This window comes from Ursus americanus, chromosome 19 (assembly GCF_024610735.1).
Source record: "Ursus americanus isolate L20-20 chromosome 19, mUrsAme1.1.p, whole genome shotgun sequence".
NCBI classification, from domain to species: Eukaryota; Metazoa; Chordata; class Mammalia; order Carnivora; family Ursidae; genus Ursus; species Ursus americanus.
This window is the reverse complement of record NC_142145.1, coordinates 56,423,121-56,711,478: the sequence shown is the minus strand read 5'-3', so window position 1 is coordinate 56,711,478 and position 288,358 is coordinate 56,423,121. Positions and strand designations below refer to the sequence as shown.

General features: G+C 41.7%; 3 protein-coding genes across 5 annotated transcripts; all 3 read right to left on the bottom strand.

Moving 5' to 3' along the window:
• Positions 1-40,705: 40,705 nt before the first annotated feature.
• VAPA (VAMP associated protein A) lies at positions 40,706-80,252 on the bottom strand. 2 transcript variants are annotated; one of them, XM_045793882.2, is made up of 7 exons: positions 79,913-80,252; positions 60,481-60,633; positions 56,320-56,423; positions 55,756-55,836; positions 49,540-49,674; positions 44,863-45,036; positions 40,706-41,466 (listed from the first exon to the last, which is right to left on the bottom strand). In XM_045793882.2, the coding sequence occupies exons 1-7, from the start codon at positions 79,989-79,991 to the stop codon at positions 41,308-41,310; spliced, it is 885 nt and encodes a 294-aa protein (XP_045649838.1). In that variant the 5' UTR covers positions 79,992-80,252; the 3' UTR covers positions 40,706-41,307. The 2 variants fall into 2 exon arrangements, with proteins under 2 accessions (XP_045649838.1, XP_045649839.1); XM_045793883.2 differs by lacking the exon at positions 49,540-49,674 and having other exon boundaries at positions 79,913-80,248.
• A 19,931-nt stretch (positions 80,253-100,183) lies between these two features.
• TXNDC2 (thioredoxin domain containing 2) lies at positions 100,184-102,098 on the bottom strand. Of its 2 annotated transcripts, none has more exons than XM_087870004.1 (4): positions 102,008-102,098; positions 101,489-101,709; positions 101,226-101,398; positions 100,184-101,090 (listed from the first exon to the last, which is right to left on the bottom strand). In XM_087870004.1, exons 1-4 carry the CDS (start codon positions 102,096-102,098, stop codon positions 100,184-100,186), a joined length of 1,392 nt encoding a protein of 463 aa, XP_087726130.1. The 2 variants fall into 2 exon arrangements, with proteins under 2 accessions (XP_087726130.1, XP_087726129.1); XM_087870003.1 differs by having other exon boundaries at positions 100,184-101,128; positions 101,264-101,398.
• Positions 102,099-123,342: 21,244 nt separating this feature from the next.
• On the bottom strand, positions 123,343-246,656 carry RAB31 (RAB31, member RAS oncogene family). The gene is made up of 7 exons (XM_045793880.2): positions 246,485-246,656; positions 191,525-191,604; positions 183,087-183,168; positions 164,178-164,249; positions 163,004-163,110; positions 136,323-136,432; positions 123,343-123,586 (listed from the first exon to the last, which is right to left on the bottom strand). The coding sequence occupies exons 1-7, from the start codon at positions 246,521-246,523 to the stop codon at positions 123,489-123,491; spliced, it is 588 nt and encodes a 195-aa protein (XP_045649836.1). The 5' UTR covers positions 246,524-246,656; the 3' UTR covers positions 123,343-123,488.
• Between the last annotated feature and the right edge of the window lie 41,702 nt (positions 246,657-288,358).

Genomic DNA, 288,358 nt, shown 5'->3' with positions numbered 1-288,358 from the left:
AGCATGGAGGTGGGTTGTGCAGCCTGGGAGCTCAGCATGAACAGGTACACTGGGTATTTAGATCTGAGCTGTCAGAGGACACTGGCAACACTTCAGACCATGGGAAGAGAGACAATCAATCCACGGAGCATGTCGGACGGGAACAGAAGAGAAACCAGGACATAACCCCAAAAAAGCTCAACAGAAAGGGGAGAGCCGAAGAAGAGAGCTGCCAAGGAGACTGATGGGAGGAAAAACCAGAAGAGGGTCCACATGTCATAAAAGCTGAGGAAATGTGTCAGGAAAGACGGAGACGACCAGCAGTGTCATCGGTTCTATAGCCACAAGACGGTCATCGGTGGTCTTGTTGAGAGCTGTGCCAGTGGCAACACAATCTGGGAATGAATGAGAGGTCGGGAGAGCAGACGAACTCTCAGGAAGTTTGGTCATAAAGGGAAGGAGCCAGCAGTTGCAGAGGGAGACGTAAGAGTGTAGGTCAGGAGGTAGTCTTGTCGAACTTATAAAGAAGACCGGAGCGTGTGTGAATGCTGGTGGGAAGGAGCCCATAGGAGGAGCTGGGAGACACAGGTGGGGACGAATACTCAATTGCAGAGAGAAGTCCCTGTGGAGACGAGAGGGGAGAGGAGCCACCCCACCTTCTCCACAGCAGCAGCCTGGGGAGAACATGTGAGGAAGAAGGAGGTTTTAGATTTGGTAGCAGAAAGTTCTCTCCTGCAGTTTCTGTTTTCTCTGACAGTGAGAAGGGAGGAAGGAGAGTCAGAGATTCAGGAAGAGTGTAGAGATGTTCACATAGCTGAAAGGGGGGGATTCCTACAGCGCCCGGGCCAGGGTGGAAGAAGGTGGGCCTCATGGCTTCTGGTGTGCAGTGCTCTGAGGGCCAGACGTTGTTTACGCTCCCTTAGAGACTTGGTATACTTCGTTCATCCCATCATTTACTCCCTAGTAAATAGTAGTGGCACATACGTATGAAGGTCCTACCGAGAAGCAGGCCCGTTCAGAGCCACCAGGCAAGCAGTAATGACCGCATAAGACAGTGCAGGACCCTGGCACTGCCTCCCACCAAACCGCCCATTTCACTTCAGTCGTCTGCTCTGCTTTCCCCTGAGCATCTTCGGGATTGTCTTTCAGTGAGAAACTCAGAAGCTTTTTTTATTTTTTTGGATTTTTAAAATATTTTAAATATTTTATTATGAAAAATTTCAAACATACAAAAACAACCCCTGAAATAGTAGAATAAACACCCTTATACCCACCACCTGTATTCAATGTATAGCCATATGCTTAATAAAATACTCATTGTGTTAAACCTTTTAAAAATAAAGGCATCGTGAAACTATGCGTTTAAACATTTTAGCATGCATCTCTTACAAATACAGACATTCTTCTGCATAATCACAATACTGCTGTCACACCCAACAAATGATCAGTAATTCCTTGATATTATCTAACATTAAGAATGTATTTGAGTTTCCTTCATTGTCTCCAAAATGACTTTTATAGCTGACTTACTCAAAGTGGAATCAAATTTAAGGACCATGCATTGCATTTGCATGTCATTATTTATGCAGTTCCCATTCCTTGTCTGCTTCCTCACCTCTTTAAATTTTTTTCATGGCATTGATTTGTTGAGACCAGAACAGTTTTAATGTCCTACATTCTGGATTTATCTGATTATTTTCTTTGTGATATTTGTTCCTTTTTTCCTCATAGTTCTCTAACCTGGAAGGTTTAAAGACCTGATTAGATTCTAGCTGAACATTTTGGCCCAAATTCTTAAATATTCCTCACATTGCATCATTGCACAAGGTACACAAATGTCTGGCTGTCCCACTGTTGATGATAACTTTGATCACAGGTTTAAGGTTGTGACTTCCAGATCTCTCTGCTGTGAAGTTGCATTTTCTTCTTCTGTGACTAGCAAATATATTTTTTTACTTTTATTAAGATGATTATTTTTTAAATCTTCTTTGAGCTAGTTTTTCATATCATTTGACCGTTTGTTCAGTGTAGATTTGGTATTTTCCTTTTAATTTTTCACTGTGTGTTTAAAAATGTTATTCAGTTGTAACAAAGTGAGTTGTTACAATAGATAAATTTCAAGTTTCAAAATATAGCTGAAATCCAATATAATTTAACCAAAAAAAGGATACAGATTGCAAATATATAATAGGGGACATTTCTTTGACAAGATTTTGTGATGAGATGTGCTTCCTTTTTTTTTTCCAGAACCTTTTTTTAAATATGCTTATTTGGGCTTTGATTATATATTCCTCCAAATAGATCAGCTTGGTGGATATTCCAGAATTCTAAGAAGCTGAAGGACAATGAGCTGATTGACTTTTTATTTCCTAAGCTTTCAAGATCTTTGTGGAACTCGAGGTCTGTGAATTTAGCAGGTCTGAAATGAGGCTGACCTTATGGTGACCTCCTGGCTCACCTTCCCCGGAGCTGAGTGAACACTTTAGAATAAATGACCTTCAGTTCGCATGGGTCAAGTCACCTTGCAGGGCAGCCCCCTCCGCGCAGTACCCTGGAATGGATTCTGAAGGAAAAGACATGACCTTGAAGTGAAATGAAGCAGCTGATGAAATGAGTCCTGAAATGTAAGTAACCCAGCAAGCTCAGGCAGGCTGGGACTGCAGTGTCAGCTCAGGGAGGACAAACATGGCCGATTTGTCGGGAACCTGGCTCAGAACATCACCACAGAGAGATGTGTAACCACCACCGGTCTCATGCTTGTATCGTTAAGCCAAGCTATAAACCACCCTGAGCCTCCATTTCCTCATTTGTAAAATCAGAATTAAAAAAACAGAATACCTACCACATGGGGTTGTTGTACAGATTAAATGAGTTAATATTTCTATGAAGTGTTTAGAATAGTGCGTGGCACTTTGTAAATGCTAAGTAAGTAGTATTCTTTCTTTTGCATCACAAAAAGAAAGTTGGCCAAAGAGACGGGATTGTGACATCGGAGGAACCACCCTCCCTTCCCCACTCAGAGGGTAACTTAGGGGGAATGGAGGAAGTGACCAACCACCTCGTTCACTTGCGTCAGGAACTCCGCGTCAGGGCCCCTGTGACCAAGGGAGGGCCTGCGTCGCTGCCTTTCCAAAACCAAACACTGTCCTCCACCCCGTGCAGACAGCTCAGGGGGCCTCCAGCACTTCAGTGTGAGTTTTTCTGACAGAAAAGCTGAGGTAATAGGAGTGCCCTCGACACTTGGGAAGAGATTACAGAAATCAAGGGGAAGTTGTAGAAAGGTGACTTTCCAAACCAAAGTGGGGGAAAGCAGTCTAAAGACAACACAGGAAATGTGAAATCAAGGCTACTCCCCAAGTCAAAGGTTGGCAAGCCCCCCGGGAAGCGTCCCGGGTCAGCTCTGCCTCACTCTCCCCAGAGGAAAGGCCAATGCTCGCCCTCACCCCACAACTCCTCTGGCTTCAAAAGGCCTGTAAAGTAATTCAGGGTGTTACAAAATCACACGCGTTTAAAAGCCACGTTTAAGAAATACGGAGAAACCTCACAATGAGTGCACAGACGTGGAAAGGCCCCGGACTGACTGCCAGGGACAATTTCCCCGTTTCGCCCTCCGTGCCTCCAACCTTGACTGCAATTTGTTTCCAGACTGCCTGGGGATGGTGGTGGGTCGGGTTGCGTTTCCTTGACCGGCCTACCAAGGGTCACTGGCTACAATATTTTGATTGATATTTTGAAGCTTCAAAGGGAAAGAGACGCTCTGCGGTGCCGACATCCTCTGATCACAGAGCTCAGAAATCTGTTTTGCGTTGTCGCCGCGTCGGACCCTGACTGTTGCGCTGAGATGCAATAGCAAGAGACCCACAAACGAAGCCATTTTATGTCACGACACATATCTGGGGTGAGCGCAAAAGCAGGCAAATAAGGCTCTCATCAGATTAAATCAGCAGCCAGAACCTGGGGCAGGCAGGAAGACAGCGTTGTTGACAAATCAAGCGCTCCTTGGGCTGTGCCCGCAGGGCTGGGGAGGCTGGGTCCCTGCTCTTACTGCCTCTACTCCGCGCCTGCAGCCTCCAGACTCGCTTCCTGCTGATTAGGAGGACAAGACAGTTCCTAAGAAGGAAGTTCTTCAGAGTTGTGAAGAGCTGTCGTCTTGACTAGTCTCAACAACTTAGATGCAGAAAAATCCACATTTCTGGGAATGTGTTGTGGGGATGCTGTTACTTACCGGGGTGAGGGGGCTCCGAGGCCTCGCACTTCAAAGCAGCCCTGTCCCTAGGGAATGGAGCCCAGGGTCGTCCCCCGGGGTGCTCTGAGGCCCCTCCGTGGCCAAGCCCGGGCATGAGGAGGGGAAAGCAGACTGGCCACGGGAGGAGGACATGCCACCCCTGGCAAAAGGTGGTGAGGGAAGGAGCCGGCAGGTTTCCATGCCCAGAGGAGGGAGGTCGGTTCCTCACACCCTCGGGACGGGCGAAGCTGTCCCTCCAGCAAAAGAGCGCTGGGCTGGAACCACGTCCATGCGGACAAAAGGCCAGTGTTTGCACTCCAGGGTTTTGTCTGCTCGGAGACAGAGCCCAAGTGGCCCCTGACAATGTGTCTGTCTGCACTCCTGCAGCTCTAAATGCCCTGCACACTCACAGATAAACAGCCGGCACCGGGGCTGGAAAGATCGTGAATGGGGGGTGAAGGCCGGGGGTTTTCCTCCGTGTTTAATAAGCTGTATGGTATATAAAAAGTGGCAGAAATGACACAACAAAAGCAAGCTTGATGTCATTAACTAAGTCAACAAAATGACAGTGTCAGTGTCTGGACAATTCTAGACAGAACATTCCCATGCTGGCATTCTTCTTATACAAAATACGCTTGGCAAACACAGCGAGCCAGCTCCGTGTGGTGGAGGGCACTCGTGTCGGGCTCCTAGGTGTGCTGGCTTGTCCCCGAAGCCACTCCAGTGGGCTCTCAGCGGACACCTGGGGCAGGGCTCCAACCTGGCGGTGACACTATGCGCTCCTGGCTGTCCGCATGGCCCAGGTCTCACTGGCTCGCCTCGGCCCAGGGCTCGGGGGGCTCTGAATTCCTTAAGAGCAAACAATGAGATAAATGGGGCCAGGACTCTACAGTTAGAGCTCGAGGTGATGAAGAAGGTCCACTGAAATCCTGCTGGGCCCCCAAGTGGCAGGGTGTCCTGGCGCAGGCACAGGACTTGAGGGGAGAAGACCTGGCCGGACCTTGGGTGGCCCTTAACCAAGCGGGGGTGACAGCGACAGGAGGCAGCTTTGCTCCCGTGGCCTTGGCCCCAGTGGAGATGACATGAGGGGAATGCACAGACACCAAAAACTGGAGCACAGCACACGGAAGGAGTGCCTTTTTCTCACCCACCTGCACACAAGTCCTCGCCCATTGGTTCTGCCCAAGTACAGGTTCCGTAAGAAAAAAAACCCAGAGACAAGCCGTGAGTTTCGGGGTCACTGTATTTTATAATTTCTATAAATAATCATAGATATAAATATAGTTACTATTTATATGTGATATATCAATATACACATAATTTTATAAATGAAATCAATCAATAAAAATGCATTATAAATTTTAAAATGTTTTATAAAATATAAAACTTACAATGCATATAGTTATATAGAAATAATCATATTATATATAACAAATTATATATTACAATAAATGTATTTTATACATTTATAGATATATAGTCACGTGTTATAATATATAACATATTATATAAAGCCATGGATATATTATATAATTTAATTATTTATTATATGATTTGATTATGATTATAATTTAATCATGTGTATTTATATAATTATGTATTCTACAATTTACATTTGATTACACATTAATTTGCTTACATAATTTGATTATATTATAATATGAATATATGGAGTATATTATGAATATAAATGGATATATTTAACATATTTCATACATTCACACACTGCACAAATGCTTGTGTCAGGCAATGTGCTAAGCACTTACACCCCAATGATGTATAGATCAGAAAACCAAGGCAGGAGGTTCAGAAACTTGCCCCAAATCATCCTGACTTTTTGCTGAGCCACTTGTAGTGAGAATGGCAGAGACAGGCCTTGGTGGCAGCCCTCACTTGTCCCAGCTCATGAGCTGCCCATGACAGGTCTGACTGTGAGTGGGGAGTGATTCTCCACTAGCCCCATCCTGAGGTCCCGTAACACTCCCACAGCCTCTTCCCTGGTCCTCCCACTCCACAGTGGGTGGGATCATTGTCCTCTGTTGACAGGATAGACAGGAATTTCTCTTGCACACTCACCACAGTAGGCCCTCTGAAGGACCCCGAATCCCCATTGTGAACAACTTACACCAAACTGTATCCTACCTCCTTGCCCTTTCCCACTCTAACCACCCCACCGCCAATATCCTTGCTTCTTCCTTCCACCTACCCACTGCTCCCTTCAGGCTTAATCTTCCCTCTTCCGTGAAGCCTTACAAAGTGGCAACAGCCCCCACAGACCTCCCTCCCTTCCAGAACCCCTGCTGTCCTCAGCCCAGCCCTGCACACTTTGGTTCCCCACCAACCATGCCCTCCCTGAATATTCACTTCACTGCTCTCAGACAGTCCATTCCTTGAAGGTAATGACTGCGTCAAAAAATTTCTGTTGTCTCAGGCTCTCAACCTGGTTTAGACAAAGTTCAGCAGATTATGATGACTTGATTTAATTGATTGACAGGCTTTAATTAAGCCACAGGACCACCGGAAAAAATGAAAAATTGTGGCGTTTTGATGATGACACCAGAAAGGTTGGTTATTTGGGACCTCAGAAATTTCATAAACTTTCAACATGGGCTTCTTTTGTAGGGAAAAACCTAATTAGTTTTCTCATAAAAGCATCTGGGTGTACATTCTGGGGGCTTCTCAGGGGAGCAGTCACAGGCCTAAGAAGAGGTGGGCTCATATACCAGCATCATCAGCAGCGACAGTTCTGGACTGAGCCCCAGGACAGGAGGCAGGCACCCTGCCCTCAAGTCCCACCGCCCGCTTTCCTCCCGCAGTCCCAGCAGCGCGGCAAGAGCATTCTTCCTTATCTGTGCTCAGTCGTTTATAACATTTGAGCTCCTGAGACTATGCAGCCAGTCATGGCCTAGAAAGCCATGCCATAGACAGCAGCTTGAACTCTCAATTTCCTTGCTCTCTCAATAACCAATTAAAAAGAGCCCTTTGTGTGCATTTGAAATACTAGAGCAACAAAAGCAAAAATAAACACAGCAAGGGAAACAATCAAGAAAATGAAAGGGCAAGCTACAGAATGGAAGAAAATGTTTGCAAGTTGTATATGTGATAAGGGGCTAATGCGTAAAATCTATAATCTAAAATATATAAGGAGGGGCACCTGGGTGGCTCAGTAAGTTGAGAGTTTGAGTCTTGGTTTCAGCTCAGGCCGTGGTCTCACAGTCGTGGGACCGAGCCCTGCATGGGGTTCTGAGTTCAGTGCAGAGTCTGCTTAGATTCTGTCTCCCTCTCCCTCCCCCTCAAGCCCCCTCCCACTCATGGGGAGGATAGATAAATCTTAAATAGATAAATAGATAAAATCTTAAAATAGATAAATAGATAAAATCTTAAAAAATAAAATAAAATCTATAAGGAACTCCTACAACTCAAGAGAAAAAGAAATCAATTAAAAATAGATGGTTTCCCGGGGCGCCTGGGTGGCACAGTGGTTAAGCGTCTGTCTTTGGCTCAGGGCGTGATCCCGGTGTTATGGGATCGAGCCCCACATCAGGCTCCTCAGCTATGAGCCTGCTTCTTCCTCTCCCACTCCCCCTGCTTGTGTTCCCTCTCTCGCTGGCTGTCTCTATCTCTGTCAAATAAATAAATAAAATCTTTAAAAAAAAAATAGATGGTTTCCCAAAGCAGACATGCAGATGGCCAACAGGCACATGAAAAGATGCTCACCATCACTCATCATCAGGGAAATGCAAATCAACACCACGATGACACACCACCTTGCACCAGGAAGAATGGCTGGTGTCTCCAGTCTGGCTCTGCCTTTACTAGCCGTGTGAAATCGGGCAAGTCTTCAACTCCTCCTAATCTGAAATCATCTGACCACTAGGAAATCAGAGTGCCTAACTCACAGGTTGCTGCAAGGATTAAATGTGAAAATCCATGCAAAGGCTTTAGGTAAATTCCAGATAAAGACCCAGATGTGAACAAAATCTTTAGAAAAAAACAGAATTGATACTTTTACAACCTCAGAAGCTTTCTTAAACAAAACTCACAAGGAAAAAAAATGATAAATTTGACATCATCAAACTTTAAAATGCTGGTCAAAAGACAAAGTCCAATCTGAGGGGGAAAAACGGCAACATTTATGAAGAGATGAAGTATTTGTATGTACTGAAAACATAGAGAGACCCAGTCAACAAGGAAAACATCAACTCAGTAGAAAAATTCAATATGTGTATGAAAAAGTTCTCAAATTCATAATAATCAGAATTATCCGGTAAAAACAATGAGCTACTGTTTTGGATGGATGAAAACCTTAAGTCTGCCCTGCATCACAGTTCTGGGGGCCCACGATGGCCATCATCAAGCTCATCAGAGAAAAGTCCATGGGGCCAACAGATGTGCTCACCTGACACTACGCCCCCCACCTTGGGGTGCCCAGACCCCTACCCTACCCAAAAAAGTCTGCCTCAAGGACCTGCACAGGGTTCTTCCCTGAGAGCAGACCACACATTCCTATGCCTAGTGTACCCCAGAGGCATGCAAGGCCTCTGGCAGTGCAGGACGGAGCTGGGGGTTGGAGAAGAGGATAAGAAGAGGCCAAGGACACCATCAATCCTCCACACTCACATCATAACACAGAACTCCAAGGAGTCTGAGAATTCTAAGTTCAAATCTCGTTCTCCAAGTCAATCTAAAGCCATATCCACCAAAGGAAGAATAGATGTTCAAGTTTTATGTAGATGCTTAATATCTTAACTCCTAACTTTTAAATAGATAGATCTTTAGTATATGGGAATGTGTACCCTTGCCCTGAGCAGGCCTGATCTGACAATAGCAAGCACTGGCAAGACTGTAGAGAAAAGGGAACTTAGTTATACTGCTGTCAGGCATAGATGTTCTTGGAAAATAATCCAGCAATACCTAGTTCCTACCTTAATAACACCAGAAAACAGCTTATATTTCCTAGAAAATCTCTTGCAAAGATGATGCATTGGAAGTCACTTAGAATTACTGAGTGTGTTAACCAAGTGTCAGGCTCTCGGTTAAGTGCTTTATAAACTGCACATTTAATTTTCTAGAAACCCAGTGAAGTAATTATTAATGGAGGCTCATCTTACAGATGAGAAAACTGAGGTTTACAGAGGCTGGGTATGTTGTTTATGTTCACACAGAAAGTGCTAGATTTGAACCTAAGCCCACTGACCCCAAGACTTCGCCCTCAACCACTGTGCTATCTGCCAGGATGGAAGAATCACTATGGAAAGATACAGAAATGAGCATAAGCATAAACATCTAAGAATGGGAGAAAATCAAGACTGACTCACGCAGAAAATAGCCATCGAAGAGTAAAATTGTGCAGATTGTGGTTGCATGCTATGGAGAGCATTTGAAGGCAGAGAGAGAAACTGGGATTTAATATCATAGAAGAAATAGTGAAAATTTTTCATGAAGAGAATGACACATGGAAGCAGAATTTTTAAAATACTAATTTTTCAACAAATGCTTACTGAACTGAATTCTATGCCGAGGGCTGAATTCAACATGCTTTATCCATGAAAAATAATTTGGACAACTTTAAACATCTAACGTTTTAACATTTTGAATTTTAAAAATTTGAACTTGCCATGAAAAAGAAGTGAGAGAAGTGTAAGAGTTTCTGTCTTCTAGTTTGGGAGAACTGGCTGCAACTACATCACCACCCACCATCATCACCTACACTACCTCCCCCGAGCCTCACTCACAGTCCTCTCTGCCAGGTGCCCCTTCCACTGGCAAGACTACCCGAGAGGTGAAAGGTCAACAGTTTTCCCTCTGGAAGACTTACCAGGGCTGGGTCTTGAACTGCCCACTTTTTACAAAGATTTAGCAATTCTATGCCCTGGGGAATTCAAATGCCAACCTCTCTTGCACTACCTACCTTCCCAGGCACCCTAGCCTAGAGCATAGTCTTAACAGCTGCTCCATTACAATTCCTTACCTTGTTTCACTACTAAAGTCACCCAATCCAGAAGGGCAGACAGCGCTATGACTGACTGATGAGTACTACTTGCACTATGAGGGCTTGGTAGGAAAGCACAGTGATTCTTGCCATTTGTGTAAAGCCATAAATATGGCATCTTTATGGTTTCATTTCTTTTGTTGTTTTGGTGAGGTCTTTTTGTTTATAATTTTAAACCTTTTATTTTTTCTGATTAGTGAACAACACATCATCAATACATTAATAACACCTAAAACTACAAAGAAAAAAGAAAAATTCACTTAGAAGTCCACTATCCTGAGATAAACATCATTAACAATTTGGCAATCATTCCTTCATGCAAGCCTTTATGCATACATATATACACACCAATAACCACACACATGTAACTTTACCTAATTGGATTCTATCCTACCTAATGGTATAGGAAGGAAACCCTTTTTATGTATCTCTGGATTTTGTTCATTTGTTGTGTTTTTTTGTTTTGTTTTGTTTTGTTAGTCTTGTTTTTGTTTCTTTTTCCCTCCTCCCTCCTTCCCATCCCCAACACCATAATTTTTATTTTGTTGATTTATAATGCATTCTAATATATGGTCTATGAAAAACTGACGTGATATTAAATCTTTCCATCATGGATATCTTTCCATTTGTTCAGATTCTGTTATTCTTCATAGAGATACTGTATCTTTCTTGTTAAATTTAGTCCTAATCATTTTACTGTGTAATTTTTACTGTTATTGTGAGTATCTCCCATTTCATTGTGATGTAAGGATTTTGCTATTGGGGATATATATATATATATATATATATATATATATATATATATATATATCATATGATATATATAGGATATATATAATAAGGTAATTGACTTTTCTATATTATCTTATTCATTCATCTTACCAAATTGTCCTATAAATCCCAATCATTTTTACTAGGGTTCCTTAGATTTTCTGGGTTTATGATTATGTTATCAGCAAAAAAATTCTTATTTTCCAATATGTACACCAATTATTTTAATTTCACATCATATTATAGTAACTATATCCTCTAAAGTAGTATTATTAAATGGCAAAGGTGGACAATCCTGCTTGTTCCTATTTGTAGTTGAAATGGTTTAGGATTTTATCATTTAGAATTATATTTATGAGATATAAGTAGGCAAAAGTATTAGTCAAGAGTAGAGATCAGCAAACTATGATCCATGGGCCAAATTTGCTACCCATTTTTATAAAGTTTTACTGAAACACAGCCATGCTTTTTCATTTGTGTATTACCTATGGTTGCTTTTTGTCCAGCAGAAGTGACAGAAACCACATGACCTGTATTATGTAAAATATTTACTATCTGGTCCTTTGCATTTAAAGTTTTCCAACAACCTCATTCAAGACAGATTACGCTGCGGTAACAAACAACTCCAAAGTTCCAGTAGATTAACACATTTATTTCTCATTCCTATAAAGCCAGTTGTGGGTCTGGACAACCTCCAGGCATTCTGTTCTCCATGAATTGGCAAAAAGTAGGCTCATTCAATCCTATTGTTCTACCATTATAATGCAAAGCCTCTTGGATCACCACGGTGGAGGAAGAGAGCACAGTGTTCTCACACCCACCCTCCCATGATATAGCATCGTGCATAAACCAAAAGTAATCACATGACTCCATTGAGTGAGCTGCAAGGGGACTGGGAATTAGAACCTTCTATATGCCTGGAAGGAGACAGAAACCAGATATTGGTATGCATTATTAATATCTACCAAATAGACTTTATTACATCTTATTAATTTCTTCCCATTTCTATTAAAAAATTTTTTATTTGGTTGTTAAAATTTTAACATCTATTGATATGTTCTGTAAGTTTTCTCCATAGGAAACATAATGTAATAAATTCTGCTCATAAACTTTCTGTGAGGGAATCATTCATGTGTTACTGCAATGAAGTCTATTTAGTCAAAGTTCATTATTTTTTGAGAAAGCTGAATTTTATATGTTAATATTTTTGCAGCTATATTCACAAGTGAGATTAAGTGGTTAATCTTTTATTTTCCCCTTTTGTACTATATTTATCATAGTTTATGTTAGGGCAGATCTCAATCCTGTACTCATTAGAATCATTCAGGGAACAGTTGTAAAATATTGATGTCCAAACCCAACTCCAGACCAACTGAGTCATAACCTTTGAATGTGGAGTCCAAACAGTAGTTTTTAAAACTGCTGATTCTAACTATGCAGAATGTACTAAGGCTATATTGATTTGTATCCTCTTTGTAAGATGATAAAATCATTCTAGGGTTCAAATAATTTAACCTTTTTTCCATATACACTGTCTAACATTAAACTTAAAACAACCAAGCATTCTAGAAAACAAGAAAACCCAAAAAAAGGGGAAAAAAAAGGGAAATTTTCCCTTTGGATTCCAGATAATTGAGGCATAAGGCACAGAATTTAAAATAGTTACCCTAATTTGTGCCAGGAGATAAAAGAAAAAAATTTTGAATTTTGTCAAAGAACTAGAAATTGTTTTAAAAAGGAAATACTAGAACTGAAAAACTCAGCCATCAAAATTAATAACTCAGTATATAGGTTCAACCACCGATTGACATAGCTGAAGAGAGAAATGGTAAAGTAGAAGGCAGATCAGAGGAAAATATCCAAGAATAAAGCATAGAAAGACAAAACAAGTAGAAAACTAAAGAGAGGGTAAAATATATAGGATGTACAAAAACAAGTTTAACATATAAACAACTGGAAACTCATTAAGGGAGATGGAAGAATTTGGGTAGAAGCATATTTGAAGAGATAATTTCCAAATCTTCCAAAATAGATTAAAAAATATGAAGTCAAAAAGTCAAGAAGTCTTTCAAACCCCAAACAGAATAAACAAAACAACAGCAACAACCAAAAACACCCACCCTTTGCTGCATCATCATAAAACTGCTAAAAAACAAAGACAATGAAAAGACCTTAAAGAAGTCTGAGGTATGGATAAATAGATCAGTTACTTTAAAGAGGCAATAAATAAACTGATGGCTGATTTCTTCTCACAAAAACAGTAGAAACTAAAGACAATGAAATGATATTTTTTAAGAACTGAAAGAAAATCACTACACGCTTAGTAGTGTATACTGAGCAGAAACATCCTTCAAGAACATAGGTGAAATAATGACATTTTCAGATAATTTTTTTAAGAGAAGTCTGTAGCAAAGGCAGTTAAGAAGCATCAGACTGATGAGGAACACTTTTCAACAACAACAACAACAACAACAACGTCATGGGATGAGCAACAGGTTCTGCTGGTAGGCAATTGGGTTTTCCAGTTTCTGTCACCTGCTCTCTGCCTGGAAACGGAATGGATACCCTTAGCCAGTTGTGAGGAGTGGGAGGATAACAGGAGAGGAAACCTGTAGAGGAAGAGTCTGGGCTTCCTGAAAATATGGGCACATGGCGGCAGAAGTGTTTTAGTAAGAAAATTAAAAGAAGTACATTTATATTAGTGGAATGTCATATATAAATGAGAAATACAGAAAATTTTGCCACAAGTCAGTTAAATAAATGAGGGTTATTCTTCTCATGTACATGAAATCTAGCAGTAGGCCAGCTGGCATTTAGTTCAGCAGCTCAAATACGTCAGGGCTAACAGTACTGTGATCCTCTCAGTCTTTGCTTCTGGTCTCAAGATGGCTCCTAGAGGGAAAAACAACCAAATTCGTGTTTTATTCTGGAAAAAGGGGGAAAATAACACAAGGGAAAAGTAGTGGAAGGCAAAAGAAGAAAGTTAAACATCTCAGAAATTCCCAGCAGTCTTCCACTTACTTCTGATTGTTCAGAACAGTATCACATGGCTCTCCACCCAACTACAAAGGAGCCCAAGAAATGTCATTTTTTTTAGCAGGGTTCTGTCAGTGAAACAGAAAGACAGAATGGATATTGGGTAGGCAAGTGGTAATGTTGCCACTTCAGCAAGACTAATTATACAGACTGAAATATATGCTGAAAAAAATAAAATAAAGTAAAATGTGGATGTTCATTTTAAAAAAAAAGACTAATTACACATGAAATCCATTATCTTAACTTTGTAAAAAAATTAATTGTAATGCCTTTTTGGATTTCCAAAATACCTTTATTCTGACCTGTAAACATCTTCTCAAAAGTTACGTTTTATTCTCTAAAAGTCTGTACAGTGTTTTTTGGTTTTTGTTTTTGTTTTTTGGGTTTTGTTTTGTTTTGTTGGGTTTTGGGGGGGGTTTTTTGGTTTGTTTGTTTGATCTGCACAGATGCTTCCAGGCTGAATTTGTGACACATGTTTGGACACCGCAAAGATTGTTTTATTCTTTATGGTCAATAAAAAATGTTCTCTTAGAAGTCAAAGAACATCATTAGAAATGGTATGTTAAGGAGTAAACATAAAACTATTCCCCAAAAGTTAAAATCAGATTTTTTGAATTGAACATAACCTGAGGCTTCATTCCTTTCCATTGAGGTAGGTCAAGGAAATGCATTTATTCATTCTTAGGATAAACTATCTAATGATGCTAATGAACTCTATCTAGCCCCTCTCCCCCACACAACCTAATGAGAAGCAGACATTCCCAGTGGCCTCAGCCCCTGCCCTTGCTCTCCCTTCTAATGCAGACAGCCTTCAGCAGAATCAACCACTTCTAGAGAATGCTGGTAATTCCCTTCTTCCTAGTAAACTATGCCAAGCGAAGGGAAAGAGGCCACTTTAATTGCAGGAGGGAGACACTATCCTTCTCCTCCAGATGCTGGCCATAGGACCAGCTTTCCTTACCCAGAGACTTTCTAGCCTCTGTCCCACTTACCAGGCATTATAGGGTGTGAGAAGCCTTCTCTTTAAGAACAGATACCCAGTCTCCAATCCCAGTTCAGCCTCTGAATAGGCTAAGCACCTGACAATTAACTTTTGATTACTAAAGAACCCACTTCAAATGAACACATCGCCAGCTACACAACTAGATAAAGAGCCAGGCTATCCCACTCATGAAGTCCCCTTTCAGGAAGTCCTGGGAAACCTAGAAAACTGACCATTTGAGTGACCCCACTTCTCCCTTCCATGCTTAAATTCCTGCTCTTCCTACATTTTAAATTTGCCAAGAAGAAGTAAACCCAAGTAATCTTAGGCATCTCTTCCTTGACCCCAGTAAAGCCGGAACTTCAGCTCTACACTCCCTCCTTCTCTCTCTAAACCACGACCTCATTGTGCAGCCCCAGGTGTACCATGTACCTTCCAGGACTTGTGATAATAAACCTTGTTTTATCACAGTCCCCTGATGGCTGTTGCTTCAGTGCATCTTGCAATCATAATAACAATCATAGAACCAGTCCGGCCATCACATTGGCTCTGGTTGGGGAAATGTCTGTAGAATCTCTGCCACAAGAAGTACTGGCCCACATGAGTGCCGTAGGTATTCCTAGCCAACAGCATTACTATGGATAGGTTCAGACCAACACAAAACATTGTGCCATAGATATATTTATAGCAATTCTCAAAGCCTGCATTTAAATAGCCTCCTTTAAAGCATGTTCCTCTGTAGGTTCCAGATTTACTGCCCAGGAGCAAGAAAAGGCAAGTTCTTGGTTTGTTAGCACGACAAAAGGCCTGGAAAACAGGTCTACCTACTGGGAAGTGTATTCCAATTTTCTTTAGTTTATAAAGGACTAAAGTTGGAGTACTCAAGTCTACCCCCTACTTATCATTATGACTAGACTAGGAGTTGGTGGAAGAGAGGATGCAAGTTCAGACTACACCTCAGAGCATAAAGGGCTGGGAAGTGAGGGGACAGAAGGCCAGTGGACTCTGAGACCTTCTGAAAGGCTATTTGAGGGACTCAGGACAACTTGGGATAGCCCAGGAGTCAGACAGCAGGGCCTTCCCAGATCATGGGTGCTGTGGTTCTGGCTGGAGCAGCATCTGTAGATGGTGGGCAGATCCTCTAGAGGAAAAAGTGTGCAGAGCTGGGAAGAAGTCTAGTATGCAGGTTCTCCATGAAGGCACAGACTGGACCTGCCTACAGGTAACCAACGTACAGCAGCAGCCCCAGCAAAGCCCCACCTATCAAGGCCATGAAGTTCCCCAGGAAACAGGAACCCCTTACCCCACTGCCACCAAATCACCACACACTCTCTCCCTCTCTCTCTCTCTCTCTCTCTCTCTCTCTCTCTATCAGACTAGAGCAGGTGACCAAAGAAGAAATAAAAAGCAAACAATTAATAAAAACAAAAACACAGCATTATAAAGACTTCCACAAGATGGTGGTTTAGAAAGATCTTTAATTCATCTCCTCCCATGGACACATCAAATCTGTAGTTACATATGGATTATTTCTCTCTGAAAACTAGATGAACTTCTTCCTCACAATACAGGATTAAAAAAAAAAACCACATCAAGATGGGTCTTGGCACACCCTCAACAATGGGGAAATATCAAGAATAAGTCAGGCAATTTAGACAATCACAAAGGCTTAAGAGATAACCAAGAGCTAGGGCTAGGTTGAACAAGAAGTTTCATCACCTACACAGGACCACTCCTTCAAGACTGAAACAGGTAGCTGTCTTGCCTAATAAATACAAACTCAGAGAGTCAAGCAAAATGAGGAAACAAAGAAATGTGTTCCAAATGAAAAGAAAAAAAATAAGATAAAACCTTAGTGAAAGACTTAAGTGATATGAAAATAAGTAACCTACCTGAAAAAGAATTCAAAGTAACGATAAAGATCCTTACCAAACCCAGAAGAATGGATGATGACCACATAAGAACTTCAGCAAAGTAAGAACTTCAACAAAGAGATAGAAAATATAAGAAAGTATAAACAGAAGTCCAAGAGCAAAAAAAAAAAAAAAAAAAAAAAAAAAGTCCCAGAGCTGAAATTAACTTAACTGAAAAACATATTAGAGGGGTTCAGTAACAGACTAGATGAAGCAGAAAAGCAGATCAGCAAGCTGAAAAACAAAGCAATGTAAGTCACCAAGACAGAGCAGAAAAAAGAAGAAAATTATTTAGTGAAGACAACTTCAAGGACTAAGGGACAACATCACATGGAATAACAGTCACATTATAGGAGTCACAGAAGAAGAGAGAGGGAAAGGGGCAGAAAACTTATTTGAAGGAATAATGGCTGAAAACTTCCCTAACCTAGGGTAGATACAAGACATCCAGGTTCAGGAATCCCAGAGAGTTCAAAAAAGAGATGAGCCCAAAGAGATCCATCCCAAAACACATTATAATTAAAATGTCAAGAATTAAAGATAAAGAGAGAATCTTAAAAGCAGCAAGAGAAAAACAGTTTGTTATATAAAAAGGAAACCCCACAAGGCTATCAGCAGATTTCTCAGCAGAAACTCTGCAGGACAGAAAAAAGTAGCATGACATATTCAAAGTGCTGAAAGTAAAAAACTTCTAACCAAGAATACTGTACTGGCAAGGTTATCACACAGAATTGAAGGAGACATAAAGATTTTTCCAGACAAACAAAAGCTAAAGGAGTTCATCACTATTGTAAATATTTGCTTTATATATTTTGGTACACCTATGTTGGGTGCATATATACTTATAAATGTTAAAGAGACTTCTTTTTTTTTTAAAGGTCTTATTTATTTATTTGTCAGAGAGAGAGAGAGAGCATAAGCAGTGGGAGTGGCAGGCAGAGAGAGAAACAGGCTCCCCACTGAGCAAGGAGCCCAATGCAGGCCTCAATCCCAGTACCCTGGGATCATGACCTGAGCCAAAAGCAGATACTTAACTGCCTGAGCCACCCAGGCATCCCTAAAGAGACTTCTTTAAGCTGAAAAGAAATGACACTAATTAATAACAGGAAAGCATACAAAAGTAAAAAATCTCACTGGAAAAGGTAAATATATAATAAAGGTAGTGGATTAATCATTTATAAAGCTACTATGGAGGTTAAAAGACAAAAGGAGTAAAAACTACTAAAACTACAATAATTAGTTAAGGGATCCATAAAATAAAAAGATGTAAAATGCAATATCAAAAACAAAAAACATGGTGTGGGGGGATGAAAACGTAGGGTTTTGGAATGTGTCCAAATTTTAGTTACTATCAATTTAAAATAGAGCATCACATGCATAGGATATATGTGAACCTCATAGTAACAAGAAAGCAAAAACTTACATTAATAAACAAAATAAAATGAGAAAGCAAACTAAACTAACACTAAAAAAGTCATCATCAAACCACAAGGGAAGAAAGCAAGAGAAGAAAGGGACAGAGAGGAACTACAAAAACAGCCAGAAAACAGTTAACAAGATGGCAATACATACATACCTATCAATAATTAGTTGAAAAACAAACTGAGGGCTTCAGAGGGGAGGGGGGTGGGGGAATGGGATAGGCTGGTGATGGGTAGTAAGGAGGGCACGTATTGCATGGTGCACTGGGTGTTATACGCAACTAATGAATCATCGAACTTTACATCAAAAACCAGGGATGTACTGTATGGTGAACAACATAATATAATAAAAATATTATTATGAAAAATAAATAAATAACAGATTATCATAAAAATAGTAATAATAATTAGTTTAAATATAAATGTAAACTCTCCAATCAAAAGACATAAAGTGGCTGAATAGATTTAAAAAAAAAAAAGACATCTATATAATGCCCACAGAACATTCACTTCAGAAGTCAGGATACACAGACTGAAAGTGAAAGGATGGAATAAGATATCCCATGCAAATGGAAACCCAAAGAAAACTAGTAGCTATACTGATATCAGACAAAATAGACTTAAAAAAAAAAGCTGTAATAAAATCCAGCAAGAAGATAGGGCATTGATAAATATATACACAACCCAAAATAGGTGCACCAAAATACATAAAGCAAATATTAAAGACCTAAAGGGAGAAACTGATAGCACCACCCAACTTACATCAATGAATAGGTCATTCAGATTGATTGATTTTCCTTATTGATTAATAACAAAAGCCTGGAAATACCGGCTCACAGTGTGCCCATCCCCATCCCCCCTCGCAGGGGACAGGGAGACTCTACCCAAACAGGCTTGCCTGAGTATCAGTGCGGCAGGCCCCTCCGCCAGAAGGCAGGCTGAAAAATCAAGAAGCCCACATCCCTAAGGTCCCTATAAAACAAGAGCACACTGCCTGGGTCCTGGTCAATAATTTGGGCTCTGGGAAACCCTGCAACCTCTCCTCATCAGAATGACAAGAAGGAGAAATCCCCCCCAGCAAAGAAAATATAATGAGTCTGTGACCTCTGCCACAGAACTGATGGATATGGGTATAACCAAATTATCAGAAATGGAGTTCAGAGTAACAATGGTCATGATGATGTGTAAATTTGAAAAGAAAATTAACGAAAATATTAACAAGAATATAGAATCTCTAAGGGCGGAAATGAGAGCGAATTTGGCAGAAATTAAAAATGCTATGAATCAAATGCAGTCAAAACTATATGCTCTGATGGCCAGGGTAAATGAAGTAGAAGAACGAATTAGTGAATTGGAGGATGGGTTAGTAGAAGAGAAAGCTAAAACAGAAACTTGGCTCAAAAAAATCCAATCTCAAGCATGTAGGTTACGGGAGATTACTGACTCAATGAAACGCTCCAATGTCACAATCATCGGCATCCCCGAGGGGATGGAAAAAGAGAGAGGTTTAGAAGAGATATTTGAACAAATTGTAGCTGAAAACTTCCCCAATCTAGCAAAGGAAACAAGCATTCATGTCCAAGAGGCAGAGAGGAACCCTCCCAAGGTCAACCACGACAAACCTACACCACGTCATGTCATAGTGCAATTCGCAAATATTAGATCCAAGGATACAGTATTGAAAGCGTCCAGGGCAAAGAAAGTTCTCACGTACAAAGGCAAAAATATTAGGATTACATCAGACCTGTCTACAAAGACCTGGAATGAGAGAAAGGGTTGGGGGGGCATTTTTAAAGCTCTTTCAGAGAAAAACATGCGGCCCAGGATCCTTTATCCAGCAAGGCTGTCATTCAGAACGGATGGAGAAATAAAGACCTTCCAGAATCGCCAGTCATTAACCAATTTTGTAACCACGAAACCAGTTAAGGGGGGTTCTATAAAAGTAAAAAGGCCCCAAGAGTGATACAGAACAGAAAGTCACAATCTATAGAAACAAGGACTTTACAGGCAACATGACATCATTAAAATCATTTTTCTCAATAATCACTCTCAATGTGAATGGCCTAAATGCTCCCATAAATGACACAGGGTGGCAGATTGGATAAAAAGACATGACCCATCCATTTGCTGTCTACAAGAGACTCATTTTGAACCTAAAGATACATCCAGACTGAAAGTGAAGGGATGGAAAACCATTTTTCATGCCAATGGACCTCAAAGAAAGCTGGGGTAGCAATTCTCATATCAGACAGATTGGATTTTAAACTAAACACTGTAGTTAGAAATACAGAAAGAACCTATATTATTCTTAAAGGATGTATCCAACAAGTGGATGTGACAATTATAAATATCTACGCCCCCAACAGGGGAGCAGCAAGATACACAAGCCAACTCTTAAACAGAATAAAGAGACATATAGATAAAAATACGTTAATAGTAGCGGACCTCAACATTCCACTATCAGCAATAGACAGATCACCTAAGCAGAAAATCAACAAAGAAACAAGAGCTTTGAATGCCATACTAAACCAGATGGACCTCAAATATATATATATATATATAGAACACTACACCCCAGAACAACAGAATACTCATTCTATTCGAATGCACATGGAACGTTCTCCAGAATAGATCATATGCTGGGTCACAAAACAGGTCCCAACCGATACCAAAAGACTGAAATTATTCCCTGTATATTCTCAGACCACAATGCTTTGAAGTTGGAACTCAATCACAAGGAAAAATTTGGAAGAAACTCAAACACTTGGAAACTAAGAACCATCCTGCTCAAGAATGATTCGATAAACAAAGAAATCAAAAATCAATTTAAACAATTTATGGACACCAACGAGAATGAAAACACAACGATCCAAAACCTATGGGACACTGCAAAGGCAGTCCTAAGGGGAAAATACATAGCCATCCAAGCCTCACTCAAAAGAATAGAAAAATCTAAAATGCAGTTTGTATATTCTCACCTCAAGAAGCTGGAACATCAACAGAGGGACAGGCCTAACCCACGCACGAGGAAGCAGTTGATCAAGATTAGAGCAGAGATCAATGAATTAGAAACCAGGAGCACAGTAGAGCAGAGCAAAAGAACTAGAAGCTGGTTCTTTGAAAGAATAAATAAAATAGATAAGCCACTGGCGAGACTTCTTCAAAAGAATAGAGAAATGACCCAAATTAACAAAATTATGAATGAAAAGAGAGAGGTCGCAACCAACGCCAATGAAATAGGAAGGATCATTTGAAACTTCTATCAACAGCTTTATGCCAATAAATTAAATAATCTGGAAGAAATGGATGCGTTCCTGGAAACCTATAAACTACCAAGACTGAAACAGGAAGAAATTGATTTTTTTAAACAGACCAATTAATTATGAAGAGATTGAAGCAGTTATCAAAAAGCTCCCGAAAAACAAGAGTTCGGGGCCTGATGGATTCCCCGGGAATTCTACCAAACATTCAAAGAAGAAATAACACCCATTCTCCTGAAGCTGTTTCAAAAAATAGAAACAGAAGAAAAACTACCAAATTCATTCTGAGGCCAGTATTAACCTTGATCCCAAAAACCAGGCAAAGACCCCATCAAAAAGGAGAATTACAGACCGATATCCCTGATTAATATGGATGCCAAAATTCTCAACAAGATCCTAGCTAATAGGATCCAACAGTACATTAAAAGGATTATCCATCATGACCAAGTGGATTTATCCCTGGGATGCAAGGGTGGTTCAACATTCGCAAATCTATCAGTGTGATAGATTATATCAACAAGAAAAAAGTCAAGAATCATACGATTCTCTCAATAGATGCAGAAAAAGCATTTGACAAAATACAGCATCCTTTCCTGATTAAAACACTTCAGAGTGTAGGGATAGAGGGTACATTCCTCAGTCTCATAAAAACCATCTATGGGAATATCACTCTCAGTGGGGAAAAGCTGGAAGCCTTTCCCTTAAGATCAGGAACATGACAAGGATGCCCACTCTCACCACTATTATTCAACATAGTACTAGAAGTCCTTGCAACAGCAATCAGACAACAAAAAGGGATAAAAGGTATCCAAATCGGCAGAGAAGAAGTCAAACTGTCTCTCTTCACAGATGACATGATACTCTATATGGAAAACCCAAAAGAATTCACCCCCAAACTACTAGAACTTAGAGAGCAATTCAGTAATGTGGCGGGATACAAAATCAATGCTCAGAAATCGGTTGCATTTCTATACACAAATAATGAGACTGAAGAAAGAGAAATTGGGGAATCCATCCCATTTATAATAGCACCAAAAATCATACGTTATCTTGGAATTAACTTAACCAGAGACGTAAAGGACCTATATTCTAGAAACTACAAATCACTCTTGAAAGACATTGAAGAAGACACAAAAAGATGGAAAAATACTCCATGCTCATGGATTGGAAGAATTAACATAGTTAAAATGTCTATGCTAGCCAGAGCAATCTACACTTTCAATGCCATCCGGATCAAAATACCAACAACATTTTTCAAAGAACTGGAACAAACAGCCCTTAAATTTGTGTGGAACCAGAAAAGGCCCCGAATCTCCAAGGAATTGTTGAAAAGGAAAAACAAAGCTGGGGGCATCATGTTGCCAGATTTCAAGCTATACTACAAAGCTGTGATCACAAAGACAGCATGGTACTGGCACAAAAACAGACACATAGACCAATGGAAGAGAATAGAGAACCCAGAAATGGACCCTCGGCTCTTTGGGCAACTAATCTTTGACAAAGCAGGAAAAAACATCCAGTGGAAAAAAGACAGTCTCTTCAATAAATGGTGCTGGGAAAATTGGACAGCTACATGCAAAAGAATGAAACTTGACCACTCTCTCACACCATACACAAAGATAAACTCCAAATGGACGAAAGACCTCGATGTGAGACAGGAATCCATCAAAATCCTAGAGGAGAACATAGGCAGCAACCTCTATGACATCGGCCACAGCAACTTTTTTCATGACACATCTCCAAAGGCAAGAGAAACAAAAGAAAAAATGAACTTGTGGGACTAAATCAAACTAAAAATCTTCTGCACAGCCAAGGAAACAGTCAAAAAAATTAAGAGGCAGCCCACGGAATGGGAGAAGATATTTGTGAATGACACTAGAGATAAAAGACTGGTATCCAAGATCTACAAAGAACTTCTCAAACTCAATACACAAGAAACAAATAAACAAATCATAAAATGGGCAGAAGATATGAACAGACACTTTTCCAATGAAGACATACAAATGGCTAACAGACACATGAAAAAATGTTCAAAATCATTAGCCATCAGAGAAATTCAAATCAAAACCACACTGAGATACCACCTTACACCAGTTAGAATGGCAAAAATACAAGGCAGGAAACAACAATTGTTGGAGAGGATGTGGAGAAAGGGGATCCCTCTTACATTGTTGGTGGGAATGCAAGTTGGTACAGCCACTCTGGAAAACAGTGTGGAGGTCCCTTAAAAAGTTAAAAATTGAGCTACCCTATGATCCAGCAATTGCACTACTGGGTATTTACCCCAGCGATACAGACGTAGTGAAGAGAAGGGCCTTATGCACCCCAATGTTCATAGCAGCATTGTCCACAATAGCTAAATCATGGAAGGAGCCGAGATGTCCTTCAACAGATGACTGGATTAAGAAGATGTGGTCCATATATACAATGGAATATTACTCAGCCATCAAAAAGAACGATTTCTCAACATTTGCTGCAACATGGACGGGACTGGAGGAGATAATGCTAAGCGAAATAAGTCAAGCAGAGAAGGACAATTTTCATATGGTTTCACTTGTTTATGGAACATAAGAAGTAGGAAGCTCGGTAGGAGAAGAAAGGGAAGAAGAAAGGGGGGCTAAACAGAAGGGGGATTGAACCATGAGAGACTATGGACTCTGGGAAACAAACTGAGGGCTTCAGAGGGGAGGAGGTTGGGAGAATGGGATAGGCTGGTGATGGGTATTAAGGAGGGCACGTATTGCACGGTGCACTGGGTGTATATGCAAGTAATGAATCATGGAACTTTACATCCAAAAAAATAAATAAAAATAGAAATAGAAATATCATTTGATCCAGCAATTCCAGTACTGGAAATCTATACAAAGAAAACAAAAAGACTAATTAGAAAAGACATATGCACCCCCATGTGCAGTGCACCATTATATACAATAGCCAAGATATGGAAACAACCTAAGTGTCCATAGGTGGATGAATGGATAAAGAAGATGTGGTACATATACTTGCAATGGAATATTACTCAGCCATAAAAAAGATTGAAATCTTGCCATTTGTTACAACATGGAGGGACCTTGGGAGTATTATTCTAAGTGCAATAAGACAGAGAAAGACAAATACTGCATGATTTCACTTATATGTGGAATCTAAAAAACAAAACAAACAAAACAAAACTCAGACTCATGAATACAGAGAATAGATTGGTGTTTGCCAATGAGAAGGGAGGGCTGGGTGAGGGAAATGGATAAAGGGGATCAAGAGATACAAACTTTCAGTTATAAAATAAGACACAGGGATGTAATACAGAGCATGGGGAATGTAGCCGATAATATTGTACTAACTTGTATGGTGACAGATGGTGACTACACTTACCATGGTGAGCGCTGAGTAACGTATGGAGTTTGAATCACTACGTTGTACACCTGAAACTAATATAATATTGTGTGTCAACTATAACTCAATTTAAAAAAAACAGCATTGCCTGAAAGTATTCTTTTAGTTATTGGATTAAGACTAAATCTCAAATAGAACAGAACTAAAAGTGAACCCCCCATCTTCTACCCAGCAGGTGGGGGATGGTGAGGATTATCAGTTTATCCATAAAACAAAGATATTACATTTCTCAGTCCCTGAGCCATGATATTACTGGAATCACTCTACACCCCATGTGTAAGCTGTATTACACAACTATATAGTACTGTATACTATACAGTCTCCTGTGGTTGCTGTAATGAGTCACCACAAATTTAGTGGCTTAAGGCAACTCACATTTATTGTATGACCAGTCTGGAGGTCAGAAATCCAAAATGGGTTTCACCGGATTAAAATCAACTTGTCAGCAGGGCGGTATCCATTCTGGAGGCTCTAGAGAGGAACTTGTTTCTTTGCCTTTTCTAGATTCTAGACACCTCTTCATTCCTTGGACTGTAGCCTCCTCCTCCGCCTTCAGGTCAGCAGCCTTGGGCAGAGGCCCTCACATGCTACCATCTCCCTAGTTCACTCTCTCCCAGAGGTGAGCACCTGTGATTACCATGCGCCCACCAATAATCCAGATGATCTATTTTAAAGTCAGCTGCTTAGCAACCTTATTCCAGTTGCTACCTTAACCCCTTTGCCTTGTACCATAATATATCCCCAGTTTCCAGGGAATAGGATGCAGACACCTTTAGGGGCCATTGTTCTGCCTAGCACATCTGGTAAGCCTGTTTTCTCCTCAGTGAAAGGGGAAGGATACTGGTTGGTGAGAAGGATTGCATGAGCTGAGGTAAGTAAACCGACGGCCACAGAGCGGATGCTCATTCGGTGCGTGGTGATTCCACCCTTGATTCACGTACTTTATTGCTCACCTGTTCGCTTAAGCCTTCCTCTACCCCCACAGGCTAGCACCTAGACTGGTGGCCTTTTTACCAGGCGCAGTTCAGGCACTCAAGGATGAGGATTCTCATCAAAGCTGTCTTCTTCGTCCTTGGCTCTTAGCTAGGGTAGTATGTTGGAGCACAGGTGCCAGGTATATTCAGTAAGATCTATTCCAAACAGGTGTGCACAAAACCAGATGCATATACAATGTCTGCTTGGGAACAGAGAAAAGCTAAAGCTAATTTGGGTTTTAAAGGTAATAAACTTAATGAGATTACTCTCATTAGAGTTCCAAAATAGTAAATTCAAAGACAATTATATATTAACTTTCTTACAGTAAAAAATTTAGGAGTTTTTGCTTTTTAAGTTACTGTTATTTTTAAGCCCTTATTCAAGCTTTGCTCTCCCCTTGGCCAGAGTTTCCATTTGACAATTGGCAGATTAGACCGCATTTACATGTTAACCTGGGGAGGGAGGGAAGATACATATAGAAGCCAGAATGTAATAACTTCAATCGTTAAATCAAAAAGTTATTCAATATCTGAATGAAGGATCAGATAAAAACAAAAAGGTAACACCTTATGCAATTATAAGGCATTATAAAAAATTAATACCTGCAACCAAATAAGTCACACAAATGAAAGTTCATAATGAAATTAAAAATATTATTCTATAGTATCTTTTAATCAAAGATTAAAGGGTTCACCCACATTATTACTATCATTATCCCATTATTTTTAATGGAAAAACAAACTTTATATCAACTATCTGATATGTTCCAAGAAGGGGCAAGAAATTTAATATTTATCCTTAGAATCAATACAAACACTCCCTTCAGTTGGTAATTAAAATCTGAATAAAAAACATAACAGTTTGATTTTGTTTAAGATGTGGATTTTTAAAAAGAATTCAGGTGTCAGTACAGATGGGATAAACCAACTTGGGTTTTCCCTGGTGCGGAAAGCCTCAAGACACAAGACCACATTGCCACCTGGTGGCAAGATCAAATTTTGCAACAATTCGTTTTGAAAGTTCCCTAGCCTTGGATTTACTATTTAAAAAGTGAAAAGTATGGGGCGCCTGGGTGGCACAGCGGTTAAGCGTCTGCCTTCGGCTCAGTGCGTGATCCTGGCGTTATGGGATAGAGCCCCACATCAGGCTCCTCTGCTATGAGCCTGCTTCTTCCTCTCCCACTCCCCCTGCTTGTGTTCCCTCTCTCGCTGGCTGTCTCTATCTCTGTCGAATAAATAAATAAAATCTTAAAAAAAAAAAAAAAGTGAAAAGTATCTTTTAGGTGGTTATTGTTTAACCTCAAGAAAAATGAAAGGGTTTGAGGGACAGGGTGTTGAAGGTGCCGAATTAAAACAAAATGTACTCTGAATGCCAAATCTTAGAAAAGCCATTAGCCCAACTCCTGTGGAATATAGCCCCACTGCCAATGACAATCTAGAGCCCCATATGAGTTCACCTCAGGTGCCCAAGATGCAGAGAGACACATCAGAACTTCCAAGCACCCTCCTTTGTTTTCCTTGAAATTCAGCAGTGCCACTTAGCTAAAATAAAATCAGTAAGGCTTTGGAGATGCAGTTACTTAGTTTTAGAAAGCATAAAAGAAGCTCCAAGCATAGGTGCTACTTGAATCTAATAAGTGCTTGTGATTCCCTTTTCAAACACATCACAATAGTTAAAATATTGGGGTTGAAATATTAAGGAGAATTCTATAAGAAAAAATGAGATAGCACAACAGCCGACATTTCATGAGGAATGCCAAGCTACTCCTTCTGTGTGATGGTAAAGGAAAGATGTGCATTCCCCAAGTATCCTGGAAGTTCTACCATGAGGGTCATTCTTGGGGGTTAGCCGGTGATTTCTCTTCCTCAAGAAGCTTCATGATCAATCCTAAAAGAACTCGACGAGATGATTCCTATTTGAAACCAGTACCATTTATAGATAACTCTGTTGTATAAATTTGACCCAATTATCAAATTAAAGACACACATACCTTTGTAACAGGATTAAGAAGTCAAGCATTGAGCACCACGTGGCTTTCCCTGCGGCTTCCCTCCTCAATAGGTACAAGGACACTAAGAGGTGATTTCCCCAGGCCCCGGTCCCCCTCGACTTCACCTGTTGCCACCTCCTGGGATAGCAAGACACATAGGGAACCCTCCAGGTCTTCCGCAAAAGCCGATCCCTGCTTGCCGGTCTCGGCACCTCAGCTCAGCTCGGCTCCACTGCCCTTTCCAAGCAGTGAGATTTACCAGTGACTCTTCACAGGACAAAGGAAGAAGCTTGAGGGTTTCTCTCAGGAAAATTGCCAGTTTTTCACAATCTACTCTTCAAATTCACACCCTGGCTGAGTTGAGAGGTTTTCACCTGAGCCACATGCCCCTTGGACAGGGAGGGGGCCCTGCTCTCCTCATGTTCCTCCCATTGCTTGCAAGTGGGGCCAGAACACATACACATTCCCTTAGGCTGAAAGACCAACCCAGACGCCTGCCCTGCCAGAATATCTCCCTGGTGAGAAGAAACCAAGTTAAAACAATCATTAAGAGGTCAGCACAGGCTCACTTCCTAAAGACAAGGTTATTTGGTTTAATAGCCACATGCTCATCTTGAATGCAGTACTGGAAGGGCCCTAAATTAAAATGAAGGGGATGCCCGAGTCACCTCAAAGCCTCTGTATTTTCAAGAGCCTTCCCTGGTGCTAGATGGTTCCCTATGAACCCAGAGAGAGTTAGTGTTTGCTCGGTAAGGATGGTGAGCAATACAGTTAAGAATATTGTCTAAGCATGATTTTAATCATGGACAGTGGAACTGAATCTGAATGAGGAAGCCAGAAAAAAAAAGAAACAAAAAAACCTAAAAACTATTCTTAGTGAGGGATTATGGCCATAGAGGTTATTTCTGCAACTAAGATGAAAGGAGAGAAAGCCATGGTTGCAAAATGGTGTATCTGCGGTCAAGATCCCTGAGGTATGTCTGTCCTAGTGGGGACAACCTCCAGGAAAGACTGGACAGTGGGCGGCAGAGGGGTGAGGAGGACAGAGCCGGGAAGGGGAGGTCAGAAACCAGAATCCTGCCCTGTGAAGTCACTGGAAGCAACAAGAGCAGCATGGAGTGGCTTCCAGGACCGGGAAGCCACCATGTTATAAGAATGGGAAGCCACAAGGCCATAAGCAGAGAACAGCACAGCAAGGAGGCAAGTGGGCATGGATGGAGTGCATTAGAAATGGCAGCCGTTTTTGCAAGAGGAATTCAGAGTAAGTGTGAAGATGAGGAAGGACACCAGCCCCTCCTCCTGGCTCTGAAGTTTCTTCTGCATTTGATATCGATGCTTCCGTAAGAGCATGGTGGCCAACAGCCATCCCTAGAGGTGCTGAGACCCACCAGCAGCACTGGTCTAAATCCAAACCTAAGTCTGAGATGACAATAGCATTGGTAGTGACTTGAACCTTAAGCTGAATATGAGAAAGACTGAACTAATCTGAAAGGGACCAATTGCACCACAAGAAATAGATCCATTTAAGGGCTGCAGTTTTTATTCCATTGGCTGTGTCACACTTCTTTCTGAACCAGTGGGATGCACCAGTTGGCTTAGATCAAGATCTTCTACTTCCCCTCTGCTGAAGGTGGGCTCCAACCCAAAGAACTTGGACTGACAGTGGGGAAATGATGGTCCCTGTGGTCAGCAGAATAGTGCCCCCAAAGATGCCAGCATCCTAATCCCTGGAACATGTGGACACGTTACACCAAAGGACTTTGCAGGGTCTTGAGACGAAGAGATTATCCTGGGTTATCCAAGTGGGCACTGTCATCACAGGATCCATAAGAGGGAGGTAGGAGGGTTGTAGCAAGAGGAGGAGGTGTGATGTGGAAGCAGAAGTCAGCATGATGTGGTTGCTGGCTGGGGGGCCACCAGCCTACGCACGCAGGTGGCCTCTAGATGCTGGAAAAGGCAAGACACAGATTCTCCCCTGGAGATCTAGATAAATAATGATGCCTAGCACCTATGGTGTTATGAACCAGCCACTTAATTTAGCACCCTACATGTATTAGCTCATTAAATTCAAAGAACAAACTTGTGAGGTGGGTATCAATGCACTTTTTTTTAAATCCCCGTTTTACAGCGAGGAGACTGAGACACAATCATATTGACAGCTGCCCAGTGTGACAGGACAAAGCCAGCATTCAAACCCAGGCAGTTTGATTCCAGAGCCCTGAGTGCAGAGGGTGTGCGTCCTCTTTCTGTGCCTTCCAGGTATACCTTTTTCACAGTGAGGGGCAGAACCTCATGGGCTTCTGGGCACGATGCCCTGAGAAGGACATAAAACCATTTCCATAGTGATCCAGCTAAGAATTCGTAACCTGAACCTAATTGGGGAAAAAAGGTCAAAGATGAGAAATATTCTATTTTAAAAGGTGGAGGCAAGGGATGACTGTATTCTTCAGAAATGTAAGTGTAATAAAAGACCAAGGCTAAGAACTGTTTCAGATTAGATTCTAGAGACATGACACCTAAATGCAACATGGGACCCCAGCCTGGATTTAGTCCCAGAGGGGGAATGCTATAAATGACACTGGCTGGATGTGGACAATGGATTTGGGAGAAAAGTATTCCATCAGTGTTCAATGCACTCAAGTTGACAACTGTCCCAGGACTATGCAAGAGAAGAGCCTTACTCAGGGAATCCACACAGAAAGGGTCAGGGGTAATATATGCATGCCATATGCCACCTGCAACTTAGTCTTGGTCTCAAGAGAAAGTAAAACATGGGTGTAGAGGCACATTTGTGAACACATATGTATGTGTATACATGTATGCTCTACATCAGGAATGCACAATGTATGCACCTATGTATGTATGCATATAAAGTGTGTATGTACTCGTGTGGAGAGAGACCAAATATGGAAGGAAATGGGGCAAAATGCCTACAATTGATTAATCTGCCTGAAGGGTGTATTGGCTATTTTTTGTACTATGCAACAATTTCAAAAATTGTTTCCAGATAAGAAGTGAATTCAATTAATTGCTAATTAGTTTACAAAAGCATACATGTTGATATTGATACTATTAATATACACTTACACATAACATTATATATATTTATTACTCACCTAGACATTTAAAAAGCTATTAATTAGTTGTCTCTGGGGACTGGGATCCTGATTTTTTTTCTACTATATATTTTTCTAGAATTTCCAAGCTTCCTTAATCAATTAATGTTACTTTCATATTCAGAAAAAAGAAATCCAAAAAACAAATGCACATCACACACAACGCCCACAGGGTGCTTCACCTGCAAGAATAGCTTCCTTCTTTACATTTTGTAGTGGTTTTACATTTTCTAACTCAAGATCATCCATTACCATCAAGCAGCTATTAAAACTTGCAAATTCTTGCTGTATCTTTTTGATATATGATTAAAGGACATCGTAAAAATGCATCTTCAATGTTTATTATGTACCAGAAACTATGCTGGGTTCTTTAAAATGTCTTACAGTCCCCCACACAACCCTACAAGGTCACAAAACGAATGTGAAAATCAGACGGCATCACTAGCAATGAAGTTGCACTTTGGAGAGGTTCCATCATTTTGTTCAAGGGCACACATCCTGTCAAGGGGAGATCCAAATCCAAGTTTGTCCACTCTCAGAAACCCACGCTGCTTCTCCTGCTGCCTCTCTACAGGTGCTCGAGAAAAGGCTGTTGCATATATATGGCCAGATAATGCCTTCAACTGCAGAACTGGTTAATAATTTCAAAAAAAAAAAAAATTCCGAGCCAGATACCCACTGTCTGGATATCTCGCTTTAAATTTTATTCCAAATAATCACACGACTGCCCTTTTTTTCCACCTCATGTGTACAGAAACAGTAACTGCTAACATTTGCTGAGCTTTGTGCCACACTGCTCCAGGAGCCACACCTCTTCAATCCCCTTCGCACCCAGTGACGTAGGCAGGGTGAGTATCCTTAGAGACAGCTCAGGCACAGAGAAATAAAATGCCCAAGGTCGTAACTAGGAAAGTAACCAAGCCAAAATTATAACCTATGCAGCATCACTCCAGACCCCATGCTCCTAACCACTTTGATAGGCTTCCTTCCCAAGCTACTCATGCTTAATATTGCAAACTATAATGCTATAAATACCATTTACAAAGCAATCGATCTAGATGAACTGGTTGAAAGGCCAGCTATAAAGAGTCTGAATTCCAAAATACCTTAATTTCTGAAAACTCACTGCAGCCACACCCTACCCTCCAACCACTAGTGCAGTGTGTAATAAGCTGTAGGTTTATTATTTGCCAAGATTATCAAAAGCAGAAACAATTCTTTATTTTATACTTCCAATAGAGTGACCAAGACCAAAGTAAACTGTCTTTTAATTGAATGAATGCCATGAAGTCACTTTCACAGTATCATTCCCCTTTTTCAAAGGCAGTATGGCACGGTGAGGGGCCCAAGCTTGGGACATAGACTCGGCTCTACCACAAAATGGACAAGTTCATTTCTCCAAACTGTTCTCTGTTTAAAAAGCTTAAAAGGTTATTCCGAAGAGGAGGTAGGGTAAATAAAATACCTGACATATATTAGGTACTCCATAAAAATAGTTTTGACTGTTCCACAAACTTTATGCTTATGTTTCAACTGACCATATTTTGGGCATTCTGGGCCCAATCACCTATTGACTAGATATAAGTATTCTTTTGTCCCCTGACAATAGGATCCCCCCACCCCACAGATCTCACTGTACATCCCAACTCCCCACCAGTGTGCAGGACAGGGGAAGTCCTCAGTATTATGTGGTATCTAAACCACGCGTCCCATATTCAGATGAATACAGATTGTGCAGGTCACTAGTAAGTGAAACGGTATGAAACAAGTAGAGATGGGAACTGGAGCTAAAACTGCTACTTGGCTCCAGCAAATTACTGCACATGGTAATGCGAGTCCAATGCTCCAAATCTTTGATTTTTGAAAAGTAGGAATTGCAGATTTTTATGGGACTTTTTTCTATTTGAAGAATGTGCACGAGAAACCACCTCCGTACCAACACTCATACGCACATATGCAGTCTGCGAGCACACACACAAACGGATAAAGAGCAAAGACGCACAGTCACAGGATCCCGCATGGGTACTTGAGCACCTCCTATCCTCCCTCAGACCTGTTTTCCTCATTACTAAAATTATGTGTGCAAATGTACATACACACAGTCACACACAGCCGGTGGCCGTGAGGGCTCCATTTGTCCAACTGTCCGCTGGCCAGCCTTCATACCTCAGTCCTAGAACCACCACCATGAAAGAAATGGCTTCAGGAGCTATGGCAAGGCCTTGGGTAGGTATTTGTGTCATAATTTCAATTGTAGCCTCAGCAGCAACAGAGAACACTGCTACAACAGATCCAAACTGATAGAGCAGAGGAGAAAACGTGTTAGTCCCTGGAACACACATACACAAAGGATCTACTACTTCAAAGTGTGGGCACTTCCAAGTAAGAAATTTTAAGTGAGGGCTAAGCTAGAGAAGTAATATTCCAAGTAAAAAACACTTAAATCACATTTTAAAACATGCAAAATACGCTATACAACTGATTATTACATACATGTGTAGTAAAATCTTATGCACGGACAAGCATGATACACACAGACCTCAGGCTAGTGGTGTGACAAAGGAAAATGTGCTCAGAGAAGGGTATAAAGGAGACTTCAGTTGTTATTTTTCATGACTTGCTCCTTAAAAGAAACCAAAAAACCTAAATAGAAAAATAAACCTGGGGAAAACTTAGTAATAAAAACAATAAAATCAAAACAAATGGGGAAAGATAATACCATTCTGCAGCCACAACCGCCCCTCCCACCCCCACACTACAATGGGATGGGGAACACATTATGGGAACATAAAATCTCATTATCTACTGGCACCTGCGATATATCTTTCTGGAGTTAGGAGATCAAATATTGGATGGAAAGGATTACTTACATGTTTGAGTAAGTGTTGGAAACATTTATACCATTTACTACCTCAACTAAATGCACAGATGTCACAAGACTTGTTCTCAGTAATAGGAGCCGTTCCCCTCTTATCACATCGCTATGCAAACATTATGATGAACACACGCATTTTTAGCACTTTTCATTAGTGTATATTTCGATATACTTATCTTCCTGAAATTCCCATTCCACCCACGACTTCTTTTACAAAGGAACCACTTTACCCAACTAATGTTAAAATTGTTATTAAGACATTTCCTCACCACAATGTAAAATCTTCCTAAGAAATCATTCCTTAAAACATGTATAATGAAATTCACCAATTGACAAATTCCATGGGAGTCTCAAAGTGCAAGAGCATTTCCCTTGGGGAGATAATTCACTTATTTGATACATTAAATATGATCAATAAACTTTTAAAAGGATATCTATTTTTAAGTTTCATTTTTTTATTTTTATTTTTTAAAGATTTTATTTATTTATTTGACAGAGAGAGAGAGACAGCCAGCGAGAGAGGGAACACAAGCAGGGGGAGTGGGAGAGGAAGAAGCAGGCTCCCAGCATAGGAGCCCGATGCGGGGCTCGATCCCAGAACGCCGGGATCACGCCCTGAGCCGAAGGCAGACGCTTAACGAGTGAGCCACCCAGGCACCCCTAAAAGAAAACCTAAATTTTATTTCAATAATATTGTAAAACTTGATAGTAAACAAAAAGCATCCAAATACTTTGCAAAAAAATGTTCCTGTGATTCTCAGAAGTTTAAGTTGAATTTCTCAAGCGAAATACTTCCCTAACTTTAATTCGAAGTAGCATGATACACACCCTCATATATCTACACATTACACATTTAAGGATATACTTTCAATTAAAATAGCACAAAAAAGCAAGTTTGCCCCTCCAAAAAAAACTGTCTTAACACCTTTATATAACTCCTAACAAACCTCTACTTCCTAAAACACACAACTACTAAAATAAGGAATTCTTTTTTTTTTTAAAGATTTTATTTATTTATTCGACAGAGATAGAGACAGCCGGCGAGAGAGGGAACACAAGCAGGGGGAGTGGGAGAGGAAGAAGCAGGCTCATAGCGGAGGATCCTGATGTGGGGCTCGATCCCAGAACACCAGGATCACACCCTGAGCCGAAGGCAGACGCTTAACCACTGTGCCACCCAGGCGCCCCTAAAATAAGGAATTCTTATTGCTCAGGTAATGTAAAATAGGTTTCAGTCACTTGCAACTGCAACTCTCTATACTTTTTTTTAGAACTTAGGGGTCAATAACTTCTCACCCTCAAAAAAATTTGGATTTTCCTCAAAAGTCTTAAATATCTGTATTCCTTGACACACTTTATTCCTTGTAGAACATCAAGAATTTATACCACAATTTATCAAAATTCAGATACTGAAATACTGGTTAATTTTTTTTTTTTAATAAAGGACCATAAAGAAGAGTGAAGTCATACTGTTCTCCAGCCTTGGTTACATAAACCATTCCTATAAATTCTATAGCCTCCTTCTTTAATACATTAATAAATCGTTTAGTAATGTTCCTACTGATTTTGTTCACGAGCTAAGATTGTTAACGGGCAGATGTTTTCTCTGCATTTCTTTAGGAGATAAAGGCAACAAAATCTTTGAATATTTAAGATCAAATGTTCTCACATAGAAATAAAAGTATAGCCTTTAGAAAGGGATCAAAGGCATCAAATAATTACCATACGAATTTTCTGTGGAGACAATATTGGACTTGGACCAGGGTGCAAGTCATTGCCTTTCCTTCTAAATTCCAATAGTTAAAAGTATGGGCTCTGGGACCAGACCTTTGGGATCAAACTCCTGCCCTGTTAAAGCTGTGTAAACCTCTCTGTAAACCTGTCGGCCCCAGCACACAATGCAGATAAGAACATTACCTGCTTCATAGGACCTGAGTGAGGATTTGATGGGTTGACATAAAGTACCTGGCACATATTCATAAGCACCTTGAAAACCATCTCATACTCAGAAATATAGGATGGGCAGAATCAATTTCTTAGTGGGTAATCACTTGGGGTATCAGCAAAGTGGTAATTAAAAATTTCTCAAATCATCTTTGCAGTCAGCTCACATGTATTTACAAAACATTTGCTGGCATTTTACAATCCTAACTTCTACAAACAGCTCTCGCATTAAGCAATCCCTAAAGGTGACTCCTGCAACATTTAAGAGAAGTGGGCTGAGACGGGCAGAGGAAGAGAGAGAATCAAGCAGGCTCCAAGCCCAGCACAGAGCCCCACATGGGGCTCAATCTCACAACCCTGAGATCATGACCTGAGCCCAAGAGTTGGACGCTTAAGCAACTGAGCCACCCAGACGTCCCTGCAACTTAATATACAAAGAATCCTGATAATACAACTGCCTTATATAAGACTTAAATCTTACTTAGACATAATTTGTACCTGGCCTTAGCATTTAAAAGCCTATGAAACAATTGTCTGGCTGCAGATTAAAATGACTGGAGCTTTAAAACAAATGACCATGGCAGGTCTCCGCTCTGGACCAATTAAGCCAGTATTTCTGGAGGTACTGTTCAAGCATCAGTATCTTTATTCTTTTAAGCTCCTCAAGTGAGTTGATGTACTACTGCAGTTGAATACCAATGCTAAAAACAGAAGAGTTATCTTAATAGTTCCCTGCACTTTCTTTCAAAATGGGGATTATATAACTCTTACACTGTTGGTGGGAATGTAAACTGCCACAGCCACTCTGGAGGTTCCTCAAACTTAAAAACAGAAGTTACCCTACAACCCAGCAACTGCACTACTAGGTATTCACCCAAAGAATACAAATATACATATTCAAAGGGGTACATGCACCCAGATGTCTATAGCATTATCAACAATAGCCCAAACTATGGAAAGAGCCCAAACATCCATCCACTGATGAGTGGATAAAGATGTGGGAGGCAGGGTAATGAAATATTACTTAGCCATCAAAGAGAATGAAATCTTGCATTTACAACGATGTGAACGGAGCTACAGTGTATTATGCTAAGCAAAGAAACTCAAGAGAAAGAAAAATATTATGATTTCACTCACATGGAATTTAAGAAACAAAACAGATGAACATATGGGAAGGGGGGGAAAGAAAAAAAAGGAGAGGGAAGCAAACCATAAGAGACTCTCAATGATAGCGAACAAAGAGTTGATGGAGGTGGGAAGAGGATAGCCTAAATGGGTGACGAGAATTAAGGGCACTTGCTATGATGAGCACTGGGTGTTGCGTATACATAAGTGATGAATTTCTAAATTCTACTGAATATTATGCTATGCTAACTAGAATCCAAATAAAAATTTGAAAAGAAAAAGAAAAGATGGGCGTTATATAAAGGAGAAACTGGAAAAAAAGAAACAAAAGAAACAAGGTAATTAGGAAGGTGTGCCTAACTAGAAGGGGAACTACCCGACAATCAAGTTTTCTGTTATACACAAAACGTTCATAACCTTATGGTCAAGAAAGTGATTGTAAACATAAAGCAATCTGACAACCACTTATACTTGGGTGTTCAATTTTCCACAGAGAAATGATTAAGTGAAAAATACAGGCTACAAAGTTGTATATACAATAATGCTTAGAAAGTATTAATATTATAGGGAAAAGGTCAAAATATTCACACAAACTGATACTGCTGGATGGCAAGATTTGCCATTACTTTTTATCTTATAATTTTTTCCCAAATTCCCTAAAATGAACATAGTATTTCTACAATCAGAAATGTAAGAAGATAAAATTTCCTTTCCTTTAAGGATGAATGCTCAAACTTCTTCACTCCAATGCCCATCAGATGGCTGAGCATTCCCAAGAGTACACTGTTCCTGCACAGAACTCTCCAGAAGCATGGCTTCTGATAACAGTGGGCTATCAAATGTGGAACTGAAAAACCCAACTGTTCCTACTTCCCATGAAAAAGTACTTTACATCTAGGTCACTAAGGGAGAGACTATCTGCCATCAGAACTCAAGTCTTAGTGACTGACCAATTACTACTCTAAACATAAACACACAAACCATCAGATCTGTTGAAATCAAATTCCTTTTTTTGTTTCTTGGAAAGGAAAATGACACTTCACCACATTTTTAAATAGTTTATTTATTCACGCAATAGTCTGATTTCCTTTGAAAGCTAGAAAATAAAGATCATTTATTTACCTTCTTATTTTGTTGTTTTTCCATACGGTAAACATTGATCTTTCCCTAACTTCATAAAGGTGAATTTTTTAAAAAATCTATGCACACACCAAAATCACTGAATAGGAATGTGCAAAGCTCTTTAGGAAAACTCACTCACATGTTTTTAAAGTGGCAGAAGATCACAATTTGGGGACATATCCTATTAAGAACTTTTTTTTTAACCTTATTGATAAAACTTGTTTTCAAAGTGGCATGTTTTGAATGATTAAAATCCAAAAATAATCCCCATAGCAGATAATCTCAATTTTAGGAGAACTTCTGAGCTAAGATACTTGAAGGAGAAAGTAAAAATACTGTTTTTCTTTGACCAGAACTTTTGAATTTGATACATACTTTTTTCCAAGTGTCATTTTTTTTAAAGGTAACAAACCACACATTCAAAATACAATTCTTAAATTTGTTTCTCGTAAATACAAGAATGGGCAAAGTTAAGGTACATTACTTATAGAATGAAATAAGGTAGTGCATTTAGCGTCACATATGAACTTAAGGCCTTAGTTACTTGATTGTGATTTCAATATTAGCAACAGTATATTTCCCTCATGCTTACATACACAAGTAAGCAGGCAGACAAAGCAATTTCTAAACATGTAAGAAATGAAGACAAACAATTTAATCTATATATTATCAGTCAATTAATACAGTTGGACTCTTTCAAAGTAACCGTTGGTAGTAAAATAATCTCACCACATTTGATACAGCAATTAAAAGAATAGAAATTAGGTCTCCTATACAATCAGAGCATCTCCCGACGTGTAAAAGCAGTTAAAAAGCCCACGTATACTTTCTTTTGCAGATACTGCCCAAACTACAATCTACCCCAAAACCAACCTTTGCATAATGCATTTTGTAAAATGCCTATCTAAAAATACATTGTATTTCATAATATTTATTACCAATACGGGAGGGGGAGGGAGATTTCTAACCTAACACTAAAACCAAACACATAAGACTATTCAACAGTAGCCTGTAATACAATCTTAGGATACGAACTTTCACATACATTTATTAGATAGCATCTTATGTTCATAATTTCAGTCATGTCAAATTAGGACAAATTTTTTTTTTTCACAAAGTTACCAGAAAAGACACTAAGCTGAGTCAGGAGAGCAGATTTTCTAGTTCCAGCTCTGCCCCTACCTACCTGTGAAACACAGGACAAGTTCCCTTAATTCTCAGAAAGGCCTCAGATTCCTCAACTATAAAACAAAGGGGCTGAAATAAATGAGTTCTAAAGCGCATTCCCATAAAACGGGATTTTGCTAAATTTTTGAGAACTCAAAATTTTCAAAACATTATAGCTATGAGATATCAAGCTTGATACTTATCACCAATAATGCTGATTTATAGAGAGAGCTTTAAGCCAAGGAATTACTGATCCTGCATTTATGGGACAAAATGCAAGATGTTTTTTCCGCATGCTTTTCCAGTTATCAGAAAGGGGGGGAAATTTTACAATGACTGTAAAGCGTTGGAACAGTGGAAACATTACCTGTAGTAGCATGCTAGTAATGGACAGGCATTACTTGTTTGCTTTTAGTAACTTTTGCACACAAGCAAGAGGTTTTATAAAAGATACCATAGAGCACAATGACACAACATACTACATGTAGCCTGACAAATTCAAAACATACTCAAAATGAAAAGGCAACCAAAATACTTTAGGAACATTTCACTCTTTTAAAAAATGTATACAGAGACCTGGGCCTAACACACTTCACTGCACCGCATCAAGTCCCAAAGTCTAGTTTCCCTTTCAGAAAGAAGTGCATCTTTTACAAAACTAACACCTATTTTCAGGAATCAAGAGTCTCTTGTATTGGACTGCACTCAGTAGGAAAACTAAATATATTGTCTCTGGTTCCAAACTTTTCTACACTAGTAGAAGTGAAATAAATGAAGACATAAGACTAAGTGCAAGAAAGAATCAGACCCTAAAATGCGTATTTATACTGAAAATGTGTTTCACATTAATAGGTAGATTTGCAAAGGATAAAGTCACTTTCCACAAAGAAAATTCCCAAGACTTGCTTAGTAATTCCAAATTTCCGTAATAGAAATTTACTTTGAATGTCAGATTGAACATAAAAAACACCTACTTTTAAACTATTTTTATGAAATGTTCTAAAATAAAAGGAGTTCTTAAGCTGGCTGAAAAGCACTTGACTAGAACCAAGGAGAATTAGTCTTCCTTGAGAAGACACTAGAAGAACCTGTTAAGAATGGGGTAAATCAAATGCAACAGAGCCACAAGGCATACATATAAACAGACTAAAATCATAGTCTTTTTATTTTCGTGGGATTTCCTTATTTTGTATTATCTTAAGGACAAACTGACTGTGATCTTCCAAAATACCAAAAGTAGCTTAAAATTTTATCAATCCCTTTCCTTAATAGAATGAGGACTTTTAACTACAAATATTGTAATATCTGAAAGGGTTTCAATGCAAGATAGAATTATGCATCAAAAATTTCAAATTACCATACAGTGGACTCCCTGGTATCCCCACCTAATGACACGACACACAAACAAGCTATCGAGCAAGAATCTGTTAACAGTTTTATTTTTTTTTTATGTTAAATACCATGGGACAGGATTGTAAGGATGAAAAACTCAGTCAACAACTGCCTCACAAAGGATAAGAAAAATTCTGCCATGATATTAGCAAAGGTAAAGGAGAAAATTTACACTGTAAGAGGCACCATTTCCCCACAGAATACCTCTTGGCATTTCCTGAATGAGTTGGGATTAGCAATCTAAATAAATCATATTTCAAGAGGTAACAGCAACAGATAAAATTTAAAGAGATTATTAAAATAACATTTACAAGACTCTGAACAATTCTTGAATTCTTATTAAAACCACAAAGAAAGAACAATTCTTTATTTATGAATTTCATAAAGGACTGAATGTGCAACTGACATCTGCTAGTGATGATCTGGTAATATACAATTTGTCCAGGAGCCGAACAGTTTGTTTTATTGTGTTTTCTAACCGTAAGAGATCATTAAAGGCAAAGCCTATATGACGCTGTACACACAAAAAAAAATGGTCACCGTGGGCCATACTACCAATGAAATGGTAGGTAAACAAATCTTTTTCTGGTCAAGAGAAAAAAAAAAAGAAATAGCACTCTGCATGCTTCACTCTACAAGATGAACTTCCCTAGAAAGAACCCGATGAAAATGGCTGCAATTACGACAAGAAGGGAAGGAAGAGGACTGGCGACATTATCTCTGAAGGATGCAGCTGAGGTTGATCCAGGTTTATCCGAATGTGCTACCTTTCTGAGCCTTAAGCCTTCATCCTGAAAAAAATATATGCACAAAGAGGTTTTTAAAAACAAATATGCATACAGGAAAACTGCCAAGCTACAGATCTACGGCCAGTAAGCAGGTCAGTGTGCATGTGGCTGCAATGGGACTAGGGATCAACTGCTAACCAGCATTAAGAAGACTTTCTAGAGTGACGGAAACATTCTAATACTGGAGTCTAGTGATGGCTGCACAATTCTATTAGTTTACTAAAAATGACTGAATTGTACATTCACAACGGGTGCCTTAATGGAATACAAATTATACCTCAATAATTTCGATTTTAAAAACTAGAGCTAAAAAATATACTCCTAAAAATGTGAAAAATCAGATACGGCTATATTTATATAGAAGGGAAAAAACACCACTAAAATATATTAATACAAGTAAGGAAGAGTTCTGTGCATGCACTTATTTCCGTGGTGGCCCATGGTATTTTTACACTGGTTACCACCAGGACCAAAGCTGTGGTCTGACAGGTTTAGGGACACACTGAAACCAGGGCACCCACACAGCAGAGGCACAGGGAGTATCTGGCCAAAGGAAAAGACAGGAATTTTACAGGATTTGGAGTAAGGGAGAATTTCAGGATAAAATGTAAATATAGCAAGTGTTTTGATAAGCTCAAAGCAGGAGGTCCATGTGTACAAGGGTCAGCACTGGGTCTTGACTTTAAAGGAGACACCAAATCCTGCTTCTGTGGATACAACAAACTACAACAGCCATGGGATGTTGTATGGAGAACCTACCCTACCCCCCATTTGAGGCTATGCCCCTGACTGGAAAGGGAGGCTGCTTTTCTGTGTCAAAGTGACTCAGATCCTCTAGACAAGAGTGGGCTGCTTGGTTCTTACTGGTGTGATTTCACACAGCAAAGCTTTTGACAGTATGATTTTAGGGGACAAAGTTTCTCAGTAAGAAAGCAGTAGTCACTCAAAATAGGAGGTTGCTATGACACTTTACCAGCCACAGTGTGATCTTGGGAAAAATACTGATACCTGTTACCTAGGCAACTGGCTTTATCTGTGTCCATCATCCAACCAGATGAATGACAGGGCAGAATTTTACTTCCTTAGTGCAAGCTCATTTTTTATTTTCTCACACTGATTCCTCTAGTATGCTTTACTAATGCCAAATGAAAGAAAGAGTCCACCTCAGGTCATACTCCTTTATTTGCAATTACTGGATTTTCTGAGGGTTGCTGGGGTTTTTTATAGTCTTATGTTCATTAGTCCTGTATGAAGAAAAAATTATTCTCAATCCCATCAAGAACTTTAAACAATCTTCCTAGTGATTCTGATTTACTAGTTCTGGGGAGGACCTATATTTTTAAAAAGCTCACTAGGAGATTCAGATGCACAGCCTGGATTAAGAACCACAGGACTAGGGGTGCCTGGGTGGCACAGCGGTTAAGCGTCTGCTTTCGGCTCAGGGCGTGATTCTGGCGTTACAGGATCAAGCCCCACATCAGGCTCCTCTGCTAGGAGCCTGCTTCTTCCTCTCCCACTCCCCCCTGCTTGTGTTCCCTCTCTTGCTGGCTGTCTCTCTCTCTGTCAAATAAATAAATAAAATCTTTAAAAAAAAAAAAAAAAAAGAACCACAGGACTAGAGGAATAAAAAGGAACAGTGATCAGACATGTTCAAGAAAGTTAATCTGCCAACAAATTAAGATGGGTCTTACATATGAAATGTCAATAAAGGGCCTGAAATTGATTCTATAAGCCAATGGTCCTCAAGGTTCTTTTGTTTTAAACAGCAGAACATTTTTTCAAATAACATCTCCTACAAAACATCAGCCAATAAATAAAAAGGAAAGACCAGCACCCAAATCTCACCTTTCTCCCTGTTCACACTCTTCCTATTTTTCAGCCCTGCCCTACTTCTATCATTCCTACCATTTCCACTTCTCCCCTCCTGCCAAGAGACAAACAATGGCTTTTTGAACAAATGTAATGAGCATGCTAAGGAGCCCATCTTTCATCAAAGAACAGAACTGTGCCGTGGAAGTCATGGCAGATAAAGTAAAGGTAAAAAAAACAGCATCCTTAAAAATCTATGGTGTGTGGATATAGGTGTGAAATGAAGATAATCTTTCCACTATCCCAAGAGGTGGTGGGGGCTTCTGAGAGGTACTGTGAAATAGTAGATAGACAATTATTTCAGCACAGATCAATTCAAGATACAGAGCCTTTGATTCAGAGTGTATGTAGTTCCGATATACATTTAACAGATGGAAGAATCAAATGTAAATTAAGTCCCTTAATTCAGCTTTTACTTACATACATTTTTGTATTCTCTGATGGCAATTTAAAGATAATTTAAAATAATTACTTGTCAAATGCAAATCATCGATACACCCACTAGTCCTCATTCACCAATTCATCCATTTATTCATCCAAATATATGAACGACTACTATATGCATGTGCTATGAATGCAAAGATGAATGAGCACAGGTCCCTGCCCCCAAAGAACTACCACCGACTAGAGGGAGAAAGACCTCCAATGAACAGGATAGAGGTTTCATGGAAATAAAGGAGATAGCATTCCAAAACCATATTTCTTTTCTTCTGGCAGGAGAGAGTCCTAGAAAAGTTTATATTGAAAAGATGACAAGAACCAAGGACCAAGAGACAATCATGCATGTATAATGTGCTTGTAAGGATAGGGAGGGGATTTCAGGGCTATCCAGTCAGAAAAGAATTCAAGCTAAAGCAAAAAAAAAAAAAAAAAAAAAAAAAAAAGATCATTAATAGAGAGGCCTCCTCGGGATACTCTAGTCCAACACTGTCCTAAATAAATATAAGCTTCAAATGTGAGCCACCTATGTACTTTTAAAGTTTCTAATAGCACACTGAAAAGGTAAAAAGAAAATGGTAAAATTAATTTTAATAATAAAATTCAATCCAATATAACCAAAATATTATTTCAATATGTAATAATAAAAAAAACAGGTTTTTTTGTACTAAGTCTAAGAAATCAATCAGTGTTTTATACTCACAACACATCTCACTTCAAACTAACAACATTTCACTCAACAGCCACATATGTCCCCCTACTATATATGGGACAGCACCATTTCAGGCAATTCATATGACTAGGGCACAGAATGTAAAGGCTGTTACAAACAAGAGAGGAAGCTAGCCAATGCCATAGGTCAGATCACAGATAACTAGGGCATCTACTAGGAAAGGAACTTGCAGTCAATGAGAAGCCTTGGTAAAACTACAGAGGCAAGAGTGGGGAGCAAAGGCTAAGACATAATCAAATTAGGGAAAATGAGAAGAAATGACCAAGGATAAATTTAAAAACTGGTGGGTAACATGTCCTAATAATATTCACATATCTTATGCCTTCATTTAAATCAACTTATTTTTAAAAACAACTTACTCTCAGGTGTCGATTTTCTTCTGATAGTTTCATCATTTCTCCCTGAAGTCTTTTACATTCTTCCATGAGTTTCCTTGTTTCAGTATCGTTGAGTGAAACACTATGTGGTTTTGGCATGGGTCCATCTTGTTTAGAGGCATTCAGTGGAACAGTTTTGCTAGGTTCCAGATCATTCTGTATTATAAAGACAGTGGCACTTTTTTAACTCACCAAATCTCCTAACAGATTTTAAACAAATTCAAGTTGAAACTCCATACCTTTCTTTTCCAAAAAATCATTTAAATGGAAATTTTTGAGGTTATGACTTCATTAATAAGAATTTTTTGAAAATACCAAAGGTTACAGTCAACTGTGAATAGTTTTAGTGGGACTAAATCAATAAAGGTCAGCAGTAAGAGAAGTCAAAATAAGCAGCCCACTCCCTCCTCTACTCCCCAAATCCTTCACACTTACCTCTACCACAGCACTTATTATATACCATAATAACGTATTTTTGACGTTCTTTCCTACAATACTTCAAAGACTGGGAGAGCAAGAGTCATTTCTTTTTACATTTACCCCTAAACCCAGCACTTTGGCCAAGAGTAGTTATTCAATGAAAGTATGCTGCATGACTGACGCCAACCAAAATCCAAATATGAAGGTCATTTTCAGTGCTCTGATTCTGCAATTCAAATAAGATTCTGTGGGTAGGGGGGATATTAAAGTAATAATTCCAATGAAATTATGAGACTACCTGAGACAAACACTTAAAAGAAAACCTAACTTCTATTAATGGAAAAAAATAACTAGGATATAAACTTAGAAGGGGAGATAATGAACACAAACATATCATGGTTTTAAAAAGAGAGAGAGAGAAAGTATGGGAGTTAATTCCATGTTCTTAAACTCAAACATAAATAATTCTTTCAAATCATTACCAACACTGTTTGCTTTAATACATGAAATTCCATATGGAATCACAGCAGTACCTAGATACTTTTAAAACTATGAGCCCTAAAGCTGTAATTCTTACCAACACTCACCCAATATAGATAAATATCTAGAGCAGTGCCTAAATACATGTCTCACGGCCTGTGGTCCAAAGTGCCTCAACATCCTTTACCTTAATGTCATTTACACGATCACCTACACTGTAACAGTATTAGTACAAGTCGTCTCTTTAACTAAAATTTTACTTGCTAGAAATTTAATGTTAGTTTTTTTTAAAACTGCTTTATTCAGATATAAACTTCTAACAAAAACATTTCCAAAATCAACTTTATGTCATCCCACATACTCAATAAGATTTAATTACAGGTTACACATCTACCACACCATCCCAGGTCCCAAATTTATATTAAGTGTAAGTAACTGTTAGTTCAAGGGGCAAAACTGATATCTCTTATGAAGGGAATGTGATTTGATCACTATGCCTATACCCATGTAAAAATTAATAGTTATAATGAGGTTCTAATGTACACCACTATATATTTTACTATCAACATTCAGATTTTTCCATTTTTCTTCAGAAGCTTCTCAGCTGTGAAGGGTTTTTAAGAAGCCTACTTCCAATTTCTCTGAGTTGTCCTCCTGCTAGCTTTCTTGTTCTTCACCCTATCTTCCCCTGTCCTGACGAATTCCAGCTCTGTTAGTAAAAATCTGTTTCAAATATATTTTGTTCTCCACCAATATTCTTTCTTAATCTTTTTCTTAATAATTAGAATTCATTTCAAAATGATTTTTCAAGTGTGCTCCAATTTCAAACTAGAACAAGTCCAAATTTGGAAAAAGAGGGCAGAGCTCATTGCCTTCCTCTATAAAGATGAAAGCAACAGTCAACAATATGGCAACTAAGGAATCCTCAGGTTCTGATTAAGAATTGGGAAAAAACATATACTCATAACCAGAAAGTTGACTAAAAAATCAAGAGGAGGGGGCGCCTGGGTGGCGCAGTTGTTGGGCGTCTGCCTTCGGCTCAGGGAGTGATCCCAGCGTTCTGGGATCGAGCCCCACATCAGGCTCCTCCACTGGGAGCCTGCTTCTTCCTCTCCCACTCCCCCTGCTTGTGTTCCCTCTCTCGCTGGCTGTCTCTCTCTGTCAAATAAATAAATAAAATCTTTAAAAAAAAAAAAAAAGAGGAGATACATGAGGCCAACAAATGAAGAGAAAAAAATTAAAATGAGGAATCATCAAACTCTTCACAACTGGCTTTTTATTTTTAAATAAATTCTTGAAATTCCAGAAAATTTAGAATTATCAGAGGGAGAGGAAACTACCAATCTCATCAACCCAACTATTATGTATTATCTTCCAATATTCTCTCATATGCACGTTATAAAATCAGCATACACCGTAACATTTTTATCTTTATCCATTTATATGTACATCTTTTAATTATCATTTTAAACGATACATCATTAAATATTCTATTCTGTGCCTAAGTAAAATTACTTAAACATCTCACTCTTTTTAAACATTCGATGGGTAGCTTCCCACTCTATGGGATTTTAAATACCATGTCAACGAATATCTTCTTATGGTTAACAGAATTAGATTTTTCTTTTTCACTGAAATTTTTCTTAATGTTATATTCTTTATAACAAAAAGGAAAAGAAATGTCATAAGCAATTTGTGGAGCATAAACATAAAGGACAGAATGCAAAAGATAGTGAAGTTTAAAAACACATTTCAACAGTGAGTCAACTAAGACATGAGACAAGTTACTTGGAGTACACTTCTGTCAAGTACTATTTAGGCCCCCTACAAACCAGTCAACATACACAGCAGATGCAATGAAATCTAATTTATTTGTGTATATTTAAAGTATAAGCATACATAACCTAACTTAACTGGGGGTTAAAAGGGGGGAGTTAGGCAGGGAGCTGAGTCATTCATGTATTAAGCATCTGAAGAGCCTGATGGGAACACTAAGGCTACTGTGACTGTAAATATATACTTCCATTCAGGAGCTCGATTACTGAGGTTTGGCTCCAGAAAAACAGCTCATTCCTCGAGAGTTGCTTCAGATTGGTCCAGAAAGAGGAGACTGGTTGTTCTGAGAACCATGAAACAAGCAAACTAGAGGGATTCAACAGGCTGTGACTCTTAGGAAACTGATAATAGTAACATTATATTAACATTATATTTAATACTGCAACTAGAATAAACAGGAAGGTCAAGGCCGTGATATCAATTAAGACAAGAAAATATGCCACATCTTGTACATTTTCCACTATTTTATATTATTTAGCCTATCTGCAATAATCCCTTTCCATCCATGAATTGAACTTACTTCTGTATTCCTTTTTAACAACCTTTATAAATTTCAATTCCAATATTCTAAATTATTCCTATGGGGGGTAATTAGAAAAACAGAGCAAAGGATTGGAAACAGAAGGGGCAAGGCAAAATATAAGGCAAAACAGGTTTTTGCAATAAAGCCTTGAGAAGGACAAGCCTTGAGCTAAAGAACCATGAATATGAGGCTACACTCCTATGACTATTATGAGTAAAGGATGTAAATGAATTTGAAAGGGGGGGCACCTGGCTGGCTCAGTCAGTGGAGCGTACTACTCTTGATCTTAGGGTTGTCAGTTCAAGCTCCACATTGGGTGATTACTTAAAAATAAAACCTTCAAAAAAAATTTTTTAATGTCTATAAAGGGAATTATGACTAAAACTAAGGGCTATGGCATAAAATTGTTAAAGGCATTATTAAGGCCTTAACGTGGGAAGAGACAGTATTTGAAAAACAAGGTTACTGGAGACTTATTTTTACTCTAAAAAATCAATTTACTGTTTCTGTAGAATCACGATTCCCAGAAACAAGAAACTAAAATCACAAAATCAAAAAAGTATCAGACATTTAGATAAAGGATCAAAATTTAAGCTTCAGTATACACATATTCTCTGCAAAGCCAAATCAAAGTATAAGCAACCTGTTCAAACTGTGTGGTTCCTGAAGTTTCTAGTAAGCAAAAAATGGTAAAGGGAATCATACAGCAACCATTACACCACCCAGAAGTCACCATTATCTTGCTGACATCCTGTCATCTTACTTGAGTAAATGTTAAGTACACAGGTACGTACGTACGTACACACACACGTACACACACACACACACACACTCAAGTTCAACTATGACCTAAGATCTTTAGGCTTTAACCACATATTCTCCTACCCTGGGGCACTGTAAATAACTAATAGTGACAGTTAAAGAAGGGTTACCATTATTTGTGTTTGATAACAGAACATAAAATAATAACTTCATTTCTTTTTTAATATATATGAACAAATACTTGCCTGGAGATCAATGTTTGCCAGCTCCTACCTTTACTGCTATACCTGCTAGTCTATTCAAATAAGCTCCTAACTCCTTTTTTAGAGAATGCTCCCAAAATCTCAATGACAGAAAAAATTATACCGACTTCATAACAATGTTCACACTTAGATTTGTTCTGCTCACTACTGAGATTTTATTAAGTGCTCAATTTGCTTTTTTAGAACAGAGAATAGTTTCTGTGCATGATTTTTAAGTGATTTATGGTTCTACTGTATTTTAAAACAAAGCTGAAAATTTCGATTCTATCTATTTCATATAATACACTCGTAATACCATGTACGTGCTAGGTAACTACATTAACGTAACCAGTAACACTAGTAAACTCCTATGGCTGTTAGCTCCCTAAAACAAACCTTCTGCTTCTCCTGTTTGAACACATTGAGTCCCCTGGGGTCATTCTTCGTATTATAACTGCCAGTTGTTGGAACTGTGTTGTTGATGCTGCTCATTGAAGTGACAGCCGGAGCAGTCCCTGGTGCAGTTATACCCTGAGGTGGCATGGGAAACATATTCTCAGATTCACATCAAACTGATTTCTCCTGCATGGTACTGGGAATGACTAACACAGAAATCATTAGGCTCTAAGACATTCACATTTTATTCTATAAAAATGTATTATATATAAGATATAACACTAATAATAACTATGGTCAAGCAAAAAGTACAAAAGTTTCTGTAGCTTTTTATATTATTTCCCAAACAAAATCAGTTATGATCAATTTTGCATTATGCTAATTAAATGTACAAATCTTATTAAATTTATGCTCGCCCCATGTTGTCCTAAAATAAACACCTTCTAATTCTGCAGCTCTTAATTTCTGTTGCTAATCAATGCCTGTCAATATCTGAAAAATAAGCACTTCATATTTTCTTATCTTTGGTAATCCTCAACCTGAACAATTTTAAGTTAAATGAATTTTTTCCTCAAGGTTCAAAAAATACAATATTTTATAAAACTCTGCTGTACTCGACAACACCCACCCCCAAACACACAACATGCACATACACACCTCTCTCCCAGGACCAAAAAACAAACTTAAAGATGCATATAACATTCTACTATATCAGTATCTCCACAGTTCTCTTCCTATCTTCTCAAATTCCTTTAATACAGGTGAAAATAATAGGATAGCAAAATGTTGATACACACTTTGAAATAATACTTAGTGATATTCAGGTCAATGTATACAACTATGAGAACTCCATCTCACTTAATAATGCACTGTCCCCAATCTGTTCCTTGGCTCAACACAAAACAATGTATATTTAATCATAAAAAGTCTTTGTATACATAGGACCACTGAAATTCCTTGTTCTTGACAACCCATCAGTCTTAAGATAAATTGATATTTTTTTCCTAGAAAATATGTCATTAACACAAGCTAGGATGGAGGGCATAAATGAAATGCAATACATTTAAGAAATCTGGAAAATTTCAAGTAGAATTGGAGGCCTCAAAATAAACCAAAAAATTTTTTAATTGAACACAAAGAATTAAATAGGTGATAAAACACCATAAAATAACAAGTTAATTAAAACCACATTCAACCCTGAAAAAAAAAAAACACTACCACTAAATAGACATTAGATCTCATAAGACAGAGTTGAAAATAACTGAAAAGAGCTAGTAATTCCAAGAACCCAACTTTGCAAAAATAAAGCAGTCAACACTTTAGTGTTATCCCCCTCCAGCTATCAACAACCCAGGGAACATGCTGAATGGCACTTGTTACTAGCACTGGATACGACTCAACTGAAGACTCTATGGGCCATTAATTTACGAAATATATCCAAAGACCTACTATTCCCTAGGACTAGGGTGACCACAAATTTTAGTATGCTTAAGAACAGTATTAGTTAATGCTTGCTGTACTAGAATAATTATTAATGGTACCTCCATTTTAAAAAGGGGGGGGAGGGTTCCTGGAATCCTAGGTCACTCCATCTATGATAAGAATCAAAGAATTACTTCCCAAAAAGATGCCCACTCTAACGATGGTTCAAAATAAGTTAGAATTGTTTTGCCAAAAAAAAAAAAAAAAGTTTTTTTTTTAATTATAAAAATTTTAAAAACAAGAACTCAACCACTATACTTCTAGACCTGGTATCTTTTTTACCCTAAAAGACAACCACATAACTTCAATCATTTGTTTATATATTCAGTATCAAGGTCCTAAAAACTTAAAAGAGATCAACAAAATAGTAACAATCTTTTTCCACTATTCTTAAGAACATGTAAATGCCTAAACACTGACCGCATACCTAAGAAGATCCAGATCCTCCAACAGGTAAGATACACTTACCTAATGTAATTAAATTAAATACCTATCTACTTCTTTTTTGAGGCAAGATGGGTGAGGAGGACCTGGGAGCAGGAATGAGAGTGGGATGGGGTGGTTAACATGAGCCTAATTTCTCTCTACACAAATATTATAACTAATAAAATGAAGTTGGAATGACAAAATAACATTATGCAACCCTAAATAAATTAATGAATCTAAACTATAGTTTCTCAATTTTGGCCGTACGGATGTTTTGGGCCAGATAATTCTTTGTTGTGAGGATTGTCTTACACACTGCCAGTGCTGAGCAGTAGCCCTGGCCTTCACCAATTAGATGCCTTTAGGACCCCTCCCTCCTAGTTGTCACAACCAAAAATGTCCCCAGACATTGACGAATGTACCCTCAAGGGCAAAATTACCCCTTGTTGAGAGTCACTCACTCACACATCGCACACGAATGATCACTAACTTCACAAAAAAAAAAAAAAAAACCCAACATTATAAATTGAGAGAATATATCACCACCTACAAAGCGGTCTTACCTCTCCCCCCATCCCCATGAAAATAAATCAAAACCTAATCAAACCTCTAGATCCAATTTTAGAATATGCCAAAACAAGACAGGTTAAATGACACCACAACAATGTAATCAGCAAAACCTACTCTATAGGGAAAAGCCTATAGGACAAAGCCAGCTTCTTTAATAAAATTTGCAAGAGAAAAACAGAGGCAATCTACGGATTAAGAGATTCAGAAAACATATCATCCAATAAGCAGTACATGGACTTTATTCTGATCTCAATTCAAACAAATTGCATAAAAATTTTGAATGACATTTGGAGACAAATTTCAATCTGTCTGAATAGTTTGATATTAATGATATTACAAGCTTTTAAAGGCTTGTTGGCAAGGAAGTGGAGAAAGGGGAACCCTCCTACACTGTTGGTGGGAATGCAAGCTGGTATAGCCATTCTGGAAAACAGTATGGAGGTTCCTCAAAAAGTTGAAAACAGAGCTACCCTACAACCCAGCAACTGCACTACTAGGTATTTATCTAAAGGATACCAACCTAGTGATTCAAAGGGGCACCTGCACCCCAATGTTTGTAGCAGCAATGTCCACAACAGCCAAACTATCAAAAGAGCCCAGATGTGTATCGAATGAATGGACAAAGATGATGTGTTATATATATACAATGGAATATTACTCAAAAGTAATTAAATCTTGCCATTTGCAATGACATGAATGGAACTAGAGGGTAATATGCTAAGCGAAATCAGTCAATCAGAGAAAGATAATTATCATATAATCTCACCCATCTTGTGGAATTTAAGAAACAAAACAGAGGAGCATAGAGGGAGGAAGGGAAAAATAAAATAAGATGAAATCAGAGAGGGAGGAGACAAAAGAAAAGAGACTCTTAACCACAGGAAACAAACTACAGGGGAGAAGGGTGAAGACATGGGGTAACTGGGTAATGGGCATGAAAAAGGGCACATGATGGAATGAGCACTGGGTGTTATATACAACTGATGAATCTCTGAAACTAATACACTGTATGTTAACTGAATATAAATAAAATTAAATTAAAAAATAAAAAGGGTAATGATAGTATTGTCATTAAATTCTTTTCTCCTTTTTTCAAAGTTCTTATCTTTGAGTAATACATACCAAAACAATTCCAAATAAAATTATATTACATCTGGATCTGCCTTAAAACAATATGTGAGACCAAAAGGGGGGGTAGATGAAATAAGATTAACCATAAACTGGTCATCGTTAAAGCCAGTCATGGGTTCACAGGGGTTCACAGTACTTACTCTGTTTAAAGTTCTTCCAAAGAAAATGTTTTAAAAAATGATCTTTATTCCTTCCCATTTAATAAGGCAGTAACTATACCACAATCCCAAGTAGTTCAATTAGCAGAAATATATTCTGTAGCTAGTTCATCTAGGCTCAGAATCAGTCTCTGGAGTACTCTGAAATTATACTGAACGGACTTTGGATTATTAATGATACCTGCTCTGAAAAGGTTCGAGGGCCAAACTATTTCTGTTCATGCTCCATGGTATGGAACTCCAGCAACTACATTCAGTATTTATTCAGGCCCTTTAGCAGACCCAAAACCGCTTTCTTGGATTACTATGTGCCATACCTACGTGAAGGTATACCTGCTACTCTCCTCTATGGTAAAAATGGCTAGGTGCAACTATGGTAGCCATATCATTTTCATCAACTTCTGGTTTGGTTTTTTACTCTGAATCAACAATATCAAATACTTGGGTAAGCCCTTTGCAGACTATAATCTCAAATTGTCTGCTATACAGAGTATAACAGAAGTCCAGATGAAAGACAGTCACAGCTCCATGTTTACTAAAGAACTATAAAAGATGACATAACACTAAGTGAGAAAATATCCAGATGTGTTTCCACTCAATTTTACTTCAGGGAATATATCCGAAGAAAATGAAAACACTACATCAAAGAGATACCTGCATCCCCATGTTTGCTGCAGCACTGTTTACAATAATCAAGACGTGGAAACAGCCTAAGTGGCCACTGACCAACAAATGAATACAGAAGTTGTGGTGTGTCTATATATATATATATAGACACACACACAAAGAAGATGGAGTATTACTCAGCCACCAAAAAGAAGGAAATCCTGCCTTGTGTGACAGTATGGATGGACACCAAGGGCACACTATGCTAAGTGAAGTAAGTCAAAGAAAGACAAATACTGCATGATCTCACGTATATGTGTAATCTAAAAAACAAAAAATTAAAAACAAACCTATGGAAAAAGAGATCAGATTTGTGGTTACCAGACGCAAAGGGAAGAACATGCGAGAACTGGTTAAAGGTGGTCAAAAGGTATAATACTTCCAATTATGATGCAAATTAAGTCCTGGGGATATAATGTACAACATGATGACTATACCTAACACAGATGTATGGTGTATTTGAAAGTTAAGACAGTAAATTTTAAGAGTTCTCGGCACAAGGAGAAAAACATTTTTTTCCTTTTTTTGTAGCTAAATGGCATAATGGATGTTAACTAAACTTACGGTAATCATTTTACAATATATGTATGTTAAACCATTACGTTATACACCTTGAACTTAATACAGTGCTGTATGTCAACTATATCTCAATAAAACTGGAAAAAAATAAAAATATAGTCGACCGAGACAACATACAATTACACTTTTTTCTCAGTTCCAACAATAAGAGTTATGCAAGCTGTTAGCTTTCTGGCAGCATAGGCAAAAGAGAAAGTAAACTCCAAATGGGAACCATCAACATGCCAGTGAACCCTCACTTTCCAGTAAGAATATATGTGTTCACATTTTTTTATTTTTGGCAAATATCTCAACATCCCTTTAAAAGGGCAATAAAGACACAATAAATAATTACCACTCAGGGACTCTTTCATTTCAGCTTATCCTAAGAAAGTAACACAATAATTGAGTCCAAGTACTTATCTAATCTGCAAATTTCCTTTTCAATAGGGCAAATGACTTCCAGATTAAGACAAAAGTCATGTCAGACTGTAACCTAACTGTACTCACCATTTCTATTTACCTGTATTTTACATATGAAGTCACCAAAAGAAAAAACCTACTTAGCCTTTCCAAGTCCCTCCAACAAACCATAGAAAAAGATTAAAATCTGCATTTCAGAAGAATACAGGGAAAGTGACAACTCATTCTATACATTCACAGACAACTTTCTAAGCTATACACATATATTCCTCTGTCCTCCAAATTGTATTTTACTCACACTAATCAAAAAGCAACATAAAAATTATTTACTAAGAAATAAAATCAGATGGATTCTGACCAAAATCAACAGTGAACAAAATACCTGGGAATAGTCAAACTTAGAATAAACTGCATGTCCATGTAAATTAAATCTTTTATCCCCAGGCTGCTAGTATACAGTTGTCAAAACGTGGTTTATGTCTATTACTTAATTATATTTATGCAGATGTGTGTCTCATTCTAAAGAACTTGATTTAAAAGTGGCAATAGGAGAAGTAATGATTCTTCTCCATCATGAAGATTGTAGTTCTAGAAGTATTTTCCTTCTTGAGTGGATAAAATGTTCTAAAATGAAAAAAGCATATCAAGGTTTTTTTTTCTAAACCTAAATAAGCACTAAGTATTAAAATGTGGAACAGCATCATCACACAACCCAAAATGGCCAAAAACAGAAGCAAAATTAATTAATCTCAAAGTATATGAGAACTTAATAGCTTCCATCTTCTCACATTTTCCTACTTACCAATTTATCATTTTCATTGGGCATTTCAAATACACATCTCAATTTAGAATCCATTAATTCATCAGGTTTTGCCTCTTTCCACTAAAAACAAACAAAACCAACATGAGACAGAGAAAGTATGATTGTGACAAATAGGTTTCACACCTCACGGGACAAGTAACAGGTTTTACCTCAGGGGATACTATAGCTATTTGGAGCGGGAGCGGAGTCTGTGGCTCAGCCAGGACTCAGTGCAGCACTCCGTACTGATCACACTGCCACTGTTATCTGGCAATACCACAGAACTTTGTATATAATCCTCAAGAAACCTACTATCACCATCTGTTAAAATCACATTGACATCTCTAGAGATTGAAGGACTTTCTTCCTAATAGTAGCATTTCTAAACTGTTTCTAAGAAATACTATTTCAAAATTCTTTCATTCTTGAAGTCAGGATTACCCATAATTAACAGATTTACATATTTTTTAAATTAAAAATTATCTTTCTCAAATAAAAACTATACAAAACCCACGGTTTAAACAACATCTCGCAAAATAAATTCTATTCCACTTCTATACTTACCACAGCTTCCATATCTGAAGTGTTTGGTGGAGCAAAAATTGTCTGTACCATAAACTTGTGTTTACTCTTCTCATTGGGGTCATAGTCAAAAGGCTGTAACATTACTAAATAAGAAGAAAGGACACATTACTTTGTGTCTTCTGCACCTGCTTGCTTATTATTCCTATTTTATTCACTAATATGCAAATTCAAAGAAAACCAGGAAGGGTTCAAGAAACCTAATACTAGGGGCGTCTGGGTGGCTCAGTCGTTAAGCGTCTGCCTTTGGCTCTGCCTTTGGCTCAGGACGTGATCCCAGCGTTCTAGGATTGAGCCCCCCATCAGGCTCCTCCACTGGGAGCCTGCTTCTTCCTCTACCACTCCCCCCTGCTTGTGTTCCCTCTCTTGCTCTCTGTGAAATAAGTAAAATCTTAAAAAAAAAAAAGAAAAGAAAAAAGAAAGAAAGAAACCTAATACTGGATTATTTACATTTAGGATCCAGAATCAACTTTATGGTTTCCAACTATTTTAACAACCCACAAAATATACAGCTACTTAAAAAATGAGTATTAATCTATGATTATCCCCTCTAAATTTAAGTTTGGCCAAATTTTCAAAATGTTACCAACATTAACTATTACAACACCTATAAACTCAGATTAAAATCTAGTAAACTGTCTATTACAACCAGTTATAAATATATAAGACTTCATTTGGTATTTAGTGATATCTTATTAGACAGCTGGGATACATAAAGGAGAATTTTAAAGTTAACTTCAAAACTCACTACCATATTTTAGTGTTCTAATAAAACTAATTTTTCAAAAAATATTCAAATAAACACCTATTCAAGAAGTTTATCAATTTGTTTAAATCTGATTCTAAGAAAACAAGGTATACAAGGAAAAGGTATACTCTCATCATTTGCAGAAATTTTCTAGCATCCTAATAATTATATTCAAATTTTTCAAAGCACTCAAGATTTTCAGTGGCCTTTAAGAGGATTTTTAGGGGTTCCTTATAATTAGAGGTGATGAGAAACTTTTATTCAATTTATATTACAAAGACTGTAAGAACAAATCTACAGTTACACAAAATATGTATATGCTATTGTATAAATTATTCCCCTGCTAACATGTAAATTATTTCTAAGATATATCTTTTATATATGTACAACACTTTCAAAAAGACAGGTGCAATTAAGCAAATGTGAGAAATACCAATTACATAAGAAAATCATATTTCTAAGGTGTATCTGAGATGTCCATTAACTCCCATCACGGCTAAAAAAGTTTTTAAAGGGGCAAATACATAGCAGAAAAAATTGCAAAGGATAAATGACTCAGAATCCACATAAAGCTCAGTAAATGTCCATTAATGCCCTTCACTGAGCAATCACTGTAGGCTCATCAGTAGAGACTGAATAAAAAGAAAACTTAAAACATGGTTGTGACTTTATGACAGTTACATTCTAAGTTATTACAGACCATAAAATAAAAATAAAAAATCTTAAAAAAATATATAAATATGTCAAACTGAAAGAACTCACAAAACTAAGTGCTAAAGAGAGAAAGGAAAAAAGAAATGAGTATGCAGGACAGAGTAGTCCATCAAGGAAAAGCTGCTAGAGAAGGAAGCACACTTTGAGTGGCTCCTTATAAGGAAAGGCAATACACTAAAAACTAAAGAGCTAAATTCTAATTGGAGAAGAATCTGAGGGTGTGCTACGTAAACAGGTGTGTCTGTAGTTTTTAATATGTCAGATGTTCAACAAAAGGAGTTTACGGGAGACAAAGTGTTTTGAAAAGTACAGACTGACGCCGGAACAACAAAGGGACTGGGGGTGCCAACCCCCCATGCAGCTGAAAATCCATACATAACTTTTGGTTCCCTAAAAACTTAAGTACTAATAGCCTACTGCTGAGCAGAAGCCTTACCAATAACATAAACCATGGATTAACACAGATGTTCTATGCTGTATGTATTATGTACTATATTCTTACAATAAAGTAAGCTAGAGAAAAGAAAATGTTATTAAGAAAATCGTAAGATGGGCACCTGAGTGGCTCACCACCCAGGCTGGCTGTCCAACTCTTGATTTTGGCTCAGGTGTGATCTCAGGGTCATGAGATCAAGCCCCGCGTCGGACTGCAGGGAGTCTGCTTCTCTCCCTCTGCCCCTCTCCCTGCTCACAAGCACGCTCTCTCAAATAAAAAAATCTTAAAAAAAAAAAAAATCATAAGAGAAAGGTGCCTGGGTGGCTCAGTTGGTTGAGCATCTTGGTTTCGGCTCAGGTCACGATCTCAGGGTCTTGAGATCAAGTCTGGCATCAGGCTCTGCATTCAGTGGGGAGTCTGCTTGAGATTCTCTCCCTCCCCTGCTCAGGCACTCTCTTTCAAATAAATAAATCTTAAAAAAAATAAGAAAGAGAGAGATAAAGAGAGAGAGGCACCCGGGTGGCTCAATCAGTTAAGCGTCTGCCTTCGGCTCAGGTCATGATCCCAGGGTCCTAAGATCGAGCCTCACTTCGAGTTCCCTGCTCAGTGGGGAGTCTGCTTTTCCCGCTCTCTCTGCCCCTCTCCCAGCCCTGCTTGGTCTCTCTCTCTCTCTCAAATAAATAAACTCTTTAAAAAATAAAAAAAATGAAAATAAATCTAAAACATCATAAGAGAAAATACACTGACAGTACTATACTGTCTTTATCAAAAAAAACCCACATGTAAGTGAACCTGTGCAACTCAAACTTTTCTTAAGAAATAATAATACAATAAAACTTCAGCAATTTAGAAGCCTCCAAGAAACAGTCATTCTGAATAGTTTTACAGATTCCTAAAGATAAAACTAGATACACCAAAAATGTTTTTAACCACATGGATAGAAATAATTCTATTTTCTTCCAATTTAGCTAAAAGGCTTAAAGATTTAGAGAGCAACTTCCAGAATGTGTGTATCATTGCTTTATCTTCTTTCCTATCTATCTTTCCCATGAACTTGGACAAACACAAACACATTCCTCCCGGGCCACCATATCACAAGACTCACTAAAAACATCTCTTCTAGGGCCTACTAGCTCTGCGTTTTTGGCTAGACGATTCAGTGTTGCAGAGAACTCTACAGTAAGTCCCTCGCTATCTTTGCAGTCAAGCTCTATTCTAAGTACTCTACGTGGGCTTGCTGTAGGCTCTCACTCTTTGTGTACTTTGGTGTTTTTAATCTGCTGTGGATTTAAAAACCAGGAAAACGACACAGAATTAGTATCTTAGGAATACTTATCGGGATCACCCGGACATTTTTTTTTTTTTAAACATATACATGGCTGGGCCATGCCCCTAGAGATTCTGAGCTGAGAGAGGTCCATGTGTGTTTCCGCTCCACCAATTATCATGACATACAGTGAGTGGGAGGTGAGAACTACTGCTAGAAAGTAAGAGTAAATGGTCTCTGTGTGAAGCCTAAGAGGTTCTCCTATAATTAAGATACGTTCTCATACTTGCTTCCTATTTCTCAACTATGTCAGATAATATTGTTAAGGAGTACTGTTCTGGGAAGACAGGAGAAAGGAAGTTTACAGAGCATTAACTATGGCAACGGCACAGACTCCACAGCAGGAGTAAGAAATCCATGTGTGGAGGGAACCAAGCATATTCCTTGGACGACAAGTAAACACAAAAGAGAGCCAAAAAATTAAACTTTGGCATTTATAATGAAAGGTAGAAACATTCATCTAATTCGATACAATCAGCAAAAAAGAGGCACTGTACATTTTTAAGCAAGGCTTAGAATAATACTTGTATAGCTGCATGCAACATGTGACAATAGCTAGAGATCTGAAAAGAATGATCAATCATAAAAACGATGTAATAGTTCAAAGATAAAATAATAAGGGCAAAGAATGTGATACTGAGCAACAGAAATAAAGGATATGTAAAAATTTTAAAATGACAATTACTGCTTATAAATTGACCACAGACACCCTCATCCACAAGATAAGGGTGAGAAATGTTCTGCAACAGTTGGCATATAGTAAGAGATAATAGAAGGACATGACTAAAGGCAAGCCAGAATGACTTAAAAACTATCTCCCTCCCTCCAGATGAAACCCGGTTAATTAAAACCAAATTCAACATAACCATAAAAACGTCAGAATTCAATACTGCTCAAATTCAGAACATGATTTGCTACCTGAAACAGTCACAGTCAATCCCGGGTCAATAATTCCACTGTTTGGCCTCACACAGTACCGACGAGGTGCTGTAGTCTTCACTTTGAAACAGACTTTTCTATCAGATGGATTTCGCAACTTAAGATTTGTAGTGACTACATCTGTGAAGGGGCCTGTAAGGTTTAAAAAACAAAAACAGAAAAAAACATTCATTGGATTCACATATATAAAGCAGAAGTCAAACCGAATGTAATCAATTTTAAAGTATATGTTGAAGTCTGTGCACCTAACTATATCAAAAAACTAACAGTACTTTTTTCTAGGTGGTGGACTTACAAATAACTTTTTCATTCCTTACTATATTTTACAAAATGTCTATATGAACATGTATTATTTCTATCAAATAAAAAGTATTTCCAAAGTTTTCATTTATGAAATAAGCCCACAATTATATTCTTATAGTGTGCTCTTAAACCACATTATTGAAAAGATGGTTTTTCCAGTGGTCTGCAAACCAGTGCAGGTCTTCAAATCCATTCTACCAGGCAAACTGCAAAAATCCCTGCATCTGAAGATACTACATCCAATGACAATAGTGCTCCTGCTTCACTTCTCAATTAGGTTTGATTCATTTACTCATTCGTTCATTTCCTCAAATATCTGTTAAGTGTTTATTATGAGCACTAGGTCAAATGCTCTAGATACAAAGTTTCTAAAGCTTTGGTGATATACCCAAACATGAGATTCCAAGACAAAGAACACAGAAAGGTAATCCACTCCTACCTGAGTTAAGTTAGTCCTAAACTAGTATAACCTCATTTTTTTAAAAAGAGGGTAAAAGAAAGATTATAGACATTTTTTATCTTGGCTGAAGAAAAGCCTGTAAGACATTATGTAAATTAAATTAGACAAAAAAATGAATACCTTTTACATTGGGCACAAAAGATAAACTTAAAAGTATGTCCCAAGAAGAAGCAGTAACTGCACATTCCTAACTAACCCAAAACCAATTTTAAATGGCTTTCAAAGCAATCAGTTTTAAGTTATATTTTTTAAAAAGCAGAAACAGTGAAATCAGAGAAAACTATTATAGAGACTATCTTTATTTAAATAAACAAAAATAAGCATATCTATAAGCAACCTTATAGTATGGAGCCCAGAATGAGAAAATTCTTCAACTCCAGCAGATAGTTTCCCATTTAGTTGAATATTGGAAAACCATCTAAGACAAAGATTTGAAGGGGAACAACAAATAGTCAAATGAAAAGAGGCATTAGGAAGAGTGCAGGAGATGAAAACAGATCTACCTAATGCAACAAGAGGAAAACAGACTTCAAGTTAAGGCCATAAAAGGTACTTATTTCAAGTCCTAAGGAGTGAAATGATCTTACCTTACACTTAAAATTTAAGTTGTAGAACATTTTCTAACAAAGATTTGGAACTCTTAAGAGGGAGAAGACAGAAATAAGAAAACATTAGTAGAAAACATAAAGGGAGAGAAACAGCTACGAAAAAAAATTAATGGAAAATAGCTATTTACATCAACAGGTATGCATGTGTTTTGTTTAAAGTATATATACAAAGTATGATCTTTTGAACAGCTTGCTTTAATTATATGGTAACATTAATCCCTCAATTTGCATATTATTTTACCCCCTTTACTTCTTCAATCCCAAATGCTTACATTTTTCAACAAGCAGCTAATTAACAACTCCACCATACACTAGCGTAAGAGAGGTAAAGAGTAATATTGCAATCTGTCCATTTTGCACTTGAACCCACAATTATCATTGACTACAGACACATTTTAAACTACTGATGACACTAGGAGTCTTAAAAGATATAACATTTCATTTCTTAACTTTCTCAAAATTCATAAATTACTACAGATATTTATTTGAGAATGTATAAATTTTTACAGGACTATTTCAAATAGAACTCTAACATTAGCAATCATGGATTAAAAAAACAATTTCTTAGTAACATGACAAAAGAAACCTTTCACAAAACTTTAATTTTGAACAATCCTATTTTTTATAACATACTTATGTAAGATTTCTTTTAATTCAATTTTTTAAATCACCTCAATTTTAGAGGAAAATACCAATTTTCCAAAATAAGGTAAAATAACGGACTTTTAAAAGTGATTCAGAAAATGACTATATGTCAATTTTCATCAACATATGAATTCTGAAAGAGTACTTAAAATGTATAATACTTAGAAATCTTTAATAATAGATTGTGGTTGTAAAACAAAAATGCAAACTATCTAAAGACGAAGATAATATGTCTAAAGAAAAATCCCACCAATTTGAAACAAGTTGTTAAATGAATGTATCAACCTTATCAGTACTATGTGAAAATACCCACCTAACAAATGAATAATCCCACGTAACACTGATTTTGAATTTTTCTGTTCCATTGTGTCCCTCTACCTGAACATCTCAGTAAGAGCTGCTCTCCCAGGGGACAGAGTCTGAGCCCGTTTTCCAGGTTAAAATGGAAACTCAGCAAGTACTGATGAACATTAGCATAAGAATAACCAGATTTAATTGTTCTAAGAAGTCATGGACAAAAACATCTGATCCACTTTTGTGGGTCACAGAACCCTTTGAGAATCTGATGAAAGCTATATACTACAGCCCAAAATGACACAGTCAAATATTCACAAAAAATTTACATGGAATTTGGGGAGGAGGGGGTAAGGGTGAGATAGACAGATTAGGGTAGGTGGGGGGAGGGGGAAATGCAGGCTTTGTGAAGAGACAATTCATAAACAAGAGTCTTTCAGGACCTGCACAACAGAAGAAGCCTGGGCAAACACTGTTTCCACAACCATGGGCAGCATTTTACAGCAAAATGTACACAGTTCTTTGCTTTTATCTGATCAAGTTTTATACAGAAGGGAGAAGAGAATGTGCCTTTAAGAGCGCTTTATCAATAATTTGGGTGGGAGGGGCGCCTAAGTCTCTGCTTTGGCTCAGGTCATGATCCCAGAGTCCTGGGATCAAGCCCCGCATGGGGCTCCCTGCTCCGCGGGAAGCCTGCTTCTCCCTCTCACACTCCCCTTGCTTGTGTTCCCTCTCTCACTGTCTCTGTCAAATAAATAAATAAAATCTTCAAAAAAAAAAAAAAAGGAATTTGGGTGGGAAAGGGAAGAACGGGTTGTCAAGGGGTGATCTGAAATTTTCTGCACTATTAAGCTGGTGCTTAATAAGAATAAGTAATAATAAAGAAATTTCCAACCAAGGGGAAAAAAAGCTACCATATCATAGATCCCTGAACCCTCCACGTTAAAAAGACCTGGTGAAATCTACCTTTACAGACCCTCAAAAATAGAGGAAAAGTTATATAATTTATTGAAAGCACCACAACCAAATCCTAAATCCAAGGGTGATACCCCTCACAGGTATTTCTGTCTGACAGGATTGAGTGAGTGATGCTATGGGCGGGGCGGGGAGGGGGGGGATGAACAGGATATTAGACACAATGCAATGCCTGGGCAGTCCCATACAAAAAAGTATCACGCCTTCATCGTATGGAATTTTCAAATACCACTCCCAGAAATTTCATACTGGTAAAAATCTCTTTTCCAGAAATATTATCTATTGTGTAGAAAAGAAAAAATCTGTTCTCTTTCCTCCAAAACTTGAAAAGGTTAAGTTTACCATTACAGAAAATTATCCTACCAAAGCAATGCTACTCATGATACTTGAATCACAACATACTTATATCAGCAGACATTTGTAGGTGACACACACCATTCTACCCATACGCATAAATTTTCTTATTTTGCTCTTATTTCAAAATGTTAAAGAAAACCAGTCAGCCCTATTCAGATAAATGTTGTGTTCACCTAAATCCAAACTTATTTGTTATTAGGAAGGTTACAAGTATCTGGCTACTTCATCCCCTCTTGTTAAAGTTACGCCCAAACATTTACACTGAAATGCTTATTTCATTATAAATTTCCTTTTTACTTCTCCTTTATGTTATAATTAGGACATTATATTAAAATTTTAAATTTGTATGCTGGTAGGCAATGTTATATATGAATTTCATTTTGAATGGTAAAATGGGCATTAAACAATATAAAATATAAAAATGGGATCTCCTGTCCAATAGGGTTAAAAACCACTGCATTATATCAGATGTCCTGCTTGACTAACTGAAAACTTATCTTTTGCAAAGCTCAGGGTGTTAAACCATTAAGAAAAACAAGTGAATGATAACCATACAGTACAAGGATCAACTTTGCAAGGAATGATATAGTAACTGGGAGGGTACAAAGAAGGTTTTTACAACAACAGCCAAGTTCTAGTTCTTGTCCTAGGCAGTGATTACATGGATATTAAGCTTTCTGGTAATTCTATAAACTGTACATATTTTTCATTTATGCCAAACAATAATTTTTTTAGAAAAGCTGATCCTTGATGTAACCTAAAAAAAAAGACCTGAAAAAAAAGTGAAAAGCAGTTTTGATGAGAAAGTAAACATCTGAAGCAATTTATATAAAAAACAAGTACTTTTTGAGGACTTCCAAAACTTAATCCCTCTACTTGAGGAAAATCCTGTCAATTGTCTAATGTAAATGCTTAGTTTAACATTTAGAAACAATCACTGAAACAGTTCATTTTAAGATTACGTAATAGCATACTAGTCACCAGTCACAGCTGCCATTTCATACATACTTTCTAGGTTAGAAATTTCACTGTTTATATGTAATAGTATTCCATATAAAACAAGAAAATTCCACAGGGTACAGGTTACATTTACTTGTACTTATCAACTGAACAAAAAAACTATAATCAGAATAACCCTACCTTTTATAATTACATGGTTTGTCTCCTCCTTTAGCCTCATTTTTAAGCAGCCGTAACATTTCCTGTCACTAAGTTTTGTGTCCTAATTCCAGCTACAATTGCTATTGCCAGTAAGCCAAAATCCTATGCCCTGCCCCAAATTCTAAAAATCAGAAATGTAACAGACACAAATATGGCATCTGTGTAAAAAAAAAAAAAAGCCTGGACATAAATTTGAAGAAAACTGCAACCTAAAAACTTCAAAAATGTAGTAAAAGTTTAGGGCAGCTCACCAAGAAGGATATCCCAAGTGGGACTGGTCTGCCTCCTTTACCTAAAAATATTCTTCCTGCACGAAGCGTGCTTTATAGTAAGGCTGTATACCTAAAATGCCAGCATGCAGAACAATGACTTCCTTTTAAAAGTGGGACCCTCGGGGTGCCTGGGTGGCACAGCAGTTAGGTGTCTGCCTTCGGCTCAGGGAATGATCCCGGCGTTCTGGGATCGAGCCCCACATCAGGCTCCTCCGCTATGAGCCTGCTTCTTCCTCTCCCACTCCCCCTGCTGTGTTCCCTCTCTCGCTGGCTATCTCTGTCTCTGTCGAATAAATAAATAAAATCTTAAAAAAAAAAAAAAAAAGTGGGACCCTTATTCTCCAAATCTCCAATCTTAAGAAGAACCCCATTATGCTTAAAACAGCTAAACATGAACTACTCTGACTAAACAAGCTTTTTAAATGTTGTCACCCATCTATATTTTGATATGAATTGCCACTGAAGTTTTCTTGGAATGCCTAGGTGAATTTATTTGCAAAGAAAACCAAGTTGGGGGAGAGAATAGAACACAGTAGTTGGCTTGGCTTTTCCCCCAAAATTTTATTGCAAATTTTCATACAAAGAAACTGAAATCATTGTATACAATCATATATCCATCACCGAGATTCAACAATTAACATTTTGTTGTATTTACTCGGAGACTATCAATCTATTTATCCATCTCTCTGTCCACCCATCCATCTTACTTTTGACGCAAAGTAAATTAAAGACATCAGACACCCACTCCTAAACACCCCACTAGAGAATCAAACACCCACTCTAGAGAATCAAATTTTCATTCAGGATAAGCAGTAATATATAGCATACAGCATTTCAGAAACAGAAAAGTCCTCTGAGATGCAGTTTAAGAATAACAGGCAATGTACATGAACATTAATTCATGAACTCTGTGACACCCATTTAGGCTAGCTACTTCCAGGCCTGTTTGGAGATAATTCTCTATGGGTCTCTAGCTAATTTCTGCATGTTTTCAAAGTGGAGGCACTGGGACTTTCATCCAGACTATCTTGTTAAGGATGTATTTAAAGAATGAACAGCGTGGAAAACAATGCCTCCCTCCCGAGGAGAGAACAGGCTTTTTATTGTCCTGTATAATAAAGGTAAGGTCTTCCTCTAGGATAAAAAGGTCAGGTAAGTTTCCATGCAACCCATTAGCAAAGACTCAGATTCCCTACACTTAAGGGCTTCTCAGCTATGATGCAAACCCACTATGTGAGTAGCATCTGCCCAAACTGAACCCCTGTGTGCTGCCCTTTGAGGGGGCAAAGGAAATCAACACAAATATGAAGCTCATGTTACATGCACTGTCATGAATAATAAAGTCCTTTGTCTCTAAACCCAGAAATCTATCTTCTACCAATATTCGTAAAATTGTAGTACACTCAATTTTCAGACCCTTCAGTTCTTAACAAGGTCTTTCTGAGTTCTTGGCTATGACAAACACACTCAGTTAGTGACCTCCAAATAACTAATAGACAGTGCAATGAACCAAAGCATGAATCTTGGAGAAGAAACATGGCTGACCACAGAATTCACACAGCACATAATCTATACCTTTTCTCACAGCACTTCTCACTTTATTATTTATGTAGATGTCTTATCTCATCCAACTAAACTATAAGCTCCCTAAGAAGAAGCAGTCAATTCATTCCTGAGTGAACTGGAGTAATTAACACAGACTGTAAGTCATAATAGCTGCTTAATACTTATTTGTTGGCTAAATACGCACTGGAAGTATGGTTGAATAGTCACGTGGATTCCTTTTAATTAACATGTAACAAAATAAAAATATGAGAAATATGCATGCTTTGTTTCAAATGCTATAATTCTAGATCTTAAGTCATTTAGGTGAACGATTACATTTTTACTCCTTCATCCTACCTTTATTGAAACAGAATAGGTAAAAATCCTAAAGAGGAAGGCCTGATGCTCAGCTCAAATACCTTAAGTAATGCAACCAGAGCAAAGCAGGTGATGACTACACACCAATGTTTCCACAGGTTTTAGCAAATTAACAGCTCTATCACTGATCACACAGTTCTCCAGTTACACAAAAATTTTGCATGTTGAGTACAGTATACAGAATATCTACTAAGATTCTCCACAATAATAGTAGCACGGCAGTAGTAATAACAATAAAAATAGTGCTAACAAGACAAGTTTTCGTAACAGCTAGGCTTTTAGGGCACTCACTGTGTGTCAAGAACTTTGCATGAATTATAGCCCTCATAACAAGCCTACGAGGTAGACACTGTATTATCCTCCTTTTACAGGTAACTCAACTCAGACTCGGAGAAGTTAAAACACTTGTCCAAGGCCATAAACTACAAAGCAATGGAAGGAGGACGTCAAACCAGGTGTGACACCAGAGCCTGAACTCTCATAAATTCTATAGGTATTTTATGCAAACTACCTAGCTACAGTTGTTTCCAATTCATAAGCATTCCAGGTAGATTTCTACAGCAATAAGCCATGAAACTGCAGTCAAATCATTAATATATGAAAAAGATTTTTAAATGGACATTGTATTTCCCTTGGTCCCATACACAAGTCAACTGAGTATTTCCTGAAATAAGTATCATAAACACTAAGAAAATATCTTATATTTTACATCCAAGCCCTAAAACATTTTCATTAGAATTTTAATAATGAAGTCACCTTAATTTATTTGTGTTTTTTATTTTTTCCAAATACACTGAAATCTCAGACTTGAATATAAGGTCCATGAAGACTTTGTCTTTGGTTCTGTTCTCTACTGTATTCCCAGCAGCTATAAAAATCTCTGGCAAAGCAGGTAGTGAAAAATATTACATTGTACAAATATATTTGTACAAATAAACACAGTACTACTTTCTGGAAAATAAAAATGAGTCAATTATATTCAAGGTTTTAAAAATACTAAACATTATCTTGTTATAAAATTTCACTAACATTAATTATAAAAATATGGATCCTGACAATAATGTATCATGAATACATGATCAGAATGCCGATGAAAAATCACCAAAATCCACTTAATACAGTAACATGTAGTCATTAAAAAAAAAAAAGAACAAAAAGAACAAAAAGACAATTTTTCCCATTTAGAATGGGGCTTAAAGTCGTAGTTAAAAGAAATTACCGATAGGAACCCTGTCTTATTTCTTCTGTACCACTTCCAAATAATGTAGTAGTGTTTTGATTATATAGTTAAATACTCATTCATTACCTTCACATGTAACAGCACCTAGGTCAAAAGTCAAAACTTCTATTCTCTTAATTCCTCTGGAAGCCTTTTGGAGGGAGGGGCTAGTTACTGTTATTGATGGTGCACTATGACTTTTGTAAAAATGTAAAGCAGCATGCTGAATTAGAGGCTTCAAATCTAAAACCATTAGCTAGGGGCGCCTGGGTGGCGCAGCGGTTAAGCGTCTGTCTTTGGCTCAGGGCGTGGGATGGAGCCCCACATCAGGCTCCTCCGCTAGGAGCCTGCTTCTTCCTCTCCCACTCCCCCTGCTTGTGTTCCCTCTCTCGCTGGCTGTCTCTATCTCTGTCGAATAAATAAATAAAATCTTTAAAAAAAAAAAAAATAAAACCATTAGCTAGGCGAGTGACCTTGAGCAAATCACTTGACTTCTCCAGGGCAGTCTAACCCCACGCATTTTAGCATCAGTAGACAGAATGACCTCCAAGGCTCCTCTGGGCTCTAAAATCACGTGACATATGATCAACTTCACTTGCTTATGGCTTAATCAAAGAATATCTTCTACTCTATGGCAAGACGGCAGATAATTCAATCCTAAATTTTCACAGCTTTATTAGCATTTTGTATAAAGTTATCATAAACATTTTAAAAGTGATTTTTCAGACCTTCTGATGCATAGACTGCTCATTCTGACCTTAACAGTCCCAGTGACAGTCTTGAAAACATGAGGGACAGAATAAACAATAAATTGTCTTTTCACAGAAATGGAACATTCCGATTTGTCACTTTATATAAATTACACCTTTCCATTGTGTAATCTTCTACTGAAGAAAAATAAGATGTACACACACCTAAAAAATTATTTGAAAGAGAACATTTCCATTCAAGGCTAATCAACATGAAGGATGCTTGATACTTAACATCTTCGTTAAAATAGAAGTGGCTCCATATTTTAAGACTTTAGATAACTTTTTAAAATCTAGATAAGTAGGATGGTAGGAAATAAAAGGAAAATGGATATTTGGGGAGAAACAGAAATAAAAGTTTTTAGCACCATTTACAGATCTAAAACTTGTTAGATTAGAAGCAAAATATTCACAACATGAGAAAATGATCACAATAATATTAACAAAAATACAGGATGTAGGTATGTAGAATTATACACAGAAAACATAAAAAGAAATACACCAAATGTTAGCAGTCATTATTTCTAGATGTAACATTGAGTAATTTTTATTTGCTTTACACTTTTCCAACCTTTTCAATTCTCTATATTAAGCATTCCATGCTTAGTGTCGAGAATTTTATTATCAGAAGGACTTTTAAAGGTGTATACATATTAGCCTAATTTGTTCATAAAGCCTTTTATTTGCAAAGTGCTGGGGGGAAAACTGAAAAGATTCAGAAAAACACATCTTCTGAAGATTTTATTGTTAGTGAAGTTTTTGGCAGTGCGACAGTACTCAGAAAACAAGACCCAAGTGATTCATCTTCCCCAATGTTATAAAAGCAAATTTGGTTTTATAGAGAAAACAACTAAGGGGAAACAAAGATACCCTATACCTTTAAAGGTATGGCAGTCACTCTAATTCATGTCAGATTATCGAAGTACTAAAGCAAGTACATATAAATGGATATATACGTATGGATGAATATATACGGAAGTACACAGCTACAAAATAAATACTGTCAAAATATAGGCCCATAAGAAACCTATCAAATTATACTGCAAGCTAAGTATTTTAAAGTCCTCTCATGTTAACAATTCTTTAATTAACAGCTCTATTTTTAAAACTGGTAACTGAATTCTTAAAAAGCTAAAATACAGATTAACTAAACTCATTCATTTAAACCTGAATTTTGAAAATAGTACAAAATGTTCATGATTACTCTAGTTGTAGAGAACATTCCAAATGACAGTGAAAAGCAGCTAAGCAAACTATGGCATGTTAATGACAAGTCATCAAAAATATCTATGTGGATGTTTTTTCCATAAAAATATAAGACATTAATCTTCACTTTCCTAAAGTGAATCCTAAAGTGACAATTGTAAGTTGAACATACTTTCACAAATTATGAAGTCCAATCTTGTTTAAGCAATGAATTTGTTATGAAGAACAGAATCATACTTAAGAGTTTATTATAAAGATACAAGGAGTCTCAATGACACAGGAAATGAAGTATAGCTGGTCTTAAAATAAGAGGCTGCAGGGCGCCTGGGTGGTTAGGTTGAGCGTCCAACTCTTGGTTTCAGCTCAGGTCATGATCTCACGGATCCGAGGGATCGAGCCTGGCACCGGGTGCCCCACTCAGCAGGGAGTCTGGCTTGAGAGTCTCTCCCTCTGACCCCTCCCCCCACTCACGCACATGCTCTCTCACTGGCTCTCTCTAAAATAAATAAAATCATTAAAAAAAAAAAAAAGAAGAGGCTTCATTCAAGAGAAACGGACTCCTGGGATTACAAGGTCTCTGGCCAGCTTTTCTCCCCCTCTTCTCTCTCAACTAGTTGCTTCTGCTTACACATGGCACACATCAGCCTACTTTAAAGACCTAAAGCCTATCATCTACCTATAAGCGTGCTTAAAGGGGCGGCATCAAAATTTTGGCTGGTCAGTCATGAGCATATATATTGGCTGGTGTTGGGTTAGGTACTCACCAGTGAACTAATCAACACCAGGGGAAGAGGGATCCTAAAAATTTATCTGCAGGAGCCATTCTCAGAGATATAAATACCCCCAAACAAATCTACCACACTTCTCACAAGAGAACATCAACTGATGCCAGTAGGTGAGAGCCCCAAGAAACAACACTTTAATATACAATGATTTGTAATTTATTACAGGATAGCTATAAATTAGATTTACTTTCAAATGTACATAGTTTTCTGTTTGTCTTTATATAATTTGATTTGTGAACTGTTACCTGGAGCTGCAAACAGACTTGTCTTCTATTTACCTTCCTAAAACTTGCCTTATTATTAAAAAAAAAGAAAAAAAGACCTCAGACTGTAAAAGACTTTGATTATTAAAAATCAAAGGAATACAGGAAGAACAAATGGAGACTTTGGGATCTAATCTTCCAAAGGTATCAAGACTAACAAAAAAATAATTTTAAGTTTTCCTCTCTTATAAAAAGCAATGCATGTCCAATGTGAAGTCCTGGAAAATGCAGAAAGGTAAAAGTATAAAAACAAAAGACACCTGAATCCTAAAGCAGAGCTAACTGACTGTTAACATTTTCTTTCCAATCTTTCTTCCTGCACATATTACCAGAAACGGGCTCGTATCTATGCAACTTTTCAATGAAGGCTGTTACCACTAATCAGCATCACTAAAACTGGGATAACCAGACACTATCTATACCTGATATGACAAGATTCCATCCATGAAGTATTTTTACCAATATAATGAAACCTAAATCTAATCAAGCCTTCAAATCTAAAACCCAATTTACAGGAAACACATTTCAGACATATCTAGAATATGAGACATTCTAATGAACAACCACCTGATCTTCTCAACAAGTAAACAGTATAATAATAAGAAAAAAAAAAAAAAGAGGTGGGAGGAGCAGTGTTTAAAATTAAGACTTGAATACATGACAAATGCAATACACAGACGACTAAACAGCTAAAAACAGAGGTACAATTAGGGAAATTTCAATAGATTAAATATTAGATGATATTAAATACTTATTTTTGGTTTTAAGATAATGACTATAAGTAATGAAAATGTCCCTTTGTTTATTAGGAAAGCAAGCTCAAGTATTTAGGTCTGAAATGTTTGATATCCCAGAATCTATTTTAAAACAGAGCAGCAAACATACAAAAAATAAACATAATAAAATCATTAAATTTAAGTATATGAAGTTATTAAATTTAAGTATAAAGGTTCATTACGTTTTTATGAATATTTGAAAGTTTTCATCGTAAGTTTTAAATTTTATCTAGTAACGTGAGTCACAGTTCAGTTAAAATAAACATGCTTTTGCAAATAATAGCTCCCCTCTTATAATCTTCTTTTAAACAACTTTTTAAGATTGAAGAAAAAAGATCCACATTATATTAACATTAATCACCTTCTCCTCTGAAAGGCAGCTAAGACTTCGCTGAAGAGCCCATCAAGGTTAAGATCCAAAAGCACAAGAAAAAGAGAGGTCAGGAAGTGCCTCTGAGAAAATAAAAGGGTGCTTGTTAACACTCTCCTCACAGAATATCTCTGCATGGTGAAAAAAGGTCTTAAAGGAAATTAAAAGGTAACTAATATAGTAAACCAACAAAAAATTACCAACACTAACAATCACAAAATACCAAACTCCAAGAACAAATCAAGTTTACCCAATTCCTTATATGTATTTGTCCACTTATAGAAACATCCACTTATAGAAACTGTTTTCTTTTTGTTCTCAGTAGTCACACATATTCAAAACCTTTAGGGCCAGAACAACATCCAGGAAATCACCTAGTCCTGCCTCACACTTCACAAACGAAAAAAGGTGAAGCACAAAGATAAAAAAAATTTATCTATGGTTAGTCAGCTTTTAACAAAATGCCCTACTATACCTTTACTGGAACTAAAAAAAAAAAATTGAAAATACAACTACCTGCAAAGGCAGACGAAAAACCCCAGCAAGATGAAAACCATGGAATTATAGGAGAAATCATCGGAGTCCTATCAACACAACCAACGTTTACTGGGCAATCATCCCTGCCAGATCTTGTTACCATGGACGTAAAAATAACCAAGTACACCCTCAAGTAGTTAACCCTACAGTTTGGGAGAGAAAAAATATATAAGCATAAATACTATGCAATGTGATTAAGTGCTGATATTACAGATAAGCACAAGCTTCAATAGTGACCTGAAGAAGGAAGGTGGTGACCAACTTGAAATGCAAAAGTCAAAGACGTCACAAAAGGATCTTGAACTGGAGACTGCTTGACAGATAGGAGAACAATATTCTGGAGAGAGCCTGTGCAAAGTCTTGGAACAGCCTGAAGTATTTGGGAAAATGGTTTCATGTAACCAAAGCTATGAAGAGAAATGGAGAGGTAGGCATTGGATTTTGGACTTTTTCCACCTACATAATGGGAAAATGTGCCAGGTTCTTTAACCAAAGGAACAACAGTATCAGGTTTGCATTTTACAAAGGGTAGTTCTAGCAGCAGTATGGAAGACAGGCCGAAGAGAGAGGAACACTAGTGAAAAGCAGGCCTGTCTACAGACTAGTAGAAAAAAGACAAGAGATAGTAGAAAAAAGACAAGAGATAATCACCTGAAATAAAGTAATTATCCAAAGCCCAGACCTCTCCCTCAATAACATATCCATATAACCAAAACCTACTAGTTACCTTTTCATTAATTATTTTAAAAGGACCTAAACACATCTAACATACCTAATGAGATCAGGACCCTCCTCCTACCACTCTCCCACACACCCCAAATAAAACACATGTGGTCCTCATTCAAATACCCAGTGTTTCTTTTTTTAGCTCAGCGCACAGCACCACCATTCCTCCAGTTATGTAAGCCAAAAATCTTAGAGACATCCAAGATACCTCAACTCTGCATAAGCATATCTAATAGACCACCAAGTTTCACTGGCTTGACCCTCTAACTTTTCACCATCTCCAATACCTCAGACCAAGTTGTCACTTCTTGCCTGGACTGAAGCAACTGCCTAATTCATCTCTATCTCCCCTTAATATTACTTCAAGTTGTTGCCACAATTATGTTGGTTTGTTTTAAATACAAACATGATTATCACTCCGTCCCCTCTACCTCCACCATTCCCCCCACTTAAAATCCCTCAGTGGGTTAGGACAAAAACAAAACTACTTACTACCTACAAACCATTTCCACACTCATGAGATGTTACTTTAACATGTTAAGTAACATTAAATATTTCATGTTCCCTTCTGCCACAGATCTCTGTAAATACATGCAGCTCTTACTGCATTTTCCTTTCTTCTTCACCCAGGAAACTTCTCATTTTTAGAAAATCTTAGTCCAACTGTGTCTTCCCTGACCAGATCAAAGTCTCCTAGTTTACATTTTCATAGCACTACACACCTCTTCATAGCTACATTTCCTTCTTCTGATTACCTGAACTGCCTCATGAAAAACAAAGATCTCATTTTATTCAAAACTGTGCTTATTCAACACTGATAACATATAGCAGAAACTCAGATCTTTATTGTATAATTAAATGAATTAAAATGAATAAATTTAAAAGTAGAGTTGTTTTAAAAGAGATTCAAGAGTTATCTCTGGGATGCAGAAATACAGATTTTAATTAGAAGATATACAGAGATTTCTGGTATAAGTAATCATGATGCCACCAGAAAACTAAAAATACTGGAAGACAAGTAGGCTTGGGTTGTAAAAAAAAAAAAAAAAAAACCCATTTGAGGGGCACCTGGGTGGCACAGTGGTAAAGCGTCTGCCTTCGGCTCAGGGCATGGTCCCAGGGTCCTGGGATCGAGCCCCACATCAGGCTCCTCCGCTAGGAGCCTGCTTCTTCCTCTCCCACTCCCCCTGCTTGTGTTCCCTCTCTCGCTGGCTGTCTCTCTCTCTCTGTTAAATAAATAAATAAAATCTTTAAAAAAAAAATTCAAATCCAGATAGTCAATAAGCAATTCTAAAACTGACGACTGTAAAGTCTCAATTAAAATACAAATTTGGGTGTGAACCAACACGTGCAAAGAAAGAGCAAGGAAGAGAAAAAGAAGCCATCAAAACAAAAAGACTGAACAAGGAAATTTCAGAGATAAAGCCAAATCGGATTCTCAGAAACATTAGAAATTAAGAAAAAGCAGCCCAGAAATGAGACAATAAAGACAGCAAAGAAAAGTAGAAGACAATTACACAGAAGTCAAAAGAACGGAGTTTTTAAAAAGAGAAATTGTTAATAACATCAAGTGCCAAAAAGATAAGAACTGGAAATGATCAATGTGATCAGCAATCAATAAGCAGTAAGGACAGAAGTAGTACTACAGTGGACAGAAGGTGAGAAACTGGACAGTGAACAAAGACAATTTTTCCAGAAAGTCTGACTGCAAAGAATATGAGGAACAGAGAGGAACATGTACCAGAAGGAGTTGGGAGTCAAAGAAGTATTTTGTTTGCTTAATTGTTTTTAAAATGAAAGACTTGTGTGTATTTATATGTTTAAAGGAAGAAACTAGTGGCTGAAAACATAAGAGGGAAAATACCTGAGGGAACACGGTCTGAGTATGAGTCATGAGGGATTTTACCTTAATCAACAAAAACAGAACAAGCAAGCCTGCATATAAGAAGGGTTTTTCTTTCTCAGAGGCCAAAGTATGGATGTGTGCAGATGAACAGGTGTTACAAGAGGAGACAGCACATCATGGAGGGGCTTAAAAGCCATATTTAAAAAAAAAAAAAAAAATTGGACTTTTATCCAGCAGAAAATCAAGAGCTCTTGAAAGCTTTTAAGGAATGAAATAATGAGATGTCATCTGTGGCCCAGGGAAGGTGGGGAAATTACCCCAGGGAGTCAATGAAGCCATTGTGAAATAGGAGCTGATCTGAAAAACCTAAAAATGTGCCAAATATCTGCCAAGAGTAGAATTCTACATCCTCGCTTGTACTTCTTAGTAATGTGCTGCTATTCAAAGATGCTCTGGCGGACACATTACAGGTTCCTTGGTTCCTCAGAGAGCTTAATTTTCTTATTGGCTTGATAACTGTTATGGGGCCATCTTCAACACAATGGTTTCAGTCTACTGTCCCTTCTCTGATTATTAGGAGAAAAAAAGAAAGAATACATTCACAATTTATTTTAGCATCTTCGAAATTTCTTACTTCCAACTATTCTCCAAAACTACTAATAGGTAGGAAAAAATAAACTGTATAATACAATTGGAAAATATTTTATAATAGTAAATTATAATAGGACAAAAAATCATCTCAGATGTAGTATCAAATTTCAAATCTGAATTCTAGGTCAAATTACTGCCATGGTTTAAACAGAATTTGAAAATATCTACCTCATTTTCTTTACCAAAGCAACAAAAGAGCTGCCTTAATTCATTACACCATTATAAAAGAACCTTCATATGTTGACAATTGCATAAAACAAAAATGTTTAATAAAATAGGATATTTATAAAAATGTATTAAACTGGCATCTGTTTCTCCATAATTGTGCAAAGTGCTGATAATTCCTATCAAGGATTGTTATGTGTATGACAAAAAGATTCGCTACGTATTCTCAGAATGATTAAATGAGTCGCTCTTGGAGAAACTATCTTAGTCAAATGTAGAGTTCAAAAGAATTCAAATAAGCCTTCTAAAAGATAAGAAACTTTTGCAAACTATCCTTTAACAGACTTAAACTAAAAATTACAGGTGATTTAGGGCAAGTCATAATGAAATGACTTTATATCATCATCAAACTAAGCATAAGGAGACTGGATTCTAAGAGTCTTCTCACTCAGTGTTGAACTGTGCATTGGAATACAGAGAGGTTTCCAAAGCAAATTATTTACCTTTGACTAGAAAAATAACATTAAGAAGGAATCAAATGACACCAAAAGTCACCTCTCCTAATTCATCCCACCCTAGAACAGAAGCACACAACACGTTCTTTTACATCAGTGGTTTAGCAAACAACCACTCCCTTGCCTAACCCTGTTCCCCCAATCCCCAAATAAAAATAAGCCTCATCCAAGAAACCTGAGGGGATTCTTTCTTCATACCAGTTCTGCCTCCGTTATAGCACCTACATGCCTTTTATGTGTCCCTTACTAGTCTCGGAGTTCTTCAAGGACAAAGATAAAACCTAACATGTTTCACTGTTTTACTGAATGTTTCACCATTAAACTACAAACTGTAAGTCTTTTCCCCCACCTTGTTTAGCACTGAATCTCCAAATATAAACTGCTGAATTACTCAGTTGAATAATCTTAATATAGGGATGGCACAAAGCTTTCAGTAAGTGTTCACTAAATAAGTGGCCCAACTGAGTATGTCTCTATAAATTTTTCAATGAAATACTTTTTTTTTGAAGTCATTTTAGAAAGTGGTTATTGATGTCCAAACTTTTAAAAATGGTCCTTGTGAATTACTTTCATCCATAACACAAGAAAAACCTGTTCTATAATCATGAATTATAACTCTTCAATACCAAAAACAAGTGAAACATATGAATGTTACTGTGTAGGGTTCTGAGTTGTTTTTTTTAGCTTGCTTCTCCACTCTTAGTAGTCTCTTACTATGGCAACATTACAACTTTTCTAGGGAGACAGCTTCAAATTCTGTGGACATTTCCTGGCCTAAAGCTGGTTTGTAAGGCTTCTAAGTCCCTAGCGGCAATACACACATGGTTATCCAGTAGAGGAAATTTCCTCTGTAAACTCAGCCTGTCAAGAAGTAAAAGCAGAAGTTCTTTTAACTTATCAAAAGAACACACCCCATTATAGGGGTTACATTAAATTCCTTCAACGCCATAGACAATGGCTATCTAAGTAAGGCGATTTCATGATTCCCCAAAGGTGTTTTTTTTTCTTCCAGCTAAAACTATGTGAAGGGCCACACACATAAACTTGTTACCATAAAATACACTTAGCGCCCCTCAAAATATTTGAGTTGTCTCAAAACCAAATCCTTACTGAACAAGCAGCTCACGTTTCCATTCAAAGAAATTAGCAAAGGTACTAAAAAGTTTGCAAAATAAAAGAGCTATACAATATTACTCTCATAATACTAGAAAACAGTATTTTAAAATTCCTAAAACTATTTTAAACGTTGCCTATGGAAAGCAATTGTTTTTCCTTTGGACTCGATCTTGTACAATAAAGGATTTAATTTGTTTTAAGCACTGGAATAGCCATTTCACATTTCACAAAAACTGCTCTCATCGTAACTGCTGAAACTGAAATACAAGATAATGAATCTTCCAAAAGACGATTCACTTTACACTTTAAACGAAGACAGAAAGGAATCTGCTTTCCATTTTGGATCTCCACACGCTGCCGGTATCCCTATAAAGAATCCAGTTTAACTCTTCCCTAAAGTACCCTACATACTGAAAACCAAATGGGCCAAAGAGCCCTTTAGTATTCCTGAGGGATCACCAAATCGGACTAATAATTTATCACAGGCATTGCTACAAAGTATATCAAGGGCGCTCCAGAGCTGAGTGACACCTCATCAGCCTTCTCATAAACCGCAAACGTAAAGGCAAAAATCCCCAACACTGAAGATTCCGCAGCAAAAGAGCTAAGCTAAAGAGCTAAACAAGAGCAAACACCAGGTCCGCCCTACGCGGAAGGTGAACTGAAATGTCATACCTGAGGACCAGGAAGACGTCTACTATTAACCTACTACTATCAATTCCCGGGCTGACGCATAGCTTTCCTGCCCGCACGCGCTTGGGTCTCTGCCAACACAACCGGGTAAGTCATAACCAGAGGACTTCATGGGCTTCTCCGCCTCCCTAGCGCTCCTCGTACCTGACAGCCGAATTCTAAACAAGGTAAAAAGGTAGGCACCAACACCCTCTGCGAGGGCCGAGGGCCGGCTCCACCCAGCCCCTGCTCAGGGCCAAGAGGTGGTTCTCTCTCGGAACCGAGTCCAGGGCCGCCGTACAGCCGCCTTGCCTTGCCTCGCCTCCCACCGCCGCTGACAGCCGGCGCCCGCGACCGACGCACTCGCGCCACCCCCAGAACCCCTCCTTCCCGCCGCAGACCCAAGCGCACGCTCTAAGGTCACCGCCCACCCACACCCTCCCAGACAACGCCCGACGGCCGTCGGGGGCCAAGGACGAGTGCCAGGCGCGGGCAGCAGCGCGGGCAGCACCCGGGAGGCGCCCCCGCGGGACCGCAAGATGGCGGCTGTGGCGGCGGCGCCAGGGCCGGGCCCCTCCGCCTCGCCCCGGCCGGCGCGCGCATCCAGCCGCGAGCGGGCGAGGGAGGGAGCGGTCCGGGCGCGGGGCAGGCAGGCCGAGGGCCGGAGCCGGGCGCCGCCGGAGAATGGAAAGTGCCGGGGCGTGGGGGAGGGGACGCTCACTCGCGGCCCGCCGCCGACCTTCCCTCGACCCCCCCACCCACCCTAAATCACGTCGTCCGCCCGCCCCACCCCGGGCAGCTGCCCTCTCCCTCCTACCTTTGAATTTGAGGTCTGTGGGCGGGTCGAGGACCAGGATCTGCTCGTGCTTCGCCATGGCCCCGGAGGCGGACGCCATCGGAGAGACAGCGCAGAGCGGGGGCGCGCCCGCGGCGACGGTTTGCTGGCTGGGGGCGGGGGACGACGGTGGCGCCGGCTCGGCCGAGCTCTATGATGGGGCCAGCTCACAGCTCCCGAACCCCCGACGCCTGCCGCTCTGTGGCCGGGCCACTGGGCCGCCCGCTGGGTCAGCAGCTCTGGGTCTCACAACTGACTCAACCCCACACCAGCCGCCGCGGCCACGCGCACTGCGATCCTCGGCACCCCACGTGACGGCCTTTGCGTGCCTACGTGCGCGCCCCGGCGGCCAGGAGCCCCTAGCGCTCGTCCCGCCCTCGAGTCCTGCCCTGCGCGGCGCCGGCTGGTGCGCCTGCGCGCTCCGGGTCTCGCGGCCGCTCGGAGCTCGAGCTGTCAAGGGAACGGGTGTGGACAGAGGGCGGAGCGAAGTTCCGTGGCACCGATGCAGTGCGTACCACAGGGCAGAAGGGCGAAATCCTCGGACACGTTTAGCTCCGACTGCGAAACTGGAGAGCCTGCTGTAGCAGCGCATCACCGTCTTCCAAGTGGGAATGCCTAATAGAAGGAAAGAGTGTTCAGGCTCACTCACTACAATTCCCAGCATGCCACTGGGGCCTGCTCCTTTTGCGGCACTGCGCGATGCTTGCTGGGAATTGTAGTAGTGACTGTTTGTGGGCGGGAAGGATAATGAGGTCCGTTGGAGGCGAATGGGGTGGGGCGCGCTGACACTCATTTTTGCCTCTCAGAGAGCGTCTCGCCTGCGCTGAAAAGAAGGAAAAAAAAAAAAAAACTTTTGAAAACTGACCTGAGGTCTCCCGCCTAGAAATATAAAATGTGCCCTGAGGAAAACAGGCCGGGATTTGTCAATTTGTTCTCTAAATCTACCCATCACTCTATTGGTAGGGCAACATTCTCTGTCGGATTCCAGTCCAACGTCTACTGCTTCCTGAATTCAATCCAGTGATGCAAAAGCAGATGAGGAAACACCCCTCGTTTAGGAAGCAAACCCGCCGTTGGGGAAATCTGACAAGGCACACTTATCAAGCTAGAAATAGAAATGAGAATTTACAGCGTTCAGTTGAGGGCGTCTGTTCTTCGGTTTTATTAATGATAGACCCAAACCGAAACAGTTGTCACGTCCCCGTCTTGGAAATGAATTCCATCTGCATCATTTATGGGTAGCGTGTAGTAAACCGAACCAAATGAGGAAAATCCTGTGAGCAAAGGCGCTGACAAATCTTTAACCGATTGCCAGGGTAATCGGGGACAGGAACATCAAGTGAAACGAATGTGCCCTAAATAAACCTGTGCGGTACTACTTGAATGTAAGTCCCAGGAAGCAGCACAACAGAAAGGACATATTGAGAATGCTGCCATAAAGGAGCAGCGCAGTTTGTCTTGAAAATAAATGAGCAAATGAACAATAATCTGAGCGTAGGCACAAAGCCCAAGTTCTCAAGCTAACCTAGCATCCGCAGAAGATTGCACTACGCGAGAAGAATGTATGTATCTTAAGCGGTGAAAAACCTCGGAGGATGGGAGTGCTTAAATAGTTGGAAAAGTATATTCTAAATTTACCTTTGATTTATTTTTATTCACAAAATGTATTTTGAAATTTCAATCATCATCAAAGGAGAATGCAAAAACTGTGTTTGTCAAGAGATGGCGTAAGGTTAAAAAAAAAAAAAAGTTGAGGTTGACACTCACTCCGCGGGATGGTGTCTCACACATCTTTAGCTGTGAACTGACAGCCCTAAAGCTGTCACAAACTGCTTTTTTTTTTTTTTTTTTTTTTTTTTTTTTTGCTTGTCTAAGAACTGTTATCCATGGGCAAATTAGCCTTGGCTGAACTGGCTCCTCCACAGCTAGATGGACATTTCTTTTACCGGAAAGCATTTGGGAATCCCCAGTGTGCGAACAGCAATTAGCAAGTGTAGCATGCTGAGAAAGTTCCCCGTCACTCCCATAAGGGACAATGGCTACCCATCACCATGAAGTCAATGGGAAGTCTGAACTGGATGTATTCCAGTTTTCCAGTCTATATAATGAAGAAACCTTGGCCCGTTTTAAATCATTAACTCTGAAATCAACTGATTTTGTCTTCTCATTATTGCTTCAAATATCATATAGTCTTCGAACTGTATGAGAATTTAAATATCTGGTCATCTAAGAATACATGAAACATCTTTGGAATAATTCCTCTATTTTAGAGCATCGTCTTAATAATGACTCAGAGTTCTCCTGAATTATCAATCCCTCATTAAATAGTGCACTATGTAAGAGGTTTATGCTTTGGTATTTATTAATACCTTTCTTCTAGCAGTTTAAAGATCTTTACAAACATCATCACACTCTTCTCAGAGTTACCAAATAACAGCAAGTTTTACTTTTGTTGTTAAATATGGGAATGAAAACACAGGTGAGAGCATCTCATGGCAGTAACAGAGCTAAACTTTGTAGGGGGGAAGTTGCCCAATTTTCCATCCTGTGCATTTTTGCTTTTCCCAAAGCCACAATGAAATGATAACTGGAAGTGATTAAGACAGTTCAAAACGTAAATGACTTGTGTATTGTTTAACATTTAAGTTAGGAATGGAGAAACATAGAGCCTAATGTTCATTGTTTGCGCTTATGTTGATTAATGCAGCACATAAAGTTCTCTTAAGTGTTAGCAAATATATAGAGTACATATATACATATATATGCATACTTAATGTGTGTATGTATACACATATATATACACTCAAGCATATTTCTCTAGCTACTAAGAAGTTTTTATGAGTCTAAGAAGTATGAAGTCCTTGAATATTACTTCCAACCCACTTGAATCACTAATAGTATTCACCTTTGGACAGATTATCTCATAGGTTTGGCAAGGATAAGGGAAAAAAAGTTACCAGTACAAATGGTAACAAAGTATAACCATCTTCTCCATAGTTAAACATGTTAAACTTTACTTTGTAAAAGTACTCCATCATTATGAATTTGTATAGGATCAATTCTCTGTGTAATACAACTCAGTAAACGTTCAAATGGGCATACTTGCAATAAACATTGAGGCAGTAAAGCGTATTGAGTAAGAGTACAGTGAGTTAATGCACACGAAGAGCTTGGTAGTGCCTGGATCCAGCACCATTACCTTACACATTGTGGTGTGCCTGGTACTGTGGTAGCCTAGCTGCAGGTGGTGTAGTGGTGAGCCAACAGACATGGTCTCTGCTCCTGTAGGGCTACATTCAAGCAGGAGAGACAAACATGAACTATCTCCTTTGCAGCTAGGATTCTGTTCTTGAAATAAGTTTGAGTAGTGAGATACACTTAGACAAGACTTAAAAGTTAAATGTGAGACCGAGGCCAGCTTTCTGCCCCTTCCGGCTGTTTTTCTGTTGAGGCAACCCCCACCCCCTGCCAGACTTGAAGTTTTCTGCACCAGCATTCCAGCATCCATTTGCTAGCTTCCTGGATATCAAGAGACAATCAGTTGTTGGGGGTCAGCAGAAACAGTGGCCCCTTCTTGGGGCCAGCTTCTTGATCCCTGGGTCAGAGGAAAGAGGGGTAGCCTCAGAGGTGGCAGCTGCCCAGCCGGGGCCGTTCAGTCCTCCCTGGAGTCATTCCTGGGGAGCCTAGTCTATGGCCTGCTCCCCCCCCCCAAATGGCATAAGCACCTAATTCCCTTCGTTGTGTTCTTTCAGCTTATAATGTTTGAGTACTGCAGAGTGAGGCATCAGGGAAGGCAAGAGTGGATCAGGAAGGAAGTCGATAGGGTGAAAATCTGCTGAGCCGTTCTAGAAGGTAAGGACCGCGAACCATTCTCCTGACCGAGTAACAAGGATGCTGGGGGTCAAGCAGGAATGAAGCAGAGTCACTGTACACCAGGAGATCTGTCTAAAACAGACAGGTACCACAGAGACGGATAACTAGCTCAAAGAAGTACAAGGCCAGGAAGTATCACAGGGATGCAGCGTCAGGTAAATGGGGATTTGGTAGTGGTGCTTACTGTGTGTAGCACATTTGTAAGACTTCAGTGAGAAATATAGATTCCAAAAGAAGGCAGGTGGGAGCTTCACCAGATAAAATCAAGGCTAGAAGAAGAGTTAGAAAAAAAAAAAAAAAAGACTTATCCTGGGGATTTTTCTTTTTATAACCATTTAAAGCAGTTAAAACTGTAAAATTAATCATCTTTGTTTATGAAGAATCATTTGAAGAATATGTGTTTTCTCAATTAATCTTTTATACTGCAAAAGCAATCTGTGCCATTGGAACAAATGACATAATCCAAAAAAAGCATATGGACAAAAAGTTTCTTCCCACACCTCCTAATTTCTACTCCACTTAGGGTAACCAGTTTAACTGCTTAAGTTGTGTATCACTCCCTAAACTTATCCATAGTTATAAAAACATAGCTAATTGGCTTTTCGTTGTTTTTTTTCTTGAACACGAATTCTAACATATTACCAGACCATTGCTTTATTCACTTTACTGTATATTCACAATATCTGGCCAGGTCAAGTGCCACAGATCTAACTCAGTCTTTTACTAGCTAAATCCATAGTATAGATGACCCTACTATAGAACCATTTGTTGCCTTATTGATGAAAATGTAAATTGATCTGGGCTTTTATCACAACCCATAGCACTACAATAAACACCCTTATATCCATATCTTTATCATAGAATTCTTTTATTTCCACAGGGAGATTTCCAGTAGTGGGGCCAATGGATCAAAGATATTTCTTTTTTTTTTTTTTTAAGATTTTATTTATTTATTTGACGGAGATAGAGACAGCCAGCGAGAGAGGGAACACAAGCAGGGGGAGTGGGAGAGGAAGAAGCAGGCTCATAGCGGAGGAGCCTGATGTTCGGCTCGATCCCAGAACGCCGGGATCACGCCCTGAGCTGAAGGCAGATGCTTAACAACTGCGCCACCCAGGCGCCCCCAAAGATATTTCTTATTTCAATATATATTGCATACTTTTTATCCAAAGGGTTGTAATGATTCACACCTCCATCAGGAACATACTAAGGATGTCTGTCTCCCTCATTGTCATCAGGCACTAAGTCCCACTCCAGGTCAGCACCTGAAGAAGGGGCATATTTAAGTATCCTTGGACTGTTTGGATCAAGTTTGGCCTCCAAAATTGTACATTTTCATTGAATCCATTCTTGCTTATTGAACCATTTTCTTCTCTTGCTGATTTCATTTTCCTTCTTCAGATTGCAAAGACTAGAGCACCGGTAAGCAACCAGATTCTCAGCAGTTCTTCCTATGTTTTCTCCCACAAACACAGTTATCCTTAAAGGCAACCATACAAGTGGAAATTAAAAGGTGCCCAGGAACATTAAATCCACATTTGACACCTTGCCTGACTTCTCATAGTCTCTGAACACACAGGCTTCTTTGTACCGCCCTAACAAAACCTAGAGTAGATGTGGGGTGAAGCACATAGGTTTGGACATCAGACAAACTGGAATTCAGACTCCATCACTTTTTGCCCGCTGTGTCATTAAACACTATGGCCTTGTCTATAAAATGGCACCAATACATCCTATATTTAATATTGTCTATTCATACTAAATGGTATAATCTGTATAAAGTGCTTAGCAAAGTGTTTGGCATTTATTGATTGTTATATGATTAGTCACAAAATTTGGATATTTCCTTTGAAATATAAACCATAGATATGAAAATTATTGGACATTTAAACCCACAACCAAATGTTATCTTTTTAATGAGAAACTTTAAACTTAAACTGGAAATAATTTTTTGTTTTCCTTTATTCCAGGTGTTGGTTGATGGCTTGTTTGGGGCCGAGTTCTGTGGTACAGGCTAGGGCAGACACGAAGAAAACTAACACTTAACTTCAGTCCTGAAGAAGCTGACAGTCTAAATGGACTGAAGCATAATCCAAGTGATGTGCTTTAAGAGAAGGAACTGAAAGGAATGATGGAATAATTGTAACAGGAGAGATTAAGCCCTGGAGGGTCAGGAAATGCTTTGCCAATACCTGGCCATTTCAGGATCGTGGCATTTTTCATGTCCAGGTACACACACACACACACACACACACACACGCACTCACCTTTCTAAGATTTTCTACTAAAACATTTATTTTTTCATTTTTTAAATATTTATTTATTTATTTGAGAGAGAGAGCGCGCGCATGAGCAGGGGGTGGGGAGCAGAGAGAGAGGAAGAAGCCGCCTCCCCGCTGAGCAGGGAGCCCAATGTGAGGCTCGATTCCAGAACCCTGGGATCATGATCTGAGCCAAAGGCAGAAGCTTAACCCACTGGGCCACCCAGGCACCCCAACATTTATTTTTTCTGAAGGTTTTTTTTGTTTTGTTTTGGGGTAGATACATGCAGCAGAATATTATTCAGCCTTCAAAAGGAAATTTTGGCATGCTACAATACAAATGAATCTTGAAGGCATTATGTTAAGTGAAATAAGCCAAACACAAAGGAACAAATACAGTGTGATTCCACTTCTGTGAAGTCCCGTTTCGGTAAGTGGTGAAAATCATAGAGACAAAAAGTAGAATGGTTGTGGCCGGGGGAGGGGAAATGAGGTGTTCGTGTTTGATGGGTACAGAGTTTCCATTTGGGAAGATGAAAAAGTTCTGTGAATAGATGGTGGTGACCGCTGCAAGACAGTGTGAATGTGCTTAATGCCCCTGAACTAGACACTTAAAAATGGTCCAAACAGCAAACTGTATGTGCGGTATGTTTTACCACAATAAAATAAAAGAATAAAAACATTTTTGTTTAGCACAAATGGTTGTCCATTTCATTCCATCACTGTGTTCTTGCTGTCTCCTTGCATTTCAGTAGCTTTTCTGACTTTACGTGTCCTGACAGTTTAAGCACTAGCTCAGGGATCAGAGTTCTGGCTTACTCGAATCTGGGTTCAATTTCTGTATCAATCATTTACATAGGGCTAATAAAGCCATTTACTTCACAGGATTGTTGTGAAAACTAAATGAGATAATACTTGTAAATACCGGAACACAATATCTGACATATGTAAGTGCTCAATAAATTTTACCATTATGGGGTGCCTGGGTGGCTCAGTCGGTGAAGCATCTGCCTTTGGCTCGGGTCACGATCCTGGAGTCCTGGGATCAAGCCCCACATCAGGCTCCCGGCTCAGTGGGAGTCTGCTTTTCCCTCTCCCTCTGCTCCTCCCCCACTCCTCAACTCATGTTATCTCTCTCTCTCTCTCACTCACTCTCTCAAATAAATAAATAAAATCTTTAATAAAAAATAATAAATTTACCATTACTGTTATTTATTTATTTAATAATTGCTCATTCCTAGGCAGGCATGAGTGTCCATCTTTGGTTCCTTTTTTAGAAGTTGTAGAGCTTGGAATAACTAGGATCATAGATTTGTGTGAAGAAAATAATAAACCAACCAATTGAATTATCCCACTGGAAACTCAGTGGAACGATCTGACATATACTTCCCAAAACATTGTCTTTAGGCCTCCCATTGAGCTTGCTGCTGGCACTGTCACATAAGTCTGGAATATATTAAGTAAGTTCTTAACCATCACGATACAAAATAGAAATATTAATCTATTTGGGGATCATTTTTTTTTATTGCAGAGGTTAAGGAAAACCAGTGGTTTAAGCCTAGGGGCCAAAGGGAGAATGGGGACCCAGTTATTAAATAGATATGCAACCTGAGACCTCACCAGTTGCCAGTCAGGAATCCGAAAAGTTCAGTATCAAGGCAGATATGATGCATTCACTCAGCACAACCATTGCTCGTGTAAGGTGGAGAAGGGGTGGCAGGCATGGAGTAAACAGTTCATTCAAGTCGGTCCACAGCTGTGCCTGGACTTGACAGATTCATTCATTTAGACAGTTTGTGCCAAGAAATATGGCAGGCGAGTAGATAGCAACGATGTCATAGGGGAAGTGTTCCCCACTACAAATATTCTAGGCACTGCACCGAGTGCCGTGTGCTTTGTAGTTTACTCAAGAGCCATCGTCAGTTTGGAACATGTTTGAAAGAAGGTGAAGCCAAGTATGTAGATTTAATTTTATTTAGATGCAATTACATGGTCATGGAAACTTGTTGAAGAAGTTCATTGAGCTGCTTCTTCAGGTTGAGTACTCTGTTTAGAATTAAAGGCTTTGAGAAATTTATCATCGCCTCAGTGGTCTGCACGATTTTACTTTCTTCCAGATGTGGTCATAATGTTCGAACCCTCAGAAAACACACACAATACCTCATTTTTTCTCATTCTATTTCTCTCTTTTCGGCTCCCTTTACGTGACTGATCCATCAGTGCTGGTACATGCTGGCAAAGAATAAGTCACGTAAATATCAGAGCCAGTTTCTCTTTACGGGGTTTCTTCAATATCCCCACAATTACACTCTGTGGAGTGCAGGGACGAGAGTCAGCGTTAGAACTGACCCACCAGCTGCCCCTTGCCCAGTTTCTTTACCAAGGGAAGGTGATTTGACACAAAACAGACAAACTCAGCACAAGGCAGCTAGGATATAATTTATCTTATTTTTAATCTGGTTGGAAATCAATAGAATCACAGATTTTGAAGAATTGTAAAGCCAAAGAATGGAAATGAAGTCGAAATTCAGATGTGAGCCATGGACTTTAACGTGTATGAATTGTTCTTGGTGTTTCTATAGTGGCATAGAAAGTACAATCCAGATAATGTGTGGTTTATTACACACCAATCTTACCAGAATGATTCCATTTCAGAAGAAATACATTAAGCTGAAATTAGGCTGTGCTCACCAAGACTTAGTAACCATGCCATTTTGGAAAGGAGTATATAAAGTCCAGAACTGTTTGGCAATGTGGTGAACAATGCTTGGTCCTTGATTGTACATTCGCTTTTATGAAACCATTAAGATGGAAGCTGAGTATCACTATAAATTATGTAAACCTTGGGTCAGAATAATTCCATCTCTAAAGAATCATATTCTTATAATCTCTACTACAAATGGTCAGTGATTAACATGGGGTCTGTAACTTAATGTAAGCCCCCCAAAAGCAGGGGCCTCAGGTTATTCACAGCTGTATCTCCAGCTTCTGGAACAGGGCCTGGGATGCAGAAGATACCCAATCTACATTTACTGTTTTCCAATTTTCACTTAGAAATAATTTTAGACTTACAGAAAAGTTACAAAAAGAGGTGAGAGAGTTCCACTTATGCCTTGTCCTCCCCCAGCTTCCCCTAAAGTTAGTATCTTACATAACCCTAGAACAATCCCAAAACAGGAAAATGATATTGATTCAATATTGTTAACTGGCCCATAGACCTTCTTAGAATTTCTCTGGTTTCCGCCACTAATGTCCTCTGACTTGTCCAGGATACAATTCAGGTCCCCAGCTTGAATTTAGTTGTGATTGCTCCCTCGTCTGGGACAGTTTCTTAGTCTTTTTGTCTTTCGTGACCTTGGTATTTTTGAAGGGTATTGGCCAGTTATATTACAATGCCCCACATTTGGGGTTTGTCTGATGTTTCCTGCTGATTGGATCGAGGTTCTGCATTTTTAGCAAGAATACCACAATAGTGATGTCTGGTTCTTCTGAATGCATTCTATCAGATGTACACAATGCCAATTTATTTCTGGTTTTGATTGCTTTGCTCACGTAATTAAGGTGGTGTCTGCCAGGTCCCTCCCTATAAAGTTACTATTTTATAATAAGACGCTTCGAGACACTGCAGATGCCCTGTTTCTAATCAAACTTTCACTCAACTCATTTTAGTATCCATCAATGATTCTTGCCTGGAACAAGTGATTATCGGTTTCCATTATTCCTTCTACATTTATTCATTGGAATCTACTGTAAGGAACAGGTGTCCCTTCTCCATCGTTCCTTTATTTCTTCATCTATTTATGTAAGTATGGGCTCATGGAAATTTATTTTATTATAACCCACTATCACCATTATTTATGTTGTTGCTCACTTGCTCCCACATTTGGCCATTAGGAGCGTCTTCAGATTGGCTCCTGTGTCTTTCAACATGCCATCATCATTTTTTGAGCACTTCTTTACTTTTTAGTACTCCAAGATGTTTCAGGATCATCTTATATTTCCCTTGCTAATTTCCTGAGGATGCTGATCTCCTTTATTGGATGATGGTAGTTAGAAACCAAGATTGGTCCCTAGGTGTGCTCATTTTACTGGAGTGTCATTGCCTCCAGGCCCTTTCATGGACAAAGCTATGAAATCCATAGACATGTATATTTAGTTTCTATCTATCAATCTATCCATCTATCTATCTTTAAAACAATGAGTTCATACTGATACCTTCCATCCCAGTCTAACATCACACAGTTCATTCTAGCCTTCTTCCCCCTTATTTGTAACTTCTTTCTCATAGGATAGCAGGAGACCTTTCTCTCATTACCCACAATAAATTTACTTACTTGCTCAATCCTACAATGCATATAGAGTAATCTCAGAATTGCTAACCTACCTCTGTGAAAAACAGATTTACTGACTAGAGTAGGATATTTGTGTACAGTTCATTTTGTCTTTAACTTTACAGTGTACAGCCAAAATACGGATTTTCAAGGTTACTTATGTAAGTGCTTTCCTTTCCCACTCCCTTCACTATGGTTATATTATTCACTATGTTTATATTATTCACTTGGATAGAATTAAATTCATTTTTTACTGTTTGTATTCCATTTTGCTCCTCCTCTTTGCTTTACTTATTTATTTTGGGAGTATGTGAAGCATTGATATGGTTCTTAGAGTCAAAAACATTCTTTTTCCCTCCTTGGCATAATAAACAGATACATGCGTACTTTCTTAGATCACCCCCATTTTTACTTGAAGGGTTAAATATTATATTCTTTTTTGTACTTTGCTTTTTTTCACTTAATATATCCTGGAAATTACTCCATATCAGTTCATAGAGCACTTCCTCACTCTTTTTTACAGCTGAATAGTACTCTGAACAATACTGAATAGATATTTTGCAATAAGCAACTAAGGCTTCGGTGAATAACCATTCATAGATTGATAGATGATAGATAGATAGATAGATAGATAGATAGATAGATAGATAGATAGATAATAGATATCCATATCCAGATAGATAGATAGGGTATAGATATATCTATATATCCATATCTATCTATCTATACCAGAAACCGAAGAGACATACCAGGTGCTGTGTTTCGTTCCTTGTGGTAGGGGATGCAAAAGCAAGAATTCTTCTTTAATTTGGAGAAGGTATCTCGGCACACATCTGCTCACTGGACCCCTGAACATTTCCTGAATGGCAGGTCCCTGAATTTCCACCATCCTGCCAGGCTTCTGCAGTCCTGCTCGGTCATGTGAGGTCATCAAGTAATGGATCACTGTTATACAGGATGTCCAGGCAGTTCCTATTTCTTTGTACTATGTGATAACAAAGGATGGAAAATTTCAAAATACCCCGGAGCAAAACAGCAAATGAACGTTGTTGTCTGTTCCATGTAAATACAAGCTGTTTCTTTTCAAATGGAAAAGAACATATTTGCCAAATCACTGGCCACACAATATGTACCTGAAGCCTTATTAATCTGCTTTAGCAACAATACTGCTCTGTCCAGCAACTGCGAAGGAACTACAGCTTGGTTTAGATTGTGGTATACTACCATCATTTTCTGCAGGTGCCAGACTGGCTATTCAAATGAAGATGTGATAGGAGGGACCACTACTCTGTATCCTTTCACGCTTTAACAGAAGCATGAGTCTGTGATGCAGTATTGCACTGATTTCCTAGTCTGACCTGGGGAGTGGTCAGAGGGCAGTTTTACAGGCTCATTCCTAGTCTTTTCCACTATGATAGCTCTTACCCCACAAGTCGAGGACCCAAAACTGCCAATTTTTTCCCCACACATTAATAAACTTTGTTTTGTCTTTTATCAAGGGATAGCAAACTCCATTATGGGATTAAATATCCCATATTTCAGATAGACTTTTTGGACACCCATCCTATTACCTAAGTTACAGTGAGATTGGTAAGCATAATCTGGTTACAGTTCCTAAAAATTTTATAAGCAATATGATTTAGACTTCTGTAGCCCAGTGATCTACTTGGAAAAGACAGTAAGTGTATTGCTAGGGCAGCGCTCAAATGCTAGGATCTTGTCCATACTCACTATGGCTCTTGAAGTCAAGGGGACCCAGCTCTGCACTGCACCTCTGCAGCATTCACCAGTTGTCATCCCAGGTGACCATGACCGCCTCCTCCACTTCCCATACCTTCTGCATGTCCTTTCACCTGAGCCCACCTTGTCTCCATGCCCAGTAACCAGATTCTGACTCTTACACCCACTGATCACCCCTATGGTTGAGGCAACTTCTGTAGTACCCTCCTGGTTTCTTGGGTCTCACTCCCCCTGCTTCATTTTCAGCTGTGTAGTCACCTCTGCTGCCTCAGATAAGAGAGACCTCTGCTCTCAGCCCTCGACCTTCAGGAACTCCCTATTCCCTTGCTGGTCAGCTCAAGTCCTATTCCTCCTGGAGAGAGAACATTTGGACATATTTCACTCGGATTGTGGAAAGCATTGATATTGTTCATCCAAGAGGATAAACTAGGGTTATCAAGTGTGCATATTTGAGCAAATCAATAAAGGATAGAAGAATCCTAAGAATTAAAAATCAATTTATTAATTTGAATTAAAAACAGAGGAGTTTTCAGTTTTACAAGCCCTTCTAAGCAGTCTTCCCACAGGACAACCCATGGGCTCTGAATATTCCCTGCATTCGGAAGTTTATCTATTGGCTGTGAATAGAGCTCATTGCTGACATATGCACCTATCTTCCTGCCTTCAACATGAATACCAGTTATAAACATGTGTAGTGTCTGAACATCACATAATAAATCTTGGGTTTTGTGTTTTGTGTTTTTGTTTTTGTTTTTGTTTCTGTTTGGGGGGCTTTGGGGGGGTGTTTAGAGCACATACAGAAAAAAATCAGTACATAGATCGGGCCTGGAGGAGGATGAGTGATGGCAGCTGGTATCCAACTAGTACAGCTAGCCAACTTTATTTTAGCATTTTTCTATCAATATACATATATGAAATTTGTAATCCAAAACAAAGTAGGATTATAATTTGGATTTATAAGTACTTTTTTAAAAACCTCAGATGCCAAAACAGAGCTTATTTGAAAGTAAGCATCTTTTTCATATGAACAATTTCGAGCTCATAGAAACAGATCAAATTTATTAGGGAAATGAACATAGGGAGATTTAAAAATCCATTAATGTTGAACTGTTACACTACACAATTCCAGTTCCAGTTATTTCACTGCTTCTGATGGCATGACAACACATTATAGTCTTGCCATTGTTAACTGGCCTGATTTAAGGGAAATCTTCTCTAAAGCCTTCCCTGGAAGGCAGCTAGCCTCATCTGCCATTTCTAAACTAAGCATCATTAGCTAACTGGTGACTTCCTTCTGCAACTTCCTCATGTCAGTGAAAGATATTGATCTATGAGTCATTAGACTTGCATTTAGCTTTGCCTTTCAGATACCAAGGCTGGGCGGCCTTGCTGGGGCATGGGAGAGAGAAGCAGTCCCTCTTTCCACCTTCCTCAAATCCCACTAGTGAGGTAGCACTCAGAGGCCAGAGACCCTTAAGGGGCATTTAGGGAAGACAGCAACGAAGGCTGGCAGAACCATTCTGTGCGGGAACAGCCATGCCGTTCTCCGTTCTTCCCCAAGCCAGATCTCCCTCTTACTTGAAATCACAATCTTAACCTAAGAGAAGATGACTCTCAACTTCTGTTTTTAAAAGTAATACACTCTAATCAATATATAATAGAATATTCACATTTTCTTTCAGTGCTCACGATTCACCTTTCTTCATTGCAATCACTGCCTGTCTTTACCAACCTTAACTTCTTCATGTTTATCATTTTCTAATATCGGCTTTTTCATTTTCAAATAAATCATCTTTTTTTCCACTCTGGAATTTGAAAATCCTGATATTCCTAAACCTTGAAGCTACAGCCTTGGGCTTTCTCCGGCTCCCTGCTATCTGGATCTCAATATTTGTCATTGCTGCACTGGGCAACTATTCTCACTGTGGGTGTTAAAGGATCTCCTGATTAAAGTGCCACTATTTAAAAAAATTTTTTTCAAGATTTTATTTATTTATTTATTTGAGAGAGAGAAAGAGAGAATGAGAGAGAGACAGAGACAGAGAGAGACCACAAGCAAGGGGAGGGGCAGAGGGAGAAGCAGACTCCCCTCTGATCAGAGAGCTCAATGTAGGGCTCCATCCCAGGACCCCAGGATCATGACCTGAGCCAAAGGCAGACACTTAACCAACTGAGCCACCTAGGGACCACCCCCAACTTTTTTTTTTTTCTGTTAGAGAGGGAGTCGGGGGAGGGGGGTAGCTGAGTTGAGAGGTGGAGAACATCAGTGTTCTGACGATGTTGCTTGAACGTCCACATACCCCTAAAGCACTTTGTCCCCTTAGAATTTCCAGTTTCAAGATCCAACACATTCTCCATTTTTGCTGGACCAGGTTTGAGTTGGGTCTCTGTCACTTGCCACCAACACACAGATATACCACCTACCCCACAGCTTCCTTGACCACTTAGACGCTTCATCTCCAAGCAGAAGAACTTAGAGAGATTTAGTCTTTAAGCCTGTTTGTAACACAAAGTCAGAAAGGCCCAGAATGCTCAACAAGAACACAAAACCTCAGGTGAGGTTGTACATTCGAAGACTTGGCCAGAGCATCCTTGACCTTGGGCCATATGCTTACTTCCTCTTATTTCAGTTCTCCCAGATTCTGTTTTAGCAGCTGGGGTCTCCAAAGCATTTCATTAATTGCTTTTTCTTTTCACTGTCTATGTAAGCAGCAAAAACAAAAACCAAGAATAGAACGAAAGAAAAAAATATCCATGCATAAAGAGCCAACAAAAAACTTTATTCAATTTTTACAGAAAATGGGAATCATTCTGTTTTTAGTATTTTGACCTTTTTACTCCTTTTTTTTTTTTTTTTTTTTTTTTGGTCAGTGAATCTAGAAGAGCAAACCACTCTTGTCATTCCCTGCCTGCTCTTCCATTGACGAGGAGAAGGAAAACCATCCATGTATAAGTGAAGTTCAGAAATCTGGCTGGTCTATTAGGAGTCATTTAACAGAGTGCCCTCACATCTCTGCTCTAGAATTCAGTGGGCTGAATTCCAGCCTTTGTTAAATTAATTAAACAAGGAAGCCTTTAGCCTGAGGTGTCTCTAATGCCCCAGTGGAACTATGTAAACAAATGAAAATCTAAGCTTGGAAATGCCTCAAGGTTAAGAAATCAAAACTTAAGGACAGCTAATCACAAATAGCCAATGAGGCTTGAAGCTACAGCCAATCAAATAACATCCTTTCTCTGCCCGCACACCTTCTCCACACCAAGTCTTCCCTGGCTCTTGGCAGCAGAGTGCACCTAACCATTTCGGGTTTGGCACTGCCCAACTGGAATCAATTTTTGCTCAAATAAACTCCTAAAAATTTTAATATGCCTCAGTTTATCTTATAACACCCTGTAGACATGACTCAGACATGAACCTATTTGCTTATGCCTGTCAGGCCTGTGGAACCAATCTGAGAGAGAGAGAGTACGAAGGAAGGATGCTCCATCTAGTAATGTGAAGTCCTAACTACCCTGGAAAAGAAGCAGCCTTGTAAATTATAGGGACAGGAAGAGGTTCTTATGGGAGGAAGGGCCTTAAGGGCTTAGGCAATTCAACCACTGAGGTGGGATTATGTTGTGGAAATGTGTTTGTTCCAACGGTAATGTTCTGGATTATCAGAAAAATAGGGGCATGCCAATGAGGATTCCTGCCAATGGGGAACTCTCAAAGGAGACGGGACCCACTCAAGGCCTAGCCTCCTGTATGGGACCTGGACAGCAAAGACCACCCCCCCCCACCTCACCCCTACCCCCTGACTGGGCAGCCCTCTCTCTCTAGCAGAGGTTTTCCAGCTGAGTAACTGAGACTCAGGAAGGAAATGCTGTGGGAAGGAGACAAATCTGGGGATAAGACAACCCTCGTGGGCTAGCGCTGTGGGTTTCTGGGGAGATGAATGGGCATTAGATGCTCTGCAAGAGAGTAGTTGTCCAGAGGAAGCATGTTTAGGGACTACAGTGCACACAGGATGGGGGGAGGGGCTGCAAACTTGGAGTATGGGGAGAGATTCCTGGACCCCGCCCACAACTACTGAAACTGATTATTCAAGTATGGAGAACTAGAAACCTAATGTTAAACATTTTTTAAACATTTAAACAAATTTAAACATTTTTTAAAGAATAACCCACTCACATTTGATCAAATATTAATATATTACTACTTATACTACTTATATACTGAAGTCTGATCTTTGGTTACTATTATGTTTCGTTACTCTCTTTTCTTTCTTCATCAGTACTTCTATTGATATCCCTAAACTTACTGTACAATTACTGTACTAATTTCACATTTACTATCTGACAGGGCAAATTTCTCTTAATTACTTCTTAAAACTTTTTCCTACCTATTCTTGAATTTTTAAGTATTTTTTCAGGGTCTCCCAATGATCTCAATGAGATATTAGTTAGGATCACACTAAGTCTACTCACGTGGAAAGACTCAACATTTTTCAATCTCTCTTTCCAATGTGGAAAATGGACTATGTCTCCACTTTATTCAGATCTACTTGTATATGTCTCAAAGTGTTTAGAGTTAGTCTTAAAAATCCTTACTGTTCTTGTTAAGACTATTGCCAGGCACTTTATTTTTTTGGTCACTGTTGTAAATAAGACCTTTTTCCATAATGATTCCCAATCACTTATCATTGAATCAAAAGATTACTTGAAATACTGCCATTTTGTTGAGCTTTTGTTTTGTTTTGTTTTGTTTTTAGAGAGAAAGGGAGCATGCATGCAGGGGAAGGGGGGCAAAGAGAGAGGGAGAGAAAGAATCTTAAGCAGGCTCCATGCCATGACCCTGAGATCATGACCTGAGACGAAATCAAGAGTCAGACACTTAACTGACTGAGCCACCCAGGCACCCTTGCTGAGTTTTCTTATCAAATCAAACAGGTTTTCCATTTATTCTTGTTAGGGGTCTACTTAGATTATCATCATGCATAGCCAATATGATTATCTGGAATCTTCTTTCTCATTAGAAATGCTTCTTATTTCTCCTTCATGCTCTATAGTAGAGGTGATGACGATTGCTTGGTTCATTTTTTTTTTTAAGTGCATGATTCTTAATCAGCAAAACAGAATGTCCATGCTCAAGCTTTGTGCCAGAGAATACAACTTTGACCTGGTTACTGTTTAACTATTATCCAAACAGTCCAGAGAAACGGTGCTTAGGGTGGGTAGTCTGAAGGACATGAATCGATTCTCTGGTAGTTTAGATTTTATCCCTGGATCAAATTAGATTGTCAGAGAGCCTCACACTTGCTCTGCACCCGTGTTGGCCCTGCAGAGTTGTCTTTGCAGAGTTGTGCTTTGCCTTCCTCCCTTGAATTACATCAAGAAAGGTTTAAAACCACCTGAAAAATCTATCACGACTATTTTCAAGGGTTTTCTTTAGGTCATTGTCCATGTCATCACTTAGTAACTGAAACATAAAGAAAGACCTATGATTTTTTAAAAAATAACACCCGCAATACTACAGAATACTACAGTCCCAGAAATAGTTGTTGGTATAACTCACTAATGTTAGATTTTGGAGTCCCTGGTCCTCCAAATTACATAGTCTAAAGTGTTGTGGGGGGCGCCTGGGTGGCACAGCGGTTAAGCGTCTGCCTTCGGCTCAGGGCGTGATCCCGGCATTATGGGATCGAGCCCCACATCAGGCTCCTCCGCTATGAGCCTGCTTCTTCCTCTCCCACTCCCCCTGCTTGTGTTCCCTCTCTTGCTGGCTGTCTCTATCTCTGTCAAATAAATAAATAAAATCTTTAAAAATAAAAAAATAATAATAATAAAAATAAAGTGTTGTGGGGCTAAGTTGTCCTAATGGGGCTCTGGTAGTGGAGGGGTTGGATTAATTCCTAAATGTCTAAGTAGATAAAGTTATCTTAAAACCAGCCTGTTCAATATGGAAAACAAGAACACCTCTGAGTGAAAGAAGTCAGAGGAAGGTCTCTCTACCAGAGGGAAAGAACAGATATATGGATCATTAGTAGAAGTCCATTTATATGAAAATCAAAAGCTGCATACTTGTATAACCTGAATCCCAAATCCTCTCGTTGAAAAGTGGATTATGATCATAGCTTTGGCTTTTATGTAAGATTATTACCAGAAATAGCTATATGAGAATTGTTTCTGAATTTATTATAAAAAATACTGTCAAGAACCTCATCGAAAGGTTCCCAGATGAAATTTTTCATTCAAGAATTTAGTTGTGGGAAATCATTGGCTCAGTTTTCAAATTCCAGTGTTTGCTCCTTTTGGGTAATGACATCAGGGCATTATCGAGTTTCCCCTTTCTCACCCCCACCCCATCCACACTGCTAAGAAGCTCAGAACAAAATGTGCCACTCAAGCAGAATGATTAAGTGAGCCTCAGTTGACACCTTACGCATTTTCGTGAATTTGTTAGCTTTATCATTAATACTTTTTGTAGATCATTCCAAATGTTTTTGGAAAAAAGTCCAGGTATGCATGGCATTTTGTTTCTATTCTTAGGTGGTTATTTCTTATGGCTCAGATGAGGTCTGCGATTGAGATAGTGCACACAGTGGAAGTCGCTGGTGCAGCCCCTCCTGCAGTTAACTTAGATAGGGATTACAACTCAGCCGCATAAAAGAAGCCAGCCATGTTCCTCACCACCAATGGGAGGCAGCGCCACTCAGCCTCCAAGATTAAATTGGTTTCTTGAAGGAATGCAAGCCCAGATTGCCCGATTTTACAATTTTTCAAGAAAAGCTAGAATTCAAAGTTTTAAAGGGAATCCTGGTTTTTGAAATGTTGACAACTAGTTCAAATTCTTTAAAAGACTCTGGACCAGCAGAAGACAGGATGGTGGCTGACAAGGAATAGGGGGAGAATGAGGACTTGTTGCTCACTGGGTAGAAGTTTCGGTTCTCCAGAATGGATAAGTTCTAGAGATTTGCTGTATGACAGAGTGCCTGTCATTAACAACACAGTATTGTGCCTTTAGAATGTTGTTAAGAGGTTAGATCTCCTGTTAAGCACTCTGACCACCGCCACAACCACCACAATAAGAATAAAGAGGACACACAAGGAAACTCTGGAGGTGAGGGATATGTTTATTACTTTGACTGTGGTAACGATGTCATGAGTGTATGCATATGTTCAAATTCATCATATTGTGTATATTAAATACATGCTGTTTTATATGTGTGTATCACTTTTTTTTTTTTAAACACAAAAACTCTGGACCAAGCCACCATCTGTGACCCAGACCTGGGCCTTTGGGCTCTGAGACAACTGGGAGCAAGTTTCAGAAACCCAGTTACCAGGAGACCAAGTAGGAACTCTGTCACCAGGGAACTGATGTCATAATGGCATTGAAGATCACCCTGACTTTGACCTGAATAGTAAAGCTCTTGGCCTGAGAAACCAGAAGCAGGGAGCCCTGTCTCGGATTTTGTGGGCATGATTAGAAAGAGGCCTGCACTTGAGATCTGGGAACACAGCCTTGGTCTCAACTCTGCCACCAAGGAATCCCACACAGCCTTAGTGAGCCCATGGGATTTCCTGAGGCCTCCATAGCACTCCCCACACTTAGAGGAGGTTAGGTAGGGTATGTGAATCTTTCAAATGCTTTGTTTCCCAAAGCATCTTATCAGAAACCCCAAATGAGAAAAACAAGTCTCCACTCATCTTTAAATCATGTACTTCTACAGAAGGATTGTCTAAATTTCCAATGTTGCCACTAACACCAAATGAACTGAATTTTCAAGGGTGAGTTCCAAAAAAAAAATCATGATCAAAAAAATAGGAGACAGTGGACTCCTAATCTCCACCAAAGGAAATTCTAATATCACACTTTCCTACCAACAAAAACATGGTCACAACATGCTTTCATGCTTTACTACTTTTTGAAAAGGTGGAGCTAATACTTCATCATTTATGAGCAGGTGTCATTCAGACATACACTTTCATTATGGCTCATCTCTTTTAGTAAATAAAAAAATCACAAGCTATAACCAGCTGACTGTTAACAGTGCTTTCAGAATCCACAATTACTTTAATTCTGCAATGCTTGCTTCGAGTTTTTCTTTCATGGCGCCACAAAATTCTCCCACCTTTTCTTCTTTTTTATAAAACTGAAAGGTTGGGATACAAATGATCTCCAGGTCTCTCACCAGCTCCTCACACTCATCAGCATCCACTTCCAGGAACACCACATCCTCATACTTCAAGGACAGGGACCGGAAAAGGGGCTTGATGGTCCTGCAAGGCCCACACCAGGTGGCCGAGAAGTCCACGGCTACCAGCCTCTCCCCGGCCTCCTTGAGTGCCAACTCAAAGTCCTCCTTGGTCAGGATCACTTTCACCAAGTCCACCTCCAGGAGTTCCATGGTCTCTGATGGCTTCAGAACATTGCCTTCTACGGGCTGGATGGCTTCTTCTGAAGACTTGGGAATGTCACCCTCCTTGGACTCGATGGTTTCTGTTGAGGACTTGATGTCCCTCTCTCTGGGCAGGATGTTTTCTTCTGAGGACTTGGAAGTGTGGCTGTGCTTGGACAGGGTGGTTTTTGCTAAGACCTTGGGGCTGCTGACCTGCTTAGACTGGAAAGTTTTTGCTGGCAACTTGGGGGTGTTGGCCCCTTTGGGCAGAATGGATTTTGCTAAGGACTTGGGGCCATTACCCTGCTTAGGCAGGATGGGTTTTGCTGGGGAATTGCTGTCACCCTGCTTGGGTGGGATGTTTTGTTCTGAAGAAGTAGATGTGACATCTTCCTTTGGCAGGGTGGTTTTTCCTGAGGAATTGAGGATGTCATCTTGCTTGGGTGGGATAATTTTTTCTAAAGACTGGGGAGTGTCAGCCTGCTTGGGTGGGATGATTTTTGCTGAAAAATTGAGGGTGTCAGTCTGCTTGGGTGGGATGGTTTTTGCTGAAAAATTGGGGGTGTCAGCCTGCTTGAGTGGGATGGTTTTTGATAAAAAGTTGGGGGTGTCAGCCTGCTTGGGTGGGATGGTTTTTGCTGGGAAATTGAGGCTATCAGCCTGTTTGTATGGGGTGGTTTTAATTGGGGAATTGGGGGTATCACCCTCCTTGGGTGGGATGATTTTTGCTACAAAACTGGAGGTGTCAGCCTGTTTGGGTGATATGGGTTTTGCTAAGGAACTGAAGATGTCAGTCTGCTTCAGTGGGATATTTTTTTCTGGGGAGTTGGGGGTGTCAGTCTGCTTGGGCAGGATCGTTTTTGCTGAAGAATTGGGGGTATCACTCTGCTTAGGTGGGATGATTTTTGCTGACAAACTGGGGGTTTCAGCTGGCTTGGGCATGATGGGTTTTGTGGAGAAACTGGGGATGTCAGCCTGTTTGGGCTGCACTGTTTTTGCTGAGGCATTGGAGATGCTACCGCCCCATTCAGGTGGGAATATGTCCTTGGGCTGTGGACCTTTGGACTCCTTTGCAGACATGTGTTGTATGTTGTTGACCTCACGAGCCAAGGCCTTCTCCTGGATATGTGCTGGGTCCAAGAATTCTGGGACCAACGGAGTCACGTGGGTGGACAGACCCTGTAATGATGGACTTTCTGAACAGAAAAATAAATAAATAAAAATGCAAAAGAAGAAACAAAAAAAAATTCTTATCGCATACTCCAGGGAAGACTAATGTCATTCTTAGAGCCCATAAATGTAGTTTTATAAATGATGTATCAACTTGAATAATCACATTCAACAGAAGGCCAGGCAGCATGGGATTACATGTATCTTTATATAGAATTTTTTTTTTTAACTACAACTTTTCTTTGCTTCAATCCTGCTGCCTTCTCCCTAAGCATGTAGGTCCCTAAGGTGGCCCTCTTCCCTCCCACTTACCATTAGGATCACCTTGACTGGCTTCTTCTTGTTTCTCTGGACTCATTTTCGGTTCTTCCGGGGCTCCTGCTCTATCACTTTCTGCTTCCAGTTCCTTGTCCATATCCACTCATGCTTCATGCGTGCCTCATAGTGAAGACGAGGTTGTACCCTCCAACTTTTTCCGACCTCTCCAACCTACATCATACAACGAGTAACAACTTACATGTGGGTGGTACTTACAGCTGGTTTTCCCTCTTGGGACTCACAACAGTAGTATTTGAGAGTTTCATGACAGCCTTGGATATGGTGGCCGAGCTGTGTGTTAGCCTGTGCCCAGTGCCTGCTGTGTGTTCACAGGCATTATTTCCTATAACACAACAAACCACTGAGGTAAGTACCATTATGATCCCCACTTTACAAATAAGAAAGCTGAGCCTTGGACAAGTTATGTAACTTGCTCGAGGTCCCAAAGCTAGTAGGTGGGTAGGTTCCAAGCCTGCCTTTTGACTACCACACTGAACTGTTCTGTTTGCGAAAGGACAGTAACTCAAAAACAACTTTCCCACAACCTCCCTCTAGGACTCTTCAGCTCCAGCTTCCGACTCTCTGACTCACCACCATAACCATCTGTGTCTTCTCCTAACCATGTTACCCTCCTCTACAAAGTCCTGCCTGACTGTCAGGTGTCCTGTTTGAGCTATTTGGAAGGGAGTAGATTATGACATGGAAAAATTACCTAACTGAGAAGAAGTGAAAACATCACACCTTCTATCCAAATAAATAGGGATCCAAGAGAACAGGTACATGTGTCCTGGCCTCCCCTCCCCAAGAACGAAATCTCAGCATGGGTACAGGTTAGATGTATTCAGAGGAAAGCTGACAGCAGAGGAGTATTTGCCTGGGCTCCATGGCCAGGAAGAGCCCACATGTGTGTGGACTCCACATCAACATGGCAGCGTAGGCCCCTGGGAGAGACTGGATTTTGGGGCCAGGGGCATGCTCCTGGCCCCATAGCCTGCTGTGCGCATGCCAGGGATCTGAAAATCGTGCACAACCTGGAGTGGGGCTGTGAGTGTCCTGGGAAGGCCAGCAGACCTACTGGGGCCTCAAGGGAGAGGAAAGAAGCCACTGTGAAGGGGGATTTGTGACCAGAGGCAAGGACTGGAGTCACAGGCTCGACCAGTGGGTAAAAACATGGTGCCTCACCGCCTAGATGGGACCAATGGTCCTCAGCAGTCCTCAGTCTAGGGACCAGGCCAGACTAACCACTTCACATGGGAAACCAGAGGCAGAGGGCTAGGCCATAACCAGGCCACAAGACCCTGTGCACCCAGATATTATGGAGAAAGGGGAGGAACCAGGAAGACCGAGCTGCTACCAGAATTAAAACATGTTCATCAGGCTGAAATTTCACAAACAGGCAGACTGAATCCTGCCCCTCACCATTCCTCCTCAAATCTCCTAGACATAAGGCCCATGGAGAAAGTAGATCCACTGTAGAAAAATTTAAAGCCACATTCTATTTGTACACCTTCATAAAAGTGAGGAGATCTGTGACCCTGCTGCATTTATACTTGGGGGATCTGAGCTGTGTTTTAGATTTGGCAGAATGGTTCCAATTATTTCTACTCTTCATTCTGCAGTTCAGATGGATTCCAAGCAACTTGAAATATCGATGCCTCTGAATAATTTTCATTCGACTTATTATAAAATGTATTTTTTCCTGAAAAATGGCCATCTACAATGCACGGAGAGAGGCCTGGAACAGATCTTTTCCTCACAGTGTTCAGAAAAAAACATATGCTGTGGACACCTTGACTTTGGATTTTTAACCTCCAGAAAAGTGAGACAATACATTTCTGTTGTATAAGCCACCCAGTCAGTGGTATAACAGCCCTAGCAGACTAATATGGCAGCCATATAAATGGGCATGGCTGTGTTCTAATAAAACTTAATTTACAAAAACAGGCAGCTGGCCAATGAACACAGTTAGTCCATCCCTGACCTACATAATCATTTTTAATGACTGATTAATGTTCCTTTGAATGGACGAATTACAATTTATTTGAACAAGTTCCTATCGATGGACATAAAGGCTGTTTTTATTATTTGCTATTATAAGCAATATAAAAATAAACATTTACAGATAAATGTCTTTACACATTCTTAATTATTTTCTTAGAATTCTAGAAATGGATTCCCTATATCAATCGGTAGGCATTTTAAAGACTTCTGTTCCAATCTTAACCATCAGCAAGGTGTGAAAGTACAATTTGATGGACAAATAAAGTTATGTTATTAATATCTTAATCTGCATTTCCTTATTAAGTTGAACTTTGGGGGGGCATATTTATCATCAATTTATATTTCTTCCTTTGCAAACTGACGTGTCAGAGCCTCCAGCCTCAGCCTTGACCGTTAAGGGGGAGGCATCTCCATATACGTTAGTTCCCTTAACATTTTGCCAGTTATTATCATAGTCTTTCTCAGTTTGTCTTTCGATTTTGTTCATGATATTTTTGGAGCAACATACAGATGCTTCCATTTTTGTGTAGTTCAATCCATCAATTTTGCCTTTTATGATTTTCACTTCTTGTGGTATATTTATTTATAAACTTCTGACTTTCTAAGACTGCCTCCTCCATAGCCCCAAATGATAATAACAATAAAACCCGTAAAAATAATAGTGCTAAAACTTTCTAGGATTTAATTCAATGAGAATCCCAATAATCTAAAGTGAAGTCGGTCTGTAAGTCATTCCTTTGGCTAACTTACTGAAAAGTTAGCCATCTCAGTCAGATAGTAAAAAGAATCATGTATAGACACTTAGAGCTTTCATTTTTCTTTCTTTTCTTTCTTCTTTCTTTCTTTCTTTCTTTCTTTCTTTCTTTCTTTCTTTCTTTCTTTCTTTTTTTTTTAGTGGGTGTGAGGTGCGGAGGGAAAAGAAGAGAATCTCAAGCAGGCTCCACGTCCATCGGAGCCCGATGCAGGGCTCAATCTCATGACCCTGAGATCATGACCTGAACTGAAATCAAGAGTCAGACAGTTAACCGACCGAGCCACCCAGGTGCTCCAGAGCTTTGATTTTTTTTATACTCCATGTATCTAAGTGACCACCGATTTACTATGGAATAATAAAAACATTTTTCCTATAAAGGTTCAGACTTTTGGTTATTTATCATATCATAATGGATAGGTGACAGGAAGTGGGGAAATTTAGTATGAATCGAGACTAAATAGGACATTTTGTGTAATTTTGTAAGAACTCTGCTAGAAATGGGGCGCCTGGGTGGCTCAGTCTTTAGGCGTCTGCCTTCGGCTTGGGGCGTGGTCCCGGCGTTCTGGGATCCAGCCCCGCAGTCAGGCTTCTCCGCTGGGAGCCTGCTTCTTCCTCTCACACTCCCCCTGCCTGTGTTCCCTCTCTTGCTAGCTGTCTCTCTCTGTTGAATAAATAAATAAAATCTTTAACAGCAACAACAAAAAGAACTCTGCTAGAAATCATATTTTCAGTGTAAGATCTGGAAGTAAAATAATCTCTCTACTATAATCACAAGTTCTCTATACTAATCACAGTAAAAACTGAAACAGAAGAGGTTTCCCTGCATCTTTTTTTTTTTTTTTGCCAAAGATTTTATTTATTTGAGAGAGAGAGACAGACAGAGATAGTGAGAGAAAGCATGAACGGGAAGGAGAGGGAGAAGCAGGTTCCCTGCTGAGGAGGGAGCCCAATGTGGTGTGGATCCCAGGACCCTGGGATCATGACCTGAGCCGAAGGCAGACACTCAACCAACTGAGCCACCCAGGTGCCCCAGTTCTCTATGTCTTTACCTCTTATATACCTTCTAATTTTTATTCCAGGAGAGAAGAGGGTCTTGTAGCATGAGAATGCATTTTTATAAAAATTTTTTAACTTTATGACAGATTTATACCTACAGAAAATTTGCAAAGGTCATGCAGAGTTTTCATATATCCCACATCAAGTTTCCCATATTAACATCTTACATTACCTTTGTCACAACTAAGAACAAATACTGATATGTTATTATTAACCGAAGGCCATACTTGATTCACATTTCATTGGCTTTCCCCTCGTGTCCTTTTCTCTGTTCCAGGATCCCACATTGCATCTAGTTGTCATGTCTCCTTACGCTCCTCTGGGCTGTGATAGCTTCTCAGACTTTCTTTCTTTTTTTTTTCTTTCTTTCTTTTTTTTTTTTTTTTCATGACTTTGGATGGTTTGGGGCAGTACTGGTTAGGTATTTTGGACAATGTCCCTCAGTTGGGGGTTTGTCTGGTGTTTTTCTCAGACCAGGGTTATGTGTTTCGGGGAGGAAGACCATAGAGGTAAAGTACCATTTTAATCACTTTATTATTAATTAAGCATATCAAGGGATACTATTTCAAAGTGTTATCAGCATGACTTACCACTGATGATGTTGACCTTGATCGCCTGGCTGAGGTAGTGATTGTTAGGTTCCTCTGCTATAAAATTACTCTCTCTCCACTGTCCTTAGGGTACTCGTTGGAAGGAAGTCACTGTGTAAAGCCCACACTGAAGAGGTGGGGATTACGCCCCATCTCCTTGAGGGAGGGGTATCTACATAAATTATTGAGAATTTTTGTTTGAGAGCTTTGTCTCTCCCATCCTCCATTTATTTATTCAATCATTTATTTACATTTGTGTGGGCTTGTGGACATTTATTTTATTTTATTTTTATTTATTTATTTATTTATTTGAGAGGCAGCTGGCAGCGGGAGGGACAGAGGTGGAGGGAGAGAGAGAGAATTTTAAGCAGGCTCCACCCCCAGAGCAGAGCCCACCACAGGGCTCAACCTCACGACCCTGAGGTCTTGACCTGAGCCGAAATCGAGAGTCAGACACTTAACCCACTGAGCCACCCAGTGCCCCTGGACATTTATTTTATACCTTGGATTATAATCCAGTACTATGAAATTTATTTGTTGCTCAAATGGTTCCAGCTTTGGTTGCTGAGAACTCTTTCAGACAGTTCCTGTGTCCTTTCGTTGTATACACGCCTGTGGTTTTGTCTGCTGAGCACTTCCTTACTTTGGGGTACTACAAGATGTTCCAGCCTCATTCTGTAGATTCAGTGCCTTGTCCCTAGAATCACCCATTTCTGTAATGACCCCACTTCCTTTTATTGGAAAACGGTATTTAGAAAACGAAATCTGAGCCAGGTGTGCTCACTGATACTGGTGCCAATAGACTCAGTGAGCATAACTAGGAACCGCATACAGGGGAAGGTAACCTGGGCAGACACAGACTGCGTAGTTATTTCTATGTCAGTATCTATGTTAAGCTAAATATGAGTTCATATTATGTCCTTGACTTTAATTCAGTACCACATGGGTCATCGCAGCCTTTCCCCCAAGCTTGTCTATAAACTCCTATCCCGAAAGTGACTGGGGACCCACTGTCCGCCATTCATTTACTTGTTTGTGCAATTCCAGTATATGTGTAGGATGGTTTCAGAGTAGCTAACCTGTCCCTCCCGGCTTAATAACTTCAGCACCTAGAGCACAGTGTTTATGGGCACTTCTTTTTGTCTTTAGGCTTATCATTTCTAGTCATTTCCCAAGTGACTTGGTCAGCCTCTCTGTTCCCCCACCCATTCGGTGCAGTTCCAACATGCGTTGGTCATAGGCATATTCTTTTGTCACAGTCTGGGATCCCCTGCTCTCCACGTCGATTTTTTTTTTCAAATTCGCATACGTTAAGGTTTACTCTGTGCTGCGAAGTCCTATAGGTTTGACAAATGGGTGGTATTATTATTCATCGTTACAGCACCATACAGAATAGTTTCACGGCTCTAAAAAACGTGCGGTGTTTCACCCTCCCGAAAACTCTCACCCTCCCGAAAATTCCTGGCAGCCACTGATTTGTCTCGATAGTCTTGTCTTTTCCAGAATGTCATATAAATGGGATCCTATTACATATAGCCTTCTCAGATTGACTCCTTTCACTTAGCAATATATGTTTAAGGTCCCCCATGCTGATTTTGTGTGTCAACAGTTCCTTTTGACCATTGAATCAATAATAACGCATTTTAACTAAACTATGAGAAGCAGATCTAAGACAAGAATTTGAGTGCAGGCAGTTTATTTGGGAGGGGATCTCAGGAGACAAGGGTGGGGCCGTGGGGAGGGAATCAGGCCAGCTGTCACCGTGAGCATTAAGGGTCACTCCCCCTGGGGACTGGGGGAAAGTATAGAGCATGCCTCAAGTGATCCTTCCTTCCTTCCTTTTGAGCACTCTTTCCAGAGGCATTAAGTCTGGCACTTCTGCTTGCCCTGTGCACGTGCTCTACCTGTGCCCGCAGCCACCTGAGAGAAACACAGGTGTTTGCAGTAAGTAGTCATCAGAACAGAGGTGAGTGCTGACAGGCTGTGCATGGAGCCCAGTGTCGGCAGTGTCTCTTACCAGAGATGGTAGGGTTGAGCAGAAGAAAGTTTTGTTTGTAGAGTCTGAAACCCTAACCGAGGGTCCCTAGGCACCCTTCCAGGAGGAAGCTAAGACCACTGGTCTACTCTGATTTCATGACTGTTTTTGCAAGAAAGAACCGGCATTCTGGAGAAACGAGGCAGGAAGAGAGACCCCTCCCGGGCACCCCGTACTGCTGGAAGGGGGCCCAGCACAAAGCAGCTGTAACTGAAGAATCAACAGATAGGAGTAGGGAGACGGAGGTTCCCTGTTCAGTGGGGTACACATTGTCTTTTCTGAGCGTCTAGAGCCCCAGAGAGTGGGCTTTCAGAAAGAATCAGCTGGATGGCGTTGCCACGTGCCTTTGGTGGCTATGGTGGTAGGAGGCAGTCTTGGCAGCCTCCCAAGGGTCTCAGGGGCCTGGGCTCGGATGGCCAGAGGGGGCCAGAGCAGGACAAGGGAGGGGAAAAGAGGATAGGCATGAGAAAGAGGGAGCACATGGAAGAGATACAGAAGCCTGCTATAGAAGAAGGAGCTCCATGGCCAGAGAAATGCTATTTGAACTCTTCTGGGGATCCAAGTGCCTGCGTAGATGTGTGTGTGTGTGTGTGTGTGTGTGCGTGTGTGTGTGTGTGTCTGTGTGTGCGTGTGTGTGCACGTATGCGTGCACCCACCACACTGAAAACACCAATTAATACCCCTTCATAATATTTCACAATATATTAGCAGATAGTATTCAGTTCAACAATGTTTGTTGAGTATTTACACAGGATAGAAATGAGGCTACACACCAGGGATAAAGAGGTGAGCAGACCCTGTGGCTACCTCCTTAGGGCTTTTATTGTAATGAGGAAAACACATGCCATAAAACGGGGTTTCTATTCCAAAATGTAAGCAATACCATTTATTTAGATACACAGACATATCCGTATATATGTGTTTATATGTGTAAATGCAATACAAAATAAAGAGAAAACTTGGCTCCAAGGCTATACACAATACTCACTATACTAGTTGCTTTGAGCAGGTGAAGGGAGAAGGGAAACGGGTCTGGAAAGAAGATTAAAAGGGACTTCAGCTTTGTCTGTTATATTCTATTTCACTTTGCTTAATTGAATATGTGTGTGCATGTTTATTGCAAATGCTTAGAAATAAAATATTAGTATTTGTTAATTCTGGATGGTGGGCACACATACATGGGTTCGTTGCATTAATCATTGAGATGTCCTGTATTTGTAAGACTTTACATAAAAGAGGAGGGACAGCAACTGGGTGAGGGCCTTCGTGGGTGGTGAGGATGGCGTCGCTCGTGCAGGTGAGTCATGCTGCACTGACTCGTCCCCTCCTGGAGAACAGGCACCTCTACAGGGATTTCACTGGAAGATTCAACTACAGTTTTATGTGGTTCTACTCCCGTACTTGTTAACTGATAGAGAGTATTGCTTCAATAGAGAAGTGCTCATCACAGAGTCACTCTTCATGAAGAATTTTTTTTTAAGATTTTATTTATTCATTTGACAGAGAGAGAGCGCAAGCAAGGGGAGCAGCAGGCAGAAGGGGTGGGGAGAAGCACGTTCCCCGCTGAGCAGGGAGCCTGACACGGGGCTCCATCCCAGGACCCTGAGATCATGACCTGAGCCAAAGGCAGACGCTTAACCGACTGAGCCACCCAGGCGCCCCAAGAATTATTTTATAATCAGATCCACCGAGCTATGGTTGTTGTGTGCTCACCGCTAAAATAGAAGAATGCTTATCTTCATAGAAGCCTCCATTTCAGCACTGATTTCTCTGAGTATAAAGTTATCTACATTTCATGATGTTACTGCTGCTTAAGTGTTTTTTGCTAAAGAGATCAGAAAGCAATCAGTTGGGCAAGTCATTACACAGAGGTAGATTCGGTTTCTCTTGGGTTTCACTATATCTTACTTTCCTTTAGAACATTCCCTAGATCTGAAAGATGTTGTTGTGGGCTCACGTAAAATAAATAGAGCCATAAATCCATTTGAACATCTATTAGAAAATTATTTTTTACTTAGTTTGTCAGTGTCATAATAACAAACACTAGCAAAACTCCTAAAACATTCTAAGTGTTTTGGGAGCACCTGGCAGGCTCAGTTGGTGAAGTATGTGACTCTTGATCTCAGGGTTGTAGGTTAAAGTCCCACATTGGGTGTAGAGATTACATACAAAAATAAAATCTTTTTATTAAAAAAAAAAGACATTCTAAGTGCTTTGAAGGTCAGGGTGGATTGATAAATTGTTTATGATTCCTTCTATTTTTCTAGATTACCCAGAATGTCAAGAATGGACATTTTTAATGGGAAAGAACTTTATTTTTTTTTTAATTCTAAGTGAATACTCTTCTTCCTCCAAATTACTGGTCACACAGAGGATTCGTCATGAACAATCAGTATTTTATCTAAGGTGTGGATCTCATGCCCTTATACCTGGCTCTCTGAGCACCCCATTCATTTCTCATCAGCTCTAGGCACACTCATATCTATGTTTTGCTCAAGGAAGACTGGAGTATTGACTTTACTCAATCCCTTTGTCCTAATATTTAACCTCCAACATTTTTGTGGTAGGAAAGAATTCTGGTATAACATTTAAAGCTCTCCTGTATGAATATTTACTAGAAAAGTCTGTTTGGAGATGCTTTGGTAAGATTCAGGGGAGTTGTCAGTTTGGTGGTGTTTTAATATCAACACAGAAATTTTAAAAATGTACATGACCCGGTCATCACTCCCAGTGCAGGGACTTTGCTCTCTGCCTTTGATTCCCTGACTCCCAATACCCACCTGCTAAAGACAAGCGGGTTAGCAGACTCCAAAGTGTAGCTGCCCCAAGATAAATAGCACCCACAGTGCAGCAGAGCAAAGCAACGGTTGCCATTGAACGTCTCTTGGCACGTGAATTGTGGCTTTGATGCTCAGGGTCACAACGCTGACCTTCCTGGGAAGGACCCAGGCTCATCCTCACCGTAAGTGAGTGTGGCATTCCTTGCGCACTTAGTGATTGGATGGATACAGGCATAATGGATTACAGCGTGTATAATAAAAAACCGTTGATGAAGGTTTACATGAAAGCAGTTAGCTTAAAAAAGATTTTTGCTAACATTATCTTTATTGGCATCTGGCAGACCGCCATCCCTATCTTGGCCTCTGACTAAAGAAACAGGAGACTGGTAAAAGAAACTATTCCTATGAGACTTTTCCAAACCATCCCTACCAGGTACAAAATCAAAACACAGAAAATAAATGTTTAAACCAAAAAAGAATTAAAATGTCACACCCCCACACTTCATCGTGGCCACCCTGCCCTTCCTGTCAGCACCACACATTGACTGAGATGATGTCACGTGGCATAAATCCATAAATCCTGCCTAATCCAACTGTAAGCTTCTTAAAGATAAGAGAGATTGCCTTGGCATCTCCAGTCTTTGGCCTCATGTGCAATGTACCAAACACTGAAGGAAAACTTGCCTATGAGGCCTATGAGTTTCTCTTCTTTCTTTTTTTTTAATTTTTAAAAACTTTATTTAAATTCAATTAATTAACATATAGTGTATCATTAGTTTCAGAGGTAGAGTTCAGTGATTCATCAGTTGCATATAACACCCAGTGCTCGTTACATCATGTGCCCTCCTTAATGTCCCATCATCCAGTTATCCCATGCCCTCCCCCAACTCCCTTCGTGCAACCCTCAGTTTGTTCCCCATATTTAAGAGTCTCTTATGGTTTGTCTCTCTTTGATTTCATTTTTTAAAATTTTTCCCTCCCTTCCCCTATGATCCTCTGTTTTGTTTCTTAAATCCCACATATGAGTCATATGATAATTGTCTTTCTCTGATTAACTTATTTCACTCAGCATAATACCCTCTAGTTCGATCCACACCATTGCAAATGGTAAGATTTCATTTTTCTGATGGCTGAGTAATATTCCATGGAGTTTCTCTTCTTTCTTGACCCTCTGAGGTAATACCTAATTAACAGAGTATAGAGCATTAGAATGACAATTTAATACTAGACTCATGATGTTGAGTGAAAAAATGTACTACCTAGGGTAAAAACGTTTGGCTTTAACTTACAGGCTAACCTGCTACCCCAAACTCTACAGAGATTAGAAGAAGGGCTGTTACGCCCCCGGGGAGGCCTGAGAAAGCTCCTAGAAGCCAGGACAGAGGAGCAGATGGGGATGGCCTTCCGGATGGAGGAGAGCCAGGTGCAATCACATGGTGAGGCTGGCGGGAGCAGGCCCCAGCCCCTGCCAGGGAGAGACAGAGGCTGGGCCCCAAGGAGAGGAACATTCAGCACATGTCACAGACTTGGAATTTCATCGCATTTGCAGAAAGTTTTGAGGAGATGCCATAATCCAACGTGTACTTTAGCAAGATTCATGGTCAGCATCTCAATGACAAACTTGCGGGCCAAAGACAGACCTCAGAGGTCTGCTAAGCAGCCATCACAATAGTTAAGAGAGAATATAGCAAAAGCCTACACTCGGAGAGGAGAAAGAGGGTTAAAAGGTTCAAGAAATTCTGGAAATAGAATTTCCATCGTTAGACAAACGCCTAGGAGAAGCTAGCACGGACTCCCACATTTCAAGTCTGAGCCACCGAGGGACTGCAGCGCTGGCAGCGACAGGCCCGACGAAGCGACGGCACCTGGAGCGGGGCGCCCAAGGGGCCACCCACCCGGTTGCCGGGACTCAAGTTCCCATCTCCGGAGAGAAGCCAGGCCAGACCACAGCTCGGAAGTCCAACACCTGGAAGCAATAATCAAAATCATCAAATTGGCTGAGGGCATAAAAAGGGGGGCTCAGTTGAGCGGAACTGGGAGGCTGTTTGCAGGAGCTGCCGGCACTTAAGTGGCTAGGGGTCTAAGACCGAGCAAAGGGAAATGAACAGGTGCTCGAAGGAAGAAGCTAAGGGAAGCTTGGGGGCCCAGGCCAGGGAAGGAGGGAACTCAGGTGGGGAGGTCCACAGCCTCGAGTTCCTGCAGGGCTGCAGGGAGAACGAGAGAGAGGCAAGCAGGTAGGTGATCCCTCCGCGTATACATATCCCTCCAAAAGTGCAGAATGAGGGAGAGCGGCCCAATTCCAAATTCAGGCAACAAGAGAATGAATGGACGATCAAGAATCTCTTTTGAGGGGCTCCTGGGTAGCGCAGTCGTTAAAGCGTCTGCCTTCGGCTCAGGGCGTGATCCTGGTGTACCGGGATCGAGTCCCACATCAGGCTCCTCTGCTATGAGCCTGCTTCTTCCTCTCCCACTCCCCCTGCTGTGTTCCCTCTCTCGCTGGCTGTCTCTCTCTGTCAAATATATAAATAAAATCTTTAAAAAAAAAAAAAAGAATCTCTTTTGAGGATTTCATTAGTGTGGAGGAGAGAGGAGCTTGAGGGGGGAGGAAATGGAGGGCCGCTGATCACTCTAGAGGAGGTTCATGGGGATGTGTGCGTTGACCGGTGGGAAGGAGCACAGGAGGCCTTTAAGGCAGAAGAAAGAAAAAGTGTGGGACGTGCTTTAGAAGCAAGTTAAGATCCTTTTCCAAAGGACGAGGAAAGGAGAGGCAATTAGGTGCACATCAAGAGAAACTGCTAGGTGAAGGAGAGCAGAGGAGGCTGGCTGCTCCCGGGTCACCCAGGCCCGCCTGGGGACACCGGTCCGGCACTGGGTTCTCAGGAGCGTATTCAGGGCCTCGGGCCCTGCCGCATCAAAATTGCGGGACCTTGCTGCCAGAGTCATTCCAAAAAGCCGTTAAGAACGGTCAGGGCTGAGCAAATGGTGTCAACATCGAGGTCAGGGATACGGAAGAGATCAATCAAGTTGCCTGAGCGGTGGGTCAAGGAGAGTCACACCGGCACTTTGGGACCAGATAATAGTTCCTTGAAACCAGCAAATCTCGCTAATGGAGTGATTCGGCCCTTCTGGCCTGAACTGCTTGACCCGGAGCTGCCCAGCCCCCCTTCCTCCAGAGAGCTGGGCCTGGGCAGGGATGGAGGTTACCCCGCCAGTAACCACAGGATTGAGAGCCAGTGAAGCGCCCGTGCTCCTTCCACACACAGGAGAACAACAGTGCATCCCCCCAGATCTGTTTCATGGCTGAAACGAGATACAACTTGAAAGTATTTGGCTCACGGCAAGTATTCAATGAAGGTAGATCTCCTTTCCTTCATGCCTTTGTATTCACAGTGCTTATAAGGAGAGCAAAGAAAGGAGAAAACAGAAGGGGGTCAAAAGCTACAAAATCCCAGTTATAAAAGAAATAAGTCTGGAGCATATCATGTACAATGTGGTGACTATAGTTTATAACACTGGGTCATAAATTTGAAAGTTGCTAAGACGGGGCACCTGGGGAGCTCCGTGGGTTAAGTGTCTGCCTTTGGCTCAGGTCATGATCCCAGGGTCCTGGGATTGAGCCCCCTGCCCAGCGGGGAGTCTGCTTCTCCCTTCCCCTCTTCCCTACCTTCCTCACTGGTGCTCTCTCTCTCTCTCTCAAATAAATAAATATCTTTAAAAAAAAAAAAAAAAGAAAAGAAAAGAAGGTCGCTAACAGAATAGACCTTCCAAGGTCTCATTACAAGGAAAAAACCCTGTAACTACGTGTGGTGGTGGGTGTGAAGTAGACTTGTGGTGATCATTTCAGAAGATACAAATAATGAATCATTATGTTGTATATCAGGAACCAATGTAAAATGTCAATTACACCTCAAAAATGCTCTTTCAGTTTTTTTTTAATTAAAAAAAGAAAAAGAAGAGGAAAGAGTAAGAGTAGCTAATGTTTGACTTCTGTCTCTATTACTAGTCTCTGGCAATTTACTTAACGCCCTGTGCCTTAGTTTCTTCATCTGTAGAATGGAGGTAATACTGGTAATGGAGTAATAGGGTAACAATAAAGAGGGTAGTAAAAATAAAAAGAGGTAATGTGCTGTAAAGCGCCTGGGACGGTGCCTGGCACATGGCAAGCGGCTGTATTCACATTAGCTGGTACCAGTTTTGCACATTGCTTGGTGCCAGGATGGGATAAGAAGTGCTTTCTGCAGCGTGAGAGCCTCGGGGCCCCGCTCCGGAGCCACAGCACGTGTTGCCATCCACGTAAAAAGCAGCTACCTGGAGCTCCCAGGTGGGAAGGGCTCTGCGCACCTGCTCGTGCTCCAGCCTCAGGGCGCACCTGCGAGGGAGGTGCTCTGATGGGCTCTCAATACTTTAGATGACACTTGGGGGCAGGTGTCTGCAGAATTCAGAATTTTGTTGGAATTTTATAAAAGTAATACAGCTCCTCTATTATGAACACCCAGCAGAGTCAGGGACGGAATCCTAGAAGCAAACACCAGAGTTTTTCTGCAGCTAATGGTGCAGATATTCACCCCTGGTTGGAGAAATAATGACTGTAAACATCATCGGATCAGCTCAGATCTAGTTTTACCCCAAATGAGTCCATATGAAACTCGGGAAAAACTTCTCCACTCATGAAGCTCTTTGGATTCCAGAATTGGGGAGAAGCATGCATAGGAATTATTTTCTGCATTTTGCATTCAAGGAAACTTGAATTAGAGACATTAATCTGCCAAACATCCCACAGCCAGCAAATTACAGAGCTGGGAGTTGGACTCAGGTGGACTGACACTAGATTTCTTTTCATTTTATTTATTTTTAAGATTTTATTTATTTATTTGAGAGAGAGTGGGCGCATGCTCTTGAGCACAAACCAGGAGAAGGGGCAGAGGGAGAGGGAGAAGCAGACTCCCCCCTGAGCAGGGACCGAATACAGGGCAGGCTTGATTGTAGGGCTCAATCCCGGGACCCTGAGATCACGACCACAGCCGAAGGCAGATGCTTAATCAACTGAGCCACCCAGGCGTCCCTAGATTTCTGATCTTAATCTCTATACTATATTCATCCAGGGAAAGGAACAAAAATAAGAAAGTGGCAACTAGGAGGTCACTTCACAAATCCAGAACAAAGGTCGAAGCCAATAGCATATCTGTGGCCACTAGGTTGTCTGGGCTAAGCACCTTATAAGACAATTTCATGTTGACATCAAACCTGTGATGTGGGTACTATCCCCATTTGACAGGTGAAAACTGAGGCTCAGAGAAACCAAGTAACTGGCTCAGGATCTTACAATGAGTAAGGGGTGGGCTGATTCCTACCCCTCCCAGTCAAGCTGCCCTGTCTACCCTTAAAGGAGCGTCCCCTTCTCATTCCTGCCATTCTTGGTTTTTTTGTCTTTTCCCATATATTTGTTTCCTCCTTTATAAGCTTGGAAATTGCATACATCTGCTGGGGCACGGAGGGCTCATTCAGCACTGGCGCACTGTAGCCCTCGACAAATACTTCTTGGATGGATGGATGGATGGATGGATGGGTGACTTTACCAAGACAGCTGTGATGAGGTACTTACCCAGGAACTCCTGAGTTTTCTGCCCCACCTCTCAAACACCAGCTTCCACCTTGCTAGATGGGTAAGAGGCTGGACCAGAATGACCATGTGTTCCAGTGTTCCTGAGACCATCCAACTTAATCCTGTTGTCACAGCCTGATATTAACAGTGCCCCCTTCACTGTCACAAGCTCCCCAGTGGGGCAATAAAGTCTGCATATGAGCAGAGGATTTGGGAACTCAAAAAGGCAAGCCCTGACAAAGCTAGTATGAAGTTATGGCTTGCCTCTCTCCACTCCTACATGCACTGGGCTATGGGAAGGGAGCAATGGAGAAGCTGGGACAGCTCACATGCAGACACAACCTGGGTACAGTGGGCCCAGCACCAGCTTCCCACCAGCCTCCCAGAAAGAGGACTGAGAACTGCACCCCCCCAGGCTGGCTTCAGGGAACCCCAGCAATAGAGGAACCCCTCTGCTGACAGAGCCTCCCACTCCAGCCCAGGCTCCCCCAATCTTTGGGGACCCCAGAGGAGTTCATGTTCCCATCCAAAATCTTCCTAGGAGCTTTAAATCGGGTATATAAGCAGACTTGGGGGGGCAGTACACAAGACAAGGGAGACAGAGAGAGACCACTGTGTGGGCCAGACCATGAGACCCAGGAATACTACAGTGGCCCTCCAGAAGCTTTGATGCATTCAGCCCCCCCGGGAGAAAGTGAGGGTTCAATCCTGAGAGTACACTTACGCCCACAGCGACGGAAGCCACTGAATTGATGAGATCAAGCTCGCTGGGCAACCACATGCAGCTTTCCACATTACACAGAAAGGGGGCTCAGGGTAGAAATGAAGATATGGCAGAAAAAAGAAAAGAGTACATTTTCATACCTCTGACTCTTGTGGCCAATACCACTGATTTTGGATACTGTCATTTTTAATGATTACGGTATTCTATTTTGTGGTTCTATTATAATTTATTTATTTTCCTATCATAGATCATGTGCATTATTCCAAGCTTTCATTATTATAAATGATACTGGGACAAACACCTTAGTATGTGCGTATCACTAATCAATAAATCTGCGCTAGCCAGCTTGCATGACATGAGGTCACTTGAGCAATGTATGGAGAGCCCCCCACCCCCCCGCAAGGAAACGGGGCGTCCTGCCAAGAGCCGCGTGAGGGAGGCGGTCAAGGCTACAGATGCTGCAGCCCCAGTCAACATCCCCAATTCACCTGTTAAAGACCTTGCACCGGAACCACTCAGCTAAGCTGTTCCCAAATCCTGCCCACGGAAACTGTAAGATACAGGAGTTCATGGTTTGAAGACACTGTGTCAGATGAACATGTATTCAGTAATGGGTAATGTGTATGTTATATGTATAACACATACATACACACACATACACACACACATATGTACAAACACACATACTCACAAGCACACACACTTAATTCCTACAAATAGAAAACCAGGATTCGTGGGTCACAGGATGCAGTCTTCTCAAAGGTCTCAGATACACATTATCAAACCCTTTCTAGAAAGACTGTGGATTTATGCTCTGACCAGCATGTGTAAGAGCGCCCATCTTCAGAAGCCTGCCGGTGCTTGGTATTATCTGTCTGCTGTCTCCATACACACTGGAATGAAGGAGAAAAGGTAGCTTCTCAGACGTACAAGAAGCCAGCGGAAACAACACGTGGCTGTGGTCTCGAAACTTCAGAAAAGGCGCTCCTGGAGACAGACGCTCACGAAGTTGGGATGAGCTCACCCTCCTTTCCTGACCAGCCAGCCCAGCTCTTGAGCAGCAAGGTTTAATGACTGCTTAGAACAGCCATAGGCAATCCCCAGAGATCAAGCTGAGTAAAGCTCTGGACTTTCTGCCCTCGTTCTCCAGAGCCCGTAAGTCAACCCGAGTTGTTTTGTAAAAACGTGTGAGGTGCCTCAGTGCACAACTCCTCAGACCCTGGGTCCTATGAACTAAACCCCAAGCTGGGACAGGGCAGGACTGAGGGACGGAGGAGGGGCGGGACCGTCTGTACAGAACGCTATTGACAAAGATGGCTGGGCTGCACGACGGCTCCCGGCTAAATCCAATGATCCACTGGGCTGTTCTAAAACACTTCCCCACATTGCCATAGATGGCTAACCACTTCCTAGGAAATGCAAAAGAAAGGCTTGTTTTCTCACGAAATCAGAACACTGGGTCTCTTGGTGAGGGTGGTTTTTATTTTGTTTCTTGTTTCATTATATATTGCAAGTGGCTTCCCAGCGCGGGAGTGACTTGAATGCTGAGAATATCAGGCACTGCCTTCCTGCCTCGTCACACTCTTTTCCACGTCCATCCGTGCATCAAACAGCGCCTTGCACGGCAGACACAAGATGCAGGCGTGCGAGAGAAAGTCCGAGTGGGGGGTGGGGCAGGCGGGGGCAGCTGGGATGACGAAAGGATGGGCATAAGTCAGCCTCGTAAAATTTACTGAGAGCATTAAGCTGGCAATTACACTTATGAATTCTTTCTAGCACATTTACAAAGTCAGCTTCATTCATCTTTTATTGTTTCTTGTTTCCATAGCCTCACTTTGAAATAACTTAATATAGCAAAATGCATTGACTAATAAAGCACATATCTTGAAACTACCAAATGCTACCATTTTGTCATATTGGCTTCAGATTTTTCTATCATGAAATAAATAAAAATTACTGCCTATTAAATGCCCTTTGTTCCCCTCCCTGATCCTGTCTACTTGCTGCCTCCCCAGAGGTGAGCATTATCATGAAGCTGATGTTTTGCCTTCTAATTCCTCCTTTATTTTTACACACACACGTTCACAAACAACATACATGATTGTTTTTGTGTAAATTTATATGTTTTTTACTACTTCAACTTGTTTTATTCCCTCGTTTAGGCCACAGCTCTGTTGCTCAGGTTGTGCACTGCATAGCTGCTGAGCTTCCATTCACACAGGCTGCTAGGAGAGTGGCTCCCTTGGGGGTGTGCAGTATGTAGCCCTGCATGACACATTCTGTTTTAAGATACATGGTTGTATTCATTTTAATTACCCTATCGTTTTCATCATGTGGCTGTGCCACATTTTATTACCGATTTCCTTAGGGGAAGACATTTTGCTTTTACAAACAATGCCAGTGAACACCCCCTATACATGTCTTCGTATGTACCGGTACACAAACGCCTCCAGGAATCACCACGCTTTATTCTCAAGTAACTGTGATTTAAAAAAAAAAAAATGATCCTACTGAACATCATAAGAAAAAGACAAACTTGGTAAAACTTACAATATTTATTAGTATGAATCAGTGTGTGTTAAACCCCAAAGAACACATGCAGTTGGGTGAGGTGGAGGGCAGTGCGTTACTATAGAAAGCAAGGTGGAAAGGTCCCGTCCGCAGCTGCGTCTTCTACATGCGAGAGCTGGGTCCAGCCCAGCCAGAAGCCCCTTACAGAAACACGAGAAAAAGGAACGGTGTACACGACAGAGCACTGACATTGGATCACTGGGTCTGCTTCCAACGACGATGGCTGAAAAAGCAGACTCGATGCTGAATGGATCTGAATACAGCTCAGAGCCCTGTAGTTGATAAGCTAGCTTGTAATTCAACCGGCTGTGAGCACTGCAGTGCGTTCAGTCCCGCAAGAGGGGCTTGGCTTCAGCCAGCATACGCCCTATTCCTTGACCATAAAGGAACTAGTTCCCGTCATCCAAACCTCCCTCGGCAAACGAATTCAGATCTCTTTGGGGCACAGCCCTTCCGTTGGCTAAAAGTCAGTTTTAGGTCTTCAACCTTCTACAGTCTGCAAGGTAACGTCGTCTTGAGCACCCTGGTGTACCATTTCAAGTATAAAATGGCAAGTCAATTATGTACCAACCTAAAATGTGTGCACAACTCCAGTGCCACTTTAGGGATCCCCACGGGGAAGTGACCCCTATGAGAACCCAGGCCTACACCGTACAACACACAGGCACGAGCCAGACTCAGCCAGTGACATGAATTACATGTCGGTGTCACAAATACAAAATCGTATTTACACATATACACACACATGGAAGGAAAGAAAAAGGAGGGGAAACAAGCAAAGTTTGGAAAATTATGTGGAAGATTTACATCACATGAAACTACCTGACATTTTGGAACAATAGTCATTTCCAGGCCTTTTCATGATATTACAACATGGCTAGAGTTCAATGAGCAGAATGGCCAGAAAGTAATTTCAAGGCAAAATAAAGGAGGTAAGAAAGCTTCATTGCGGACGAGGCTCGAGCGTCTATCTGCAAAGGAGGCTCCGCGTTTATACGAATGCACGTGTGCCCAAGGGCTGTGTATTCGTTTCCCCAACTGCTCTGAGCAGTGATTACACACATACGGTCATCTGACTGGCTGGAAGAGTTCAGGCAATACAGAAAGGTAAAAGAGTGGTTCACACCCTTACTGTGCTTCTGCAATCAGACCACCTGTTCACCGTGGGCTGCTCGCTACACGGGATTAACATCAGCTCTTCCATGCAAGATGCAACCACTGAAGCCCCCGCCCACAGCTGGGGACCCCGCGGGGACGTGGACCACCTTAGCTGGGCAACCTGAGCGGCTGTCTAGAGAGAGACCCAGGTTCTTGGGGACAGCTAGATGAGGAAAGGTTCCACGATGAGCCTTCGTGCCCCCTGGGAAGAGGTCATTCAATTTGCAGCCCCAATTTTTTAACTTTCAGAAGAGGCATGGTCATCACTTGGCCTGTGAGCAGAAGCATGCTGGCTGCTGGTAAAGTCGACAATGTGGAGAAAACCCTAAAAAACCCAGCAAAGGCTCTGCCAAGACTTCCAGATGCCACTTGCTAGCAGGTTTTGAGTGCCTCGGAGAGCTAAGAGGCACTCTCGAACCAAAACTAAGTGATTCTGGCCTGCACACCCTAAGACTGTCAAACCATTCTTGCAGGCTGAGTGGAGCAGTGGCAATAGCCAACTGACAGCATATTCTTGAGTTTTTCTAGAAAAAAACAAAAAACCCTAAATCTGTGATTTCCACCTGTTTTCTTGATTGTGGTCCACACCAATGAGTGTAAACTTGGCCGTGACTCTCTCAAGGACCCTTGCTTTTTGTTGATGGTGATCTCAGTGTCTTTACCTGTCAAGAGCGGGGTGGGCACAGCCATGACAGCCTCCGAAGCAAGCTCACACTGAGTTACTGGAGCTCTGAGGTCTTTTGTCATCTCACCATCTCTTTCCTGGCTTTTATGTTAAAGTTTTCTATTAATGTTTGTTGGGCCTCGAATGTTCCTAGCCATAAAGGTGCCAGCTGGCCCTGTCACCATGCTGCCCGATTAACCATTCCTGAGACCAGCCAGTCTTGACAGCTTCCTATTCTCCACAGAAGGCACGGACCCAAATATCCTTTAAGAATTTCCTCCCAATATAAGCCCTAATAAGAAACCAACTGCGTCTTGATTCCAGGTATTTATGGAAGTTAGAATGGTAATAAGATTTGGATTTCTAGTGGAAATGGCTTTTCCTCCCTTCTGTGCCTTCTTTTCCTTTCCTTCCATTGGATTCACACATCTTCAATTAATTGAGCAGACAGGGAATCTAGAAGGGAAGGTTTTACAAAAGCCTACTCTCAGCGACTGGGCATTCTAGGGTTGGACCTCTGGTCCCACCTGCCCAGCTGCCCAAGCGTGGCATCTTCTAAAATACTTTCTCCAGTTTTGTAATTTTGGGGGGGGGGTCTTGAATCTTAAGGTGCTGGTGCTTCCTCTGGCTGGCTTTCCTGTAACCTACTGACTGATAGTAGTAGCAGTTTGCCCTATGATTTAGACTCAAGCATCCTCCGGTTAATTTTCCCCCTAGATATGACACCATGACATAGTGTCTTAGTAAAACCCCACTCTGTGAATTAACCTTCTGTAAGAGAGTGGGAATTTATTACTGTGGAGATGATGCATCCCAGGCAGTCTCTGGAAAAATATTTATACCCTGCATCTGTCACCGTTTACACGGTAACTACTCAAATGACTCTTTCAAACTAGGCCTCCCAACCCCCCAACTTGCAATAAGTATTTTAGTCAGATTTGGTTTGTTTGTTTATATACGACTAAAACTTAGAAACACAGGCATCAAGTAAAAGTCAGAGGTGTAGACAACAGTTTCTAATACATCTTTCTCCACTTTCATAATGGCTCAAGGCTTTAGCTTGAGTGATGATCCAATTACACTCCACTGAAAGGTAAGCGAAACGAAATGAAATGAACCTTTCAGGGAAGGCTGGTCAGGTGACAGAGTCAGTGGCACCAGGGAACTTGCTGAAATTGGGCTGAGGAACCCAGGAAGTCAGAGGGGAGGCCAGCTCAGAACCTCACACACAGACAGGCCAGTGAGACTGCTGTACAAATCAAAGAACATTGTAAGGTTTTTAACAACAACAACAAAAGACTCAACTGTGCTTATTACCTAACATCTGTTCCTCTCACGTGCATTTCATGCACCAAAGGCCAATTTGTGGCAGTATGGCGGATTTTTCTGGAGTTTTCTAAAAGCCTTTTGCAGGGACATTTCCTGCCCCATCACTGCAGGTCTTCCAGGATGGCATGCCAGCATCTCACTTCTCCCTACGCGGGGTGCCAGGCTGCCGAGAATGGGAGGTGGGCTCTGGCTTCTTCACGTACAGCGGACCATGGCCCACGGGTCAGCAGCACCGCCGGCTGGCTTGCGTGGCTTGCTTCCCAAGTTTGATTGCTCCGTTGTTTCCATTTTCATGGGGGTCCAAGGGTGGGATCTGGCGACCTGGAACAAAAGAGGAGGCCAGTATTGATTTACTTTTTTCCAGTCGACACCACATACAGGCTGTGACCCCACCTCAGCACCTCCACTTAACATGCGGATTATGCAGGAAGTAGAGGGGTCCAGGAATGGCTCTTTTCACTCCTTCCCTCCCTCCCTCCTTCCTTCCTTGCACTGATGCCTGAAGTCAAACACCTGTTTGGAAAGTTAAGGAAAAGTAAAAGCAGCTTCCTGATAGCATGGATTTCCCCAGATTTGGAACCCCACGCTCCTGACTGTGCACCGGCACCAGGCCGCTGCTTCCTGCCCAGCCCCCCACGGGTCTGCCCCCTGCAGCGAGCCGCTTCACGGCAGCAGGGCCTCCACGGTAACCATGAGGACTCATCTTTCTGCTTCTTCAAATAGATACATAATCTTCCTAGTTACCACACCATTCGTTAACACTAAGCTCCCCCGCCCTCATCCTGCCGTGCACGAGTCATCTTATTCTTACTTAATGAAATTGTGAAAATTGTCCGACAGTCTCTTTAAATAAACACAAAGTAAAAATTAAGAAGGCAATGGCAGGGGATAGGGAGGTGGTTGCTAAAGGGTGTGCAGTTTCTTTTTGAGATGATAGAGATATTCTAAAGCTGTGTTGATGAACAGCTCTGTAAATATACTAAAACCAGTGACTTGTACACTCAAACTGATGAAATGGACAGTATGTGAGTTTTAGCTCAATAAAGCTTTCTTTGGAAAAGGCAACGGGACCTGGAAATGACAAGTATGTGTTTAGGACCTCACAGTTTTCAAAGACGCTCACGGGCACTGTCTTCACTTAAGGCTGTGAGGTCGGTGTGATGGCTGCTAGTCTCATCATTTTACTGAGTCTCAGAAAGCTCAGGTCATACGCTGCAGGTCACGTCCACAGTCAAGTGGCACAGGTGGTTCTTTGATTGTCTTGATGTTCTGATGGGTCCCAAAGCCTGTGTCCTTCCCACTGCACCGCGTTCACTCTCTCTGCTACGTTTCTATCCCCCATAAAAAGGCTTGCAACATTAGCTCTAAAATGAAGGTTGTTAAAATCAGCTCATCAGCATATCAGTTTACTCAGTAAGCAGTCATTAGAAATGGAAGGGAAATTAGTTCCAAACACAAAGGGCTTCAGTGCAAGCGGGGGTTACCTCCAGACTCTACAGAATCAATCACCCTGGTACATCTTCACCAGGGGCAGAAGTAGGTAATGACAAAGGTACTAGTGCACTGTGTACACTGGGCGCCATGGCCACTCATCAAAGCTCAGGCATAAAGATTAAGGTCATTGGCGATTATCCAAAATCCAAAATTAATGGTAGAGCTCTTCATTTGATGATGAAGCCGATGAGAAGGTTGTAATCATTTCTGAAGCCACTGTTTGGGCCGCTCCTGGACAGCCCACAAAGCCGAGCAAAGCCGTCACGCACCGTTCTCAAAGCAGTTCAGTACTGACCCAGGAGCAAACGAGGATGGAAGTATGGGAGACATGCTGTGTGTTTTTATTAGTCGTAATTTAAAGGAAGTAAGCAAAATGCCTCTTCTGCTTTGTCCAGCTTAAGCCTAAATAGAGGAAAAAGCTGCCAAGGACTACCAGTGCTGATTTGTTTAGGTCCGATGTTGCCAATCAAGTGTTACTTACTCCTCCAGAGCAAGTGCTGTGTTTCGGAGGGATGACGGTGTCACGTTATATCGTTATTTAAATTTCTAAGACTTCAGGAGCTTCCTGAATGTGTTAGCTGCTACAATAGGGGCTTCGGCTTTTGCATCTGAAATGCTCTGGGACAAAATTATCATTCTGATGGGTGCAAGCTGCGGCCTTAGTTGACGAAGACAAGTACTGTCCACTGATCAGTAGTTTTGACAATATCAAAATCAACATCCTATATTAACATCAACTTCATGCTATTCTTATGTTGTTAACTCTACAGTTAGCAAAAAACTAGGGCCCCCGGGTGGCTGTCGGTTAAGCATTTGACTTCGGCTCGGGTCATGATCTCAGGATCCTGGGATTGAGCCCAGCTTCAGGCTCCAGGGAGCCTGTCTCTCCCTCTCCCTCTGCCACTCTGCCTGCTTGTGCACACTCTCTCCCTCTCTCTCTCTCTAAATAAATAAAATCTTAAAAAAAAAAAGTTTGCAAAAGAGTATTACGTGTTTAGTCCTCCTATCTGTGACTTATTCTACATGCCCCATGTCATAAGGTCTTTCCTAGGAAATGTACTCTAAATACATAGACAGCTTCTGCATACAAAACACACTGAAGTCACAAAGGTTGAGAGAAAATCTAGAAACCAGGAGCAAATGGAAAGCACAATGAGAAACGTTAGGGCAGTCCATCGGCAGCCCTCCTTGCTCTGCCTGTCCTCCTCCCTCTTTCCCGCCTCCCACTTCTCTCCTCCGTGGACAATAAGCAAGACAAAGTTTAGGATGCAAGATCCAATAGACCCAAGTTATGCCTCAAAAAGATTCCTCTCTTATTTCTTTTAAACTGTTAGCGCGTTTTTGAATCAGTTGTCAAACCTGGCTTCTCAGAGGCGCTAGGTCCTGTTTCTCTTCAGAATATTCAAAATCTCATTTATTAGGACAAAGTGTTTCTCCAAGAGTTACAGCAGTTTCCCTAGACTTTGTTTTTCTCCTCTAGTTAAGTGGTCCTGAGATCTGAGAGTCAGTGTTGCAGTTATGTGAACCTGGACAAGCTATTTAATATCTCCAGCATGGCCTTCCCTCACCAATAATAAGACTGTGAGAAAGTAACCGGACAGCCACTCGGCCATATCAATCTGCAGCTCTTACCAATATGGAAGGAACGAATGACCATGAGCGGGTCCTGGGCGTGTCTCAAGTGCAGTTTGCTTGGGGAGAAGGGTTCAGGTACTAGGATCGGCACCCATCCTACTCTTCCACTAAACACAACCTGGGATCCCCACGTCAAAGTGAGAGGAAGGGAAACGCTCCCACTGTAAGGCAGAGGTCGAGGAAGGCAAGTCATAACAATGAGGCAAGCACCTTAAAACCAGAAGGAAGCCCACAGTGCTGTGAAAACACACGGGCCCCGATCTTGTGATCTGGTAAGTTCTATTTAGAACTTACCGAAAGGTTAAATGTACTTAGACAAAAGAATGGTTCTGGAAAATGGCCAAGGCATTTTGTACCAAGGCGATCACACAATTGAATCTGTATTAATTACCGGGGCAGAGAACAGGATAAATATATATGTATACACACACAAACATCTGAAAGGCTCTGAACATCATCGTCGGCAGGTTTCTACTCTTACAAAATATCCTTTGAGTACACAATCTCCATAACAAGTCACCCTGGAGCAGAAATCCTAAGCCAGGGTGTTTATTTTAATAAGGTTTGGATTGTGTAAGATTGTGCTTGGGAAAAGTTAAAGGACTTTTTTTTTTTTTTTTTGAAATTTAGTTTTCCTGAAAGTTGACAGGCTAGGGAAAAAGCAAGTTTTATAAATGATTCCTCGGGAATGCAATATGTAAAAAAACAAACTCCAAGCCTATAAATTTGATCATGGCTCTGGACCGGGGGCTGTCATGCTTTCACACACAACAAAAATAAAACAGCGTGCTTGGCTGCAGCTGTTCTCATTGCTGTGTGGAGGACAGGCCATGCCCTGTGTGAGCCTGGAGGCCTCCCTGCGATTTCTGCTGTTGTGTTCTTCTCCCCTCTTACTGAAGGTCAGGGTTTACTCAGCTCGGCTCTCTTCTGTTGGTGTTAGAGGGGCTGGTAGCTGCTGTGTAACTCCCATTTCTTCATCCTGATGCTCTGAATCACCCCAATTGGTAAACTGACCAATAGGACTTGGCAGTATTTACGCCTGATAATGGCCTTTAAGCCTCTCCATTGGGGAGGGCGTGGGGGGGTGTCTCTGTGAAACACTGCCGTGGCTCACAAGCATGGAACACAGCTCTTGGAATACAGAACGGGGGCAGGGGCCAGGGGGCTGGTCATGCCACATGAGTCATTCTCTGAACTGTTCTTTTGCTGCTGTGAAGAAGATAATACTGGACTTACTAGAAGACCTTGAACGTTAGACCTGGAAAATGAGCTAACACTCCATTCGGGACCAGAATGGCTTAGGAGACGCAGAGTGAATGGCACAGGAAGTCCAGTCAGGGATAAGGAGAGCCTTGATCTGGGTGCCATGAAGAGAAGCAGAAAACAAGGATGGGAAGGACTGTGGGAAGACACCTGACAGAGAGAGATAAAGAAAAGAGAGGGATAAAGAAAAGCAAAGATCAATGTCTAGGTTGCTGAAGGCATGGTGACGCCCACAGATGGAAGAAGGGGGAGGTCACCACAAGCTGGTAGTCCCAAATGCCAGAAGTCTTCAATATGGAGGGGCTTAAGTTACTCTAAAATCATTAGACTTCCTTACCATTCAAGGGCATCTTTTCCTTTTATTTTTCTTTTTAAATGAATAGACTTTATTTATTTACGTATTTACGGAGCAGTTTCAGGTTTACAGAAAAAGTTAAGCTTAAAGTAAAGAGAGCTCCTAATATCCTCACCCCAACTTTCCTGTTTTAACGACTAGCACAACTGTGGAATATTTATCACAATTGACTATTACAGATGAAAGTCCACAGTTTACATTAGGGCTCATTCTTGGTGTCATATATCCTCTGAGTTTTGATAAATGTATGATGTTAGGCATCCTCCATTACAACGCCATAGCGAGTAGTTTCCCTGCCCTAAAAATCCTCTGTGCTCCCCAATTCATCCCTCCCTCCTTCCCCTGATGAGCCTCTGGCGACCACTGATCTTTCCACTGTCCCTATAAGTTTGCCTTTTCCAGACTGTCACATAGTTGGGAGCATACAGTACAATGTCACCTTTTCTCATTGGCTTCCTTCACTTAGCAACATGCATTGAAAGTTCTACCGTGTTCTACCGTTTTCATGGCCTGATAGCTCATTTCTTTTTATGGTTGTATAATATTCCATTGAATAGATATGTCCCTTTAATTTTTCTATTTTAACATTTAAAAATTATAAGACACAAAAAACACTAGCCACAAGGGGAAAATGTAACAAACCAGACTTCATCAAAATTAAGAACTTCTGCTCTTCCAAAGACATTGTCAAGAAAATGAAAAGGCAAGTCACAGCCTGAGAGAACATATTAGAAAAAAACAAATAACTGATTTTTAAAAACCACGTATCCAGAATATATAAAAATAATCTTTAGAGCAGCAGGGAGGACATTAGGAGAAGGAAGGGAAAAATGAAAGAGGGGAAAACAGAAGGGGGAATGAACCATGAGAGACTATGAACTCCGGGAAACAAACTGAGGGCTTCAGAGGGGAGGGGGGTGGGGGATGGGATAGGCCAGTGATGGGTATTTAGGAGGGCACGTATTGCATGGAGCACTGGGTGTTATATGCAAACAATGAATCATGGAACACTACATCAAAAGTGAATGACGTACTGTATGGTGACTAACATAATAAAAAATAATAATCTTGAAAACTCAACAAAAAGAAAAACAACACAAAACAGGCAAAATCTGAAACATTTCGACAAAGAGACACATGGACTGCAAATAAGCACATAAAAAAGCAAACATTATCAGTCACTGGATAGATGGACATGAAAACAACAAGGAGATACCACTATACTCCCATCAGAATGACTGAAATTTTATCAACGGACCAGACCAAGTGTTGACGAGGACGGGAAGCTACTGGAGCTCTCCCACATTTGTGATAGCAATGCAAAATGCTAACAAGGCTTCGGAAAACCATTTGTAGTCCCTTAACTGGTTAAACATTACCTAGCAGATAAGCCAGCCGTTCCACACTGAGGTACTTATTCACACACAGACTCGTATGTGAATGTTCACAGCAAACTTACTTTTAATTGCCAAAACCTGGAAACACCCCAAATGTTAGGTGACTGGATTAACACATTTTTCCTCATGCAATGGAATACTACTGAGCAACCCAGGAACCCACCCAGCGAAGTCCATACTGTGTTAGACCACGGAGGGCAACTGATCTCATTTCTTGAATAAAGCAATTACGTGGGGAGAACAAAGGGAGAAAGATGGAGAGGGGCTCTCTTGCTTAAGAGAGGCTTAAGAGACATATCCACTCATCACTGTGTGTGGAATTTATTTGCACCCTGATTCAAACAAACTGTAAGATGCAAACGGAGAAACCATTTAGGACAAATATGAGACATCTGGAAATTTGAACACTGAATATTTGGTGATATTAATATGATAACAGCATTATGATTACTAATGTAATAATGAAGTTGTTATGTAAAAAAGGTTACATTCTGAAAATATTTACAAATGAAATGATGTCTGGAATTGCCTTCAAAATAATTCAGGTGGGGGGCAAGGGGGAGTGTGGCGTAGAGACGAAACAGCTTCGTTATAAGTGCATGCTGATTCATTAGGTTATTTGGTTTACTGCTGTATATTCTTAAAATTTTCCAAATTAAAGCCTGTTTTTGTTTTTTAGTTCCCTGGAACCTCACCACCATGAAACAACCACTGTTAACATTTTAAGTGTATGTATCTCCTTCCAACCTTCGCCCAGAAGAATATATTATTTACCATTATATATTAGATGGTGCATATTTTATGAAATCGGGATATTACACAAACTGGTCCATAACTTCTGTTTCACAGTCGACAGTCTACCTTTCCGTGTCAGGAAATACAGATTTACATCATCGTTTTTAATCACTAGTTTATACTGGTGACAGCATGGCTTTTTAAAAACCATTTCCCAACTTTTGGACAGTTAAGTCATTTCCTGGTTTTACCATCATGAATAATGTTACCATAAACTGCCGTAGGCAATGAGCAGTGAGACAGATTAGAAGTTCCAGGGCCCCCTGCCAGCCTTCTAATATGGGCCGCTCGCTTACTAGCTCTGTGACCTAGAGCAACTGACAAACTTCTTTATGCCTCAGTTTCCTCGTATGTAAAATAGGGATGATAACAGTGCCAATTTCACAGCAAAATGGTACATTGAATGAGCTAATAAATGTTTAAGCAATTGCAACAATGGGACAGAATGAGAATGTGCTGTGTGTTAAACATTCCTGCTACGTTTTGCACACCTGATCAATTTCTGCTTTGGAATCATTGGGATAAAAGATACACATGTTTAGGGCTTTTGATATCCCGCTAGTCCGTATTCTGAAAACAACATTATTTCCCAGACATCCCCTATTATTGCAGTCCCTAAATTAACTTTTTTGGTGTAAGAAAGTAGACAGGATTTGTCTTTGTCCTTTCCTGTCCCTTAATGGCTAAACCTACTTCCATTTGACAGCTAGCTACACCACCATAAAATCTGCAAACACTTCGTTTTGTTTTTAAACCTGTTCCAAACAAAAAGTAACTACTAGAGAATTTTAAAAATCCGGGGCACTTAACAAAGCTAACACTGTGCAAAGAATGATTATAGAACAAGACCTGATCCCTGCCCCCAAGTCTTAACTTTCTGCCTTTCGCAGGAACACCCTAGTCTAATTTTTCCAAACCAATACGCTTGTACCTCTAATTATACTCACTTGAAAAAATATTTCTCACCTTGTTCTCAAACTACCAACAAAAAAAAAACCTAGCTTAATGTCTACAGTGTGATATTCAGAAGAAAGCCTTGCGTTCTCTTCTCCATAGTCAGCATTCAAATTAACTGGAACAAAAGCACAGCTGTCTGGCGGAGCTCCCACCCCAAAACAGACATTTTTCTGGTGAGCCTGCAGCTCCACCTCTTTTTGCCCTCAGGGAGTTTTTTGAAAATACGGAAACAGTATTTAAATTGAATAATTAAAATCCACAAACCGAAATCTGTGTCTCTCACACTCCAGAATGCAGTCTGGTAGGCTCCCATCAGATGCAGCCCCAAGGGAGCCTTCGTGTGCCAGGAAAGGGGACCCAGGGAGCGAGGATCAGATTGTACCACTCTGTCCCTAGGTCTCCATGCTCGGCCTGTTTCCCGTGTTATTGCTTCCACTTCCAAAAGATTTCTGAAACTCACGTCCATGTTCCTCCACCCCGTCCCAGCCTCCCCTCTCCCGCACGACTGCAACAGCACCCTGCCTGGGGAACCATTTCCAACCTTTCCCTGCCCCTGTACATTCTTCAAGTGGGGGTCTTTCCGTGTAAACTGCATATGCCACACCCCTGCTTAAAACACTTTCGGGGCTTCCAGCTACATTCAGAAGATCAGCCCCTCCTTCCCAGTACAGGGCAGGCAAGGACCTGGCTCAGTCTCCACGCCCCTCTGCCAGCGCCGTGCCTGAGCTCCCCACCGCAGACCAGCTGCCTCCTTTCCCCAAAATGCAGCACCTCACCTCCTGCCTCAGGAACTCAACTCCCAGTGCTCACTCGGCCTGAGTGAGCCTGACAGCTCCCCTCAGCTCTTTGCCCAACTGGCCTCTGTCCATTTTCCAGGTCCAGCTTAAAATCATTTCCCTGGGGAGATCTCCCCCACCCGATCTGAAGTCCCCACCTGTCGCTATCCCCGCAGTCCTTGTTCTTTTCCTTCAAAGCATTTATTACAATGTGTAATTATACATCCATTCGACTGTGCCGACAGGCTGTCTCCAGCCTTAACCAGCAGTTTGTTTTGTCCATCTTGGTGTCCCGTGTGTCTAGCAAGGCACCTGACCCACAGGAGAGTACAGGATAGGTTTGTTGAAGACATGAAGGAAGAGATACTAGGTTGACACTGTCCGATGGACTGGTGTCATCCAATCCTAAGTTCCCATAGAAGAGTGACTGCATTTTGTTTGATCTAGAGACCACACTGAAATATCATCTTCTGGAAGATCATGAGGCAAGAATGAAGATCCAGGGGCGCCTGGGTGGCACAGCGGTTAAGCATCTGCCTTCGGCTTAGGGCGTGATCCCGGCGTTATGGGATCGAGCCCCACATCAGGCTCCTCCGCTATGAGTCTGCTTCTTCCTCTCCCACTCCCCCTGCTTGTGTTCCCTCTCTCGCTGGCTGTCTCTATCTGTGTTAAATAAATAAATAAAATCTTTAAAAAAAAAAAAAAAAAGAATGAAGATCCAAATTCAAAAACCTGAATTTAGCCCTACCCTATCTACTCATCTTAGCTTTATCGAGAATATGACAGAGTAAGATCTGCTCGCAGAGACTTTGCTGTAGGTGTATGCCTGAAGTACCTGGAGAAAAATTCAGAATATTCATTTAATGTGTTCATTTAGTTTAATCACTTAAATGTGTTCAAATGTCAGAATGATGGGGAAGCCATAAGTAACCTCAGGAACCACCCATGAGAGTTGGGGCAGATGAAGACTTCATAAGGAACTGGACCTTCAAGGAATTAAGGTTGGCAGGAGGAAGTTATCACATTCAGGGTCAGAGACAGCAGATGTGCAAAGGAGGAGGTAAAGACGAAGCCGGCTGAGGAGCAGACACAAGAGCTGCGGGCCACACTTTTCAATTAGAGTCAGGCAGAGAGAGCAGTTTCACAAGGAAGACCATCAAGTGTTTGGTTTTGATACGTAACACTATCAGGAGTAAACAGCAACAGAATATCTTTGTGCTTTCAAACACCAGTTGAAACATTCAAATGTACCACAACTTTCTTGGCCAAGAATAGTTCTTATATTTTAACTCAAAGAGGAAAACGTCAATGTTCCAATTAAAGGTATAAGAGCTCAAGAAAGAGAGATGGACAACCCCGCGGAGAAATGCAGGGAGGAGAAGGAGACATAGGCAGCGGAGTAAAGGGGCTCCAAAAATGGGATCAAGAAAAGGGCACATGGAGGAATGCCAATCAGAGGACACCACGTGAGGACAGACTGTGCACAGCCCCCGCCCCCCAAAACAGGGCAGCACCCAAATCCTTTACAAAGTAGCTTCAGCCTTCACAGACAGATAACAGTTCGCAAAACAATGTCCAGGTAGTAAATACATTAACTCATGCCTAGAAAACATGGTTGTCTCTTTCTGGTTTATGAACACTCGGGGAATATGGAAGAGAAACGTCTGTCTCTTCCTCCAAGTCAGTATGAATTAATGTTGTTTAAGCACACCTTTTCAAAGGGCTTTTATTCTCACCACTTCTTTTATTGCATCTTTTCTCCCAGGCACGTTTGTCTTTGGAACATTGCTTTGGGAAGCGTACAAGTCAGCAATATCCCGTTCTATTTTGAGCTCAGGGAGGAGCGCATGTAATACAAGTAGGAACAGGGAAAAAGAAAATAAACGAAACGTCTCTGCAGCGTATTTAGGTGCACTCCGTGCCGCATCTTAAATTAACCTGTAATTACGCTACAACCCCCATTCTCAAGAAATTCACCTGAAGGAGTAAAGAGGCACCAGCACTTACGGTATACACATGGCTAGAAGTCTTGCTCTGGGCCGTGTACTTACATGCTTCTTTACTAAGGCGATTTTAACCGAAGTATAATGAAACAGAAAAATGGCTTATTTGATGTAGAAGAGGAGATGGTACTACTATTCTATGGCTTATATAGGAATTAACTATTTGAAGCCATAACTTGAAGCCATAATTATCCAGTGCTTTAAGCAAAACACATGCTTAAAAAAAATTTTATTTATTTATGAGAGAGAGAGAGAGAGAGATCTTGTGAGTGGGGGGAGGGGCAGCAGGAGAAGCATACTCCCTGCTGAGCCAGGGAGCCTGAGGTGGGGCTCGATCCCAGGACTCTGGGATCATGACCTGAGCCGAAGGCAAGATGCTTAACCCACTGAGCCACCCAGGCGCCCCAAACATGTGATTTTTCTTAAATGAAGCAGACAACCAAGATCTTGGGAATTCCTCACTCATAGTCCCCATCTCCTCGAGCCATAAAGACCTCATACGGGTGAAGAGATGTATACTGGCTTCCCCAGACGAAGAAGTACCTTTCCAGCTAAGATATTAATACTTGCTGCTTGGGCTTATTTTCTTCTTTGCGGTTCTTATTTCACTCTTTATTTGAATAATGATTTGTGTAAACCTCAGAAAGTCTCCTAGCCCGTGCTGAAACCTCAAGCACTGTGCTTCCTCCGCAGGCCACTGCTGTCTGCACCATCTGCTTGCCAGGGGCTAATGCTGGGGAGAGGGCTCCAGAACGTGTCAGAAGCTGCACAAAGGAAAGGGGTCAATGTCACAGTCATCAGGAACTATCTAGCTTCACTAATTAAAACCTTTAATCAAAACAAAATGTTGACTAGTCACACAACTTGCCTAACATACCAGAAAAGCCAAATACCACTGGAAAAGAACGAGTCCGATGTGAGGGAAAATGAGGTTAATGGAATGAGTTCAAGCCAAACGCAAGGATGTCACCAGCGTTCCCGCAGAAACAGAGGGAGCTGAGCACTTGCTTCACAGCTGAGCATTACAGCCATGGCCCATTTTCAGGAAGGAGCAGGAGTCTGGGGATCCAGGGCTTCCAACATAAAATTACAACCTAGCACTCTAGAGTTCATTCACTAAGGTCAACACGCACGGATAACACTGTTCTGTTGAGAGGGTCAGATAACATCGGGAACATGAAACCTCCGAAGGAGGACGGGAAGGAAGGTGGTGTGGACCCCAACAAACAAGTAAGGCTGGGGCTATGTGTGCGTTTGTGCATTTCTGTATCGTGTAAGTAACCCAGGTCAGAGTTCCCCTTCTCTAAGTGAATTCCCCATCAAGCCAAAAGAAACAAACAAAATAATCCCTGCTATGTGTTCTCAGAGCCTAAAGTAATGAACCAAAACCAGCTAAAAGGAAATAAACTCTGTTCTGGGAAGTGACGGCCCCTCTGACTTTGAGAGCACTGCCAACAATGACCTCAGGCAGAACAGAGATCAAACCATCAGTTTCCCCTCTGGAATTCCCTTCTGGAATTGTCTGGAACCAGATAAGACCTTTGAAAACAACTGCCAACTGTTCAGGGGTTCGACTTTTCCGAAGGGGGGGTATCCTAGGCCACTTAGCCCCAGCACCTCAGTAAAGGCTGATGCTTGGGCAAAGTCCCCAGTTATGCTCTGGACAGTTTCCCAAGACAGTCGGCAGCTGGGAGCTCTCTGAGGGAACCCAGCGCAGAATATCTTTACCAAAGAAGTTGTGAAGGGGAAATCTGGTCGTCAGCTGGGACACAGGTCTTAGATAAAGGTTACTTACGGAGAACCGGCATAAAGAAAGGGAATTATAATGTGACCCGGAACAGGAGACAAAGAAGGGAGCCACCTGCCATTAACTGGCTGATCAAAAATGAGAAAAATCGAGTGTCCACCTAATTCCCAATTTCAGGTCTTGTGGGATGGAGACTTTTTTTTTTTTTTGATGACCACCAGGTGAAATAAATTACTAAAAGTCTCCTTTATTTTGTTTGCCTAGAGTCATTCCATTTAACACGTGACTTTAGTTTTCTACACCTTACTGTTTTATTTCTCTCCCCCTCAATAAACTAACACAAAATGCTGTCAAACACACAACTTTTTAATTAAAATGACTTCTTTTGAGACAGTTACTTCATTTTGATTCACAAAACATAGAATTGACGGGTTAAAGCACAGAACTGTGGAAATTCAGAATCGGGAGGCACGCTATAGGTCAGGAGTAACAGTGCAGACTGTAGGTTTTACAGCCATGGCATCAGACAGAGTCACACAGAGGGAAAGCTCTAGGCAGCACCCTGTGATTTTATCCTCTGACTCTCAGAAGCATACAAACGTAAGCAAAGCCAAAAACATAGGTCAGGTACTTACTGATTCCTTGGAAGAGCTCTTCGATATTAATAGCATTTTTTGCACTTGTTTCAACCACCACAGCACCTATGGATTCAGCATAGTCCTTAGCATCCTTCAAGGGAACTTCCCTGGAAAAGAGGTCACACCCAGACAGAAATGAATGCTCATTTGTACCCTATAAATAACCAACACACCAAACAGAGAGCTCATGTGGAAACAGCTCCTTTATCTAAGTCCTGTAGAAGAACCACTCAATCGCTCGGCAAGTACTGAAAACTAGTATGGGTGAAAATGTTTAAAGTTTAAAACCTGGTCTCTGGCGTCCATGGAATTAGGATCCCCACATGTAAAACGCTGTGCCCGGCCCCACAGAAGGTAAGAACTCCAGAACATTAGGGAAACTCTTTAGGAAGATGGCAGCACACATTTCAGCTTTCAGAGTTAGGGTTGATTTCAATCTTTTCCCACAGTTTTTTAAAAATTGTGTGTATGTGCATGTACACACGTGTGCACAGTCCTGCACACACACATGCTCTTGTAGAACTTTCTACATATTGTCTTTTACAAATCAGAGAGAATATGTGATGGGATGTGAATGTCTGGAAATGAACATGGTTATAACTACAATGGCTGCGATGCAATAGGACAGAGCCAGACTTTCGCCTGTAAAAGGTTCTTCCTGCAAAGATTGATAGGACATGAACTCTATTTAAATGAATAATCTAGAAAGACATTTATTGACCTATTTTTAATGTGAAGATGCTGTGGTGGATCCGAAGATTGAAAAAACACACAGTTCCTGTTGCCCAGAAGTTTAGTCATTTATTCAATAAATATTTATTGAGCAGCTATTATATGCCAGTCTCTCTTGTAGGTGCTAGAGAAAACAGTAATTCCTGCCTTCTGGAACCAATAATTGAGAGTGAACACAAACATCCGTGGTTACTCTAACCCACAACAACTTTGTAACATCTGCAATACGTGAATAATAAAGGTGCAATAAAGCACTTCAGAATGATAGGAAGTACAGAAGCACCAAAAGTACAGAAGTACAGGAAGTGTACAGAGTACAGGAAGTATATAGAAGTACAGGAAGTACAGAAGTACAGGAAGTGTACAGAGTACAGGAAGTATATAGAAGTACAGGAAGTACAGAAGTACAGGAAGTGTACAGAGTACAGGAAGTATATAGAAGTACAGGAAGTACAGAAGTACAAGTGGTGTACAGAAGTCCAGGAAGTACACAGAAGTACAGGAAGTGACGCACTTTGATCAACAGAACCTGAGAAGGTGAGTGGAGTGTGGCCATGAAGCAGGGAGAACATGAATGACAATTTATGATGCCACAGCCTGAGAAAGGCCCCATGGCAGGGGAGTATCCTCATCCTCAGATACTGTTCAAAGTCAGTTCTGCACCCAGCACGGCCTTGGGTGTAAGGGTGGATTTACAAGTGAAGGATATGGTGTCAGAATGGAGAGAAGGTCAGAAGGACTGGAGCTGAGGGGGAAGGGGTGGCCAGCAGGAATCCTGGCAGATGGGCCGGAAGACACCCCCCGCGCCTGTCTCATGGCCAGTGGCCACTGAACAACAGGAGGGCAACGGGGTCAGCCCCGCATTCTGGGGGAAAACAGTACACCAAATAGACAGGAGTGGGGAGTGAGGGGAAGAATTTGGAAGCCCCTCTAATGTTGTGGGCAAGGAGAATACAACGCTAGACCAGACAGATGGGTACAGGAAAAGATAGGCGGACAGAAAATCAAAACTGGGAGCGGGGTGAAGAGACTGTAACCCTCTCCCACCTCCTTCCCCTTCCTCCACCCCTCCAAATGCCTCCTAAAAGGCTGTTACGGGTCTGTAAAGTTACTGGGGAAATTCGTCCTTGGCATTTAAATTTGTTATGGACCCCAAATCAAATGAGAGGAGGACTTTTCAGGTGCTAGCTGGAAAAAGGGCTCAAGGAGAGTCTGCCGTAGAAAAGGCAGCGGCCCCAGGGTTCCAAACCAGAGAAAAGCAGCCTCCTGAGACGTGCCAGCTAGAATCGTACCGCCATAATCTTTCTTACCAAAGACCCACTGGGAAACCTGCCCTCACTACTGTTCCCAACAGACAAGCCCCAGGCCTCTCACAAAGATTGAAGGGGAAAAAAAGGAAACTTGAGTTTTTTGGTGACAATGAATTTTACATTTGAAACATCCCAGAAAAGGGCTTTTCTATGTTCAGTTTGGCATGTTACCCTACTTTTCATTTCTTCCCGGCAGTCTTTATCAAAGCATAAATAGAAGGGTGGGGCTCATCTCTACCCAAATGCATTCAGGTAAAACAGGCTGTGCCCTGCTAATCTCCACCTGGGGGTAGGGGAGATTCTGGCCATCAAAGAAGCCTTGGAGACCCCTCACGGGAGAGCAGATTACAGTCACATGCTTGCCTAGCCTGCCTCTCCTCAGTCCCTTTGTGAGGCAAAGAGGAGTAGAATAGGTTTTGCCAAGATTAAGGCAAGAATAAAGTCACTTGCCATAGAATCCAAAATATCCATCGTGAGCACAGCAGTGAACCCGGGCGGACCAATCATCTCACAGTCTACACGCTGGACCCTGAAATGGACAGCTAAGAAAAGTGTGTCCTCACACTGCTTCCATGTTTAGAAATGGTCTCATGAAATAAATGATTTTCCCAAAATGACACAGTGAATCAGGAATGGAGGCAGGGTCTACCCTAAGACCCTCTGGCTCTGCCCACTTTGCTCCCATCAGGCCTTGACAACATTACCGCCCAACTGGCACCCACATTCCAAAGGCCATTCTTTCCATTTTTATAGACAGAGAATATGTGGGGTTCAAAAGATTCTCAAACCGTGATACACCAGAGTCAGGGGCGGAGGCAAGGGAAGGGCATATCCCACCCTCCTGAAGAACAGGTGCGCACTCGGTCTAGAGGGCCCGTGAAAGTCCCTCTCACAACGAACTGAAATCAGAAGGACCAACCACACTTGGGTCTGTCAAAATAAGTTTCCACTACTGTGGTATAACAAGAAATACGTATTTGCTCTTTCTCCATGCTTCCTGGCACAGAGTTCCTGAAACCACGAAGTTTCTTAAGTGATAGGCGTGTCCTCTGTTATTTATAAAGAGCTCCATGATGCCATACCTGAGTTTCTCACAGGTAGGGGCCCCTGGCGAGATCAGAGGGGGCTGGCTGCCAGAGGACCCAACCCCGTGATTAGAGGGTTGAAACTTTAAGCCCCCCTCCAACCCCAGAGATGGGAGAACTGGAGATTTACTCAGTCGTGACTAAGTAACGAAACCTCAGTGAAAACTTTTGAACACAAGGCTTGGACAGGTTTGAGTTGGTGAACATGTCCAGGCACTGGGATGGCGGCAACCCAAACCTTGCTCTACGAATCTCTTCCCTTTGCTTGGTCCTGAATTGTATTCTTTAGAGGAAAACTGTAATCATAAGTCTAGTGCTTTCCTGAGTTCACAGAACTCAGAATGTTCTAGTGAATTACTGAACCTGCGGTGCAGGGAACATAGGAACCCCCAAACTGGTAGTCTGCTGGGCAAAAGTGAGGTTAACTTGGGGATACCCAAGACCTGCATCTGGCATCTGAAGTGGAGGGAGGGGCAGTCTTGTAGGACTGAGTCCTTCATTTGTGGGATCTGTGCTAACTCCAGGTAGTTACTGTTGGAATTGAATTGAATGGCAGGACACCCAGCTGGCCCCGGCAAGTTGTTGCTGGAACAAACAGGTACAACTACAGTCTGAAAAAAGAGCCTTAAGAAGGTGAGAATTTCCTTCCTTGGAGCCTCTTGCAGGTAAAATAGAAACCACTGGGAACGCCTCCAGCCTCATTTCAGGAGAGGCCCATGGCACGCCCCACACGGCTGGAAGGCTGCCATCACTGGTCTTCTGTAATTATGATTACATGACACGGTGGCATCTAGTGGCTTTCGTTCACTTTTTTCAACACATATTTATCAGGTGTCTGCCATATGCTGGGCATTGTGCTCGGCACTGGAACAGGTAGATTGAAACTAATTTTCCCAAGCCAGAGTATAAACACAGCTTGTCAATTTTGATGGGAAAGACTATTTTTCGACTTTCTAAACCAACCTATGTACAGAATTCAGGACTCCCAGGAATCACCCAGAACAGTTACTGCCAGAGGCGCCTGGGTAACTCAGTTGGTTGAGCGTCTGCCTTTGGCTCAGGTCATGATCCCAGGGTCCTGGGATCAAGCCCCGAGTCGGGCTCCCTAATCAGCAAGGAGTCTGCTTCTCCCTCTCCCTCTGCCCCAACCCCTACTCGTTCTCTCTCTGTCTCAAATAAATATCTTAAAAAAAAAAAAAAGTTACTGCCAACCAGCCAGGAGGTGTAGTCTGGGAGTCCTTCGCCCTCGGCGCCCCTCCCACCATGGCTCTTTCAGCCTCTGTCAGGAGCTGATGGTGTTCTGCCGACCTTATATATCAGCATCACCGAGGGTTTCTTTCTTAACTATCTGACATCCTACTCCCACCGGAAAGCAGCCACACGCAGGCCCAGGGGTCAGGATAGAGATTAGATGCAGATCCAACGGGAGACACGAAGGGCAGAGAAAGTGGGAAAGCTGGAGATCGGGGGAGGCTACCATCCACTTATCAGGAAAACACTAAATTCAAGGGATCATCAGAAGAGACCAGCGTCAGGGTCAGGACCAAGAGCAGAGAGATGGGGAGAGAGAGCAATATGGGTCAGGCTTAGAGGGTGGAAACACATGAAAGAGGGGTCTCCTTCTAACCCAGGTCTGATGTTAATCAGCTCATACTTTAGCGTGGCCCACACAGCAGCCTGGTCCGTCACGTGTCTCGGACCCGGGCAGAGGCCTGAGCAGGCCACGGTACCCGGAGGCTCTCTGTGGGGGAGGGAGGTCAGGAAACAGCATTCTTGTGGGCTCCAAGAGTTTTCAACAGGCTGCACTGCCCAACAGGGGTCCTTGTTTTGTTATTCGTGAGGTAACCTGGCAACGTGGCAGCTGACATTCTAATTTCAGAGGTACTTAATTCTCCATGATTCTCCCCCATGGATGGGAGAGGAAGAGGAGGGCAGGTACCCCAAGAAGGAGTTCCTGAAGCCCTACCTGAGAGGGAGGGGGGATTCAAAGCAGCAGGCTAAAGGTAGAGTGATGCTCTGTCCCCTCTTGGGGTTCATCAGGAAGGTTCAGTTCCATGGGTTCCTCCTGGAAGTCAGTGGATACAGGTGACTCCCACAGTGCCTCCCCCGCCCCAGGTCTTATGTCCCTCATTCTACCAGATAGCGTGAATGCTTTATAACAATTCTACATGTTAAGACATTTGATATTATAAAGTGCTCAAAACCATACCCAGCACATAGTGCTGTATCAGTGTTTCTTTACTCAGTCGTCACAAAGCTATATTGGCAAAGATGGTGGCATGGCACTATTTTCTTACAGAATGCCACCAAAAAGATTGGATATGATGCAGATGGAGGAAACAAGTAAACAGGAGACTTAAGCTAACTACTTCAGAGCTTGAAGGTCCTTCACAGGTTTATGTGACTCAACTCCTTCATTTTATGGCCCAAGAAGGCTTGCAGGCCAATCATCACGGTTCCACCGAAGAATGGGCAAATATAGACTACACAGCCAACTCATTAAAAACATTTATTTTGATAAATTACCCCAAGATTAAATTGCATCATATCTTGAAGTCCTTTCCCCATGAAAAAATCTGACATTAATTCTGAGTCACCTGTATTGAAAGATAGTAACTTTTCATGAACCATGAATATTTCTTGTTCTGTGACATTTTGTGCATGTTCTCTAGCTACTTTGCTTTGGATGGTTTCGATTTTTTGTCTTATTTATTTGTAAGTGCTCTTTGCATATTAAGAAGCCTAGTCCTTTGTAATTTATTTTCCATATTTCTTCAGCTTATCTTTTATGTTTAGATCTTTGCCACACAGAAGCTTTTATGTAGTCAGACTTATCAATTATTTTCCTCTATGGTTTCTGAGTTTTATATCATGATTAAACAGTTCATTCTAATTCCAAGGTTATTTTTAACAGTAGTCTGCTTTCTCTAACTTTTATGGTTTTGTTATTTTACATTTAAGCCCTTGTCCCATTTTGAATTTATTTTTTCTCATTTCCCCCATGACTACCTAATTATCCTAAGACCATTTGTTGAATTATCCCTTTTTATGCCTACTTAAATATCATCTTTATCATATACTAAATCTCTGTATGTATTTCACCCTGTTTCTTGATTCTCTAGTCTGTTCACTGACTTTTTGTGCAGTTCTGTGACAATGCTATATTGTTTTACTACTGAATCATTAAAATAGATATCAATATCTATTGGGATTAGTCCCTCCAATACTACTTTTCTGTTTATTTTTCTTTTTTAAAAAAAGATTTATTTATTTATTTTAGAGAGCGAGAACAGGGGGAGGGGCTGAGGGAAAGGTAGAGAAAGAATCCCAAGCAGACTCTGTGCAGAGTGCAGAGCCTGACGCAGGGCTCGATCTCACGACCCTGAGATCATGACCTCAGCTGAAACCAAGAGTCGGACAATCAACTGACCGAGCCACCCAGGCGCCCCTCTGCTTATTTTTCTAGATGAATTTTAGGATCATTTTGTAAAACCTCTTTTTAAATGTTGTTTTGGTAATTTGAGTGGAATCTCCGTGAATTCATGGTTTAATTCAGAGCAAACTGACATTTTTACAATACTGAGTTTTCCTACCCAGGGAAAAAGTACACACATTAATTTATTTAAATTTTTGTCCTACCATAAATTGTAAGTTTTATCTATATAGCTCTTGCTTGTTTTTTGCTAAATTCATTCCTAGGATTTAAAATATTTCAAAACTTTAAAAACTACACACACACACACCAGAAAAGTTTATTTCTAGTATTTGAAGTTTGTATTGCTATTACAAATAGAGTTTTAACGTCATCTTGATTTTCTAATGGTTATTATTTGTAGATAGGTGGAGAATAATTATGCAGTAGACAACCTTGGTTTTCCTAAGCCTGCTAGCAATTAAAAAAACTTCCCATGAAAATGAGGATGACATGATTCATATATCAGATTGGCCACGATGGAAAAGTTTAATATCTGCAGTGCTCGAGCACAGAGAGAGAGCGATACTCTGCACTGTTGGTAGGACGACCATGTATTCCAAAGAGCTCAAGGACGGTTAAATGCAGAAAAACCACACCCTCTAAGAAGTTTCCAGAACTTAAACACATTCAGTTGAAAGAAAGAAAAAAACCACACAACTTGATGCTGAAGACAAGGACAAACGTCCAAGATTCCTGTAGTCCATCGCAGAGCAGTCACAATACAGCCTTCTCCAGATGACCCATGAATCTCTCAGGGCCTCACTTCTCAGGTGTGTTCTACAGACCACCATCCCAGTGATGACTCTGGACTCATTAGAAATAAAGATCCCTGTGCCTCAGACCCACTGAACCAGAAGGTCCATTGGGCAAGCCCCAGAAATAGGCATTTGGGCAACCTCCCAACAGCTTCTTACGCATTCTATAGCTTGAGAATAACTCTGTAAAATATTAAGTTTGGTATTTCCACAGTCTACCAAATTCATAATCTGATGCTATGAAGTCATAAGTTTGGAAATCTATATTAAGATGACTGTACCTAGACATATAATCAAATATATGTGTCTCAGGCACTATTTTACAAGTGATAAAATAAAAGAAGAGTGGCCCCATGAGCTCTTCCCAAAAGAAGCTTTCTGGTGGTTTGGGTGTGTTCCAGAATGTGCATTATATTTCTAAACTACCATAACAGCAATAACCAAGCATTTCATACTCTGCCAAACTCCTAGGATAAAGGAGTTAACATTTCACTTAAGAAGTTTTGTCCTATTGGGGCACCTGGGTGGCTCAGTCAGTTAAGCGTCTGCCTTTGGCTGAGGTCCTGGGATCAAGCCCTGCATTGGGGGGGAGGGGGAGGTCCCTGGTCAGCAGGGAGCCTGCTTCTCCCTCTCCCTGTGCTCCTCCCCCCATTCGTGCTCGCTTGTGTTCTCTCTCTTAAATAAATAAGTAAAATCTTAAAACACACACACACACACACACAAATTTTGCCCTATCCTGCTCCTCTCTCCCCCAACCACAGCCCCCTTCCAAGGTCAAGCTTAAAAGACCAACTAAGCAGGCCACCAGTAAGTAGCAAGGCAACAGTAGGCAGGACACGGTTGTTCAATGTCTGGTGGAATCCTTTTTTGTCAAAACCATCCCACATGTTTAAGGTATTCTTGCCAAAAGCAGTAGAAATCATTCACAACATTCCGTCAGAATCCAGCGGAGGAGGGCTGCTGTCTGCAAAGGCTGCCGTGTGCCATGGAATGGTCTCAGTGCTCCCCACTCCCTCAAGCAGCCACTGAATGAATAAGCAGGGCAGGTTGTGTCACATTAGCTCACATTTTCTCTTCACTATGCGAGCTATTTGTATACCGCACCAATGAGGCAACCATTTTAGCAATAATGAAAGCAGCAAAATTTAAAATGTTTTTAAAATGCTCATTCTTTTAGACAACCAGATTGGTTTTCCCTGTGAGGTGGAACTAAAACCAAACTGAACTAACTTTTCTTTAAAAACGAAGAATTACCGCCTGTGCAGCAAAGACCTGATGGGACAATAACACTTTACAATGAAATAAGTGCTTACAGTTAAAGCCCTCGACATGTGTGCCCTGGGAAGCGTTTCTGTTCCCATGGGACCTTGCTTACTTATTCATGTGTGTCCATAACTGCTATTCACCTGGGGCCAAATTCCTGGTGTCAAGTTCAAACAAGCAGTGTCATGTTCTCGCCACAGACTTAAATGGATTGTTTCTCATGGAAAATGTCAGACTTTGAACCGAATGAGAACTGAGCAGGAAACGCAGGTTCTCTAGGGAGACTCGGCCATTCCTTTGCATCTTCATATCCCTTTCTCCAGACAGAAATTGAGGCTAGTCCTGAGGAGGCCAGAGAGATCCACGGGAAAGAGCCATTAGCTCCAAACCCCTGAGCAGAAGCTGCTCAGCTGCCATCGTCCCTCCGTAGTTTGGAAATAATTCTCCCTCATGCGTCCTGTTTGCACTTTTATGCGATGTAACACAGCACGATGGTCAAGAACACTGGCTCCGGGACAGACTGTCAGGTGTAAAGCTGGGCCCTACACCCTCTTAGCTGCAGGATCCGAGACAAGCACCTTAGCCTCTGTGCCTCAGTTTCCTTATCAACAAGGCAGGAGAAGGAGAGAGACTCATTTGCAGGATTGTGAAGATTAACGTGAACTACTTATAATAGCTTATGGCACATAGTGAGAATTCAATTCCTGCTAGCAGTGATGATGGTGATGATGCGCTTGTTTTCCGTCTACTGCCTAAGTGAATGGGATACACACAGGAGTAAATGTTGTGCCATTTGAAAGAAATCACTGAGATGGCTATAAAAATTCATAACGGAAGCGATGTTTTGAAACTCTGAAAATCTGGGCAGCATGTAAAGTGAAAGGAAAAAGATTATTGTATCCTCTGGGATGCCTGGCTGGCTCAGTGAGTAGAGCACGTGACTCTTGATCTCGGGGCGGTGAGTTTGAGCCCCACGTTGGGTGTGGAGATTCCTTAATAATAAAATCTTAAAAAAAAAGATCATTGTATCTTCTAAGAAAATCTCCAGGAACAAAAAGCTTACCACTCTGCTTTAGAATACATCTGTTGATGACTTTAGAAAGCATCCTTCCTCTGACGCCTAACGAAGGTTAGAATGAACTGTGTGCTTCTGAATTAGAGTCCAGAGGCATCAATATGAACTTATGTTTATTTTACTATAGATGTAGACAGATAGATATAGAAATAATTATAGTTGACTTTGGTGGGGGTTTTTTTGTATTTTTTTGAAGATTTTATTTTATTTATTTGACAGGGAGAGAAACAGCCAGTGAGAGAGGGAACACAGGCAGGGGGAGTGGGAGAGGAAGAAGCAGGCTCCCAGCAGAGGAGCCTGATGTGGGGCTCAATCCCAGGACTCTGGGATCACGCCCTGAGCTGAAGGCAGCTTAACGACTGAGCCACCCAGGCGCCCCTATAGTTGACTTTTGAACAACAGTTTGAGGTGCCCGGGTCCACTTAAACGTAGATTTTTGGATAAATACAGTATAATATTTATAAATGTACTTTCTCTTATGATTTCCTTAATAATAAAGCTTGCTTTATTATAAGAATACAGTATATAGTACACATGCCATAAAATATGTGCTAATCACCTGCTTCTATTATCAATAAGGCTTCAGGTTAACAGTAGGCTATTAGTAGTTACATTCTTGGAAAGTCAAAGTTATACCCAGATTTTTGGTTGAATGGGTGGGCGGTCAGTGCCCCTGACCCCCATGTTGCTCAAGGGTCAACTGACAGATAAGCATATACAATCAAGTGAGTATACAAACATGCATTTCCTCGCTCCACTCACTCAAAGGTCCTAGAACCAATGATAGCCCTGTGGCAATAAGCCAATACAGCCCATGTTTTGGTTCTTAAATACCATTCTTCAATAAAAGGAACCAGAGCTCCTTGGAGAAATGGTTGATTTTAGAGCTGTAGCCTAAAATATGCAGGATGAGTCTGTAACATCTTGGTACGCCAGAACGTAAGCAAGTGCTCAAAAACCAAAATGATAAGCATATGTTAAAGGGACACAGGAGCCAAAAGAAAGAGCTCCCAGTGGCTCAAAACACACATTTGAGCAACAGATGAAATAACACAGCGCCGCATTAAAACCTAAAGCATAAAATAAATATCTATGAGTCCATGCGGATGTAAATAAATGACTAATAAGATAGTGAAGCGGGTAGAATTGACAAATTTCACCTGCAGAAGAATTCCAAATAATGTATGTAGATTTTCCTTTCTCGCTCTCTTTTTTAAGATTTTATTTATTTATTTGTCAGAGAGAGAGAGACAGAGCGAGAGCACAAGCAGGGGGAGCGGCAGGCAGAGGGAGAAGCAGACTCCCCGCTGAGCAAGGAGTCCAACGGAGGACTCGATCCCAGAATCCCGGGATCATAACCTGAGCCAAAGGCAGACGCTTAACAAACTGAGCCACCCAGGCCTCCCTAGATATTCCTTTCTCAAGGAGGGGGAGCATAATCCCTACTCCTTGAGTGTGAGCTCAGACTTCCTTCTAAGAGTGCAGTAGGGAAAGTAGGGGGAGGTAAGTTTACAGTGCAGAAACCTGACAAACACTACCTCAGCTGGGTAACCAAGGTCAGCATCACCAGTGGTAAGTGGTAAGCAATGAAAATAGCACTTTACCACTGTGGTCGTCCTCCCCCAAACCCATAACCCCAGTCTAATCATGAGAACAACGTCAGACAAACCCTAATTGAGAGATATTCTCCAAAATACCTGACCAGGACTCCGCAACACTATCAAGGTCATCAGAAAAATAGAAAGTTTGAGAAACTGTCACAGCCCCAAGGAGCCCAGAGAGACATGACAGCTAAATGTATTATGATATTCTGGATGAGATCTTAGAACCAAAAACAAAAGGACATTAGGGAAAAACTAATGAAATCTGAGTAAAGCATGAACTTTAGTTAATAATGAAGTATCAATATCAGCTCCTTAGTTGTGACAAATGTCCTACTGTAATATAAGATGCTAATAATAGGGGGAACCTGGGGTGCCTGGGTGGCACAGTAGTTTGGGCATCTGACTCTTGGCTTCAGTTCAGATTGTGTCTTGGGGTCGTGGGATCAAGCCCCTTGTCGGGCTCCATGCTCAGCAACGGGTCTGCTTGGCACACTCTCTCCCTCTCTCTCTGCCCCTCCCACCTCTAAAATAAATAAATCTTGAAAAAAATAAGGGGAACTGGGTGTGGGATGTATGGGAACTCTCTGTACTATGTTTTCAACTTTTCTATAAATGCAAAACTATTCTAAAACAAAAAGTTTACTTAAATATTTTTTTTAATTAGCCATAAAAATAAGCACACACATACCCAACAACACATTACCACATGTAGACTTAGGCCCTAACACCCCCTAACTGCCACCACACTACAACATATCCACTTTCAAACCATACGCTCTCATGATATCGTCTCTGGGGCCAACGACTAATATTGGTTAAAGTGATTACAGACCATTTATCAAACTTCTGATAAAGCTATAAGAGTTCAGTCAGCTAGTATTGGTACAGAGATGGATAAATAGGCCAATGGAATAGAATAAAGAGCCCCGTTCGTACAGGACACGTCACATATGAATGAGATGGTACGCACATCAGTGGGGAAAGTATGGACTTTACAACTAACGCAGCTAACCAACTGGAGGGCTATCTGGGAAAACTTAGGCAGCCTATATAAAAATCAATTTTAAGTGATTTAAAGACAGATAGGGACATAAAACAGATAGGGACACAATTTAAGTGATTTAAAGACAGATAGGGACATAAAACTATAAAAAGACAATCCATGTAGGAATATCTTCATAATCTCAGGGGTGTGGAAAGATTTCTTTTTTTTTTTTTTTTAAACTTCTTTTTTTTTTTTTTTTAAAGATTTTATTTATTTATTCGACAGAGATAGAGACAGCCAGTGAGAGAGGGAACACAAGCAGGGGGAGTGGGAGAGGAAGAAGCAGGCTCATAGCAGAAGAGCCTGATGTGGGGCTCGATCCCAGATCGCCGGGATCACGCCCTGAACCGAAGGCAGATGCTCAACCGCTGTGCCACCCAGGCGCCCCCTGTGGAAAGATTTCTTAAATAAGGCTCTTTCGCCAGCCAAGAAAATAAATAAATAAACACCCAAAATGCAAAGGAAAAACATCGATAAATTCTATTACATAGGAATTAAGGATTTTTTTGCATTCTGAAAATGCAAAGACAAAATAAAGAGCACGAAGCTAAAACATAAAACATAAATTTGAAGAAAATATTTCAACACATACATATGTTTAGGGAATAGCATCCAATATATATATTTTAAATACTATATATATATTAATATCCAATATACAATATATACATATTGTATTTTACTATATATATATATATAGTATTTTTTTAAGATTTTATTTATTTGACAGAGATAGAGACAGCCAGCGAGAGAGGGAACACAAGCAGGGGGAGTGGGAGAGGAAGAAGCAGGCTCCCAGCAGAGGAGCCTGATGTGGGGCTCGATCCCATAACGCCAGGATCACGCCCTGAGTCGAAGGCAGACACCCAACCGCTGTGCCACCCAGGCGCCCCTATATATTGTATTTTAAAATCCTTTAACTAAACAAGATTAGGGTAAACAACCCAACAGAAAAAGTGGCAAAGACTTGAACAGGCTCTTCACATAAGAGGAAACTTAAGGAGCCACTATACATGTAGGAAGATGCCAACCTTTCTCGGTAACTGGGGAAATGTGAATGGAAATGACTCTCGGATGTCAGTCCACACCCTCACATCTTCTGGTACTAAGACCGGCAAGGCTGCAGAGCAACAGGAGGTCCCACACACCACTGGTGTCCACTGGGGAAAGCACCGGCATCACCTAGGAGAACTGAGTGTGTGCTCACCCTGCAGCTCAGCCAGTAGACTCCTACCCACTGGAATCGACCGAAATGCGTGCACACGGCACTGCAAGATGTATGAGAACATCTAAGAAGCCACAGTCCCAGTAACACCACAGCAGAAATAAGTCAAATATCCCTCAACTATAGGACGGGTGAACTGTCACGCTGGTAAACTAGAATAGTATACAGCAATGAAAATGTACAAAATCCAGCTGACATTCACTGGGATGACCCCCCCAGGCATAAGTGCAAGAGACAAGTCGTCACATAGCAGGTACAGTGATATTCCATTTAAAATAAAGTTCAAAAACTGGCAAACCTAAATCTATTATTGGGAAATGCGAACATGGGTAGTAAAGCATAGAAGAAACAAAGAAACGATTGTCCCAGAAGTCAGGGTTACTTCTGGGGCGAGGGGAGGGGACACGGTTGGGGAGGAAGGCTTACTCATAGTTACATGGCTGTTCATTTTATTCTTTACAATTTCCATGATTCTTTAAAGTATACATCAATGTTTTATATATTCTTCATTAAGAATATTTTACGAGTGAAAAAGGGAAAAATTCCAGCTGTCGTCACTGGGCTCTCTCCCAGAGCTCAGCCTTCAGTTCCTTCCCTCCTGCGTCCACACCAGCATCAGAGGCAGCAGGCTCAGCCTCCTGCAGAGCCTCAGAAGGAGGTATGAACAAGGAAAAGCGCACTCAGAGCACAAAATGCACATTCAACAGCACAGACCACTCAACTCACGTAAAGAAAACATTATGTGCATTTTAATACTGGCCATGATAGTTCCAGACCTTTTGGTGGCTTTTGATGCTCATTGGCTTTGTGCTTTAGTATTTGGAATAAGTCGGATTTTTAAGATCCAGCATCTCAAGTTCTGTTACGTGGTTTGTATAATTTTAAACAAACTCCTACACTCATCTTTGGCCCACCATCAAGACTGGAGTGAGTTTTGGAGGCTTGTGTAAGAAATAAAAGCAATGTATGTATAATATTTATTTCCAGATATATTTTTATCTGCTAAAGTCCTCAGGTTTATCCAAAAATTTGAAACAACCAATGCCTGGTGATTGCAGAAGTGGTTGGTGTACTTGTGGGAAAGCTGTGGGAACGAAATAAGTCAAGCAGAGAAAGACAATTATCATATGGTTTCACTCATTTATGGAACATAAGAAATAGGAAGATCGGTAGGAGAAGGGGGGGGTAAACAGAAGGGGGAATGAACCATGAGAGACCATGGACTCTGGGAAACAAACTGAGGGCTTCAGAGGGGAGGGGGTGGGGGAATGGGATGGGCTGGTGATGGGTAGCAAGGAGGGCACGTGTTGCATGGTGCACTGGGTGTTATACGCAACTAATAAATCATCGAACTTTACATCAAAAACTAGGGATATACTGTATGGTGACTAACATAATATAATAAAAAAATATCATTAAAAGAAAAAGCTGTGGGAGGAGCCTGCTGGCTGCCAAGTCCAGCTCCCCCTCCAGCTCTCGCACAGGACATTGTACCAATCACTTGCTCAAGAGTCTAGAATGGCTCCCACAGCCTTCCTTGAGGTTGGCAAATACGTTTCATCTCTTGAACTGGCGGTAACCACAGGAAGCATTGTTAAGAAGGCGCCCGAGGCCACCACAGGCTCAGGAGATGACAGGGCCATGACTGCCGGGCAGTGATGGCAAGAGATGGGCAGGTAGAAGGCAGGGAGGCCCAGCACACCGAGCTCAGACCACTCCCTCTGCAGTCCTTGAAGCCAGCCATAAACTAACCCCTCAGCATTCATGCGTCTTCCACCAACCCCCTGGGCAAACATCAGGTTGATTCCTTATGATCTCTCCTCCATAACACACGCCAACTGCCTCCCACCTCCGTGCCTCTGTCCATTACCTTCCCTTCCTGGAATTTCCTCCTGCAGGACTGATCCCTAACAGTGCAGCTTATGGCACACTTCAGCTGTAAGCCTTTCCAAATCACTCCAGATGACTACAGACTTTCCTTTTCCTGAATTCTTTTGTCCCTTCTGCACCATAACATTTGGAACTTTATTAAATATAGTCTTGTATTACTCGTTAGATGTTTTCCTTCCATGTGTACTACTCTTGGCTTTCCGAATAGATGCAAATAGCTCTACGGAAAATACTTTCTTCTCTTTTCTTGTACTTCCCATAGAACATTGCTGCACACAAAAAGGACTGCCAAAAATTACTTGCTAATCAAATGATCAAAAACTGATAGGAACAATTTCCTTCCTCCTACCATACCCGAATTTCACTTCTACCCCAGATGTTCTTTTCTTGGACTACAGCCTCTACACTCCAGGAAGACTCTTGACTCACTGGGAGCAGCCCCACCAAACTCTCTCAGTGCTGCTTTTAGAGATACCAGAGGCTAGAGACCATGATTCCAAGAGGGGCACAAGGACACTCGGTCCCTGATTATCTCCTGGGTTGTATCTACAGGGGATGGAGGAACCTTGGGCAGAGGGGGCTAGTGATAGAAGAGCCATTCCCCATTCTTGTAAGAGCCCACCACCCCCTTGAGTAGAAGGTCCCTCCCAATTTCCAACCCCTTGTCTCCATCATGACTTGGGTTGGGTAACTTCCTACTGCTACCATTTACAAGATAAAATATATTCAGCCTAAGGGGCTTTCTCCTATCAGCACTTCTCCTCCACTATCCCTCCCTCACCCTTTCTGATTTGTTCACAGCCAGTGAACATACCAGTGAGGTGTGGGATTCCAAGAAAAAGCCAGCGGGAGACCCCTAAGCTCGAAGAGCAGGTCAAATTAGAAGCCATTAGAAGAAATCCAATGTCCAAATGCTGAAGAAAGGCAGGAAGAGTTCCAAATCGGGGGAGGTCCAAGGGGCTTTGTAGACAAGGTCAAGAGTTCAAAATCAGGCAAAGAAGATCAAGCAAACAAAACAAAACAAAACAGGCCTAATCTACTACGAGGTGGGAGTAGGGTGGAAGTGATTTCCACCAAGAAAGTACTTATTATGATGGCTACAGATCAAGGCTTGGTTGTTAGGCTGATGTGGAAATGTGAGGAGGGAATTCTGGCTGGGATAGGATAGGATCTCCTCTCCTTGCTTGGACATCTAAAGGATCTTGCCCCATTGCCAACTAAAGCAGATGGTTCTTCCTGAGATACCCTTCTTGTGAAGATGCCACAGCCAGGTTACCCTACTCCCTTGCCTGAGCTAAAGGCAGCCAGTACAGGCTGGATATGAAGAAGTCCCACCTTCCAGGAGGTGGCTGGGTACAAGGTCCTGGCCTAAGCAGGAGCCTGATACTAATCAGATGGAGACAAACCCAATCACATCTTTTCTTCTGGTAATCTCAGTGTGAGATGCAAAAGAGAGGGGGCCAGAGTACGAGAACGGCTTCTAAAGGGATGACAGGATGATGGGTCAGGGGTGCTGGATCCTGAAAGCTGAAGAGCCACTGTTTCCATTCTCCCAAAGGTCAGGAGGGTGGGAGGGAGGCCCCTGAAGGTGTGGCCACAAAGGCCTGGGTATATGCCCAGCCAGGTTCCAGCACTTCCTCATTCTTCCCCGTCATCTCCTCCTACCACCTAAGGTAGTGCTTTTCCAAGAATGGCCCTCGGACAGCTTGTAAAAGGACCACTTTACAAAATGCATCTATCCCCAGCCTGCCGCTGCCTATTGGATCAGAACCTCAGGTGCTAGGTTTCTGGAATGTGAATTATTAACAAGTGCCCTGCGTGATTCTTATGTTCATGGAACTTTTAAAACTACTGAAGCAAGGTGACCTATTTCTCTTTTTCTTTTCAAGATTCGTCTGCTCCAATTCTCTGCCAGGCCCAGGGACAAGGCCATGCATTCTCTTGTGGGCTCCCCAGACTTCCTGAGAAGAAGGTTTCTTTCCCCGCTAGACCCCAGGCCACAGCGGCCCTTCTTAGAGCCACCTGGAATGAGCCCCAGGCCAGACATTACTTGTTCGAGAACTCAGTGAGCCACCTCCGTTGGCACTCATGCCAGCATCTCCTGCCATCCGAGCAAGGCAAATCACACAGCTTCCTCTATCTGCTCTGAGCACAAACCCCCCTTCTAGTCCACGGGCCTCTCAGGTCCTGCACAATCAATTCAGCTGAGGTTCTCTTATTTTCTTTCAATTCTGTATTTCCCTAGAATGTCCCCAACTTTGCAATCCCTACCTCAGCATCAGCAGATGGTGGGGAGCAGGGGGTAGGGAGATGAAGCCTTGTCTCTCAGGCCCCATCAGGAACTGCACACTCTCCTGCCTGGGAAGCTGTGATCAGAACTTTTCTCCAAGACACACCTTCACTGCTGGGAAGAAAAGTGAGAACCACGAGTACCTACTGTGTGCTATATCTCCTGGGACAGTCCTACGTACAGTATATGGCCAATTCCAGTTTGCCTCCAGGCCTCAGATTCAGAGAGGCTGCACTCTGATTTCACAGTAACTTTGGCACAAGGACATTTTTGTCTAGAATTCAAGATATTCAGGGAAATCTCACAAAGATCGGGTGCCTAATAAAACAAGCTAGAAGTCCTGAATTCCCCTGACCAGATGCCCCTGAATGCCTTTGACTCTGGGTAGTACGGTCAGACCTTTATACAATCTTCTAGAACATGGAAGAATATAAAACACAGTGACCGGATGGTCGGGCATCTCCCCCGTGAAGCACGTCTGTACACACATGCTTTAAGTGGGCTGAGTCAAGTTCACAGAGTTAATTCCATTTAAATTCCAGCACACTCTCAAAACATGCCAGGCATACCTCTTCTTATGGACCTGCAAGCTTACACAGCCCAAGTCCATTAGAGGACACTGCCTCCGCCTACCGACACGCTCACACATGCGTGTCAAATCTACACACTGTCCCTCTCCAACCCCCAGTGAAAAATAAAATACAGCTCTCTGGCAACTACAGAAGGGCAAAATGTTTTAGGATTAGAGTAAAAGAAGGTCAAGCTCTAAATAAGGTCTGGAGTGTAGAGATTTGGCTAACTCCCCAGAAAATCATACCAGCAGGCACAATGTGGAGCAGCCAGATCGGCTGCCCAAGAACTTGATTCCACTGCCATGGAAAGGTGTCAACAGCAGATGCCCACTAGGCCCTATCATTTACCAGACTATTCCTGTCTAGCAAGGGGCAGTTTATACAAGGACTAATACACCAGGCTTCCCCTTCCCTGCTTTCCCAAACGGGAGTTTTAGTACGGTTATCCTGTTTTTCTTTTGCACGATGGGTTTGCCGGGGACGGTGAACTTCATCATTTGGCCCAGTGTGTTTATAAAACTTCCCTCAATCATATATGATATCTATGCATGCATATAGAGGAGTGAGTGTGCTTGTGTGTAATGTATACATATACATAGCCACGTATATACCACTGTTCTAATGTCTACTTATTATTTTTATCTAAATCAACCTTTCGTTCGCTACATTTTTTATTGAGATCATTGCAGACCCACCTGCAGTTATAAGAGACAGATTCCTTGTACACTTCGTCCAGGCTGCCCAAGCGTAACATGTTGTGAAACTATAGTATATGATATCACAAATAGGATACTGACGTTATACTCTGTCGTATTCAGATTTCCCGTTTTACTGGTACTCATCTGTGTGTGTGTGTGTGTGTGTGTGTGTGTGTGTGTGTGCGCGCGCGTTGGGCCCCACATAATTTTAACCCCTGTGTAGGTTTCTGTATCCACACCACAGAGAAGACACCCAACAGTTCCAACATCACAAGGATCCCTGCTGTTGCCCTTTTACAGCCATGCCCACTTTCCTCCCCTTCACCTGCCCACCATGGCGCCCCTAACCAGACCCCTTGGCAACCACAACTACGTCTTCTATTTCTAAAATATTTTCATCTCAAAATCTCATGTAAATGACCCCTCTGAGATCAGCTTTATTTGCTCAGCATAACTGCCCTGAAGGGTCATCCAAGTTGCCTGTGGCCGTGGTTTGTTCCTTTTCACTGCTGCATGCCCCTCCATGGCCTGGCTGCACCACAGTGTGCTGAGTCATTCACCTTTCAGAGGATATGTGGGCTGATTGCAGTTTGGGGCTATTATTTTAAAAAAAAAAAAAGCCACCATGAATATTCATGTGCAGGTTTTGTGTGAATGTAAATTTTCATTTCTCTGGAATAAGTGGCCAAAGTATGATTGCTGGGCATATGGTAATTGCATATTTAGTTTTAAAAGAAACTGCCAAACTGTTTTCCAGAATGACTGTATCATTTTACGTGCACAACAGTAACATATGAGTGCTCCAGTCTGTCCACATCTTTGCCAGCATTAGGTGTTATCTTTTTTTTTTTATTTTAGCCATTCTGACAGGTCCGCTAATGATGCTGAACACCTTTTAAACATGCCTGTGCTTACCATCTTGATACTCCCTAGGGTGAAATGTACTTTGCCCATTTTCAAATTAGATTTTTTTAATCATTAAGTTGCGAGAGTTCTTTATATAGCCTACATGCTAGTCCTTTGTCAGATACATGGTTTGCAAATAATTTCTCCTAGCCTGCAGCTTGTTTTTCAAGCTCTTCACACCGGCTTTCACAGAACAAGTGTTTTCAATTTTGATGAGTCCAATTTATCAATTTTTCCTTACATGGAGTGAGCTTTTGCTGTCAAGTCTCACAATTCTTTATCTAGCTACAAATCCTCAAGATTTTCTCTTAGGAGTTTTTCTAAAAGTTTTACAGTTTTACCTCTGACATTAAACTCTACGATTCATTCTAGAGTACCTGTTACATGAGGTATGAGGTTTAGGTTGCAGTCTTCTCCCCTCCATGGATGTCCAATTAATCCAGTACCATTCATTGAAAAGGCTATCTTCCTCCATTCAATTGCCATTTCAAGTTTGTCAAAAATCAGTTGAGCATATTTGTGTGGATTTATTCCTGGGCTCTCTATTCTGTTTCATTGATCTGTGTGTGTATCCCCACTGCTCATACCACACTGTCCTGATTACTGTAGCTATGTAGTAAGCCTTAATGGAGGATAGAATGATTTCTTCCACTATATTCTTCTTTGTCAATATTGTTTTAGTTTTTCTAGTGCCTGTGATTTTCCATATAAATTTTACGATAAGTTTGTTTATCCTTACAAAAAAACCACCTTATTAAAATCTTGATAGAGACTGCATTGAACCTATAGATCAACTTACAGAGAACTGACATTGTACTATGTTGAGACTTCAACTCGTGAACACGGAATGTCTCTCTATTCAAGTCTCATTTGGTTTCTCTCATCAGCATTTTATAATATTCAGCATATAGATGCCATTCATGTTTTATTAAGTAGATACCTAAGTATCTCATTTTCTTTGGAGCAACTGTAAAGAGTATTCTGTTTTCAATTTTAGTTTCTGCATATTCATTTTTAGATATAGAAACACAATTGATTTTTCTGTGTTTATTGTACATCCTGAAACTTTGTTGAACCCACTTATTAGTTCTAGGAATTTTTTGGCATATCCCTTTGGAGTTTCCATGTAGGTAATCATGTCATGTGCATAAATCAACTTTTTTAACATATTGAAAAAAAATTCATATCACCATCACAAATGGAATGCTAGTATCAACTGGCATAAAAATGTAATTCTAAAAAACAAATACAATAAAGACAAAATATAATTGAATTCCAGTTAGATACAGTTGTCCGCAGAGGCCCTCAACCTTAGGTCTGCATGCTTGCTTGCTCTCTCTATTAAAGGGAGAATAACAAGTATAAAAATAGGTGTTGAAAATTTATTAGCCTCAAGTCATAGGAATATTCTACAGGACAGACCATACACCAAGCCATAAAATAAACCTCAATGCGTTTAAAATAATTAAAATCATACACAGCATGTTTTCAAATTTCAATGGAATTAAATTAGAAACCATCAACAGAAATTTAGGAAATTCACAAATAGGTGTAAATTAAACAATACACTACCAAATAAACAGAGGGTCTGAAAATAAATTAAAAAAAAAAACTTATTAGAATAAAAAACAAAAACATAACAGGCCAAAACTTGTGGGATGCAGCTAAGGCAGTGCTTAGAGGGCAATTTTTGGCTGTAGATGCCTAAATAAGAAAGGAAGATCTCAAATAAATATGCTAATCTTCCCCTTTGAAAAACTAGAAAAAAAAGGAGCAAAGTAAACCCAAAGCAAACAGAAGGAAAGATATAATGCACAGAGAAAAAATAAATGAAATAGAAAAACAGGGGAAAGAAATCAGTGAAACTAAATGTTGGTTCTTTGCAAAGATCAACAAAACTGACAAACCCTTAGCTACAATGAACAAGAAATAAAACAGAAGGCTAAAATTTCTAAAATCAGAAATGGAAGAGTAGACATCCCTACTGACCTTACAGAAATGAAAAGTATTGTAAGAGAACACTGGGCACTACACAAACAAATGAGATAATTTAGATGAAATGAATAAGTTCCTAAAAACGCATAAATTATTCTAACTCCAGAAATAATAGAATACCTGAATATACCTACAGCAAGTAAAGAAACTGGATCAGTATACAAAATCTTTTCACAAAGAAAATCCTGGGTCCAGATGATTTCACCGATGATTTTATCAAACACTTAAAGAAGAGTTAACAACAATCTTTCACAAACTCTTCTGGGCAGTAGAAAAGAAGGGAACACTTTCCAATTCATTCTACAAAACCTACTGCCTTGAGATACCAACATCAAACAAAGACATCACAAAAAAACAAAAATGACAGACCAATATCCTCATGAATACAGACATACAAATCCTCAACAAAATATGAGCGAACAGAACCCAAAAGCATATAAAAAGGATTATGCATCATGGCTAAGTGGGATTTGTCCCAGGAATGCAGGTGGTTTAACGTTAGAAAATCAATTAATGTAATATGTTATATTAAGAGAATAAAGGACAAAAACCACATGATCACCTCAGAAGATGCAGAAAAAGCATTTGACAAAATTCAACATTCATTCATGATTAAAAAAAAAAAAACACACCCAACAAACTAAGTATAAAAGGGAACTTCCCATGCTGATGAAGAGGTCCTACATAACACGTAGTGCCAACATCACAGTAAGAACAACCAAATGTTCTGCCCCTAAGATCAGGAAGGAGACAATAATGCCTGCTCTTACCGTTTCTATACTAATTGTATTGGAGGTTCTGCACAGGGTAATTAGACAAGAAAAAGAAATAAAAAGCACCCAGACTGGAAAGGAAGAAATAAAACTATTTTCACAGACAACATAATCTTGTATACACTCAACGAAATTAACAAAACAATCCCATTCGCAATAGCATCAAGAAAAATCAAACACTTAGGAACAAGTATGAGAAAAGAAATGCAAATCTTGTACACTGACAACTATAAGACATGGGCAAAAGAAACTAAAGAAGACCTAAATAAAATGGAAAGGTATCTCATATTCATGGATCGGAAAATAATATTGTTAAGATGCCAATAATCCCCACATTGTTCTAAAGATTCAACATATTCTCTATTAAAATCCCAGCTGCCTTTTTTTGGCAGAAATTGAGAAGAGGATCCTAAAGTTCACATGGAAATGCAAAAGGCCCAGAGAGTCAAACAGTCAAACAATCTTGAAAAAGAAAAATTAAATTGGAGGACTTATAATTTCCAAATTCAAACTTATAAAACTACAGCAATCAAAATCCTGTGGCATCAGTAGAAGGATGTATAGATCAACTGAATACAGAGCCCAAAATAAGACTTACATTTATGGTCAACTAATTTTTGACAGAAGTGCCAAAAAAATTCAATGGGAAAAGGGTTGCCTTTTCAACAAATAGTGCTGGGAATTAGATATCCACACAGACAAAGATTAATTTGGACCCCTACCTCATAACACACACAATAATTAACTCTAAATGGGTGACAGATATAAATGTAAGCTCTAAAATTATAAAACTCTTAGAAAGCATACGAGTAAATCTCTGTGATTTTAATTAGCCAATCACTTGAGCATAAGACATAAAAAAGGGAAAAATCGCAAATTGGACATTACACTTTCGCATTTCAAGAGACACAATAAAGATTGTAAAGAGACAACTCATAAAAAGGAAGAAAATATTTGTAAATCATATATCTGATAAGGGACTTGTATTCAGAATACATAAAGAACTCTTACAACTCAATAATAAAAAGACAAGTAACTCAATTAAAAATTGGGCAGAGAATTTGAAGAAACATGTCTCCAAAGAAGATACACAAATGGTCAATAAGCATATGAGAAGATGTTTATCATTAGTCATTGGAAAAATACAAACCAAAACCACATTGACACAACTTCACACCCATTAGGATGGCAATAATGCAAAAGACAGGTAATAACAGTGCGTTGGTTGACAATGTAGAGAAATTGGAACCGCGTACGTTGCCGGTAGGCATGCAAAATGGTGCAGCCACTGTGGAAAACAGTTGGACAGTTCTTCAAATTGTTAAACACAAAGTTTCCACATGACCCAGACATTTCACTCCTCATAATATACCCAAGAGAAACGTAAACATATGTCCACACAAAATTTGCCCATGATTGTTTACAGCAGCACTTTTTAAAGTGGCCAAAAAGTGGAAACAACTCAAATTTCAAGTTTCATTCAACTAGTGAATGAGAAAATAAAACGTGGTACATCCATACAATGAAATATTATTCCTCCATAAAAATGAATGAAGTACTAAGGCACACTACAACACAGAGGAATTTCATAGGCATTTATGCTCAGTGAAAGAAGCCGGTCACAAAAAACCACGTAAGTGCATGATTTGATTTATACCAAATGTCCAGAAAAAGCAAATTTATAAAGACAACAAAATACATTAGTGGTTGCCAGGGGCTGGAAGGAGTTGGACATTGGGAGTGACTGTAAATTGGCATGTTCTTTGTAGGGTGATGGAAATGTTCTAAAATTAGATGTGATGATGACTGTACAACCCTATAATTGTATGAAAGTTTACTGACTGGTACGCTTAAAACAGGTGGATTTTACGGTTTCTAAATTAGTTCAATGAAAAATAGTTATAAAAAATTAAAATTTTAAATTATCTATTAATAAATGCTTAAAAATTTACTGACATCCAACTGGTCTTTCTCTTTGATCTAATCAAACTGGTCTTTTTCATTGAGGTTGGAAAGAGTATTGCAAAGGGAGTCATTTCTTTGCTGCATGATTCTGTAACAAGTAGCATCTAACATAACTTTGGGCATAACAAAAGATATATACTCCACACTTTATAAGCCACAACCTCAGCATCTTGAGAAGTCACGTGCAGACCAATGAGGCCAAACTAGAGAAGAAAGGGTACTATGCAGACACGTGAACTAGTGGACAGAGGCCCCATGATGTGGCCATTGGGTTGTAGCACCTGGACTGCCTCCCACTGGGGATGGAGGGGCTGTGCGTGAATTTACGGTCGAAAGGGAGATGGATGGATGGTGTCGGCTAGGGCATTTTGAAAACTGCACATATAGGCTGGGCACAAAGCAGAATGCCTGCTGAGGAGAATACTACACCAGTGCATGGAAGGCGAATTCCACCCCGAAACACGGTACATCTGTCTTCAGGTATCTGTGGCCAAGCCAACATGTCACAGACATATTTTGTCTGGCCAGGCTGCATTTTCTGGGAGCTTCCCCCTCTTCAAGACTACCTACCTTCCTACTCTCATCATGGTGATGGTGGGAAAAATCATCTCATGCCACCCAAATCCCCTCTCTCGGCCACAAATGCCTTGTCATGATATGATGAAATCCTTCCACGGCAATTTAGACTAGATATAGAGAGAGTGCCAGAGACTAAAAATGGAACGTATCAAATGTCAGTCAGGCAACCCTGCTTTTTTACCATGTGGATATCAGTACCTTCCAATAAGTTCCCTTTTTCCTGAAAATAATTTCAAGTGAGATTCAGTTCCACATCAGCAAGAATCCTAACTAATTCCAGTCAACTTTATATCATCATCTGCTTAAATTCTAGTCCCTCAGCTCTGCCACAATCACAAGGCTTACTTAATACCTTTAAAGTCACACCTTTACTCTAGTTCAATGGTGTCAGATAACAGTGCCTGCCCTCAGCAAAGATTGTCTCTACCCTTCTGATGACAAAAGCTAAAGTGATTCTCTTTTTGCAATTCTAGACAAGCAAGCTGTTTCAGGATTACAGTAAAGAATGTAGAGATCTGAGCTAAGTCTGGGGAGTTTAAAGATTTGTCCAGCCCCCAGAAAAAAAAATGATTAAGTGGTGTTTATGGCTGTTATTATAAACCAACCCGATGCAATGTGATACAAAGCTTTTGGAATCCCAAAGAAACAGAGCAATTTGTCAAAGGCCATGTTAAGAGCTTTTGTTTATCAAACTTCGGCTTAATCATACTTGGATGCACAAAACCTGAAGCATGATGTCATAGTCTTTATGAAGACCGACGACTGGAACTGGAGAGGGTTACATTAACCAGGGGGATGGAGAGGATGCAAATTCACTATTCCTTTTTCATTACATTTTTATTTAGTAAAAATAGCTAGCTTATCAGGCTGCATAAAGCAATCATCAAATCTCTAGTCCCTGTGGACTAGGTCCCTGCAAACCTCATTCCAGGTAAAGAAAGGTCAACAATCCAGCGTCTGACAGGGAAACCATAGTGTTTTAGTGAGATTACGTAGACCCGACTACACCCTTAAGTTAAAGTTAGAACTAAAACGAACATGGATGCTATGGGAAATGTTACAAATTCTCACTCTCCTTACCATATGGAAGTGTTATTAAAATGGCCATAGTTTAATGTCAATAAATAACAAAAAAGGTAACAATAAAAATAATAAAATCATTTAGCCCAAAGACCTCTAGAGTCAGGGATGTAACTGTGTTCTGTAGGAGAGATTTGGTTTTAATATCCGCTCCTAGGTGGTCCATCCAATTTGCATCTCATTATTTTCCCTTAATTCTACTCTGGTTGAATAAGTACTACCTAGACCACCCGTGAATGACCGTCGATTAAATCATTATACTGAGAACAGACTTAACAACACAGGCATGACAGCTTTTTACATGTAGACATTCAGAGACGGAGGATATTCACTACAACAAAAAATTTTTAATGCATCTTACCTAATATCCGAGAGATCACACTTGTTTCCAGCAATAGCCATTACAATGTTTTCTGGACCATGCTCCTTCAGTTCTTTCACCCATTTCTTCAGGGTATGAAATGAATCCTAAACCCAAAATGTAAATCAATCAATCACTGGAAAGACCCATCAACACAGTATCTCAACCAAGTAGAAATATAAACCCAACCCAACTTAACAGAGGAAAATATTTTTGGGAAAGTCACATACATTAACATCCTACCCCCATCTTGGCAGAAAACTTAATATTAGCTAAGTTACACTTAAATAGCCTGTAAAAGTTTCCTTTTCTAAAACTAAAACTTGACGAAGAAAATCATACTAGTAATTTTCTTCTATAAATAACATTAATTTAAAATGATAGCGTTGACTCAACATGAAAAAGACATGTTCATGCTTATTTCAGGAAAGAGCGAGAAAGAATACATACATACGTACTCTCTCTATCCCTCTCTCTCCTCCCCTGACCCTTTTCCTCTCGTCCTGTTTTCCTTTCTGCCCTTCACTCACAACCCTCGTCCAGCAAAGCAGTCGAGGCAGACACCACATTTAGGTAGAAGTGTTCGGGAACTCATGGACGGTAACAGTGATGGATCATTGAGCCAGCAGTCCTGTGAGCTGAGTCAGCACTCCCGGGGTGGAAAAAAGACAGCCAGGAAACCACTGCAGTTCCTTGATGGATACTCTAGATCCTCAGCGTCATAACTAAAAATATGGTATACTATATATATGCAAATACACTACACGTACAGAAACATTACCCTTGACATTTTAAGTAGTGGGACTGAAACACTAATAGAAAATAAGCATTCCATAATTACAAAACATGCAGGACTTAGAAATTATTTTTCTCTTCCTGAAAAGCCAACATTCTGGAGAGCAGTACTGGCAGGCATGACCTTGCCTCTACGAACAGTCAATTTTAAAAATAAATGATCATTGTTGTTTATTTAATTTGGCCGATAAATTTGAAATGCTTCAATACCTATAGGGGAATAAACTCAATATATGGTGCTGATTATCCCTGGTTACCATGCTCTGAAATCTTATCGCAGGCTACTGGCAAGACTCAAGCAGTCAAGTCTCTGCTTTGGTTTTTCTACGACAGAGAATCAACAGAAGGGGCATCAGAATTTTAAAGGCGACATTCTTACCTGTTTGGTAATATCATATACTATGACAGCTGCAGCAGATCCACGATAGTACATGGGAGCCAGTGAATGAAACTGTTTAAGAACAATGAATAGTTTTATGCCAAAATCAACACATTTTATGCAACCCCAAGTTAAATATAAAATTCTCCTCCTACATTATCCCTATAGGACCCCTGAATTCCCTCTAGAATTTTCCCAGGAACCCTATTAGGCAATAAATTCTCCTCCTCGACCGCACATGTGCTTGTGGCTGACAGACCATGAAATTCACTTTTGGGCAAAGGCCAAAAATAAATTCTATTTTAAATGTTCCTCTTCTATGAATTTTCTTTTCTCTACTGCTCATTACTTATCTAATACGACTGACCCAGGGCAATCTCATTAGAATTATTCAGCGGTAAGAAAAAGATGCTTTCCAAGGGGAGGACAAAAGGAGACTGACACAGATCACAAGACCCTCGCTGAGTCCTTAATGAGGGCCAGGGAGCAAGGGCACCTCTGCAACCCACGCTCAGCCTGCAAGGCTGCTCTCCCTCAAAGGCACACGGTGACATAAACAAGGTCCATTCCAAGATGTGAGCAAAGCAAGACCATTGGTCACCAGAATCCTTTATCTCAAAACAGGATAGATAATTATGCTGAGGACATATAGAGATTCTATGTATATTCTGAAGAACAGATCTTTGAATACATTTGAAGACTATATCGTGGAAAGGTTTTGAAAGCTGAGAAGTAAGAGATAGCTCAACAGAAAAATGGACAAAGGATATACATAGTTAAATCTCCGGGGAAGAGACATAAATTACCAATAAATATTTTAAAATGTTCAATTACTGTAAAAGAAATGAAAATAAAAGCAATGAAGAAGCATGTATTAATTTATTAAATATCAAAAAGATTTATTATATCCATTGTTGGTTTGGATTTGGGCAGGGGGCCACTCTCATATGTTACATGAGAATGTATTTTAAGACCTTCGTGGGGCACCTGGATGGCTCAGTCGGTTAAGCGCCTGCCTTTGGCTCAGGTCATGATCTCAGGGTCCTGGGATCGAGCCCCACGTCAGGGTTCCTGCTCAGTGGGGAGTCTGCTTCTCTCTCTCCCTCTACCCCTCCCCGCTGCTTGTTTGTGTTCTCTTTCTCTCTCTCTCTCTCTCAAGCTCTCTGTCTCTCTCAAACAAATAAATAAAATACTTAAAAAAAAAACTTCGTATAAAAAGACGCTCAACATCACTCATCTTCAGGGAAATGCAAATCAGAATTACAGTGAGCTATCACACCTGTTAGGATAGCTGTTATCAAAAAGACAAACGATAACAAGTATTGGTGAAGATGTGGAGAAAAGGGAACCCCGAAGCACCGTTGGGAATATAAATTGGTGCAACCACTGTAGAAAAGAGTACGAAGGGTCCATAAAAAACACATAACTATGTGATCCAGTAATTCCCCTTTTGGGTATATACCTAAAAGAAATGAAATCAAACACTTCGAAGAGATATCTGCACTTCCATGTTCCTCACAGCCTTATTCACAATGCACAAGACATGGAAACAACCTAAGTGCCTACTGATGAATGAATGCATGAATGAATGAATGAATGAATGAAAAGAAAATGTGGTGTGTGTATACACAATAGAATAGTATCCAGCATTTAAAAAAGGAAATCCTGGGGCACCTGGGTGGCTCAGTCGTTAAGCGTCTGCCTTCGGCTCAGGGTGTAATCCCAGGGTCCTGGGATCGAGCCCCACATCAGGCTTCTCTACTAGGAGCCTGCTTCTTCCTTTCCCACTCACTTTCCCTGCTTGTGTTCTCTGTCTCGCTGGCTGTCTCTCTCTGTCAAATAAATAAATAAAATCTTATAAAATAAAATAAAATAAAATAAAATAAAATAAAATAGGAAATCCTGCCATTTGCAACAACATGGATGAATCTAAAACACATTATGCCAAGTGAAACAAGCCAGATGTAGAAAGCAAAAAAATGCATGATCTCATTTACATATGGAATCTTAAAAAGTCAAATACGTAGAAGCAGAGAGTAGAAGGGTGGTAACTAGGAGCGGGGAAAGGAGGGAATTGGGGAAATGTTGGTGAAAGGGTACAAAGTTGCAGTTACAGGGAATGAATAAGTTCTAGAAATAGAAGGCACAGCATGATGACTATGTTAATTATATTGTGTTGAATCTGGAAATTTTCCAAAAGAGTAGACTTCAGGTGCTCTCATCATTTACAAAAGAGAAAAGGTAATTATGTGAGAAGATGTGTTAACTAGTTTGACTGTAGTAATAATTTCGCTATGTCTATGTACATCAAACCATCGTGTTGTACACCTTACAAAAATAATTTTTTTTAAAAGAAAGAGACTTTCTTTAAAAGCCACTGTTGATAATATATATCAAAAGTTAAATGTGCATATTGTTTGACCCAGCAATTCCACTTACAGGAACGTACCCTGGAGTGATCATCATACACCAAGATACACGTCCCTATGTTACACATGGGAGCAAATATCTGAAAACAACCTAACGGGTCGTCATAGAGAATCCATTAATGGTATCTGTGTATAAGGGAATATTCTTCAATAATTAAAATGATGGCGAGGACTGTCATTTACAGAGAAGGTTACATACTGTTGAAGGAATAAAAAGAAATGTCTCAAAGCAGCATAGGGAGCATGCTGTAATTTAGAGAAAAACGTGAGTGGGTGTGTCTATGTCTACAACAATGTTTCTCAATATGGTCACAGTGGGACTTCTAGTGATTTGTACATTTTTCTTATAAGAGTCTGCATTGCATTATACATAGCATAAATGCTTACAATTAAAAAAAAATAAAATAGGTTTTTAAGTCAAAAAAGAAAAAGCAGCCATTTTTATTGGAGGGTAGGCTAAGGAGCAGGGAGGAAAGGAAGGATGGATCCTGAAGTTTTTTCCAGCGAACAACAGAATCATCATTCATTCATGTTTATTTCCCACATAATACTTATCACTGAATAAAAACCTGCCAAATTGAAATGATCCTATTTGGAAATGTGAAGCACATCAGTTTCCGAGGTTTCCCTTTCACTGCACTGAAGAAGGCTAGTGTGGCACTCTCAAGAGTGTGGAAGGAAGCAGGCTCTTTCGCAAATCCCAGCCCTTGTGCAAGCTTCCATCTTGAACAGAAATTGCCCTGGTGCCTCTGTGGTGTAAAGAAAAGGGCATGGGTTGGATGGAGCTCAGGATGAACCCAGGAGTTCCCAGCTGACGGCCCTTGGCTACTCACCAGGACTCACTGGAGGACAGCGGGCCACTTACCATGCGCGCCTTTCATATTCACTGCCCAACACTGTGTATTTGTTGTAATTGTTAGGCATCAATAAATCTATTTTTAATTTGTACTTTGGCAATCCACTTCACATGTAGAAAATAAAATCAGAATTCCTGCCCAAAGGGAGGAAAAAGCAATGTATTTTTGAAACACTCCTGCTTTGCTAAGGGTAAGGAATGCATATAAAGTGTCCTTTAGCCCAATTATATAAAATGCCCATTTTTTTTCAAAATAGCTTATATATAAGAAAGGTCCACTTAAACACACCATGTAGGTACAAAATTTGTATCTCAAAAATCAAGATACTCGTGGACTCAAACACAGAGAGGAGCAAATTGTGGACATCTTCTTAAGACAGAGTTCGTTTTCAGCTACAATACCACGAACTGAATCTAAAATGGTCACTGGTGTGCAGGTCTCATGAATTATTGAATAGATCTTTGTATATAATGCATTACTTGTTCTTTCCTTCCTCCAAATGGAATCATTTTGAAATAAATCTGTTGGGGAAGCCACTTAAATGACTTTATTGCCGGGGAATTGGGGGTTTTAATGAGTTAAAAGTTCGTCTCAGTTCCAAAACCCAATAATACAATGACCAAAGGATAGTATTTGTGGAGGACAAAAAGATAAATCACTTCTAGTCTACAACATGTATATTCTCCCCCATACAAATACAAAAACGAAAGCACCACAATTGGCTTTAATCCTCAACATGACACAATTCAATTTCCGTAGAGTCCAAATTAAGACTGATGAAAACACATAAAAGATTCTTCTCGAAACAAAGTTTCACAATTACAGGAGGTTGCTGTAAGTTTTAAATCTCACTTCGAAGAGTTCTTTGAAAATTAGCAGGACAGATGTCAATTCAAAGTCCCTTCTTCCCTAAGTACCCAACAAAATATCTAGAATACCAAATTCAAGTGCTCAGATAACTCTCAAGTGACATTTAATTACTTAGCAAAAGCACAGGGAATTGTGAAAAGCCAATCTGACCCTCAAAAGAAATGGCTGCTCATGTACTTAGTGTGTTGCAACTGTGTGTTTTTTAACTGTTGCATGTCTACAGAATAAAAGAAGGGAACAGTCTTCAACCTTCCCAAACTTCTCAGCTTTTACAGATGGATGCTAACCCTGTCCCCACTTCTGGCAACTGGGAGAAGGATAAGTAGGCATAACCTTTCTAGAAAGCAACCAGACAAGGAATATCAAGAGTCCTAAAAATGTCCATACACTGATTCAACATCTGCACTTCTGAAGGGAATGCTCAGAGATGGTCACAAAGTCACCAGAATTCACTCCCAAATTACCAGTCATGCTGAAAAACTGGAGCCCATTTCAATGTCTAGCCATCAGGGACCAGAAACGTAAATTTGTCTAGACTCCCTCCGAGTCTAGATCTCTTCATACTTTGCCCTTAGCCATGCAGTGGACTGCTGGGCAGCAGTGAAACTCACACTTCTGAAAAATAAGAGCTGGCACGAGAGACAAGGGGAGCCGTCTGGTACTTCCCAAGGGTCTTCTACAGAACCCTGGGCTCGTGAGGTGCTTTTTGGAAAAAAGGTTTCTTGGCCAAATAAGTTTGAAAAATGCTATGTGTAATAAAGCTCCCCTGGAGATTTGTGAAGTTTATTAGTACATTAAAGGCTCTGAAAATTTCTGTACTAAAGAAACCTATTTGTTTTGGTTTTAACTCAGACTTTTCAATTGATTTTTTTTACCTTTTTTCAAGTAATACTTATTAACATCTTGAGACCTAGTATGCTCAGAACCCACATTAAAAGCAAAGTATGAAGAGATCTAGAATCAAAGGGAGTCTAGACATCCATGCCTGGCTCTATTCTGGTAAATTTATGCAGACAGTTAAGTGGGAAACAAAAGCAAAAGAAAATATCAAATTTCCTTACAACTTACAGCCCATTGACAAGTCCTTGAGACAGGCAGAGTGACTTTCCTCTAGGGACTCAACTGCCTCAATGTTAATGCTTTAGCTTAACATTAGCCTGACCTCCAGGATCCTGCAAGTCTCCTTTCACATATAAAAATTCCTTTGGAAACTTCCTTAATCTATAACCCCCCCCCCCCCAAGATATGTGTTAGCAATCATCCTCCAAGCATATGGCCCACTGATACACATCAGAAGGGACTCATGACTAAGGTAACTACTAGTAATAAATGAGCTTTTCCTAACAACAGCTAGCCCTCCAAGGTCCTGGAAACCTTGCTTCCCAATTCCTTAGAGACTGACGCTATCCTTTACCCACTCCCAACTTGAATGTATATAAACAGCCACTCCTCATGACCCCAGGGCAGCTCTTCCTGCCCACAGGTCTCATCCCGTGTTTTAATAAAACCACCCTGCTTGCACCGAAGATGACTCAAGAATTCTTTCTTGACCATCAGCTGGGAACCCCAATATTTTCATATCAGGTAATAATGGGGGTAGGGTCAGTGGTGATAACTAAGGTTTCTCCAGCTTTGTGATGACCAAGGTAAGACAGACTCTAGATGGAACCTCCTTCCTCTGCCCTGCCTTGATTCTTCCAAGTGCAATACACAAACCTCCTTTCTTCCCATCCCACACCATCCTGTACACGTGTGCATGCACAGTGGAAAGTATTATTGCAGGAAATATCCTCATCCTCCAGACCACCCAGTCTGCTTCAGGCAAAATTCCTTAAATGCAGGTTTGTGGCATCATAAATTCCATAGCAGCAAAAATTCTGCATGTCAAGAATGAGCAGTAGTGGAAAACACATGAAGTTTCCAAACAAGGACAGGCTCCAGCTGGGCTCTGCCTCCCCAGATGAGAATTATCCAAGCCAGACCGCTCTTGCATCCAGTCCAGGAACTTGTAGGGAAGGGTTATGTGTTCCAGTTCTCAGAGAACACTGTCCCCGGTGAGTCGCTTCGATGCCGCCTGGGAGCCCAGGCTGGCCTGTCCCGTGTGCCAGCACACAATGAGAAATTCTCACCATCCCACAGAACCCTGAGGACATGGACAGTCAAGGGCAGAAGCCAAAACATATCCCATGGTTCATGAGGATTCAAACAAAGAGGGAAGTGGTAGAGGAAAATTCTTGACATTCCCAACATTCTCAGCTGGCAAAAGCTGAATGGAAAAACCATTACTGAATGTTCTTTCTGTGCCATTCAGAAGAACCTTTCTGATGTTTACACAGACCCTCTCTCTCCACAGAAAAGCAGAAGGCCTATTTATATGCCCACTCAGATGTCCTAAAATCCAATAGTAGGTAAAGCGGAATAGAAAAAGGGCTGGGAAACTATATGGCAGACTGTTAACAGTAGCTATCTCTGAATAATGCCATTATAAGCAGACCACCACTTGTTGTAGTATGTCTGGATTATTTTTTTAAAATTTTGATAGGATACACTACTTTAACAATGAGAAGGGATAACCCCCTCCCCCCTTCTTTCTTCTTTCTTTCAATTTGCCAGTAAAGTCAAAGAGCTTCCTCGGCATTCAGGGATAAGAGCATTGAAGCAAAAGTATCAGGAGGAAGCTGGGTTTCAGAAGTAAACTGACTGCCGTTTGACTCCTTTTGGACAAGGTACGGTGCAAACCTTCTTTAGGAGACAACAATACAGCACAAATCCAACATCCTTCCACAAAAAAAGGTGTTGGTGGGGAGGCCATGGATTTGTGTTTTGTGAAAGACAAGGTAATGAACTGGCATACTCTGACCCTTAGAATAATGTACAAGACAGAAGCCAAGATTTTGAAGTGATGTAGAAATACACTTCTTCCCACCCACGTAATACCCAACTACAGAGAACCTCAGCTCTAATTCCTGTCTGTTAGCAAGCCAATGGAATTTCCTCCAAGTCCAGAACTCTGCCCCACCCTGTCCCAAAGTTATCTGCATTTCTCATCACACACAGTCCCCGTTCATTGGAAGGAAATGCCATGAGGGTTGGTCATGGCTCTCCCTCTCTCCTACTCCACTCAGGTTGCTTGGGTCTCTCCTGTCTGTATATAGACCTCCTGTTCACAGTAAACATCCCATCTTCAAGACACGTCTCCCTGCAAAACCGGACAGCAAAGCAAACATCACCTGGGATTACGCGCAGAGCAGGACAGACCTTGGCCCGTGGGCCCCAAAGCGGGGCCTGATCCCGCACTCCCTGACGGTGGTACCCGTCCTACAGCCCTGCCACCATGGTGGCCACAGGAAAGCCTGCCTTGCTGGGCACCCACAAGGAGCTTCCCGAGTCTGTGTCAGCACCTTGTTAGGAAGAGATCAGAGTCACACAAAACACACTTGCAGGCATGGTTTCATTCACCCCCAAAGCACCAGGCACCCAGGCCTCTGTCTGTGTTCACCAAGTGCAGCCTTTGGACCCATCTTTCCTTGACTGGTTATCTGGAACTTTCCACTGGAGTATTTAAATACTGTAGTGGCCACACAGCAGCTAGAGGAATCCTGTTTTTAACTTGTGAGTTATGTTATTTACACATACCATCGAATCTATTTTTAACTTTTTAATTGTGGAAATTTTCAACCATACGCACAAGAAGAGAGCAAGGTATAATGCACTTTCATGCTCTCATCTCCTAGTCTCAAGATCAGCCCAAACACATGGCCCCTGGCCTGTTTCCACCTCCCCTCCCACCCCACCCCCGCCACTGGAATCTTCGGAAGCAAACACTCGACGTCATACTATGTTAACTGTAAAGCAGAGTGGTTTTTTCTTCAAACAAAGTCAAATTGTGTCATTTTTCAAAATCCTTCTAACTTACTAATCATAAAATCCAAACTCTGTCCTATGGTGTCACTTGGGCACTCGGCCCGTCCTCCCCCTCTCTCTCCCCAATCCCTGGCCTCCTCTCTGCTCCCCGAATGAGCAGCCACAGGGAGCCCTCAGGGTCGTCTCACATGCCTTCCCCAGACTGGACCCACCTCCACTAGACATCCTCACTCCCACCTTTCATTCACAACTTTTTCAACCGCCACTTCCTCTGAGAACCCTTCTTGACCCCTACCTGGGCCATAGCAGGGACTCGGCAAATACGTAACAACAGAACACATGTGATGAATCAATAATCCTGTGAAGGCAGGTAGACTAGATTAAACTGTTCCTATTTTACAGATGAAAAAATAGGCTCATAATGGTTCAGTAAATTGCCCACAGACACACAGCTCTTAAATGGTGTAACCAGCCCTTGAACACAGGTCTTCTGATGCCAAGTTCCATACTCTTTCCATTCCTCAGTTGCTTCTCTGCAATGAAACGCTGCATAAGTTGATGTAATGCAGATACGGGCTTATACTAAACATAGGCACTCATTCAACAAGGATCTATTGAACACTTGGTATATGATGGGGACTCTTCTAAGGAGGTGGCAGGTAGAATAACAGTCCCCAGAGATGTCCACATCTAAATCCCATATTATGCTACATGGCAAGGGGGCATTGAGGCTGCCAATGGAATTAAGGTTGCTGACCAGCTGACCTTGAGATGGGAAGGTTATCCTGCATTATACAGTGTTCAGCATCACCATCAGGGTCCTTACAAGTGGCAGAGGAAGGCAAGAGTCAGAGAGCTTGGAAGATGCTCTGCTGCTGGCCTTGAAGATGGAGGGAGGAATGCGGGCACAAACCAGGGAACGCGGGCAGCCTCTGAAAATGGCCAGGAATGGATTCTTCCCCAGCGCGTCCAGAAAGGAACACAGCCCTGCCTATGCCTTGGTATTGGCCTGGTAAGCCCTTCTCGGACTTCTGACTTTCAGAACTGTGAGCCAGCTGTTTGCTACTAAATGTGTGGTGATCTGTTCCAGCAGCCCTAGGAAACAAATAGAAGGTGAAGAAGAAGGGTGGAGTCAGGCCACCTTCAAAGGGGCTGCTCTGAATATAAATGTCTCCTAACAGCGAACTCTGTGTTCTAAGGACACTCCAGCTGTTCCTGTTTAGACACGTCCTTTGGTGCCTCGGGAGCACGCTCTTTTGTTATTAAATGAAGTCCATGTGCCTAATTTCCTTGTCACGAATGACATTCACAGGCTTCATAGGCCCTTTGGTTTGTATTTGAACCAGACTTAGGAAATAAGGTGCACAAAAGTAGAAAGCAAAGGGAGGGAGAGGCAGGAATGGAGGGGAGGGGAGGGGAGGGGAGGGGAGGGGAGAAACACACAACCAGATAAAGAGCTTCTCCCATTCTTCTTCCCAAGCGCAAGGCTGTCTTGCCCACGGAGAGTCAGAGAACGGAAATTGGCCTCAACCCAGGAGGCACAGACAATGCTTCATAATTAGACGCTACTTAGAGCGTCCCAGACCAAAATACACACCAGTAAAATGTCACTGCCTGACTTGTAAGGAATCTTCCCCTAGCGGCGTGGCCGTCCTTCCCAGAACACGCCTGTCCCCCCAGAGGGGCAGCGCAGGCAGACCTGGAGGAGGGCAGACACCCAACGGGGAACAACGGACAACGGTGGGGTCTGCTGTGACAGAGAGGGTGCTGCAGGGCCAGGGGACCGGGGCCACTCTCAGGCAGAAGCTCACCCTTGCTTTGTAAGACTGCATGCTCGAGGCTTCCCTCCCCGTGCTCCTGCCTGTCCACTCCCCAGTTCGTCTCCCTCACTTCCGGCCTTCCCATAGCACTGGCTGAGGGCACGAGAGCTTGGAGTTTCCCTTCGGACTTACTACATTTATTGTAATATATAGACATGTCCTTCCTCTTTCTCTCCTGCCAGTGGCATTCTGCACCCACCCTCCTAATTTCCTCAATGACACCAACACCCCCAAACGGAACACGTCTGGGAACGGGTCTGCCCACAATGGCGGCTTTAGCCCTGCCCACACTGCTGCTGTCCCGCGGCCCAACTCAAGTGCCACTGTCACACTCTCCTTCTGCAGCTTCTGTCACCAATGTTTACACGTCCCTGGACCTCTTCAGCTGCACCACTTTCCAACTGGGAGATTCCTGAGGCTTCTTCTAAAAGGAGAGGCGGGGGCACAACCCTATCACAGTAGCTGTCGACCCCATTTTTAACAGCATATACTGGACGGGCAGGCTGCTGCTGTGTCTCTTTACCACACAGTCTTCGTTGGGTTTTCCTTTTGAGGGGGTGTCACAGGAGCGGAGGGTGGAGAGGCGGAGTATTTCCTTTATCAGGATGTCCGCGTGCACTAATTAAACGTACGGTTCTCTTGTGACAGACCGGGAAGGAAAGCAAACCAGGTATTGATCCTCTTCCACTGAAGGTGAATTCTGACGAAAACCGTTCTCCAGGGGGTGTGGGAAGGCACAGGAGGGTGAAGCAGCCCCCCAGCCTTGGTGAGGAGCAGGCCTGCACGGGTGCTGTTGCTGCTGCCGCGGGGGGCAGGGCCTGTGTCTCCAGTGGCCGCAGGGCAAGCAAGGAGAAAACAAAGAGCAGCTCATTCAGAGCTTCTCAGAGGCCCCATTCTTCAAGGACTTACAAAGGTCAAAATTTCCTCGGACTTGAGCCACAGTCTATGAAAAGAGAACCGCTTTCTTGACCACAGAGACCGGGGCCCCAAAGAAAGAAGGAAAGAAAGCAAAGGAAGTTTCTCTTGATGTTTGTCAAGACCGAACTTGACCTCAGCTATTTGCTGCCTCTGGTCTCGTTTCTTTCTCAGGGACCCACGGAGACCTGGCGTTTCAGCCACGGCCCTGCCTGGCTGCCTCTCAGCTGTCTCTGCACATGTCGTCCTGTCCCTGTAGGAGCCTGGGAGGCGCTTGCAAACGTAGGCCGAGGGAGGCAACAGCAGCATGGCTCCACAGCACGCCAACCCGTGGGCTCCAGGAGGGCACCCCGGGACTTTGCCTTCAGCAGGTGTCCAGCTTCCAGGAAAACTTTTTTTTTTTTTTTAGGATTTTATTTATTTATTTGTCAGAGAGAGAGGGAGCGCACAAGCAGGGGGAGCAGCAGGCAGAGGGAGAAGCAGGTTGTCTGCTGAGCATGGAGCCCGATGTGGGGCTCAATCCCCGGGTCGTGGGATCACAACCTGAGCCAAAGGCAGATGCTTAATGACTGAGCCACCCAGGCATCCCGACCAGGAAAACTTCTGACAGAGGAAACAAGCAAAGAGTAAACAAATCTGGGTGGTGTAAATATACTTACTGTATTATTTTCTGGAGTGCTTGAAATATCTCAAAATTAGGGGGAAGAAAGTTTGTACACTCACTAGAAGAGTCACTATAAGCCTTTGAATCAATGGGTTTTAGCATATTATCACACTATCTTGAGTAGTATGTATTATGGTAATAAAGTCTGGTCCTGGTTAGACAACACTGCTGAAATCAGCTGCAAATACTACTACTTTGAAGATAGGTTTCTTCTTTTAAAAAACATAATTCAGTCAAGTATCATGTATCTTAAATCTAGTAATAGTTTGGTAAATTGTAAGTGATCACCTCACAAAGATAAACTTATTTATAGTTCTATATGAATTTGCTACAGGGAATGCATTTTAACATTTCAAAGATTTAATATTTTATTCAGAATTTTTTCTTTAGGTACCATTCTGAGGTCAAGGCTGCACTTCTGGTCCGTAATTAGAGATGAAAAACAGCTTGTTTGGGGCACCTGGGTGGCTCAGTCGTTAAGCTATCTAAATAAAAACTCGTACATAAATGCTTAAAGCAGCTTTACTCATAAAAGGCAAAAGGTGGAAACAATCTAAATGTTCATCACCTGATGAATGGATAAACAAAATGTAGGGCATCCACACGATGGAATATTAGTCAGCCATGAAAAAGAAGGAAGCACTGATTCAAGTTACAATGTGGATGAACACTGATAACATGCTAAGTGAAAGACACAGAGTGCATGATTCCATTTATATGAAATGTTCAGATGAGGCAAATCTAGAGGCAGAAAGCAGCCAAGGGCTGGGGGACTTAGGAAGAAATGGAGAATGACTGTTAATGGGTTTAAAATGAAGTGTAGCAACAGCTGCACAATCTTAATATACTAGAGTCCACCGAACTGTGCACTTGAAATGAGTAAATGATATGGTCTGTGAATTATATCTCAATAAAGCTGGGTTTTTTTTAAGATTTTATTTATTTATTTGAGAGAGAGAGAGAGACAGCATGCGCAGCGGGGAAAGGAAGAAGCAGGCTTCCTGCTGAGCAGGGACCCCAACGCAGGGCTCCATTCCAGGACCCTGGGATCATGACCTGAGCTGAAGGCAGATGCTTCACTGACTCAGCCCCCCAGGCGCCCCTCAATAAAGCTGTTTTTAAAAAAGAGAGGTAATACTCTACACACTGATAATCCACACAGAAACAAATGCTGACAAAAGCGTTTATCAGTTAATTTTATTTCCAACCACTAAAACTCCAGGATGGATTATCCAAAAAAGATGAAAGCATGGCTCAGCTGCTTCGGAGGTGAACCAGGGAATGAAAACAAAAAGCTTATGAGATGGAAGCTCTGAGCAAGTCTAGAACGGGTGCGGGAGTGGGCAGGAAAAGAGTTCCCTTGTCAAGGAAAAGGTAAACAGAGAATTGCACACCATAGCTCTTTTCAGAAACACAGGGAGGGACCATCTCAGGCACCAGGAAGTAATGAACATACCGTTGACCCTTGAACAACCCAGGTTTGAACTGCACAGGTGTACTTAAATGCAGATTTTTTATAGTACGGTACTGTAAACACATTTTGTTATGATTTTCTAATAACATTTTCTTTTCTCTAGCTGACTTTCTTGTAAGAGTAAGTATATTACATGTAACACACACAACATGTGTTCTCAGGAAGGCTTCCAGGCAACAGTAGGTATTAGTAATTACGTTTTGGGGGAGTCCAAAGTTATACATGGATTTTCAACTGTGTGGGGGGTCAGCACCCCTAACCCCCACGTTGTTCAAGGGTCCACTGTATTTTAAAAGCCACAGGAGGGCAAACATTATCTCTACAGTTTCAGATTTCTTAACAGGAAATTCATTTTGGATAAAACATTGTGGGAGTGTGTAAACGTAAAGCTCAGTGGGAGAAGATTGAGGTAGATGTCTGAAAAGAAGTTCCAGGCCAGACGAAGTGGAGCCCCAAAGTACGCAGAGCAAGAGAACCCAATAGAAGCCTGTGGCAGACAAATTATGATGACCAAGTAATTGTTCACCTCTGTGTGAATCCATACCCTGTTTATGCCCATGTAGTCTTCTCACTTCCTCTAAAGGCTGTGTCCAGCTATCATTTGACTTTGGGCTAAGCCATCTGACTTGCCTTGGAAAATGGAATATAGGCAGGTGTCACGTGCTCGTTCTAACCCTAGCATTAAAAGCCTTGAATCTGTGCCTTGCTCCTCGTGCTTCTGCACTGAGGAGAGTTTCCTCAGGTAGCTGCTGTCTCTCTAACCCCAGAAGGAACAAGCAAGTAGACTCCCCCCGGCCCCCACAGAGACCCACAGTTTGTAGCAGAGCCGCCTCGGCTAGAGAGCTCCGTAATATTCTTGTAACTTTTCTGTAAGTACCAGAGTATTCTTTTTTTTGTAGGCTCCACCCCAGTGTGAAGCCCAACATGGCGCTTGAACTCATGACCCTGAGATCAAGACCTGAGTGGAGATCAGGAGTCATATATTTAACCAACTGAGCCACCCAGGGGACCCAGTATAAGAGTGCTTTTAAATAAAAAGATTTAAAAAAAAGAATTAACATACAGCCATGTGTCAATTGTCAGAATTAATAATTCTAAATTCTAAATAAAGTCTTGTTTATTTAAGGTCATATTTAGATTTCTACAACATCTCAATCTATTATTAGATAATACGGGTCCTATATAGTATTCAATATTGTTCTTACTTGGCATTTCTTTCATTTTCAGTGTTCTATCAATTTTTTTACAATACCCAAAAAAGACAGTAGTTAAAAATTATATAACTTCCTACACAAATCTTTGCATCATGTCATTTTACCATTACCTTCAAAGCTCCATAATTCCTGGTAAGTATTGGGAAGTGGGGGGGGGGGGCTATTTTTTAGTCTGCACGTGCGTTCTCCAATTTCATCTTTAAAAAGTATGTAATGATGAGCTTGATTTCAGAAGTCAATCTATTCAACTTCAGATGTGTTAGTAGAGTCAGAGGAGAGCTTTTATTCTAACCGAAGAACCATCAATTCACCTTCGCGGAATGTGTGACTGTGGTGCATTTGAAACCCAAATTTTACAAATACAACTATTCTGACTGAAGCACTAGGGCAGATAGACAGCCATAACACTGACTTCAACCCAACTGAAACAAGATAATAAGATGATGTTAGTATCTGTTCATGTTAGATACTTAGAACAATATTACTCTGATGGATCAGATCAGGAAAATGAAGCACGGAATTCTCCCAAGATACGAACATTTTAATGGTATTATCCTATGGATTGCAATTGTGTTTTAAAGCAAAAACAGAATGACTTGGAAGCACACCTCTAAAACATGGAGGCTGCAATTCCTATTGACGAGACTTTTTTTTTGAGAGGGAGAGAGAGTGGGGAGGGCAGAAGGAGAGGGAGAGAGAGAATCCCAAGCAGTCTCCACACTCAGCACAGAGCCCAATGCAGGGTTTGATCTCACAACCCTGACACCAAGACCTGAGCTGAAATCAAGAGTCAGCCACTTAACCAACTGAGCCACCCGGGTTCCCCCAAAACAATTTTTAGTAACAATGAGGATATTCTAGTCCCCAATTTATGCGGAAAAACAAAGAAGGTAGTCAAAAGGAAACCCAAAGGGAAAGATGGATGTGTTGACACATTACGACAGCAGTCTCGTCTTCCCATCACAAACCCTGATCAGTGGGAGATAGGAGGATGAAGCTGGGCAGATAAATTCCTTTCTCTCCCCTGGGACCACTTTGAGCTCCTCTGTATATCCTTCCAGAGGCGTCTGCTGACCTACTGCTGAGTTCTCCTCACAGCTCCATGCAAAGCAGAAACCAGCACAGCAACTCATTCCGAGAGGACAGGATGAAAACCCCCAAAAGCCCACACCAACACTACAACACAGGCACTCCAATGGCACTCTTGCCCCCTCTACACCCCTCTTGGCAGCAACAAACTGAATGCACAAACCTTGAAAATGTTAAGCTTCTAATAAATTGGATTCAACAATCACTTGGTTATTGAAAATGGTTACATTTGAAAAAAAAATTTTTATAGAGGCAATCTATGGATTACCATTTGCCATCGAAAGGATCAAAAGATGTCCGTCATATACAGTTGAATGAAAAGCATAATTAGGACAGCATATCAAGAACGAACACTCTGTTCTACAAAGAGGGGGAGGAAAAGAGGGATCCTTTTACAGTTCCAGTGCTCAGACGGGAGAGTGATTTTTCATGAGTACGAATTTGTGCCACAAATGTAGTCCCGAATTAATATCGTGTATGATAGGCAGAAGTGGTTCGATAGCTCCGCAAATAAACAAATACTGAGTAATTAACACATACAAAGCACTGCACTGAGCATTATCACCCTTTGAGGACCCAGAATCCATGTCTTTATATGATCAAATAATAAATCCAAAGAGATTTTGTTTGTTTAGAATTGTGAAGACTAAGAAGAACAGTAACCGATTTCTACAAGGATAAGGAGGGATAATAAAGCGCGCTGGACTCCAACAATTAATGAGACAGAACGAGCAGCAGTAGGCACACGCAGCAGCAGGGAAGGTATTTTTAGCTCCAACATTAGGCAATGTCATTACAAGCACGATTAAATCCAGCAACAAGCTGCCAAAATGACTGAGAAATTGCCATCACTGGAGAGATGCGAGACTGCACGGAGGGACAGCAGACAAGGGCGGCCTGAGGATAACTGCATCAGACCTTCAAGGGTTAGAGGGATCGATGACCACAAAGGCTGTGCAAACGTTTCTCACATGCTCTCCACAATTCTAGATTCTAAAGAGCATCCACCTGAAGTTACCATCCAAAAGTCAGTCCGTCCTCCCTGAAGCACTGCTGTGCACTTGGCCTTGCACACATAATACTAACAATTATGATAACAAATACTACTAAGAATACATATAACACTGATACAATAATACTATACCTAATATATAATATGTGGAATACAATAACATATGCAATACTACGCTTTTAAAATTACAGACAGCAATATAGGCACAGATGTCTATCAACTCTATAGTCAAATTTCTGGAAAAAAATTAGAATAATTAGAAATATGGTCATACGGAAAATTTTCTATTGCTATTTTGCTTTGAGATGGTCAAGGTGCAAGCTACAAACTACCGTAGTCACTTTAGAGGACCAAATTTTACCAAAAGCAGTCACCTACTTGAATATTATATCAGAACAGGTAAGGAGACGTCAAATACTCTGTTTAGATCATACAGAAATCTCTCTTCAGGAACACTGTTATTACCAAGTGAAAACGGCAGGTAATAAAGAACCCTGAGCCCTTTGATATGAAGTCACCAACACACAGATCGTGATATGTCTGAAGAATGGTCATCTGATGTCAATAGCGGAAATTAGACTTATTGTGGAGATCATTTCATAATGTCTAAAAATATCAATTCACTACCATGTACACCTGAAGCTAATATTGTATGTCAATTATCCTTCAATTTAAAAACTAAATTTAAAAAACAGTGGAAATATCTGGGTGGTGGGATCTTGCGTAATTTTACTCTCGGCTGCATGGCCTTTGTGTGATTTTTCTAGCAGAACAAAACTACAAAGCAAAGCTCAGGACCCAGACTGCTGGGCTCACATTTCAGCTTTCCGCATAATTGGCTGTGTGATCTTGAGCAAGTTACTTAACCTCTCTGTCCCTTCGTGACCTCACTTCTAAATAGGGATAAAAACAGTCCCCACTTCAGAGTGCTGCGAGAGGACTAAGCGTGTTAGGGCACGGAAGGCACTCAGAACACTGCGTGGAACATAGCTAGCCCTCGGGAAATACCCACCAATAGTAGAGGCAGTAGTACCACTAATACTAAGCCAGCTATCAGTAAAATTGGCCGATACTCATTAAAAGTGGCTGCAAAAGCAACAACTTCATGGCCAAAAGTTAAAATGGGGATAAGAAAACCTCTCTGCTTAAGTTTAAATAACAACCAAAAAACCAAACCCCAAAACCCAAAAACCTAGCAGATCTACATACTATAAATAAACGTACGCAGTAGGTAAAGAGGAAGCTATGTAAAGATGAGATCCCTGAGTCGACCTTTTCTCCTAGGATCTGTCCTCTCATTTCAGAGGTCAGCAGGCACAGCGGACTAAAGAGTGAAAGAGGAGCTCTAGGTAGGGGCTTCGTGTGTGCAAGTCGGTGCTCTCAACTCAGCAGCAAAATAGAAGACGTTCTAATGAGGTTAGCATTTGCAGGCCAGAAGGTCCGTCCTGATTAAGAAGAAAGACGTCTTCAAAACCCTAGTAGCCTTCATCTGCAAATGCTGGAGCGGGGACTTACATAAAATGAAAGTTACAGAAACACACACTTGACTTGTTAGGAGCTGACAATGAAAAGGATGCTTTATCCCGAACCCTTGATTCTCTTCCTTTGAGAGAGAGATAATCAATAATTGAAGTAAACAGCATATTAGAACAGGGTAAGAGCTGTGGAGAAAAAGGAAGTGAGTGGAGCAGGGACGGAAAAAGAGGAAGTGTTGACATTTGAAAAGGGGAGGTAGAGAAGGTGACACATAAGCCTGGATCAGACAAGGGGAAATTCAACCCATTTTACTCTGTAATCATTAGCTCTGATGAAAGTTTTGAGCAGGCTGGAAGCCCCCAGGGAAGACAAGCTATTGGTAATTCTGTGTGTCACTTATTCTGACCCCCCCCCTTTTGACTTTCATAATATACGCTCTAGTGATTACACAAATATCCTGTTATAGACAGTCTGTGTTGGTATTGTTTCACTTTTTAAAATCTAAAAACAAGAGCTTCTTAAATAATCTTCCCCCTAAATATTTTTGGCAAATAAAAGGAATTAAGAATAAGAGACAAGTCATTGGCTGTTTCTGCTAACCCAACGTCCATTGCCCCGATTTCCAGTAAGAGAATCCAGATTTTCCTTGGGTAACTAGCCTACTGCACGCCCAACCAATGTGGCTCAGGTGGGGCTGAGGGCAGCCCCTACCTCTAGGGGTTAAGTGTATTACTGGGCCCTACAAGTAGGAGCACCAAATCCCCCTTAAACGCTACTACACAGTGTCAAGTTCAGGAGTGGAACATGGGACCAAACCAGGCACTGAGACGCGGGGTGCGACTCGCGGAAAAGAGGTACTGTCCTTGATGGGACCGCTCAGGTGGCAGAATGCAGGCCTGGCATCACTGACCGAGCCACCCTTGCCACCCTTGGGAAAGGGAAAGAGGTGAGTCTGCCTAAAAATGAAGCCAGCCTAGACGGCAGCAAGCAGAGAAACAGGAACAGAGCCGGGTGCCTCTGACAATACATTTGGGGGACTTGAACTCGGCCCTATCTCAAGACGGCCAACCCATTCATTTTTCGCACAGTGGAGGAGCACGTTTCCTTTTTTGATGAAATCACTGAAGCTGGGTTCCTGTCACTTGCAACCGAGTCTTGCCAAGTACAAAGAAACCTTCAGGAACCTCAGTATTTTCCCTAGAAAGCCAACAACGTGTACACTTACCCGTTCCTGCCCAGCAGTATCCCAGATGAGGAACTTATGAAGCTCATTTCCACAAGGCACGGTTTTGGTCATAAAGGATGCCCTGAAAAAGAGAATCAACATCTCCACGTTACCAGGCGCCCCTACAATCCTCACAAAGACTCCTGTTTGACACAAGTTCATCTTGCCTCAGCAAGACTTCACAAGCTCCCTCCTGGGGGGGGGGGGGGGCTGCTAAAAGGAAAGATGGGCGGTTAGAGTCCCGTCACCCAGAAAAAAATATTCCGCATCTTCTGTTAGTCCAGCTGGAAGTTTGGGGAAGGAAAATTTTTTTTTTAAAGATTTTATTTATTTATTCGACAGAGACAGAGACAGCCAGCGAGAGAGGGAACACAAGCAGGGGGAGTGGGAGGGGAAGAAGCAGGCTCATAGCGGAGGAGCCTGATGTGGGGCTCGATCCCACAACGCCGGGATCACGCCCCAAGCCGAAGGCAGACGCTCAACCGCTGTGCCACCCAGGCGCCCCTGGGGAAGGAAAGTTTTTTTAAAAAGCCAAGAATGCATTCAAAGCCCTCTGCTTCCAAAAACAGTCCTAAGATAGTATGCTCAACTGTTCTAAGATAATGTGCCCCCCACATCAGGAAAGAAAACAAAACCTAAGATTTTAGAAACGTATTATTAAAACAGTGCAGAATGAAAAGGACAGCTAGCCTTTGGGCACGTCACAGTGTGGGCCTTGCGATGACACACACGGAAAACTGCCTTCCATATGCACCCATGCTATGCATGCAACACTCGCAGCAACTAATAGAATACCATAGCTCATTCCCACCCGGCTCTTACACATGCAGGGATAAAGGTTGGTAGTTTACCAAATATTTATGTTTTCTCCATTAAAAAAAAAAGGAAGGATTCAAAACTCTCAGTAGAAAATGAAACACTTGATACTCTCTTTTTTGTACAGTTCCTGTTAATAAACGTTTTCTTTGTGTTCATGAAAGACGAAAAGATACAATACGTGGAAAGTTTATACCCTTGACTTTCATTTTTTTTTTTTCTGTGAGATAAAGCTTCCCATTCATTAAAAACTAGTGAGTCTCCCCAACGGTGGGACAACCGACATAAGCCTCCTCATGTGATGGGGTAAGAAGCGCATACATCACCTGTGCAGCATTCTGGCCAAAACCTGAATGCAATTCATGAAGAAACAGATCAGGCAGACACAGAACGTGGAGCATTCGACAAGACAACCAGCCCAAATGCTCCAAGCAAGTCAAAGTCATGAAAAGCGAACAAAACAAAAGGCAGGAAGATTGTTCTAGAATCTAGATTAAGAGAGAAGAAAGAGATAAAACAACCAAATGCCCTTTGGCTGCACCTGGAATTAGGAGGGAAATATCTTTAAAAGACATTTTGAGGGGGTGCCTGGGTGGCTCAGTCGTTAAGCGTCTGCCTTTGGCTCAGGGCGTGATCCCGGCGTTCCGGGATCGAGTCCCACATCGGGCTCCTCCACTGGGAGCCTGCTTCTTCCTCTCCCACTCCCCTGTTGTGTTCCCTCTCTCGCTGGCTGTCTCTCTGTCACATAAATAAATTAAAAAAAAAAAACTTAAAAAAAAAAGACATTTTGAGGACAACTGGAGAAATTTAAATTTAGACTGTATGTCAGATATTAACATTGAATCAAAATTAATTTTCTAGGGGAGCCTGGGTGGCTCAGTCGGTTAAGAGTCCAACTCTTGGTTTCAGCTCAGGTCATGATCTCAGGGTCGTGGGATCAAGCCCGTCATTGGGCTCCACACTCAACATGGAGTCTGCTTGTCCCTTTCCTCTGCTCCTCCCATACCCTCTCCATCCTCTCTCTCTCAAACAAATAAAATCTTCTTTAAAAAATTAATTTTCTACATGTGATAATGGTATCCTCATTATGTTCTTATTCTCAGGAGAGGCAGAGTAGAGGTTTTAGGGGTAAGGTGTCAGGCTATCTACCCCACTTCCTATGGCCCAGCTGACGCACCCCATCCAGCACACAGTCCAGCCCTACGTCACTCAGCACCCATCCCAGTAATGTTTCCTCAACTTTTCCCCAAGACTAAGAGGCAAACTACACAAGTCCCAAGTAGAAAAGCATATGTCCTTGCAATTCCCACACAACCCTCACAACATACTCACACAATGCCAAAAGTTAACAGTTCTATTTATCAACCTATGATTGCACTAAATGGAAATTCTACGTATTTTTCTAAGTGATATGACCCAATATTATAAAAACCACAACTGCTCCATGATGCTTTATTTCTTTTAACGTGCTTAAAATATACACAAACTACTGATAAGAGTAAATATATTCCAAAAATAGAAATGCCTTTATTACTTTTCCCATTACAAAAGCAATATAAGGACATCCCAAAAAAGAAATTCAAAAAATGAAAGCAAAGGAGGAAACAGAAATCAATCATCATGTCACCGCCTAGCCACAATCACTGCTAATAAGTTGGTATATGTCCTTCCAAATTATTTTTATACAATGTTTACGCCCATAATTGATCATACTCTACATACATTTTGTTTTCACTCCACTCGATGTATCATGGACATCCTTCCATTTCTGTGAATACAGATCAACATCATTACCTAAAATAACTATTCTACACCATGTTATGGCTTTATTCACTAGCCCACTGATGGACATTTTGGTCACCTATTTTCCACTGTGATGACAATGATTAAATGAATATCTTTGTACTTATATCTTCGTGTCCTTGTACAGCTATTTCTTTAGACTTACTCTTAGACATGCCACACTGGGTGGGACCAGCCTACACGCAATACCCATGACAATGTAGAAGATAACCTTCTCCTCAGCCAATCCTGGTCTTTCGAATCTTTTCCAGTACGATAAGGAGAAATGATATGTCACTCCCATTTTTATTATGCTTCTTCTAATTTTAGTGTTTACTGTTCACTTGCATTTTTCTTCAGTAAATATTTAGCTTGTGACCTTTGCCCACTTTCTGGTGGGGGTGCTCATCCTTTTCTTAATCACTTTTTGAGTATTTTACACTAACCTTTTGTAATAGTATATTTTAAATAATATTTTTTCCGGTTTAACCTTTGGCCTTTAACTTTGTTTAGAGAATTTTTCCATAAACACCTTTGGTTTTGTTTTTACTTTGATGGAGGTCAGATTTTTCATTCATTCTTCAATAAATTCTAGTCACTAGGATAAATAATATGTCAACCCTGCCCTTAAAAAGTTCTCAGGCTTAGAAAACTAAGTTCATGCCTTTAAAATCTTAGAACCAGAGACTTTTGGAGATGGAAAAAACATGAACTATCCAGGCCGACCTCTTCACTCTACAGATAAGGTGGGGGCGGGGAATCTGAGTCTTGAAAGACTGCCTTGTCCACGGTCGAAGAGTCTACCAGCACAGTGAGGAACACAATGCAGAGGTCTGCCCTCGATGCCAGGAGGGCAGAAGGAGCATGTAGATAGCCCCTCAGTTTTGGCATCTGAGGAACAGCCAATATCTACTTTTCATATCTGGGGGGCTGTTGTAGGATCATATGAGGGAATGACATCTGTGAAATTCCTGCGTGATACACAGTAAGCCTGCGAGGGACAGCCTCAGTATAGTCATCACGCAGATCTCTCTCTCACACACACACACACACACACACGCTCATGTACACACCCCTCTCGGTTCCTCATTTCCTGCCACTAGAGAAAAGACGACTAATATTTGAAATGACAACTGACAATCCTTGTTCTTTTGGTTGTTGTTTTTCTTTCACAACTTTGCTAGCATTCAATCTTAAGGAGCTCAAGCGTCTTTTCTTCTGTGTAGATTACCTTCCAGAGTGGTGGGGGGGGGAGCCTTGGCAATGCCGAACTGACTTCATTATCTGTGGGGACCAGAAATCTGGCAGAGAAGTAACACAATTACCTTGTAAAAGTCGCAACAGAAAGGGCGACACACACACACACACACACACACATATATGTTCAAGATGTCAACACAATCTGCTTGAATAGCAAAGCCAAGATTTTTATTGTGAGTCACAGAAGACGGTAAAAATGAACTCTTTCGATGCTGAAACAATGACATTTTACAGCCCGTGGCCTTTCTCCAGTGGTAGTTTGATCACAGTGGGAAGAACAAGGGTAGACTTTGAAAGCGGCTGTGTGTGCCAAAACAAGTCACGTTGCTGTTACAGTGAAAAAGGCCCTGGGCCTGGGGTCTGAAGTCAAATGTCTACCGGACAAGGCAGCAACCATATAAATGAGCCAAGTGGACTAGGTGTAAAAGTAATACTGATAAAAATAATGGTAACAATAAACAGTGGGAGCGCCGTGGAAAGGAGAGAGCCCGCCCGCCCACACGGAGCACCCAAGGCTCGGGTCCAGCTGGCTGCAGCCACGTGGACACGTGCACCCGGTATGCCAAGACTACTGATTTTTTAAAAGAAGCCAGAAATGCAAGTTTATTATGTAAAAATCTCCTGATTCTTCATTACTGGCTTAAAAATGTTAAAGCACTGTGCAGGCTAAACAAAACACATCTATAAGCCAGAGTCCCAGCTCACCAAACCCAGCAGCTGGAGGATGAGCGCGGCAGCCCGTATACAACACCTTCCAAGAAATGCGTTTGCTCCTGCTAGCTTTAGTTTTCTGAAGCTGGAGTGTGGAAACATTTTTTTCAAAATCATAAGAGGGAATAAGTTTTGAGTGGGTTTTTTAATTGGGCAATTGAACTATATCAGGAAAGACAACAGTTTAGAATGGAAGAGCCCATCTCAACCTTGACTCCAGAAGAAAAGTGAGGAATGCAGACAGAAAACAAAACAGCACAGAATTTACAATCACTTAATATTATATTCATGAAGAAATTTTAAGGTATGAGAAAACGCTTAAGTTTGAAGTTTAGTGGAAAATAACAATTCAAAATCATATATACAAAAATTTTTCAAGACCTAAAGCTGGTAAATATACAGAAAAATAAGGACAACCTTTCTGAAAAACAATTTGGCAGTATCCATCAAGAGCCTTAAATATGCTCATATTCTTTGTCTGAATTATTCCATTGCTATAAATTTAACCTAATGAAATGATCAGAGGTACATGCAAATATTTACGCCTCAGGATATACATCATACATTATTTAAAAAGTAAAAAAAAAACAAAACAACAACAAAAAACTATAAATAACCTCAGTGCCTTAAATGGAAAATGCAGCCAATTAAAAATCATTGCTTTTTTAAAAAAGTTTTTACTTATTTATTTGTTTGAGAGCGAGAGAGAGGGGGGACAGAGAGGGCAGGGAAGAAGCAGGAGGAGAGGGACAAGCAGACTCCACGCTGAATGCAGAGCCCAACACGGGGCTCGATCCAACGACCCTGAGATCATGACCTGAGCTGAAACCAAGAGTCAGATGCCTAACCAACTGAGCCACCCAGGTGCCCCAAAATCACTGCTTTTTTATACAATGATGTATGTCAATAATATCTCCGTAGAACTGGGGAAACTTGTTTTTAAAGACCATTTAGTAAAATGGCATTCATAATATAATATTGAATTACTAAAGATTTTATATACACATAGCAAAAACACTAGAAAACGATAGACTAGATATTTACGGTAGCTACTCCAGAAGGCAGATTATGTATGTGTGTTTTTCTTTTAAGATTTTATCTATTTATTTGAGAGAGAGAGAGCAAGAGATGGAGCATGAGCAATGGGGAGAGGGAGAAGCAGGCTCCCCGGCATGGGGCTCGATCCCAGGACCCTGGGATCATGATCTGAGCCCAAGGCAGACGTTTAACCAACTGAGCCACCCAGGCACCCCAGATTATGGGTGGTTTTCATATTTTCTTCACAGTTTTCTTCATTTTCAATTTTTTATGAATATATAATACTTTTATAAAAAGAGAAAATATATTTCCATCATGTTTCTAAAGATTATGTGATATTATAAGAAAATGTTCTAAATATATTAAGAAGAAAACAGGATAAAAAACTATGTGTACTATGATTCCAATTTTTATAAATTCTGTGGTTGTTTTTAGAATGAACATGAACTTTTATAATCAGAAGAATTAGACTTTAATCTTGACTCTGTCAAGGAAATATACAGACAGTATGTAAAGTGTACCATTTATTTGTCTTCTAAGAAATTTGTATTCATGAAAGAAAAATAAGGCAGAGGATGGAGAATGCATGCTGTGGCATGTCAGATAGAATGTGATGCCATTTCTGGTTTCAGAAATTATGTATTTGTACAATTGCATATACACAGAAAATACTTATAAACAGTATGTTAGATATGCAGTTTAGACTCTAAATATTGGTAATACAAATTGAAGAAAATGGGATCAGAGAGCTAGTAAAATCCTCTGACTTCGATTTTTATTTTACATTTTTATGTATGGTCTGAATTTTTCATAATGAGCATTATAATTTGAGGAATGAATATATAATTTTTTAATTAATGGTCTTTTTTAGAGAAGTATTAGGTTTACAGAAAAAAATGAGGATAAAGTACAGAGAGTTTTCATATAATACATAATTTTTAAAAAAACCCAAAACCACCACAATGCATTTATTAGACAAAGCAGGGTCAACAGGGTTTGACTGACTGTCTCCAAAATGGGTACCAATGATCCATACTGCTCCCTCTCTGAATGTTACCCCTCCCACCATGAGGTGGGATTTATTTCCCCTCCCTTGAATCTGGACTGGCATTATGACTTGCTTTGACAAAGATATTGTGACTAAAATGATCTACATATTATAGACACAATGATGCTTATACCTATGTGTAAAAGTCATGCTTAACACTTATCATAATTTATGGTAAGAACGTGCATTGTCTTTTGTTTAGAAAAATCATTACAACAGGAAAACAGATTTGTTATTAAAAATGAATATTTTTAAGTTTAAAAACGGAGAAGATGAGTCTCCTCTATTTTCTAAAACCACACTTCAGAGTTAATCACTTTTAGGGGTTTTGCTTTAATTAAACACACAAAGTGGAAAATTAAGGAAAATAAAAGTACATCACAGAAAAGAGTGAAAAGAATTTCATCTATAAAACTGTCCCTGGGCACCTGGGTGGCTCAGTCGGTTAAGCATCTGCCTTCAGCTCAGGTCATGACCCCAGGGTCCTGGGATCGAGTCTCACATCGGGCTCCCTGCTCAGCAGGGAGTCTGATTCTCCTTCTCCCTCTGTCCCTCCTCCACCTTCGTGTGCTCTCTCTCTGGCTCTGCTCTCTCTCTTTCAAATAAATAAATAAAATTTTTTTAATAAATAAATAAATAAAACTGCCCCTGATAGGGCGCCTCGGGGGCTCAGTTTGTTAATTGTCCAACTCTTGGCATGTCATCTGATCCTCTTCATGTCACTCTACAGGAAATTAGTGCTCCAGGAACCAATACAAAATGAGAATACTCCAACTGCTGCTACTTCCCCTGTGACTGATCCAAGAGTCGTGTGGCCTCTGCCAGCATCCATGAAATGGGCACAACTAACTTAACAAATTAGCTTGCAGTCACAGTTCCTGATGCATATTTTTGTGAACATGTTTCTTTAAGCCATTTTTAAACTACAAAATGCAGTGGATTTTCTCATCTACCCCACTCCAACCGAAGGCCTCCCAACCAACTGCTGGAGCATCTACTTACGCCCTGCGATGAATCTTCTCCACTTACAAGTGATAGAGACAAGAGTCCCTGTCCTCATCAATCCTACAGTGTTCCTAAAACAGACGCACATTCTTTCCCTTCTGAAGAAACAAAACCTTTGCTCTCTGCAAAGAGCATGATATCTTCAGGGAGAAAATGTAGTGAGGCCAAGTTCTGAGAGAGTGAAAAAGCAAAGCACCTGCAAAATGGCACAGCAAAGCACATCTGGCAAAAACATCTGTAGGAAATGGGAAAATGGAATAGGAAAATGCTCCTATATTCAAGGTTGGGGTCTCAGAAGTGAACAATCTATCTCCCCTCCCCAAGCATAAGAATGGAAATGCTAACACTCGATTAATCCAGAAAGGAAAATCCATCTGCCCCACAGACTGTGTAGACAACTGTGCTGTGTGAGTGGACAGTGTTTCCAGGTTTACTGGCAGGCAACTTAACGCGGGACCTTCAGGGATTTGTCCTGTGTCTCATCTTCCATCTGGAAATAAAGCCTGCATGATTTGCAGAGGAATGCTCTTAGAGATTAAGGAGATGGTCTTAGGCTGAAGCCCAAGAGGACAGTTGGCTAGGAAAAAAGAATTATTGACAGGGACAGTAAGCCCGGACATCCTGCCTAAAAGTCACTGCATTTCTCTTAAAGTCCTTACAGTTGGGACTGATTCTCACTGGCTGGGGTGAAAACTGCTTGAAGGCACAGGCATAAAGCGACCTCTCTGAGTGCTTTGGAAGGAAGAAATGTGAACGAGAAGAACATACAGGAACTTACCCAATGGTCGGGCTGATGTTGTGGTCAAAGTGATCCTGGACAAATCGACACACGATGCTTGATTTCCCAACCCCGGTATCCTGGAAAAGAATGAGGACACAGCCATGAAGACCAAGGGTATCAGTTCTGACCTAGTATAAACGCAGAGCCAGACGTCAGGAGAGGTTATCTCTCGTTGGAGGCAGTAGGAGAGGAGGATATTTTCTTCTATTTCCTACCAGGATTTTCTAAAAGGAAACTGTATTGTTTTCATAGAAAGGAAAGCAGTATGGTAAAAAAAGGCTTTAGAAACATGGCCCACATATATACAATAATTAACCTAGAACTCACATGTTCACAATATATTATTTCCAAAAATTCGAAAAAAATGTGAAGGGGTCTAGAGGAGACGTATGGTAACACACTGCACTGTTTTGGTAGAGATAGAACTGATTTTGTTCAAAACCTTAGCTCTCAAAAACTACATAATCTATTTCTCTAGGTTTCACCCTGTAAGACTTATGAGTTCTAATCTCTGCATTTCTAACATTTGCTCTTCAGAATCTAATAGCTTCATAATAACCTCCAGTTCTGCTTAAGTATATAAAGGTCTCATCTCAATGCTCTCTCTGTTAAATAATTCTTTAAAGCTGATTAGGATAGAGGTCCATTATACATTGGAAATCAAATACATGCATTTATATCCACTCCCTCCAAACACCCTTGTCAAATGGCTTAAGGAATAAAAGACACAAATTCACAAGGTCAAACAGAGAGGAGACGAGACACCAGACAAGTGATGTCAAAGAAAAGCATGTGGCCTAGTGGTCACTGAGAAAGAAGTGGAGCCTTAAGGGCCACCAGATAGGAGAGCCACTCAGAAGCAAGACAATTCATGCCACAGAATCCCTGAACACATCAAGAATTGGAGAACAAGGCTGAAAGCAGCAGTAACTGTTGAAAGCTGCACAGAAACATACTCTTGGTGCCCCTGACCACAAACCCAGAGGACAGACTTCCCTGCATTCCAGGAAGAGGTGGAAGTTGAGTCTCCAGGAAACCTCTATCAGACGGGGCTGGGCTTGGGGCCTTGAGATGCAGCTCAGGGAGCGCCTGTGTGACCCTGTTGCCCTGTGCGGAGCCAGAGAGAAGTGGGGAGTCCCCTCTGGGTAAGAGGGGAAATCCTGCCGATCCTGACATGTGGAGTCCCCCAACTAAAAGCCACGTTGCACCAGTCTACAACACAAGCTCCCGTGCTAACAGACCTTTCAGGACACATTTTCATCTATCAAAAATAAACACTCAGCTAAGAAATTCCAGATGTTTATACCCACACACAAAAGAGCAGGATGTTATTTTAGAAGAGTATTCAGAGAATAAGACTGACCTTAGAAATTAAAATTATGATGGTAGAAATGGAAATGTCAAAGGAAGAGGTATACGGTAAAGTCAGGAGACTGCCCAGGAAGTAGAACATACTAGAACAAAGCAACTGGCCTCAGCTGCCAGTCACTGCTCTTCCAAGAGGGGTGCAAGGCAAGGAAACACAGGATTCAGACTACTGACACAGAGACGTCCTCCTTGACACATGCTTATCGGCAAGGATCGGGGTGACGTTTTGAGATCTATATGTGAAAGGGAGACAAGACATAGTCCAAGAAGAAAAAAAAGAGTGACGTGGTTCTCTTCTGTTAAAGGTGTCTAAAAGCCCAAAGATCAAGGAGGAGATGTTGAAAAAGAGAAATCTGCTTTTCTTTACACCGAAATACAAAATTAGATTTGAAATACCAACTGGAAATCCCAATTATTTCTACTCCTTCTCTCCCGCCGTGCTCAGAGGACAGTTCCTGCAAACGCGGAGCCAGAGGGGCCCCGGCTGGTGACACTCATCAGAACATCATTCTCCAGAAGCCCTCCTATCCCACGGAGAGCGGCCCTCGTGAGCCATAACGGACCAAAAGCACCGAAGGCCGTTCATCTGCAGCGTGCACATCGACGTGCAGAGTTCAAAGAGGTGGTGACAGAGTCAAAACGCCAGCTCTCAGATTCCAGATGAGTATGTGGCTGCTGTTTCTGAGCTGACCCTTCAGGATGGATTCCGGCTCATGTGCCTCAGTTCCCCAAACCCCACAACTCAGTTCGTTTTATCTCCGTTGCTTTGAACTCCCCTGCCCCACCCCGGCCCCACAGATGAGGGGCCCTTACCCTTTAACCCACGCAACCTCCGGAGAACCTGAAAACCAAAGGATGGTGCTGCCCCACCCTTGAAGAGCAGGAAAACTCGCTCTCGCAAGGCGAACTGCTTTCTGTGAACGGCCCGGTGGGCAAGGGGGGGACCGCTGTGTACTTTTACATATTTTTATGTCACCAAGTTTATAGCGTGCGACTCCTCCCATAGGAAGCTCTCAAGTTCACCATCCCACAAGAAATGCTAAATGATCCGTCTCTGCGGTCTGTGCAGCCCCAGAAGCCGTCGCCGAGATGGGAAGGCAGGGCTGAGGCAAGCGCCTGCCCCGGCCCTCTCTGGGGCCTCTCGTCCCCAGTGTAGGAATGCTCTCTCTCGGGCTCACGCCTGGGCCAGCAGGCAGTCCCAGACCGAGAGGACGTAGAGGCCAACCCCCCCCACCTCCCCACCCCCCCCCCACCCCGGTCACAGCCCAGAGAGGCGCCTAGCCGAGGGAGTACCCGCGCTCACAGGCGGGCAGGGCCGTTCTGCTCAGGGCTCAGCAGGCAAGCCCGCACCTCCCGAGCTTTGTCCCTTTTGGCCCTCTTCAGTGTCCTTTCGCTTACACCCAGGCTCCCCCTGCCTCCCAGCCGGGGCACCCAGCCCTGTGGAATGCCTCCAGCTCACAGCAGCCCTCCAGGCCCTTCCCTGTGGGCACCATGGCGCTCACTCTCTGCGAGGGACGGCCCCTGGTGCACGGGCTTGGCGGTCCGCGCACCTCCGGATGAGGACTCTGCTCTGGGAAGCACACTGCGGGGCGCTCCTTTCACCCTACTCGAGGGCTCCGCTCAGAACCACTGGCTCCACATCCCCAAGCAGCCCAACAGATCCTGCAAGGCCATCCTCGAAATGCCCTTGAGGCTGAAAAACTCAAAAGCCATCTGGAGATGATTCCTTTCTACTCATCATCTTCTGCAGACAACTCGGGCTTAAAATACCAGCTTTTCTGCACAAAGCAGCAAGCCTGCTCAAATTTAGACTGAACAATGCATTCTTCAGCCAAACACGCTCCGTGTTTCTTTTCTTTTTACCATTTCACTCTCAAAGTTTCTCTTTCTCTCTCTCATATATTTGACAGGAAAAAAAATTAAAATAAAAAAAAAGGAGAGGCAAAGATGAAGTCTGTCTCAGGAGAGACAATATTCTTAACAAAGAACTGCTTCAAATAATCTGTGGCCGGTGGCTGTGCGAGGTTCCAGAAACGACCTCCGGGGGCGACTGCTGTCCCCCCGCCGGCCACCAGGGGAAGGCCCTGCTCAAGGATTGTGAGGGAGCCGGCTGCCACCGGGAAGCGGGCCGCTTTTCCGGACTCGCCGGCCTTGGTGAGCTCCCCTTCCTGCAGGGACCTCGCCGGCCGGTGACACACACACACAAGAGGGCAGCGCCGGTGAGTCAGGACTCGCGCCCGCAGAAACGCACGGGGTTCAAGCAGGAAAAGCCCAAAGCGCCTGGGTGAAGGACGGCGTCTGTGAGAAAAGACAGGACGACAAGAGAGGGGGGCCGCAGCTGCCCAGCATTCTCTAAAAGGCTATTTTATTTTTAGTGGATTTACGGGGACGGAAGGAAACTCGTCTCTGCAGATATTTTTCCGTTGCACAAGATTATGAGACTAGCATAGCCCATCTTGTCCAGTCTCCTAGTTCTTCAAAAGAGGAAGCCGGGGGACTTCCTCAGGGTCACACAGCTGGCTGGTCGAGTCAGAACCTAAATGTTCTGAGTTCAGTGAAATCCTCTTAAGGCTCTCACCGGGTTAAATCTACCTCCCTGCCAAATGTAAATTTCTTCCTCCAAAAGTCCATTTTCTAGAACTCCCAAGGAGTACTAGTATTCTTGTTTCACTGTGTTCCACTGTAGCATCGTGTGTCCTCAAAAGAGATCTGCTGGGGTTTGGCCTGTCGTGAAAGGCGGACATACTACCAGCTACTGGGGAGGCACAAAATAAAACCAGTTCTGATTCCACAAACCAGGAATACAGTTCAGCAGAATCATCCCCGGGGGGTAATCAATGTGCTTTGTATTCTCACTTGTGTGGTTGGCACCAGACCCACGCTGAGGCCAAGCGATCGGTTCCTTCTACTTACAGGGAAATGGATACCTTCAATGATATTCCTTCTATATAAGTCACTATCTGGGGCCACTAATGCAGTCCTCCGAGAACCAGCTCTTACTCTGATGTGACAATCTCTGCTGTTCAAACATTCGTTAATCAAGTGTAAATCTCTGATTCTGAAATCACAAACCACAAAATTGCAGCTGTTGTCCTATAAAACGCAAGGCATCCCTTGATTCCCTCCTAGATGACTGTGACAGGCTTCAAGGAGGTGTTCCTCCCTCTCAACATAAAGAACGGTAGGTCCTAGGCAATTATGCCACCCCTACCTCCTCCTGCTCTCATGGAAGACATCACTAATCAGTAAGGATGTGTTATGTTATTGAACCTGAAAAGGGCCTCAAAATCTTTGCAACCCAGCTCTGCAGACCATCAGTATGACTCAAGCCATGTGTTTTTCCACAAATGGCCATCCTCGACCGTTGCCCTACTCTCCCCAACAGTCAACACGCTCCTACCGTCTCCTCCTCTCCAAACTCACAAAGTGCGTTATAAGCCAACATGCTTCCTACGGAAAGGAAATGACAAGCTAGACCAAGAATCACAGACTCAGAAATTCCATTCCTCGGAATGTAGTTAAAAGAAGAAAAAAAATAAGCACAAAAAAGTTCATGGAAGTATTTATAAAAATTAGAAATGGCCTCAAAAAGCCACCACAAATCAAATAACTTGTGGTACAGACAAGAATCTCTTGAGCTTTAATTTCATGCCAACCAATATGTCAAAGAGGCAGAATATGATTTGCCCATTATGTGAACTATGGAAATGATCATTTCAGCATCTGTCTCTAGTCTAGGAATCAGAGAGAACCCACATGGCAAGGGGGTTTTTGCATTTATTTGTTTTTTTCAGTCATCCATTTAGTTAAGTGTTTAGACTTTGAGCCTTACACACTTCTGAAAAGTCTTAAATGCTTACACGTTGATAGGGAGTTAAGTTAGGGACTTAGGAGAGCTGTGGAGGCCAGCCAGATTTTATGGATGGAGAGAAATAATACAGAGAGGAACAGGCAGAACCATGGGATGGCGAATGGCTTGATCTTTTGACCCCAAAGGTACCGGAAGCCGACAGCACCGTAGAGTCTGACCCAGTGGAGCAAAGGTCTCTTCAATGACAGTGGACATGCCCCTCCATATGCATGAGATGACCTTGTGGGGACAAACTGCAGGCAAATCCAGAAAACAGTGACTAGGGATTTGGGGCAGTGTTGTGTGTGCCTGCTTATTGGTTCCACTTTGGGGCAGATGGGGAAGAAACGTCTAGAGGAAGCGAGTGCTGCTGCTGAAGAGATGAGGTCATGGAGGAGACAATTTCCATTTCCTGCGGCTGTAGGGCACCTGGCCCAGGGCCTCACCACCATGCCCTGTGTCAGCTGGCCAGGTCCCCGCCATCCCTGCCAGGACTCCTCGATGGCACCACCTGTCCTTCCCCAAACCCTGGATCCACCCCGAAGAGAAAGCAGAACGGGAATTGACACAAAGGAATATGCTCTCTCAAGCATATCCCAATCCTCGAAGCTCTGCGGTCTGCACCTAATTCCAAAGAAACCCCGCAGAAAGGCGGCACAAATTCCATTTTAACCCACCAAGTATTTTTCTAAAGCTTTGGCTGAGGGGCAGAGGATACACGCCCTCATTCCACTCCTCTGCATGGGATTAATGACAAAGCAATGGGCAAAATACCCCAACCACACAGTCAGGCCCCTGCTTCTGAGGAACCTGAATTGGCCAGACTAAGCACTCAAGGTCAAAACACTGCACATCACCCCCAGAGCTTCCAGTAAGCTCTGCAGAGAGCTCCCATGCATCACTTCGGTTCTGTCTCTGCAACACCCTTTCCACAGGAGAACTGAAGTATTTTGTTCCTGGATGACATTTAAAGGCTTATTGGAATTACAGACTTAATGGGCCTGTTTGCCTGTGAGCCCTAAATATCTTTGGCACCAAAATGAAGAGAGTTCGATATTTATAAATCACAGTTACCACTACCAAAAGAAAAAAATAGTGCCATAAAAGCAACAAACATCATTAAACTCAAGTCTATAATATGCTTGTTTTATTATCACACATTCTACAAGATTTCCTTTGGTGGTGTGAGACCTCCATCCAAACAGAGTAAATTTCAGCCTCCATGCTACTTTCTGGGAAAATTTTGAACTAGCAATGCAAGAAAATCCAACGATAGGCATCCCACTGCATTTAGGAAAGCACACCACAAAATTATTTGAGGAAAATAACAATATAAATTAAAAGCCCCTGAGCATTCCCACAAGCAACTTTGCTGTAGCTCTGTCGTGGTTATTTTGAAACATGTCAGTGGTGTGCATGATAACAAACGTCTCAAAATCCATTTACAAAGGGAAGCTAACTACATATATGACAAAAGAAAACTAAATTGTCTCATAAAGAAAAAGGTGGGTTCTGCCACGAGTCTGAGAGTCACTGAACTATTTTCTCTATCTAACTCATGGGGACGAAAATGCTTACAGACATTATTCTACGCATGTAAATAGCATAAGTGAATTTTTTAAAAAGATTTTATTTATTTACTTGACAAAGAGAGACAGCATGATCGGGGGAGGGGCAGAGGGAGAAGCAGGCTCCCTGCTGAGCAGGGAGCTGGACGGACATGGGGCTCAGGACCCCAGGATCATGACCTGAGCTGATGGCAGACGCTTAACTGAGCCACCCAGGCGCCCCGATAGCATAAGTGAATTTATACATTAGATCAATGCCCCTTGGGCACTAATGAACAAAGCTTGGAAAGGTCCACAATTGTCTAGATGTACATGAGAATAATGTGAAGTTCACATGCAGAGAATAACAGGTTATTGTTTGGGTGCAAAAAGTGACCAGGAGAGATGTAAAAATATCCTCCTAGGTAATAAAAAGAAATTAGCAGGAACAAGGAGCATGAAAGCCACAAGAAGGAGATAATTAAATGGCTCCAAAGGGAACAGAGACACATGTATTCACTTACTCTCTCTTACTGGGTCCTCACAACAGCCCTTTGTAAAGCGGAGGACAGAAGGCATTGTCCACATTTCCCATGTAAGGAAACCACGGTCTATGGTCCTACAACTAGTAAAAGCATCATGAAGGTTCACACATTCCTTTCCCCACACATTACCGGCCAAACCATCTCTCTCCCGAAGGCGTGCATCCATCACACATCCACTCGTCTATTCAGTGCCTGTGCAGTCAGCAATATGCAAAGACAGGCCACGAGAAAATTAAGCCCAATTCCTGCAGTCTGGACACTTACACTCAGACTTAAACTTCACAAAGGAATCAAAGACAGGAGGTTAGAGTGATCACAAGAGGTCACTGTCCAGGCAATCGCGAATACATCAAATGAATGATCATTGACCATTTTCAAACACTGCATTTGCTGGCTAATCATTTGAAATTCAGAGAGCATTTTTCTGCTGTAAATAAATAATGATTATTTCCCAAATTCGCCGCTGAACTATAGCACTCTACAATGGAGGAGCCTGATCTCTGTTTGTATCTATAGGGTAACTTATTGTTTCCATGGGAAAACTTACTCTAATTTCAAACTGGGGATTTTAGCCAGTGAGAACCAGATGCTCAGGCTTTCAGCGCAAGCAGAATGCCCTGGGAGACTACAAAGATCTTTGTTGAACAAATGGTCTAGCAGATTTGGACTCCAGCAATATTGCCAACAGCACAAATCTTTCATAGGAGCAGGACTGAGCAAAATAGTAATATGGGCAATAAGAAAAACTGACATTTACTGAGCACATAAAAAGTTCCAGGCACCAAGCTGGGCGTTTGCAAACACTTATTATCTCTTTGAGTATTGCTTCTGCTGTATTATATCTCTTCTCTCCTTCTGGGATTCCAGATATGCTCGCATTAAACTTTTTCACCTTATCTTATATCTCTCTTATATTCTTTTCCCTGTTTTCCATATTTTGTCTGAGTTTCAGGTAGGAGATCTTCTGATCTAATTTCTAGTTCTTTCTACCAATGTATCTAACATGATGGTAACCCCATCTATTGATTCCCTGACATCAATCATTGTATTTTTTCTGTTGTAAAATTTTCTTTTTTATGGTTTTTAATTGCTTGCCAAATTTTAAAATCATGACTCTTGCTTGAGCGTAGTAGACATATTTATATTTTACATATTTTAAAGTCCACGTCTGATAATTCCACTATCCACATCCTCTGTGGGTCTGTTTCTGTTGTCTGTGGAAAGGTTAAACTGCCTTGTCTCCTCAGATCTCTCATCATGTCTGATTAAGTCTCAGCATCCTCATTTCATAGCAGCAACCTGTCCAAGGACATGGATGTCGAGGCTAAGACCCCACCCCAGATCTTCCGTGACTCTTAGGTAAGTGTTTAAAAAGAAGAGATGGTCATGCTTCTGAGACATCATCCAGCCCCAGAGAAACCAATGCTAGGAAGAAAATATTTATGATATTTAAAACTCCATCCGCTTTCTACTGTGGTTATGTTTATTTGCCTCTCATTGTTCCAGAGTTGGCAGAGCTGGGGGGTTCTGAAGTTTCGAAATCTTTCAGGCATGGAACTTCTGGCCCCATGAGTGCCTCTCAGCCCAGCTAGTGGCAACGTCCTTGGAGTCGCAGGGAAGCCAAAGACACAGACGTAGCAGGAATGAGGAAAGAGGAATACCAGGAGCTCCGTCCCTCTCCTTCCCCAGCTCTTAAGGAAGTCCTTCGCAGATAAGTTGAAGAAGGAAGACCCTCTTTAAAAGAGGAAGGGCAGTTCCCTAGCTCCTTTACTTTCGTTATTCTTACAACAGCCCCACTGCTTCTTGGCATTTCTCAGAGAGCAGTCTGTCCTCATGTACCGACTCTGCAGCTAAGCAGAGATTTCAGTTTATCTCATGAATCTCAGCAGGTGTGACCTTAACCTCTTAAAAACAAAAAAAGCTAACACAATTTTTTACTTAAATTGTACTTCTTGCCCAAGGAACCAACCGTTCTTTGGCCACTTTTCTTTCCTCACAAGCATCCTACGTGTGGGCTCTCGGGTGGGCAAGGCGGGTCACTGGACAAATGACAAAGACATAGGCTCCCTCTTCATAGAGGGAAAATCCACTGATTTCATGAAATACCTGGCCTACAACAGGCATCAAGCACCAAACCTCAGATTTTATTATATTCTGGAATTTTTCTTACAAAACACTAAATATTCATTGTTCCTGATTTGCAGAGCTCGCAAATAAGGATAAGCAATGATCATAATTATAGTAGCCAGCTTCTAAAATGGTTCCCAATGATCCACCCCACCCCATCTCCCAGTATTTGGTTCCCTGCGTGCATGTGGCCTGAACCTAATGACTTGCTTTTAAAAAACAGAATATGAAAAAAATGAGTATCACTCCCGAGGTTAGGTTGTAAAAACTGATTGCCCTCTTTCTGATACTCCTGCTGGCCCCCTCTCACCTGCCAGCTCTGAGGAAGCAAGCCGCCATTCATGGGCGGACCACGACACCGGCAAAACCAACTGCCACCAAAGCCTCCGAGCACATCTACAGGGGGTCTCAGCAACTGCGTGCTGCCAGAAACCACTGAGGGAGCTTGGAAGCAGACCCTGCCCCCGTCCCGTTCCAAGGTGACTGCAGTCCCAGCTGACACCTGATTGCAGCCTTGTAAGCGACCCTGAGCTGGAGGACCAGTGAAGCTGCGCCCAGATTCCTGACCCACAAAACGATGAGACAGTAAGTGCATGGTGTCTTAAGCTGTTAAATTTTGGTGCAACTTGTTACACAGCAGTGGATAACTAAGACAGATGTAACAGACAACACGTATTAAGCACTGACTCGGAACCAATTTTATTTCATCCGTGCAACAACCCTAATGAAGTAGAGTTATGCTTCCCTTGCAGAGTGGGAAGTGAAAGCTGAGGGCAGGGTCAGAAATAGGGGGTGGCCGGGACACATGATGACGGCAAAGCCGTATGGAACTCACGAGACTCTGCCCCAAGAGCAGAGATTCCGAGTCCTCCTCCAGGAGCCTACTCTCAGGCCCGTGAGAGAGGAAAGATATTAAGTGACTTTAACCGACAAAACCTATTTTAGAGTGACTTAAGCACTGAAAATCAACCCAAAGTCAGCAAATACAGTTATGGTAGATAAAGAGCTACAATGTAAAGCAATAATTCAATCTTAAGGGTAAACCTCGAGGGAAAAGATCACAGCATGCAAGATCAGAAAGCAAAGACCTGAGGATTTCAGAATTTGCTTTTAAGATCTCATTACAGACATTCCAGAGTTGCTCTGAGGAACCGCTCACACGGCTCCCTGTGCAGGGTTGCACTGTTTTATTAAGTGCCTTTTCACCTCATTAGAAACATTCTCCTTCATTCAGTATCATTTCCACACAGTGAGTCAGCACAGACGCCAACAGCAGCGCGTGGGGCGGGAGCTGTTTCGGTTCTTCTCCTCCTCCCCCATCCACGCACCCTCACTGTGGTCCTTAGGAGCCATGACAAGACAGCTCAGGGGACGCATAGGAATGTCCTCCCACCCAGCAGTCAGACCGCGGCCTGGATGGTTGGTGCTGGAGAGTGGGAAGACTGAGGGAGAAAGGAAGTGCGAAGGACCCATCCCGGGAGCCCATTTCCTCCTCTCTGGACTTGAGAGAATCCTATTATTCCACCTCAAGACTGTTCTAAAGAACAGCTCATTAAATCAACCCTAAATCTCTCTGGTGAAAATGTGCAATGGCAAAGTCTTAGACAAAAGGCAAGGTGAATGATGATTCAACAGTGTGCCTGCCCAACAGCCCCACGAACGAAGGTGCTTATCAGGGAGCTCCCTGTGATGCTCCCCCTTTCTCACCACAGCCTCCCCTCTCTAGCCGGGGGGTTTCTCTCTCTCTCTCTCTCTCACACACACACACACACACACACACACACACACACACACGATCCTAATAGCGGACATGTCAATACATCAGAGCACATCACAGCCACAGCACCCGAGGACCAGCCAGGACCCTGTGCCCTTGTTAGAATCTGATGGCCTCACATTACTTCCCCCACTGCCATAACCAGGCAAAAGTCAAGCTGCAGTTCGGCTGGGGCACAGCTATGAACTGAAAGAGCAAGCCTCTCTTCTGTCCCCCGCAGCCGCTTGACCCCAGGCAAGCACATTGCCTCTTCACTCCTGTCACCCCTCTGCAGGATGAGTCATGGGTGTCAGGCATCTGACACCCCCAAAATCACACATTACTTTTGCGGGTAGGTAAGTGTTTTCTGGTGAGAAGGTCCCTCATCAGATCCTCACTGTTACTTATGACCTAAATACTCATAAGATCTGCCGAATCCACAGATGCCCTCTGACTCCTTCCCATTCTGAAAGCTGAGCGTCTATGTTTCAGGCTACACCCCTCCCCATCTCTGAATGTCTGTGTTCAAGGCAACAGTGGGTCCAAAACCTAGAAAGAACAAAGCTACCACTGCTTGTCCATCTCAAATCCACACACTGCTTGATCTCAAGATCAGTTCTGCTGAATCTTCTACGGCCTTGTTTCCTGTTCCCACCCACCAAGGCGATCTGGTGAACTGTGAAGATGTTGTAAGGTACACTGTCCTCAGGTCCCGCCCTCCGTGCTGCACTGTCAGAGCGGAGGTCCTAGCAGCAGTGGTCAACTGCTCATCCCCACAGGGGGATGGATGAACCATTCACACACACACACACACACACACACACACTCACGCATGCTCACACACACAGCTTAGAACTTGGAATCAGAAAGGCCAGCACTTATCACTCATATGACATCAAGAAGGGAAGAAATGGTGCTTGCTGATAAATCCCAGCAAGATCCTATGTCCCTACCCCCACAGAACTCCTGGTCCAGGGAAGAAGAGACAAGTCAACTGGAGAGTATCACATACGGTGCGTGGTAAGTGCTTTGATGAGGAAACAAAAGGACATCTAACCTATGTCTGAGAGATACAGGAGGCTTTGTGGAGGCAGGGACATTAAATCTGAAACCAAAAGGATGTATTAGCTGGGCAAGGCAGAGAGCAGGACTGGAGAACAGAGGAAGAGAGGTGAGGGAGCTGAATTCTACCAACAGGAGCAGAGCAAGAGGTGAAAGAAAGTCTGTCCAAGAATTGAATTTGGTGGAGGTTTGGGGGGTTTTTTCCTCTGTGAGGCAAAGATGTCAGCAGCTCCCCATGACCATGTGGATGGAGAGCCCAGAGACTAACAGATGCCCCTTCTGCCCCTTCCACTGCCCTCTCCTGCCAATCCCGCTCTGACTGGAACCCAGTCAGAAGCTTAAAGAAGCTGTCTAATCCAGAGGCTCTATGTCCCCACTTCTAATATTCTCACACATTCCTCTGCAGGGGATCTGAAGCACATGTGTGCATGTGAGACATGCACCATACACCCACACACGCACGTGCGTACACAAGCATACAAAAGCATGCACACATGCATACATGCCCACACAGGCTCTGCAACACCGGCCTGCTGTGCAGCATCCCGGATTATCCTACTTCAACTTGGCTAAAGCAGGGAGACAGTTCCCAGGATCCCTTCCTCCATACGGTTCTGGGTTAGAATTGGCCAAAAGGGGGGCGCCTGGGTGGCACAGCGGTTAAGCATCTGCCTTCGGCTCAGGGCGTGATCCCGGCGATCTGGGATCGAGCCCCACATCAGGCTCTTCTGCTATGAGCCTGCTTCTTCCTCTCCCACTCCCCCTGCTTGTGTTCCCTCTCTCGCTGGCTGTCTCTATCTCTGTTGAATAAATAAATAAAATCTTTAAAAAAAAAAAAAGAATTGGCCAAAAGGGCAATTTGCAGGGAGTCGAGAATTGCTGTTACACTACTGAAGGTCTTCACACACAGGTAGAAAGAGGTTCCCAGTAGAGCCCACTTCCGTATTCATCTCCTCTCCAAACTGTGGCCCCAGGCCTCCCTCCAGATACAGGCGAGAGGCAGCAGCTGTCCATAGACAGCTAGCTACCCCACCCCTCTGCAGGCTACTTGCTATTGCCTGTGTCAGCCTCTCAGAGCTTCCATGACAGCCCCCCCCTCCGGACCGCCATGCTGGTACTTCTCTGGTTTGAGGGGTTTCTGCTGATTTTCAAGCTCCTTCTTCCAGACCTCCCCTTGTCCCTCCGCCCACACTGGTGTCAAGTGTGACAAGTGCAATGAATCCTTTCCCATAACACAGTAGCTCTGCTTCCCTGAAGGAACCCTAATTAACGCTGATACACCCACCAGGAAGAAGCACCTAGAAACAGAAGCAGGAGAATGCAAACAAATGTTTCACAGGCTAGTGAGAGGTGAGGCCAGCAGGAGCAATGTCAGGATGATTTAACCACCAGCACAAAGAACGTCACTCAATCAGAACAGACCCCAGAACACCCACAGGCCAAGGACATTGTTCTACCTTGCTTAAGGAGTCCAGAACTTGTCTGAGAACAGTGGGAACAAATAAAATCCACCCAGTTGTGGAGCTTTAAGGGGATCAGAGGGAACCAAAGGAGGAAACAAAGGCCATTTAAAAGGCTGCTCTTTCATCGGCCGCATTTTTACTGAGCACCTACTAGGTGCCATCATAGGTGATGGCGGCCAAAGCCTACCATGTTGCTGCTAAGACTCTACAAGAGCTTGGCCTGTACTCTATGCTCAGTTCTGCGGGGCAGACAAAAGAAACAGTTCATACATCCCGACTAGAGTCACCTTGAAAAGTTGGCATCTTCAGCCACCTCACTCAAGTGAACGAACACTCAACGCTTCTCAGATCACCTGAGATTCGGTGTAATAGAGCTACCTGTAGTGATCCCTTCATCAAGATACTAGCTGACAGCACGTGTGACTTAATCAAACGAGACGCATGCACACTTGCAGGCTGCGTAAAGAGCAAGCCGGGGAGATGACCGTCTGCTCACAATTGACCCACCTTCCATACTCTATCACGGTTCCAACGAAGTAGTCGTCTTGACCCATGATGCATTAGGAATCATCCTATACTTATGAAGGTCAACTATATCAAGGCCTAGACTCGATGATTAGCACACTAGCACCAGGAAAGGCACTTGCAAGAAAGGAAGGGAGTGTGTCAGAGGAAGGGGAGTTGGCCTCTGAAGTGTGAGCAGAAACATCCCCCATCACTACCACGATAGCCTGACTTTCTTATGGTTTAGAATTCTGGTTTCATGTCATCTCACACTATGGACGTGATTAAGAGACTTTACGAAATACAAATAAAAGTCATCAATGAATTACTACCACCCTCACTTTTGGTCTATGCTCTTTGGAGATAAATGCTAAATATTATACTTAGTTTAAGAATCTGACCAGGAAACACAAAACTGCCTACATCACAGATGCCTGAAGAATCCATTGCACATTGCAGCCTCCAAGCAGAAGTCAGCAGAAACCCCCACCTCCCCACCATTGCCCAAGCCCCCAAGATCAAAAATGCACTTCTGTTCTTTTATTGTCCAAATGAGAGAAAGTGAGTGTGCCTACGGATAAAGACAGACACTCAGATGTGGACAAATTTCCCAGGAACAACCTGAATAGGCGTTATGTTGATAATAAGCAGTAAAGCCATGGAAATATACTCTGAATGCAGTATGCTCTCCTACACCGTGTCCTCAACTGCCCCCCAGCCAAAGACCAGCTGAAGGTCAAGAAGAAAGCAAGTGACTGCAGATCGGCTCTTCGCTTCTGTGCTGGATATTAAATTATGGAGCCAACCTCATGTCCTTAATGCTACGGTACAACCCTGGTCTAAAAAAACACCTGCGACCCCTCCAGCATGGAAAATTAATCTAAAACCTTGCCAGAGAATAAGAAGTTCCCACTGGGGACACCTGGGTGGCTCAGTCAGTTAAGCATCTGCATTCGGCTCAGGTCATGATCCCAGGGTCCTGGGATCAAGCCCCACGTGGGGCTCCCTGCTCAGCAGGGAGCCTGCTTCTCCTTCTCCCTCTGCCTGCCACTCCCCCTTCTTGTGCTCTCTCTCTTTCTCTCTGTCAAATAAACAAAATCTTAAAAGAAGAAAAAAAAAGGAGTTCCCACTGACAGAGATTAAGTTGAAGGGCACTGAATTGAGCCTGCCCTAAAAAGTCAGTGCACTCATCCAGGTAAGCTGAAATTGGCGTCACCCACGAAAATGGTGACTAAGGGAAAATTAAATGGAAGACAGTTAAAGACATCAAGGCAAAAATGGAGCTTCTGGGCTTCCAAGTTCTAAATCACAGTGTCAGTGAGCTTTAATAATGCCAATCATGTTATTCATAATGACAATGATGACAGTTGACATTTTGTTAAGTTAGACTCTGTTAAGCTGGACATCCCAACCCTATTGCCTCTTGATGAACACCGTCTGGGTTCCCAATCCTCTGACAAGCCCCAGAGATGCAGAGAGGCATGATGATCATTTCTCTTCTACACTAAGCATATCCTGCATGCCTAAGCCGTACCTGGCACTGTGTCAGGCACTGGAGATTCAATAGGATCTCTCTCTCTCTTTTTTTTTTAAATATATTATTTATTTATTTGAGAGAGAGCACGACCGGGGTGAGGGGCAAAGGGAGAAGCAGACTCCCTGCTCAGCAGGGAACCCAGCTCGGGGCTTTATCCCAGGACTCCTGGATCAGGATCTGAGCCGAAGGCAGATGCCCAACCAACTGAGCCACCCAGACACCCCTCAATAGGATATCTCTTATTCCATAAATGCACAGGTTACACATATGGGAACAAGAAATGGAGGCAGACCTCAAGGCCTTAACAGCCCAGAAGAGGTGGACTTTTGTCTTTAATTTCATGACACAGAGACAAGCAGTGGTACACCATACGTGGGAACAATCTCTGGCCCACCCAGGGGTATGACTGCTCAGATCCAGTGGTGAGTTCCTTGGCACCCCACAATTCCCCTCAGGCATGATGTGTGAGAATATGCCCTTTGTCAAAAGTTCATGAGAAGCTAAAACAATGGCCTCTCTTTACCTTAATCTACATTCTAAAGGCTCTGTGGTTCATAGAGCAGACTCAGATTTATTATTGCATTTGACCTTCATGGTGACTCTGAGGTCATTATTCCCATCTTATGGGTAGAGAACTTGAGGCCTAGCGCAATTCACAGTGGAATGGGGTAAGGCCAATTCCAGCCTCTGTCTCCCGGTACTTTCTTTCCCTATCACTAACCCATCTTCAGGCGACATCTGAGTCCTAGGATGTCCACAAAAACATATAGGATCTCAGCATGTGGTACTTCCAAACGCTGGGGAGGAAAAAGTCCAGAGCTAAGAAATCTCAAAGTGAAGTAACAGTTTGTAACTTATAAACAACTTTGGTTAACTTTGATATTAAAAAATAATTTAATACAAATAAGTACAGACAACGGGACAATCCCACAGCGCTGGCCACCTTCCTGTTCACGATGATATAAGGGCATCAGTGCATGTTGGAGCTTCATACACCAACACTGAAACCACTGCGTGCATCCTCTAACAAGTGTGTGTCTACTTACAACCTGTGTACATGTGCTACTGTACTAAGATATTACACAACATATAAAACGTATACAGAAACGCAATTTTAAAAGAATGATATGTCAGTTAGGATCTTCTCAATACCATGCCATCAAAGCCCAGAAATCTACGGGACGCCGAAGCTGGCGAACTGATTTCACGTTTCTGTTCATCAAAAAAGCCTCACTGGCGCTGCAGAGAGACTTCTAATAACTGCGAGCAAAAGCACTAGGGAAGGGACTCTCAGTGTGTCCTTCCACACAGAGGCCAGGAAACACAGAGAGATGAAGCTCCCGGAAGCTACTACTGCGTCACATGAGGTGGAAGCTGGGGACGGCCATCTTTTCACTCCCTCAGAAGGGAGAAGGAAGGAAGCCGCCCAGAGACACCATGCCCAGGGCTGCTAGTGACCCCAGGATGCTCCCTGTCTTCCTGAGGCGTTGGTACATATGGGAACCGCCTAAGATAGCCCGGCAGCGGGCTCCCCATCTGAAGCTTCACGTGCACACACACGCACACACACACACACACACACACACCCCGCCCCAGGGAAAGAGTTGTAAGGACTTTCTAGATAAGCCCTGGTCACGTTACATCATTACCAAGCCCCTCTTAACTTGACCCCTTCACTTCTTTGTCACTTGTCACACACACTGTTTTTTTACAGGCACTAGCTGAAGTCAGTTCCTGCCACAGGTATTGTTTACTACATCCTGCTCCACCCCAGTGGCTGGAGAATGGTACATCAAAATAACGATTTCTCCTACCTAGAAAAAGTCAACACGTGAAGCCTGGAAAAGATCTCCACAGCCCGATGTTCAGGCCCTGCCAATGAAGTCCGTCTGCCTCTGGCCAAAGCACCAAGAGTGCTCACTTGGCCACGTTTTACACGTGAGCATATTTCGTCCACACTGTGGGCCACAGGCATCACCACAATGCATGCACTCAGAACCTAAGTTACAGAAAGCGATGAGCAACCTCTAATTTACCAGCGAATGTGCATTTCCATACTCTAGCGTTACGAAAATACCACTGACTGTTTTTTAAAAACAGAGAGAAAAGAGGGGTTCCTGGTTGGCTCAGTCACAAAAGCGTGCAATTCCTGATCTTGGGGTCATGAGTTCAAGCCCCACGTTGGGGATAGAGATTACATAAATAAATAAATAATTTAAAAAAAATAAACTTGAAAGAAAAATAAATGTGCTAGGAAAGAGGATGTGCAAGGAAAGACAGCAGTGAAATCATCATTCTGGCTTCAATTTGGACCCTATGCCTGCTCATGTTTTGACTCTGGAGACCAATGATCCTCTGTCCCCACGTCCCCCGCTGGATTCTCTCTCAACCAGGCAGGAAGACTGCAGCTCAACTGAGGCAACCAGGCCAAGAGTTTACAGATAGTAATTTGGTCAGATGAGCCAAAGGAAGTATGTTTCTTCACTTAGTGGTTTGGACAACTCCGGAGATCAAGAAAGATATTGCAGACCTTCTCTGAACTCAGAGCACAAACTTCTGCTTCTCCATGACCCAACCATATGACCTTAGCAGCTAATTTCAAACTCTGGTTTCCTACCTGTCAGCCTGGCACCTTGCCCACAGTGGCACAAAACCGACTCCCCCGAGTACACGACGCGCATGGAAACACGCTGGCAAATCGCCCAGAGTCCCTGTTTTGTGCCCTACCCTCTCCCAGAAAGAGGTCAGTATATTTCAGAATGAGTCCCCAGAGTCCCGGCATATGCCAAGCCTGCATTTTTACCACAAGACAGGATCTTTTTCTGCTAAATGGATCTAAATGGTAAACTGTAACTGCGGGGGCCAGGAACACAGGGTCAGCCAGGACACACAGACGGCGGGAGCATCCTGTCATTTTGCTGACCAAGGGAAAAAATTGGGGAGCTTGCATTTTCTATTACCTTTTTTCTTGACTCTTGATCCAAACTAGTTCGCTGCTTATGTTCTTGCAAGACAGGAGCCAAAAGGCTGGCTGGCCTCGCTGTGCTGTTTCCTTCTTTCTCCACAAAAGCCAAAACATAAATCCCCAGTATACAGCTGTTCTTGCCAACACACATCTCCGAAATCTGCCCTCATCAGTGCATGTGCCACAAATTCATAGAGCATCCCATACCCTACCCTCTGACTTGTGTGTTAGTTGAGCTACAGGCCACATTTCAATCTGGAGCTCAGTCTGGGGAGACACAATGACCTGATATGAAGAAAAGAAAGAAAGGAACAGCCCATGGCCCACTAGCCCACGGGTCGAGGGCTTTCTTGGCCCCCCCTTTCATTCTGGGACACAGTCATTGTGTGGCAGGGCAGGCAGAGGAGACCAGTACAGTCTCAGTGTTTCTGTGTGGGATCCCAAAAGAACAACTAGGACCTGCCTCCCCTATAGGCGAGAAGAGCAGTTGCTAAAGATTTCTTTTAGTATGTACACCATGCAATAAAAATTATAGACACTCTCTTTTCTGGGCCAAAAAATCAAGCCCTGGCAGTCATTCTTGGGAAAAATTTTGAAAATCTTCACCATTATTGTTTTACTTTTCTTAGTTATTCCCTAGCTCTTTTAATAGGAGAAAGACAACATTAAGAGAACTCCAATAAAACACAGAGCTCGAGAGGTCATGGCCTGGAGTGTGAGATTAACAGCACATTTTAGGGGAAACCGAAAACAATCAAGGAGTAGAATGCATGAAAGCTGTAAATAATGATAACACCCAGCTCTCCCACAAACTGTGAAGGGGAACAGAATTTTGTGGGGGTCAGAGCATGGGTTTGGGATCACACACAAGGAATTTAAATTTCTTGCTCAGTCTCTCTGGGCAATGTTGCTTCATTTGTAAAATAGAAGCAGTGGCAGGTCCTATCTCAGAGGATTTTTGTGAAGATTAAATGAGGTAATGTATCTACAGCACTTAGAACAGCACTGGCTCATTGCAAGTGTTCAATAAATGCTAATTATTACCATGATGATTACATAGCCATTTGTTTTTTTAAGCTTTTATTTATTTATTTGAGAGAGAGAGTGAGCGAGAGAGAGAGCACGAGTAGGGGAGGAGTAGAGGGAGAGGGGGAATTGAATTGAACCACTTGCTGAGCAGAGACCCCAACTCCAGGCTCCATCCCAGGACTCCGGGATCATGACCCGAGCTGAAGGCAGACGCCCAACCAACTGAGCCACCCAGGTGCCCTCCATAGTACATCGGTAGACCTTGTATGTATGGAAGGAGCTCTAGGATTTGCTGCTTGAGAAAGAGCCAAACAGACTGTTGGTTGCCAGAGGTTGGGGCAAAGGTGGGTAAAATGAGGGAAGGTGGTCAAAAGGTACAAAATTTCTGTTGTAAAACAAATAAGTCCTGGGGATATAATGTACAGCATGGTGACTAAAGTTAACAGTACTGTATTGTATATTAGTAAGTCACTAATACAGCAGATCTTAGAAGTTCAAATCATAAGAAAAAAATGTGTAACTGTGTGGTGACAGATGTTAACTACATTTATTGTGGTGATCATTTTGCAATATATATATACAAGTATCGAATCATTATGTTGTACTCCTAAAACTAATACATTATTATATGTCAACTGTATCTCAGTAAAAGAGGAAAAAACCATATGCAAGTCTGTAATGACTTCTTTATTTTTTTAAGAAGATCTATGTGTGTGAGCACAAACACACAAGCATGAAACAGTTCTTTAAAAAAAATCACAAGAACGTATTAACAGTGATTGTCCAAGGTAGAGAAGCCTTCCCTTTTCATTTTTTGCCTTCCTGTATCACTTGAATTTCATAATTCTATACAAAGTATTCCTTGTATTTATTTTAAATAGGAACAGATGTAATCTATGTGGAGGAATTAGGGTACATATTTTGTATTCTTCCTTAAGCTTTTCTCTTTTTTTTAAACATTTATTTATATTTGTGAGAGAGGGATGCAGAAGGAGAAGCAGACTCCCCGCTGAGCAGGGGAGCCCAATGCAGGACTCGATCCCAGGACCCCAGGATCATGACCTGAGCCGAAGACAGATGCCCAACCAACTGAGCCACCCAGGTGCCCTCCTTAAACGTTTCTTAATAAATATTTTACACTAACATTTTTCCCCACACTCCTGTCCTGCCCCCCACCTTCACAAGATCAAAATTTAAAATGACCATTACCTAAATCACAGATTCTTGACTCTGTAAGATACACCATGAGTAATCTGTAACAAAGCTGGTGAGGTGGAATCACAGGAAAATCTCACTGGAAATTGCACATAATCCTGAGAACCCCTGGGAGGTGCTTCCTACCTGAATGCCATTGGCCAGAGGTGTTCTATGTGGTTTTGGTGGGAAAATACTAATACTGCTGATCTAAACGCTCTTCCTCCTGGGAACTAATTCCTCACATTTAAACTATATAGAACCTGAAAATTGCTTACCCTTGCCTTTTGCAGTAGTAGTGGTTGTTAAGGCACAATCTGCATAACACATAATTAGCTATTTTAAAGTGAACAGCTCAGTGGCACTTAGTAATTCACAATATTGTGCAGCCACGACCTCTACTCAGTTCCAAAGTATTTTCTTCATCCGCAAATAACTCCATGCTCATTAAGCAATTACTCCCCCATTCCCCACTTCCCACAGCCCCTGGCAATCACATATCTACTTTGTCTCTGGATTTACCTGTTCTGGGTATTTCATATAAATGGAATCATACAATAAGTGACCTTTTGTGACTGGCTTCTTTCTATTAGCATAGTGTTTCCAGGTTCATCCCAGTGTATCAGGATTTCACTCCTTTTTAAAGCTCCGTTTCATCATGTGTATAAACCACCATTTGTTTACCCATTCATCCATCCAAACTTCGTGGGTCGTTTCCACCTTTTGGCTATTGTGAATAATGCTGCTATGAACATTCATGTACAAGTATTTGTTTGAGTACCTGTTTTCAATTGTTTGTGTATATACCTCAGAGTGAAATTGCTGGGTCATATGGTAATTCTGTTTAACTTTTTGAGGGATGGCCAAACTTCTGTTTTCTGCAGCAGCTATACCATTTTATGTTTCCACCAGCTATATACGAAGGTTCCAAATTTTTCCCACATCTTCAACATTTATTATTTTCTTTTTTTTTTTAATTACAGCTATCTTAATGGATGTGAAGTGGTATTTCACTGAGGTTTTAATTTGCATTTCCCTAATAACTAATGATGTCAAGCATCTTTTCATGTACTCTTGGCCATTTGTATATCGTCTTTGGAGAAATGTCTATTCAAATCCTTTGTCCATTTTTAAATTGGGTCATCTGTCTTTTTGGTTTTGAACTGTAAGTCTATTTTACATATCTGGATGTTAGATCCTTACCAGACATTTGATTTGCAAATATTTCTTCCCATTCTGTAAGTTGTCTTTTTACTTTCTTAATATTGTCCTTCGATGCACATAATTTTTTTTTATTTAAATGGAGTCCAACCTACACACTTTTTTCTTTTGTTGCTTATGCTTTTGTTGTCATATCTAAGAATCTATTGGCAAATCCAAGGTCATGAAGATTTAACCCTGTTTTCCATTAGGAATTTAATAGATTTAGATCTTACATTTACATCATTGATACACTTTGAGTTAATTTTTGTATATGGTATGAAGTAGGATTCAATTAAAACATGCGGCTATCCGGTTGTCCCAACACCATGTGTTGAAGAGACTCCTGGTCCCTCATTAAATGATCTCAGCACTCTTGTCAAAAATCAGTTGCCCATAGATGTATGGATTTATTTCTGGAATTTCAATTCTATTCCTTTGGTCTACATGTCTATTCTTATGCCAGTACCACACTGTTCAGCTTACTGCCAATTTGTAGTGAGTTTTGAAATCAGGAAGTGTGAGTCCTCCAACTTTGTTCTTCTTTTTCAAGATTATTTTAGCTACTTGGAGCCCCTTGCAGTTCCATATGAATTTAAAGATTGGCTTTTCCATTTGTGCAAAAAAAAAAAAAAAAAAGCCACTGGAATTTAGACAGGAATTGCACTGAATCTGTTCATCACTTTGGGTATTATTGCCATCTTAACAATAGTAAGTCTTCCACAGCCTCTTCAACAAATGGTGTTGGGAAAACTGGACAGCAGCATGCAAAAGAAGGATCACTTTCTTACCCCATACACAAAAATAAATTCAAAATGGATTGAAGACCTAATGTGAGACATTAAATCATAAAAATCCTAAAAAAGAACACCAGCAATAACTTCTTTGACATTGGCCGTAGCAACTGCTTTCTAGATGTGTCTCCTGAGGCAAAAGAAACAAAAGCAAAAACCCGAAGGGAAACACTTGTACTGATGAGCACCACGTGTTGTATGAAAGTGTTGGATCGCTGTATTGTACACCTGAAACTAATATAACACAACACTATATGTCGACTAACTGGAATTAAAATAAAAAAACTTTACGGGCACCTGGGTGACTCAGTCGGTTAAGTAGCTGCCTTCGGCTCAGGTCATGATTTCAGGGTCTTGGGAGGGAGCCCTGCATCGGCCTCGCTGCTTCTCCCTCTCCCTCTGCCACTCCCCCTGCTTGAGCGCTCTAGCTCGTTCTCTCTCTCTCTCTCTCTCAGATAAATGAATAAAATATTTTAAAAAGTAAATAAAATAAAAAACATAAAGAAAAAATATAAAATTCTGAGTAAAAGTCAAAATTATGATAATCTGATTTTTAAAATTTTATACCTTGTTGGATGGATTTTTAAAGATTTAGTTAAAAGTGCCACTGAGTATGGACTTTATTAAACTTTTCTCTTTATGAAAAAAATTAAAAATAAGAATAGAAACACTTATACCTTAAAAAAATAATAATAAGTCTTCCAGTCCATAATTGTGATATATTTACTTAGGTCTTCTTTGATTTCTTTCAGCAATGTTTTTAGTTCTCAGTGTACAAGTCTTTTACCTCTTTGGTTAAATTTATTTCTATGTATTTCATTCTTTTGGATCCTGCTGTAAATTGGAACCATGTTGTTAATTTCCTTTTCAGATTGTTCACTACTGGTATACAGAAACATGACTGACTTTTGTGTGTTTATTTTGAACCTTGTGGATTCCTGTGAATTAAACTTTGTTGAATTCATTTTTTAGCTCTAGTAGTCATTGTGTGTGTGTGTGTGTATTCTTTGACATTTTTTATATCTATGATCATGTCATCTGCAAAGAGATAATTTTACTTCTTTCTTTCTAATTTGGATGCCTTTTAAACTTGCCTAATTGCTCTGACTAGAACTTCTAGCACAGGGGCAAAAGTGTGCCTCCTTGCCTTACTCCTTGTTTTCAAAGGAAAGCTTTCAGTCTTTGACTACTGAACACAGTGGGTTTTTCATAATGCTTTTTATCATGTGGAGGTAGTTTTCTTCTATTTCTCATTTTTTTCATGTTTTTATCGTGAAAGGGTGCTGGAATTTGTCAAATGCTTTTTCTGATAGAGATGATCATGTGGGCTTTTTTCCTTCATTCTATTAATGTGGTGTATTACATTGATTGAACTTACATTGAACTGCTTTTGCACTCCTGGGATAAATCCCACTTGGTTATGGTGGATAATCCTTTTACTATGAAGCTGAATTCCCTTTGCTAGTATTTTGTTGAGGATTTTTGCATCAGTATCATAAGGAATCTTGGTCTGTAGTTTTCTTATCTTGACCTTAGTATCAGGGCAATGCCAGCCTCATAAAACGAGACAGGAAGTATTCCCTTCTTTTCTATTTTTTTGGAAGAGTTTGAGAGAGATTGATGCTATTCTTTAAATGTTTAGTAGAATTCACCAGTAAGGCCATCTGGTCCTGAACTTTTTAATAACTGATTCAATCTCTTGTTATAGGTCTGTTCAGATTTTCTATTTGGGGGGGGGCAGTTTGGGCAATGTGTAGATAGATTCTAGGAATCAACCCATTTAATCTAGATTATCTAATTTTTTGGCATACTACTGCTCATGATATTCTCCCATAATTCATTTCATTTCTACAAGGTCAGCAGTAACATCTTCACTTTCATTTTTTAATTTAGTTATTTGCTTCTCTTTTTTCTTAGCAACCTAGCTAAAGGTTCATCAATTCTGTTGATCTTCAAAGAACCAACTTTTGGGGTGCCTGGATGGCTCACCTGGTTAAGCATCGGACTCTTGATTTCAGCTCAGGTCATGATCTCAGGATCCTAAGATCGAGCCCCACATCGGGCTCCACACTGGGCAAGGAGTCTGCTTGAGACACTTTCATCTCCCTCTCCTGCTGCCCCTCCCCCCACTCAGGCTCACTCTCTCGCTTTCTCTCTAAATAAATAAATAAATAAAATTTTTTTAAAAGAACCAACTTTTGGTTTCATTAATTTTCCCTCTGATTTGTCTAATCTCTATTTCATGTACATTAGGCTATTGATTTAAAATCTTTTTAATGCTTGCATTTATAGCTATAAATTTCCCTCTGAGCACTGCCTTTACAACATCCCATAAATTTGAGTGTGTTGTGTTTTCATTTTAATTCATCTCAAATTATTTTCGAAATTCCATTGCAATTTCTTCTTTGACCCATTGGTTGTTTACGAGTCTATATAGTCATTTTTACAATATTAAGAGAAAACCTTCCAATGTTTTGAACCCCTTAGGATTAGTTAGTCCTTCCACTTTTTGGATCCAAGTTCCTCTTACTAGGGTCCATTCCTGTCACTGGTTAAAAAAAGCACATCACCTTCACTATTTTTAATAGAGACCATAAATGTTATGTTAAGGAATAATTACCAAAGGTAAAACCATGACCCTCATAAGATATAAAATAAACATGTGTTAAAGATTTTATTGACCTCATTATTAATGAAGGTATTAACAAGGTGTTATAATCAGTTCACAGAAGAAGCACAAATTTATACAGATTAAAGGAATGATCGAATTAATGGTTGAAACGAATTTACAGATAGACAAACTGGCTTTTTTTCATAATGCAGAGGGATAGTCATTTTAACCACACAAACAGCTTTTTTCCATGTCTATAGATAGTAATTATTTTGCATTGCTACCAGTTACCTACAACCTGTAGAGCTGTAAAACACATCAAAGGCAAGGAAAAGGCAGAGTCAGATAGCTTGGAAGGGTGCTCTCTACACAAGGCAGTTTTCCACTGGAGGAAACACCCAGTAATCTTTTCTGCTTATTCCAAATCTCCTCACGATAGGACATAGAAAAGAAAAAAAGAAAAATTAAAGGCGTGGATGAGAAAAGGAACGAGCAGAGGCAAGTCCACCGTGGAGCAAAAAATGAGAACTGAACTGAAAGAAGTTTACCAGGCCCGGGTGCACCATGAGGCCCCACACCTGCAGGGTTGTTGGGAGGTGGTGGGAGTGGGGAGAGCCCCAAGCGCTGACAGCGAAGTGAGCCTGCTGCCCCGCAGGCGCTGAGCACCCCACGTCACGGAGTCCACAGTGGAGAATCTGTGGGCCACCAGTCAGATCTCTCTGCAAAGGGAGATCCATCCCTCCAAGGGAGGGGCCCCAAAGGCACTGAGCGCAGGACCAAAATAACCAATCTGGACAGCAAGACGGCCACACCTGGTGCTGCAGGTGTCACCAGCCAGACCCCAAGCCCTGACCTTCACTGCCCACCTGCTCATACTCACCAACCGTGGTCTTATACTTTTTCTTAAGCTCTTCTTTCCGGCTTGCCTCTTAACTCAGGAAAACGGAAATTGACACCACCCTCAAGTGGCAGCGACTGCCCTGACAAGACCTCCTGCTGGCCCAGACCACCCAGACCCTTTGAGCTAAACCCCTGACTGCCGCTTGTGCAGGTGGACTGTGGAGTGACCCCTGGAGTAACCCGCAACTGCCTTTCCCTCACACTAACACTACATTCTCCAGCCAAGGAGGAGCACAGCCTCGTTTACATGACACACCATAGAGGTATAGGCATGTTTCCTTAAGGCGCGTGAGCAACCTTACGCCCACCTCCACATAGGAGGACAAGGCTTCCCTACCTATTCATCCTAACTCTACGAAGGAACCCGTTCACCCTCTCTCAAGGCGTCATGCCTTTAGAAGCCATTCCCTGTGATCTTATTTGCTGTAAAGAAAGTTTTTCTTTGTGTGACACTCAACTTGGTGCGGTTTCTGACTCACCAGGGAGCGAGCTCACGTTGGTTCGGTGACACAGTGGCTGACACTGCTTCCTGGGGTGCTGTGGGGACTCAGAGTGTGTCAGGGATGACTAACAGAACTGGTTCTACACAGGCGCCAGGAAGGGAGGCGCCCTGGAGCCCAGCGGCAGGGCACACACGTGGGCAGTGAAGACCCAGGACTTTTCCCACCCACAGTCCAACTCCACATCCATCTGGGAGTTGGGATAAAGATCAGATGGGCTTCAATCTTCAAACCAATCAGCCCCTGAGTGAACCAGCCCTTCTAGAAATCAAGAAAATAATCATTAAGTTTCCAATACTTTTCAGATAGGCCCTGTGTAAGCATTCAGGTTTTATGATGTGACTGAAGGCAACATTTCATGGTCAAGTAAGCTAGACAGATAATTCAGATGTTACGTATATTCTGTTGATTTTCAGTAACAATTGTTTTACAGCTTTCAAGCATATTTTCAAGCAAATTCATTATTTGTACATCTGTTAGGCATTCTCCTCAGATGCCAGTAATGCCTATACAGGGAAACTTACCACACAGAACTAAAGAAGAGAATCGCAAAATCAAGGAAAAGAAATTATTTCAAACAAAACTGTATCTATCTATCAAAAGTAGGTCTGGGGGCTGAATTATTAAAGCACTATCATAGGTCTTCATTGTGCTGGTAAGCGTGTCAGGGCCTGTTTGTAAGTGCTTTATAAATAGTCATTTATCCCATCTACGTTTATGAATAAAAACATATCTTTTATTAGAGACAAAAGGCCGTGCAGAAAACACTGGGAATGAACGTCCTCACCTCGGACACTTGCCCCCTCCGGGCTACTTTAACAGGACTTGGCTGTTGCTCCGTGCCATTAGCATTTCTTTACCCTTCCTGCCCAGACAAATGGGATGATTGTTCCGACAGGAACTTCCCAGAAGGCCCAAGGACTCTTCAATCAGACACAGCAACACACAGTTCACACCCCAGGATTTTTGAACCCCTCAAAAACTTCATCTTGCCATTTCCACCAATCCTGCACCATATCATGATTCTTACCCAGTGCCATCCAAGTTCCTCCTTTGGAAAGACCACCTTAACTCAAACTTACAATTCCCCATCATCAGCCTGTGTCTCCCCGCCCTGAGAGGCTGCCGATGCTTTGGCTTTGCCAGGTGCTCAGCAAGGAGGTCAACCCTGTGACCAATAGGCTGCTGGTGAGATCTGAGGTCAGCTCTGGACAGGAGAGAGGGCGGCGAGCTGGAGTCCCCAGGACACGACAGGCCTGGAAGCCACTTTAAGAAGCCACAGACTCCCTTTCCTTGCCTGTCCCAAGAACACCGGTAGCATCGGGAGGCCTGTGGGTATTGAGCAAGGGATAGGTTCTGTTCATAAAAGACGAAGGAGTCACGGGGATAAACAAGGCAAGTGTTTCCAAATGAAATCTACCCCGCAAATGGCCTTCTCAGGATTCACGTGAAAGCTTAGCTCACCATTGGGAGCTAAGAGGCTCCTGCCACTTCCCAAGGCTAGAGCAGCAGCAGGGGCTGCCAGTGCGCAGTGACGCAGATGGTGAGAGCGCGCCCTGCGGCTGCAAGACCCCCAGGCTGGGAGGCAAGGCCCTCCACTGCCCCTCACAGCCCGATGGATGCCAGCAAAAGCCTTTGTAGAACTGCCTATGTGCATGCAGGTGTGCACCCTGGCCGGGGAGGGGTGTCAGCACACACGTGTACAGGACAGTAGTGATGTGGAGGAATGTGGCTTCCCCGTGGCCTGCCTGAGAGGGCATGAATCCCTGCAGGCTGCTTCGCAGGGCAGAGAAAGGAAGACCCTCCGGACAAATTACGTGCCATTCCCAGGTCTAAAGAAAAAAACAACAACTGAGTAAATTTTAAAGACCTTACTGGGTTTACTCAATAACTCATGAATCAGACAGCATCCCATCTAGCAGATAGAGGAGTTCCAAAGAGCTGTACAAAATGAGAGGCTTTTATAGGCAGAGGAAGGAAGGCAAAGGGAGTTTCTAGCATAGAGTGGGTTGTTTCAGACAAGATCACCTTCCTGTTGGGGACGAAAGGGATCTCACAGGAGGATGACCTCACTAGTACTGACCAGGTACCTCCAGACTGTCTGCTTAGAGGCTAAACGTCCTGGCAGAGGCTGAACCTGCAGTGAGATCAGGTATGAGGTCTTGGGTTGCTGACCTAGGTTTAACACAAGTGACTCCATTGTGGGCCTGTTGTCTCTTCTTTAACACCAGGAAAGCCTCATAAATTCGGACTCCGCCAATCAGTTCTCATGATGGTCTCTGTCACTTAGCGCCGGCATCTGGTTCTGGAGCTGCCTCCCTAAGGACCTCATTTGCCACATCCTGGGGGTGCCGTTAGCTACCTCTCACACTTCACAGCACACAGTGCTCCAGCAGAGTCTCACCTCCTCAAAGCAGCACCTGCCAGGGGCTTGGCTGGGACCACAGGCTAGAGTCCACGAAGAGCACATCTACCCTGTGGTGAGCACTGCACCTCGTCATGGCCTCCAAGCCTCCTCTGAGGCCATGTGCTGCCGCTCAGATCCCCGTGAGACAGTGTCACACATCATTTCCCCAAGGAAACCTGCTTTTCTGTTTACCCCTTTTATGCTACATATTGATACCCTGATGGCATTGGTATGACAGGGCCTGGAGAAGATGGGTCATCACAGCATCAGTTGCCTCTGGGTGAACATCAGCCCATCAACAGAATTTTAAAATTTGCATTTGGAAGAGTAAAAATATCTTTACTGTAAAGTGATGTAATCCTTGTGCAATAATGCAAATTAAATTAAGTTTCTGAGCAAACCAACTTGTTCATCTACAAGCATTCAGGAAGTTGGTGACATCTCCAGTTCTTCCTAGAGAGGAAGAACGGACTTTTACTGGGAACTTAGCACGTGACAGGACGATCCTGGATGTTCTCATTTTACTTCTGCTGTGTAACTACCACAACAACTCTGTGAGGCAGACATCGTTGCAACGTTCTATAGTGAGGCATCTGAGTGTCACAGAGGCTCAACAGCACAACATGAGGTCATAAGCAAGTGACAGTCAGGATTCAGTCAGTGGGTCTCACCGGAACTATCTGCTCTTACACGACGCCATCTTGCTTCTCTTTCTTTAAAGTCCAGAGTCTGAGAGAAGAATCAATTCAAAGTTCTAGTCAAGGCCTGAATTCGTATTCTTTGAATTCATATCGTGGCAATGACTTGGTGGGAACGTAAAAGGTGCTGATGGAGGAACCTGTTGGGGGCCGTGTTCCCCACTCTCCCCTCATCTATTAGAAATAGAAGCCCAAGTTTTAGCTGGGCACTCAGTCACCCTTGCTGGTAGAAGCAACCAAGGGTCCAGGTTCCAGCCAACAGGATGGAAGCAGAGACAACGTGTTGACCTCATAAGCCACCAAACTCACCCTGAACCAGCACCAGGACTAACAGAGAAGAAAGAAGTTATTTCCATTCTGGTTAAGTCACCACATTTTGAAGTCTCTTGTTTCAGCAACTTCACCCAGATCCTAATCACTGCAGCTCATCTAAGAAACTTAAAAACCTGCATATTCCTCTCAATAGGCTAAGAATTATCCTTACAGCTTGTTGAACCTATAAATTTGCTTCACACCCCGCTTCTTCAGAAGGGGTACAACATAAATTCATCCTGTGCCCAGTGTCTGAATTCACACAAACTGTAAATCTTAATTTATGAGATTGATTTGTAAAGTATGACACTATACCAGTATCCCAATCCATTTCTTTAAACCCGTATTCTTCCCAATGTCCTTATTCAGAAAATGCCACCCACCCATATTTAGCTATTGGGCAGGTGGCCACCATGGCTTCCCAGTGGCCCAGGCTGGCATGACATCGGTCGAACCAAGGCCATGTCCACTGGGCCGCTGGGCTGCACCTCTTCTTCAGCAGCTGCATCGACTTGCACCCACGGAAGGCCCAGTGGGGTTGCCACGGCAGCAAGCATCATTGAAATGCTGGCAGGCTGGCTGCCCGCCAGGACCAAGTTGTTGGTAATCCTGTCTTGTTGGTAAGCAGTAGGATAGACAAAACTCTTTTTATGACCATTCAGTAATAAGAGCTTTTAAAAGAAGCAGAAGGGGGTAGGGTATCTGGTGGAACCCTCTGACCCATTTAGAGACCCCGGCTCGGATGCCTTCTGCAATGGAGTATTTCAGTCCCTCCAAGCATAACTCACCATCATTACTTGAGATTACATAATAGGTGTGGGTCAATGTGCTCTAGCCTGCCATTTTCTGCCTTCATGAACACCTATTACCAATCCAAGACTGATTTGCTGTGGCACCTGCTACTATCCCATGACGAGAATAATAAACACCAGCACATCCCTTTGGCCATTTCATTTCTGGTGAAGAGCTACAGTACAGGATGACATATGTGTGCTCATTAGAGGTAACACATGATTAACAGCATTATTTAGCCACCCAATCCCAAGCCATATATGGAAAACAAATTGTTTCACAAGGGGAAAGCAGCAGCATCCTCTAGATACTGAATTACAGATACTCTACCACCCACTCAGCCTCTATTACAACCTAAATAAATATACTTTAATATTTAATTACATATAATATCCTCTTATATTATATGTGCTATATATTCATATTATATTATATAAGGAATTATATTACATTACACATATTACCTGCTACAAAAGCATGACTGAGGCTAATCTTAAATTGAAACAGATGGAATCACTAGCTATGCTGACAAAAAGACTACTACAGAATTAAACTGACATATGGAACTGTGCTTTCTATGGCATTTGATTGGGATTTTTATGTGCTTGACCTTGTCACAGCAGCAGAATCCATCATCTATGGAAAGTCATAAAACTGAGAGTGTCACCTTGGCACACTATTCAAAACTAATTAACTGAACCTGTTAGATGCATAAATCCATTGATCCATTCCCACAACTGATACCTTTATAAGGCAAATACGGTACTAAATTTCAATAGATATTTGAAAGAGTAGGCTAGAGATATCACAGATTTAAAACAAAAATAATGAGCCGTTGCCCACTCTCATGCAACAATAATTCAAAACGCTGCCATCGAAACCTTCCTAGCATTAGGAGAAAACTTAGAAATTCAAGTAAAATAAAAAAGTACTGTGCTTTCAAAATAAAATAGTGTATTCTAACACAAATTATACACAATTTGAAAGCAAGTTAATTACCACCATGGTCTGAGGCTTTTTAGAAACTGAAAGCATAACCCACTTAGGACTTCCCCTGCCTTTGGCAAATCTAATTATTAACAAACATTTCCCGAATTGGCTTCCGATGCATAATATCATATTAACACAAACAACAAATATTTACAAAAAATTCCCAGGATGACTGCCACTCTTCTGATGTTCTGAGCCATCAAGGAATTTATAAATGCAAACACACAAACAAGGGAAAATGTCAGCTCTACCAGTCAACAAATGAACAAGAGGGAAGCAGGAGGGTAGGATGCCCCCTCAGTGACAGAGAAGGTCCCTCCACACAGCCTCCAGGGTCACTGAGTGTCACCTATGAGGAGGCCCTGGGCCAGCTCTGGTCCTGCACTGTACCCCAGGGAGAAAGGACCCATGTTAAAAGATCAGTAACAACAATGGGCAGAGTGCTTGTAAAGTGTCTAAGTTCTAGGTTTACAATCTAGAATAAAAATTCAATGGTTTAATAATGACAAAGAAGATATTACTTTCTACATTAAGATGGTCAAGACTGAGGGAAAAAAACACTCTTTTTTAAAAGAAGAAATAGATGTTGACAGAATAAAATCACATACAACATGTCTGGCACACCGCGCTGAGGCAAAAGAGGCAGGCTTTTGATCACGTGGGGAGTCTTTCCCTTCATGAGGCTCATGGACACAGTGATTTCGTCCTAGAGCCAAAGGTGGCCACCCCTGGAAGCTTCTGGTGGCCAGAGCCAAGGACTGCCTCCCAGTGCCCCTTCTGACTTTTGGCTGTGTCATCCCCTGGTCATGTCCGCTGTCTCTTCTGCACCAGTGTCTGAAGCCAGCTCTGCAAGGGCTATGTGGCCTCCAGGCCCTGTACGTCTCCACCGTGCCGACTGCTTATCCCTACATGGGCTGGCTGGGCCCACAGAGCTGGTTGGGAGCCAAGACCAGGTTGACGTGCCATGTGGTGAAGACTCGCACAGATGCTTCTTCCATGGGGATGATTCTCTGGACCTCCTTGGTATCTCTGATCTGGGATGATTTCCCCACCCCCGCCCTGCCTCTCCTTTCCTCCTGCTGCTCAGGACCTTCACTTAATATGACTCATTCCTCCACACTTGCCCGCCGCCGACCTGGATTGCTGGCTGCACCTCATCAAGCCCATGGCCACATTTCCCACCTGGCCTGACAACCTCACCACCACGCCCTAGAGTTAGGGTTGGAGGTTGAAGTGGTGTCTTTAAGCAGAGAGGAAATTTACAAGAAAAAATACTGGCATAGAAATAAAAAGACACACAATGAACACAGCAAAATGGTCAGAGCTGTGTAGAGGGCCTGGAGTGGAGTCAAGAAAGAAGAACAAATTAATTAGAGCCAAAATATACGAAAGGCTGTACATGGGCCTGGGATAATAATTTGGCATGAACTGAGAAGTATGGTTCATTGAACCCTCCACACCTGAAGGACACAAATATGGGGTGGGGTAAGGGCCATAATGCCGGTTAACTCAACGGGGTTTTCAGGAAATTAGAGAACCCAGTTGAGGAAACAGATTTTGGTGCCAGCCAAAATAACCCCACGATGTCAGGCTGGCAAGGCAAGTCTGCTGGACACCGTTCACCACGGCCTGCCTGCCAGGGTCACTGGCATTCCCAGACAAATGTATCCTCTCCCACCCCAGCTCCTGGGGCTCGGGGCCGAGCAGGGGCCAGGGCGCATGCCTCCGATTGGTCGGACTAGGTCACCTGTCCATGACCAGGTGGCCACAGAGGTATCTGGACTTCTTAGCCTTTAATCCAAAGGCAGGAACTGCTTCCCTCGGAAATTAATGCCAAAAGGAATTTCCTAAAGTAAAAGACCAACGTCTATCACATTCTTTTCATCCAGTTTCATGGTTTGTACAACTCAGACTTGCTGCGGCACCCACATCCAGAAAAAAACTGTTTAGTACAAAGGGAGAAGCAGCTCTTGACTCCGACGCCTTTCAGGTTCTCTGAGAAGTGTTCTCTACGTGTGATCTGGAAACTAAGCCAACGAAGTCTCCCATCCCATGATAACTGAGGATTGCAGGCAACAAAAGCATGAACATTCCAGCTAAGGCGAGGCCTGTCAATTAAGAGAGCAATGACACATGTCATATGTGTGAGAGGTCACCGTTCACGGGCGGGAATTCACATGCGAATGGGAAACTGAATGGGGCAGTGTTGGTTCCACCTGAGAGCCAAGTAACACATGTTCCAGCTCACTGTGACTCCATTTCCCTACCACTTTCCAGAAGAGAGTGCCATAGCAGAAAAATCAAGGTACTATTCCTAGACCATCAGCAACCGGAGCTGAAAGACCCCAACCCCAACCCCAGTCCTTCACTGCAGCAGGCTGGAGCGTGTGGAATCGCTGTAAAAGAGCATTTAGGTCAGACCCTTACTGATTTGTCTTTCCAGTTTCACACACTTACACTTAAATTGGCTCTCATAAAAGATCTGGCTACTTTGAACTATTCTTTTCAACAAACTTGAACAAGTGTATGCAGTTTTAGAAAGAACACTGCAAAATACTTTCAACGTCTCATTTCAATACCCAGCGGCCTAATTCCTCTAAGAGGGCAGCATGGGAAAGGCACAGCAACGACTTCCAGTTAACGCCAAAAGGCCAGGGCCTCTCCCTCCTCAGCAGCTACTAGAAGGTTCCTGGCAGACATCTCCCAGCCCAGAACCATGGTCTTCCTCCTGCTTCCACCAGTGACCAGAAGTCCGCCTGCGCAAAATGCTATCCTGAGCTTCCAAAAATACCTAGTGAGCACGTCTGTGCCCCCACCACGTGGTCCCCCAGCTCTGTTTCAACACCTCCTGGGGCAAAGAAAATCCCTTCAGTCGTTCTTCAAACGTCACCACTGAAGCCACCTTCATCCGGATAGGCTCCATCCTGCACAAAACTGCAGCCCTGGGAGTAGACAAACACCCCCCAGCTAAAACCAAGGGTCCAGGGACATGGGTTTCCCCCTTCCTCACTGAGGACGAGCACACCAATAACCAAGCCTTGGCCACTATCATTTTTGAGGCTGACGCAGAGCTTAATAACAACTTACGTACCAAACTTTGACCACACTCCCTGGTTAGATGGGTCACCTCATCCTGCCCCTTTAAGGGAGGCAGTTGGCATAGTGGTTTAACAGCAGTTTCTGGAATCCATGGGCCTGGAGGTGAACATCAGTCCTGCCGCTAACTGACCAAGGGGCCCGAACCATGTTGTTAACTTCTTCGGGCTTCGTTTTCAACTGTGCAACAATGATAATAAGAGTTGCACCTTAATGGGCTGGGGTAAGATGATGCAGGGAGAGTCTGCGCAGTGCCCAGCAAGGGCAGTTTGATAGATACTATGACAGTTGACCTTTGAACAATGCAGGGATTAGGGATGCTGATTCCCTGCCCAGGTGAAAATCTGCATGTAACTTCTGACTCCCCAAAAACTTAACTAATAGCCTACTAATGACCAGGAAGCCTTACTGATGACACAAACCACTTAACACGTGTTTTGTATGTTATGTGTATTACACGCTATATTCTTATAATAAAGTAAGCAAGAGAAAAGGTTAAGAAAAGCATAAGGAAAACACATCTACAGTACTGTACTGCACTTACTGAAAAAAATCCACGTATAAGTGAAAGCGTGTAGTTCAAACCCATGTTGTTCAACGGTCATCTGTATTTTCTTTCTACAACTTCACTTAAGGGGACCAAGTGCTTCACCTGTCTTACCCCTCCCACCTTTCCCCATCTTTAGACCCACGAAACAGGTGTAGGTCCCCTGTTACAGCAATACTCTCCAGAAAATAGAACACACTCCTTTCCCTCTACATTTTCATATACCCCTCCCTTCTCAGGGAGAATTAGACACACATCAGCAGAATTCACCTATTTTTGTGCCTAAGTATAAGAAACAGAAACTTGTTTTTAAATAATTTTTATCTATATATATATAATATAGAGAGAGATATATTATGTATCTATATATACATTTCTTTTTGTAAACAGTAACTTCATTTTACCAACCACCCGTCCCCATTTAAAAAAAAAAAACTGCTTCCTTAGTTGCTTCTTTCTGAAAGCTACCACCTCCAACTTCAGGGACCTAATTTACCTAGACGAACACCAGAAGACTGTCTGAGGCTCTCTCAATCTGGGAGGGAGGGTGGGCCAGAGTCTAAAGACTAATGGAGAGGCCAGCTGCAGAAGGGCTGGAAGTTGTGCCAGAGGGCATACAGATCTGACCAACAGAGCAGCAGAGAGGGAGCTGGGTGGCCCACAGAGTCCTGGTCCCAGGAGTTCTGGCCACACCCACTTTGGGTTGACTACGGAGGTAATGACAGCTCAGGAAGATGGCACGGGGCTTGGGGTCTGGTTGGGACTGCAAGCAGACAGTAGGAATCAGAATTCTAAGCTAACCTAGTAATCAGAATAAAGGAGAAGCTGTGTCTCTAGAATGGCTATTGATATTGAAGAATGGGGCAGCTCTGGGCACAGATAGTGCCGTCTTCCTGGAAGCAGCCTATCCCCGGTGTGACTGGCAACAAGCAGCATCAGACCCCACTAGAGTGTGGGGTCACTGTTTCATCCACCAGAGCATGTACGTGCACCGGAAACAGGGTGCCACGATGACTCCAGCACCGCCCACTAGCTGGGGGAGATGCAGAACCGAGATCTAGGATCATTTTAAGTGGACTGTGTTACATGTGAAGCTCAATTTATTCCCAACACTGAGACTCACAGTTCCCACTGACAGCAATTTCTGGACTAACCCCAATGGAAGGGATCCTGCTCACAATGAAGTGGAAAAAAATAAAGATTTACAGCATGGAAAATACCCAAATGCTGTGGATGGTAGAAAGTGCAACTCATCACGCCACTTGCTTATTTTTCTACCACCGATCCAAACACGTGAGCCACCACACTTCAGAGCCAGGCCCACCCCAGCTAAGACTCAGCTCCCAACAATACTCTTTCCGTGTAGCTACCCTGAACTTTTCACTCATCAAAGTATCTTCCAGTAAACACCAAATTAAGTCAATATATGCAGTGTTCCAAATTACTATTCTCAGTGAGATGCGATTGTCATAGACAATCAAAACTCACCATACACTCGGCACCTAGCAAAACTCCTGCATGTTAATAGTGGCTAATAGTGTTAATAAGGGTGCCATAAATATCTGTTGAATGAGCAAATCAATTAACTAGTTCCAACTTGCAGTCCTGGATGTTCAAGGCACCTTATGCCATTCAGCTACCATAAACCGATTCCTTCATACTATTTCTAAATTTTCCTGAATATGATTGATTCAGAAATCAATGGATTTGTTTAATAGAACAATATGGAATACAGAAATAGACCCACGTACACATGGGGGTTTCATTTATGACACAAATAGCATATCAGATCAGTAAATAAAGATGAATTAATCAGTAAACTGGAACATTTGAAATAAAAAATGAAATAAAAAATTAAAAAAAACCAAAAAACCTAAATCCCAACCTGGATCTTGGTACCAAAATAAATTCCATTTGATCAAAAAAGTTTAATTTAAAAAAACACACTATAAAAGTAGAAGAGCAAAATAAAAATATAGGTTAAAAACTTTTATAATATTATTTAATATTATTTATATATTAATATATACATTAATATTATTTAATTTTATAATATTTCCAAGCAAGACATAAAACACCAGAACCACAAAAGAAGACTGCCATATTTGGCTAAATAAAGGTTTTTAAATATTTGGTATGATTTTTAAAATACAGTAAACAAAGTATACTAGAAACCAACAAACTGAGGAAAAATATGTGTAATATAAATGACAAAGGGTTTGGTTTCTTAATATGCAAAGAGTTTTCACAAATCAATGAGAAAAACAACCCAATTAAAAATGGGTAAATGATGTGACTGGGTAAGTAACAGAAAAAAATTGTCAGTAAACATATAAAAAGATATTCATTATTTAAGAAGTGCAAATCAGAACAGGTTATCATTTTTAACCTGTAATATTAGCAGAGATAAAAAATCTTGATGATATTCATTGTTAGTAAAGGTGTGGAAAATCATACTCTAAACACTTAAAAGGAAGGTAAGTTGGTACAATATTTTGGACGTTACTTTTACAATATCTTTTTAAAGATATAAACTTCATATATCTCTGACTCAAAGCTCTATTTCTGGAAATTATCCTACAGATATATTTTACACACATACATTAAAATTTAGATACAAAGATTTTATTGCAAATTATTTGTAAAAACCAAAATTGGAACTATCCAAACACCTATCATTAGGACACCAATTAAGTAAATCATGGTATACTGTTGTGAGAGAATTCTATGTGACCCTTAAAATAACTGAGGTAGACCTCGATGTGAGACAGGAATCCATCAAAATCCTAGAGGAGAACATAGGCAGCAACCTATACGACATCAGCCAAAGCAACCTTTTTCATGACACATCTCCAAAGGCAAGAGAAACAAAAGATAAAATGAACTTGTGGGACTTCATCAAGATAAAAAGCTTCTGCACAGCCAAGGAAACAGTCAAAAAAACTAAGAGGCAGCCCACAGAATGGGAGAATATATTTGCAAATGATAAAAGATAAAAGACTGGTATCCAAGTTCTACAAAGAACTCAAACTCAATACACGAGAAACAAATAAACAAATCAAAAAATGGGCAGAAGATATGAACAGACACTTTTCCAATGAAGACATACAAATGGCTAACAGACACATGAAAAAATGTTCAAAATCATTAGCCATCAGGGAAATTCAAATCAAAACCACACTAAGATACCACCTTATGCCAGTTAGAATGGCAAAAATAGATAAGGCAAGAAACAACAACTGTTGGAGAGGATGTGGAGAAAGGGATCCCTCCTACACTGTTGGTGGGAATGCAAGTTGGTACAGCCACTCTGGAAAACAGTGTGGAGGTCCCTTAAGAAGTTAAAAATCGAACTACCCTATGACCCAGCCATTGCACTACTGGGTATTTACCCCAAAGATACAGACGTAGTGAAGAGAACGGCCATATGCACCCCAATGTTCATAGCAGCATTGTCCACAATAGCTAAATCATGGAAGGAGCTGAGATGCCCTTCAACAGATGACTGGATTAAGAAGTTGTGGTCCATATATACAATGGAATATTACTTAGCTATCAGAAAGAACGAATTCTCAACATTTGCTGCAACATGGACGGCACTGGAGGAGATAATGCTAAGTGAAACAAGTCAAGCAGAGAAAGACAATTATCATATGATTCCTCTCATCTATGGAACATAAGAACTAGGAAGATCGGTAGGGGAAGAAAGGGATAAAGAAAGGGGGGTAATCAGAGGGGGAATGAAGCATGAGAGACTATGGACTCTGAGAAACAAACTGAGGGCTTCAGAGGGGAGGGGGTGGGGGAATGGGATAGACTGGTGATAGGTAGTAAGGAGGGCACATATTGCATGGTGCACTGCGTGTTATACACAACTAATGAATCATTGAACTTTACATCGGAAACCGGGGATGTACTGTATGGTGACTAACATAATATAATAAAAAAAATTAAAATAAAAAAAAATAACTGAGGTAGATCAATACATCCTGACAAGAAAAGATAGTCAAGGTTTACCTCTAGGTGAAAGATGCAGGAAAAGAACACTTGCATGTGCACAGACCGTATCTAGAAAACTACATAAGAAACATAAGACATTACCAGAGGAAGGTGGTCTTTGCGCTTTTCATTTTGGAACCTTTCTGTACCATCTGTATTCTTTACAAGTATGTATTAAGTCTAGTCATTAAAAAGAACTTTAGGGAAGAGGTGTCCGGGTGGCTCAGCTGGTTAAGCATCCGACTCTTGATTTTGGCTCAGGTCATGATCTCAGGGTTGTGAGATCGAGCCCCAAGTTGGGCGCCACACTGACCACAGAGCCTGCTAAAGAGTCTCTCTCTCCCTCGTTCCCTTCCCCTCCCCCACCATTCTCACATGTGCCTTCTCTCTTTCAAAAAAAAAACAGAAGAAGAACAAGAAGAAGAGGAGGAGGAGGAAGGAGAAAAACTTTAAGGAAGATGGATCTTAACAAAGGCTTTCTTCACAGAAAGGTTTTCTTCATGAAAAATAGGAAGAGTATTTTTAATACTTGACAGAATTGCTTTCAAACACCTTTGAACACTTTTAAAAGGCTTATTTATCTACAACTAATAATGCTTCCCATTTAATTAATTTATTAAAATAGGTTTCCATTGCTTTCCAACCTCCTTCATATCCCAGCAAACATGGGAAATGATATTATTTGTGTAGCACTGGACACATGGACACAGGTGGCTGCAGTCTGCTCAGCTCCAACTGCCAAGGCCAGCCTGAGTCCCTGCACCCCTGTGACAGGACGGCAGCCCCCGCCCACCAGCTGGGAGGCTCCTGTTCCAGGAGCTTCTATTAAACAACACCACTTTAGTATAATTACTTTAAACTAATGAAAAGCCTTCAGTAAGTATGTTATAATTTTAAAACAAGTGAAATTGGGCACCTGGGTGGCTCAGTTGGTTAAGTACCTGCCTTCAGCTCAGGTCATGACCCCAGGGTCTTGGGATAGAGCCCCGCATTGGGCTCCCTGCTCAGCAGGGAGTCTGCTTCTCCCTCTCCCTATACGCCTTCCTCCCACTTGCGCTCTCTCTGAAATACATAAACGCTTTTTAAAATTTTTTAAATAAATAAATAAATAAAATAAAAATGAGCGAAAATACAGTTGACCCTTGAACAACACAGGTTTGAACTGCGTGAGTCTATTCACACACAGATTTTCTTCAGTGAATACACTCTAGTACAATAAATGTTATTTTCTTTATAATTTTCTTAATAACATTTTCTTTTCTCTGAAGTTAGAGAAAACTTTATTATTATTGTGATAATACATTATATAATATACACAAAATAGGTATTAATTTACTGTTTATATTATTGGTAAGACTTCTGGTCAACAGTAGGCTATCAACAGTTAAGTTTCGGGAGGTATCAACAGTTATACATGAATTTTCAACTGTGCAGGGTGTCAGTGCCCCTAATCCCCACATTGTTCAAGGGTCAACTGTAATCGTATGGTGTTAGAAGTCAGAAGAATAGGTTAGTTTTCTTTCTTTTTGCTTCTCTTTTCTTTTTTCTTTCCTTTTGGAAGGCTAGTGCCAGGAAGGAGGAACAGGCTGGGCTTCTGAGGGACTGGTCACGGTTTCTGGATCTGCGTGTGTGTGGTTATATAGGTCTACTCCTTTGGTGAAAATCCATTTTGCACTACACTTAAGATCTGTGCAGTTTTTTTATATGAATATTTATTTCAATATAAAAGTTTAACAAGTATGTTATAAATTTGGTCAAGTTAGTAAAAATAATGAAGTTCTACAATACAGAGTAAATCAAAAGCTATTACTTAACACTCACGTCTTACAGATCCTGTAGCAGAGAAGATTAAAGAAAATTCTAAATTGGCATCCTCTGGTAGAAATAATCAATTCAAACCCCCTAAGCCTTGAGGTTATCAGGATGTAAAATGGTTCATGGCGGAAGAGGTAAGAGAATTTTCTGACTATGATTTCCCAGGCTGGATTCCCTGTTAGGAGGGTTACTTATGCAAATAGTCAGCATTTTCCAAAGGAGGAAACTGAGCCCCAGAAGTTACGTGAGTTAGTTAAATGGCAAAGACAGAAAAGGTCCTCCTGTCTCCCTGCCCAGAGGCGTATCCACGCTCCACTGTACTGCCTGGCAGGAGGCCGGCACAGTTTTGATGACAGTTGTACCAGCAGACCCAGAAACCTCTACCATCTAACAGGCCCCACCCATCTAGCAGGCTGGCCTTCCTGATTGATCACAATTTGCAAACTGACATTCCTGACATAGCGCTTAACAGGCATCCAAGGAGAGAGTAAAGGAATAAACGGACCAAAGTAAAACGCTGCTTCCTGGACATGTGAGCCAGGAAATGGGAAAAGGCCAGAAAGCATGGGTTCCAGGCTGCTCCCCCCACCACAGGCTCTGGACCTGGACCAAAGCAGTCAACATCCCAAGACTCAGGGCCTCACACCTGCAAATCAGGGACAGGAAGCATGCCCCGTACACAGACCGCACACTGCGACCATACAAAGCGCTGTCGCTTTGCTGTCATTGTCATCGTGCATTAGAGCAGCTGGGGACGTGTCAGAACCTCCCTACTGTCATCAAGATCCTGATAGTGCACTTTGCCTCTTCATATGTAATACATTCGCAGGAGTGAGAATCAGTCGTCTTACCTCCCCAAACACCTGGCCGGACCCTAACGTTGTGGGAATTTGCCTCCTTTTCTTCCATGGACATACTTCAAACCTGGTTCAGTGATTATTACTTTTTAAACACAAAACCTTTTATTGTTTAATAATCCCATTCTATTGAACCAGTGGCACTCTGTCATCACTGCATGCGGGCTGTGAACAAGGAACTGTGACTAATAACGATCAAGGTTTGCTGCCCAGCGAAGTAGTTAAGGGCACTGGGTTCTGGAGTCACACAAAGCTAGTTCTGATCCTCACTTATTAGCAGTAAGTGTTTGTGCATGTTACTAACCCCTGAGCTTCAGTCCCCTCATCAGCAAGGTGTGGGCAGTAACAGAACTCACCCTTAAGTCCCATAATGCCATGATGTATGCAAAGCACTTACTCAATTGGGGAGATTAAAGACGGCCAGATTCTTGGCATTCCTCCCATGAAGAGGTGGAGCATAAATCTCCTCCCTTTGCTTCTGGGCTGGCCTTGGTGACTCGCTCCATCAATTACACGCGGCAGAAATGACAAGCTGGGTTCTAAGAGGCTAGGTCACAAGAAGCTTCTGCCAGAAGCTCCTGGAACACTCGCTCTGGAAACAGTCAGCCCCCAGGTGACAAGTCTGCCTCCCCTGAGACTCCAGACTCCAGAGAAGCCCACGCTAACGGCGTGGAGAGGCCACGTGGAGAGAGGCACCGGTTTAGCCCCAGCGGGTCCCCCACCCCAGCGGAGGCACCAGACAGGTGAGCGACACACCCTGCAGGTGGCTCCAGCCCCAGCCACCACGGGCCTGTATGAGCAAGGAAACCCAGGCAAGAGCTACCCTCTGAGCCCAGTCAAACCACAGAACTGGGAGAAAAAATACCTTGTTCTTTCAAGCTACTCAGTGTGGGGTGGCTTGTTACCCAGCAATGGATAACTGACACACTGAGACGGTGCGTGGCACATGAGTTAGACGTAGCACGTGTCAGCTGTTAGGGTTAGGGAGATACACATACACCAGCCTGATCCAAGCTCATCTGTAGAGCGAGCCTTCTTAATCAAAGTCATTCTAAAGTGCTTTCTTGATCGGGGAAGAACAGAGTACGTTTTACTTTTGGTTCCAGGACTGTGCACCAATCCTTCCCAACTATTACTGACCCCACTGGGATTAGGGGTAGGGGCAATTATAAACCATTATAGTGCTTGTAAGGAAGAAGCCAAGGACATATGAAGACACAAGCCGAGTGTCTGTAACTACCCTGCTAAAAAACAAGAACAAGGATGTGCACATCTGGCTAGCGGTGACACAACAGTGGTGATTCACAAGTCAGAAGCGCGGGGCTGACGGAAGTGAAATATGCAATAACACAATTCACATCAACAGCAGCAACATACTCAAATCAGTAAATCATACAACCAAAATCATAACAATATTTGTTAAATATTTCTATTTTTATTGTGCAATAGTACGTATTAGGTTATGTTACTAAGATTAACCTATGAGGGAGAGGTCTACAAATAATACAACGTGTCTGTTTAAATAAAGATCTTTCTTTTAAAAATCTATAGACAAAAAAAAATCTATAGACCATATTTATTACTAGTTCCTTTTAAACTGAATTATTCTGGAAGATCTTTAAATGACTGAGTTCATGATTCTCAAGTTTACATAAATAATGCTTTTACGAGAACACTCTTTAAAAAGCCTAATGCATTATTTGGCCACATACACAACAGAATCCAGGGATCCCTATGAAAGGGTCTAAGATTTTCAAGGCTGTCCGTGAGCTGCATCACACCAGAAAAAGTAGCAAGACTACACGGCTGAGGCCTCCTCCTCTGGGAATAGCATCCTGGGCCAGCACTTGGCATAGCTAAGAACACACCTCCACATTGCAGCGGACCCTGATTCCTGAAATACAGCCTCCTTGCCCACAGTCATGCCAACACTGGACACTTCATGAGGGACAACAGCTCCATTAACCCAGGGCCAACTTTAATGGTTAGAGCAGTGTTTCTCAGGATCTTTTAAGACTCCATAGGCTTTTTTAAGGGGAAAAGCAATCCCATGGATCCCAATGTAGACATTAATGATAGTGTAAATAAACACACATAATGAAAGTACATATGAACTGCTCATGCTATTCTGGAACTATAAGATAAATGTTAAAACTAAAAAGATAAACTATAAAACCAACAACATTCAGATGAATATCAGTCTACTGTGATGAATAATGTTGCTCTGCTAAACTGAAATAGCTCAGGGCTGTGGAGCAGTCTGAAGTCAGCATGCTGTCACCATGTGATGGTATGGTTCCCTCCTACTCCATACATGATCTGTCGGCAAAGTATTGACTTCTACCTTCAAACAGCCTGAGTGGGACCCCACATGCAGCCTAGGCTGCTACATCCTGGTGGAAATCACCGTGACCTGGCCTTCCACCAGTTCCCCTGCCTGTGGTCCACCCTCCACCCAGCTGCTAGAGCCATCTGCAGAAAAGGGAGGTCAGACCATTGCTACTACTCAGCACCAAACCTCCAACAGCCGCCCCACCCCACCACATGCCCAGGAAACGCCACCATTCCCACACTGCCCACAACACCCAAAAGACTCAGGTCCCAAACTTCCTCCTGCTCCCTTCACAGTGGTCACTCCACTCTGGTCACACTGGCCTGCCCGCTGGCGCTCAAACTCACCAGGCATGCCCCTCCCACCCCAGCCTTTGGTCCCCTCTGCCAACTTAGGAATATTGCCTCCGTGTCTTTACTCAAAGGCCTTCTCAGTGAAGCCTTCCTCAAGCCCCTACTTTACTGCCCCCAGGCAGCACTTTCAGGGTCCCCCATTCCACCCCCGCCCCCGCCATCTTTCTCTCCACTGCAGGTGTCACCAGGACTAGGTATTTATGAGCAGTGGTCACTCCTGCTGGAATGTCGGCTTCACAAGGTCAGGACAGTGGGTCAGATTTGTTACCCACTGTATGCCCAAGCCTGGCACAGTGCCTGGTAAATATCTGTGACGTGTCACAGGATTACTGGCTCTTCATGTGGCCCCGTGCATTATTTCTGTCCTTACTGCCTGGGCTCTTGTCTCATGAGCCAGTTTTTATGGGCACTGAAGTTGACACAGGATGTAATTTTATTTATTTTTTAAAGAACAGCATCAAAAATGAACAGGCACAGAAAGCTACAGTCACCACGTGACAGAATGACAGACCCCCCAACTTTCCAAAACCCCATTTCGAGAAAGACTGGCTTTGAGAGGGGTGGGGCAGTGGGAGTTGTTGATGCCGCAGAGGTCGCAACGGGACCAAACAAGGACGCGCGCAGATAAGAATACAGCGTGCCTGATAAGCTCCTGAGTGTGTGTCCCGCTGAGGACAGACCCGGCCTCTCATGGCTCAAAGGCATAACCTGCACATTTCAAGGGCCTCTCACAGTCTAACCAAAATTACTTTCCCGTTTTATTATCAAATTATCAGTCATTGCCAGTAACAACCAAAGGGATCTCTACCCGCCAAACATCTCCTTGGCCCTGAAGCAAATTTTTATAGGTTTTAAATTATTGACACAAGCAACGCGAGCTTATTAAATAAACCAAGGAAGAAAAAGAGTAAGTTGTTTTTAAGTGCAAATTAGACCCCGCCCCACGGCGATCACCACCACTTCAACAAATGAGTCTTTCTAGAACCTTTTCCTGTTAATGAATGCATATTGTAACCGCTGCCTCTCCCACTCACGCCCTCCACATTTCCCTCCTCTGCCCTGGGCCTACACCACTCCGCAGCAGGCACTCACACGCCCTCCCCGGCGTCTCCCAAATTTCCCAGCCCTTCCTTGGGAACACAGGGCCATGAAGTATCATGGACATCCCACAGGGTCACCTGGGGTTGATTCCCATTTGTGCCCCATCACACCAAGTACACTGCTGGCCTATAAACTCAAGGACATTGTCCCCTCCTCTCTGTGTAACTGTTCTATGTGCCTATAGCCTAGCAGCCACGTGGCACAACTCCAGTGAGCAGCTCTACTCCTCTCTCAACGCACACGGCCCTCAGTTAAACCCTCATTCACTTTACACAGATCCCCATTTGCCTGCGTTACTCTCCAAAGGGTAAGTCTGGCTGGGTTTTCTGGTCTACACTGGCAGCAGAAGGGAAGGTCACCAGGCTCAGCTCAGCACACACTCCCCCACTCAGCAGTGGGGGAGCAAGTAAAGAGGAGGTTAGAAACATTCCCTTTAAGAGCTCAGCCCCGGATGCCTCTTTCAAGAAGGACAGTCTGATGATTCATCGATGAGAGGTGGGGAGAATAAGAAAACAAATTAAAAGGATGGAAGAAAATTATCCTGTGGGGCAGGAAAGAACAGAGACAACAACAAAAAAAAACATAGAGCAAGACGGTGAACTTGATGTTGACCGGAAAATTAAGAGCGGTCATCTGAATGTAACACCAAAGACAGGGAAAGAAGAGGAGCTACAAGAAGGGGAACCAGGAGCACAAGGAAGGAAGGGGGCAGGCCGACTTCTTCACACCTGCAGGATTTCCCAGTAACAGGAGGAAACAAGACTGCGGCAAGTTTGTACAATTATATATCATTATAAAGAAATAAGGCTAAAGGCATCGTCCTGGATCCCTTGTCTTTGTGGTCTTAAACAAAAATTAGCATTTATCATTTCACTACTCAGTCACTGCCCCCACCTCGTAACTAGATTCAAAATTTAATTAAGATGAGCATGTATTACTTTATAAGGAAGAAATCGCCTCAGAAGATTATTATGAAAAAGTTCAGAAAATATTTTAGCTCTGGAAATGAAAGATAAGTCTATGAAGTATGGAGTATTGATGCTATGCTTTTTTTTCCTTAAAAAAAAAAAAAGACTTTCTTAATTAAACTTGCCGTAAGTGTAAATGCCGTGGCCAATAGTTTGACCAGGAAAAAACAAAAAAAACAAAAAACCCCACAGGAACACTTTGCTCTTTCCCTTTGCCAGCAGAGGCCAGTGGGCAACTTCCATGATACTCTTCAGGCCAGAGCATGCATGCTGCACACGCGTTCCTCTCTCTCCCTCTCTCTCTCTCCCTTTCTTCCCCCAACCCTCCTCCCCTTCTCTTTTCTTCCTTTCTCTCTCCCCACCACTCCCTCTCCCTCTCGCTTCCCTTTCAGGGAAGTCTCTGACAGAGGCACCTTCTAAGACTATGCATTCTACCAGCAGGTCCTAGTTAGAATACTGACTCCAGGAGAGCAGAAAGGAAGTGATACTGGATAATGCAGGTACTTTTTTCTTCTAGAAAAACAAATACTGTTGACAAAAAGGGATCCAGGTCTCTGCTACTTTGTTCAGAGTAGAGAAAATAGGAGGGAAATGATTTCCCCTAGGTTCTGCTTGCTCTCCCACAGGTCCCCCAGGTATGGGGGAACTGAAAGCAGCCTGGGGCTACCTTTTGGGCTAAATCTTGAGCAAGCAGAAGCCAAGTTCATGACCTCCAAAGAAGTCAGAGCAGGTCTGAGGCCACAGGAGCCAGGAAATACATCAGAAAAAGATTCACCAGAACAGAAGATTCAGTGACCCTAATGTGAAATCCTCCATTTCTTTTCTGTATTTCTGTTAACAAAGTGAGGCAACAAGAAAGACAACTTTGGGTCCTCAGAAGCTACACGACTCTCAGCAGCTCAGTGGTCACACCATGCAACCAACACTGCAAAACCAAAGTCAACCCACAGGTAAAGCAGAGGCCCCATCTGGTCTCCGCTGGAGACTGAGCACTCCCACCCACCAACCTACCTACCTGCTCCGCGCGTCCCGGAGCTCCTGCGCCCCTCCGCCAGCTCTGGGACCACCTTCTAACCAGCCATAGAATCTGTTTTCCCACCTTTCTGCTAAAATGTTAGTAAGCTCCACAAGGTCAAAGCCCTTTGTTTTGCTCCGACATACCACAACTTGGCACTTGTAGAAGCTAAGAGATACTCTTTGAATGAGTACCATAGAGGTAAATGGGAAAGAAAATGTTACTACTATACATGAACACCTACAAAACAAGATCAACACCAACTGTGTTGTCTTCTCACCAAAATGCATGACCCAGAAGGAGCAAGGGAGTAGCAATCAGACAAATCAAGACCTTGGGATTTTCTGCAAGACAAGTGGCCTGGATTCGCGGCAGAAAAAAGGAGAGGAACTGTTTAAATGACAGACGTGATAAGCAAATGTAGTACATGGTATCTTACTGTGGATTTTTAAACAGCTATAAAGGACATTTGGGGACTACTGGAAAATCTAAATATGAACATTATGCTCGATACCATTACATCTGTGTTCAATTCTGGGGGTATTACAGGTGTACAGGACAATGTCCTTTCTCCTGAAAGATACATATTTAAGTATTTAGGATTCAAGTGGCATAATGTCTGCAGTTGACTTTCCAATGATTCAGGAAAAAGAAACAGTATTATTTATTACATTAGAGAAAGAGAGATACAGCAAGACTGGCAAAAATGTCATCCCCACTGACTCTAGGTGAGAGATCTACAGACATTCATCGTACTACTCTTTCAAACATTTTGTGAATTTGAGACTTTTCAACATAAAACAAGGGGAAGGAAAGTTAAAAGTAAAAGACCCCATGCTAGGGAGATAGTGGGATCAACAGGACGGTGCTCAGCCTGGGAGTGGAAGGGCTGCGCTCCTTGTCTCCCACACCCTCCAGCCACCTCAGCCCTCCAGAAAATACTGTGAGATCCGCAGCCCCGCCTGCTCTTCCCAGTGCCTGGGGTCCACACCCACCTTTCCATTCTTGTCAAAGTGTCCTGTGAGGCACTGTTCAAATCCCTCCCTCTTGGAGAGACTTTCCCAGATTGTTCCTTCCCAGCCCCTCCTGGGTTGGGCGGCTCCCACTATGCCACGGACACGTCCAACATCCCCCTAATCACCGTGGCCAGGAACGCTGGTTCCTGTGCACATGCCTGTCTTTCCTGCCCAACCAGGAACCTCTCCATCACCAGCAGGGACCAGAGCCCCGCCTTCCCTGTTCCTGTCTCCACAGAGCTGGTCCAGCAGCTGCTCAAAACCTACTTAATGCAAAAACTTTCTGTCCCTCACCCGTTCTCACATCTAACAAGATGGACGACAGTTAGTATTTGTCATCATCTTGCTCTACTACTTCTGCTGTGCATGGCTCTGTGGCAGGTGCTGTCGCAGGAATCCAAGTGACATCATTTAGTTCACTGCTGATGTGTCCCTGTCCCAGGAACCACAGAGCGCTTCAAAGATAAGGATCGAGGCTGTCCTGTCTACCTGCAGCCCCCACGGCTCCTGGCATGAAAGCAGCACAGGATAAATGGTTGAGTGAATGAATGCTTATTCATTTTCAAGCAAGTATTGGAAATTATAAAAGCAAAGATAAATGAAGGGCACCTGGGTGGCTCAAGCGGTTGAGCAGCCAAGCCGCCGACTCTTGCTTTCAGCTCAGGTCACCACGATCTCAGGGTCATGGAATGGAGCCCTGCTAGTCGCTCCGCGCTCAGTGGACAGTCTGCGTGAGATTCTTTCTCTCCCTCTGCCCCTCCCCCCTTCACACTCGCATGCACGCGCACCCTCTCTTTAAATAAATAAATCTTTAAAAAAAAAACAAAGATAAATTAAAGTGTAATATTTGCATAGACGCGCAAGCACTAAAAGTAGCCTCACTTGTTGGACACAATTAAATCTGAAGACCTTTTCTAATTCGTGAGTTCAAAATCTTTTCATGTCCTGGCATCTTATATGTGAAGTTTTGTATTTTCCAATGGCAGTGGCCTTGGAGCAGTCCTGAAGGATACAACACACTCATGAGAACAGCGACACTGGGCCAGGGGAAGGGGTGGGGACCACATGCCTGAAAAGGGATGGAGAGGGACCATGAGATGCTTGAAAATGCTCCGCAAGGGACTCTGAGGCACATCCAGAGACGCGCTGAGCTCTAGAAGCTGAGAGACACATGCAGCCATGCTGACCCTGAACAAAAGAGGAACAAAGAGACCCTGGTGGATTCCAGCCACCTGACCTGGGTGCTCGGTGTTACCATGTGTTGTACACTCCTGGGAAGACACCCCACCATGTCGTTTATATTTATTTTCAAGCCAGAACCACACTTTCCACAAAGGGTTCAATTTAATAGACGAATCAAGTTTGGTAAGAAAGAAATTAGGTTTGGGCCGCCTGGGTGGCTCAGTCGGTTAGTTGTCTGCCTTTGGCTCAAGTCATGATCCTGAGGTCCTGGGATCGATCCCTGCCTCAGGCTCCCTGCTCAGTGGGGAGTCTGCTTCTCCCTCGCCCTCTGCCGCCCTGCTCTTGCTCTCTCTCTAATAAATAAAATCTTTAAAAGAAAGAAGGAAAGAAAGAGAAAGAAAAGAAGGAAGGAAGGAAGGAAGGGAGGGAGGAAGGAAGGGAGGAAGGAAGGAAAATTAGGTTTCTAGCCTGTCTGCACCCTCCCCCCCCAGCCCCCACCCATGAAATGCTGGTTTCTGAGAACAACTGAAAATGAACATGTTAGAATCTCAGACTTGGAAAGCAATTCTAATGATTGCCTGGCCCAGTCCTCCCCATTCTACCCACTCCTTCCTTCCACAATGACCCTAACAGATTGATATAACCTTATGAATACTTTTGGTGACAGGACACTCACTATCACTCAAAACGGTCCATTTGAGGTTCCACGGCTCTGACTGATCTGCTTACTGTGAGCAAAATCTGTCCCACCCTTGGCTCCTAGGGCCTTTGGGGATCACAACAGCCCCTTCATGTGAAGGCCTTGCACACTTCTGAAGTCTCCACTGCCCAGATGTCACACCAAATCCCAGGTGTTTGCTCCGTGAAGAACCATCACACAGATTCTAACAAAGGCCAGAAGGATAGGCTTCCCCAAGCTCCTTCCCAGAAGCAGGACACCCTTGGTTGTCTTTTAACCATGACACTCAGTTGTTGAGGAAGTGGCAGATATCTCTAAACTGTCGTCAAGACAACAAAAGTCCAAATATAAATCTCTTTGGGATTCCATCCGGAAACAGTTCTTAAGTGTACACACCCAGAGGAAATAATAAAATAAAGAAAGCTCCTCTCCTCCCCCTCCTCTGCCCCTCCTCCTACCCCTCCTCTTCTCCCTTCTCTCCCTCTCTCTCTCCCCTTGCTTTTTGCCACGTGGTGATGTGTGTTAAAAACGCATACTGGGAAGCTTTCCACCTTTGGGGTCGGAACAGCTGCTGCCTCGATATTGTTTTTGTTAGGTTTTTTTTTTTAACATACTTTGCTGTTTTGAAGGGGGTTGTTTTTAAGCTACATGTTTCATAATACTAGTTCAGATTACAAAGTGGGATGATTGGTACTTTATTGACAAGAACAAGACTCCTGAGTCCCATGTGTCTAATAAGGACCCTTTCCCAGTGTGTGACCCTGTCAAGCACACCGTCCTGCATGGCTGGCCTCTACAGGTGGCCTGCCATATCCCAGGAAAGGGCATTCACTGAGGCCTAGGGAAAACATGAGGAAGTCCACCCATGAAAATAATGAGAGCCAAGAATTTATAACAGGTAGCCTAAATAAACACAAAGCTCTTAAGTCCTTGATTTTTCTAAGAGCACAAAGCTTTCAGAGAATGCTCCACAGACTGTCGTGGACTCCATCTGGGAGCGCTCACCAAAAGACATAAGATAGACACGCTGAAACTCAGAGTCCTGAAAGGCACAGGTACAGGTGGAGAGGATATGCCTTCCGGCTTACTCTTACTCTGGCTTCCACCTGTTGCAAATGACCCTCCTGGCGGGAACCTCCCACCACACAGAGGTTACAGACCACAGCTAAGAGGCATAAAGGTCTGCACTGTCCATGCCTCAAACAACCTGGTGCCTCAAACGGGAAGTGCATCCTCGAGTAACTAACCACGGAGCCATCAGGGCAAAGAGCCGGGCACAAAAAGACTAGCCCCTCACACTCCCCAGTGAGACAACCAGACTTCAGTTAGGAGGTCCACACTCTCCATCACCTTCCCAAAGGGGCCCGAAAGAAAGTGACAGGAACAGAAGGCATAGCTCGTAGGATCTCTGTCATACTGAGACTTCAGGAAGATGTGGTGGTGGCTGAAAAACAGGAAGCTGAGTGCTAGCCACATGCAAGACTGCATCCAGAAAAGATGGACCTCCCAACACAGAGAACAAAGGAGCTCGGGGCTCCTGCTAAAATTTTGAGGGGACTTTTGGACTTGGCCTTGATCCCTTCTTTTAGTCACCTACCTACAAGGTTCTTTCTCAAATCAAGAGTGAACCCAAGGTGGTTAAAGTGGCTTTGACCTCCCTCAAATGCTATCTCACTCAAAGAAACCCCCCATATGGATGGGCAGCTGAGAATACAGCCTATCACGCACATCTTGCCCAGGACAGGCGGGCCAAACCACGGGACTTAACAAATTTTACTCAGTGTGGGTGACAAGGTTATTGGCCCTCTGACCTAAACAAGACAAAAACCTAGAGCCTCTCTCAAAACAACAGAAGGACACAGATGTCGTATTCCATGGATGAAACCTCAGAGTCTCCATCTGCCCAGAAATACCTTCTCATTCTGGCCGGGCTCTTTCCTCGCAAGCCAATCTCCTACCAACAGAGCCACTGCAAAGACCCAGCAAACAAGGGTGAGGCACCATCTCCAGGAAGCCACTAAAAGAGTATGCTTCATTCTTAGAGATAAAAGAAAAGAAGTGAAGGGACTTCTTCCAGCTATCTCATCTCCCAGGCTTGCTAATTGTCACCCTGGAATCACAGGTTAGCAGGAAATGGTACCACATATCATAGCAGATCATCTGGTGTCATCCTCCGCCTTAAAAGGGAAGATGTTATGATGTCCATTGTACAGATGAGGCAACGGAAGACCTCGCCAAGAATCGCACAGAGAGTGATCCATTTCCTTGTGGAAGGCTATAGAGACTCGTCCCCGAACAGTGAAGATGATTCGTGTGATGGGCAGGCCTGTGCCACCTAAGTAGGTGGCAGGGGAGAAGGCAAGGGGCAGCGGGCAAGGAGACAGAACGCTTCCTACTTCATTTACTCCCAAGGCCGATCCCCGGGCACATAACACACGTCAAAGTTGCCCTTGATTCCTTGGGACACAACATTCCTTCTAAGTCTCTGGGGCCTTCCATGAGGCTGAAATGACCCCTCACAAGGAAAACATGAGATGCCTGGGATTTATGTCGGGACTATGTTGGAAAGCCCGGCTGAGCGTGAAATCCACCCCTGCAACAGAGGAAGACCAGGACAGGATCCTTTGCAGATCGCAGCTCTGGCTGAGCAAGCCAGGAGGGTGGCCACACCAGGGAGTTTGTGCCCAGGCTAACAGCAAAGGGAGCGCCTTCTCCAGGTCTTCTGGAATTCTAGGCGAACCAGACAATCTAGTGTAAATAACAGTTCTGGCAAAAGGCAGTGAGGGGAGACAGTCAAGAACATTGTCCAGCCAAAGGTTCCAAAGGAGCCTAGATGGAACCTAGACACTTGGCTGGTCTGATACAATTCAATCCTAACCTGGAATCATTTCTTCATTATGAGCATCTCTGCATCCCTCCTGACAGTCCAGTTAGCATGCCTTTTCAATAACAACAGGTCTACTACCCCTTTGCTGCTCTTTTTGTAGGAAATAGTTTTCTTGGGAGACCGGATTTGCCAGGGGCAGTACGCTCAATACGGATGCCAAAGGCTGCTGGAAACACGGCTTAAAACCAGCTCTTTCAAAAGAAGAGATTCTGGAATTTGATGTGGGCACCCAAAAGGAAATGACCCTTATTATTATCTGAGCTCTCTGCGGCGGGTTTCCAGAGGCTGTCCTGCATCACCTGACAGGGCTGCCGAGGCGAAGGGCTGGGGTATTTGTTTCTATCTGTGTTTCTGGCTTCTTTCCCATTTCCTCAGACTCAGAAAGACCCACTTTGGGAGGGGAAGCGGGGATCCGGGAGGACTTTCTCATGCTGCCTTCTTTCTCCGGAGCACGGAAGTTTCCGAGGAGCTCAGCTCTCCAGTACTTACCCCTTCACCTTCCAGCCGGGGCACCCCCTCGCGTTGGCTCGCCCTCGGCTGGGCTTTCTTTCCCACCCCCCCCGCCCCCCCCCAAAAAAAGTGAAGAAACCAACTGCCCCCCGGGGGAAAAAAGGATCTGGAGCCTTGGCTGAGCAACTTAAAAGTTTCCGCCGGAAGGAAATTATCAAAGGCGAAGGAGAAAGCCCCCGGAGGCCCGAGGGAGCGCGGCGGCGGCGGCCAGGAGCGGCGGCCGCGCTGCCTGGCCCCGCGGAGGGTCCCGCGGCCCGGCCGGAGCGCCGCGGGGCCCGAGCGGATCCCGGGAGACGCGGCGGCTGGGCGAACGAGTGACAAGCTCCAGGGCAGGCTCGCACCCGACCGCCGCCGGGCTGGGAAGAGGGGGCGCATGGACGAGGGGGGCGCGGGGGCAGAGGGGGCGCATGGACGTGGGTGTCCCCGGCGGAGGGCGGCGCAGGACTCACCCCGAGAAGACACACTTTGAGCTCGCGTATCGCCATCATGTGCTCGGGGCCGAACCGGGCAGGGGCTCAGCATCCTCCGGGGCCGGGGCCGCGTCGCGCCCGCGCCCAGCCAGCGGCCTCCAGTCTCCGCCTTTTGCTCGCGGCAGCCCGCGGGCGGGACCGCCGCCGCTGCTATTTCTGGGCCGCCGGCCCCGCCGCGGTCGGTCACGTGGCCGCCGGCCGGCTCCTCCCGGGGCTTCGGGTCTAACCTCCGCGGCCCCCAGCTCCCAGGAACGCCCCCAAACGGCGTCAGCCCCCCCGGGGCCGCCCCCCGGGACCTGCGGCGTCCCTGGCAGAGTGCCTCCTCCCTCAGACCCGCTCAGCGGCCGGACCCCGCTCTGCTGAGCCCCCCTCTGGCATCTGCCCCTCCACCCCCGCCCGGCCGCAATGCCCCGTGGAGTGTAAGGAGGACAGGATCTCCCCGTGGGGGGAGACCCTACGGCTGGCTGCGTCCCTGAAGATTCCATTCCTCATCTCCAAGCGGACGCTGCCAGCTGAGGTCCTCTATATGGGCGCACTTTGAAGTCCGCCTGCAGTCCATCGTTCTGTGACACTCCAGGATCCCCGCAGAAATGAAGCCGAGACATAACTGTGCGGATGAGAAGGAACAGTTAACTTTGCAACCCACCTTCTCCTGCAGTTCCTAATGTGAGGGTTTCGACTAACTCCCATGTAGTTCTTAACCCTCAGCCCTGAGTTCATTCTTCTATATGTAGTTCTAGAAGCAGGGGTCTATAACTCCCTCCAACACAGATGGGTCCCTGTCTGAAAAAGGAAACACGCATTGTAGAAAGGAAGCTGCCTTGCTCAGTATAGAAAACGCCATAATTTGCCTGGGCCGACACCCAACACTCAGAAGTATAGCTAGAAATATGTAGCTCCCCGCACAGACCATCCTCCCTGAACCAGCAAATAAAAAGAGGCTCTGGCTTGAGACAGTCAGGGAAGTCTTGTGGGACCTGTTCTCTCTTCTCCATCCATATAGCCCAGTGAACCTCAACCGCTGAGATGACTTCACTTTTTGCTACTATAGACATGTCAGCTTTTTGGACATATCCACCTGAATAATCCACTGGCGTTTCAGATCAGAAATAACATGCTTTTTCTTAAACTTCATCCCTGATCCCAAACTCTCAGGCCTCTCTCCCGACTTGCCAACTTTGGTCAATGACATTTCCGTTGCACTGGTGGACCACCCACTTTCATTATCTGGCTTTGTTTCTATTAAAGCCATGTTGAAGCAACCTAGCACCCACGTAGCCCCACGCAGTGGGAGCTTCCGAATCAAGACCTCCGGAGAGAAAGATCCTACATCTCTAGAGTCAAGACAGGCCCCCAAACTGACAACTGGCAATTAAATTCCCCAGAGCAGCAGGGTCTTCTGGCCAGATACAGGCTTGTGGAGAGTTACACAAATCTGGACTACATTGTTCAAAAAGCAGCCATGGACAAGATTCGGGTCTTATTCAATGTGCAGATTATTGTATCAGCATCTGTCCTTGGTTTAGTATCCAAAGTAAGGATAGCCTTTTATGTGAGCAGTGAGAAAAGAGGTCCACCCAGAGTTACCCAGCCCTGGTCACAATACCTCCCTGTTCTCAGATTTGCTGAGCAGAAAGCAAGGGCAACACAGTTGCAGAGACATATCATGGTAAAGCTGCCCCGCGACCATTGCCTGCAGCGGCCTTGCCCAACGCCTCTGCTGTCCCTGGCAGTATGGCTTGAGTCTCCGTGCACAGTCATTTGTCTTTGGCCTTTCTTCTCACTTCCCAAAAGCTGATCAAACCAGAATGGAAGCCTTTTCAGTGGGTCACCAAGGGCAGGACCATCCCCAGACAAAAATGAGCTGACGAAATTTCTCTTCCATTGCCTTACCCTTTTTCAGGATTCTTCTCCTTCCGCGCTCTTCTCCACTAGCCTAGGTGTTTGGGATGCTTGTGTGGTTTCTAGGCTCTCCCAAGACAATCCCTTATTCACGTCTCTTCCTCCAAGCCCCCAGAATCACCCGTCTGTTTATCCTTCTCCCCACCTCCAGTTCCATTAAAAATCACCTCATTTGGGGCACCCGAGTGGCTCAGTTGGTTAAGCACCCAGCTCTTGATTTCAGCGCAGGTCATGATCTCAGTTTCGAGAGATTGAACCCTGTATGGGTCTCCATGCTGGGCATGGAGCCTGCTTAAGATTCTCTCTCTCCCTCCCCCCCCCCACTTCTCTTTCCACCCCAACCCCCACTCTAAAAAAAAAAATCACCTCATTTGTGTCAAATTCTGGTCAGTCAGATGCTCTGCTTTATAGAGTAACAGTACTAGTCTGTCAACTGGACCCCCTTCATGGGTATACACGCCTTCCTCAGCCAGGTCACCTTTGGAAACTTAAAACCGGCCTCATGAAACACCTGGTCCCCATGATCACCCCAAGGTGATGCATAAGGCTCTCACCCAGGAAGGAGGGATGGTGACCACAATGACATATATTTTGGGAGTGACAAGATCCTGGGTAGCTCTCAGCTTTTAAAGATACAATGTTCTCTATGAATGCTATTATTATACTCTTTGATTACTGTGCTAAGGGCCTGTCCTGACTCCTCTGGAATTTTCTGCGTTTGAAGAGGTTCTGATATAACTGAGGCAGTGATCAACATTCCATGATACATAACTGAGAACTTATGACATAAAATAAAATAGAACATGCAAGTTTTCTGAATGAGATCTTCGAAAAGTCAAACACCTGTACTAATTCAGACTCCTGCGTTTCTGCTGCTTTAAAGTCTTCAGTGACACCAAACAAGACGAAATCCAAGCTCTTCAGGACAACTTGTGAGATCCTGCCCAATCCAGCTTCTCCTCTGAGCACCTGGTGAAACCCATCATCCTTCACAGACCCGCTCACATTTCACCTCCTTAGTTAAGTCTCCCCTCAGCTTCTACATACTTGCTTAGGCTTCTCTTAGCATTTCCTCAACATAAATAAAGGAATTAACAATTAAATCCCCTTTACAACAAGTCAGAGTCCAAACAGATCTGAAGATGGAATTATCTATCTCTATGAAAGGTAAGCATAGATTATACCAAGGACCATCTCTGTTCTATTAGGGTTTAAAAATGTGAAGTAATGTCATTAAAAAAAAAAAAGCGACTAAGAATGAACGGTTTTTTATCTCAGCTAGGACTTTTCTCCAGCAGGATTTTTGGCCTCTTATGCTATTCGAACGAGACTACTCTTTTGTGGTCTCTGAGTCATGCATGATATGGCCCTGGGATCCACGGGCTGTGCATGGAATGGATGCTTGAGCCTGGATACTCGTCCTTGGGCTGCATCTCAGAAGGTTCTGAATGTGACGTCTTTTCAATGAAAAGAGGAATTCTCCAACAGGTGTTTGGAGTAAGTCTACCAAGTGACTAGAAAGTGACTGGGAAAACCATCCCATTCTTTCTTTAAAAACCTAGCAAAAGCCAATAAAAGCCATAAAACTAGTCATGTTTTTTGATCCAGCAAATCCGTTTTTGTATAATCACATAGAAATAAACACAAACAGTGAACCAATGTAAAGCCTGCCTATTTGTGCACAAACATGCATAGGAAGAAACGAAGAAATACGTGAGAGAAACAGAAAAATCATCTCTGCCAGGATAGAGGGAGTGGAGCTGCAACATTGAAGGGACGAGGCAACTGACATCCCTTCACCCTCGGGAGTGAGTAAGTGATGGTGGTTCGCTAGGGTATGTTTAGTGGTGCACAGTCATGTGTATTGCCTAGGTGGTAGATGAAATGTGAATACTAGGTAGACTTACAGAGAAATTTGTAGATAAGTTTCTGTGAGAATCACATGCCACAAAATTGGGTCTGCATATTAAATAGGATAAGCCACACAAATGTGTTACAGCTCCCCAGACTGCAGGCTGATCTCAGCGGGCCACGGTGAGTCATCTGGCCTGCTCGAGGGCCAGTTAAAGAAAAATTAAAATGTTTACGAACCTTGTTTTTAATAATCATATCTTTCTTTTATGGAACTTTAGGGTCTGCAATATTGGTTAAATAACCCTTTAATATATTTCATTTTCTGAGCCCTTCTTTCCTTCCTTCCTAATTTCCTTCTTTCCCTCCTTCCTTTCTTCCTTCCTTCTTTTTCTCCTTCTTTTCCTTCCTTTCTTCTTTCTTTCTTTCTTTCTTTCTTTCTTTCTTTCTTTCTTTCTTTCTCTCTTTCTTTCTTTCTTTCTTTCCTCCCTCCCTTCCTTCCTTCCTTCCTTCCTTCCTTCCTTCTTTAGTTTTGGATATTTTCTAACTAGCACATGCTGCTCTCTCTTATTTGTAATTCAGACCCTTTAAACACATTTTGAGAAGCTAAACTCCTGGACATACCAGTTAAGCCAGCAATTTGAGGGATTTTAGGAAAGCAGAACTGAAAGGGCCCCACAATTCATCCACAGACTCAGAGAAGGAGAAAGAAGCCTAAAAGGGATTCTGAGTTGCTGGAGACACCTGAGAACAGAAGGAATCTCCATCGTGGGAAGGAGAATGGTCCCTACGCACCTGGAATGGGGCAGCATGGTGAAGGGCATGGTAGGTAAGTGGATACACAGTCCTCTGTGAGTGACTGTTCTCCCTTAGCCACTCTGGTTGTCTTCATCTTCACGTGGAAAGGATGGTGGCATATCTTAGAAGCTCAGGAATGGCAACCAGAGAAGTGACTGAGCTGTCAGCTCTTCAGACAAATGAATGGAGAAGGGTCAAGACCCATTTCTTCGTTTTCTCCATTACCACCTGAATGGGAGTACTCAGAAATGTTCAAGAACAACAAGATCACCCAAAATTAGAACAAGGGAGGCTTCCGTTGGGCTCTCACAAAGGAATGGCGGTAAGTGGCAATTTTTAGATTTTCCAAACATACCTCCCTGGGTCTCCACACTGAGCCCCTCCTCACCTAACTGGCCTCTTCACAGACTCTCCTGCCCATCATCCTCTAAAGTCTTTCCAACCCATGGCTGAGCTGAGAGGGTTGAGTTAAAAGAAGATACAAGATATGTATTAACACCTCCCACAAAATATAAATGAATGGATTCAGCAGGGAGACTGCCTCCCAAAACCCATAAACAGTATGTAACCCAGTCAGTCCTCTTCTCTCTCGTTGCTTATTTGTAAAACTGAGAAATGAAATTACAATGATTCAGCCCAAAGTGAACCCAACTCACTTTCATTTCTTAGGCCATCAGTAGGTTGTTCTTTCCCACCGCTCATGTGAGTTTCACTGTAATTGCTAAGAGTCATGCTATAGAGTTTAGGATATACTTTTTTCTTAAAAGAGATTGTGTGTGACTTTTTGTGTGTGTGTGCTTTAAAATTATTTGTAACCAAACTAGAAAACTGATTTTAGCTGTTGGAAACAATTCTTATATCTTCAGGAATTCCTGTTTTTAATTGTTGACATACCCATTCAGCAAATGGTAGATGCTGACTATGGGCTAGACACTGGGCGTGGAACCAAGTGAGACAGAGAACATCCACTGGCATAGAGTCCACAATGGAAACAGGCAAACAAATAAATCGGCAACCCTCATATGCTGCTAACTGTCTGAAGTTTAGTACTTCTGTTTTATTTTTCTTACTTTTCTGATTAAGAAAATGAGTATAATTTCCAGAGTCAGCGAACTGTGAATGCAATGAAACCCAGTCCCCAAGTAAGGGGGACAATGATCAAGATGGATAGAGTTTGAACCTAGTCAATCAGGAGGTGTGTGTGTGTGTGTGTGTGTGTGTGTGTGTGTATGAGAGAGAGAAAGACTGACAGACAGACACAGGCACAGAGATCTTTGTTCTCTCTGAATTCCCAACACTGTCCTAGACTAGGAAGAGCCTAATGCTAACAATCCCCTAATTCCAAGTGCCTCGCAGAAGATCTCAGTACCTAGTTTAATGGTTAACTGAGCTGCCTTAAGGGTTTAATTACATTGGAACTCTTGCATTTTGTGTTTCTATTATTGTGGTTATTGTTGTTGAACTATCACTCTCATTATTATTCATTGACTTGCTTGATTTGCCAATGTGACAGAGCCTGTCATAAATCACCTGTAATCAGTCCTTAGCACAGCACATATTTGGCACTCTGAAGGTGTTTAAGTGAGTCGATGAGAGAGTGAGTGTGTCAGCACCACATCTAATCTCAGGAGTGGTAGGGTAGAAAGAGCACCTGACAGCAGACAGAACAAGGTTTAAATCGAGGCGCCTTCATCCCCTGCTTGTGTGAATTTAGAGAAGTTCCTGAATCTCTGAGACCTGCAGTTTCATACTGTCAAAGTGGTTATAGAAAGGCTGTTGCATTATTTTGGGGGAAGATTACATTAGATTTGTGTATGTGTGTGTATGACCAGCAAACCTGGATGACTGACTGACTATCCCAGTTTGCATGGGACTGTCCAAGTTTTAATACTTAAAGTCCTGCATCCTGGGAAACCCTCAGTCCCAGGTAAATTGTGCTGGTTGGCCACCCTACTCCTTTCCCCAAGCCTGTAAAACTCTTTCTGGGTTGCTATTATCCTTAAAAAGGAAGTGTTAACTTCCAACCAGCCTCATTTCCTTCCTTAGTTTTTCAGCTCTGAATATAGAAAGGACTCTCGATTAGAAAGCAGCACCAACACTTTACACAGACCCATAAACATCTAAATTACCTATAAGCTTTCACCACTTTACACCCGGTTCACGTGGAAGACTTAAATATGCAAATTATAACTTAAGCTAAATAACAGCTGTTTCACTGAATGACATAACTAGGTTTTTAAAAACAGGAACTAGGAAGATTACTTAGTTTTCCAGGGCCCTGGTTAGGCCCCCTTCCCCCTTTCGATGGTTTGTAATTTACTCTGTCTCTCATTTCTGATGCCCACTCCATACCTTCCCACACACACATCTTAAATGTTGTATTCTTCTACTGAACTAAAACTTTCCTTCAGAACCAACCCATCATAGCTCTGGTGGAAGGGATTTTTAAGGCAAAAAATTCTTTCTTGGGTAAATATTCTGGGAAGTTGAACTTCCTCCAAACAATTATTCCCTTAGCCCACATGTGGCCACCTGAGTTTCAAGCTATGGCACCTCTCTTGGTTCTGCCATCAGCAGTTGTTCAGAAGCAGTGTGCCAAAGTCATCTGGTGGGTGGTATGCTGTGGAGAGGCTGAGGTGGGAGGGCTCTGGCTCTATTTCTCCTAAATGGAGAAAGGAAAATGCAGATTTACTTTTAAAAATCACAAGGAGAAAGACTGATAGATTTGAACACATAAAAGTTATGCCTTTTTTATGCAAGAAGTATTATAAACATAATTTTTTAAACTGCAATCTAAAAGAATATTTGGCATAAATATGACTCAGTTAATGATCTTAATATGGAAAGCATTAATATATTAAAAAAGAAAGAAAGCGAAAAAATGAGCAGACACTAAGATTAGATATGAGGCAAAGATATTCCCTCTCGCCACTCCTTTTCAACATTTAACTAGAAGTTCTTGCTAATGCAATAAGACAAGAAAAGGATTAAAATGTATACAAATTGGAAAGGAAGACATAAAACTATCTTTGCTGTCAGATGACATTATTGTCTCTGTAGAAAGTCTAGAAGAATTGATTTTAAAAAAAAGCAAACCTGAAACTAATAAGCAGTTATACCAAGGTTGTAGGATACAAGCTTGATATACAAATTCAATCACTTTCTTATATACTAGCAATGAACAAGTGGAATTTGAAATTAAAAACACAACACCATTTACACTATCACCTCAAAAATTGAAAGCCTTAGATATAAGTCTAACAAAATAAATATAAGATCTACATGAAGAAAACTGTAAAACTCTGATGAATGAAATCAAAGAAGAACTAAATAAATGGAGAGATATTTCATGTTCATAGACAGGAACACTCAATATTGTCAGTTCTTCCCAAATTGATCTATAGATTCAACACAATGGATGTTTGTGGATGTTGACAAGCATTCTAAAGTTTATATGGAGAGGCGAAAGACCCAGAAGAGCCAACTTGATATTAAAGGAGAAGAACAAATTTGGAGGACTGACACTTCTTGACTTTAAGGCTTACTATAAAGCTACAGTAATCAAAACAGTATGGTATTGATGAAACACTAGACAAATAGATCAATGGAACAGAATAAAGGGCCCAGAAATATATCCCCATAAATATAGTCAATTGATCTTTAACAAAAGAGCACAGGCAATACAATGAAGCAAAGATAGTCTTTTCAACAGACGGTACTAGAACAACAAATTACTGGGTTGTATGATACTACTACTATACCTATCAGAATTACCAAACTCCAGAACACTGACCACACCAAATGCTGGTGAAGATGTGGAGCAACGGGAACTCTCATTCATTGCTACTGGGAATTCAAAATGGTATGACCACTTTGGAAGACAGATTGGCAGTTTCTTATTAAACTAAACATAATCTCACCATATAATCCAAAATCATCCTCCTTAGTATTTACTCAAAGGAGTAAAAAACTTAACATCCACACAAAAACCGGCACATAGACGTTTATAGCAGTTTTATTCATAATTGCCAAAAGTTGGAAGCAACCCAGATGTCCTTCAGTATGTGAATAGATTAACTGTGATACATTCAGACAATGGAATATAATTCAATCCTAAATAGAAATGAGCTATCAAGCCATAAAAGACATGAAGGAACATTATATGCATATTACTAGGTGAAAGAAGTCAGTCTGAAAAGGCTACACACTGTATGATTCCAACTACATGACATTCTGGAAAGGGCAAAACTATGGAGACTATTTAAGATCAGTGGTTGCCAGGGATTAGGGGTCAGGGGAAGAGATGACAGAGTGGACCACAGGGATTTCCAGGGCAGCATCATACTTTGTATGATACTGTAATGAGGGATACATTACATTATACATTTGTCCACACCCATAGAATATACAACACTTAGAGTGAACCCTGATGTAAACTATGGACTCTGAGTGATTATGATGTCCCAACAGAGCTTATCAATTTTAAAAATCATACCCTCCGGTGAGGGACTTTTACAATAGAGGAAACGATGCATGTGCGGGGCCACAAAGTATATGGGAAATCTCTCTACGGTAGTTCCCCCCTTATCCACAGCTTTGCTTTCCGAGGTTCCAATTACCCATGGTCAACTGTGGTCCAGAAGCAGATGATCATCCTTCTGACATATCAGAAGTTCAAGAGTAGCCTTAAGCTATGTCACAATGCCTAGGTCACTCACCTCACTTCATCTCATCATGTAGGCACTTTATCATCTCACATCATGAAGGGTAAGTACAATAAGATTTTCAGAGGGAGACCACATTCACACTTTTATTACAGTATACTGTTATAATTGTTCTATTTCATTATTAGTTATCGTTGTTCTTCTCTATCATAAGTATGTGTGTGTAAGAGAAAACATAGTATATACAAGGTTCAGTCTTATCTGTGGTTTCAGCATCCACTGCGGGTCTTGGAATGTATCTCCCATGGATAAGGGGAGACGGCTGTACCCTCCTCACAACTTTGCTGTGAAACTAAAAATGGTCTAGAAAAATCGTCTTTAAAAAATGAGCGAACACAGCTAGGCAATCCCCAAGTAGGAAATGAATGGACAAAGAAAATGTTCAATTTCATAAGTAAAAATAAAGATTAACCATCCAGAAACTATTCTCTACTTATCATATTAGCAGTCATAAAACCTAAAGCTCCATGCTGGTGTGGGTGGGGTAGAAAGCAAAATGGTCATTCAGGGTGCTCTGACTGTAAGCTTGTTTGACCTTTTTGGAATCACACATTGTTTCTTTCTTTTTTTATTTTTAATTGAAGTATAGTTGATATATGATATTATATTAGTTTCATGTGTACAACATAGTGATTTGACATTGATATGTTAATATCCTCACAGCCATTCTGTCATGTAGGTAACTTCACACATCTTTTCTCTGATGCAACATCTATTTATTTTCTCAGTTACTCTCCATGAGCAAAATTATACTTTCATCAAGCTTACTTTTAGATTCTGATGAGAAGGGAGCTAAAGGATCTGAAAATTCTCTGCTCTTTGCCAAATATATAATATTTGCATATAGAAGATAAGGAGGGGAGGAAGAGGGACCTACAACGTTTAGGTCAGGACAATTGGGAAAATGCTCTTCTTTTGAATATGAAAACCTGGAAGGGAAGATGACTCTTAACAACCAAAGTGAACACTAATCAAGTGTTGATGGCTAGCTGGGTACCAGGTACCACTCTGCCACGTATCTGTTATCAATTATGTCACTGTCCTCCTGCCTAGAAGAAGGTGCAATTGTTCTTGAAACTGAGGCAAAGAGGTCTCTGTAAAGATCTGCCTTTATGGGCTGCAGCCAGCATTCAAGCCCAGACATTGTTACTATTCAGTGAGCCCTTCGCTTGTTTTCTAGTTTGAGGGGTTGGCAAGGATATGAAGGTAAAAACGATGAACTGAGGAGAAAGTAAAATATCCAAGTTATACATAGAGAATCTGGAGTTTGCTGCAAAGATGAGAGAGTTGGTGCTGGCTCTCTCGCAGACACACACACACACACACACACACACACACACACACACACACTGCTGTTTGTACAGATCCCATTCCTCCCTGTTTACTGGAAGCTCCTAGGGGTCCAGGATGGTATCCTGAACATTTTGGAAATCTCTGCAGGGCCAAGGAGTCTCCCCAAAGGGTAAAAATAATAAATATTTGTGGAACACATGAGATCATGTGTATGAAACACAGGATTTTCCACTCACAATATTATTCTTGATGCCCTGGAGTTCTTACCTAAAGAGCAAACAATAAACCCAATAATATTTGTGATGGTGAACTTCACGTGTTAGCTTGGCTAGCCCATGGTACCCAGGTATTTGGTTAAACACTATTGTATATGTTTCTGTGAAGGTATTTTGAGATGAAATTAACATTTAAATTAGTAGACTTTGAGTAAAGCAGATTACCCTCCATAATGTAATCAGTTGAAGGCCTTTATAGAAAAAGACTGACATCCCCAGAAGAAAAGGGAATTCTGCTAACAGACGGCCTTCACACTTGAAATGTGACTGTACCTTGAGTCTCCAGCCAGCTGGCCTACCCTACAGATTTTGGACTCACCAGCCACCAGAATCACAGGAGTCAATTCCTTAAAATAAATCTCCTTAAAATAAAAATAAAATTCCTTAAAATAAAATAAAATAAAATAAAATAAAATAAAATAAAATAAAATAAATATATGTGTGTATATATATATATATACACATATACACACACACACACATTATACACATCCTATCAGTTTTGTTTTTGTAGTGAACCCTAATACAATATTTACCTGATTCTTTGTCCTGAATCTGCTACCCACTATGCATACATACTGCTCCTAACTCTGTTTCCCCAAATATTAACCAGATACCCACTATGAGGCCAAGAGCTAGAGTTGCAAAAGGTCAACAAAGAGGCATCAAGAAACCCACAGTCTGAACTTGCCTCTGACCATGACCCTTTAAAGAAATAGACTGCTTCTCAAACCTCTATAGCCATGGCCACACCATGAGAATTCACAAATATAAATATAGGTTTGGGCCACATCCATGTTGTGAAGAGAGGGCCATGATGATTTAAAAATAAAAATAAAAAGTGAAGATAATAGATCCGGGTCTAAAGCAGGAAAAGCATGGCCTATAAGGTTTAAGCTAGTGACCAAGAAGTGGCAAAAGTAGAAACAAGAAGCTGGTAGAGAAGCAGAGAGGAGTCAGAGCTAACAATGCTAACTCAGAGTAAAGGAGCAGGGCTATTGCATGGGAGTGTTAGACCCAAGGAGGACAAGGCACCACTTGGGAAGATTTTACTGACCACACCATCAGGGTGTCCAGAACCTCGTCTGGACTGCAGTATCTAGCCTGAACTCAAGGGCACAATCCAGAGAACTGAAACAGAAAAGGAATTATTACTTCTTCACTATTCAGGGGAATTGAGAGAGGAGGCTGCAGCCTGGACCAGGAACAGAAAAGAGTTCTGTTTAGAAAATGAAAAAGAGAAGCAGTATAAAATTCTGCTCTGTTAAACTTGACCCAGCTGGCCAGAATTACAAGACTGCAACTCAGACACATGGATAAAGTATTGGAGGCACATAGTAGATGCTCAACAAATATTTGTTGGGAAAAATGAATGGAAGAACAAACAAAATCCCTGAGACACGCTGCCAGCTGAATGAAGGAAGAAAACCAAAGGAAAGTAGAAAGAAAGGCTGGATCCCAAGGAGAAGACCTCTAGATGGTGGATGGTGGGAAATCACCGCTTCTGCTGGGGACTGCTTACTTCCTCATACTGGTGCCCTCCTGGGTCGCTCGTGTCAGGCTGACTTCTCAGTCCTAGCATCTGGGACACACATCTGTCCCAAACCTCAGGCTCAATCCTGCCTTTGCAGATAACACTCAGGTATTCTTGGTGAAGTTATCCAGAGCTGGTACTCTCCTTTTCCTCCTCTTCTAAAGCAGTTTTGTAATTATATAAGCAATATCTGGTTATTTATTGAAAATTAAGAAACACTAGGACAAAGGAGAAATCACATTATTTTCACCATTCAAAACACACACACATACCACTAATAGTAAGTTATTTCTGATCTTTTTTCTATATGTGAGGCTGTATTCTGAAATGGTTATAACCATTCTACATACATAGTTTTGTATTTTTTATCTATTAACATTACATCTGAAACAGTTTTATGTGACATAATCCAAGTTGTAAGAAATATGATGTTGGGTTTTTATTTTATTATAGTGAAATACACAGAACATAAAATTTACCAATTAGTGACATTTAGTGCATTCACAAGGTTGTACAACTATCACCACTATCCAGTTAGAACATTTTCATTACCTCAACAAGAAACCTTCTACCCATTAAGCAGTCATTATCCACAGCCCCCTCTCCCCAGCGCCTGGCACTCACGGACCGGCTTTCTGCCTCTAAGGATTTGCCAACTCTGGATATTTCACATAAATGGAATTATACAACACGTGGTCCTTTGCGACTGCCTTCCTTCACTTAGCATAGTCTTCAAGGTCCATCCACGTTGTAGCATGTGTCAGCACTTCATTCCTTTTTATGTGATACTGTTTTAAATTCTACTCTTTGGCTCAAAACTCTTGTGTGGCTCCCCATTGCCTATCCAAATAAAGTCTGAGCTCCCTCACATGGCATTCCCTCTTCTACAAAATCCTGTCTGCCCATCCTACCTGCACCAACCTACACGACTTGCTGGCCTCTGCGCCTCTGCCTAAGCCCCAGTCTCTGCAGCTCTAAATCCACGGTTTTCAGAGCATGGTCCCCAGAGCAGCAGCAGCAGCATCGCCACCTGGGAAACTGCCATACTAACAGACCCAGTTCCATGGGTTGATTCTGATGTATATGAAACTTGAGAGCCATTGGTCTAAATCACACCACTCCTCAAATTCTGGCTCATATGCTGTGTCCCTGAAACCTCGACTTTCTCTCTTCTCTTACTTCCCATTGGACACTGTCCTACCTCCTTGAGAGGATTTCTCATTTTTGATACTGTGTCATAGTCACATCTCTATTACCAGACCTCTCTGTGTCATTTGGTTTATCTAATGAGAAGGAGGTTGGAGAAGATGATTTTGAAAGTTGTCTCCGTCTGAGATTTCAGCCATGAGCTCCCAAGGACAGGTCTGGCACTTTCATACATCTTCCATTCTGCATTGCACCTGAAAATGTGGCTCCCAAGTTGTATGTGACAGACTTCCATCAGTCTATAGCAAAATGAGAAGAGAAAAAAAGATAAAGCAATAAGATTTCCTTTACACCAAATGTATCCAAGTGTATTGTCCTGAAGTTATGACTTTCCTATTTTGTGGGTATTAAAATGTCCTTTCTTTTTTTTAAAAAGTAGGCTCCATGCCCAGCGTGGAGCCCAGTGCGGGGTTTGAACTCAGGACCCCAAGATAGAGACCCAAGCCAAGAGATCAAGAGTCAGACGCTTTGCTGACTGAGCCACTCAGGTGCCCAAAAATGCCCTTTCTTTTATGAATGATAGTGGTAATAGAAGGGATGTTTGGACTTTGGGGGTCTTATTTGGGTTTTTGTTGTTTTTGCTTACAAGTCTATTATCAGATGTCAGGTATTCTCATTTTATTGCTCTGGCTGGGAATCCACTATAAATATAGTGGGCATGGGAGGAACTCAGCCAGGGAGGTGTTTGGAAGCACCACTCCAGAACCGTCTGGGAATGCCTGGCTTCTACATAGTTGAGGAGCCGTACTTGGCCATATTCATCTTCAAAACTGCTCTCCCCTGCCAAATGTCAGAGCCTGCTGTAAATGTGTCAGAGCCATAGCTCAGAGATCCCAGAGCTCAACTAAGAAAGAGATAGGGAGAAGGGAAACCCACTGCTGGGATGATAAGGGTCTTCAACACGCATGATGGAAAGCATTTTGAAGGAAAGCAAACCTCCGACATTCCAGCCTTGTAGGTTTATTCATGTGCACGTGCACACACACACACACTAAGTAGAGCTATAAAAACAACTGATGAGTACTCAAAATCTGAACTTTGAGGAGCTGCAGATGGAGTGTCTATGAAAACCCTGAGATTTGTTTTTTTAAAATCCTAGTCCGTGGCCCATATCAACAGAGATCAGCACATTAAGCCCCAGCAGATATTAAGCAAGCAGGAGAAAAGTTCATAATGAGCAGAATGAGACAGGACAGACATCATTCTCCCAGCTGTAATTCGCAAGAGAGTGATAGATTACTGACAGTATTTATGTTTGAGTTGAGTGGTGATAAACTCAACACAGCTCGTTCAGAAATGAGTCAGTTTTTCTCATTTATTACTATTGCCATATTTACAAAATCTTAAATAGATTAAAGAATCCTATACCAGATGCTTTTTTAGAAATTCTGCCCAGTTTAGAAAGACACTTTCCTCTAAGGAATGCTCCTTCTTCCAAAAAAAAAGGGGGGTTGGGGGTGGGAGGGCCAGGCAGCTATTGTTTTACTACCCACCCAACTCTGGCCACTGACTTGACCACAGATGGGCATAGGTGGATATCTAGTTGAAAATGTACCAATGAAATTCTCTTCCAGGAATTTGGAATTGAGGCCCTGAGATTCCATTCAGCCTCCACGTGCAACTGGAACGAAGGTGACATAAACCCAGGTGATATAACATGAGCCACATCCAGGAGGTAGAAGAGGGTGTGAAGCCAATTTGTAGAGAGACAAATGGGTTTTGACCATGTTTCAAGAGGAAGAGAGAGTCTAGGAAATGACTGACAGTGTTCCAGTCAGCCCTCCAGTTTCTGGGTCAGGCTGCTTGTGAGTGATCCACGTTGCCTAACTTGGATTCTGAACTACCCATGAAACTTACCATATTCCCCTTCTTTGCTCAAGTGAGTGGGAAGTGAGGTTCCATTTCTTGTAGCCCAAAGAAATGCAGTGAAGACAGATCCTTCCAGGCAAACCCAACTCCAAATGACAATTCCAGTCAAGATTCTGGTGACCCAGAAGGGCAAAGCAGGCACCCGTGACCAGAAGGGAGGCTCTCAGGACCACAGACACACTGGCACAGCACCGATCCTAGCAGCCAGCGGAAGTTCAAGAAATAGCGAACCAATCAGGTAACCAACCAACAGCTTAAGAAGGGTGTTCGAAAGACTGGTGCACTACAACTAGAGAGGAGTGAAGGCAAGACAGCCACCTTCAAATATCACAGGCATTTCAAAAAGAGGGGGAAAGACTGGCGCACAGTTTATTTCTTTTTGGATTCATACCTTCCCTCATTTGAGGAGGAAAAAAATGAACTGGCTAAATTCTGATGTCCTCCAGATGGCAAAGTAGCCATCAAAGAGGAAAACCCACAGAGCGGCCCATTTTTGCTCACCTACAGGAGAGACTCAGTCTTCAAGGAGTTGTCCGGGGTGGAATACGTTCTGGAGTAAGGATTTAACCGTCCTCCTGTCTCTCCTGGAGGCTCAAAGCAACACCAAGGGGCAGATGCGACTCCCCACCAGGAGGTGGTGGGACTCCATGGTGGTCCCCAGGGCATAGCCAGCGATTCAAGCAGCCTGCCTCATCTTCGCTTGTCCACGGTGTCCAAGAACAATGCGTGTGTTCACGTGGCTGAAGGCAGCTGGTTTTTAAAAAGCTTTCCGCCCTGACTGCCTTTTTTCTTTGAGGTTATTATTTCATTAAAATGACATTTTTAGGGACACAAGTGTGATAACATATGGAATAATGGATGAGTTTTTAATTTTTTATGTCAGTCTTCACTAGACAAAATGTGGAGTTAGCAACTTTACATCAGTTCCCTCCATGTTTTGTTTTGTTCTTGTGTGTGTGTGTGTGTGTGTGTGTGTGTGTGTGTGTGTGTGTGTGTTTACTTGTTTGTATGTTTGTTAATATTGTTCCAGAAATCCAAGAGCCTGGAACTGCTTTCCTTTCTCACCTTCTGCCATGACTTATTCATATATGAACTACATGACCTTAAGCCCCCGCCCCACCATGGATTCTAGACTCTAAGACTGAACTTTATTTCCAACAAATCTCGCATTCTGTCCTAACACCTAATGTGGACAAGCAGAAGAAAGCAACGTGTCTCCCTCTAGAACCGCTCTTGACTTGCCTGAATTTTCTAGCCTGAATTTTCTAACCAAGGAGCTGCTGCTAAATGGGGAAATGTATAGCGTTACACTGAAAGAGACATTGGAGTTCTGCCTCAAACTTTCTATTTTGAAAATTTTTGAACCTACCAAAATGTTGAAAGAGTTGAACAAATCATTCAGATACCCTCCACCTTCACTATGTGTGTGTATATATATATATTTATAAATATGTTTACATACATTTATAAATGTTTTTATTTATTATATATAATATATTATAAATATAAAATATAAATAAATATAAAATATATATATTTATGTATAGAGAAACCATATATATATATATGGTGAATACATGTATATATGACACTTTTTTTTGGCTGTACCATTTGAAAGTAAATTAGAGTAATCATCACATTTCACCCTTAAGTACTTCAGCATGTATCTCCCAAAAACAAAAACATTCTCATGTAAAACTATAACAATATTATTATTCTCAAGATATTCAACTTGATAAACAGTTAATAATATTGCTACATTAGTAATTGTTATAATAATTTGTCATTGCATTAATTAATTAATATCAAATATACAACCCACAGTTTCATGCCTTATTCCACCTTTCATGATTTTTGACATTTTTAAAAAGCTAGTTGTCCAGTTGAATGTCTTCTACATTCTGGACTTGACTGATTGTTTTCCCTTAATTAGATGCCGGTAAAGCATTTTGGCAAGAATACTACAAAGGTGATGCTGTAGTTTTCTCCTTGCATCAGAGCAGGGAGCTCAGTTGCAAATGTATCCCATACTGGTGATCTTAACTCAGTTAAGATGGTGTCTGCCAGATTTCTCCATTGTAAAACCGACTTTTCCCTCCATATTGAATAAGTAATCTGACACAGTAAGGGTTTCAGATTCACCTTTCAACTTTCCTGCCCCAGACCTGCAGTCAGCTATTTCTCTAAGGATCTCTGATTTTTTTAAACACCAAGATTTTGGTGCTAAGTGATATTAAAAAGAGCATATAGGCCCTTTCAATGGATTAAATTAAATGAACAAACAAATATAGATGAGATGATACTAATACAACCACCACTTTTCTTTCTCACCTCCCCACCATGATTATTTTCCCTTTTCCTTCCCTGGTTCCCAACAACACAAAATATATCCATCCTACAATGTAGAGAAAATAGTTTCAATATCGCTAAACCAATACCATTTCCTAGAACATTTCCTGCAACAAATTCAAGTTTTCTCTGCAGTTCTTTTTGTTCTCAAATCCACTAAGATCATACAATCAGAGCACATAGTTCAAAGTTAATTGCGTTAATTGTTTTTCCTCTGTTGTTATGTAATTTGATGTACAGTTGGGTATGTTTGTTTCTATTTATATTCAATTTTAGGTTAATTTTGTTTTGTGCTATGGAATGAATTGTGCCCTCCCCCAAATTTGTATGTTGAAACCTTAATCCCAGTGAGACTGAATTTAGAGATAGGGCCCACAGAAAGGGTAATTATAGTTAAGCAAAGTCATAAGGGTAGCACCCTGATTGGATAGGAAGAGACACCACAGAGTTTGCTCACTCACTCTCTCTCTCTGTGGGCATGCACTAATGGAAGGATATGTGAGGATGCAGCAAGCAGGGGGTTGTCTGCAAGTCAGAAAAAAAGCCCTCACCAGAAACAGAATCGGCCAAACCCTGGTATCACTTCTAACCTCCAGAACTGTGAGAAAACAAATTTCTGTTGTTTAAGCCACTCAGGCTATGATATTTTGTGATGGCAGCCTTTGCTTTGTTCTTTTACATGTTGCTGATTTCTTATAGGAGTCTGGGACATCTGCTTCTCTGGAAGAGTAGGGTCATGGCCAGAATGAACATACAGATGAAAAACAAAAATATTGGCACGCATACATGCATCAGATGTCTCTACGCAGATTATGGCTATTAATACCTCATAAGATTCTTAGAACAAATCGGACAGTATATGAGATAATTTTTTAGGGAAACCAAGCCTAAATGAGAGATTAGCCTGAAATATCAGCTGGTCAATGATAAAACCAGGATTGAAAGTCACATTTTCCCTAGACCCAAAGCTTGTGTTTTAAATATCATGGTTTATTACAAGGAATAATAAGAAGTAATAAAGATTAACAAGAGTTTTGAGGATTTTAATAATCTTGTAGAAAAACTATTTACTATCCATTTATAAATAATAAATATACACACAAGTAAATATTGTTTCTCATATGGATAAAGAAAAATGAACAGGTTGACTTGGATTTATCTGATAAGGGTGGGAGCATGACTGAATCCATTGAGATGATGGCCAATCTCCAATAACAAGACCCCCCCAAATGTACCCCTATCTTAGTCTCTCACCAACACATCTTTTGAGAAAGAACTCACACTTAGGTAGAAAAGAGTTGCTGCATCCAAGTCAGTCCAAGAAAGCTCAAGGTTGCTTCAATTTCTCCCATTTCAGAGAGATGGGAAAGAGTTGTGGTGACCATGCCAACACCCACAGTAGAAGAAAAGAGAGCTTGCATGAGGCCAAACTTTACCTTTGGGAAACATGGTCAGGTGTCATGAAAACTCTCCAAGGAGACAGCATTTATAATTAAGATTTTAAGCCTGGAGAGCTAAGTTTGGGTCCCTTTCTTGGTATCTGTTTTACAAGAATTAGAAGTGCCAACATAGAGGCGCCTGTGTGGCTCAGTCGTTAAGTGTCTGCCTTCGGCTCAGGTCGTGGTCCCAGGGTCCTGGGATCGAATCCCATATCAGACTCCCTGCTGAGCGGGGAACCTGCTTCTCCCTCTTCCTCTCCCCTTGTTTCTATTCCCTCTCTCTCAGTCTCTCTCTGTCAAATAAATAAAATCGAAGAAGAAGAAGAAGAAGAAGAAGAAGAAGAAGAAGAAGAAGAAGAAGAAGAAGAAGAAGAAAAAGGAGAAGGAGGAGAAGAAGAAGAAGAAGGAGGAGGAGGAAGAGGAGGAGGAGGAGAAGGAGAAGGAGAAGAAGAAGAAGAAGAAGAAGAAGAAGAAGAAGAAGGAGAAGAAGTGCCAACATTCATCCAAGAGACAGATGGAACTAACGTGTCTAAGTCCAAGGTTGCAGTTATCCCCAAGAACAGATCATCTCTGCTTTGCCTGAACTTGGCAACAAGAGCCAATAAATCCCCTCTTGTGGTTTAGGCAGAGTGCAGTTGAGTTTCACTTGCAAACCAAGACCCCTGACTAGTACATACATCACCATTAACCCTCACAATAGCCCATAGGGAATCTAGTAAAAATTTTGCGATGAGAAAACTAAATTTCAGATACTATAAGTAACTTATTTAAGGTGATATACTTAGCAAATGGCAGGTAGGATTTGAACCAAGGTACTCTGAGGCTGAAGCACTTTTCACTAGATTATATCATGGAATACATTGTATATTCAACAACTCTATTAACACAAAGTTTATTTACTGAAAAAATACAGATTATAAGACATGGGTTTTTTTCCCCTCATTTCTCACTTATCATGAAAGAAACAAGGAGAATGTTATTGAGCACCCACCACATCTAAACGCTTTTAAATACATGAGGTCATCATCCCTCCCAGCAAACCAGTGAATCATCCCCATGGATAGCTGAGGACACTGAGCTGCAGAAAATGTAATTAGTAATTATCCATAGTCACTCAGTAAGTAACAGAACTAAGGCACAATGTCTTCTGAACAGAATTTTGATGTTCTCTTAACACTGTCAAATTCCTTCTTCCTGGTGTGGGATTTGGTTGTTTTACCCCAATTCCACAATTCAAGGTACTAACAATCACTGAGTGGCCTTTATCCAGGGAGTAAGTGAGGGCTTATGAGAAACTAACCAGTTCTATGGACAACTTTTCATGTTCAACCCTGTTTCAGTGGTAGAAACTGGTAGAAACCATCACAGCATTTCTGAGCAATTACCTCAAGTTCATCTGAGAGCTACTCATGACTTTAATATTCATAAGCAATAATGAATTTACAAAAACCAGAGTGAGTGTCCTGGCAAATAAATTATTTCATTTATATGTTATTGACCTGGCTAACAAAGTTTACATTGATAAGAACGAACAGTAAAACCCAACTTGGAAGACCAAGTGTTTTTGCTCATGACCATTAAATACCCTAGACCATTTCTACAATATTTTCATCATTCTGTGACCATCATTTAAGTTTTTTCTTCACAACAGTATTAGGTTCCAAGGTAAAACATCAACATTTTAAGTGCTTGACAAATTTTCATGAACAGTTTCCTTTGCTCTTGTAATGGCCCAGAGACTCACTCTTTGGGGGCACTGAAGAGACGGTAAAAGAGCTTTACTATTTCCTTTTGGAGGATTCCAAACAGATGTATCTTTTTCTTTCTAAATACATTTTTAATTTTTTAGGGTATAAACATGCATACAGAAAATCTCAGAAACCATAAAGTGAACACTTCGATGAATCACCACATACTGAGCACACTCATATAACCAACACCCAGATCAGGAAATACCAGAACCTTATAATCATTCCAATCTTGGTCTTCCTCCAAGTAACTACCTCTCCCCAAAGGTAATGACTATACTAGCTTTTAATGCAATAGATTTGTTTTGCCTGTTTTTGAAATTAATATAAATAGTATCATAAAGTCCTATGTTTCAACCTGATGGATATATACTGAATAGTGGAATTGCTGGATCTTAAAATATGAATACATTCAGTTTGGGTTGATGCCACCAGCTTTGCAAGTTGGTTGCATGAATTTACACGATCCCCAGTAGAGTATGAGCATTCTGATTGCTACAGTTGTCCAAGCTGTTTGTTTAGATTTACAGTTGCCCTAGCAGAGTGTGAGCATTCCGGTTGCTCCAAATCCTTACTAATACTTGATATTTGTATCTTTTTCAAGAATTTTAACCATTCTGGTGGGTATGTAGTAGAATTTCATAGTGGTTTTAATCTGCATTTCTCCAATGACTATTGAGATTGAGCCTCTTTCCTTCTGCTCTATGGCCATTTGATTAGTCTCTTCTATCCAGCCATTAAATGAGGGAAATCTTCAAAATCTTGGTCCTAAATATTCTCTTCTCATCTCATTCTTATACCATCTATTTCAATAACTAATCTTTATCTGCAGCTTGAATTACCTGACATTTTGCTTTCATTCTTCATTCTTTTAATGTGCATTTACTCGGAGCACCTGGGTGGCTCAGTCGGTTAAGCGTCTAACTTTGGCTTGGGTCATGATTTCAGGGATCAAGCCCCAGGTCCGGTTCCTTGCTCAGTGGGAAGTCTGCTTCTCCCTCTGCCTCTCACACTCCCCCACTCTGTGCTCTCTCTCTCTTTCAAATAAATAAATAAAATCTTTTTAAAAAAATAATGTACACACCTCACCAAAGATCATGGCAAATAAGCATATGAAAAGATTCTCAACATCATATATTATCAGGGAATTGCAAATTAAAACAATTAGATACCACTGAAAATACCAACCAAAATTCAAAACACTGTCAACACCAAATGCTGGTGAGGATGTGGAGCAAGAGGAACTCTCATTCATTGCTGATGAAAATTCAAAATGGTGCAGCCACTTTGGAAAACAGTTTGGTGGTTTCTTAAAAACTAAGCATACTCATACCATATGATCCAGCAGTTGCACTCCTTAATGTTTACCCAAAGGAATTGAAAACACACCCACAAGAAATCTGGGTATTTATAGCAGCTTTATTCATAATTGCCAAAATTTGGAACCAACCAAGATGTCCTTCAGTAGGTGAATAGGTAAGTAACCTCTGGCACATCAAGATAATGCGATATTATTCAGCACTAAAAGAAATGAGCTCTCAAGCCATAAAGAGACGTGAAGGAATCTTAAATGCATATTGCTAAGTGAAGGAAGCCAACTGAAAAGGCTCCACACTGTAGGATTCCAACAATATAACATTCTGCTAAAGACAAATCTATGAAGACATGAAAAATATCAGTGGTTGCCAGGGGTTGGGGAGAGGAAAGAATGAATGGGTGAGGTAGAGCACAAAGGATTTTTAGGGCAGTGAAACTATTCTGTATGATACTGTAATGGTGGATACATGTCGTTATACATTTGTCAAAGCCCAAAAGATGTGCAATGCCAAGAGTGAATCCTAATGCAAACTATGTACTTAGGATGATAATGAGGTGTCTGTTCATTCAGTGATTGTAACAAATGTACTGCTCAGGTGCAGGATGTTGATAGTGGGAAGTCTGTGTGTGGTGAAGAGGCAAGGTATGTATAGGAACTCTTTGCACTTTCTGCTCTATTTTTCCATGAACTGAAAACTGCTCTAAGAAATAAAGTCTATCTAATAAAAAAAAAAAAAGGAAAGAAAGGAAGGAAAGGAAAGGAAAGGAAAGGAAAGGAAAGGAAAGGAAAGGAAAGGAAAGGAAAGAGGAAAAGAAAAGAAAGGGAAAAGGAAAGGAAAGGAAAGATAAGACAAGACTTGGTCCTGTTCTTATATTCTAGTGACAGAAAGAGTTGTTAATCAAATAAGAATGCAAATACATGAAAGATCGCAATTGGTAATTGCTGCAAGTGCCACAAAGGTGAGATAGGTGTATGGTGCTGTACAGGTTTATTATAGGCATGGGAGTCAGGAAAGTTAACCCTGAGGAAATGACAGTTGAACTGGCATTAAGGAAAAGTAGGGGGTCACTATGCAAAGGGGAAGGTGAGAAGGGTTTGCGGGCAGATAGAGTAACATACACAAAGGCAGGTCACAACAAGTATAACATCTCTGAGGAAGTAAAGGCCTGGGAGGCTGGAGAATGGAATGTGCACAGATGATTTCAAAATCATCCTCATGGCTGAGTAATATTCCATTATATCTATACCACATCTTCTTTACCCGTTCATCAGTCAATGGACATTTGGGCTCTCTCCAAGTTGATAATGCTGCTATAAATATTGGGGTGCATGTACCCTCTTCAATCTGTATTTTTTTAAGATTTTATTTATTTATTTGACAGAGCACACAGGGGTAACAGTAGAGGGAGAGGGAGAAACAGGCTCCCCGCTGAGCAGGGAGCCCAATGTGAGACTTGATTCCAGGATGCTGGGATCATGACCTGAGCCGAAAGCAGACATAACCATCTGAGCCACCCAGGCACTCCTGAATCTGTATTTTTATATCCCTTGGGTAAATACCTAGTAGTGCAATCCCTGGGTTGTAGGGTAGTTCTACTTTTAATTTTTTGAGAAATTTCCATACTGTTCTGCAGAGTGGCTGCAACAGTTTGCATTCTTGCCAACAATGCAAGAGGGTTCCCCTTTCTCCTCATCCTTGCCAACACCTGTTGTTTCTTGCGTTGTTAATTTTAGCCATTCTGACAGGTGTGAGATGGTTGCTCATCATGGTTTTGGTTTGCTTTTCTCTGATGATCAGAGATTATGAGCATCTTTTCATATGTCTGTTAGCCATCTGGATGTCTTCTTTGGAAAATTGTCTATTCGTGTCTTCTGTTCATTTCTTAACTGGGTTATTTGTTTTTTGGGTGTTTAGTTTTATAAGTTCTTTATAGATTTTGGATACTAACCCTTTAATGGTTGTTTGCAAATATCTTCTCCTATTCTGTAAGCTGCCTTTAGTTTTGTTGATTGTTTCCTTCACTGTGCAGAAGCTGTTTATCTTGATGAAGTCCCAATAGTTCATTTTTGCTTTTGTTTGCCTTGCCTCCAGCGATGTGTCTAGTAAGAAGTTGCTACAGATGAGGTCAAAGAGGTTTCTGCCTGTGTTCTTCTCTAGGATTTTGAGGGTTTCTCATCTCACATTTAGGTCTTTCATCCATTTTGAATCTAATTTTCTGTATGGAGTATAAGAAAGTGGTCCGGTTTCATTCTTCTGCATGTGGCTGTCCAGTATTCCCAACACCATTTTGTTGAAGAGACTGTCTTTTTTCCACAGGATATTCTTTCCTGCTTTGTTAAGGATTGATTGACCATATAGTTGTGGGTCCATTTCTAGGTTTTCTATTCTGTTCCATTGAGCTATGTGTCTTGATGACTATAGCTTTGTAAAAGAGCTTAAAATCCAGAATTGTGATGCCTCCAGTTTTGTTTTTCTTCTTCAGAATTGCTTTGGCTATTTGGGGTTTTTTGTGGTATCTACAAATTTTAGGACTGTTTGCTCCAGCTCTGTGAAAAATGCTGGTGGTATTCTGATAGGGATTGCATTAAATGTGTAGATTGCTACTCATCCATCAAAAAGAATGAAATCTTGCCATTTGCAATGAAGTGGATGGAGCCAGATTATATTATGCTAAGTGAAATAAGTCAGTCAGAGAAAGGCAAATACCATACTATCTTACTCATATGTGGAATTTAAGAAAGAAAACAGATGAACATATGGGAAGGGGGAAAAGAAAAAAAAGGAGAGAGGGAAACAAACCATGAGATTTTTAATGATAGAGAACAAACAGGTTTGATGGAGGGAGGTGAATGGGGAATGGGCTAGACGGGTGATGGGTATTAAGGAGGGCACTTATGATGAGTACTGAGGGTTTTATGTAAGCGATGAATCATTGAATTCTATTCCAGAAACCAATATTGCACTGTATGTTAACCAACTAAAATTTAAATTTAAAATAGAAAAGAAAAAAATCATCTTCAGTGTTGACCTTTCCTCTGACCTTCAGACTCTTATATCTAATGACCTACCTGATATTTTACCTTGCATGTCTCTTGGACCCCTAAATTCTACATGATCCTTTCTCCAAGTCTCCTTTATGCTCGTCCTAGCACAATGTTTGGAAGCTTCTCCTAATCTCCTCTACAATGATTTGTCTTTTATACCTTCCTGACATAATTCAAGGTCGTCCACTTATCTGCATCTCTATTACCACCACTGGAATGTGGGCCACCATGGTCTCCTGTTTAGGATTCCTGCACTAGGATCCTGAGTGGTCTCCTCACAGACACCTCTTGCCCTCCTCGGGACACTTTCCACACTGTAATTGGAATGACTTTCAAAACTGAAACCTGATTACATCATATCCCTTGCTTAAAACCCAGCAATGATTTCCCATTGCTCTTGGGATAAAGACCAACATTTGTAATCTGGTCTAACACACCGTGTATGATCTGGCCCTTGCCCACATCTCTGCCCCATGCTGCACCACCCTCATCCATCCCACACTTCAGTCCTGGAGGTCCTCTCCCACCCCAAAGTGCATACCACGCCCTTTGTGCTGCCTTTGCACATCCTCTCTCTTCTCCTGAGATGGTTCCCTCTCTTTGTGGTCTGCAACCACCTACACATCTTTCAAATCTCAGCTCAAACATCCTTGTCCCAAAGAAGCTTTCCCCAACTCCACCTTACATCAAGTCCCAGGATCTTTTCTCATCACTCTGACTTCCTTTCCTCCATAACACTTATATCTGTACGATTCTGATGAGTGTGTCTCTCCCTCAGGAGACAGTAATATCCAAGAACCTGGAAAATGTTTGTTTTTATAACTTCAGGTCTTAGCATAGTCCTAAACAATAGAAATGCAATTGAGAATTTTTGAGCCAATAATGAGTACCTTCCTTGCTATCCTGTTATCGTCTTAGTTTTGGAGGTCCCCTCTCATTAAAGAGCCCACCTTATGAAGGAGTAGAGGTGCCATCCTTTGCACTATGGTATCATAGGAAAGTCACCCTAAGGGCCCCACTTCCCCTGAAATCATGTCTATCAGTTCACTATGGCATTTTATTTTATTAATATTTTATCTATTTAATTATTTGAGAGAGAGAGCACAAGTGGGGGGACAAGCAGAGGGAGAGGGACAAGACTCCACGCTAAGCACAGAACGCAACCTGGGGCGCCATCTCATGACCCTGAGATCATGACCTGAGCCTAAATCAAGAGTCAGATGCTTAACCACCTGAGCCACTCATAGATCCATTCCCACTAGGTAAAGCCAACAGAACTGTCCAACAGCCACTAACCACGTGCAGCTGTTGAGCGTGTGAAATATGGCTGACCCAAACTGAGATATGCTATAAGCATGAAATTCACAAAATTTTGAGGACTTTGTATGAGAAAAGGAACTCAAAATATCTCATTAACTTTTTTATTGATTGCATGTTAAGTGATAATATATTGGATATAGTGGGTTAAATAAAATACATTATTAAAATAAATTTAACCTGTTTCTTTGAACTTTTTCAAATGTAGCTACTAGATCATTTAAAATTACATATGTGGTTCACATTATATACCTATTGGACAACACCTGTCTAGCACATAACTTTCAAAATATAAAAATTACTACATCATTTACATCCCCCAAGGAATTAGCATAATTTTTTAAAATAATCCACTGGAGTGAAACAGATCTGGGAGCAGTTTTGTGTCATGTAATAGGAGCCAGCTATGGAGCTCACTTAGGCCTGAAAAAAATTGGTAATTAGAGGGAGATATTGATTGAACAGCTTCAAGGATAGCCAATAGAAAACACATGTAAGACTCGGGAAGGGACTGAACTTGGAAGAGCAAAGTCATCTGGACCTGCCCTTTTGCTTCTGTCAGCACATCGGATTTCTTCTTTTGGTCTACGTGCTGCTGGATGTTTCTGCCTGTCCCATCTATGTGGCAGGTCCTGACCAACACACCACCCCTGAACTCCACCTACTAAAGTGATATCCACACACAAACTGAGAGGCTGGACCTCAACTGCCCCTGCACTGCGGGCTGACTGTGCTGGAACAAGGCATCAGCCTCTAGAATGGGGCACTTAGAGCAGAGAGAAGAGAGCACCAAGAATCAGGAACAATAGGAGAGGAGTCCCAAAGTTCAGCACAAAGAGAACAGTTTGTCATTTAACAGCCTCTGTCTCAGATTGAATTGGGTCATCGTGGAAGGAACGAACCGAGGGAGACCAAATTTTTCTGGACATCGTTGGGAAGGGATAAGGAGCCAGATGGAGGCCTCCAGGAAATCAGGCAGACCAGTGAGAACCCAAACATACAATCAGAGCAGAGGTGGGAAGAGAACTGACATTGTGACATTTGGCCTTCATGACCTCCGAAGAAGAGAAACAGATGGAGAGCAAATGAACAAAGACATGAAATAGTTAAATGTGACTCCTAAGCCTTTCTTTTCCAGGAACTGACCTAAATTCTGTTTGTCTGCCTACATGGAGTTGTGGTTAGGAACACATTTCTGAAGGATTGGTGTGGTTTCAATGTTTTCCAGTGTCTGGTAAAAACAGAGCTATGAAAGTTGAATGTTCAGAGACTTTTGTTTGGGTTTTGAAACAGGAACATTTTGAAATACTGAATATGTTATTCTTTCATTTTATTATTTTACTTAAAGAGGTACTCTTTATGTAAAACCAAATTTTCAGCTACTAACATAAACACTTTAACTAGTTCCCCTTTTTGCTCTAAAGCCAGTTCCAGATATTATAATTTTAGAGGGAGGGAGGCAGGGCGTGGGGAGATGGAAGGATAGAGAGGGGTCGAGAGAGAGAGTGAGAAATAGAGAGAGAGAGAGAGAGAGGGAACATCACAAGTGAAAAAGAAATTTGGGACAGTTATGCATATTCTTCCTGAATGTTCTAACTAATCACTATATCCCTTTTCTTACTTAGGCTGCGCAGTTCTTTCAATGGAGCACAGCCTATTGGGAGAAGTTAGAATTTATCTGAGGCAGCCATTTGCACTTGATATTTGATGTCTTTAAATAATGGGTGTGACCAGATGCTTTTCCTACTCATACATAAAGGAACCTCGCTATGTATGCTTTCTTATTTTGTTATTGGTATGTAGATCTAACACAGTTTCACTTACTGGATTTAGAAAGAAATCTAGAACTTAAAAAGGCAGTTCTAGATTTCTGTTTCTGGCCAAAATGGAGTAACAGGTACCTGATTTATATTCCTGCCTGAAACAACCCTTGCCCCTTCCCCGAAAAAAGCTAGATCAAGAAACATTTCAAGACCCTGGATTCAGGCAATGAATGATACCAGGTAGGCAAGAAGCTGGTTAAAATCAGATTCCCAGGTCCCAACCCAAAGATTGTGTCTCTATCGTTCTGCAGTATGATTTAAACATGTGTATTTTATTTTCATAATTTTGTTCACTTGTTTTAATGTATAACATACACATACTAGAAACCATAAATGGTACCAAAATGTTCAGTAATCACTGAAGCTGGGTAATGGATACATGGGGCTTCACTACACTGTTCTCCATATTTTTTGATACTCTGAAATTTTTCATAATAAAAAGTTTTTTTAAGGTTAAGAAAAAAACCCAAACTGATGCCAGGTAGAAATTTGGATCTACACGAAGGAATGAAGAACACCAAACATGGTTTATTATATGAGTAAATATCTAATGTTTTCTTACTACTTAAATATATTTTAATATATTTGCACAAAATGGGAACAATGTACTACAGAGAATATAACATATATAAGAGCAAAATGTGTAACAACAACAGCACAAAAGTTGAGAGGGGAGAAACAGAAGTACAGTATTGTAATACTATACATGCAGTGATATAATATCACTTGAAAGTAGATCGTGATAAGTTAAAGATGTATCCTATAAACTCTAAAGCAATTACTTAAATAATATAAGAGATACAGGTAATAAGTCATCAAAAGGGTCTCAAATGGAATCATAAAAAATACTCAGTTAATTCAAAAGAAAGAAGAAGAGAAAGGGAGAAGGAACAAAGAAAAATGAGTCAAATAGAAAACAAATAGCAACACAATACATCTCACCAAATCATTTCAATAATCACATTAAATGTGAATGCTCTAAATACTCTAATTCAAAGGCAGAGATTTTCAGGTTGGATTAAAAAAAAACAAGATACAACTGCATGCTGCCTATAACAAACACACTTTAAATATAAAAATGCAGAGAGTTAAAAGTAAAATCATGGAAAAATATATGCTATGCTAGTCAAAAGAAAGATGGAGTGGCTATATCAATATCAAAGTAGATTTTAGAGCAAAGAATATTACCAGAGAAAAGAAGGACATTTCATAATGATAAAAGGGTCAATTCATAAGGAGGACAAAATAATGTTAAATGTTTAGGCACATAATAATTGAGCTGAAAAATACATGAAATACAGACTGACAGAATTGCAAGGAGAAACAGACCAATCTGTCAGAGATTCCAACAATCCTCAATAATCGGTAGAAAAGTAAACAGAAAATTCATAAGGAGATGGAAGACCTGAAAAACATAGTCAACCAACTTGACATATTTAGCTCACCATAGTCCACCTTCAAATAATAATATATCATATCCATTCCTGATAAAAAAAGAAATTTTTCATAAACTAGAAATAGAAGGAAGTATCTTCAACCTAATAAAAAGCATCTACGAAAACCTACAGCTAACATTATACTTAATGGTGAAAGACTGAAGTCTTTCTGCCTAAGATTATGGACAAAACAAGGATTTATGCTTTTACAACTTTTATTCAACAAATATATTGAGATTCAAGCCAGTGTGATAATAGAAAAATATAAAATAAAACTAAGCATAACCAGATTGAAGAAGAACAAGTAAAACTCTTTCTTTATAGATGACTTGATCATCTGTGTAGAAAATTAGAAGAAATCTACTAAAACTAGTAAATATGTTTACCAGGGTTGCAAAATACAAGATTAATATTAGAAAATCAGTTCCAGGGGTGCCTGGGTGGCTCAGTTGGTTAAGCAGCTGCCTTTGGCTCAGGTCATGATCTCCAGGATCCTGGGATCGAGTCCCACATCAAGGAGCCTGCTTCTTCCTCTGCCTGATGCTCCCCCTGCTTGTGCACTCTCTCTCTCTCTGACAAATAAATAAATATTTTTTAAAAAATATCATTAACAATAACATAAACAATTATGGAATTCTTAAGAATAAATCTGACAAAAGATGTGCAAGACCTATACACAAAATGATAAAACATTAAATAAGACCTAAATAAATGAAGAGATATACTTTGTTCACTGACTGACTCAATATTGTTAAGATGTCAATCCTCCATAAATTGATTTATAGGTTTAACATAATCCAAATCAAATTCTTGGTAGACTTTTTTGTAGAAATTGACAAGATGATTCTAAAATTCACATGGAAATACCCATGTAGACAAAACATTTTTGAAAAAGAAAAAGAAACTTGGAGGCTGATCACTACTTGACTTGAAGACTTCTTTTATAGCTACAGTGATCAAAACAGCATAGCATTGGCATGTAGACAATAGTTCAGTAGAATAAAATAGGGAGTCCAGAAAGAGACCCATGCATATATGAACACCTGATTTTTGACAAAGATACCAAGAACATTCACAGAAAAAAAAAATTGTTCAACAAATGGTATCGAAACAGTTGAATATTCATATAAAAAAAGAACTTTGTTTCATACTTCAAACCACATGCAAAAATTTACTCAAAATAGGCCATAGACCTGAATGTAAACGCTAAAATTACTGAACATCTAGGAACAAACAGAAGACAACTTTTGTGACCTTGGGTTAGTAAAGGTTTTGTGATACCACCCCAAAGGCATGACCTACTAAAGAAAAATTAATGTTATTTTTTTTTCAAAATTAAAAATGTCTGTTCTTCAAAAGACACTGTCAAGCAAATGAAAGGACAAGCCACAGAATGGGAGAAAATATTTGTAAATCATGTATCTGATAAATGACTTGTATGTAGTACACAACAAGAACTCTGAAAACTCAGTAATAAGAAAACAAACAATTTTAGGATGGGCAAATGATCTGAATAAGCATTTACCAAAGAAGATTTGAATAGCAAAAAAGCACATTGAAAGATATATAACATCATTACACATTAGGGAAATGAAAATTAAAACCCCAGTAAGATACCTCTACTCACCTATTAGATTGACCCAAATTAAGACTGATCATTCCAAGGGGTGGTGAAACCCTCATACGCTACCAGTGGGAACGCAAAATGTTACACCCTTTGGGAGAAAAGTTTTGCAGTTTCTTAAACGGTTTAACATTTACCTGTCATATGATACAGACAATTTATTCTTAAACACCAAAAGGAATGAAAACATATGTTTAACACTTTAGGGTTTTTTTAAGTTTTATTTATTTATTTTAGAGAGAGGGCACAAGAAGAGGTGGGGGAGGGGCAGCGGGAGAGGGAGGGAGTGAGAAAGAATCCCAAACAGACTCCCACTGAGCACAGAGCCCCACCTGGGGCCTGATCTCATGACCCTGAGATCATGACCTGAGCCAAAACCAAGAATCAGATGCTCAACTGACTGAGCCACCCAGGCGCCCCTTATAGCACTTTATTTATAATTGCCTCAAATTGGAAATAGTCCAAAGTCCATCAACAGGTGAATGGATTAAAAAATTGTGGCTGGTGCACTGGGTGTTATACGCAAATAATGAATCATGGAACAGTGCATCAAAAACTGGGGATGTACTGTATGGTGACTAATATAACAAAATAAAAATTATTTAAAAAATTAAAAAAATAAAAAATAAAAAAACAAAAGCTAAAAAAAATCGTGGTCGTGATGTTATTTGTAATAAGAAGTATGTATTTGGTCTTTGTCCCTGTTCCTGGCACAGAGCTTTTAAAACCCTTTGAATTTCCTAAGTAATAAGAGCCATAAAGGTATGAGTCTTCTGTTAGACCCTTCTGGTTGACCCTGTCAACTGCATCTGAGTTTATGTTAGTGAGGCACATTTTGGAAAGCCCCTAGATAACCAGCCACAGGATGGGGCTGGTTGCCAGGGGAACCAACCATGCCATTAGAGGGGTGGAACCGTCAGGGGCTGGAGGTTGACTTAATCACCAATGGCCAGTGATTTAATCAAGCATGCTTATGTAATGAAACCTCCATAAAACCTCAAAGCCCAGGGTTCCCCAGAGTTTCTGGGCTGAAGCATTGTGCCTGAAGAGGGCATGGAAGCTCTGTGCCTCTCCCCACACACATTGCCCTCCACATTTCTTCCATCTGGATGTTCATTCGTATCTTTTGAAATATTCTTTGTAATAAATCAACAGTAGTAAGTGAAGTGTTACCAGGAGTTTTGTGAGCCATTTTAGCCGATGATCAAACCCCAGGAGGTGGTCATAGGAACCTCCGATATAGAGCTTTGGCGACCAGAAGTATCAGAAGCAAAGTAGCACTGAGAGTACAGAGTATTCTGAGAGTAGAATTTCAAGGAGACACAGTAGAGATTTTCCCCCTCGGTGGTATATTTACCAAATTCACTGCCCACGGTCCCCACCCCTGCTGCAGAGACAAGCAACTGAGATTGATTATCCATCCAATGTAAACAGGAGGCACAGGCAATGTCCAGTCAGCCATAAATGGTTGCAAATTATTTTGAAGTTTCATCTCTGCGGAAAAAGAAGATATTCAAACAGCATCAGGTGAGCACACTGGGTAACCAGTTGGAGGAGAAGTTGGTAGTCCAAAGCTAGTTCAAGTCCCCCTCGGCCACACTCCCACTACTTATCATTTTGGATAGGACTTGTATCCCTTTCTGGCATCTAAAATTCCCTTTTCCAGCTGGAATTTATTTTTCCCCACATATTTCCAATAGACCTTGGTCTTATCTGTTATTTTTGAAGGGGAAAACTTGGGACCCCAAAATTCTACTGATCCTTGATCGGGGCTTTCAAATGCTATCCATCCAATAAATACTGAAAGGTCATCAGTAGACAGCCCAAGGTAAAGACCCTGTCCCCTAGATATTGACATTCTCTTGCTGACCTAATGTTGGAGCAGGAGGAGGAGCATAGGAAATGAAATTAATGGGCCAGGGCTCAATTTATTTTAAGCTTTAGTTAAAAATAAGTTTGCTGCTTGGAATCATTTCCAGAGAAATCACCGAGATGATGTCCAGCAGTGGAAGCAAACAGTTGCATCAGGAGGGCGTTAAGTCCCCTAGAATCTTCACAGCATCTCCCCACAGATAACCCACAAAACTGAATAAAATCTATGCCGTTGTAAATGATGTGCACTAGATCTGATACATAAGTGAAAAGTGGGGGTTTATGAAATACTGCTCTGATTTCACCCGGATGGCTAACCGCTACCATCTCTCAGGTGGAAACGCTGTGGCCAGCCCATCGGTTTCATGAGATAAGTTAAAAGTACCTAAAGTTCTGCAACCCAAGACTGCTCTGTTTTCTTTACCATCTAATTCTAGGAATCCAGGGACACCGCAACCACAGAAGTGTTGAAGATCCTAGGTATTCACGTGTCTACGAATGTTGCAAAAATGTAAGCCTACACTTACCAAATGTGATATAGCAGTTATGGCACTCAGCACTGTCTATACTTACCCCTCTAGTCCTCACAATGATAGCATCGCCCACTGCTGTGATTGCCCTGCTTTTGCAGAGGAGGGAATGAGACCTTACGGGAAGAGCGGAGGCTGGAAGCACCTTCTTCCCCAAATTCCCCATGTCCTTGGGCAGTTCACTGGCTCTTCCTCTGCAGAGCGGTTAGACCCGCCCCTGCGTGGTTTCTAACCTCTGACATTAGATGGCAGTGACCCGAAGCTAACAGGCCCTGCTAGATCCACTATTCTCCTATTAAGCAATGAAAAGGAAACATCTGTGTTATAGAAACTCAGAGATGAAAGGAACTTCTTTTACTGCTCCAGTATGAAATTTTATTTCTGGTTGACATCCATTTACTACACATAAGAGAAATAATTAAATTGCATCAAGAAGTGTATACTAAATAGCATGATACTTACACAGAGGCGAGAGAGAGCCATTTGGATGGGAGGTTTGTGTTTGTTGATATCTAACTACCTTTCACCGGTAGCCAGAGAACCAGTGGAGTCGAAGGCCTCTCCGCTGATGAGGGCGTGGTTAGAGGTGGTGCAGGCCCCGAGACACCGGTGTGAGAAAGCCATGACTAAGGCATCTCAGAACAATACCTGTAAAGTATTAACTGCAGTTCTAAGAACTCAGTCATTCCATTAAAGGTGCAGAGGTCATAACTAGGGAACCCATCAAGGTGACGATGAATGGAGCCGGAGAAAAGGCAGGGCCTGCCAATTTAGGTTTAGAATTTCCAGAAAAGCATTCTTGTGAATTTGATAGTATTTACATGCTGGAATATTTCTATTTCACTATAAAAAGAATATTTTAATTTCCCTCTTGTTTAGCATCTAATTCAGAACACTAAATTTTAGGGGCGCCTGGGTGGCTCAGTCAGTTAAGCATCTGTGTTCGGCTCAGGTCATGATCCCAGGCCTGATCCTGGGATTGAGTCCAGCATCAGTCTCCCTGCTCAGCAGGGAGTCTGCTTCTCCCTCTCTCTCTGCCCCTACCCCTCCCCCCTGCTCATGCCCTCTCTCTCTCAAATAAATAAAATCTAAAAAAAACAGTTAAATTTTATTCAGTGAATGAATGGAAAAAATACTTTTCCTTAAAATTGCACAGATATTTCTCATAGATAATCACTTTTTCTTCTAATTTCTTGTTCTCTAGGGAGAACAAAGGAAGGAAATTATACAGCCGAAAGCAAAAATGAGTAAATTAGAAAACATAAAACTATACATTTGATAGACAAATATAAGAGTTCTGAAAGAAAGAATTTGTGGACAGATTAATGTAAACAAGAAAACAAGTGATTGAACACCATTTCATTAAGAGAGATTCAGGTAATATAACCACAGTTAATGTGTGAGATTTCTGTGAAAAAAAAATTTTTTTACACGTATGGCATACTTTTCTTAAAAAACATAAATGATCAAAACTTATATAACCAGGGACACCTGGGTGGCTCAGTCAGTTAAGCGACTGCTTTCAGCTCAGGTCGTGACCCCAGGGTCCAGGGGTCAAGTCCCGCATCTGGCTCCTTGCTCAGCAGGGAGACTGCTTCTCTCTCTACCTACCACTCCCCCTGCTTGTGCTCTCTCTATCTCTGACAAATAAATAAATATAATATTTTTTTTTAATTTACATAACCAATAAAAATATGAACAGGATTATTTAAAAGCAAACTATCTGGGGCACCTGGGTGGCTCAGCCGGTGAAGTGTCTGCCTTTGGCTCAGGTCAGGATCCCACGGTCATGGGATTGAGCCCCACGTGGGGCTCCTTGCTCAGTGGGGATTCTGCTTCTCCCTCTCCCTCTTCCTCTCCCTCTGCCTCTCCCCCTGCTTGTTCTCTCTCTCTCTCTCAAATAAATAAATAAAATCCTTTAAAAATAAAAATAAAAAGTAAACTATAGATTCTAAATCTCATAGGAAAGACAAACATTAATGGCCAGAAAAATCTGAAAAAATAAAAAAAAATTGAGAGGAGGGTGGTCCTATCAGATATTAAAATGTATTAAAGAGCTACAGTGATTAAAATTGTGTGGTACTGACACTTGAATAGAGAGATCAATGGACTGGAACATCATGAAGTCCAGACTAGACTCAAAGAAATATGAAAATTTAGTATAGGAAACTAGTGGCATTTCAAATCACAGAGGAAAGATGTGTTATTCAATACACAATTTTTTAAAAAGATTTTATATTTATTTTAGAGAAAGAGTATGAATAAGAGCAAGGGGGAGGGGCAGAGGGAGAAAGACAAGCAGACTCCCCACTGAGCAGGGAGCCCGATGCGGGGCTCCATCCCAGGACGCTCAGATCATGACCCAAGCCAAAGGCAGACATTCAACCAAATGAGTCACCTAGGCGCCCCTTCAGTACATAATTTTGGAGACAAAAAGTATCACAACTCTTAAAATTGATATCGACAGTGATAATTTTAGCATTGTTTTAAAATTATTTCATACACATAGTAGGATATATACATACATGCTTATACACACATGCATGTACATATACATATATATACACCTATATACGTATGCTATGTGTACTTATGTACCAGGCAGGACTCAATCAGAGGAGCAGAACCACTAGAAATGCTGTAGAATAAAGAATTCATGTCTAGGGACTAGACCATACACAACTGTGGGAGCTGGTTAACCAACCACAATTCAAGTCTTTATTCTGCACCTGGTTTTAAGCCTGACATCACAGGGCTGTGGTCAGGCAAGAAAGACACATGGGGAATGGGGGTATTAGGGACTCCCTCAAACCCTATTCCCCTCATACCTGGCACCCAGACAGATTCCCCAGGCCCTGGAGGACTCTGCCCATAAGAGATGAGCTGGCAGATTCACATAAATGTGCTCGAGCTCCAACAGGGCCTGGTCTACACTGACTGTCAGAGACAAGCATGACTACTTCAAAATTTCTTGCAAATTTCTCCTGTGTCCAGCCTTGGGCTGAGATCTACTGGGAAGGGAATTCTGGAAAATGTAGTTCTGTTTAGCCAAGTTGACATATTATTCAGCTGTATATGTCTACATAGTATGTATTTGTATGCCTATGTGTATATAACATAAATATGTTAACGAGGAACCAAGGTATTTGATATAAGAGGGAAAAGATACAAGCATAAAAATCCAGAAGTGAAGGCCATGAGACATTTAATTTGAATTGGAAGATAACTATGAACCCAGTAGGTATTTCTCTTTTTGGGAAATTAAATGTAAGTATTTCCTAGCTCTAAACTGGAAAGGCCTTGAAGAAATGACAACAGTAGCTTTGAGGATACCTGGTATCCATTCTGTGGTCTCCAGAGACTATTTCTCACTAAAAGGAACTAGGGCTTCTTGGAGAAACGGCTGTTTACAGGCCCGGGGCGGGAAAAGTATAGGATGAGCCTCAAAGGTCTTACATCAGAAAGCGAGGAAACTATCAGAAACTTTGAGATTAACGTCAAAGACACAGGACCCAACTTCAAGGGAAGATTGGAATGCATTGAATCAATAAAAATTCATCAACTCATCATGATACTGAAAGAGGGGGGAAAAAACACACGTGTGCACACTCAACAGCTCATCGGATACCCACAAACCAGTGGCTAGAGAACTGTCTCCAAAATAATGTACTTTAATCCCGAGTTTCAGCAAAGATGGGAAACGTCACCGTTCACTTTATGGAGGTGCCCTAAGCCTAATGTGAAAACCTGACAAAGAGAAGTAAAACCTGGCATAGAAAAGTAAACTGCCATCAAACATCCTGTATGATAGAAACAGAGCATTAATAAGATATGAACAAATGGAATGCAGTCACATCAGAAGACAAATAGGAATCTATTATCCTTTGAGAATCCGGCCACATTTTTGAGGTTATGAAAACAATCCTCCCCTGGTTTCTTCCAGTGCTTTTTGGTTTCAGTTTTTACAGATAAGATTTATTTATCCCAGGGTAGGATGTGAGGAATGTTACCCAGTTTCCCCCAAAGTCATTTTTATTGTCAAAATATTCGAACACACACAAGTTGACTTTACATGCAGAATAGAATGACTTCTTGTCATCCAGCTTTAACAATTATAAATATTTGATGATTTCTGTCTTAGCGATACCCTGCCCACCCATCCCTCCGACTCCACTTCTTTATAGCCATGAAGTCTGGACTTCATGTTGTTCTAGTCCACTGATGTCTCTATTCAAATGTTAGCACCACATAATTTTAACCGCTGTCACTTTCAATACATTGTAATGTTATATAGAAAACATAAGGTTCCACCTGAAATATTTTAGGATGTACTCTAGGAGATAAAAATTCTTTTCTTTTTTTAAACATTACCACAACATATTTATTAACTTCTCCTTAAAAAAAAAAGTTGCTTTAATATTATCAAATATAGAGTCAGTGTTTAAATTTTCCCAACTGTTGGGGCACCTGGGTGGTTCAGTCAGTTAAGCGTCAGATTCTTGGTTTCGGCTCAGGTCATAATCTCAGGTTCGTGGTCTCAAGCCCTATGTGGGGCTCCACACTCGACACAGATTCTGCTTGAGATTCTTTCCTTCTCCTTCTCCCTCCCCCTCTGCTCCTCCTAAACCCTGCACGCACTCTCTTTCTCTCTCATAAAAATAAATTATATCTTTGAAAAAGAAATTTTTCCCCAACTGTCTTACTAATGTATTTTCACAATCAGTTTGTTCAAGGCAGGGTTCAAACTAGGTCCAGACAATGCATTTGTTAAGCCTCAAGGCTCTTTTATACTTCAACAATTTACCTCTCCTCCCCATTTTATTCCTGCCGTTTATTTGTCAAAGATGTTGGGACAATTTTCCCATGGAATTTCTCACAATCTGACTTTGGTTGATTAATCATTGTTGCTCATTTCATATTTAACATACCCCATATTACTTGTGAACTGGTGGTTAAATCCAAAAATTTGTTGACATTCAGATTCAATTCAGTTGGAGGCAGAAGTACTTCAAAGGTGGGGCTGTGTATTTCCTATCGCATCTCATGAGGAGGTGCACTCAGGTCTGGTTGCCTGACTCTAAGTCACACCAAGATTGAGCAGTGATTCAGGTGTGGTCGGCCCAACCATCCAGTAGAACACTCCCCATCAACTGTTCCCTGCTGACTTTAGAGGCCATTCATTCTTCATTGCTTGCATCTATAATTTCATTAGAGGAGGCACACAGTGATTTTCTGACTGTATCTTTCTCCCTGCAATCATTAACTTTGATCCCTCTCTAAAGAAGAACTTGCCCCATCTGCTATTGTCTACTGTGAAACAACCCATAAGGTTTGCAGAATAATGCTTTGCCTTTTCCCTTTATGTCCCAATTTTGGAAATATCAAATCCGTGTCATATCAAACATAGAGCTATCTCACTTCTTGTTCTCTCCTGTCCTCTCTTCACCTGAGTCAGCTTTTGTACTTCCTTTAGAAGAATTCCTTGGGGATGTGGTCAAATCCCCCACCATACACTTTCATGACTGTTCTTCTAGAACAGTTAAAGCCCAATTTGGAAAAACTTAAGAAAAAAACAGGTGACTTCTTGGAAAGATACGAGTTATGGCAGAATCCTAGGAAGCTCTAACGCAGAAGGAGAGGGCGTCAGGCCAGCTTTGAGCACCTCAGCAGCAGGCATTTGTGGGCCTTCTCCACAGACAGTCACCACTTGTGTGACTCAGCAACTCGGACTTCCAGAACCTACATGTAGGAAGTTAGTCCACTGTCCAGTTAGAGAGAACAGTTCCCATGAGAGAATGTCCTTCCTTCTGATATCAATTGCAAGTTGGCGAGGTTCCCAAAACCACCTTCAGTGTTTATAATACTGATGGTTACAGTATATTACAGAGAAAAAAACAGATTAAAATCAGCCAAGGGCAGGGACACATGGGGCAGAGTCCAGGAGGGTCCAGACATGGAACTTCTGTCTGGTCATCTTCTCCAGGTTTGTTGTGGATCGTGTTAACTTCTCTCAGCCACGATGTGACAATATATATGGAGGACTGCTGAGCAGGAAAGCAGACCAGAGCCTTTGGTGTCCAAGGTTTCTGTTGGGCCTCCTTCACATACAACCCATGTGACTGGACTCTAGTCTCCAGCCCCTGAAGATCTGGTTGATACCTTTCATCTCTAATTTCTTCCAGAATCAGAACTGATACCATGTAGCCCAAAGTCCCCATCATAAATCACATCATAAGACTGTTCAGTGGACCAAGCTCCTAGGCAAACAAAGACACTCCCATCAGGCAGGACATTCCAGAGCCAGGAAATCAGCTCCCAGGAGCTAAGGGCAAAGGCCAGACTTAACTTTTGGGTCAGGTGAATTCTTCACTGCTCATTGGGTCCCTCCATCACAAGTTTAAAATTACACAAGAGACAGAAACCGATTAGTCCAGTTTCTACAAAATCACTTAGTTCAGACATAGCTACTAGAAAAAGACCTTCTCTATTTTATGTATACACTTCTTCTCCTATCCGTGTAGAGATGCCCTTCAGTCTAACACAACTGAACTGATCTGCCATGTACCCGTCTTTCCCCAAGAGGACATAACCTGAGTTAAATTCAGCAGCTGCCTGCGAAAGTCATTTCATGGAGCCACATTCTACAGGGTCAGAATCACAGACCAGACCCACACTCCTCTAGCTCTGTTGTGATCCCATTTCAATGTTCTGTACCTTAGGGACATGGGCCCGTTCAGGTGACAGTATCACATTCCGTATCAAGGAGAAGAGAGAGAGAAAAAAGGACAAATTATAATAACTTCTTATAAAAAGGGTGGTAATTTGTTCACTCTGGCAATAAGCAATAAAATACAGATGTAAGCGCTTTATTTTTCTGCAGCTGGTTTTGAGGTTGGGCAGGTATCATGAGTTGAATTGTGTCCCCGCCAAAGGATATAATCTATCAAAATGCAACTGGCTTTGGAAACAGGGTCTTTACAAAGGTAGTCAAGTTAAAATAGGGACGTTAGTTTGGGTCGTAATCCAATATGGCCGGTGTCCTTATAAAAAGGGGAAATTTGAACACAGGGACAGGAACATACAGAGGGAAGGTGATGTGAAGAGATGCGGAAAAAGACGGCCATCTACAAGTCGAGGAGGTAGATTTGGAACAGATCCTCCCCTAGCACCCTCAGAGAGAGCACGGCTTTGCTGACCCCTTGATTTCAGACTTCTGGCCTCCAGAGCTGTAAGACAATAAAGGTCTGCTCTTCCAAGCCACCCAGCTTGTGGTGCTTTGTGGCAGTAACTCGAGCAGACTAAGCCAGCAGGTGTTTACAACTTCTCTCTTCCACAGTGTCATCCATCTATCCCGGGGCTATGGCCCACCCTTACCCACTGGGTTACTTGTCCGGGTGAGGAGGCTCAAACCTTGCTTAGGATCTAGCTCTTCAGCCAAAATTATGATGCCCTTGGGCATAAAGAGCCTGAAAGAGGCCTGAGGCCATTTCATCTTCTAATTCAAAGGAACCATCATGGCACCCTTGCTGCAAACTCCACTATTGACTATTGGACGCATGACAGTTAAGGACTTAACTGCCTAATTCCACAACTAACGTCATTCCAGGGTTGTATTCTTTGAAAGGAGGAACCTCACTCACCACAGACTTCAGAGCATACGTTCAGCACTACCTGTCTTTGATGTTTCAGTTCTCACAAGACGCAGAGGGGGACAAAGGGAAAGATAGCCCAAGAATGGAGTTTAGAGTAATAATATCTCACCCTGCAGCAGGGTCATTCCAATAGGAAGGTCTCCAGATCCTTGCCACATGTCTGTGACTGGCTGTGAGCAGAAGCAACAGAAATAGCCCCAGGTGAGTCATCTCCCTGTTGCCTCAGGCTTCCCCAAAGAGATGGCCCC

What these genes read in the sequence shown, in the direction of transcription:
- VAPA (XM_045793882.2), bottom strand. Translation starts at nt 79,991, where the DNA reads ATGGCGTCCGCCTCCGGGGCCATGGCGAAGCACGAGCAGATCCTGGTC. An exon ending in ATTGACTGTGACTGTTTCAG is followed by an intron (nt 56,424 to 60,480) that starts GTAGCAAATCAT and finishes CTTCTTATTTAG; the next exon opens with TAATGTTACAGCCTTTTGAC. An exon ending in TCAAACAGGAGAAGCAGAAG is followed by an intron (nt 45,037 to 49,539) that starts GTTTGTTTTAGG and finishes TTTATAATACAG; the next exon opens with AATGATCTGGAACCTAGCAA.
- TXNDC2 (XM_087870004.1), bottom strand. Translation starts at nt 102,098, where the DNA reads ATGGACAAGGAACTGGAAGCAGAAAGTGATAGAGCAGGAGCCCCGGAA. An exon ending in ACAAGAAGAAGCCAGTCAAG is followed by an intron (nt 101,710 to 102,007) that starts GTGATCCTAATG and finishes TTTTCTGTTCAG; the next exon opens with AAAGTCCATCATTACAGGGT. An exon ending in GTAGCAAAAATCATCCCACC is followed by an intron (nt 101,091 to 101,225) that starts CAAGGAGGGTGA and finishes AACCATCCCACT; the next exon opens with CAAGCAGGCTGACACCCCCA.
- RAB31 (XM_045793880.2), bottom strand. Translation starts at nt 246,523, where the DNA reads ATGATGGCGATACGCGAGCTCAAAGTGTGTCTTCTCGGG. An exon ending in TCAAAGTGTGTCTTCTCGGG is followed by an intron (nt 191,605 to 246,484) that starts GTGAGTCCTGCG and finishes ATTCTTTTCCAG; the next exon opens with GATACCGGGGTTGGGAAATC. An exon ending in ATACTGCTGGGCAGGAACGG is followed by an intron (nt 164,250 to 183,086) that starts GTAAGTGTACAC and finishes GTTCTTAAACAG; the next exon opens with TTTCATTCACTGGCTCCCAT.